The sequence below is a fragment of the Mesoplodon mirus genome (assembly GCF_964341445.2).
Source record: "Mesoplodon mirus genome assembly, chromosome: 9".
Classification (NCBI taxonomy): Eukaryota; Metazoa; Chordata; class Mammalia; order Artiodactyla; family Ziphiidae; genus Mesoplodon; species Mesoplodon mirus.
The window spans coordinates 10,929,607-11,217,964 of record NC_138985.1 but is presented as its reverse complement, the minus strand read 5'-3'; the positions used below and the strand labels follow the sequence as shown (position 1 = coordinate 11,217,964).

Genomic DNA, 288,358 nt, shown 5'->3' with positions numbered 1-288,358 from the left:
CAGGATGCCCTCAGTAAGCACTTACACACAAGAGGTACTTGGCTTAATCCTTAGGACAATCCCGTAGGGGATTCTGCTTTCTTCACACTGCAGATGAAGAAACAAATTTTGACGGATAAGATAACTTTCCAGGGTAAACATGGGATCACAGGAGAGCTGCTATGGGGGCAAAGCTGGATCTTGTCCCCTTTGCTGCCACTGCTGCCCACTGGGCAGGTACTGAGGGGGACAGGGCCACCCTCTCTGCTTGGAGCTGGGTTACTGCGGCCGTGTCTCTCACACGTCCTTCCCTCTGTTCTTCACTCTTGCCGGCTCCCGCTGTTGACTGAGCTGTGGGCTGCAACCGCACCCTCTATGATGTAACCATTTTCTTTCCATTTACATGTAAGTATCAGCATCACAGGGACCATATAGAAAAGGTGGAGTTTGCACTCAGCAAATAAGTTGCATGGAATGGAATTTGACTCTTCTGAATAAATTTTCTCATGAAAGAATTTATTTGCACAGTCCCTGCCTTGGGAACGATACGCGCTGTGCTCGTTTCCATGTCCTCAGGAGGGAAGCTGGGCCAGATGCTGAACCGCATGGGCGCTGGACGCCTCCACTCCCTGGGCCGCATCCTGGCCAACCTGACCTTCTGTGTCCTGCTGACCCTCTTCCAGGGCCTGACCTTCACCACCTCCCTGGAGGCGACCTCAAAGGCCCTCATGCAGAAGAAAAGCTTCTTGGCCAGTAAGTATTCAGTGAACACACATGCTCATAAAGGCAATATTTGCATATTTCTCCCCAAACATGTCTTACCATGGCTCTGACAGAAAACAGTGCTTTCTGGGTAAAATGAACAAAGCAGAACTGGTCCCCTTGAGTTGGTGAAAAGATGGGCCTCGTACGTCATCCGAGGCCTAGTGCTATTCCCTGCATCCATGTTTACCAGTTTACAGGACTAGTTTACCAGTTTATGGTTAAATCTTACGTGATAGGTTATATTTTTCTTGATTAAAGCTGTACTCTGATTTCTTCCATCCCTTTTATTTTTATCAGGTATATTTAGATGTCCTAGGGTCAGGGGAGAAGAGACAGTGGCCAGTTTAAGTCTATTGATCGGTTGTCCACTTATTCAATGTAAATATGATGTATTCTCATATTCCTTTTGAATAAACAGTGAATCGTTTTTATTTGGCTTTGTATTAGTTTGCTAAGGCTGCTGTGACAAAGAATTGCAGACTAGGTGGCTTAAACAGCGTAAATTTCTTTTCTCATAATTCTGGAGTCCAGGTGTGGGCAGGCCTGGCTCCCCCCAAGGCCTCTGTCCTCAACGTATGGACGGCTGTCTGCTCCCTCATCTTTCCTCTGTGCGTGTCTGTGTCTGCACTTCCCCGTCTTCTAAGTACACCAGTCATGCTGGATTAGAGCACATCCCGTGACCTCATTTTCAGTTGGTCACCTCTGTAAAGACTCAATCTCCCAATAAGGTCACATTGTGAAGTGCTAGGGGTGAGGACTTCAACTTATGAATTTTGGGAGGGCACAATTCAGCCCACAAGTGGCTTTGTATGTGAAATGCAAAGAATTCCTGTGGCAGAACACAGAATCCAAAAACATCGGTTCCTAGGGACATCTGTAATCACAGACAAGGAAATCCTATTATTTGTGCAGCCTCCTGTAATTTTTCAAGTCCTGCAGAAATGCAAAACAAGTAATTTCTTTGTATTAATGACACCACCGTGTGGTTTTGTTAAAATAAAAAGAGGATTTTTTTTTTTTGCGGTTCGCGGGCCTCTCACTGTTGTGGCCTCTCCCGTTGCAGAGCACAGGCTCCGGACGCGCAGGCTCAGCAGCCATGGCTCACGGGCCCAGCCGCTCCGCGGCATGTGGGATCTTCCCGGACTGGGGCACGAACCCGTGTCCCCTGCATCGGCAGGTGGACTCTCAACCACTGCGCCACCAGGGAAGCCCAAAAAGAGGACTTTTAATTTTAGGAGGGAGTTGGGAATTGGGAGGCCTTAGTGCTACCTCACCGCCGAGGGCTTGTGTCACACAGAAAATCAGCCTCCCCTCCCTGGGGCGCGGCCCCTTCTCAACGGGGGCGCTGAGCTGAGTGTCCTGGGGCATCCGCTCAGACCCATGCTGATGTGGTGTGAGCCGCTCCTAGGTTGTGCTGACTCCTTGTTTGTCCTTTTCTGACTTTAGGTATCATTTTTAACAGTTCCTTAGTGGGTAAGAACCTCAGATCAGAATCTCTCCAGCTGCCTCTCCAGGTTACGTACGGCATCCGGACCAGCATTTTGTACAGCATGAGGACTGATCTGGTGAAAAACCCTTTCTGGAAGTTCCACCCTCAGAGCCTCCCAGCCGATGGGTTCAAATATAACTACATCTTTGTTCCATTGCAAGGCATGATCGAAAGAGCTATCATCTCAGTGCAGACGGGGCAGGAGGCCCTGAACCCGGCCGTGCAGGTACAGGCCATCCTGTGTACCCGTGTCACACCAGCCAGCTGTGAGTACCTGGTGGGACCGAGCTCCTGAGGGCCCCCAACAGTGGGAGAGGCCCTGTGTTTGGAAACCAGGTGGAGAAAAATCCTGGAGCTTTTGTATAGCCATTCCACCAAATAGCATTTGGGGACAATCCATTCTCCTTTTTAATTTCCTAAGGCTGAGCCATCCAGATAGAAGAACAATTGTGGAGATAATATGGTCAGTTAGATTTGACACCAGGCATCTGTAGCTTCAGACACCCTTCAGAATAAATTTGACGAATCATATTCACGGGGGATTCCTCCCATCTGAACTAGGGAATCAGAGGAAGCTTCTTTCCTCTTCAGCCCAAATCCTTACAGTTTGGGCCTGTGCCACCCACATGCAGGGATGGAGGGATTCCCAGAGGCCTGGGAAGGGTGACCTCGTAGGTGGGGTCATCCGAGAACACTCACGAGTTGAATTGGGTGATTCAGCGGGTGACTGTAGCTCTGAAACTCTTGGGGTGAGAGTGAGGGGAAGCTCAGACGAAGGGACTTGGGGCAGCGCTCACCGTTGGGACGTCCTTCTGTGTAAGATGCTTCAGAGCCGAGACCCGGGCAATGTTTCGGGCGGTGCTGTGTTCAGAGAGTGGTGCATTCACGAGCCCCCTCCTCCATGACTTTCCCAAACGGGTCAGCAAACAGGACTGGGCAAGAGGAGTATGGCAGCAGACCCTGCCCTAGGCTGGGGGGCTGAACTCTTCTATGCGTGACTCCGGCACAGGCTGGTGGGAGGACACAGCCCAGACGCGAGCCTGAAGGTCCCTGATTCACCAATTCCCATGCCGGGGAGGGCGGTGGAGACACAGGACCTGCAACAGCCCGCTGGCCCGAGGTTCGGGGAGGGGAGAAAGCTTCGGTCCTTCTCAGCAGTACCCCCCGCCCACATTGTCCTGGGCCCGGGACCAGGGTCCTGGGGGTGGGGGGTGGATGGAGGGAGAAGGGCAGGAGGCAGAGCCTGGGTGACGTGGGGAGGGGCTGGGGGTTGGCCACTACCCTGCACTGGCACCAGAGTCATGCATCTCAAGAGACAAAAACAAAAGCTGAGCCATTTTTTTTTTTAGATTCCATATATATGTGTTAACATACGGTATTTGTTTTTCTCTTTCTGACTTAGTTCACTCTGTATGACAGACTGTAGGTCCATCCACCTCACTACAAATAACTCAATTTCATTCCTTTTTATGGCTGAGTAATATTCCATTGTATACATGTGACGCATCTTTATCCATTCATCTGTCAATGGACACTTAGGTTGCTTCCATGTCCTGGCTATTGTAAATAGAGCTGCAGTGAACATTGTGGTACATGACTCTTTTTGAATTATGGTTTTCTCAGGGTATATGCCCAGTAGTGAGATTGCTGGGTAAAATAGTTCTGAGGAACCTAGGGGCAGCACAGGAATAAAGACGCAGATGTAGTGAATGGACTTGAGGACATGGGGAGGGGGAAGGGGAAGCTGGGACGAAGTGAGAGAGTGGCATGGACATATACACACTACCAAATGTAAAATAGAGAGCTAGTGGGAAGCAGCCCCATAGCACAGGGAGATCAGCTCTGTGCTTTGTGACCACCTAGAGGGGTGGGATAGGGAGGGTGGGAGGGAGGGAGACGCAAGAGGGAAGAGATATGGGAACATATGTATATGTATAACTGATTCACTTTGTTATAAAGCAGAAACTAACACACCATTGTAAAGCAATTATACTCCAATAAAGATGTTAAAAAAAAAAAAGAAGCTGATTTCTCCACGTGGCTGTCCCTATATATGGGATTTTGATCCAACAGTCTCATCCTTTTCTGTCTGATGTTGCTAATAGAGACAAGGCACCGAGGAACACTGTTAATAAGAGTTATTAAAATGCAAGTCAGGGATTTGCCACCTTCAGAAAAAGAGGTGGAGACAACGAAATGTTTATGAAGGTCAGTAGCCTTTCAAAAAGGTTTAAACAAATGAGAATGTTGGATTTCCTAATTTCCAAGTTTATTGACAGGCTTTTGTTTGGGTTCCAGAGTAGGGATAAATACACGGAAGAATCTGGAGCATATTTGTTTGATTTATGCTGTCCTGATTATAGGGAGGTGACAGTCCTATTCCTGAGGTCACTTAGACATCCTGGATTTAATATGTTTCTCCTTTCATTGTTAGTTTTATAAACAAATGGTTATCAAAAGTTGAGAAAGTAGAGAAAAAAGTCATACTTCGTACCCTCTTCTAAAGCATCAGTTGTTTTTTTGTGTTTGGGGACTATTCTTCCCTCCCGTGACCTTGAACTCATGACATCTTGCTAAGAGAGAACGTTTTTATGCTGTTTTTTCATTTGAGGCCGTTTATGGAGCATTTGCCATGTGTCATGTATGCACGTGACTGTCATACTTGGTGGTGAAAAAGGTGTCGTCTTTGCCTTCTGGGAGCTTGCAGACCAGGGGTTACCAGGACCGTATGAGCCCGGAGAACCGCAGTCACCGTCCCCTGTGGGATTCCCCAGGGATGGGAGTCACAGGACCTCTCCCGCCCAGTTGGGAAGTTGGTGGAGGGGCACACGCGTCCACATCAGACACCAGTCTCTTCCCTAAGGTCCGAGGGAGGATGTGAGGTCGAGCAGGGCACTCGTGTTCCTCTCCCTCTCCCTCACCCCCTCTTTCTGTGGTTAGTCAGCCTTCAACATGCTTCCCCCTTCTGCATTTTAAAAATTCACTTGGTGCACACATAGTTTCATTATTTTCCTTTTCTGTTGATACTTTTTTCAAAGGACCACACATGGACTTTATCAGTTCTCTTTTTTTGTCTTTTCTAACTTACTTGTTATTTCTGTCTTTATTTTTATTACTTCCTTACTTTTATATACCTTCCATGTGTTATGCTGCTTCTCTGATACCTGAGACACATGTTGGATACATTATTTTTAGCGTTTTTTTCCTTTAATTTGTGTAGTGACCTAAGGTGATGACTTTTCTTTTCAATCATTATTTCAACTATGTCCCATGGATCTGATATACGACTAAAAGTTCATAGTTTTCTAGACACTTGCAATATGGGTTTCTACTGTCTTCTTGACCCAAGAGCTGTTTAAGTTTCTTTTAATTCCCAAGTGGAAATTCTCGGGAATTTTAAGCATGTGAAGTTACTCAGCTTACTTATAGTAAGAAAAATTTAAATTAAAACTAGTTTGCGATAGCATTTTAAAAATCAGATGGACAAAATCCAAAAATTGCATCATACCCTAAATTACCAAATACTGCTAATAAAACCTAATTTTTACGTTGCCATCAGAAAATACTGTGTTTATCATTTCCACTTTTTGAATTTATGGCATTTTCTCTATCAACTATTATATAATCTACTTCTGTGAATGATTTATGGGCACTTGAAAAGAAATTTCTGATTTCCTATTTTTATAGTACAGAATTTATCTACATTAACTTTGTTGTTTAGGAATTCTCTGTCCTTATTTGTGTCCACTTCATCTGTGCTGAGCTAAGATAGATAAACTGTAGTCTCCTGTTACTGGGACATGCCCTTGCTTTTTCCTGTGGTGTTGGCCTTTCAAATTTTGGGACTGAGTCACTTTGTACAGAGCCATGAATAATTGTGTTCTGGGTCTTCCTTAATGCTTTGTGGATGTAATTCTACCTTGTATAAAATTAACTTAATGACCTCTGCTTTTTCCCTCTTTCTTCTCTCTCTCTGGATTCACAGTTTGCTTGCCATGCCTTTGCCCATCCTCGCATTTTAAACTTTTCTGAAGTGTCTTGTTTTAGGCGTGTCTCTTGTGTGCATCACATAGCTTCATACACAGGGGAGGTTAGCTGTTTAACAGTATGAAATGGAATTTCATGTATATATGGTTCAGTTATGTAATATGTTTTTCTATACCTATACCATTACTTAGGAATGTTCTGCTGTTCTTCTAGTGGTCCCCTTATAGTTATAACTTTGTACAAATAATATCAACCCTTTCTTTCTTTTTTTTTTACCATGACCAATAAAAAAAAACAATGTAATTTCTCTTCTTCCATCACTTCTTCTTTTTTATCATGCAATTTTAGTTAACATTATTATCTCAGTGTCCTCCTTTGTACGTTAAAAATGCCTGTACTTATATTCTACATTTGTCAGCGTTAAACAAGTAGCCTTTGATTTTGGCATTTACCAACTCATTCTTCCTCTTTGAAGAATTTCCCCAACCTTCCAGTTTTTGTTTGTTGCATCATTTTTACATTTCAGGGAACAAAACATTTCCAATCGGTCTTGTCATCTTATTTTTCATTTTTGTTTTAGTCTTATTTTTACTGGAAATAAATCCACTTCTTACCATTATTCTTTCACTGTGATTTACCAGTCACCCTTCTGTGGGCTGGTTTGTCTTCTAGTAATTTCCTTAAGAAGATCTCATGAGACAATTTAGCCCGAGTTCTTACATACTTAAAATTCTTTGCAGCATTTATATTTGAAAGACAGCTTGGCTGGACATGAAATCCTGGGCTTACTCTTTCCTTGAGTATCTTGTAGAAATAGTTCCATTATCTTTGGCTTTCAGTGTTAGTATAAAGAAATCTGAGGCCACCTTGACATTTTCACTCTTTTATCTGACTTGGTAATTTTGACAAATCACTAATAACTTGAAAATTCAGTAATTTACTAGGATACACTTAATTGTGGACCATTCTAGGACAGTTTTCCAAGGCACAAGATGAGTTCTTTCAATGTGTAAGACTTAAGCTTTTTTTTTTTTTTTTTTTTATGGAAACTCTTGGTGTGTTCTAGCATTACAAATTTATTCTCTTCCAGTATTTGGTTTTTTTTCTTAAGGGAATCCAATTGCATGACTTCCCCCCTGTGTTTCTTATCAACAAAATCCCCTTCATCCTATTAAGCTCCTTCTTTCTTCCTGTCCCTTCAGCTGCATGCTCACGTGTGTTTTACGGCACTCACTGGGTGTGTGCAGCGTCCTTTGCCCTTGTTGTGCTCCTCATCCATCTCTATCCATCTGGCGGCTGTCTTCCGCCCTCTGTTTCTCCCCAGCCTCTTCCAGCTCACATTCCGTGTCTTCCTGCCACCTCAGCATCTCATCACTGAACCGTAACACTCCTGTGGTATGGTGTTTTGATAGGGGATTGCCTTAGCAAATAGTTTTAAACTCGTGGCAGAGATGTTGGCTATTTTCATCTGTTTCACGTCACCATCTTTTTGGCATGTGTTCTTCATTTGTTAATAATTCTGAGACTCTCAACCTACTTTTAGTTCTGGCGTGGCTGTTGTGCGAGATTTCTGTTGTCGTTGTTGTTACTCATCTTGAATGACTCGGGTCTTCCTGGCCAGTTGTTTGCAAGGGGCTCCTGCTGGTGGTGAGGACCGGGGGTGTGAATGCCCCCAGAGCTCACAGGCTCTCTCCCATGGCCACGAAGACCGAGTGCTTCCTGCACATACACGTACTCTTCACATAACCCTCCTCCTCTGTCTCCCTGGAGACCCTCTCTAGGTGGGCGTGGCTCCTGACACCACCCAGTTTAACAGGCCGTGGACTGTTAAGTGGACACCCACTTAACATCTGCTGTTCTCTGTACTGTGCCCCCAGAGTGCCCCTGGGCTTTAGGAAGTGTAGTGTTTTTTGTTTTTGTTTTTAACAACAGACATTTATTTCTCACTGTTCCAGAGGCTAGTAGGTTTGGTTTATAACGAGGGCCCTTTCTCAGGTGTGAAGACTTCCTGCTGTGTCCTCCGTGGGTGGAGAAGGTGCCAGCTCTGGTCTGTCTTCCTCTGCTGCTCCTGAGGATGCCAGCGTCATCCTGAGACCCCATCCTCATCACCTCATCCCAACTAATCATCCCCCGAAGGCCCCGCCTCCAGATCCCATCCCTTTGGGGGGTTAAGGTTTCAATATACAAATTTGGAGGTGACACATTCAGCCCATAACAGAGACATAGGAGTTATGGGAACATAGAGATATTCCTTCTGGAACAGAAAGAATCACTTTTGTGACTACTTACTTAAGAAATATAGTTTTTTGTTTGTTTGTTTGTTTGCGGTACACGGGCCTCCCACTGCTGTGGCCTCTCCCGTTGAGGAGCACAGGCTCTGGACGCACAGGCTCAGTGGCCATGGCTCACAGGCCCAGACGCTCTGTGGCACGCGGGATCCTCCCGGGCCGGGGCACAAACCCGTGTCCCCTGCATCGGCAGGTGGATTCCCAACCACCACGCTACCAGGGAAGCCCAAGAATTATAGTTTTGATGGCACATTCTAGACCTCCAGCGGGTGGGGTTTTGCTGCTAACGCCTCTTGTATCTACTTTTTTGTGTGACTCCTATATGAGCTTGATTATTTTTAGCAGCTTTTTCAAATACTTGGCCATCTCTTCCCAAATACGTATCAGAATTGCAGTGGCAGTTTTTCCTTCTCTTGTTGATTTGGACTTGTTTCCAGGAGCAGATTAGGAAAGGCCTGAGTTACACACCATGTACTGTAACTTCTCTTCTGTAGTTTCTTATTCTCTTTAATTTGTCCTAAATGGCCTCACTCAGACAGGTGTGTGCAGAGAGTCCAGATTCTCTTGAGTCCGGGATGGTTGCTCCAGGGACCCCAGAGTCGGGTTCATGCGATTCCAGGCCCCTCATGACTCTCTCCTTTACAGACATAGAGGAGGTCCTCTGTGTCTGTAAAGTTTCCTCGTGCTCTGTGAGTTTGCACACCTATACATCAGGATGCCCGACAGCGGTTCTGCCTCAGGCACAGGGTCAGACAGGTCTCGGTCCTGAGCAAACTCTGGGGCCGTAAGGACAGAGGGAGGAAGCGTGGGAGCAGGACTCACCGCGAGCATCTTGGGGCGGCGTTGGGTGCTGACCGCACTGTCCCCACAGGTTCTTGATCAGCGTCGGCTCCTTCTTCCTGCTGATAGCGATGCTCACGTGGATGGTGTCCGTGGCCAGTGTGGTCCGCAGGCTGCTTTTCGAGCGGGAGATCCAGCTGGAGGAGGTGAACAGCCTGGGGGATGGGAGGGGGCGTTGGGGGCTTGGGGGTTGACAGGTGCCCCATCAAGGACGGGACGCTGCGTGCGCTCAGCTGGGTCCCATCGTCCCAGAACACTCGCTCCACACGGAAGCCCAGGGCCCTGGCAGGGCTGCATAGGTGACACGCGACCCCAGACAGACACACGGATGGAATTCCCATCTTTGTTTACGGCTGGAATTCTTTAGGTACAGCGTTGCTGTTTTTGTCCCAGTGTTGTTAAAACTCGAAGCTATCAAAACTGCTTTTAAGAATGAAAGTCCAACTGATTCACCTTGTTATAAAGCAGAAACGAACACACCATTGTAAAGCAATTATGCTCCAATAAAGATGTAAAAAAAAAAAAAGAAAAAAGAAAGTTCATAAAAGCACCTGGTAAAGATCTGCCTTCCCGTTCAGCCGGGCAGACACGCCGGCACATGGGATCCACTTATTTATTAAAGCAAAGGAAAATTGCAGAGAGTCGTTCAGTTTCGACTAGAGTTGCACTGCTGTACGGCGTGTTGTTCACCTGTGTAGCACGAATGCATTCCTGGATTTCTGTGTTTCTTCCCCATCCAGCTGGGCCCCGGGTGTAAGGCCTGGGACTGGGCGTTGGTGATGCTGAGCCCCCGCCCGGGGCCGCCAGCGCGGGGCGTGCGTCTGAATTGCTTTCACTGCGAAGTAACCAGCCCTACACCCTGGTGTATCACCGCATTATAGGTGAGCAAGCGGTCGGCTCAGTGGATGGGGTACTTTCAGTGTTATTACTTCAAACTGGATTACTTTGCAAACCACCTTCTAGAACCTGAGCGGTCACCCCCGATGTGAACAGCTTAAGGCCCAGTGGTTCCCCCTTCATTTTTCTCTTTGTTGTTATTAAACAAAACCAACACAAACCAAATGACAAAAAAAAGAGGGAACAAAACCGACAAAAGCTCAATAAACCGGGAAAGGCAGCGAGACTGCGGCCGGTCAGGCTGGGGTCTGGGGTCCGCTCCCCTCCGCAGCTGCCTTCTCACAGCTGTGACGTTGTTCTCAGGCCACCTCGGCCCTCTTCTTCCCGTCCCCACGGCCAGCGACCTGCTCTGCAGGGGCTTTGTTTGCGTCAACTGCTGACTCTGGAGGAAATGTCCAGCGCGGCGTCTCCGAGGCCGTGTTTCCACAATGACGGCCACAGGGAGGGATGAGCCCGGCTCGCCTGTCCCCCGGCCGCACCTGCCCTGTCCCCTCTCAACCCCGTGATGACCGGTCCTCCCTGTGTGGGCAGTGTGTCAGGACGATGGGCGTGCCCCCCGCTGTCCACTTGCTGGCCCGGCTCCCGGAGCACCGGGCCGAGCTGACGGTGAGCCGCGCCGGCCTGGCCCTCATCCTCGGGGTCAGCGGCGTCTTCACCTCCAGCAGCACCTGGATGGCGTCCTCTTCCTCCTGGACTTCGGGGGGTCGGTGGTCACGCTGAGCTACCTCCTGAGCGCATCCTTTGGCCGGGCGAGCTCGGCCGCCCTGTGCAGCAGCCGGCCCTACGCGGCTGTACATCGTGCCGGCCTGCAGGCCTCCCTCGTCAGTGCGTTGTTTCGTGAAACTGCAGAACAAGGCTGCCGTGTACCCCGCAGCACGTTTCAGTGCGTCACTGTCAGGTGTGGGGGGCTTCCCCGTCTCCCCGGCGTGTACTTCACCCTCAGCTGCAGCCTTGCGGTGCTGGGTTCACTGACACCACGGAGGGTTTGCTGAAGCACGGCCCATGAAAAGCTGGTGTTTTTCACGGAATAGGGACTCTCCTCTGAGACTCTTGGAGACATCGGGAGCATCCCGAAGGAAGCGCATGACTTCAGCTTCTCTTTGTTTCACACATGGAAGGCAACAGACCTCCAAAGCTATTTTAGAAGTAAAAAATAAGCATTTTTTGGGGAAGCATCACGAATTACATCACATTAGCTGGAAAGATCTCTCCGTTGGCAGTGTCAGAGTCAGCTATCCATTTAGAATGTACCCCCCCAAAAGCATTAGAATATGTCCAAGTCTGTGCTGTAAATATGTAGAAGACAGAAACTCATCCATTGTTGGTGACTGTTACCTGGTGAGCTCAGTGCCAACACACAGTAGGGTCACACAGTACACAGCACTAGGACACACAGCAGGGACACAGAGTACACAGCACTAGGACACACAGTAGGGACACACAGTACCCAGCACTGGCACACACAGTAGGGTCAGCACTGGGACACACAGTAAGGACAGCACTGGGACACACAGCAGAGACAGAGTACACAGCACTGGGACACAGTACATAGTACTGGGACACACAGCAGGGACACAGTACACAACACTGGGACACAGTACATAGTACTGGGACACACAGCAGGGACACAGTACACAGCACTGGGACACACAGCAGGGACACAGTACACAGCACTGGGACACAGTATATAGTACAGGGACACACAGCAGGGACACAGTACACAGCACTGGGACACAGTATATAGTACAGGGACACACAGCAGGGACACAGTACACAGCACTGGGACACAGTGCAGGGACACAGTACACAGCACTGGGACACAGTACATAGTACTGGGACACACAGCAGGGACACAGTACACAGCACTGGGACACAGTACATAGTACTGGGACACACAGCAGGGACACAGTACACAGCACTGGGACACACAGCAGGGACACAGTACACAGCACTGGGACACACAGCAGGGACACAGTACACAGCACTGGGACACAGTACATAGTACTGGGACACACAGCAGGGACACAGTACACAGCACTGGGACACACAGCAGGGACACAGTACACAGCACTGGGACACAATACACAGCACTGGGACACACAGCAGGGACACAGTACACAGCACTGGGACACAGTACATAGTACTGGGACACACAGCAGGGACACAGTACACAGCACTGGGATACACAGCAGGGACACAATACACAGCACTGGGACACACAGCAGGGACACAGTACACAGCACTGGGACACAGTACATAGTACTGGGACACACAGTACACAGCACTGGGACACAGTACATAGTACTGGGACACACAGCAGGGACACAGTACACAGCACTGGGACACAGTACATAGTACTGGGACACACAGCAGGGACACAGTACACAGCACTGGGACACAGTACATAGTACTGGGACACACAGCAGGGACACAGTACACAGCACTGGGATACACAGCAGGGACACAGTACACAGCACTGGGACACACAGCAGGGACACACAGTACATTGGAAGGGATGGTGGAGCCACGTCTCAGGGCCTGCGTCACAGCCCTGTCATCATGTAAACATCCCTGAGCTCAAGGGCAGGGCAGGTCCTCGTGGCACCCTGTGAGGAGTGTGATTGGAGTCCCTGAGGGAGAATCCGGGGTGGGACCAGCTGGGAGAAGTCAGACAGAGAGAGACAGTCGCTGTATGTTTTCACTTAAAGGCGGAATCTAAAATATCCAGCGGATGACCGAACATAACAAAACAGAAGCCGACTCACAGGTACAGAGAGGAAACCAGCGGGTACGAGGGAGGGGTGGAGGGAGGGGCACGACAGGGTAGGGGGTGAGAGGTGCAAAGTGCTGGGTGTGAAGTAAGTGTTCCGAGGGTGTGACGTGCAGGGCAGGGAATATAGCCACTGTTTTATTGTAACTCTACGTGGAAGATAATCTATGAAAACGTCAAATCACTATGTGGTTCACTTGGACTTCCAACTATACCTCAGTTATTAGGACAAAGCCGCCCAGGGCTGCCAGGGGCCCCTGAGGCCTTCAGCGGTCACCCGTCCTGATGGCCAGCCAGCCTCCCTGCTGTGGGTGGGGTGAAGGTCTCTGCTCATTTTGGGCCTCGGGGTAAAATGCTTCCATGGAAGCCAAGTTACTCTTCTCCAGCACCGGTAGACCCCTCAGTCCGCCCTGGTTTCCACGGCTCGGCTCGAATGCCTAGATCTGCACGGTGTTCATCAGTTATCCAGTTTGGGTTAGTTTAGGTCACACCGGTAGTCAGTAATTTTGTGTGTTAATTGGATGTTTTCAGATTAATGAAAACAACTGAGCCCACTCAGGGCCCCCACCAGGTATTCCTTACGTATAGAAAAAGAGCCACTGACCACCCGGCCTGAATTTCAACGGATGCTTTTTGTTTTTTATTTCAATCCGTAGATTTAAGGTTTTATGTCTACAAAGTCTGATTTCTTTTTTACATGTTGAAATGGTTTCTAGCAAGCAAAGAATCTATCTCTGGTACATTACATTTTTAAACATAAGATACTTTCCCAATGAGCTTTCTTTCTTTTAAACACCAGACCTCACTGCTGGAAAGGAAATCACATTTTCCTCCAGTGTGCCCTCTTCTCGTGTGCAGTCTCCATCAGTCTGCCTGCAGTGTGCTCCAGGGCATTCACGTAATAAAAAATACATAGTAAATTGCTCTAGTCCATTTGCCACTGTTTTGTGTTATACATTTCTGTGTACAGTGCATTGGATTTACTACACTTCAAGAACTGCAGTAAGGAGAGAGAATTCCTTTTAACATTAAAAACTGGTTTGTGGGCTTCCCTGGTGGCACAGTGGTTGGGAGTCCGCCTGCCAATGCAGGGGACACGGGTTCGTGCCCCGGTCCGGGAAGATCCCACATGCCACAGAGCGGCTGGGCCTGTGAGCCATGGCCGCTGTGCCTGCGCGTCCAGAGCCTGTGCTCCGCAGCGGGAGAAGCCACAGCAGTGAGAGGTCCGTGTACCGCAAAAAAAAAAAAAAAAAAAAAAAAAAAACCTGGCTTGTTATCACGCTATTCAGAACAGGTGGATGCGAGGCCCAGTCTTGGGCTCAGATGTGGAGTCGCCGCCTGGGGCGATGGTTTGGCATCATTAAGAGCCTGAAAGTGCTGTGGTTTCGTTATTTGAACTTAGGGCTGTGGACTTCCTGTGGCCCGATCGGTCACTAACTTGCAGTTTTTCTCTTCTCCCCCTCCATCTGCAAGCAGTACCTCCTCTCCACAACTGTCTTTGGACAAGGAGTATTTTTGGTTACATTCCTTGAAGGGCAAGAGGCAGATAAGAGGATGCAATTTTTTAAAAAGTGACTCAGGTTTTTGGAAATTTAATTATCGTGTTGCAAGCGATACAGTAGAGAGTATTAGTTACAAAGCAGAAGGTTTGGAAGGAGATCCTTGCGCTGGTTTAGCTGATGTAAACCCCTCCCTCCATCCAGTTACCCTGGTTTTAGGAACAAGGACAATCCTGGCCCCCTGTGCTCCAGGTTGGCCGCCCAGCCAGTGCCCGGGGCTACCCCGTGACACCCCTGAAACACACTTGGTCAATTAGTGACCCTCGGAATTCTCCCCTGAACGGACCGTGCAGGGTCTCGTCTCTTTGTTATTGAGCTGCAGTCTGCCTTCCTGGATTTCCTGCCCACTGTTCCTGGTTTCTCTTTCTAGCCTCCTCTTTCACAGGACAGCTGTTTATATATCTTCAGCTCTCATCTTCACCTCCAGGTTTCTGGATCCTTCTTGAAGCCATGATCCAGAAGGAGATCTAACCAGTAGAGAGTAGAGAACCGCTGTCTCCCCTCTTTTCTCTGTATTTTATTCCTATTAATTCAGCCTACAATAATTAAAAAAAATTTTGTTGGCAACGTTTTTCACTTATATTGAGATTTTGTCAACTAAAACCCTAGACCAGAACAGACACATATTTCTTAGACGTTTATATAGTTTTTTGTGGTGTGTTATTGAAAACACAGGGAAAATATATGCCATATATGAAACTGAACTCCAGATAGCATTACATTAGCTCATTAATTTGTGTCAGTCTTGAAATTCTCTGACTTTTCTGTAAAACATGTAAAACTGTTCTGAATTATAGTACAATAAAAATGTATTAAAACAGATGTGTAATCCTGCAATGACCTATCCTGAATTCTTCAAATGGATTTTTAAACAAAATTGGATCATAAGGATATGGCAGAAAAATGGTCACTGTTAGATCCTTTGAATATTTTGGACCAATTTCCAACAAGTACACATGTTAAAACATTTATTTTATCGAGTTCTAGATTAGTACCATAGGAAAATTGAGAAAGATGAATATTCTTCTTAAAACAAATGATATTTTAATCCAGCAATAACTTGCAAACATACTGTAATAAGAGAATGATTCTTTCCTATTGCAGAGCCTATATATCCTGTTTATATGTTTTCCAAGAGTGAGAAGAATAATATAATTTAGAGTTTGGGTTCTCAAGGAGCTGTCATCTTTTTTTTAAACATGCTTATTTTCCCTAAATATAGATTGTTTTAGTTAAGCAAGTAATATATATTATATATATATATATATATATATATATATATATATACACTATATAGATAGTATATAGATATAAATAAAGTAAACTTTAAACTTTTTAAAATCTTAGGTATTCAGGCATTGATAATGGTCACCCACCTGCTGTTCTTGAATCAGGGTGAGATGAAGCTAACATTTCACAGGAGGTACAGGGCCCATGGCCTTGACCTTCCTTTTGTTTTAGTTGTGCTCAGCTTTGCCTCCAGGACTGATGCATTCACCTCACCAAAGTCTGCCTGAAAGAGGATGAGCAGTTCTGACGCTGACCTTACTTTTCCTTCCAGGGATTCAGTGGGATAATCTGTACCTGTCTCTGGAACTAGTGGGCATGACATTTGGCTGGGTTTGCTGGATGATTCTGTTTGATTCAGGCCTTTACTTCTTATGTGGATGGTACTTGAACAACTTGATTCCTGGTAAGAATTCTGCACTTTATAAGATGACAAAATCAACTTAAAAAACAGTTTGAACCAGTGTATGTGAACATTAAGATAAGTATTTATTCTTTATATAAGACATCAGAAGGAGTTGATAGGATGTGTTTTATTTTATTTTTATTTTTTTAAAATTTAATTAATTAATTAATTTATTTATTTTTGGCTGCGTTGGGTCTTCGTTGCTGCACACGGGCTTTCTCTAGTTGGGGCGAGCGGGGTCTGCTCTTCGTTGCAGTGCACGGGCTTCTCATTGTGGTGGCTTCTCTTGTTGTGGAGCACAGGCTCTAGGCGTGCAGGCTTCAGTAGTTGTAGCATGTGGGCTCAGTAGTTGCGGCACACAGGCCCTAGAGCACAGCCTCAGTAGTTGTGGCATGTGGGCTCAGTAGTTGTGGTGTGTGGGTTCAGTAGTTGTGGCGTGTGGGCTCAGTAGTTGTGGCTTGCGGGCTCTAGAGCACAGGCTTAGTAGTTGTGGCACACAGGCTTAGTTCCTACGCAGCATGTGGGATCTTCCTGGACCAGGGCTCAAACCCATGTCCCCTGCACTGGCAGGCGGACTCTTAACCACTGCACCACCAGGGAAGCCCAGGCCATGTTTTAAAGGGAGCTGTGGATGCTTGAGGAAAAGGTGGTGCTTCTGAATCCTGAGAGCACCGATCCTGTGAGGACAGGTGCTAGACGGGCCCACTGAGCTCACCATGCAGCTCCCCAGCAGGGGCCTCCTGAAGACGGAACAGCAGACACCCTGATTCCCCAGATCCTGTGTCTGAGGAACCCTGGGGTGAGGGGGTGAGGGCAGGAGAGTCTGGGCCCCTGGAGACTGAGCTCAGGGGTTCAGAGAATGCCATGCAGCAGGAATGAAAGGACCTCATTCTCAGCCAGGTCAGTGGGTGGCAGAATCTGGAGGGAAGCTGGGCTGGGAACGAGGCAGCTGAGAGGGGGGGTGGGGGTCGGCAACCCCTCCAAACCAGAGGGTCAGCAGCATCCTGTGTGGAGGTGGTAAAGGGCCTTGTTCTTGTAGAATTTTTTAAAATTTTTATTTTATCATTATTATTATTATTATTATTTAACCATGCCACATGGCATGCGGGATCTTAGTTCTCCCACCAGAGATTGAACCCGCCCCCACTGCAGTGGAAGTGTGGAGTCTTAGCCACTGGACTGCCAGGGAAGTCCTGAATTTTTTTATTTTTTAAAGAATCTTAGTTCCCTCTCCTCTTCTACCTGAATCATTTCTAGATTTTTATTTTTGGGCTCAGTAATTCTTCCATATGGTCTGCTCTATTTCCAGAGCTTTCTATTGCATTCTTCCTCACATTTATTGAGTTCCTCAGCTCCAGAATTTCTGTTTGGTTCCTTTTTAGAGTTTCAATCTCTTTGGCAAAGTATTACTTCTGTTCATTAATTTTGTTCCTGAGCTCATTAAACTGCCTTTCTGAGTTTTCTTACAGCTCATGGAGTTCCTTCTTGACAGCTATTTTGAATTCTCTATCAGTTAGATCACAAACTTCTGTGACTTTAGGTTTGGTTTCTGGAGAATTGTCACTTTTCTCTCTGTGCTGTCATGTGATGGTTTTTGTGGAGCTGGATGAATTTCTCCTCTGCTGGCACACTTGAAGTAGTGAACACCTTTCTTATTTTGGTAAAGCATTTTTTAACTTTGATCCTAAGAGTTCAACAGATTGGTGATTAGAGGCCCTTTTTTGATTTTTCAGTAGGTGGTGCTGTAGCTCAAGTTTTTGGTTTCTCTTACCCGAGCAGCCCCCGGCTGCATTTGAGACTCAGAACTTCCCACCCGTCCACGGCCTCTGCCAGAGGTGTCCCCACTGCCCTTGCTCCTGCTCTTTGCGTCTCTGGAGTCCTGGTTCCTTCTGTCACTGGCATTGCCACTGGGGGGGCAGCAGGGGGCACCAGGTTGGAGGACGCCTCCCCTGCATCCCAGGTGGCCTGGCATGGTGGGGGAGGGGAGGGAGGGGCCGGGGTGGCAGGCATCACCCCCAGGTCTGGGGTTGTCGGACGAGGTGGCTGGAGTCATGGCTGCCACCGTGGCTGGAAGGCCTGGGGTTGTCGGCGCCGTCCTGTGGCTGTGGGCGCCTCTGTGCTGCGAGCCTGGGGTCCTGTGCCCCACTTCCTGGGTGCTGTGGTTCTCTGGGCTGTGGACTCAGCTGTCGTGGCCCCAGTGGGGACGGGGATCGCAGGCCCCGCCTCCTCTATGCCTTCAGACAGGCAGGTGTGAGGGTCCCTCCAGGGTCCCGGTGTACTGGGCAGAAGAACCTTTGCTGAGTCGCGGGTGTTTTACGAGTTGCACATTGAAGGGGGTGGAGAGAGGGAGCATCTCATGCCCCCGTGGTGCTGACCTTGAATCAAAGTTGGCATTTTTAATCGAGGAGAAAAGATACGTAATTCAGTCAATCTATTAGGGAGAAAAAGTTTTGCTTATTCATAAATTCATCAAAATAAGTAGCATTGGGCTTCCCTGGTGGCACAGTGGTTGAGAGTCCGCCTGCCGATGCAGGGGACACGGGTTCGTGCCCTGGTCTGGGAAGATCCCACATGCTGTGGAGCAGCTGGGCCCGTGAGCCATGGCCGCTGAGCCTGCGCGTCCGGAGCCTGTGCTCCACAACGGGAGAGGCCACAACAGTGAGAGGCCCGCGTACCGCAAAAAAAAAAAAAAAAAAAAAAAAAGTAGCATTAAAAATAATGAAGAAATAGGAAAAGTATGATTTTAAAGAGAGGGAAGGCCTTTCAAAACATCAAGCCAAGGACATAAGCAATAAAAATCACTAGTTTTCATTATAAGAATTTAAATTAATATTTCAAAGTATCCAAAGAAAAATGACAATATGCTTTGCAAAGTTATGAAAGAAAATTGAAATTCTCAGGTCAAAGTTTAAAAACATCTCAGTGGAAATCCTAGCAAATAACTTGAACCAATCATTTATTAAAAAGTAAAATTTATATTTAGTGAATTTATCAAAAGGTTTAATGAGCACGTAAGAGCATAGATTTGCACATGCACAGAAGACAATTTTTTTTTCTCTATGATAAAAATTACAATAACTAGTGCAGGAGATAGACTGTAAAAATTGACTATATGTTTTGTTTTTTGTTTTCTCAGAATGCTAAATAATTTAAGAAGAGGAAAAGTTCGGAGGGGTGGTGGTGCATACAACAGCGTAGAAGGGAGGGAGACATGTTTTCGGAGCAAAGCAGCCTGGTGTTGGCCGAAAGAGTTTACTTCAGTGGTTTTGTCGACGAAATGCTCTTTCTTCCCACTCTTCCTTTAAAAAGTGTGAGAGGCTTGGTTGTGTCTTCCCGGAGGAACTGAAAGAACAGACCCTTGAGTGAAATGTGGACGTGCTGTGAGCAGGTGTCTTTTGAAAGGTGACGATGTGCCCTGGAGGCGAGATGGACCGCGCATGTGCGCTGAGATCCACCGGTTTTGAGCTGGTCGTCTGCTCGGCGCTCCCGCCCGGCTCCTGAGAACTCATGTGTGGGTTCCCCCTCTCGTCTCATCCCGGTCTGTGCCCCTCCCCCCACCTCCTCCTGGCTCTGCTTCCTGCTCCAATGATGAGTTTGCATGTTGGGCTTGTAGAGAGATGTGGTCCTTCTTGTTTGGACCTCTGGATCTCCTCAGAATGAGGTTTTCGCTAATTTTCCAAGTTTTGCTGCTTCTGGCAGCTCTGGACACTGGGAATCAATCACCTGGCCATAGGCTGTGCCCAGTTCCCTAAGCACTGCCTCGAGGGCGGGGAGGTTTGATGAATGGGTGCAGGGTGGAGAGGTGACGTGACCACGACTTTCCAGAAGATGCCCTGGAGAACGGGGTCTAGGAGTTGGTGGAGAAAGCTCAGGAGCAGGACAGACCAGAGACATGCTGCCCCCAGAAGAGGCTTCTTGCAAGAGCAGCAAACACCCAAAGCACTGGGCCCGAAAGAATTGAAAGCAGGGTCTCAGAGAGATATTAGGGCATCCACTTCCATAGCAGCGTTGTTCACAGTGACCAGAACGTGGAAGCAACCCAAGTGTCTATCGCTGAATGAATGCGTAAATAAAGTGTGGTCTATACATGCAGTGGAATATCATTCAGCCTTAAAAAAGAAGGAAATTCTGACACTTGCTACAAGATGAATGAACCTTGAAGATATTATATGCTAAGTGAAATAAACAGTTACAAAGGGATAAATTCTGTATGATTCTACTTATATGAAATACCTAGTGTGATGGTTCATTTTATGTGTCAACTTGACTGAACTAAAAGATGCCCAGATAGCAAGCGAAACATGATGCTGGGTGTGTCTGTGAAGGTGTTTCCAGAAGAGATTAGAATTGGTGAAGCAAATGGCCCTCAGCAATATGGGTGGGCAGCCCCCAAGCTGCCCAGGGTCTGAATAGAACAGAAAGGCACAGGAAGGGTGAATTTTCCCTGTGCTTAAGCTGGAGCATCTCTCTTCTCCTGTCCTTGGACGCTGAAGTGCCTGGTTCTCGGGCCTTCAGACTCAGACCAGGACTTGTACTAGCAGCCCGCCCTGGTTCTCAGGCCTTCGGGTTCGGACTAGAACCGCACCACTGGCTCTCCTGGGCCTCCAGCTTGCAGACGGCAGATGGTGGGACTTCTCGGCCTCCATGATTACATGAGCCCAACGTGTCATAGTAAACTTCTGTCTATGGACACACACACACACGTATGTATATATGTCTTCTTGATTCTGTTTCGCTGGAGATTGCTGAGTGACATACCTGCAGTAGCCAAATCATGGAGACAGAAGGTAGAATGGGGGTCACTAGGGGCTGGAGGAGGGGCGGGTGGGGATTGGTGTTCAGATGGTACAAGGTGAAAGCAGTTCTGGAGGTGGTTACACAGCAGTGTGAATTTACTTCACATTCACATTAATTGTTTGCTTAAACATGGTTAAGGTGGTAACTTGTGTGATATGTACTTTACGATAGTTAAAAAAAAGAGACTGAGCCCTTGAGTGAGGTGTCTGGTGCTCACAAGTCCCACTTTGTAGATCATGTTTCAGGGGAAGAAAAGGGAGCTTGGGCGAGCTCATGGAGGAGGGGAAGTTGGCCCAGAAAGGCTGAGCGATGGGGGGAATGCTGATTGGTGAGGAAGCGTTGAGTCATCCCTTATCATGTGAGTCAGCAGACTATCAGCCAAGCTGGCGGTTTCTAGAGAGCATTTTATTTTTTTCTGAAAAGTAAATCAGGTCAACTTGGGGCTCAGAAGGAAGGGAAAGCTATCTTCTTTGAGGGGCCAGGAGACCTAAGAGCCCAATTTGCTTATCTTTTGGAAGGACTGAGGCCACGAGGGCCACGTTGGGTCCAGGGTTTGCCGGCATCGGGTTGGGGGCCACGTTGGGTCCAGGGTTTGCCGGCATCGGGTTGGGGGCCACGTTGGGTCCGGGGTTTGCCGGCATCGGGTTGGGGGCCACGTTGGGTGGTTGAACTACTGGCTAGTTAGAAAGACCAGAGTCTATTCTAAAATCAAAAATCAAAACTCCGAGATCTTTGTAACACAGGTATAAAAACAAAAAGACACAGAGTTGGCCAAAGATGGCAATAAATATATCTCCTTTTTTAATCATGAAATTCCTGATTCTTCTGTTTCAAAAGTTAAAAGAACAATTGCTGTTGGTAATTTATATATCCTTAAATAACAGAGTATTTATTTTCAACTTTGACAAAGTCTGCCAATAATAACAAAAAATAAAATTGCTAGAAAATATCCATGGGCTCTCAGATCCATAAGTAGTAATTTCAATTTCTAGGTACTCCCTGACTCAGTTTGCTCTTTTTAAGACAAATTTTTTTTTTTTTTTTTTTGTGGTATGCGGGTCTCTCACTGCTGTGGCCTCTCCCGTTGCGGAGCACAGGCTCCGGACGCGCAGGCTCAGTGGCCATGGCTCACGGGCCCAGCTGCTCCGCGGCATGTGGGATCCTCCCGGACTGGGGCACGAACCCGTGTCCCCTGCATCGGCAGGTGGACTATCAGCCACTGCGCCACCAGGGAAGCCCCGAGACAAATATTTTGTAACACACCCTTGACTCTCTTGAGATGAAATTCACAGATAATAAATCTTACCTGCACACGTGATACCTGCAAATGATGTAAAAGTTAGTGTAATGTCTTAACTGTAATATAAAAGAGAAAGAAAAAGTAATTTGTAATGAAATAACATACGAATTCTCAATGCTCAGCCATGACTTTATTAAAACACAAAATGATGTAGGTACTCGGATGCTCGGAGTACGTTTATATGTTTAAGGGAAGAAAAATGATCAGAGGGCTTCCCTGGTGGTGCAGTGGTTGAGAACCTGCCTGCTAATGCAGGGGACACGGGTTCGAGCCCTGGTCTGGGAAGAGCAACTGGGACCGTGAGCCACAACTACTGAGCCTGCGCGTCTGGAGCCTGTGCTCTGCAACGAGAGGCCACGACAGTGAGAGGCCCGCACACCACGATGAAGAGTGGCCCCCACTCGCCGCAACTAGAGAAAATGCTCACACAAGAAACGAAGACCCAACACAGCCAAAAAAAAAATAATAATAATTAATTAATTAATTTTAAAAAATGATCAGAAAGCATTTGGTACTAAAAGTAAAAGAAACAGAGGAGATAAAGATAGAGTGTAGAGGGGCTTCCCTGGTGGCACAGTGGTTGAGAGTCCACCTGCCGATGCAGGGGGCACGGGTTCGTGCCCCGGTCCAGGAAGATCCCACATGCCGTGGAGCGGCTGGGCCCGTGAGCCATAGCCACTGAACCTGCGCATCCGGAGCCTGTGCTCCGCAGCGGGAGAGGCCACAGCAGTGAGAGGCCCGCGTACCGCAAAAAAAAAAAAAAAAAAAAAAAAAAAAAAAGAGAGTAGAATAAAGCTAATACTCAGGTAAGTAATGACAGATAAGACTTACTTGTATATGATAAAAAAAAGATGGAAATAACTTTAATTAAAGTAGGAAAATTATACACAAATGGACTGGATAAAAGAATGATATTTGGTAAATGATCTGCGTCTTATTTAAAAGTGTACCATCAGATAATCCCCTGTGTCCCATCAAAGTCCTGCAGTCAAATCCTGCTAGCCTTCAAAGTCTGATTCTCTAGGATTTCCTCCTTCCATTGCTGGACCCCCAGGTTGGGACGTCTGATATGGGGCTCAGAACCTTCACTCCAGTGGCTGGACTTCTGTGGTATAAATGTTCTCCAGTCTGTGAGTCACCTCCCCAGCAGGTATGGGATTTGATTTTATGGTGATTGCGCCCCTCCTACTGTCCCATTGTGGCTTCTCCTTTGTCGTTGGATGTGGGGTATCTTTTTTGGTGAGTTCCAGTGTCTTCCCGTTGATGATCGTTCAGCAGTTAGTTGTGATTTCAGTGCTTTCGCAAGAGGGAGCGAGAGCACGTCCTTATCCTCCGCCATCTTGAACCAATCCCACCATGTGGCTTCTGCAGCCTCATGTCCTCAGACAGCCTTGCTGCCCCCCTTCTGCTTGGGGAGGAGAGGAGACAGCCGTGTGCCCATGTCACGTGGTTGCAGGACCCTGGATGGTGCCCGGGACAGAGCGCAGGGGCAGTGCCGGCCGTGATGTGATGTAATCACCCACCTGCTACTCCCCCTCATTGCCCGGGGGATGGGTATTAGTGTGTGGGATCTTGGGGTATATTCCACCTGCTCTAGTTGGTTAGGGCTGCATCACAAAGTCCACAGACTGCAGGGCTTAAAGAGGAGACACATATTCTGTCACAGCTCTGGGATCCAATCTCCAGGATCCGGGTATGGGCAGGGCTGGTTCCTCCCGAGGCCTCTCTCCTGGGTGTGTGGACGGCCGCCTTCTCCCTGGGTCCTCACATGGTCCGGCCTCTGCGTGTGTCTGTGTCCTGATCTCTTCTTCGGAGAACACCAGTCCTATTAGATTGGAGCCCACCCCCTTGACCTCATTTTACCTTAATCACTCTTTAAAGACCGTCCGTCCAAGTACAGTCACATTCCAAGGTACCAGGGCTAAGACTCCAACAGCCTGTAACAGGTGGTAAATACTGGACCAAATACCAGCTCAGCATCTTCCTTCACATCAAAAGACAAGGGACCCCCATGCTTTCCTTTGCGGTCACCTCTTTGAATCTTTTGAGTCGAGTGTGTGATTGTGTGTCTTCTGTGCTTGGTGGTCAAAGTGCTAAAATATAAAACAGTCTGCACGGAGGCCTTTATCTCTTCAATCACTTGTAGAACTTAGACCACACATCAAACATAAGCTAGGCTGTGTTAAAAGAAAAATTATAGGCTTTAATAATTAAATCCACTTTCATCTCGACATATAATGGGGCAAAGTAACTATTAAGTGGATGAAATGAATTTGTAGGATCCGTTTGAAGAATGGTGATATACCTCATATAGAAATGTTAGCACTATGAGTTATCCTTCTCTGTAGGTTTTTTTTTTTAACATCTTTATTGGAGTATAATTGCTTCACAGTGTTAGTTTCTGCTGTATAACTAATTGAATCATCTATATGCATACGCATATCCCCATGTCCCCTTCCTCTTGCGTCTCCCTCCCACCCTCCCTATCCCACCCCTCTAGGTGGTCACAAAGCACTGAGCTGATCTCCCTGTGCTATGTGGCTGCTTCCCACTGCATTGTGATGCAGTAAAATAGCTATCTATTTTACATTTGGTAGTGTATATATGTCCATGCCACTCTCTCACTTTGTCCCAGCTTACCCTTCTCCCTCCCCATGTCCTCAAGTCCATTCTCTACAACTGTGTCTTTATTCCTATCCTGCCCCTAGAGTCATCAGAGCCTTTTTTTTTTTAGATTCCATATATATGTGTTAGCATATGGTATTTGTTTTTCTTTTTCTGACTTACTTCACTCTGTATGACAGACTCTAGGTCCATCCATGTCCCTCTCTGTAGGCTTTTGATTAATTCCTTCAGCTTTTAGTAGAGTCTAGTAATCCATGCAGACAGCAAAGACAGGAAGAGTGACAGCTTAATGGGAGGGCAATGGGGAACATTCAACAATTATTTAATGCCAGTTTCACTTTTAGTAAATACCTGCCTGTTTATTGAACACCTGCTTGGAAGGCGTTTTGGGGGAAGGGTACGTGAAGGCATCGCGGGTGGCTGGGCCAGGCTGAGGAAGGAGGCTTGGGGCTGATGCTCTGTACCCTGTGGTCACTGGTCCATGTATGGGATGTGGATTGAACAGGTTAAGATGGGATAACATTTTATAGTGACTTAGCTAAGATATCCTATACAGAATCCGAAAAAAATGGTATAGATGATTTTATTTACAAAGCAGAAATAGAGACATAGATACAAAGAACAAACGTATGGATACTAAGGGGGAAAGCGGGGGTGGGATGAATTGCAAGATTGGGTTTGACATATATACACTCCTGATACTATGTATAAAATAGATAACTAATGAGAACCTACTGTATAGCACAGGGAACTCTACTCAATGCTCTGTGGTGACCTAAACGGGAAGGAAATCCAAAAAAGAGGGGATGTATGTATATGTATAGCTGATTCACTTTACTGTACAGTAGAAACTAACACAACATTGTAAAGCAATTATACTCCAATAAAAATTAAAAACAAAAAACCCCGAACAAAAAACAAACAACAAAATGAGGTATTCCACTTCAGAATCTTCTAAGTAGAAAAAATTTGAACTGATTTCAATTTATGTCATTTTTTAGGAACTTCCGTTTTAAGGAAACCATGGTATTTCCCCTTCACCGCTTCCTGCTGGCAGGATGTGTGGGGGTTGGTGGTGAAAAGGCAGATCACGGCGGGTTCTCACCTGTTCTTCTTCAGTGGGGACGTGGACAGTCAAGGTTGGTAACGAGGAGTGTTGTAGTTGGAGGTGTGTTTCTCCCTCTGGCCAGTTAGGTTTTGTTTTTCATTTCTGGTTGAGCCTTTGTGACCGTGTGTGCACCGCTGCCCAGAGGCCCGCTTTCCACCCCTCGTGGGCAGGAACCGCAGTTTTAGTGTTACTGTTTACAGCATCCTCTGTGCATCATGTGCATTTGTGCATCTTTTGTAATTCAGCAAAATGAAGCTTCGTTTCTAACATGAATTTGTGTAATAAATAGAAGCAAAAGTCCCAGGTGTAACACACTTCAGAATGTTCAAAGTGTTTCACAAGTGCTAGTTTATTCGAGGCTCCATGAGAGAGACTATCGCTGCCCCTACAAATGGGGATGTGCTTCCCCGGAGACTGGTGGTGGGGGGGAGGCTGGTCCCCACCCCATTCCTGTCGGGGCCTGGGGCTTGTCCACAGAGCACAGCTTAGCAGGAATCTATGGATAAACAAGCTCCCATCGTGACGGTTTTATACCGTAAGTCAATATTGTAATTTTTTCTGACTGCACAAGTAATATATGAATCTCGCAGGAAATTAGGGGCAGCACCATCTAGTAATGGTCACCTTCTCTGGAGACTGTCAGTCGTGTGTGTAACTAACCTGCCTTCCATTATTCCTCTGCATATATACAAACACCTGTGTGCGTGCGTGCTTGTTTTTATTTTCTTGCAAAATGTGTAGCATAGGGTACAAAACTTTGTAGTCAGTGATTTCACTTAATTTTTGCCATCATATAATCTGCCTCTTGATTTTGGCAGAAAAAGATTTTCGAATTGCTTTGCAAGTTTCACAGAACTAGAATTCAAGCCCGAGGCAGCTGCTGAGTTATTAACTGTGAACGTTACTTTGGGGGCTTTTGAACTCCCCTCAGGGTGAATTGCATCTTCCTCACAGGCTCATCCCTGCAAAATGGGGAAGGAGAGCTGGAAGGAGGCCCCGCAAGTGTTGTCCTGCTTTCTGTGACCAAGGAGCATGATCACTACCAGGCGGGGGTCCGGGACCTGACCCTGACCTTCCACAGGGACCAGATCACTGCCCTGCTGGGGATCAACAGTGCTGGGAAGACCACTGTCATGTGCGTCCCACTCCCCTCCTGAAACCACAGATACCAGTTTACCTGTGAGACAGAGGCTAGATCCCTTTTCTTCTTTTTTTAAAATTTCATCTCAGTACAAAGTTTAAGGACACAGCATAAAGACAGACTTCTCATTAGAGCTGTCGTGGGTCTGAGCAGACTCAAGGGTGGGGGAGGGACTTTTTAAAATAAATTTAATTCTTTTATTCCCTAAAAGATATTCATGGTTTTACTTTGGCCTTTCTCCTACTAAGTTTAACTCTGCTTGCATATCTAGAGGAAGATGAAATTTGCAATGAGGTTTGCAAATTTTTTAACACCTGAGTATTTTTCTTTTTAATGTTCTGCTTTTTGTGTGGTTGTGTTTTTGTGAAACCTTTATTTTTGATTTGGGATCCAATGGCTCCAGATTTGTTTAAAGAATCAAATCATGTGATCCCAGAGAAAGGATGAGCTCAAACATTCATGGCCCACAAAACAGCCCTGAGCTGACTGTGGAAATGGGGCGTGTTTAAGGCCAAACCACCCAAATTACTGAATGTCTCTTTTGAACAAGTGACTGCCTTTTTGTTCTTTATTAGTAGGACTAAAGTATGCTTAGTTAAAGCAAGAAAAGGGAGTATTTGCTTCAGAATTCTTATAGGTAGAAAACATAAAGCTTCAGAAATCTTTTACTGTGAAAATGTGGAAAGGTTTCTACTTTCCTCGGGTGCTGAAATAGAGTTGAAGATTTCGCTGAGTACTTTTTTACTGTTTTCAGATCAGGAAAGTGAACGTTGCTCAAATAATGACTCAGAAAGCCAGCCTCCACACTGTGCTTTTACTAATGCACATTTCCTACAAGAAAACCTGGAGTTTGTGTTCAGCACAATGATGAGAATCAATCAGGAGTTTCTCGATGTTTCGAGGGTCGCTGACTGCGTCATTTTTTGTGCCTGTTTGCAGCAGGCTGTGAGTCACCCCAGGGATGTCTCTTCCTGGCAGGTCTCAGAGGAGAGGCTCAGAGGTCTGTTCAGTGGCTGGTGGTCACTGCTTGAAATGAGAAGCTCTGAGACTCATCCAGATGTGTACACACGGTCCCATTGTATCCCCCGAAGAGGTTTGAAAATTATATAGCACACAGTTGTCAATCAAAGTTACTGAGGTGCAGTTCACGTGCAGCAAACAGTATGTGTCCAGGTGCATCTGATGGGCCGACAGGCTTAGCTACAGCTGCACAGCAGCCGGGGGAGGAATAGGACACCGACGCTTGTGCCGCTCGCTGCCCCAACGCCCCTGTGCCTCCTGGATCCTGGCCCCCGAGCGACCAGACCTGCTGTTCGCTGCTGTTACGCAGTTTGCATCCTCTAGCATTTCCTACAAGTGGAGCTGTGCTGGGTCCCCCACTGGCACGATGCTCGGAGACCCACGTGTGGTACTGTCACATCAGCTGTCTGGTCCTGAGGATTCCACGTGGTAGAAACACCACAGTTGGTTTATTGTTTCACCTGTTGGTGGCAGTTGAGGTTGTGTCCAGGTTTTGGTGATTAGGAACATTCATGTTTGTGTAGACACACATTTTAATTTCTTTCTGTAAGTAGTTAGGAGTGCTTTGCTAGGTCTTGTGGTGGGTGTATATCTCACTTTGGAGAAAAAGAACATAGTCTAAACCATGAATAATAAACTCCCTGAACTAGCAGACTGGGCAGTCCTCAGGTGTCCTGTGGGCAAGGCAGACAGGAGTTTCTGGAGATGGGACTCGGCTTGTCGTGGATTTGACGTGGCACACAGGTGGCTCCTGCGCAGGGCTGGGGGTCGAGGTTGCATCTCTGCTCGCTTCACATTCAGTGAGGACTTGGGTGATCGGCTGTTTTTCTAGCTTACTTCCTCGTCTGTGACGACAGACTCGGAGTTACCATCCTACACTCGCAGCTCTGACGGTTGGTGGCCACAGCGCCTCCCAGGGGAGCATGACCAGACCGCAGGCCCGTGTCCCGCCGAGCTCCTGCCACTTTTTGCCTCCGTGTGTAGGAAGCAGCTGGCGAGAGGTTGGGAGCGACCCCCCACAGGCTGCAGGCGTCCCTGGGACCACTGGGGGTCAGGGCGGCACCCCCCCCCAGTTATGTGTCTTCTTCCTCTGCAGATCTTTGCCGAGGGGGCTCTACCTGCCCCGAGCCATCGCGGTCAATGGCAGGAACCTGCAGACGGAGGCACCTCGGTCAGGGCGGACCTGGGCATGTGTCTGCAGCGCCACGTCCTCTTTGACCCCCTCACGATGCTCGAGCACCTGCTGCTGTTCTCCTCCCTGAAGACACCACGGGAGACCCACCAGGAGCTGCGTGGGCATGTCCATAGGTGGGGGGCAGCCACCTCTGCCGCCTGCCCTGTGTGGGTGTGTAACGGGTGTGGGTGCTTCTGGGTGTCCCGAGGTGCAAAGGACGGGTGGAGGGGGTGAGGAGAGGGCGAAGGAGCCTAAGTGGTCCTGCCGAGGAGCCTGGACGTTACCCTGCAGGCAGGTGGTTGCAGGCAGCAGGGGCCGAGCAGCCTGTGGCCCGGCGGGTGTACCGCTGGCCCTGGGTGGGTGCCAGCCCTGGGAGGGACGGGACGCAGAGAGGCCGCTGAGAGCCTGAGTCACGGTTGCGACCGAGGCCCAGGTTTGAAGGCTGTTCAAGACCAGCTGGGTGTCCAAGGTGGGGCCAGGAGGGGTCCGGGGTCAGGGTGCGTTGTGGGGGCAGCAGAGGACACGTGTGTGGGGAGCGGAGGAGGGGCTGGGCGGCAGGACGGGCCGGGAGGCCATGGAAGCTCCTCCCGTTTCACCGGGATGCGCAGAAGCTGAGCCCAGAGGGCAGAGGGGACCTGAGTCCCCGGTCAGGACGCAGAGTGGCGTCTCTGGGAGGTGGGTGTGGACGGGGGCGAGGGGGCAGGACAGGGCCGTGTGGGGCCTTAAGCCAGGGGGGAGCCACTGATGTAGAAGGCACGGCCGGGGTGGGCGTGAGGACCTTGGCCCTCGTGGGCATGCACGGCTGGGCCACTGTGGAGGCTCCTTGTTCTCAGGACGACTTCACGGAGCAGGACGTCAGGCAGGCCCGACTGGCAGCGGGGAGATGCTGCTTTGGGGCCGGGGTGTGAAGACACATGGTCAGTACTGCACGGGCTGCGGAAGAAAACGGGCGTCGAAGGAACTGTCACACGTGACTGCGTGTCGCTGCCTTGAAATAGTTTTGCAAGATTCATTGTGAAAAGTGAGGGTTTACGGTCAGCGGGTAGTGAAGGAGAAAGCGTGCAGGGCTTGGGAGTGCTCCGGCCCCAGAGACCCTGTTCCTGACCAGGTGAAACAGAAAAACCTTGCGGTTGGGAGCAGCGCTGGAAAACGACCTGCTGGCTCCAGCAGCGCCCGCCTCCAGGCAGGTGTATTCTCCATGCCTGGAAGAGAGCAGTGCTTCTCTGGATGATCTCCCTTGAAACGGGGGACTGTGTTTAGGCACAGCGGGCATGGAGCAAGTCAGATGCAGGCGGACGCTCACGCTCGCAGGGTCAGATGCGAATTAAGTCTGAACCGAGGCAGCCCCAACCTCAGGGGACACGAGTCCATAAATCAGAGATGGTGCCCCAGGATTCGTTTTTTTGTTTGGTTTTTTTTGCGGTATGCAGGCCTCTCACTGTCGTGGTCTCTCCCGTTGCAGAGCACAGGCTCCGGATGCGCAGGCTCAGCGGCCATGGCTCACAGGCCCAGCCGCTCCGCAGCATGTGGGATCCTCCCGGACCGGGGCACGAACCCGTGTCCCCTGCATCGGCAGGCGGACTCTCAACCACTGTGCCACCAGGGAAGCCCCGAGCTTCGTTTTAACGGTGGTCTCCCCCCACCCCCCAGTTCACATTGTTGGCCGGTAGGTGGCTTCTAGAGGCTGTTCTCCACTGCAGGGGGCGGGGTCACATCGCGTCTTCAGAAGTGGCTGCTGATGACAGCCACGCTAGTGACCGTGGGGTCTCGAATACACAGGAAAATGTCTCCTTTGCGCTGGTCAAGCCCGTCCTGAACGACAGCAGGTACTTGCAGAGAAGTGACGCGTGTTGCTAACGGACAGATTGGTGACGTGCCACCTACATTTTTATAAAAGTCACGGGGCACCAGTTTCCATTCAAAGTATGTGCCTGCCCTGGACCACGGCCGACTCTGCTCTGCTAGTGGCTGGGCCTCAACGTAGCTCCTGACGACGCTTTGCGGGCTCCATCTTTTGATGTGGGTGCAGCCACCTCGGTGGTTATCCGTTTGCTGCGTGTTACCTGGCAACGAGGCTGCTGTGCACAGAGGTGGTCGGGGTGCAATCGTGTTTTAGGACAGCTGTTCTCAATTAGGGGCGCGACGGCTGAAGCCCCTGACTCGGAGCTGACCTCAGTGTCAGCTCCCGTGGAAGCGCTTGGTTCCCTTCACGAGGAGCTTCGTCACAATCCTGTTCAAGGCAGACGGGATCCGGGGTGGACGCCTCAGAGGGAACATTTGTCAAGAGTCAGGGCTTCACTGTTCTGCCTTTTATTTGGAGGAGAAGGTAGGAGAAGTCAGGGAGGCACTTCATCAATGGGATGCCGTGATGCAGTTAGCGTTAGCCGTGAGGATTCTGGCGAGCACCGCAGGCTCCAGCTGCAGGCTGGCTTGTTCGGTGGTGAAGAGACCCAAGAGGGCACGTGTGCAGGTGGACATGAGGACAGGGCACCGAGCCCTGGACCCTGCAGCGTGAAGAGGGTGGAGGGACCCGCCAGGGCTGAGGGGGAGGGACCGGTGGGGACTGCGGAGGGACCAGTCCACTGAGGAGGGTCAGGTCGCATGAAGATGAAACACGACCTCTGGACTTAGGGTAAGGAAGTGGCTGGTGACTTGGGTCAGAGACATCTCAGTAGCACAGCGGGGAGGGAGGTCTCTCTGGAGTCTGGTGGAGAGAGGACGGAAGGAGGGGGCTGGAAACCGCACTTCTTCCCCAGAGTCTTGCTGCGAAAGGGAGAGAAGAGATGGGACATTACCAAGATGGAAGAGAACAGGATGTTTTGAATACAGAGCAAACCACTGAGGCAGATGCGGGCGGGTGGCTTGATGGGCGCCGGCCCGGGAGTGGCAGGGGCGGGGCGACTCTGTGGAGGGCAGAGCCTGTGGACGCACAGGGCAGGGAGGGGCCGGGGGGGCCCAGAGGAGAGTCGGGTTCTGTGGGTGAGCGATGGCTGGAGAAAGGCTGTGGTCAGAGGCGGACGCGTGGGATGGATCCTCTGGTGGAGCCGCGGCTGCCGGAGTAGCCGGTCCAGGGTGTGGCCGGGTGTGGGGTGCAGAGGGGTGTGCTGAGTTCAAGGTCGAGAGAGAATGGGCGGGGTTTGGATATAACATAGAAATGGAATTAAGACCTGCGTGTTTGAGAACATCTGACATCTCACTGCCTTGTTTTGCTGTTGGTTTTCTCTGCCGGTCCATGTGGGACTAACGTGGGCTTAATCAATTCACCTGCTCTGGTGTTGCAGTCACCTGGCTGGGGAGGGGTTGGGGGTCTAATGGGAATGAAGGTGAAGTCAGTCCCCTGCTGAGATGGACCGCTTGTCCTTTTCCTCCCAACTGGGCTGCTGTCCACAGTGGGAGCACCTGAAAAACAAGGGTAAGAACAGCTCCGAATGTAAGTTGAGGTTCACCCCGCAGGAGATGCACAGGGACGCTGACCAACCATCAGGTGGGCAGACCGACAACCAGACCTGAGAAGCTCTCCTGGGCTCCTTCTGGGTCGGGATGAGAAATCCGCAAACAGTGAAACAGACACGAAGCATTTACTCAGTGATCAGGCGGGCAGGTCCCTGGGATTTTATCAGTCAGCGTCTTTGCCTGGGGGTTTGCAGTTTTCTGGGACCTGACCGTCTTGAAGCCAGGCTGCGTGGCACCTTGTGACCTCTCCCCGCGCCTCGTCCTCTCTGGCTGCTCCGTGGCCTCCAGGAAGCTGTGCACCCGCCTGCGGCTCCGCGGGAGGGAATCCACGGGCTGTGGGTGCTCAGGGGAGGGTTTCAGGGGGGCACTGCTCTAAGAGGGGGTGCACAGAGGGTGAGATTAAGTAGGTGGGGGGAGCTAAGTGTTCCCAAGAGTTCACGGGGCTCAGAGTGAAAGGTTACCTGTGAGGAAAGACGGCGGTGGCTCCTCCCGTTGAGAGACGCCGGGCGTCTGAAATCCGCGTGGAGACTGAAGGCTCCTGGAGATAAGAGGGGGCTGATCCCCACTTTAACGGCGTCTGGTCATTCCTCAGTCAGGAAGGGGCTGCTCCAGATGTAGCGCAGGTGGACCAGAGTCCAGACCTTCCGCAGACGCGCCTGGCGGGCTGCTCTGGCCGCCCCAGCGGCCTCCGCAGAGTCCCGAGGGAACGGAGGGCCCTCGGCAGCAGGTGTGAGCGAAGCCCAGAGAGGAGACAGCACGTATTTCCTACAAACGGGACGTAAGGGCAGGTCCTGCTCACGAGGCCCCGCGCTGGGTCCCCTGATGTGGCTCCATCTGGGCCCCTCGGAGGCCGGCACTGTCGCGTCAGGACTCGTGGGCAGCGTGGGTTCTGGGCCTCCTCCGTGTTTCTGGGCCTCTTAGAAAGAGCTCGGTCCTCGCAAGGCATTGTTTGTGGAGTGGGATTAGGAGCTCGGGGAGGTGAGGGCTGTGTGCTCGTTCCAGAACTCTCCAGGACGTGGGGCTGGCGCGGCAGCAGCCCCAACACGCCCGCGCCCTCTCAGGGGGCGCGTGGAGGAAGCTGTCCCTCAGCCTCGCCTCCCTCGAGGCGTCGAGGACCGCGGTCCTGGACGATCCCACCGGCAGGGTGGACCCGCGCTCCCGCCGTGGCGTCTGGGACGTGCTCCTCGAATACCGAGAAGGTGGGACCGGGCGGCGCTCCGCGTTCTCCTCTCGCGATACCGCCGTGGGGGAGGGGAGCAAGGGGCGTATCCCAATACGTCATCCTTCTCGGGGGAAAGGAATTTCCCAGGAGCGCACGGAGCCACACCCGTCGTGCAGCATCCCTGTGGTGCCCGGCGTCTGGGGGTCGCTGAGCCTCAGCAGTGGGACCATGCGAGCTTGTCACGCCTGATGTCAGTGGACACTGCACGCATCCACGTTGGGCTCCGTTCTGGAGTAATTCTGGGATTACAAGGAGGGGTGTCCCAGCTGTAATCTGGAAAAAGCCCTCCCTTTTCGCAGGGAGGAAACCGAGGCACACAGAGGGGGCTGGGGTTTGCTTACAGCCACAGAGGAGGTTCCCCGAGCCAAGGGTGGGGCCTGGGCTGTGGTTTGGAAGTTTCGTGTTTCTCACCTGTATTGTTGTGTACAGTATTTCCAACTTAGGGCATTAGATGAGTAGTTACTGACTTCCAGCTTCTGATTTCCTGCTGTGATTCTGAAGCACTGCAGCCAGGAAGCACTGCATTTCACACAGAAACACCGGAGTTTGGAAAAAGCATCGGCAAGAGAGAAACATACCAATGCGGCTGCTAGGCACGCGTGGAGCAACGGTGGCAGGGTTACCGGGGAAGCTTGTAAAATGTTGTTTTCTTTTCTTTTTGACTTTTGAGTACAAAGCCTTTTTGACTTAACCTGAAACCTTCACCTCCCTGGGGGAGATTAGGATTTGCTTCTTAAGAAATGCAGGGAGAAGGGACCAGAGAAAAGTCGTCATATTCTCTCCTTAAGGCAGAAAAGATGCTCCTGTTCATCCCTAGAAGCTTAGTCGTAAGGCCGGGGTCGGGGAGGAGACCTGAAAGGACCACCCTGTCCTTTTCTGTTGCAGAAACCTAGGGGGTTCGTGGAGGGAGAAGACAGAAAAGGCCGCAGACCGCCCTGGGCTGGGCGACCGCTCCGGGCCCGTGAGGTGGTCAGAGGTGAGGGGTCCTCCTGACCCGGTGCAGCCACATCAGAGCTCATGCGGCCGAGCGGGACGCTGGCCCAGGGCCGCACCCGTGGTGCCTGTCCCACACTTTCACAGTCCCCAGCTTCTGCACTGAGAGGGCGGCAGAGCCTGCCAGGCATGCTGCCTACAGGGATGAGGTGGGCCCTGGAAGCCGGGGGAGACTTGGGGGCTGGCGGCCAGCAGGACCGAGGGGCCCGGGGCAGCAGAGGGCCCCATACCGTGGGCTGACCCTGTGCGAGGCCCTGCTGCACAGGTGGGGCGGGGACAGGACCAGGTGGTCCCGGTCGTCACCCAGGGCCAGAGGATGCTGATCACACTGGGCCCGAGCCCCTCACCCTGCCCACTGCCCCGAGGTCACAGCTTCCCCCACTGTCCTCTTACCTGAGGCCCTTTGGGGAGAAAAGTAGGATGAGAAATCGTGACCCTCTGTGCAAGAGACTTTGGACACCGCTTAAAGGGACGGGTGACGTTTTGAGATAAAACGAACGTAAATCCTTTCCCTGCCCTGGGAGTGGGCTTGATGAAGGTGACAGGTGAGAGGCAGGCAGGTCAGTGGATACTGTTACCCTGCTCGCCCGAGTTGCAGCACACAGTAAACACCACAGGCTCTGGACTCTTGTTTATTTTAAAAATCAGAGCTGGGGCCTTCAGGGCTCAGCTGACAGAACATTTGAGTCACGAGAATAATCGTAACTTTGCACAGAATCGCAGATACGATAAAAGTCTCAGAAACAGGCTGCTTTCTTCACATTCTGTTGTTATAAATTAAATATATTCTCACTGTTCTAGGTCATTTGGCAATGGTTGTCTTTGGGGGCTCCTTTGGAAGTGTCTGTGCACTGACGGACATGTGAAATCAGTAGGATAAGATGGGTGGTACCAGCAGGGAAATAGGTTTACAAGCATCAGCATGTAGCGGTGTCTGGAAACAGCCCCAAACCTCCAGGCAGCTGTGCCACAGCTTTGTAAACCAGATCTAAGGGTGGCACAAAAGCGAGTGATCCCTGCTGAGTAGAAGGAGGCTCTGCTGGCAGCACACGGGGCGTTTGGCGCTCCGACTCCCTGGGATGTGATCTGCGTTTCCTGCCGAGTGATGCGTGGTGCTGAGGTCCTGGTCAGCCCTAGGACCAGTGCTCCCAGGCCTCCCTTGGAGGACCAATAAGGACAGAAAAGGTACCAGAGCAAATGGGGCCACTCGTCCCCCTCCTGCTCTACACATCCCGGGCGACCTGGGAAATGATCCTACGCCTCTGGACTCCAGTTTGCAAGTGGAGACAGTCACGCGCCTTGTGGGGCTGTGTGTGAAGTGAGTGTGCGAAAGTGCACAGCTCAGTGCCTGGCACGTGGGTGCTTGGCCAGTGGCTGTTCATCACTGTTGTTAAAACAGGCAAGAGAAGTGGTTGGGGAAGGACCGCTTTCCGAAGAGAGGGGACCAAACGCGCCACCTGAACTGGGGGAACGCTAAAGTGGTGTCTTACCGAGCAACACTTGTCCTTTGAGGTCTGGGGGTGTCTTGAATTTCCTAAATGTCCACTGAGAAGCATCTAACATCTGTGAACTTAATCTACATTTTTTTGGAATTTACATTCCAGCCAACTTTCATTTTCAGATGACTTGATTGTCTGGAAACACATCATCTGGTCTCTAAACTGTCTCTAACCCCAGATCAGGGACTGAGCACATTTTCTTAGCCTCGAAGGACCTCTCATGCCAGGGGGTTGGCCTTGGTCTTTGGGACAGATCTCCGGCGATATTGGCCGCTGTGCTCTAGGCTCTATATGTCATGGTTTCTTTTTAGATGCAGTTTAAAAGAAAATGAATTGAGAATCCTGGTCTTTCCATCTTTCTCTGCTATTTAAAAATATAAAATCCGGTAGACTTAAAAACGTGTTCGGGCTTCTCTCTTAGAAAATTTGCTTTTGAGATGAGAATCAATCAATGGGTTTATTTCTATTCAGTAAATTAGAATAGGTAGAATGGGCTCGATGGAGGCCTGAGAGCTTCCCTTCAGGTAGCTGAAGTGAACTTTATGAAAACACCTTGCAGGGCCTCTGGCCTTCTGAGGTTCTGGCCCCTTTCCTCCCCCAGCAAATGTAGTGAAACTCGACAAGTGAGAGAATTCATAGAGGACACGTATGAGCCGAATGTTCGTTTCTGCAAAAAGCGGCCCCGTGCCCTGTGCTCGGTGGGGCCTTTCTTCCTGGGGAGGCCCTGTCTCATGCCCCCACCTGCCCCCTGCCTGAAACGCACTCTCTGTGGCCACAGCTGCCGTGAGCTCTTCCGGATGGGGCGGCTGGACCCGGGGACTCCCTGGCTTGTCTCTCAGTGTCACCCTTCGTGATGGAAGGTTTGCAGAAGCCGTGTCCTAACCCAGGGGCGTTTCTGGGCTTCTGATTTGGGGGTTGACCTCGGCTAACTTAAAACCCTGTGATGCTCTTGACACCACCCACCCCTGCGTTGGCTCCCCCCACTGGAGGTTCGAGATGGACCCCTGGCATGTTGTGCGGGTCTGATGCAGGACTGTCATCTTCACCACCCACCACCTGGACTAGGCCGAGGTGCCGAGTGACCGCGTGGCCGTGCTGCAGCAGGGGCAGCTCCAGTGCTGCGGCACCCTCTCCAGCCTGACCAAGGCCCATGGGCAGGGGCTCCACCTGTCGCTCAGCAAGGAGGTGAGACCCCGGGGGTAGTTGCAGGGAGACACGTACCTCCTCGGGGGGCAGAGGAGACAGATCCAGACTGTTCCCCGGTCTCAACATTTCCACGTTGGGGTCAGGTCGCTCAGCAGGCGTTTATTCCGAATCCAGCCTGGGCCTTGCCTGCTGTAGGTCTCAGGGAGGTGAAAGAACAGGACACAGGCCCTTGGGGTCTCAGTCCTTGTGGAGGAAACGATGTGCCTGCGAAAGGGAGAAACAGAATGTGGACACTGGTGGCTGTGGAACAAGAATTGGAACTTCAAAATAATTTGCTTAGGGATAGATGTGAAATCAGTTGATGTGAATTTGGTATGTTTGGGTTTACATTCCTTGCTGTTCCCTGACTTTCTTTTTGGATAGCCTTCTGTTCTGGAGGCCGGTGACCCGAAGGACACAGCTTGTGCCATGTCTCTGATGCAGACCTACATCCCACAGGCATCCCTCCAAGGCTGCAGCTGGGGCGAGCTGAGCTACACGATCCCTGAGGATGCAGACAGAGCCTGCTTCCAAGGGCTTTTCCAGGCCCTGGACCAGAACCTTCACCACCTGTACCTGATGGGCTATGGGATCTCAGACACCAGCTTAGAAGAGGTACCTTCTGATGAAAGATGCTTGAGCAGGCTTTTCTGATTTGTGCTTTGCCACTCTGGGCATGATGGGGACCCTGTGCATTTTCATTCATTTCCCAGCTCTGACTGGCATTTAATACACCCGACAGGTGACTGTGGTTCTTTAGGGGAAAGAGCGTTTTTATATTCGAGAACTTTGGTGTCTTTAATCCAGAATCACTGGCTGTCCAGATAGTTTCAGTAGCAGGAGGATGCCTGGTCATATTTCCTCACCTGGAGGCGCCTTTCTCTTTCCACTGTGGACCTAGTCCTGCTCAGAAGCCCCGGCCCACGGTGGGCAAAGATGTGCAGAAGGTCACGCAAGGGAGCAATGTGCCCCCTACACTGCTCCCCTCTCCCTGAGCCGGCCGGCACCAGCCCCTCGGTGTGGGTGTGGTTTCTTTGCAGGTGTGTCTGGTCTTTGGAGGAGCAGGTCCTGGGACAGGCAGCTCACTGATGTGTCACAGCCCCAGCTGCTGTGTTCAGGATATAGTTTTAAGAGAAGAGAGCTTTTTAAAGGAATCTTTAAAAAATCACCCGGATGCTTTTGTGTGTGTGTGTAGGGGGGGATCTAGTTCCCCGACCAGGGATCGAACCCCTGCCCCCTGAATTGGAAATGTGGAGTCTCAACCACTGGACCACCAGGGAAGTCCCCTGGGTGCTTCTTTTTTTTAAGCCTTATTGTATAATTGATATAAAAAAGCTCCATATACTTAATGTATACAGTTTGATGAGTTTGTGACATCATCACTACAATCAAGGTAGTAAACATATTCACAAATCCAAAAATGTTCTCGTGCATCTCCCTCTTTTTTTTTATGTGTGCTAAGAACACATGACGTGAGACCTGCCCTCTCAGCAAACACTTTAAGTTGGCTCTGGGCACAGTGTTGCCTGCACAGCTCTGGAATCTAATCATCTTGCTTAACTGAAACTCTATACCCGTTGAAGGACAAATCCCCTATCCCCTCCCACACCTTAGCAACCAGAATTCTATGCTCTGTTCGTATGAGTTTGACTAGTTTATTCCTCATATAAGTGGAATCAAAAGTATTTATCCTTCTGGGTCCAGCTTATTTCACTTAGTGTAATGTCCTCCGACTTCACCCATGTTGTCACACGTGATAGGATTTCCCTCCTTTACATTGGTAAATAATATTCCATATATATATATATATATATATATATATATATATATATATATGAGTGTACAAGGGTTCTAACCTTTCCATATTCTTGCCAAAAGTTTCTGCACAGCAAAAGAAACAACAGAATGAAAAGGCAACCTACAGAATGAGAGAAAATATCTGCAAACCCTATATCTGATAGGGGGTTAATATCCAAAATGTATAAGGCACTCCTACAACTCAATAACAAAGAAACAAATAACCTGATATAAAAATGGGCAAAGGACCTGAACAGACATATTTCTAAAGAAGACGTACAGAGGGCCAAGAGTTACATGAAAAGATGCTCGACATCCTAACATGAGGGAAACGGAATTCAAAACCATGATGGGCAACACCTCACGTGTGTTAGGATGGCTACTTTATATATATATATATATATATACCTATAAAAAACAAGATAACCTGATGTTTATTAAATTGGCAGTTTCTTAGGCCCAATTTCCACAAATGTTGATTCCAAAGACTTAGACATTTACATTTTTAAGCAAGCACCCCAGCTTTTCTTTGATTTAGGTGGTCTGTAGTCACTGCTATGAAAAACACCCTATAAGAATCTCTTTAAGCTCAAATTTGATGTGAAACTTCACAAATCCATCTAATAGAGAGTGAATCTGGGAAACTGTTGTTTTCCGCCTGTAAGACTCTGCTGTGCCTTTTTTCTAAGAAGCCATATTTCCACCCCTCCCCTGCCTTGTGAGATCTGAGATTGCATTGAAATTCTTATAACTCTATGGTTGTCAGCATCACTTTACCTAAACTTCTTTTTTCTCCCTCAATTTAATCCTCTGTATTTCATTCTTTTTTTAAAAAGAACTTTATTCAAGTATAATTTACATACTGTAAAATTAACTGATTTTAAATAGATAATTCATTAATATTTAGTAAATGTACTGAGTTGTGCAGCCATCACCATAATGCAGTTTGAGAACTTTTTGTTTGTTTGTTTTTTATTATTATTCTTTTTTAAATTGGAGCATAGTTGCTTTACAGTGTTGTGTTAGTTTCTGCTGTACAGCAAAGTGACTCAGCCACACGTATACATATGTCCCTTCCTTCTTGGACTTCCCTCCCGTTCCCCGCACCGTCTCACCCCTCTAAGTCATCACAGAGCACCGAGCTGAGTCTGTGTTTCATTCTTCATTGCTCCTTCCTGTGATGATGGAAAGTGATTTCGGCAGCGATTAATCTGGAGGATCTGCGGCCTCTCGTCTGCTTTCTCAGACCATCCTGTTTGCACAGCCCATCCTACCCGGGGGGCCATGATTCCCTGCCTATTCAAAGAGCTGTTGCAGACTCTGTGTGTCTCCTAGGCTTCGCTGTGGCGTTAGACGCAGAGCTGTCTTTGCTTCTTTGTCCCCATTTCCTCAAATTTCAAACACATGCAGGAGAGGTGGAGAGGAGACGTGTCTGCTGCCAGTTACACACGCCAAAGAAGGTTTGTGTGTCACATTCGCTAAAATCAGCAGAGAGCTGACGGCGGATGCTTTGCAGAAAACTGTCTGCCAGAATGAAAATGGGATTGAAATAGACTTGGGCGGGTTAGGGCTGGTGGCAGGTGCCAGAAAGCAGCAGCTTCCGCTGGGGCCTCGGGAAGCGGGGAAAGTGTGTGGAGACGGAGTTCTCGCCAGCGTGCAGATCAGACCTGCCAGAGACAGTGCCTAAGGTTGGTGATGAATAGTTACAATCCTCACTTCCTGAACTGGAATCGCATCTTCTCGTGAAATATTTGACAAAGAATGTGTTTTACTTCTCTTAGGGTAGTCGCTGCCTCAAACTTAACGACAGGACAGATTGGGGAAACCTTTGTGGGCCTGTCGGCCTTCAGGAAGCTGAAGACAGACGTGCCCTCGAGGGCACCCTCCTCCACACTCACCTCCTGGCCGGAGCAAAGGGGGGTTGAGCCGGGCATCCTGAGCCGGTACCTCCGCTCCCTCCTCCCAGATGGCATGAGATGCCGTGGGGTGTCTGAGCAGCTCCCTTTGCCTCTCTTAAAACCACAAACTCATCTCTTTGACTCACCACCCACTTCAGCATTCTTGTTTACACTGATTGAAATCAGAGCGAGATGGACCCACCGCTGATGGCTTGAAGACGGCTTTGCATGAGGCCCACCAGGCATGACTGTTACAGCCGAGAGAGGACGTCGGGGTGGGCATGGGGGGGGGCTGGTGAAATGCACAGGGGGTGTTTTCCAAGTAGGAAGAATGGCCTTGGGGTGGGGTTGGGGGAAGCCTCAGCTCAGCTCAGTGAGGAACAGACGGGGGTGCTGGGTACAGCATTTGGTCAGCGTCCATCCGTGCCTCATCCATCTGACCCACGTAGAGCAGAACCAGAGATGAGGGCCAAGGCTGAGGTCGCAATGGGGATGCAGCAGGAAGTGTCCTCGGGTCCTTTTCCTAACCATCTGTTAGAACTTTGGAGGGAGCTCAGGTTTGAAAACCCAAGTGTGAGGCCGTTGAGAAGCTTCAGGAGGACCTGTCTTTGGTGCATTTAAGACAAAACCCAAATTCTGAGCTTGCGACCAGCCCAGGGGATGTGTGTAGTTGGTGGCAGAGCCAGGCTGTACCCTGGTTCTCTGAAGGTCAAGTCACTCTCTTTTCAAAGCAGGTTTAAACAAAGGGGTTTCAGCAACCTTTAAATTATTCAAAAAACGTGGCTAGGTGTAAGGGATGACCCTATTCCAAAGTGAAATCCTAATTTGATTCTTTTAACATTTTTGGTATCATGATCATAATGCTTTTTAAAAAATTGTTTATTGAAGTATAGGTGATTTATAGTGTTTTGTAAGCAAAGTGTAAGTTTTGTACAGCAAAGTGTTTCAGTTATACATATACATACATTCTTTTTCATATTCATTTCCATTGTGGTTTATCACAGGATATTGAATATAGTTGCCTGTGCTCTACAGTAGGACCTTGTTGTTTATCCATCCTATATATAATAGTTTGCATCTGCTAACCCCAAACTCCCAGTCCTTCCTTCCCCCAAACCTCCTCCCCCTTGGCATCCACAAGTCTGTTCTCTATGTCTCTGAGTCTGTTTCTGTTTCAAAGATAGATTCATTTGTGTCATATTTTAGATTCCACATATAAGTGATATTGTGTGATATTTTTCTCTGTCTGACTTAATTCACTTAGTATGATCACCTCTAGGTCCATCCATGTTGCTGAAAATGGTATTATTTCATCCTTTTTTATGTCTGAGTAGTATTCCATTGCATATATGTGCCACATCCTCTTTATCCACTCTTTTGTTGATGGACATTTAAGTTGCTTCCATGACCTGGCTATTGTAAATAATGCTGCAGTGAACATCGGGGTACATGTATCCTTTCGAATGGTTTTGTCTGGATATATGCCCAGTAGTGGGATTGCTGGTTCATATGGTTTTTCTATTTATAGCTTTTTAAGGAACCTCTATACTGTTCTCCATAGTGGCTGCACCAATTTACATTCTCTCCAACAGTGCAAGAGGGTTCACTTTTCTCCACACCCTCTCCAGCATTTGTTATTTGTAGATTTTTTGATGATGGCTAATCTGCCCAGTGTGAGGTGATATCTCGTTGTAGTTTTGAGATGCATTTCTCTAATAATTAGTGATGTTGAGTGTCTTTTCAACAATCATAGTGCTTTTCAAAGAATCAGATCAAGGATATATACCTGTATAGCAATTGGAACCTTCAGTGGCTTTTCATGTAGGAAATTACTCTATCACCTATTTTTTTTCTTTTTTTAAGAAAAATAATGTACAAGAAAATAGTATGGTTGTTACAAGAAAACAGGAAAAGCATCATAAAAGTTGGGTAATATAGAGCTGTGAGATTATTATTAAAACAATTTAGATAAATGTAGTCTACTTGTTAGCTTTTTAAAGAATTAAACATAGTACTCCTTTTGCTTTTCAAAAGCAAGGTTACAGTAATCTAGCACGGTTTTAAATTTTGTATATTTTTATATTACCATGTTTAATATTTAAGAAATAACTGTTTTTTTTGTTTTGTTTTTTTGCGGTACACAGGCCTCTCACTCTTGTGGCCTCTCCCATTGTGGAGCACAGGCTCCAGATGCACAGGCTCAGCGGCCGTGGCTCACGGGCCCAGCCGCTCCACGGCATATGGGATCTTCCCGGACCGGGGCACGAACCCGTGTCCCCTGCATCGGCAGGCGGACTCTCAACCACTGCGCCACCAGGGAAGCCCTGTATTTTGGGTTTTATGTCATATTAATAAGCCAACCAATGTGTCACAAAATTTCTCCTTTCCTTTTACTTTTTTCCCATTTTTTTAGATTTTCTCTTTACCACTCCTTCCCTCCCCTGTCCCCCACTCCTTCCTTTCTTAATAGGAGGATATTTGATTTTGTTAGTTTTTCTTCTTTAAATGGTATGAATTATTATTCATAATTCAGTCATAATTTGCATAAATGTCACACAATTATAGTCTTTATCAGGACAAAGATTGGGGACAACCCCACCTGAGCCTTTTGTGCTCTGCATGGGGTCACTGGCGGCATGCTGCCTGTGCAGACGTCAGTGTGTCCATGCGAGGTTGGGATTCCTGAGTCCTGGTGCTGGGACACATTTTCAACATTAATGCCCATCTGCAGGTGTTTACCTGTTTGATTAAAAGCCTACCCCCCAGGAGCCATCCGGCACTGTTAGTTTTGCATACAGTTTGCTGATTCTGTTTTCTGGATTGGCGAGAACAGATGAAATAATTTAAGCCTTTTCCTGTCTGCTTATGATTTTGGAGTCCCAGATCATGACTGGGGCGGAGTAGAAAATATAGTCATCCCTCAGCATCTGAGAGGGGATTGGTTCCAGGACCCCTGTGAATACCAAAATCCCTGGATGCTCAAGTCCCTTATATAAAATGGTGTAGTATTTGCATATAACCTACACACATCCGCCTGTATGTTTTAAATCATCTCTAGATTAGTTATAATACCTGATACAATATATATGCTCAGTAAATAGTTACCAGTGTGTGACAAATCCAAGTGTTGCTTTTTGGAACTTTCTGGAGTATTTTTTTTTCTTGAATATCTTCTGAGGCAGATATGGAGGGCCGGCAATATCCCTAATACCTGATGCACCGTGTTTCTGACTCAGAACCCATGTCTACTCCAAGGAGATCCTCCCCACGCCAGGCACCCTCCCTACCTGTCAGAGAGCACCTTTTACTCCTTGAATTCCTGGCAGTGGCAGCCCCTTGGAGAAGTCTGACCCACTGTTAAATACAGTGCACTGTGTTGGTCATGGTTAATTGTCATGTTTCTTTACGTTTGCCTCTATTAGAAAACTAAAAGCTTTGAGAACTTTATTCAAAGAGAAAACCTAAGGAACTAGAATAGCACTTACACGTAATAAATACTGTGCTTTGTTCTCCCAAATTAACTCACTTCACAATTTCTCCTGAACTGGGCGTATTTATAAATAAGTGAAAGGTTTGAATGACATTATTTTAAAGATCCACTTCAACTCTAAAATTCTCTTAACTCAGTGAACAAAGAAAGATACTATTTCTATTTCATAAAATCGTGCATCTCCCAAATAAGTATACAGTCTTTACAGAATAATTATTGATTACAAGATGCATAAATATTCATTGTTCAAAAAACCAGAAAACTGTGAAGAAGAAAAAGTAGCATGATCTCACCACAGAAATAAATAGAAATCTTTAATAAGTAGATTGAAAATGTATATAGTACTTTAACTTTTTAAAAAAGATATTTATTTATTTAGTTGCACTGGGTCTTAGTTGTGGCAGGTGGGCTCCTTAGTTGTGGCTCGTGGACTCCTTAGTTGTGGCATGTGAACTCTTAGTTGCAGCATGCATGTGGGATCTAGTTCCCTGACCAGGGATGGAAGCCGGACCCCCTGCATTGGCTCCCACTGCATTGGCTCCCCTGCATTGGCATGGAGTCTTATCCACTGCACCACCAGGGAAGTACCACTTTAACTTTTTGAATCTAAAAAATCACTTGGTCAAAGTCAAATAGTGTATAGAGTGTAGAAATCATTTCATAAAAGACAACAACTTTTCACTAAAGTATATACACCAAAACAGTAATAATTTTTCAAGTTTAATATTAGTATTGTTAGTAAATTATATTCATTCTATATGTGTTATTTTGTAACACATTTTTCTCCATTGAGTGGTTGTATTTTAAATTGTTCAGTTAATCCCCTGTATCATACAACTTCTTGCTACTATTTTCTATAAGATGTAACAAACCACCTTGTTTGCTATATTTGATGAATTTCTATTGCTTTTTGACTAATCCAACTCTTGGATTGGAATTAAGCTCATCAAAGGTGGTTCATATTTGCTTCCCCCAGAAAGACTGAATGGGTCTGTTCTCCCAGCAGCACTGTTAAGAAGGCCCATTTCCTAAAACACTCAGTAATAGTAGGGATGGACATTGTTTTTAATCCTTACCATATTGATAATCTGAAAATTTATTTTCCAGATATATTTTCTTACATGAAAATATCTGATTTTGCAATAAACATATATTAGTTATTTTGTAGTTTTTTTTTAAAGGAACTGCATATTCAGGCATGCTGTTTGCCCAGTTTTCTTTTAGAGTATTCATTTTTCAAAAATTGACTTGAAGGCATTACATTTATAATACTTTGTTTTAAAATCTTCACGAATATTTGGATGAACTTGACAACGTGGAGATCGCATTCTGGGCTGGATGCTGAGTCTTTAAGTAATCTTTTAACAATTGAAGCCACCTGACCAAAAAAAAAGTCTTTGGACATCTTCCCTAAGCAATTTGATGGTCAGTGTAAATGGGAGTGAATAATTATGGATGTAACTGGAGTCCTTGAATATAATTGCACTCATATGTCAAATGAGATAATTCATAACAATTTGGTCCAGTATTTCAGTTTTGTCTGTTAAATTATTCATATGAATACTTTCATGAGTTTAGCTGTGAATATTTGATTGGTGGTTGGATTCATGACATCAACTATCTTAGCTCTTTATTTTTCCAATTTGTGTCTAATTAACATATATGGGAAGGTGGGGAAAATTTGTTTTTCTTAATATAAGAAACACCTTTCCCCACAGACTTACTGAGGCTGTCTGATGAGCATTTACTAGGACTGGTAGTTTCATAAGTGTGGTAATAATAATCCTCATTACTTCAAGGGAAAATACTATAAGTCTCTGTTTTACAACTGGGGGAAATGGCATCCAGAGAGGTTAGGTAAGCTTCCAGAAGTCACACAGCATGTTGGTGGCTGAGACTGGATTCAAATCCTGGTTTACGTGGATTGAAAGATGGAGCCGTCCCCACGCCACAGTGACGCTTGTGGTGGTCCCCTCTGGAGCACGGCCAGAGGGCACAGGGCCGTAGTCTGACCCGGGTCCCGCTCCTCCATCACCAGGCAAATCCACCACCCAGATGGTCGCGTGCTATTTCCATTTTGTAGCGCCTGCTGTGCAGACAAAACCCTCTGTGCCTTGAACAGGGGTTTGCAGTCACGGCCTGCGGTGCACGTATGAGAGAAGGCGCACAGTGTGGCAGCAGCTGTGGTGGCCAGATGTGCAGTCGAAGGATGCTGACCCGGGGGGGTGGCTTCCGGTGGGCAGTGACCAGAGGTGTGGTGGAGGCACAAGCCACCGGGCCCACCGGTGACTTTCAGGTCCTCTTGAATGGAAACGGTGAGGCGTCTGTCTTGACGGAGAAACAGCTCCTGAGCCAGAGTCCGCGAGGACAGCAAGCAATCATCTCAGCAGTCATTTTGGAATCTAGGGGTTTGGCAACCAACAACATCTCAGTTATTTCTGCTTGAGTTAGATAATTCACGTAATTACCCTAATAGGTCTGCATACATAATGCCATGCATCAGTATTATCCCACATTAGAATCTCTTAAAATGATCAGGAAGGGGGTATTTTGTATTCGTGTCTACGTTTATACGATGAAGGATCAAATTTAGCTTAATATACCTTTTCTAGCACTAGAGTCCATCTGCTGATTTAATAACTGCTTTATGAGAGTTATATATGAATCACCATTAGTTGTGCATTAAGTTAGCAATTCTTTTTTTTTGTGTGTGTGTGTGGTGCACGGGCCTCTCACTGTTGTGGCCTCTCCCGTTGTGGAGCACAGGCTCCAGACGCTCAGGCTCAGCGGCCATGGCTCACGGGCCCAGCCACTCTGCGGCATGTGGGATCTTCCCAGACCCAGGCACGAACCTGTGTCCCCTGCATCGGCAGGCGGACTCTCAACCACTGCGCCACCAGGGAAGCCCAAATCAGCAATTCTTTAACGCAGCTGAGCATCAGAATCCCCTGGGAAGTTTTGTTTTCTTTCTTTCTTTCTTTTTTTTTTTTAAGCAGATCTTAATCTCTGAGTCTGTGAAGATCTGATTCTGTCTGAGGTGGGACCTGGAAATCAGCATTGAAAGCAAGATCCCCAGGTGAATCTGACATGTAGTCGGAAGTATTAACCACTATTTTCACCACAAGCCCAGCTTCATTAGAGAGTGCTGCTTGTTTTATAATAAAATGTTACTCTGTATCATAATGTGCATCTCATCCTGTGACCTTCAGTGCAGTGAAGCCTGTCATCCCTAATCTTCAAAGCGTCTGGTAAAGGGCTTCACCTTCTGCTACCTGCCACGCGTACTCAGCGCTTCACGCAGTTATCTGCCGAATATGCCACGCTGGTTCATAGCTCATATGCTGGTCTTTAAACATCCAGATTTTCTTGACTGCCTTCAAACATCTCCTGGTGGGTCTTAAGGATTCTGCCTAAGTGTGCCCACTTTCCCCCTAAACCTCCCAAGACTGCGTCTTTGATTCCAATCCTTGAAGCACTGCCCTCCTCATTACACTACTCTACATTGTGTTGGGTTGTTTACATTTTTATCTCAATCCCTGTGTTACACCTTTTTTGAGGACAGAAACCACAGAGCCAGAGCCTGCACACACGGGCTCTCAGGGAGCATCTACAGATGAGGGGGTTCTTTCAGATACGCATTTTCTTCCCCAGCTGTGCCTCTGCAGCTCTGCTTTCAGTGCTATTATCAATCTTTTATCTTTTAAGATGGTAGTTTCTTTTTTTTTTTTTTTTTTTTTTTTTTTTTTTTTTTTTACGGTACACGGCCCTCTCACTGTTGTGGCCTCTCCCGTTGTGGAGCACAGGCTCCGGACGCGCAGGCTCAGCGGCCATGGCTCACGGGCCCAGCCGCTCCGCGGCATGCGGGATCCTCCTGGACCGGGGCATGAACCCGTGTCCCCCGCATCGGCAGGCGGACTCCCAACCACTGCGCCACCAGGGAAGCCCTAAGGTGGTAGTTTCTTTACAAATGTTTTCTTCCGGGACTTTAAGCTTATTCACTGCTCTTTTATTAACTGTATTTCAGTGTGATGTTTGTAAGCAGTACAGTCAATTTAGCATATCTGTTCTTTGTTTCTTCCTTTTTTTTTTTTTTTTTGGCCATGCTGCATGGCTGGTGGGATCTCAGTTCCCCGACCAGGGATTGAACCTGGGCCACGGTGAAAGTGCAGGGTCCTAACCACTGGGCCACCAGGGAGCTCCCACATCTGTTCTTTCAGAGGCCGCTTTTCTTGTGCGATACTTTAGGAGGAATCGGTGAGGGAGTCTGTGGGCCTGGCCGAGGTTCAGCTGCGTCATCCTTTAGATATGCCTGGCTGGAGCCTGCAGTCCACGGGCCTCTCTGTTTGCTCCCAACTTTGTCTCCTCAGCTGGATGCAGAACCTGCTCTCACGGGCTGTTTGGCTGGAATGGGGGCAGGTTCACTGCACAGAGTCTGTGGACCCCGATGGCCACCCTGCGAGGGAGCCTGGCAGGAGGACCAGGCCAGGTCGCCCAGTTCGTGCTGTGCTTTCCGGGTTTACCTTTTGCCTCTCTGGTCGCGGAGGGCTGTTATCAGACTTGCTGCGTAAGGAAGGGACGCCGGCGCTGCAGAGGCAAGGCCGGGACCCCCTGCCCCGTGAGGCTGCCCGAGCTCCTCCTCACTGGGGATGCCCCGGATGTGGCAGAGCATGCGGGGTGCAGGGGTCGGCAGGGACCTGGGGAGAGGCAGGCGTGGTGCCACCCGAATCCTGACCAGGATGTAACCTGCGAGGGGGGAGAAACTAAGTGAGAACAGAGGAGGAGAACCAGGAGAGGGGGTCGGGGGGCAGTGCCCTCTCTGCCACTTTCCACCCCTCCCTCGGGGGCTCGGGGACCTTGGAACGTCTTGGTTTTGTACTTCTTGTGCGAGAATTCAGGCCCATGTCGCAGTCTTTGTTTAAACCCGTGAGAATAAACACAAGCCCCTTCTCCCCATCCTTTTGCGTCTTCCTGCCCCCCCAGGAGTGGGGGGGGGAGTGGAGTGGGGGCCACCGTGACTTCTGTCCTTGTGTTTAATGTCACGAGACGCCCCGTGTGTGTAACTTTCTGGTGTGTCCTTACTTAGGGTAGAGTGGGAGCTCCTGGGCTGAAGGATCAGTGACGGGACCTGCATGACGGGGGCGTGTCGGGGATGCCACTTGGGCCCCGGGCACTGACCTGCCGTACCTTCCCATCCCCTCAGTCGGCACGCCTGCTGGCCACCCCAGTGCGGGGCAGCCCCCTGCTCTGGGCACAGACGGCTGCCCTCCTGCTGAAGCGGCTCCGCCATGCGGGCCGGGCCTGGAAGGGCACCGCCTCCGGCCTGCTGGTGCCTGTGCTCTTCGTGGCCTTGGCGATGGGCTTGCTCATGGTGAGGCCTTTGGCCGTCGACTGTCCTCCCCTCAAACTGACACCTGGCCATTACGACACGGCCGAAACCTACTTTTTCAGGTAAGAATCTTTTTTGACTTCTTCCCTTTTATTTCCAAATTATGTCAGGACAGATTAGGAATAGCAGTAGCTCTGATTCTTTAAGAATTTCAAATATACATGCATTGTCATCGTTTTGGAGATCGGTGCTCCCGAGGGTGAGCACTGAGAAGCTCCTGCTTCTTTCGGGGCCTGTCTTATGACAGATGCTGAGGACAGATGCGGGAAGCCTGGGCCAACCTCTGTGCCCCCCGGGCTCCCCTTGGTGGAAGGGGACATGACCGCTGACATGCAGAGAGTGGGGCTCACAACCGCCCACGGGCCCTGAGCCGGGACTGGGAGGGCTGCATGTGGCCCAGAACGGTTAGGACTTTAGAAGAGTATATACATTGTCTATTTCACAAACCCTCCAAGGCTGCTTCTGGGACACCAGCCCTTAGCTGCCCGCCCCCCTCTGCAGAGAAATGTCTGGATTTTCTCTCTAAACAGGAGGGGGCCCCGGCACAGCCCGAGCCAGACTAAGTCCTGTTCTGCCAATACGTTCAGGCCAGTCTGAGTGTTGCAGCCAGATGAGTTTACGTAGGAAATTCTCAGAGCCTCCAGGGGTGTTGTTTCACCCACGTGGGGCTGGGAACCCGAGAGAGGTCCCGGCCTCCTGAGAGCCTCGCCCTGGGCAGGCTGGTCCCTCTGGACCAAGTTCAGAGCATCTTTGCTGAGCATCTGCTGCGGCCGGGATCTGGTCGTCTTTACACCGAGTGCCGAGCCTGGACCATCTTCCTAACAGCAGGCACTGCTCAGCCCCATAGGGGCCAAGACCCAGACTCGGGGCGCCTGGTCCACGCTGAGCAGCATCTTTATCGGGCGGAGCATGGTGTGGGCAGCCAGGAGGTCGGGGGTAGGTTTGCTTTTGTCAAATGTGTATCTTGAATAAAGTACTGAGCTGCATTGCTGAGTGCTTGCTGATCTTTGTGCACTTTTACAACGGTATGTGATGTGGAGTTAAACAAATACACGCACAAAAGGAAAAGTCGAGAATGAACTGTTTGGTTGGTTTCTATCTCCGTGGTCATGGGATCCCCCCACTCCCCAGCCTTGTGTGAAGAACTGTGCATCTGTCCTGAGTATTCCTTTCCAAGAGGGGTCCTCCTCTCTGGTCCAGTGCTTTAATTACCTGCTCTCATCCCTCATTGATGGGATGGTTAAATGTGTGAGAATGTCCACTAATGCTTCTTACTAGCTAGATGTTCAGATTTCTGTTGCACTCCTCAGGTATGTAAGAGCTGTGACTATTTGGAGCTTTTCAGTTACAAAATTGTAACTGTCCATTTTTTTCCACCATCATACATTTCCATCACAAGTTTTTCCGGGGTAGCATCAGTATTTTCAGGATGCATATTACCAGTTTATTCTTATAAATGTGCACAGATTTACAGCCCCATAAAACCCTTGATTCTTTTATTCAGCAAATATTTATTATGCACATACTGCATGCCACATACCGTTCTTGGTAGTCACACATGTATGAACAGAACAGGCCCAAATCCCCACATTCGTGGGAGCAAGGAAGCTTATTTCTGCAAATCTGCACTCTTGCTTTTGATGCCCAGACCTGCTGACACATTGCTTTGTTAGGCGGCTCTTAGGTTAATCTTGAGACTGAATGTTCTCAGTTGCTTTATGATTGTTTTAAATTTCACTTTGCATATTGAATGGATTGAGCATCACATGCAGTTGTTACATTCTCAGTGATCTCCCTTCTCCTGTGCCCCGTCTTTACCTCTTCACCTTTTCTTTTCAAGCAGGTGAAGATTTCTCTACATGGCGTTCATGTCACTGAAACCATTTTCAAACAGCATTGAAATGGTTGCAAATAGCCATTCACTTTCTCCACTGCGTTATTAATTTGGTAATTACGTTTTTTTTGTCTGAGAGCATTTTTCCTGTTCTGACACTATTAATCTCTCATAGAAGGAATGCCCTCCAAAATATTTTGAGTCTGAGACTGTTAGATATTTTAATATTTTCTTCCATTTCTAAGAAGCTGAGGAGGCTTCTTACATATCTGATGCTCATTTTTCTCATCCTTACAGACAGGACGGGCCATAGGATAGGGTGTGTGTTCTGTCAGAAATCGCGTATTTCCCCTCTTCTAATCTTTAATTTCAGACTAAACAGAAAGAACGAGTTTACATGTCATTAGTTTTTGTTTAGTAGAGTAGCAGTTTACCTAGTTATGAGGGAAGAACTATAAGACGCTGCCAGAGATGGTTCACACTGATGGGGGCTTTCCTTGCCCTTCTGAGTTTTTCTCGTGGGCGAGGAGGGTACCTCTGCCCCCTTTTAGATACACAGTTGCTCTGCTTAAAGCTCACCGTGGACACCACTACCTCCTTCTGCTCTAGTGGGGTGACCACGTGTCCTGCTTTGCTCAGAGGTGAGGCCTGTCATCTTGGCATCCATATTAATCACGCCCTTTCACTCTCAGAAGTTTCCTGGAAACCGTGTCTCAGTTTCAGAAAGTCAGTCCTGGGTAGGCAAGTGACTCTCAGTTACTGTTACTTTATTTATGTAGTTTTGGTTCAAGGTGTCTATTCATTCAGCAAATTTGTTTTTATTGTGGTAAAATATGTACAACGCAAATTTTACCATTTGAGCTATTTTTAAGTGTATCCACATTATATTCACTGAGCATCTGCGCTGCTTGAGTTTCTCTGGCTGCTGGGACCCTCAGCCGTGTCTGTCCTGAGATGCCCAAGCAACCACGCTCCCTGGCTCAGGAGTAGGAAGGCGTCTGCTTTCCTCCTTTGGGCCAAGAGACTGGGGAGGCTGAGGTCCGCAGGTCTCTGAGGGCCACCTTCTGCAGGATGGCCCTTTTTCCTCCCCGCCCCGGGTGCTTTGCACCTATTCTTAAAATGCCATCCCTGTGTTGCCTGGCCTGAGGCACCTCTGCCTTTGGAAGCTCCCACAGAGCCCGCGGCCCCCCTGGAGCTGTGGCCGGTCAGCCCAGGGCTTGCACGGGTCAGGGGCATGGGGGGAGACCCACGCAGGCTACTTTCTCGAGTTGGTTTGATCTCCATCTCTCTCAGAGTCATCTGGGACTCTTGTTAACACGAAGGCCCTTGGGGTGCTGGTGAGGAATATGCGCTGGTTCAAGCAAGCCCCTGATCACGCTGCTGCACGTGGAGTTTTGAGAGATGCTGACATGGAGGAAAGCAGTGCCCCATGTAGGAAATGCCTCAGGACCCCCAGTCAAGCACCCCTTCCAATCCCTAGAGTCTGGTAAGGACAGGCCTCATGTGCTTCTAACAGCACTTTAAATACAGCCGAGAGTTTGAAGACAACCAAAAAGAAATAGTTTAAGAACAAGCGTTTGAATTTTATGGCAACAGGGATAATTTAAAGCTAGTTCTTTTTTCCTTTTTTTTCAAGCGACCTCTAGACCTAAGCAAAAAAGTAGTAAAACATAAACCATAACTTTGAAACTTGCTCTTAGTAATTATTCCAAGTAAACTACTTTGTGGATCAATATTTTTTTTTTTCAGAGAAAGACATTTCAAACTTTCATATTTGTTCTTGGATGAATGGGCCAAAAGAGAGCTATTCAGAGTATTTCCACAGATGCCACAAATAACGTTTTCTTTTTATGGGCAACATTTCCATGGAAAATACGTCCCTTTCCTTCTAAAAGTGTTTTTTCATTTGTCAGAAACAGAGGTCACACTTCCTACTTATGAGACATAGCTTTGTTGTAAATTTCAACATCTTTCATCACTGTGTGTTTCTGGACACAGCTGTATGGAATCAGATTAGGCCAGTTGTAAACCACCTGGATATTTTAAAATCTTGGTTGTATTTCATGCAGTGGGGAAGAAGGTGTTTTCCTATATATAGTTATCCTTTTTTTTTTTTTTTTTTTTTTTTTTTTTTGGCGGTATACGGGCCTCTCACTGTTGTGGCCTCTCCCGTTGAAGAGCACAGGTTCCGGACGCGCAGGCTCAGCGGCCATGGCTCACGGGCCCAGCCGCTCCGCAGCATGTGGGATCTTCCCTGACCAGGGCACGAACCCGTGTCCCCTGCATCGGCAGGCGGACTCTCAACCACTGTGCCACCAGGGAAGCCCAATAGTTATTCTTTTTGGTTTTGGATGCTATAGCGGTGTTCGCATTCCAACTTAGGCCTGAAAGTAAAGTCCTCAGCTCTGTGTAGTGAGCTGTTCTTTTTTTTCCATTTATAATTGGTCCTTTCTGAAAGGTAAGAGGTCTGGGAAGATCGAGTTGAGGGAAGTAAAATAACTGGGTAGCGATGAAGGAGTAAGCCTACGATTTCAGTGCATTAGCAAGATGACCGTTTGTTCCACAGAGTGCTTTTGAGAATCGGCTGTGTTCTGACTACTGTGCTAAGCCTTCCTCTTCCTCTCATGGGTTGTTTCGTTCCACGATGAGAAGCCCACAGTTAAGCCAGTGGAGATGTTGCAGCCACTGGGAGGAAACAGGATAGAAGAGGTGGCAGAGAGGGGCTCACAGGAGGAGGACCTTGGAGCTTAGTCGCTGGAGATGGTGTCCAGCCAGGTAGCAGGGAAGCGGATGCCCTTCAGAGCAAGCTGGTCTGCCCCGTCAGAGGGCGGTTCCACTGGGCTGGGCCGGGGTGCGTTCTGGGAGAGAAAGTAGGGAAGAGCAGGGAGGGACTAGAATACTCTTTCAAGGCTCATAGGTAACAGGGAACCAGTGATACATTTTGAGCAGAGAATACACCAGGTTGCTGCGTGAGAGGCTCACTGCCGATTATGGAAATTGGGAATCTCTGTAAAGTTCCCGTCTGAACTGAGGCTGCACTGCTCGAGGATGGACATTGCGCCTCATTCTGGGCTTTGACATGTACTTTCAGTATGTGGGGTGCACGAACCTCACCTACCCAGACCTCCCCAGGTTTAATCGCTGGTAGAAAGTCAGAAAGGTGCTCAGGAGTCAACTTTGCTTTGTCTATAAACAAAGAAATCTATTAGAAGAATCACTGGTTGAAGGTAACTTTGCAGTGTCTACATTTCTTAAGAGAAGCTAATGTTGAAGTTCTTTAAAAAAAAACATTTATGCTCACTTGTTAATTTATATACTGCTTCTTTCCAAAGATTTGAGGTCATCGTTCACATGTAAATGATCTATCATTTTTTCCTTTATTTTGAGGATAAGTGTTCCCAGCGATGTCTATTCAAAAGCATTTTGTAAATTACATGATATAAGTTCTAGAAAGTAATAAATCTCTATTCTTTCATAAACACTTATCATCCAGAATTTTAATTAATTGAAATGAGCCCCACTCCTAATCAGCCAGGTCTAAAATATCGTGTCCTTTACATTTTCTCAAGCCAAGATATTTCTTACAATTGATGGATAAAATTTAATGTAGAGTTTGTTCCTGTATCTCTCCCAGACTATAAGAATAGTGTGTCTTGGGCTTCCCTGGTGGTGCAGTGGTTGAGAGTCTGCCTGCCGATGCAAGGGACACAGGTTCGTGCCCCGGTCCAGGAGGATCCCACATGCTGCAGAGCAGCTGGGCCCGTGAGCCATGGCCGCTGAGCCTACGTGTCCAGAGTCTGTGCTCTGCAACGGGAGAGGCCACAACAGTGAGAGGCCCGTGTACCTCAAAAAAAAAAGGAATAGTGCGTCTTATCTTTGATGGTGTCTTCAATAAGGAGATTCCATCTTGATGGCCTTGGTTCCCATGGATGCTGCTTGAACTATTAACAGACTTCTGAGATTTGTGCCAGTAAAATAGATACTATAATTCATTGTGTACTTAATGCATACATAGGACTTCTTACCAAGAAAATGTTCAGTATAATTCACATACAGAAACACATGAAAAAACAAATAGAAGAAGTTTGTTTTGTGGGACTTCCCTGGAGGTACAGTGATTAAGACTTTGTGCTTCCACCGCAGGGGGCACGGGTTTGATCACTGGCTGGGGAACTAAGATCCCATGCGCTGTGCAGCGCAGCCAAAAAAATAAATAAATAAAATAAAAAATTAAATAAACTACTTTATGAGAAAAAGAAGTTGTTTTGTTGCAGGACTATGCTATAGGGCATGTACTGATAGCAAATCAGAGCTCTAGCAGTCAGAGAATAGTTTTATAGACTTTAATATAACATGATGTAATACAATGCAGCCTTTAAAATTAATTTTTAAAAAACATACAACAATGCCAGAGTTGATAATATTATAATTTTAAGTGAAAGGATGAGGAAAATAATACACTTGAATGCAAGTATATAAAAATGCATTATCTGTGGTGGTAAAACTCTGCTTTTAAGACATTTCTTCATTTGGTTGCTGGTTTGGCTTTACCATAAAAAAGGTGAACGATTAGCTCTATCTGTGCTTCTAGGAACATGTGCCTGGACAGTTGGCCTGGGCTCTCTCTGACAGACTGTCCTGTGAGCTCCTAGGCAAGTACCAACCTCCCACCTTGCTTCCTTTGTCTCACGACAAGCAGCAGTGAGAACAGTGACATGGAGGTCACCTTTTGCGGAAGTTTGGGGATCAGGACCCGCTCTGTGCTGACTTACACTCAGACCTGTAAGTATCCGCTGCAGAAGTGCAGCCTCCAGCCAGCCACCCCCAGGCTGGCAGGACTGGCTTCTCCAGGACTGTGTTGCCTGTTCTCACTGTAGGGCTGAGACTGAACAGGCCTGAGGGATGTTGCCGTCTAAAATGACCTGAAATAAGCTCCATCATCGCCACTTCCCTTCAGTGGTGAATACATGCTTTATATCATTGCAAAAAACATTAATTAATAATGAATAACATTCCCTTTGCTAACTAAAACCCCAAAAGAACAAAACTAAAATAAGGTAGCAATTAACTATGAAATATGTAGTAAGTGTTATTTACTTTTAGGGTAAACTTGTGCATATGAAAAGATTAATTGTACTTTTTTTTAACTAAAGGGAGTGAAAAAGTCCGTAACATCAGTGTGGGTGTAAATTACTTTGAAGACTTTTTTTTTCTAGATTTTGAAAATGATGATATAGAGATGGCCTTTCATGAAACCTTGATAAAACATGCCTTTCTTCATAAACATACCTTTCTTCTCTCTTTCTTATTTTGCTCGACTGTTATTTATTGCGGATCTACTATAAATATCATGTTGTTGTAGGAACGAGGATTGATGGGGGACATGGCCCCCGGCTCAAGAATTTACAAATGGGGAAAGTGATAAAAACCATCATGATGTATTAAGTACCAAAGTGTATGTTTTTCAGTAATAAATATAAAAATCCAGACAATAATACAATATTGGCATATGTCTTACTAATTTGTGATGACATTCTGTGCGTTAGTCATGTTGGTGATTAGCACAAGACTGAATAACTATTAGCAGTCTCAGTGAGGAAGAATTAAAAGAAAATTAATTACGTTGTTTCACTTTAGTCTTCTCTTGAAAAAGAAAGTAATTTATTTAACTAAATAAAAGCTTCCATGGTGATGCTTTTATTTCCCTCTGTCCAAAGAAACACACAGGATGTAAAAAGCGTCTACCCTTGAGAAATTGAAATTTAACCTGTGACCCTGAAGGATATTGTCTGGGCCCAACCTGGCAACAAAAAAAGAACAGTTGGCAGAAAAAAAAATGTATATATATATATATATATATATATATATATATATATATATATATATTTCTTATTGGAGTACAATTGCTTTACAATGTTGTGTTAGTTACTGCCGAACAGTGAAGTAAATCAGCTCTATGTATACCTATATCCCCTCCCTCTTGGACCTCCCTCCCCCTCCCATCCCATCCCACCCATCTAGGTCATCACAGAGCACTGAGCTGAGCTCCCCACCCTCCCCCCGTTTCCGCACGTCCATTCTCTACGTCTGCGTCTCTATTTCTGCCCAGGAAATGGGTTCATCTGTACTATTTTCTAGATTACACAAATATGCATTAATATGCAATATTTGTTTTCCTCTTTCTGACGTACTTCACTCTGTATGACAGACTCTAGGTCCATCCACATCTGTACAAATGATCTAATTTCATTCCTTTCATGGCTGAGTAATGTTCCACTATATATATGTACCACATCTTCTTTATCCATTCCTCTGTTGATGGATATTTAAGTTGCTTCCATTACCTGGCTATTGTAAATAGTGCTGCAATGAACATTGGAGTGTATGTATCTTTTCGAATTATGGTTTTCTCCAGGTATATACCCAGGAATGGGATTGCTGGATCATACAGTAGTTCTATTTTTAGTTTTTTAAGGAATCTCCATACTGTTCTCCATAGTGGCTGTATCAATTTACATCCCCACCAACAGTGCAGGAGGGTTCGCTTTTCTCCACACCCTCTCCAGCATTTATTGTTTGTAGATTTTTTGATGATGGCCATTCTGACTGGTGTGAGGTGATACTTCATTGTAATTTTGATTTGCATTTCCCTACTAATTAGTGATGTTTAGCATCTTTTCATGTGTTTGTTGGCAATTTGTATATCTTCTTTGGAGAAAGGTCTATTTAGGTCTTCTGCCCATTTTTGGATTGCATTGTTTGTTTTTTTGATACTGAGCTGCATGAGCTGTTTGTATATTTTGGAGATTAATCCTTTGTCTGTTGCTTCATTTTCAAATATTTTCTCTTGTTTTGAGGGTTGTCTTTTTGCCTTGTTTATGGTTTCCTTTGCTGTGCAAAAGCTTTTGAGTTTCATTAGGTCCCATTTGTTTATTTTTGTTTTTATTTCCATTTCTCTAGGAGGTGGGTCAAAAAGGATCTTGCTGTGATTTATGTCATAGAGTGTTCTGCCTATGTTTTCCTCTAAGAGTTTTATAGTGTCTGGCCTTACAGTTAGGTCTTAGTCCATTTTGAGATTATTTTTGTGTTTCGTGTTAGGGAGTGTTCTAATTTCATTCTTTTACATGTAGCTGTCCAGTTTTCCCAGCACCACTTATTGAAGAGGCTGTCTTTTTTCCATTGTATATTCTTGCCTCCTTTGTTATAGATTAGGTTACCACTGCTCCATGGATTTATCTCTGGACTTTCCTGTGCCACTGATCTATATTTCTGTTTATGTGCCAGTACCATACTGTCTTGATTACTGTAGCTTTGTAGTATAGTCTGAAGTCAGGGAGTCTGATCCCTCCAGCTCCATTTTTCCTTCTCAAGATTGCTTTGACTATTCAGGGTCTTTTTTGTTTCCATACAAATTGTAAAATATTTTGTTCTAATTCTGTGAAAAATGCCATTGGTAATTTGATAGGGATTGCATTGAATCTGTTGATTGGTTTGGGTAGTATAGTCATTTTCACTATATATTCTTCCAAGCCAAGAACATGGTTTATCTCTCCATCTGTTTGTGTCATCTTTGATTTCTTTCATCAGTGTTTTATAGTTTTATGTGTTCAGGTCTTTTGCCTCCTTAGGTAGATTTATTCCTAGGTATTTTATTCTTTTTGTGGCAATGGTAAATGGGATTGTTTCCTTAATTTCTTTTTCTGATCTTTCATTGTTAGTATGTAGGAACGCAAGAGATTTCTGTGCATTAATTTTGTATCCTGGAACTTTACCAAATTCAGTGATTAGCTCTAATAGTTTCTGGTGGATCCTTTAGGATTCTCTATGTTTAGTATCATGCCATCTGCAGACAGTGACAATTTTACTTCTTTTCCAATTTGGATTCCTTTTATTTCTTTTTCTTCTCTGATTGCCATGGCTAAGACTTCCAAAGCTATGTTGAATGATAGTGGTGAGAGTGGATATCCTTGTCTTGTTTGTGATCTTAGAGAAAATGTGTTCAGTTTTTCACCATTGAGAATGACGTTTGCTGTGGGTTTGTCATGTATGGCCTTTATTATGTTGAGGTAGGTTCCCTCTATGCCCACTTTCTGGAGAGTGTTTATCATAAACCGGTGTTGAATTTTGTCAGAAGCTTTTTCTGCATCTCTTGAGATGATCATATGGTTTTTATCCTTCAATTTGTTAATATGGTGTATCACATTGATTGATTTGCATATATTGAAGAATCCTTGCATTCCTGGGATAAACCCCACTTGATCATGGTGTACGATCCTTTTAATGTGCTGTTGGATTCTGTTTGCTAGTATTTTGTTGAGGATTTTTGCATCTATGTTCATCAGCGATATTGGCCTGAGTTTTCCTTTTTTGTGCCATCTTTGTCTGGTGTTGGTATCAGGGTGATGATGGCCTCGTAGAATGAGTTTGGGAGTGTTCCTCCCTCTGTTATATTTTGGAAGAGTTTGAGAAGGATGGGTGTTAGCTGTTCTCCAAATATTTGATAGAATTTGCCTGTGAAGCCATCTGGTCCTGGGCTTTTGTTTGTTGGGAGTTTTTTTTTTTTTTTTTTTAATTGGAGTATCTAGTCTTTCAAGAGGGAGAAAGAAGTAGAGTCAATGCTAAGGGAGTGGAACATATTCTGAATTCTGCTCAGACGTCTGTTTTACCTTCAGATGCTGTTGGGGGAAGGGCAGTGGTCCCCAGAGCTGTGCCCCCGCCTCCCCCCAGCCAGCAGACCACTCTCACTGTGCTGCCTTCAGCTTTCCTCTGCCTTCCTGGTCTGTTTCTGCCTCTTTCTTTGTGAAATCCTCATCTCTTGACTCATTCCTAATTTGTAACCATTTCTACTCTTTTCCTTGGTCAGCATGACAAAAAGCTGGGGGCTGGGGTGCCTTATACAAGGGGGTGCTTTGGATCCTTCTATCAATAATAATTTCTGTCTGTGTTACACAAAAAGCCTTGATTTACTGAAGTCCCAGATTGAAGCAAAAGATTTTATTTAAAACAAATATGTGTCCTTCTGTAAGTGTAAAACATTTTTGAATTCAATATCTACATATTCCATTTTAGGCAGACTTTAGTCATCGTTTGATTATGAATTAACAGAAACACTTTAAAATGATAGATGAGATTCTGTGTATTGACTGTTTTTCTGTTCAGACTCTGAGCTCTTGCTGCGGGAACCAAGTTGAATTTCTGCCTTTACCTCCTTTCACACAGAAGGCAGCAAAAATCTCCAGAAAAAGCTATTGTGGTATAAACATGAACTAAACTTTACATTTTTCCATTATAGTAGATGATGCCTTATTTAAATTTTAAAATGTGCTGAAGTTCCCAGCCTTTAGAAGCAGACTGGGAGATTTCAATACCAAGGCTTATGACTCAGGGCTTGTGTCTGGTGACACTCCAGCCGTGATCTCCCTACTACCGCTGAAGTAAAACAGTCACTTTTCCACTCATTCTTGATACTGTTTTGTATAGAACAGAGTGGTACTGAGCAAATCTTATATTTCTATTGCACGTTCAAAGCCAAGTGGGGGAGGAGATGGGTCAGGTTCGTGTCCGTGGTCAGATGGTGGCAGAAGTTTGAGGAATGATCTCTGAGATGCCAGAGTCCCTGGCTCACCAGGTCGGGTCCTCGCTCCTGGAGCAAAAAGTGAGGGCTCAGAGGTCAAAAGACCGTCTTCCAAATTGTGATGCTGGGTGAGCCCCTGACCTCTGAGAACTCCATTCCCTCTTCCCAAAAGTGAGACTGGCAAGCGGTTGCAGTAGAAGCATCTAGCAGGGCACCTGCAGTTCAGTAAATGTCAGTTTCCTCCCTTGTCCCCCAATTTTTAGTAAAAAACAATTATCATTACTAAAGCAGATTTTGATTTACAAACATTAGTGAAAAAAATAAAAAAGTATGAGGCCTAACAAGGAGAAAAGTTATAGGGAGCTTTGGAATAAAGTGGAGGGACCTGGAGATGATCATGCTAAGTGAAGCAAGTCAGACAGAGAAAGACAAATGTCATATGCTATGGCTTATATTCGGAATCTAAAAAAAAAAACCGATACAAGTGAACTGATTTACAAAACAGAAACAGACTCATAGACTTAGAGAATGAATTTATGGTAACCGGGGGGCAAGGATGTGGGGGGGAGGGATAGTTAGGGAGTTTGGGATTAACATACACACGCTGCTATATATAAAATAGATAACCAACAAGGCCCTACTGTGGAGCACAGGGAACTCTGCTCAATATTCTGTAACAATCTAAATGGGAATAGAATTTGAAAAAGAATAGATACATGTATATGTATAAGTGAATCACTTTGCTGTACACCTGAAACTAACACAACATTGTTCATCAACTATGCTCCAATATAAAATAAAAATTAAAAAAAATAAAGGGTTCTGAACCTCTGCTATAAGTTGTTTTCATAGCAGTTTCTGTGGCACTGCGGTTCTTGATAATGGAAATTTAATACTAGTTGCCTTTCTTTAAATGATGATTCAATTACAGCATCACACGATGAAAAGGAATTAGCAGCTCCCTGTGTTTATTAATTGCTACACTGGTGCTGAGGGCTCCTGGTTTTGCCACCAGGAGCCCCAAGGTTCATGACAGCCCCCCGAGTCCCTGCGGAAGGTCCCAGGAGCCTCGGAGATACACTCAATGCACGAACAGAGTGAGCATCATTTAATATAATGGAAATATTGTCATTGTAATAGGATGTTGTCCTCAGATTAACAGCTCAAGCTGTGAAAACAAATGTGAACTCTTGGCCTTCTGCAGCGGGAAATGATGCTCTCATGAGCTGTGCTCCTGTCTGGGGGATGCTTTCATGTAAATACAGCAGCTCTGTGATCTCAGGATCATCCCATCTCTCCTTCGCTGTGTCAGGGGGAATTCTTCCTGCTGGTGCATGGACTCCTTCTCTCACCCAGAAGTCCAGGAGTCCTGCGGCGGCCTGGTAGGTTTCCACCATGTTTTTGATTTCTAAAAAGTCTAAACCTCAAGAAACAAAGATGAGCTCACCCCCATCTGAAAAGCCTTCACTTTTGTTAACTAAATGAACTTTTGAACTAAATGACCTTTAGGGTTACTCGATTAGCTGCTTCTTGGAAAGGTGTCGTGACATGGTTTCCAGTGTGGTCCTCCTGTTCATTGCCCACTGGTCATGATCAGAAACTGTCCAGCAGTGTTCACGAAGCAAAGGAATCTTCTCCAATTAATGCTGAGGAAGCTAGGATTGCCCTTTGGGGGGAAATTTCCCAGAATTTCAAGGCAGGATGACCTCAAGCTCTTGTTGTATTTTTATTTGAGTTTTGAGAGCTAGATTTTAAAAGCTAAGATAGCACTTGGCTCTTCTAACTATGGTTGATCAGTACAAGAGCACACGGAAGTGGGTTTTCCCCTGTTACAGTGAAAGGCATTGCTGTCTAGTCTTCAGAGGAGAATGGAGTGAAACTTATATGGAAATCTGCTTGGAACTCATTTCAAAGGAAATCTCAAAAGGCAGTTCATAAAAGGCACAGGCCTGTTAGCCACAATCAGCAAGCTGATATGGCAATGTTAATTTACTGAAAAAGGAAAAGCAAAGTCTTAATTTAAATTCAGGATCTATTAAGAAAACGGCCACTTGAACATGTTGACAGGGCCTTTCTGTTTAGTGGCCTGTGGGATACACCACTCCTAATAGCTTAGTGACTTTAGGAAGTCTTCCTTTCAATGGACCCGGTCTGCTTTCTTCTCTTAGACCAAATATCTGGACGTAAGTGAGGCAGTTACACAGCAGTGAGGTGGATGTCCAGGTGGGACCCACAAGAGACTATTGACTGGTGCTCCTTTGCAGTGACCAGCTGTTCTGCTCAAGTTCTTTTTGGACACAGTGATTTGTTTCTTCCCCGTCTTGTTTATTCCATTAACTCATGAACCCTGTAATTTTTCACTCCGTGCTCTTATTCTGTGACTTTGATCTAATCATCCTGTTAGACTGGTACCTTTTGTTACCAGCTCCCTAAAATTTACTGGAACGAGATGGAGTGTCAGTAGCAGAGGAGTGAATGAACAAGTACCAAGTGGTTGATGTGAATTCACTGCAACTCACATGAACCTCATGTGAGACCTCAGTAATATGTGTGCAAGAAGAAAAGCATTTCCCATGAAAAAGCTCCATAGCCAAGGCAGCTTCAGAAATGCCAGATAAAGCCCTGGTTAACAGGTCTCTTTGCTGTAGCTCCTGCAAGATGCTGTTATCATGTATGAATCATTACACAAGGGGTGGAAAAGATGCAGCATTTTCTGCAAATGACTCAACTGAAGAATCCTTGTTTTTTGTGGCATTGTGTGCTTGGGCAGAAATTGTGGTCCCTGTGTTAGGAGTCAGAGGCCCTCAAGAAAGGGGGAGTCGGGGTGGTCCCTGCTGGGCAAATATTTCCTGATTCTAAGCCTGTGAGTCACTGAAGAAGAGGAGGCATTTAGGGAAGAAACACGTTCCTTTGAATTTTTTGCTCATCATCCTCTGACTCTCTTTCTGGTTCGTCAAATGCGAGGTCACCCCAGTGACAACATTTTTCACCTTTTGAGTTCTTACAAATCTGCCCAAGCTTACATACAGGAAAAGGTTGGGAAGTTCCCAAATCTAACTGACAGCAAAGTTTGCAGTGGAATTCTAGCATAGTTCTCAAATGTATCAACAGGTGACTCTTAAAGAGCTTTGAGAACACGTAAAGAGCCATCGATGATTCATGGCAAATGTGACAGCTAGGGAAAGTCACGTTTACTTTAATGTCAGTAAACCTGTGTGTGGGTTATGAATAAGCTTCTACTTGACGTCTTTGGAAACAATTGCAGAAGTGCCTCAGTGGAAGCACCAGGGCTCCCTACCTGACCAACCGCCTGGGCCACAGGCTGCTCGACCTCTCCGGCTTCCCCCTGGAGGAGTATTTGCTGGTGTCGGAGGAAAAACCAAGGTGGGTTTGAAACCGGCGCTGGGTCTTTCCTGTTCCCAGAATTACTTCAGAGATCCAAGTGTTTCAAATGCTGATGTTCTTCAAAACTCAGAAGTCTAGTACTAACTTTGATGCTCATAAGAATTCCAAAGAAATGCTGCAGGCCTTAAATCAGATTCCTCCTGCCGACTTTCTCTCTTGCCCCGGGGAATCCCATCCATGGAGAGTCACCTGGGGAGACAGACGCAGCTTGAGTGCTTTAGAGAATGAGCCCAGAGACGTTAACAGCATAATGAAATGATGGTCTCCCTGGTGTCTTAAAGTTCCTCTCCTGCGATTTTGGGGAAAGCTTTTGTTCTGTGCTGCATTTCCATGAGCCTAAGAGGGTGAATCTAGGTTGAGGGGGTAGGGATGAGCTTCTCATTGCTTTGAATTGCAATCACATTCACCACTCCATCAAATTTCCTGAGACCCCAACGCAAAATCATTGCATGGTGTGTCTGAGGTGCCTGCAACACCCCCTCTTGCCCCCAGGCTCTCTTTACCTCTGGTCCTTCCTGGACCATCTCTGGCCCCCACTGTACTTTGCCTGAATCTCCCCTGCTGCCCACTCCTCAGGTCTTTAAACACGTCCCAGAATCTCTGCTTTCTGCAGGTTGGAGTTTGTGTGGCCAGGACTTAGAATAGTATCTGGCATACAAAAGGCACTCAATCAATGAGTTAAATGGAGCTGGGTGGGAATGCATCCTTATTCCTGTGACCCAAAATTTCTGCTGAGAGTGTGGGCACGACGGTGGACCCTTGTTTTTCAAGCTCCTTTTATCAGAGACTGGGAGACAAAGTTTAATATGTGTTTTTATTTCTAAGGTCCAATTTTTTTAGAAGCTTCATGAGTGCCAGATACTACACAGCCCAAGGGATACGGAGACAAAAGATGTAATTCCCGTCGGCTAGAGACTCACAGACCCACATAAGAGATAAACTAGCAAGTAGACAGTTAAAACCCAGAGTAGCAATTGACGTGGTACCTGCGAGAGTCTCACGGAGCCGCATAAGAGACAAACTAGCAGGAATACAGTTAAAACCCAGAGTAGCAATTGACACGGTACCTGTGAGAGACTCATGAGCTGCACAACAGATAAATGAGCACAAAAACAGTTAAAAGCCAGAGTAGCAATTGACCCAGTAAGTGGACATGTAGGGTATTGTGAGAACCCCAAAGAGAAGGAAATGCACCCCAATCAAAGTAGCCAGGGTGCCTTCCTGCAGGAGCCTTGTTTGCACTGAGGATTAAAGAAGTGAGAGTAGGAAGAGAAAACCATTCAAATCAGGGTAACTCAGGAGAGCCTGACAGATGCAGTGATTCTGAAAGCTGATCTGTAGGAGAAACAACAATTAATTAAAATAACTGTGGTGCAGGGGACCACAGCCGTGTCCTCACGTGGCATGCGTTTCCTAACACGATAGTAAGTTCTGAGCGGCCAGGCCACGTCCTCCTGCAGGCTGACATGGAGCCTGGGGGCTCAGCAGCTGCTGTTCTGAGGCTTCTATGACCAGTGGGTGGGGGAGGCCCTCTGTTAGGAAGGCCTGGTGCTACCTGGTTAAAACACTAACACCACCTTTACTGTCAGAAGGCTTGGAGGATGGTCTTTTGGAGTGAGAATCCCTGATTAAGTTCAAGACGCACATTCAAATATATCAAAACCCAGAACTTTGGCAAAGGAAATAATTTTTATTTTCTTCTTCTTGTTTTAGAAAGCAGTCAGGGAAACTTGCTTTGTAAATACCTTTGTGGGTACAGGCGGAGTCAAACCAAATCCCAGTGTTTGTTACTGAGAAATAAAACCAGTTGTTCATAAACATTCCCTTGAAAGAGAAAATGAATTTAGTTTTAGTTTTCCTTTAGGCTGTATAGAAATATATGAAATAAGTCACTGTCTTTTGTTATGATCAGAATGCACCTGATGGATCTAAAGCAAATGAGAAAATAATCTGTGTTTAAAGACATTCGCTGTCAGGATAACGGTGATCTTAATTCGTTTTCAGGATAACGGTGCACTTAAATTCCTCCTCTTCCTGATGGCTGGATGGACCCAGAGCTGGATGGACACAAAGAAAATGGTGGACTCCTCCCAGGGGCTGGATTTTCAAGCCCTGCGGAGACTGTCCCTGTGAATGAAGAAAGTTTCCCTGGCATCACCAAAAGTGGCTGGGAGGGAAAGAGGGCTGGGATAGAGGAAAGACGCCCTTATCCACCAGCGGGAACTTAGAAGCAGTGAATCAGGACAGGTTTCTCCAAGGAAAGAAGTCAGTACAACCTTAAGATGGGAAAATATCTGAAGCTTTCAGTCTTCGGCGATTGGGGATATAGTTTTCTGGTGTCGGTCCCGACTGAGAGAAAAATTGGGAAAGAGTAGCTCCTGGGAGTGAAGTGTCTGCTTGTAAACCTGTCATGTCACTAATGAAATGTCCCTACCTTGTGCTGGGCCTTCATGGTTCCTGGGGACACGGAAAAGCTTATTGGGATCCTGGCTTGTGCCTGGTGCAGGTTTACTCATTGGAATAAAGGTGCTTTACAGGTTTTCACAACGTAATCCCTGAGGAAAATGCTAACATTCATACTTCACGATACAATTCCGGAAAAAAGTGTTAACAGTCGTATTTCACAACGTAATCTCTGATGAAAAATTTTAGTCCCTGTGTGGACTGTTCAGAAATCCCTCTTTCAGCTGAGATTTGTTCAGATCTCTTACCTTGTAGGCCACATGCATGAGAAGATTTAAAGCTTAATATGAATATATCAAGATTCATAGCTTGATAGAAAAATAACCTAAAATACATTTGCTGGCTTTTGAACACGGGATGTGGCTTTTATTAAAATCAACCCGATTTGTAGAAGGAATCTACTCATTTCCTCTCAGAACATTTTAACTTTCTAATCTGTCCAAATCCCAAGCCCTCTGCTGACAGTGGGCTGCTGTGTCCTTGCTTTCAGGGTCTGGGGTCTCCCTGCATCTCTGCTTCTGTGATGAGGGCACAGGATCCCTGTGTCTCCCTGGCACCTGTTCTTTTCCCTCTTTATTTGTCTTCTGTATTGACATGTTTGACTAGTGACTTCTGCAGCTTTTAATGTTGTTTGATGTGGACTGGGCCAGGCACAGGCGTGCAAGCCAATGGTATGCAGCCCTGTGGGGATGGAGCTTCTTTCCAGGAAGCCCAGTAGTCACCATACCACACTGGCTGCAAAGGACATCTGTTGTTTGAAATACTTACAGCATTGTTGGTGGTTGATATCATGTCAGATTGTTGCATTAACCTTTCAGTAATTAGCCAGCAGCCTTTAACTTTGGCCTTTGGGGTACAGTCATAAGACATGGAGTGATTTTCATAGTCTTTCTGAGGAGAAAATGGACAATTTGCATAGGAACAGGCTTAATACTTATAAATTCATTGTATTGTAGAATGTCTCTCGTGGAACCTTTATGAGTTATTTCATTCACATCTTGAGTGTTCAGCTGGTTTAATGAAACACCCTCTAGAAGGTATGCACTTCAGTTAAAAAGGCCAAACTCCTGGTGTTTGGCATTCGTTCTATTCTCACATAGACTTTTAGCCATTTAAATATCCATCCAGTGATTTTTTTTTTTTTCTTACAGTTACTCAGTTGCCTTTCTGAGGAACTGTTACTCAGGATCCTGAGATGAAAGGTCTGTTTTGAGGTGTCATGATGTGTTCCTAAAAGGAGGTTGACTTCCTCCTTCAGTTACTGGATTTCATTGTGTCCTGACTTACGGGCCGGCAGGGAGGGATATCCCACAACTTACTTCCAGAGAATGGTCCAGTGTTTCAGGGAAGCATTCTTGGAAGAGAAAAAAAGAAAGCGAAAAGCGCTTCCTTTGAACTGTGCTTAACCTTAAATGCTAATTTAAAGGCCATTATGAAACATCTATTGCTTAAAGAATTTATAAAATTTCTCCCAAGCGAAGGCCAATTTATAGAAGAACCAAAATGAAGTTCAGACTGTTCCTTGAAACTCTGTGTGCCAGTCACCCGTCACCAGGAAGATGCTGTAGGGCGGGCGGTCTCGGCCAACAGGGCCGTCGGCATCTGGCCTTCACAGAGCTGGGCTCAGCAAAGGCCTCGCTCCGGGGGTGGGGGATTGTCCCCAGCCAGACCCTGCCGGCCCCCTGGGACTGTCCCCATGGCCACATCCTTGGTGTCCCTGACTCTGCTGGGCGCTTCTCCCATCTTCCCTGACAGCCACGGGTGGAGATCTGGAAACGGGCCATTGGAGCAGCTCCTTGCCGGCCTCCTGCCTGTAGAGAGCTGGGCCTGGAGCCCTCTCGGTCCAGCGTGGCAGCGCCCTTGCCCTCTGACTTCGCCCCCGTGAAGCACCCGGGCCTTCCATCATCTCACTGAGGTCCACAGGCTGCATCGTGGCTCCTGTTAGTTCAGGCTGCACCCTCTGGAGTTAATCACTGGTATTTGTTGAAGTCAGGGTTCTCCGGATTCAACCCCTTAGTCCCCTGAGAGGGTCACTCAGCACCACCCCTCTGTCAGTAACTGTCACAGAGTTTTATGGCCACACCTGTGACTTGGTCTCTATCCTGGGGTGTCTCTCTTGACCTTGGCCTGGAGACTAGGGACCTGGGTGGAGAGGTTTGCTGGCTGCTGGCCTTGGCGGGCATGGCAGTGGGGACCCGGGCATGGCAGTGGGGACCCAGTCCTGGCGGCCAGGCTGGGCGCTACAGTGACAGCAGAGGCCTAGGGGCTGAGCCCGGGCCAGAGGCAGGACGTCAGAGTCCCTCAGCCAAGGGCGTAGAAGAAGCGGGACATAAACGGGACCTGACACAGAAGCCACAAGCCCACAGGGAGGGGCTGCACTGTGCCCAGGATCCCGGGTCCCCCCGGCCCACACAGCTGCCCCACTCCACTTTCCACATTTTTGTACAGTGTCATTCTTAAGCTGGAAAAAAAAATCTCCCTGCTTTTAAAACAAAAATTAAAACAAACAAATGAAACAAGACAACATCTGAAGACCCCAGATCCAGGGCAAAGACTACCATTGCCTTTCATACGTTTCCCTCCAGTGAAGCAGTTACAGGAGCCAAGACTGGGGGTCGGGAGGTCATGGACCGTGGTCCTGGGGGCTCCTGTCCACACGCCGGGGTTCCGACTGTATCAGCCTGTCCGTTGACTTTAACAGAGGCTTGCACTTGTATCCTTTCCAGAAACACGGCTAGATCCTCAGTGTCAGCCCATCTGTGGCTGTGTGGGGTTGAAGTGGGAGCGCCAGGGGCCCGGCCCAGGACTGCAGGGCCCAAGGTCGCTGTGCCGGGCACAGGAGCGGGTGAACACCCTGGCAGGCGACCTCAGTGCAGGGAGAGCTGCCCCGTCAGGGACACCCACACTTTTCCCTGCTTTTCAGAACTGTGTGTCTGAGTTGCACACACTGTGAATCTGTGGCGGCTTTTGTTACCCGTCTCAGATCCACCTGGATGCCCCGGGTCTGTGGACAGTTGGTCTCAAGTGGCATTTCTTCTTCCTTGGAGTTGGGAAGAATGACTGCTAAGGGTTTCACTGAACCTAAGAAACTATTTGAAGAAGGGGGTGTGTGGTGACAGCTGCCGTGAAAGAGGGAAGGGGTCTGCTGCGTCCTGCCTTGCCTGGTGATGTGGGCTCTCTGAGAAATAACTGAGGTCGCTGTCCTGTGTAGGCCGGCATTTTCATGAGTGGTAGCCCAGCTGCCCCCGTGAACACAGGACCCTGGTGGAAAATGACTGGTCACCCTGTGATGAGAGGGGGCGGACTGGGTCAGAAGCCGAGGGACTTGTGATGCGGCCCTGACTTTGCACAAACTGTGAGAACCTGCGCAGCCTCCTTCGAGCATGAACTTGCTGGGGAGCAGCTCTAGTCCCACAAAGAAGATTGTCTGTCACAGAAGGTGGCATCGTCTAGAGAAGTGAACTTGAATTAAGGTCAGAATTTGCCAGTTGATTCATTATACCTCTTAAAGACACTCACCAGCATTCCAAACTGAGTACATTAAAAATTTTTCCATTAAAATATTGCTCTTTTGAAATATAGATACTGATGGTTCAATTAGTATTTTTTATGCTACTTCTTATTTCAATGTTACTAGCCTTGTCTCTCTCCTATTTTCTGCTTCACCTTTCTCCTGCCTGACAGGCCTGCTGCCTTAGTCTCCATTCACTTATTAATTTGAAAGTAATCATTTTTTTCTTATCATTTCCTTGCTTTTAATTTGCAGGTCAAATTTCATTAGCTTACCAACTGAGAAAGAAAAAAAAAATGATGGTCTTAGATTCCCTTTTTGCTGTGAGAATATAATTATAGAGCAACACTCAACATTTGTTCTGGGGAAAATTAATCTATTTTTAGCCGTAAATTATATGCTGGAGATAAATATAAAATTAGCAGGCTGGAATTCACTGCTCACTATCAGCCATGCAGGACCAGTACTGCGAGGCCTGTGTTCAGGTGCCAGTGAAGTTAGTTTACATGTGTTCCTCGTGTCCGAGAACCGCTGATGAATAGACTTCAGAACTAATTTCATGAGAGCCATTAAGTTCTCTTTCTTTTTTGGGTGTGGTACAGTCAGAAGGGCTTTCATTCCCTGCCACCCTACCTAAGTCATCTCAACAACCTTATTTTGTGGAGGCTCTTACCCCCTGTGGCAGACTGCAGGCAGTACGGTAAAGTTATTTTTAATGCAGTTTGTAATTCAGTACTTTCCAAAGACAGTGTTTTTAAAAGGGAAAGAAACAGATACAATTCTGAATAGGAACGTGAAGCGTGATGAGAGGTTTCTGCTGGCAGCCAGTCCATGTAGAAATGGGTACAGACTGGGAGGTCCGGGCTGCTTTTGTGTGTGTGTGTCTTTCGGTGTCTTTACCTTCCTGGAAGTTGTGACCTCAGGTGACTATAGAGTTCGCTCCTAGCGACTTAGCGTCTTCCAGAAGCAAGAAGAATTTCTCTCTTTAAAAAGACACTATCGTACAGAAAACTGTTATAGACGACCCAGATCACCATTATTGTTGGGAAGGTGATCATAATTTATCGTAATTTACTTTATGCTGAGCCCTCAACTCATAAGTTATCTGTGTTGACTTTGGATTCACTACCTGTGCTTTCTTATTTCTTACCCGTGTAAATGACACGCGTGCATTTCTGGAACCCAGAGTGGATTTACTGGTTTAAGGGGATGTTATATGTTTCATTTGGGTTGGCTAAGTTGTAATTTATCAAATTCATTCAGTTCTTTAAAAAAAAAAAAAAGAAAGAAAGCAAACAGATGTATAAATACCAGCAGTCCATAGCCATCATAATTTATTCACAGGATATATTTATCGAATCATTAATTCACATAGAAATAAATGCTAAACGATTACTCCCATGTGCTATGACTTTATCCCAGCCTTGTCTTATTCTTCCATATTTGTTTTCCCTTCTCCACCATTTTTTATTATTATTATTTTTTTAAATTTTATTTTATTTTTTTTGGCTGCATTGGTCTTCGTTGCGATGTGCGGGCTTCTAATTGCGGTGGCTTCTCTTGTTGTGGAGCACGGGCTCTAGGTGCGCGGGCTTCAGTAGCTGTAGCTCGTGGGCTCTAGAGCGCAGGCTCAGTAGTTGTGGTGCACAGGCTTAGCTGCTCCGTGGCACGTGGGATCTTCCCGGACCAGGGCTCGAACCTGTGTCCCCTGCATTGGCAGGAGGATTCTTAACCACTGCGCCACCAGGGAAGTCCCTCCACCGATTTTAAAAATAAGACACTTTAATTATTTTGTGGCACTGTAATTGTTTTGGAATGACAGTAAGTAATATGAAAATGTGTTTGCCCAAGTAAAGTACAAAAGAGCATAAAGTCGTAGGGATGAGGGAGAGCAGAGTGATGTTTATTGTGTCTGAAATGTCTGAGGGGCATTAGATATTTTTATATCCATGGTCTCATTTAGTCTTTATGGCAGTTTTGTAAGGTAGGTGCTATTTGCCTCCTTCACTGATTAGAAAACCGAGGCTCAGAGGAGTTGCCCACCAGCTGTGGCTCTGAACAGGTTGAGTGCGGGGACCTTGGTTTGATTCTAGGTCCAGCTGATAACACAGCCTTTGCTTTTCTACTGCAATGAACTGAGAGGGCGCTTCTGATGGGCACGGATAGGACATGCCTTGTGGGGGGGGGTCACTAACACTGGGCCTAGAACGTCAGCAAACGTTTGATCGACGTCAGGAAGCTACTGTGGGTATTAGTGGTGCTGATGTGAGAGAAATCCGAGCATCTGTTCGGCTTCCGTGGGGACGTACCGGTTGACCTCATCGTGAGGGTCATTGTAGAGGGACATTGTTGAGGGGGTGTCTGAGGCCAAAGTCTGCTTGACCTTGACTGGCAGAGGGAGGAAGCTGGCCTTTAATTAATAGGCAGCAGATAGGCTTTGTCTGCAGTTGAGAATGAGGATGACGCCGTCCCAGGAATATCTTAGGAAAAGTAATCTGGATCCACGTGGTAAAGGGAGGGTCCCTGCTGCAACCATGGGACCTGTCGGAAGGATGCCACTCACAGTTTAGAGGTGGCCCAGGCAAGGCCAGGACGCATCGGGGCAAACAGTGAAATTGTCAAGTTCAAACAGGTGGGAGAAAAGGTTGGGGCTTTGGGGATAGGGAAAGGAAGAAAAATAAAGAACCTGACACAAAGAAGTTTAGAGTAAGAGTTTAAAGGGTTAAAATGTAAACGTGAGCTTTTAAGAATGAAGGATTTCGTGGTCAGCGCTGACGACCTGAGAAATGATTCAGGAGAAGAAGATGGAGAAAGGGATTTATACAGGTTCCGAGGTGGTGGGTTTCACGTTAGATGAAAATAAGTGTGTGGCGCGATTCAGAGAACTGGAGAAACAAGGTCAGGAGAAGGTCCTGAGTAAACCATTTAGCCTGAACCTTCACACAGGTGGTAGGTTCCGCTGGTCCTCTGGTCAGATCCTGCCATGGTCGAAGCTGCAGAGACAGGAGGCTGGGGCGGGGAAGGAGGCGGAGGGGCTGCAGCCCCCCCCCCCGGAGGTGGGAGGGTCTCGGCACGGAGTCCAGGGAAAGGCAGAGGTCAGGAAGAGCAGAAAAAAATTTCCCAAGTTCCAGAATCTCCAGGGAGTACGAGGATGTGGTGCCTGGGGTGTTGGCCTCTGTGGGGCTGGTGACGTGCAGACAGGATCGGGTGGGAGAGGCTCTTCCAGGGGTTTAGAAAGCCAGGTGGGTAAACTCTGCTTTGCGGGAAGTCAGTGAGGAAGGGAGAGCTGGGAAGCGTGTGCGCGTGTGTGTAGCACAAGGAGAGCTTGGACCTGGGAACAGCATTGACTGGCCCGCAGGTGTCTGCCAGCTGTGTCTCGTCTGCCCTGTTTCCAGGGTTCCCAGACGTTCCTGGTGAAGCTCGGGTGAGAAGCACCCACTGGTAGGAGTGGACTTCGTGTTCCTTTGTTGGAAAGTTGTGTCGACTTGAAAAAGACATGTATTCTCAGCTACTGGAAACTTCTTTAAAAGTATTATATTCATGTCAACCTTCCAACTCCCCTTGGCGTGTGTGTGCAGCCCTCATGAGAAGTAGGGTCTGTGCAGTAAATCGGGAGTGTGCAGGTCGCAGCCCCTCAGGAGAACACGTGGTGACTTACTATCCGAGTATTGAGTAAAGGCTCTGGTGAGCAGGGCTCCTCACGTGCCTTGGTGCCCATCTGCCACGGGCGGACATGGAACTGTTAGCTTAGCCATCACGATGAAACAAGCACTCACAGGCCGTGGGACTCGAGCAGAGCCTGTGCTATGGGCCCAGCAGCCTGGGGACGGGGCTCAGCGGGCACCCTGACAACAAGGCTGAAGGAACCCCTTTGCAGACGACATGCCCTCCTGCTCGTCCCCGCAGTCCTGTGCCGGGACCCCAGCACACCTGGATGTCCCTGCCTTAGATGGAGGGGCTTTCTGAGATCTGACCCAGCCAGGCCACCCTGCGGAGCCCCAGCAACTGTGCAGTTTGTCAGGGCCCCCGATTTTAAGTGTAAAACTCAACGTCAAGCAGTTTACTAGCCCAGCCAGCATTGGAGTCATTGTTAAATCCACTGGGAGGCTGGAGCAGCCCAGACTGAAGAGATGTGCTCGTGCAGTGACCCTCCAGGCTGAGTATTCCAGCTGCGTGAGTCCACGTGCAGGCCGGGTGTCCTGTTCCACTGCCATCAAGGGTGGCCAGGACGCCCATGGGTTATAGGCGTGGACGTGACCTTAGTTCACCCGGGGGTGGGGGACACAGAGTATGTGTCACCTTAGAGGCTTTGTTCTCATGTCAGCAGGTTAGTCACACGTGATGTCATGAAATGATATATTTCTGGGTCCCAAGGGAAATGAAAGGCCCGTTGAGGGCAAAACCGCAACCTTGATGGCTTCTTCCTGCGCCTTGCACGGCTAGTCAGCGACTATCTCTGCCCTCGGGACCCCGGATCTGCACGTTTTCAGTCGCTTCACCACCTGCTCCTACGCAGCCTCTTGGCGGGTGCCTGGGGTCCCATGTGCCCCCAACCCCACAGCGTCACACACCCCAGTGCCCAGGGCCACCCGCAGAGCATGGCCCTCAGCTCACGCACCCCCAGCTTTCTGTATCTGCTGTAGCTGAATAAAACGTTCCTCCCTGCGACCCGTACCCCCGCTCCACTCCTGTCTGGCCTGGCAGCCTCCCTCCAGCCTCCCCCAAAACTGCTTCACCCCTCCCCCCGCATGCAGCCCGGGCCCACGGGTTCCTTGCTGTCTCCCCAGGTGTCCCCTCTGTGCTCACCACAGGTCCCAGCTCCCTTGATATCTGTTTGTCACACCCTCCTGGAAGAAATAATAATAATTAATAATAATAATAAAACCCCCCAAACCCAAATCCAGGTTCAGTCCCGCTTGCCCATCACAGGCCACCTCACCTCACGCTTCGATCTTGTGTGCATGTCTGAGCCCCCCCTATTCTGGGTGCTCCCCTTGGGAAGCGTTTTTGTTAAGATTCCACTGATATTGATTCACGAATAAAGACACAGTAAAGATGCTGACACGTTGCTGGGAGGAAACGTTTCTAAAGTGGCGAAATTGTCCTTGCCCCATATTCAGGGCACCAGGGGTCACGTTTCCTCTCATGACACAGGCCATCTTCTCACGTGCTTCTGACCTGTCACTGCACCCACTCCCGCCGAGCTCCCTGTTGGTGCAGCCAGAACGTCACTCCGATGACCTGCTGCCCCCACGGGCCTGGATCCTGCTCTGCCTCTGTTCAGAGTCCCTCTCCCACCCTTCTTCACCTGAAGCATTTCTGCTCAACTTTCTACATGAAAACACCTTTACTGAGGTAGGATTGACATCGAACAACTTGTAAATTAACATACACACCTTGATGAGTCTGGGATAAGTATACACCCTGGAACCATCATCACAATCGGGGCCGTAACATTTCCTTTGCCTCCCAAAGTTTCCTTCTGACCCATCCATCTGTCTGTCTATCATCTATCTATCTATCTATCTATCTAACATCTATCTACCTATATCATCTATCCATCTAGAGTCTATCTATCTATCTATCTAACATCTATCTACCTATATCATCTATCCATCTAGAGTCCATCTATCTATCTATCTATCTATCTATCTATCTATCTATCTAACATCTATCTATCTATATCATCTATCCATCTAGAGTCTATCTATCTATCTATCTATCCATGTATCTAACATCTACCTATCTATATCATCTATCTATCTAGGGTCTATCTATCTATCTGGCATCTATCTTTCTAGCATCTCTCTATCTATATCATCTATCCATCTAGAGTCTATCTATTATCTATATATCTATCTAGCATCTATCTAGCATCTATCTATATCATCTATCCATCTAGAGTCTATCTATCTATCTAACATCTACCTATCTATATCATCTATCTATCTAGGGTCTATCTATCTATCTGGCATCTATCTTTCTAGCATCTCTCTATCTATATCATCTATCCATCTAGAGTCTATCTATTATCTATATATCTATCTATCATCTATGTAGCATCTATCTATATCACCTGTCCATCTAGGGTCTATCTATCTATCTATCTACCTATCTAACATCTATCTATCTATATCATCTATCTATCTAGGGTCTATGTATCTATCTATCTATCTATCTATCTAGCATCTCTCTATCTATATCATCTATCCATCTAGAGTCTATCTATTATCTATATATCTATCTATCATCTATCTATCATCTATCTATATCACCTGTCCATCTATAGTCTATCTATCTATCTATCTATCTATCTATTTTGTGATAAGAAAACCAACATAAGATCTATGCTTTAGCAGATTTTCAAGTGCACAACACAGTGTTTTAGACTCTCGGCTCTGTGCTGCACCGAGATCTCTGACTTACTACGTTTCCCCCTCCCCCAGCCCTTGGTAACCACCATTCTGCTCTCTGCTTCTGGGAGTTAAACTATTTTAGATTTCTTTATTTTATTAAATTAATTAATTAATTAATTAATTTGCTTGTTTGGTTATTTATTTATTTTTATGGTACGAAGACCTCTCACTGTTGTGGTCTCTCCTGTTGCGGAGCACAGGCTCTGGACACGCAGGCTTAGCAGCCATGGCTCACGGGCGTAGCCGCTCTGTGGCATGTGGGATCTTCCTGGACGGGGGCACGAACCCGTGTCCTCTGCATCGGCAGGTGGACTCTCAACCACTGCGCCACCAGGGAAGCCCCTAGATTTCTTATGTAAGTGGGGTCATGTAGTATTTGTTCTGGGTCTGGCCTAATTCAAGGAAACAATCAAGAAAATGAGTTATGACAACATACGTGCCTCCAAGCAGGAATTTGATATAGTGGAATAGCGTAGAGATACAGTATGTGTGTGTATATATCTACACACACACACACACACACACACACACACCATACACAAACACACACACATCCAATCAGAAATAATAATGGTGGCTTTTTCTCTGGGTAGTGGACTCACAGGAAATGTCTAAAATTTTCTGTGTGCCTTGCAGTAAGTTATGAATTTTCTCCCATATATGCATGACTTTTATAATTTAAAAAAAAAGACTGCTTGAAAAAAAAATCAATGTTTCACAGTAAAGAGCATTTAGATAGCTCTCCCCAGAATTTTTATCCTACAGAATTTCACTGTTCAAAGCGTGGAATAGAACAGTAAGTACAAGGACATTTCCTAAGACCTATCAGGAGAAAAATGTGTTTAGCATAATTACTTCACTGCCTTACTTTTGATGGAATAAGATACACACTCCCCGGGAATAAACCCCCGACTCCTAGTGGGAGAGCCCCTGCCTGAGAGCAGGAGGTCAACTCAGGTCAGTTTATCAGAGCTTCTGCATGAAGAGCTGTTGGGTATCAGGAACTGGCCGTCAGTAGTGGCCTTCAGTCTACACCTCAGGGAGATGGAGATATTTGAGAGAGAGGTTCCAGTCGCACTCGAGTGGAGGTAACAAGTATCCTGGGCTGGGAAGGCTTGTGGGCACTTAGGTGTCAGCACCAGCCCTTGCCCCCATCAAGGAAGAGTCAGAAAAAAATACAAATAAAACCAGCTGTCAACGCAGCATGGGGTCAAGGACCTGCCCCACGCCTCGTGGGAGGAGCACGCTGCATACACTAAGAAGGTGTTAGCACAGGAGCTGTCTTGGTGTGAGCTCACCTCCGTGTAGACACAGGGAGATGTGTGAAGTCCATGAAACAGAAGAGGAAAGATGAAGGAAAATCTAGCTTGAGTTGCAGGCTAGGGTCAGAGGGAACTGCTGAGATGCAGGTGGTGACAGATTTTCACTGGTTGCAGAGTCACCATATTGATGGCAAGTCTTTCTGCCCCATGTGCAGTCTTCTCAGAACACAGAGGGAAAAGATGATGTCATAAGCTATTAGGATTAGGTAGAGGAAGAAAGCAGACAAACAATAATTAAAGTAACAAGGAACAATGAGAGAAGAAAATGGACACCCAAAAAAACCCAACACAATTCTGGGCCAATGGAAGGGTTTGCCATGATTCAGGCAAAATTCCTGAACTGGAAATTATGAGATAACAATTATTGATTAAAAAAAAAGGCTGGTGAGTTTTCTGGAGTTCAAAGATAAAGGACAATCTCTTTTACAAAGCTATCACAGATTACTTTTGCAGGAATACAAGTAAGGTTGGCTTCTGACTTATAAAAATTTCCCTTGAGACCTCTTCTTTTACTCAGAGATTATTTAGAAGTGTGCTGTTAAATTTCTAGGTTTTTGAAATTTTCCTGTTACCTTTCTGTCACTGATGTTTTGTCTGATTCCTCAGAGTTAGAGAACACACTCTGCATATTTTAATGATTTTAGCTTGGCTGAAGTTTGTTTTGAGGCCCAGGTATGGTTTATCTTGGTGAAGTTTCTGTGGAGGATGAAAAAATGAGTATTCTGCTCTTGTTGGGAGTGTTCTATGTATATCAATTAGGTTGTTTTGTTTGTTTGTTTGTTTGTTTGTTTGTTTGTTTGTTTTTTGCAGTACGCGGGCCTCTCACTGTTGTGGCCTCTCCCGTTGTGGAGCACAGGCTCAGGATGTGCAGGCTCAGCGGCCATGGCTCACGGGCCCAGCCGCCCCGTGGCATATGGGATCCTCTCGGACCGGGGCACGAACCCGTATCCCCTGCATTGGCAGGCGGACTCTCAACCACTGCGCCACCAGGGAGGCCCATCAATTAGGTTTTATTGGCTGGTTATGTGGCTCAGTTCATCAGTGTACTTGCTGGTTCTCTGTCTTGTAGTTCTGTCATTTGCTGAAGTCCCCAGATATAATTGTGGATTTGTCTGTTTCTCCTTTCAGCTGTACCCATTTCTGCTTCATGTATGTTGAGGCTCTGATGGTTGGTACCTAGTTGTGCCTTCAGGGTGGACTCATTCGTTTGTCATTGTGTAACATCCCTCACTGTTGCTGGTAATTTCAGCTGCTGTGAAGTCTACTTTATGTGATTTTAATATAATCTTTCCTACTTTTTTAAATTAATATTTGCACAGTATATCTTTTCTATCCTTTTATTTCTAGCCTATGTTATTATATTTAAAGTGACTTTTGAGTAGACGGCATATAGTTGGATCATATTTCTTCATCCACTCTACCAGTCTCTGCCATTTAATTGGTGTATTGAGACCATTTACATTGAGTGGATTTACATATCAGTGAGCTTAAATCTGACACTTTATTGTTTTGTTTTTTCTCTCTTTTTTTTTTCATGTCTTCCTGTGAGTTGTGGAACAGTTGTTTTTTAGGATTCCATCTTGATTTGTCTGTCGTATTTTGAGTATATCCCTTGATCTAGTTTTCCTGGTGGTGGTTCTAGGTATTACAATGTACGTGGGTGACTTACTACCGTCTACTGGTATTGGCACTTGCCACTTTGAGTACTGTGTAGAAACCTTACTTGCACTTAGGGCCCTTAGCACTCTGCACTTCTACAATATAACAGTCTTAGGTATTTACTTATACCTTGAGCACGACCTTGGACTGTGTTCTAATTATTGCTTATGTCACTAAGAATGACTTGAGAAACTCATGAGATAAAGGCTGGTCTGTTATATTTATCCCCACTTTATGTATTTATTTATCTAGTTATTCATTATTTTCTGCTATATTAGAGACATTGGTTGATAACAAACTAGGTTCTCTTTATTTTTCTTTTTTGGCTGTGCCACACGGCATGTGGGATCTTAGTTCCCCAACCAGGGCTGAAACCTGTGCCCCAGCAATGGAAGTGCAGAGTGTTAACCACTGGACCACCAGGGAAGTCCCTGCCCCCATTGTAAACACATTCTGATGTTCTCCTTTCCTTCTGGAACTTCTAAGCCTTCTTCTGTTATGATTGATTTCCTTTTTGTTTAGAAGACTGACTTTGGCTATTTCACAGTAGGTTTGCTAATGGCAAATTCTCTTAGTTTTCTTTCCACTGAGAATGCTTTTATTTCTCCTTCATTCATGACAGATAATTTCACTAATATATAATTCATGGTTGTCAGAAAAGAAACATCGAGCACTTGAAAAATGTGCCAATTCCTTCCAGATACCATGGTTTCAAATGAGAAATCCACTGTATTTTCAGTTTGTATTCCCATCTCTCTTGCTCTGGCTGGTTTTAAGGCTTTTTTATTGTCTTAAGTTTTTGGAAATTTAATTATAACATATTCTGGCATAGGTTTATTTGGGTTTTTCTATTTGGGATTCACTTAAATTTCATTAGCTCTTGAATTTGTAGGTGTACACCTTTTTCCAACCTTGGAAACTTTTCTGTCATTATGTCTTCAAGTACTTTTTTGATACCTCTGTCTCTCTTCTCCTTCTCAGACTACAGTAATAAAACTGTCAGCTCTCTTGTTATTTTCCCATAAGTCCCTGAATTTCCGGGGTCTGTTTTCTTTGTTTTTTAGGTTGGGTAAATTCTGTTGTTCATCCTCAAGTTCACTGATTCTATCATTCTATTTAACCCAACTGTTGAGTACATCTAATAAGTTTTTTTCTTTTTTAATTTCTGTCACTTTATTTTCAGTTCTAGATTTCCCATTTGATTATTTTTATCACTTCTGTTTCTTTACTGATACTTTTTTTTTTTACATTTAAAGAGAATTCACAATTACTCATTGAAACAAACATCTTTATGATTCCTGTTGTCAGATAATTCTCACATCCTGACTCATCTCACTGTGGACATCTGTTCATTGTCTTTTCTTTTTCAAGTTGTGATTATTCTGGTTCTTGTTATGAGGGCTATTTTCTCAGTTGAATCGTGGATATTTTGGATGCCAAATTATGACATTCTGAATCCCATTAAGTGGTTTTGTTTTGTTTTGAAGGAGGCAATCTTTCTGTTGAAGTCTCACCTGAGAACTAGATAGATATGTATGTTTAACCTACCACCGGGCTCTGCTGATGCCCTCCTGGACAAAGCTGCAGATCTGGGGAGTGGGGTCCAGATCTACCACTGAGCCTTGCTGGCACATACATGGCAAAAGAAGGCACTGACTCGCACTTTCTCGTGGCTCCTCAGTGGGGTTTAAGTTCGTCCCCCAGGGCCTACCCCTGACACTGGGGGCAGGTACTGGAGGACCAGCTATACCTACCCCCCAACCACGTGGCCCCCTTCAGTGTCAGTGATGCTGGGTGGGAAGTGGGCGCAGCCGGCTGGCAGGGCAGAGTGTGGAGGTGAAGCGGAGCTGACAGCCCTGCTCCATGCAGCCACGTCGTTGGTGCCACCAGGTGGACGTGGGGCTGGGCTTCCTGCTGGTCCCTCCCAAGGGGCAGGGGCTTTGCAGCATGAAGAGGTGACTCACTGCACTCTGCCGTGCTCGGTCTCACCGGCCAGGTGCGGGAGAAGGCTCGGCTTGCCTCTGGATGCCAGTGGGGCATCCGTGGTACTCCCTGTCTCTGTCAGGTGGGCAGGGAGTCCACGTCCAGACGGGACCTGCTGAAACTGAAGAGGGTGGGGCAGTTTCCCAGCGGAGTTTGGCTGGACTGAGGGGGTGGATATTGCCAGGAGGGTGTTCTTTTGTTATGCCACCTTTTCTGCTCCTTCAGCTTTCCTCTCGGCCGTGTCTCTCTCCTGGGGTCTGTGGGAGGAGCTCTGCTTCCTAAAGCTTCACTATCATTAGGAGCAAGGGTCGGGGTGGGGGGAGCTCTTCTTGTCTGGATCCGTTGGCTATTCCCACTTGGAGGCTTCCATAGGCTTTCATGTGTGGGAGGCAGTAAGGAAACCAGGGGACATACCTAGGTGTCCTTCCCTGCATCCTGAGGTCCTTCTTCCCACCTGTCAGGACCTTCCTGTGTGTACTGTAATGTCCAGGGTTTGGGGTCACAAGGGAGAGGACCTGGGGGGATTGGGACTACTCCATGTGGAGGGGCTAGAGTCTGGTCTCTGACTCCTTAACCACAATCTCCAAAGGCAGCGGGCCCTGGAATGCTGCCTACAGAACATGGCAAGGAAAAGGTGCATACCCCAAACTCCATACCTAGTGAAGGCATTTGCTCATGGAGTGAACAGACCACAGAGATGCCCCCTGTAGGGTGTGGCTCAGAAAACATACTGCCAGTATCCCCAGTATAAATGGGGCCCAGAGACTGTCCCAGAGGGACTCGTCAAAAGTAAGACCACAAAAATATTAAATCCAGAGACTGAATGAATGAATTGGTGAACATCGATTCTCGTGAAGCACATAGATTATGCAAATGTTTGCATGCATGCAGTGAAAAAATTATTTGAAGGTCATGAATGATCCATGAAATAGAAGATACATAATGTGAAATATAATTCAATAATAATTATGTGTATGTAGAGAAAACCCTGGACATTTTGCAATAATTAATGTCAAAATGCAAATACTGATTAACTCTGGTTGGTTTTGGATTGAATTATGGTTATTTTAATTTTACTCTTTACCCTGTTCGTTTTTTTTTGGTTTTTTTTTTTTTGCTGTACGCAGGCCTCTCACTGTCGTGGTCTCTCCCATTGCGGAGCACAGGCTCCGGACATGCAGGCTCAGTGGCCATGGCTCACAGGCCCAGCCACTCCACTACATGTGGGATCTTCCCAGACTGGGGCATGAACTCATGTCCCCTGCATCGGCAGGCGGACTCTCAACCACTGCACCACCAGGGAAGCCCCCTACCCTGTTCTTTATTTAAAACCTTTTTACAATTGGCATCTGCTACTCAAGAAGCATAATAATTAATCTTAATATTGAGAACAAAATCTTCTTTTCCAGGAGAGATTAAGAGGAGGGAGAGAGAGAAAGCCGTCAAAATGCCTTCTAGTCAGGAAAGTGCATGCATTCCTCTCAATACGCTGTCAGGTGAATTGAACTCTTCCATATCTCACTAGTGACTCATAGTGAATTATCTAAAAGAACACAAACTTTTGCACATGTGCTGATGCCAAAGCCAGTCTTTTCTTTAGTTGTGGATGTTTACAGACATCTGGGCATTAATACTTGCAAAGATATATTTGGTAGAAGGAGTGAACCCAAAAGGGACTACTTGAATTGGAGACAAGATAAGTGTTTTGCTATCATGACAAATATTGGACAAAAGCACAAATGTGTATTTTTTTTTTTTTTTTTGCGGTACGTGGGCCTCTCCCTGCTGTGGCCTCTCCCGTTGTGGAGCACAGGCTCCGGACATGCAGGCTCCACGGCCATGGCCCACGGGCCCAGCCCCTCCACGGCACGTGGGATCCTCCCAGACCGGGGCACGAACCCACGTCCCCTGCATCAGCAGGCGGACTCCCAACCACTGCGCCACCAGGGAAGCCCCACAAATGTGTATTTTTACAAATAACAAATATACAGAATCTGGAAACCATAGAAGATGTACTCTAATGAGAATACTAAATCAGAACACTACTTTTATACATTTATACATTGCCATGGGCCAATTCTTAGAAAGAAAAGCTGGAATATAAATGACAAGAATAATCAAACAAAGAAAAATCATTCAAGTGTTTTCAGAATATACATTTGGAAATGTCGTTTCTGAAAACTGTTGGAGGCGACACTGAAGAGAGACTTGAGTGGTTTCCTTTGCTCCCTTGTGGTGCTGGAACCGTGGTCCTTCCCCAGTGGGCTCTGGGCCTTTCCGTGGTGTCATCAGCCCCGAGATCCTATCACATTGTAGTTGTTACCTAAATGGAGCTCCGACCACACACAATGCTATGGAAACAGCCCAGTTACAGAGATTGCCCATTGCAGTAATGTGTCCCTACAACGAGGGCATCACAGGCTGTAAGGACAGAAAATGCAAAAACTGGGGTCTGGAGAGTCAGGGTTGTGCCTCTCACTCTGTACTGTGTTTGGCCTTAGAGAAGCCACCAGAATGTCCTCTGCTGCAGTTTCCTCCCCCCAGCACTTTCTCTGTCCCTGGGGAGTTGCACTCAGCAGTGTTCCTGGTGTGTGAGATGGATCCCAGGCCCTGTCTCTCTCCTGGAGTCTGTGGGAGGAGCTCTGATTCCTAACACTTCACTGTTGTCCGGATCATGGGTTGGGGGAGAAGGTGGTGGGAGTGCAGGCCTGGGCAGGCGTGGCCACTGCCACCTGCCACCTCTCCTTCCAGAGTCCTGGGGCACACGGACCCCAGGGAGGGGGTACCTTCCACCTGTGATCTCTCATGACCCTTCTATTTTGGGAAAACTAGTACACACATCCCTTATTGCAGTAACTCTTAAGTCCCCCCCTGTTTTTGCAAAATACAAACAAAATCTCAACACAGATGTAGAGGAATGTTAACCTGATTTTGAAATAAGTTTAATCCTGCAGAGCCACTTCTACCTTCAGAATATCCGTGGTTCTGAAAGCATCTGATGTAGTGATAACCAAATGGCAGAATCAGAATTAAAAACCTGCCAGCATTCAGAAACCCCAGAGCTGCAGGAGCAGATCCTTCTCCAGGGAGCCCCCCCACCTTCCCCATCCTGCTGCCAGATTCCCTCCTTCATACTTATAGGGGTCCTATGAGTGGACCAGGTGCCCCCAGGGCTGGGGAACCCCGCCCGCTGGCTGCTGGGTCCTGGGCTCCTATGAGATGTGTGTCAAATGAATTCTCAGCCCTTGGAAGGAAGAAGTGTCCAATCTCTCGTTACCATTGGTGAAGCTCCACTGATGTCTGGTGCCCAGATTTCCACCCAAAATCAGAATGTCATTTGACTTGGGGTCCAATGTGGGGAGCTGCTGTCTTAGAAAAGCTGGTGGTAAATGCCCAGCAGGAGAGTGGGGTCTCTGAAAGCCTGTGGAGGTATTTTCCTGCTGATGTAATGGTCTCCATTCTCAAACACTGTAGTCTCAGGCCCTTTCTTTCTCCATCTCTTACTTTTAAAGAGAATTTCTAATTTCCGGGTGGATGGAGATTCAGTCTCCTTGTGGCCTTGAGCACCAAGCAGAGGCCAGATCCGGGACTGGTAGGACTCCCTGCAGGTCCCTGGAGAGGATCCCAGGCATGCAAGTCTTCAGGAGATTAGATTAAAATATTTACTCTGTAAAATATGCAAACACTGAGACTTGAAAGCCAGTGCTGAATGGAAAGCTGGGGCCTGAAAGATTTCTGAGCAGAGGCCCCAGGGAGGGAGGGCAGCCTCTGCACCATGTGGGTCAGGCTGCTTCCTGCTTCTCATTGGCGTGTTGTTGGCACCCACCGCCGCTCCCATGTAGATGAAAGGTTCTCTTTGTAGACACAAGGTTCTCCGTGCAGACGCAAGGTTCTCCGTATAGACACAAGGTTCTCTGTATAGAGGCAAGGTTCTCCATGTAGATGCAAGGTTCTCCGAGTAGAGGCAAGCTTCTCCATGTAGAGGCAAGCTTCTCTGTGTAGAAGCAATGTTCTCCATGTAGACGCAGGCTTCTCCGTGTAGACGCAAGGTTCTCCGTGTAGACGCAAGGTTCTCCGAATAGAGGCAAGTTTCTCTGTGTAGATGCAAGGTTCTCCGTGTAGATGCAAGGTTCTCTGTGTAGACACAGGGTTCTCCATGTAGACGCAAGGTTCTCCGTGTAGACGCAAGGTTCTCCGAATAGAGGCAAGGTTCTCCGTGTAGATGCAAGGTTCTCTGTGTAGATGCAAGGTTCTCCGTGTAGACACAGGGTTCTCTGTGTAGACGCAAGGTTCTCCGTTTAGACACAGGGTTCTCCGTGTAGACGCAAGGTTCTCCGAGTAGAGGCAAGGTTCTCCATGTAGATGCAAGGTCCTCCAAGTAGAGCAACATTCTCCGTGTAGACGCCAGGTTCTCCGAGTAGAGGCAAGGTTCTCCATGTAGACGCAAGGTTCTCCGTGTAGAGGCAGGGTTCTCTGTGTAGACACAAGGTTCTCCGAGTAGAGGCAAGGTTCTCTGTGTAGAAGCAATGTTCTCCATGTAGACACAGGCTTCTCCATGTAGAGGCAATCTTCTCCGTGCAGACGCAAGGTTCTCCATGTAGACGCAAGGTTCTCCATGTAGACACAGGGTTCTCCATGTAGACGCAAGGTTCTCCGAGTAGACGCAAGGTTCTCCGAGTAGACGCAAGATTCTCCGTGTAGATGCAAGGCTCTCTGTGTAGACACAAGGTTCTCTGTGTAGACGCAAGCTTCTCCGTGTAGACACAGGGTTCTCCACGTAGAAGCAAGGTTCTCCGAGTAGACACAAGGTTCTCCGAGTAGACACAAGGTTCTCCGAGTAGACGCAAGATTCTCCGTGTAGATGCAAGGCTCTCCGTGTAGACACAAGGTTCTCTGTGTAGACGCAAGGTTCTCCATGTAGACACAGGGTTCTCCATGTAGAAGCAAGGTTCTCCAAGTAGAGGCAAGGTTCTCCGTGTAGACGCAAGGTTCTCCGTGTAGACGCCAGGTTCTCCGAGTAGAGGCAAGGTTCTCCTTGTAGACACAAGGTTCTCCATGTACAGGCAAGGTTCTCTGTGTAGAGGCAAGGTTCTCCGTGTAAACACAAGGTTCTCCGTGTAGATGCAAGGTTCTCCGAGTAGAGGCAAGGTTCTCCTTGTAGACACAAGGTTCTCCGTGTAGAGGCAAGGTTCTCCGTGTAGAGGCAAGGTTCTCCGTGTAAACACAAGGTTCTCCGTGTAGACACAGGGTTCTCCATGTAGATGCAAGGTTCTCCGAGTAGAGGCAAGGTTCTCCGTGTAGATGCAAGTTTCTCCTTGTAGACACAAGGTTCTCCGTGTACAGGCAAGGTTCTCCGTGTAAACACAAGGTTCTCCGTGTAGACACAGGGTTCTCCGTGTAGATGCAAGGTTCTCCGAGTAGAGGCAAGGTTCTCCTTGTAGACACAAGGTCCTCCTTGTAGACACAAGGTTCTCCATGTAGATGCAAGGCTCTCCATGTCCTGTGATTAGGTGAGCGAGCCTCCCCTGGGACTCCGGATGCTCGGCTGCTGCCTGGGTCAAAAGCAGGTCATGTGCTCTTCCTCTCCTCCCTATTCAGCCTCTGGATAACAGGGGTGAGTCCAGGCTGGGCCTCTTCCTGGGGGGCCCCTTCCTGGAAGATCTGCAGGCCATGCAGGCTGTTCTGGTGTCTGAATCACATCATCTACCACCAGACACTGAATGAGGAGATACTGAAAGTGTCCAGAACATGGCCTGGCACGTGGTGGCATTGCCAACCCCAAGAGCACTCAGTCACTTCATTAGTGAGGAAGGGACTGGGGTACCCTCGCCTCCCAGATGAAAACCCTAAAAGGATGACAAAATCCAGGATGTGGGGGAAAATGAAGGGCCATAAATTCATAACAGAGGAAAGAGGGCACAGAAGGCAAATATTAGAGAACATTTGTAATCTTTCCATGGTTACTTTAATGGTTTAAAGCAAGTACAGATATTTATGCAGCTGGATGAAAATAAAGGTCCATCCACAGTCGTTTAAAGTTTCATTGTTGAACTCGCCACAAAGTGGCCCGCAGCTTCTCACTGCAGAACCAGCAAGGCAGGGCCATTCGCCCTCCGCCACCTCCTTCCCTGAACAGATGCAGATGCAGACCTGCAGAACCAGGAGTGGGCGCGGGACACGCTGGCAGGGACGTGGGTTGTGGCGCCTGCAGCCCAAGGCTCGAGTCCTGGGAAACTTTCACAAACCTCCGTGCTCCAGAGGCTGCTTGTGTCATGGCTGTGATAATGCTGCTCTGTAAGAATTTAGACTAACCGCCTAACGTCCTGACCAACACACATCACGTGACCACAGGTTGATCTGCACTTCCTTTGGGTACCAGCCCGTCCTCTGCTCACAAGGGTGTTGAGAAAGGCATCTGCCTCCGTTCCCTCTATGCCTCTGGGTCCCTCTGCAGGAAGGTGGTCAGAAATAAACCCTGTCCTGGGGCAGACGGAGCAGAGGTATGGAGGGCTCAGGGGGTGAACGTGGCAAAGGTGAGATGCACCTGGGGTTGGCATGCGGGAACTTGACAGCAGTAGAGCTCTTCAGGTGGGAGACGTGGGACAGCAGAGTGACAAGAGCATCCACGTCCAGATAAAGAATACAGACGCTACATTTTCTTTTTCTTGCTGGAAATTCTCTAGGGCTGGAGGGAGGGTGGTGATGCCAGGGGAGGAGAGCTGACAGGCGATGCGGGTTAGGATGGCTCGGGGGCTGCGGCGTGGAGGGGATGTGGACTGGACACTGCGCAGGGACTTGTCGGATCTGTGGGGTGTGGGAGAGGGGGGACAATGATGACTCAGTGCTTGAGCCTGGGGGCTGGGAGGACGCGGGACACTAACAGCCATGGACAAGCTGAGGGAGGAGCACGTCGGCAGCTGACACAGATTGTTCTGGATTTAAGACCCTGCGGTGTGCGGGGAAGATGTAGAGGACATCCGCAGCCAGCAGGGGAGGCTGGAGAAGCCCCAAGGAGAGTGGGGCCAGAGCAGAGAACCCAGGGGGGGACCCCGTGCCTGCCTCTGTGTCCTCTAGATGCGGAGCCGAGGAGTGTGCTGTGTGCCATCTAGTTGCATGAAGGGCACCTCAGTATGGCTCCAACCACTGGAGTTGATGCCGACTCTACAGGTCAGAGGGCACCGTCCCCGACAAGGCCGCCTCACCTCCGACACCAGCCGCTCTTCAAGGGTACCAAGACAGCCCCACTTGTGACCGCCTCACTGCAGCCTTGAGGGTTTGCAGGACTCCATCCCCTTACAGAATTCACTAGAAGCTCACAGAACTCAGGGAAGCAATGTACCTACAGCCACAGTGTTATTGTAAAGGATCCAAGTCTGGAGGACCAGCCAAACACAGAGGTGCTTAAGACTCACCCTCTCCCCTCAGAGGTCAGGCTGGCCCAGAGTTTCGACCCTCCAGACCACGTGCTTTTTAAAATATCTTTTGAATCTATCTCCCTGGACTGTCTTCTTCCTCCAGAACATTACAGATCAAGTCCGTCATCTGTGCTCATGACAATCCTGTAGGTACCTGAAGGCATTTTCCGGCTCCCTCTTGCCCCAGGGGTATTTTCAGATTAGGCAAGTCCAATATTCTCTCATGTTCCCCAAATAATATGATTTCCAAACCGTCCCTCAGCTAGCTGCATGTCTCTGGATGTTTTCTCACCTGCAGCACGCTCACTCATCCACATAGCCCCGAGCAGTGCACAGCACTGCAAACTCATCCCTTCAGGCTCTGGCGTGCCGTGGGGCCCTTGCTGGGTTTCGGCAGCATCTGCACATTAAAACCATGGTCCTCAGTCCCTTAGCTACGGGGCTGCCTCCTGACAGGGCTGGTGGGTGCTGGGCCACTTGTCCCATGACTGGAAGCTGGAAGGAATGCGAGCTGGCAGATACCTGAGGAGGGAGTGGAGCCTCATGCAGGGAAAGAAAGACATACAGGTGGTGTCAGTGGTCCAGACGGGCATTTCAGCTCGTGGCAAACGTGTACTTCAAGTGTTGGAGGTGGGAAACCCACTGCGGGCATTTGGCACACACCCTGGGAGCCTGCAGCTGAGCACTTGGACGGTATGAGTTCAGAGTCCAGAAATCGTTCTGGAAACTGTGCAGGGGGATTTTTGCTGCACCATAGCTCCCACTGTTCTTTTTGCTGTGAAAGGACTTGCTGTGGTGCGTGGCTGAGCCCAGGATGGAGGAGCAAAGGGCTGGTGTGGTTGGAGCAGGAAGGGGATGGGTGGGGGGGGTCAGGACGTCCAGTGGCAGAGCTGGTGGGACCCCGAGTTCTGAAGTCCGTTCCGGCGCCAGGCCTTTCATTTATTTATCTTCACTTCTACCCCGTGTGTTTCTGTAAATATTTGATGTGCCCTCATAAGAGAGTGCAGAATGCGACAGGTTAAATTCTAGCCACAGGAGGAAGAGAAGCCTAGGGGAGGCACGTGAGGTGGGGCAGGGATGCTGGGATGGCTTTCACGCGCCTGAAATGGCCAATCAGAGCAGGAAGCATGATTGGTCTTATCATTGACAATAAGGCGAAATGCCTAAATCCCTGGAGTTCTTCTCAATACAGCATGGATGGCGTTTGTGGGCACTGAGATAGCACGTGTGGATGTCATGAACAGCCTTCATGATGAAACCCTTTTAATTGGTAAGTTGATGGCAATTTCTCCATATTGCCTGCTATCATTACGCTAATGCAGAAGCCCCCAAAAGCAAAACAAAACAACTCCTAAAACAAAACCGGACCCATGAAGTGCTTCAGTTTTCTGTCTACATGTGGCTTGTTCTAGAGGTGAATTTTTTAGTATTGCCCTGGTTTCCATCAAATAATCCCCTTGGCGTTTGTTGTTTGGCCTTCCTGAGTCTGTTTCCACACAGTACATTATGGATGATGCATCACTTAAGCCACAGGGACCGGACGGTACAGCGTGGTGACGTTAGCACAGTGCCTGGGACGTAGCGCAGGCGTGTTCAGTACATGCGGGTGATTTCCGGGAGCAGCGACTACAGAGGTCCCAGAGCAAAGTGGCTGAGCTGCTGGATGAGACCTGCCATTTGGGGGGGGTGGAGGGACCGTGTCACATTGGCAGGTGACACTGGGCACAGTGCCCCGGGTGGCTGGGAGGGGGGCTGTCCCCGGACAACAGGCAGAGGCTTGCAGGCTCACTTTCAACTTGTCTTTCATAGGAATCATGCTCTACAGCCACCCATACGGAGGAGCCTTGCTGCACGAGGGCAAGTTGTGAGTTAGAGGAATACTGGGCGGGGGGGCTGACTGTGGATCAACATCTCTGGGTTGTTAGGGGTGATTCTCATCCCTTTTCTGCTTCTGCCCTGAGTGATGTTGGCAGGTGCACCTAGTGGAACAAGGCTTGGGCATTTCTGTGCAAAGTGTGAGGACAAGGATGGTTAAAGGAGAAAGTGCATTGACTGAGTCTAAAATGGATGAGCAGGGCTTCCCTGATGGTGCAGTGGTTAGGAGTCCGCCTGCCAGTGCAGGGGACATGGGTTTGAGCCCTGGTCTGGAAAGATCCCACATGCCATGGAGCAACTAAGCCCATGCACCACAACTACTGAGCCTGTGCTCTAGAGCCTGTGAGTCACAACTACTGAGCCCACGTGCCACAACTACTGAAGCCCACCCACCTAGAGCCTGGGCTGTGCAACAAAAGAAACCACTGCAGTGAGAAGCCCGTGCACCACAACGAAGAGTAGCCCCCACTTGCCGCAACTAGAGAAAGCCTGCACACAGCAACCAAGACCCAAGGCAGCCAAAATAAAAAAACAAAAACAAAAACAAAACAAAACAAAAATGGATAAGCATGTCATGCAGCTTATTTCTAAGCAGCAATTGTTCTAAGGGGCTGATTTGCCAAAGCTCATGGGACCCAACATCTTTTTCAAGTTGAAGTTTTAAACGTGGCGTTTACAGAGGTAACCGTAGTGATGCCTCCTGGCAGGTTGTCCTGTAAGTCTGTCCTCACCATCCAGACAGAGACGGTACTGATGAGGCCAGTGACCTTTATATGCAGACCTAAGTGTCTCCTCCTTTTCCCCATCTCCCTTCTCTGCCATACGGTGGACAAACGTTTATCTAAAAATTGATAAGTAAAAGTATTTTTTATGTAATTTCTGCGACCTACCCAACAGAGTGGGAGAACACAGATCTGGTTGATGGGTGATCTCCCCTCTCATTCTGAACGCAGCAGGTGGTCCTCACATTCATATACAGACTCTCGGGGTCCTTTCTTTAGCTGACAACTGCTGGGATTCTAAGTGTGGGCACATCGACTTTGGTTATGCAGTAAGACGTGACGGAGGGTTTGAGCTCAGCTGTTGCATCCGTGCATTACCAGAGGCAGCTGTGCCCTGACCGTCCAACGACTTTGGTTATGAAGTAAGATGTGACGGAGGGTTTGAGCTGAGCTGTTGCATCCGTGCATTACCAGAGGCAGCTGTGCCCTGACCGTCCAACGTCTTTGGTTATGAAGAAAGATGTGACGGAGGGTTTGAGCTGAGCTGTTGCATCCGTGCATTACCAGAGGCAGCTGTGCCCTGACCGTCCAATGACTTTGGTTATGAAGTAAGACGTGACGGAGGGTTTGAGCTGAGCTGTTGCATCCGTGCATTACCAGAGGCAGCTGTGCCCTGACCGTCCAACGACTTTGGTTATGAAGTAAGACGTGACGGAGGGTTTGAGCTGAGCTGTTGCATCCGTGCATTACCAGAGGCAGCAGTGCCCTGACCGTCCAACGACTTTGGTTATGAAGTAAGATGTGACGGAGGGTTTGAGCTGAGATGTTGCATCGGTGCATTACCAGAGGCAGCTGTGCCCTGACCGTCCAACGAATTTGGTTATGAAGTAAGACGTGACGGAGGGTTGGAGCTGAGAAGTTGCATCCGTGCATTACCAGAGGCAGCTGTGCCCTGACCGTTCAACGACTTTGGTTATGAAGTAAGACGTGACGGAGGGTTTGAGCTGAGCTGTTGCATCCGTGCATTACCAGAGGCAGCTGTGCCCTGACCGTCCAACGACTTTGGTTATGAAGTAAGATGTGACGGAGGGTTTGAGCTGAGCTGTTGCATCCGTGCATTACCAGAGGCAGCTGTGCCCTGACCGTCCAACGACTTTGGTTATGAAGTAAGACGTGACGGAGGGTTTGAGCTGAGCAGTTGCATCTGTGCATTACCAGAGGCAGCTGTGCCCTGACCGTCCAACGACTTTGGTTATGAAGTAAGACGTGACGGAGGGTTTGAGCTGAGCTGTTGCATCCGTGCATTACCAGAGGCAGCTGTGCCCTGACCGTCCAACGACTTTGGTTATGAAGTAAGACGTGACGGAGGGTTTGAGCTGAGCAGTTGCATCCGTGCATTACCAGAGGCAGCTGTGCCCTGACCGTCCAACGACTTTGGTTATGAAGTAAGATGTGACGGAGGGTTTGAGCTGAGCTGTTGCATCCGTGCATTAAAAGAGGCAGCTGTGCCCTGACCGTCCAACGACTTTGTTTATGAAGTAAGATGTGACGGAGGGTTTGAGCTGAGCTGTTGCATCCGTGCATTACCAGAGGCAGCTGTGCCCTGACCGTCCAACGACTTTGGTTATGAAGTAAGACGTGACGGAGGGTTTCAGCTGAGCTGTTGCATCCGTGCATTACCAGAGGCAGCTGTGCCCTGACCGTCCAACGACTTTGGTTATGAAGTAAGATGTGACGGAGGGTTTGAGCTGAGCTGTTGCATCCGTGCATTACCAGAGGCAGCTGTGCCCTGACCGTCCAACGACTTTGGTTATGAAGTAAGACGTGATGGAGGGTTTGAGCTGAGCTGACGCATCCGTGCATTACCAGAGGCATCTGTGCCCTGACCGTCCAACGACTTTGGTTATGAAGTAAGATGTGACGGAGGGTTTGAGCTGAGCTGTTGCATCCGTGCATTACCAGAGGCAGCTGTGCCCTGACCGTCCAACGACTTTGGTTATGAAGTAAGATGTGACGGAGGGTTTGAGCTGAGCTGTTGCATCCATGCATTAACAGAGGCAGCTGTGCCCTGACCGTCCAACGACTTTGGTTATGAAGTAAGACGTGACGGAGGGTTTGAGCTGAGCAGTTGCAACCGTGCATTACCAGAGGCAGCTGTGCCCTGACCGTCCAATGACTTTGGTTATGAAGTAAGACGTGACGGAGGGTTTGAGCTGAGCTGTTGCATCCGTGCATTACCAGAGGCAGCTGTGCCCTGACAGTCCAACGAATTTGGTTATGAAGTAAGACGTGACGGAGGGTTTGAGCTGAGCTGTTGCATCCGTGCATTACCAGAGGCAGCTGTGCCCTGACCGTCCAACGACTTTGGTTATGAAGTAAGACGTGACGGAGGGTTTGAGCTGAGCAGTTGCATCCGTGCATTACTAGAGGAAGCTGTGCCCTGACCGTCCAACGACTTTGGTTATGAAGTAAGACGTGACGGAGGGTTTGAGCTGAGCTGTTGCATCCGTGCATTACCAGAGGCAGCTGTGCCCTGACCGTCCAAAGACATTGGTTTTGAAGTAAGACGTGACGGAGGGTTTGAGCTGAGCTGTTGCATCTGTGCATTACCAGAGGCAGCTGTGCCCTGACCGTCCAACGACTTTGGTTATGAAGTAAGACGTGATGGAGGGTTTGAGCTGAGCTGTTGCATCCGTGCATTACCAGAGGCAGCTGTGCCCTGACCGCCCAATGACTTTGGTTATGAAGTAAGATGTGACGGAAGATTTGAGCTGAGCTGTTGCATCCGTGCATTACCAGAGGCAGCTGTGCCCTGACCGTCCAACGACTTTGGTTATGAAGTAAGACGTGACGGAGGGTTTGAGCTGAGCTGTTGCATCCGTGCATTACCAGAGGCAGCTGTGCCCTGACCGTCCAACGACTTTGGTTATGAAGTAAGATGTGACGGAGGGTTTGAGCTGAGCTGTGGCATCCGTGCATTACCAGAGGCAGCTGTGCCCTGACCGTCCAACGACGTTGGTTATGAAGTAAGATGTGACGGAGGGTTTGAGCTGAGCTGTTGCATCCATGCATTAACAGAGGCAGCTGTGCCCTGACCGTCCAAGGACTTTGGTTATGAAGTAAGACGTGACAGAGGGTTTGAGCTGAGCAGTTGCAACCGTGCATTACCAGAGGCAGCTGTGCCCTGACCGTCCAAGGACTTTGGTTATGAAGTAAGATGTGACGGAGGGTTTGAGCTGAGATGTTGCATCGGTGCATTACCAGAGGCAGCTGTGCCCTGACCGTCCAACGAATTTGGTTATGAAGTAAGACGTGACGGAGGGTTGGAGCTGAGAAGTTGCATCCGTGCATTACCAGAGGCAGCTGTGCCCTGACCGTTCAACGACTTTGGTTATGAAGTAAGACGTGACGGAGGGTTTGAGCTGAGCTGTTGCATCCGTGCATTACCAGAGGCAGCTGTGCCCTGACCGTCCAACGACTTTGGTTATGAAGTAAGATGTGACGGAGGGTTTGAGCTGAGCTGTTGCATCCGTGCATTACCAGAGGCAGCTGTGCCCTGACCGTCCAACGACTTTGGTTATGAAGTAAGACGTGACGGAGGGTTTGAGCTGAGCAGTTACATCTGTGCATTACCAGAGGCAGCTGTGCCCTGACCGTCCAACGACTTTGGTTATGAAGTAAGACGTGACGGAGGGTTTGAGCTGAGCTGTTGCATCCGTGCATTACCAGAGGCAGCTGTGCCCTGACCGTCCAACGACTTTGGTTATGAAGTAAGACGTGACGGAGGGTTTGAGCTGAGCAGTTGCATCCGTGCATTACCAGAGGCAGCTGTGCCCTGACCGTCCAACGACTTTGGTTATGAAGTAAGATGTGACGGAGGGTTTGAGCTGAGCTGTTGCATCCGTGCATTAAAAGAGGCAGCTGTGCCCTGACCGTCCAACGACTTTGTTTATGAATTAAGATGTGACGGAGGGTTTGAGCTGAGCTGTTGCATCCGTCCATTACCAGAGGCAGCTGTGCCCTGACCGTCCAACGACTTTGGTTATGAAGTAAGACGTGACGGAGGGTTTCAGCTGAGCTGTTGCATCCGTGCATTACCAGAGGCAGCTGTGCCCTGACCGTCCAACGACTTTGGTTATGAAGTAAGATGTGACGGAGGGTTTGAGCTGAGCTGTTGCATCCGTGCATTACCAGAGGCAGCTGTGCCCTGACCGTCCAACGACTTTGGTTATGAAGTAAGACGTGATGGAGGGTTTGAGCTGAGCTGACGCATCCGTGCATTACCAGAGGCATCTGTGCCCTGACCGTCCAACGACTTTGGTTATGAAGTAAGATGTGACGGAGGGTTTGAGCTGAGCTGTTGCATCCGTGCATTACCAGAGGCAGCTGTGCCCTGACCGTCCAACGACTTTGGTTATGAAGTAAGATGTGACGGAGGGTTTGAGCTGAGCTGTTGCATCCATGCATTAACAGAGGCAGCTGTGCCCTGACCGTCCAACGACTTTGGTTATGAAGTAAGACGTGACGGAGGGTTTGAGCTGAGCAGTTGCAACCGTGCATTACCAGAGGCAGCTGTGCCCTGACCGTCCAATGACTTTGGTTATGAAGTAAGACGTGACGGAGGGTTTGAGCTGAGCTGTTGCATCCGTGCATTACCAGAGGCAGCTGTGCCCTGACCGTCCAACGAATTTGGTTATGAAGTAAGACGTGACGGAGGGTTTGAGCTGAGCTGTTGCATCCGTGCATTACCAGAGGCAGCTGTGCCCTGACCGTCCAACGACTTTGGTTATGAAGTAAGACGTGACGGAGGGTTTGAGCTGAGCAGTTGCATCCGTGCATTACTAGAGGAAGCTGTGCCCTGACCGTCCAACGACTTTGGTTATGAAGGAAGACGTGACGGAGGGTTTGAGCTGAGCTGTTGCATCCGTGCATTACCAGAGGCAGCTGTGCCCTGACCGTCCAAAGACATTGGTTATGAAGTAAGACGTGACGGAGGGTTTGAGCTGAGCTGTTGCATCTGTGCATTACCAGAGGCAGCTGTGCCCTGACCGTCCAACGACTTTGGTTATGAAGTAAGACGTGACGGAGGGTTTGAGCTGAGCTGTTGCATCCGTGCATTACCAGAGGCAGCTGTGCCCTGACCGCCCAATGACTTTGGTTATGAAGTAAGATGTGACGGAAGATTTGAGCTGAGCTGTTGCATCCGTGCATTACCAGAGGCAGCTGTGCCCTGACCGTCCAACGACTTTGGTTATGAAGTAAGACGTGACGGAGGGTTTGAGCTGAGCTGTTGCATCCGTGCATTACCAGAGGCAGCTGTGCCCTGACCGTCCAACGACTTTGGTTATGAAGTAAGATGTGACGGAGGGTTTGAGCTGAGCTGTGGCATCCGTGCATTACCAGAGGCAGCTGTGCCCTGACCGTCCAACGACGTTGGTTATGAAGTAAGATGTGACGGAGGGTTTGAGCTGAGCTGTTGCATCCATGCATTAACAGAGGCAGCTGTGCCCTGACCGTCCAAGGACTTTGGTTATGAAGTAAGACGTGACAGAGGGTTTGAGCTGAGCAGTTGCAACCGTGCATTACCAGAGGCAGCTGTGCCCTGACCGTCCAAGGACGTTGGTTATGAAGTAAGACGTGACGGAGGGTTTGAGCTGAGCTATTGCATCCGTGCATTACCAGAAGCAGCTGTGCCCTGACCGTCCAACGACTTTGGTTATGAAGTAAGACGTGACGGAGGGTTTGAGCTGAGCAGTTGCATCCGTGCATTACCAGAGGCAGCTGTGCCCTGACCGTCCAATGACTTTGGTTATGAAGTAAGATGTGACGGAGGATTTGAGCTGAGCTGTTGCATCCGTGCATTACCAGAGGCAGCTGTGCCCTGACCGTCCAACGACGTTGGTTATGAAGTAAGACGTGATGGAGGGTTTGAGCTGAGCTGTTGCATCCGTGCATTACCAGAGGCAGCTGTGCCCTGACCGTCCAACGACTTTGGTTATGAAGTAAGACGTGACGGAGGGTTTGAGCTGAGCTGTTGCATCCGTGCATTACCAGAGGCAGCTGTGCCCTGACCGTCCAACGACTTTGGTTATGAAGTAAGACGTGACGGAGGGTTTGAGCTGAGCTGTTGCATCCGTGCATTACCAGAGGCAGCTGTGCCCTGACCGTCCAACGACTTTGGTTATGAAGTAAGACGTGACGGAGGGTTTGAGCTGAGCTGTTGCATTCGTGCATTACCAGAGGCAGCTGTGCCCTGACCGTCCAACGACTTTGGTTATGAAGTAAGACGTGACGGAGGGTTTGAGCTGAGCTGTTGCATCCGTGCATTACCAGAGGCAGCTGTGCCCTGACCGTCCAACGACTTTGGTTATGAAGTAAGACGTGACGGAGGGTTTGAGCTGAGCTGTTGCATCCGTGCATTACCAGAGGCAGCTGTGCCCTGACCGTCCAACGACTTTGGTTATGAAGTAAGACGTGACGGAGGGTTTGAGCTGAGCTGTTGCATCCGTGCATTACCAGAGGCAGCTGTGCCCTGACCGTCCAACGACTTTGGTTATGAAGTAAGACGTGACGGAGGGTTTGAGCTGAGCTGTTGCATTCGTGCATTACCAGAGGCAGCTGTGCCCTGACCGTCCAACGACTTTGGTTATGAAGTAAGACCTGACGGAGGGTTTGAGCTGAGCTGTTGCATCCGTGCATTACCAGAGGCAGCTGTGCCCTGACCGTCCAATGACTTTGGTTATGAAGTAAGACGTGACGGAGGGTTTGAGCTGAGCTGTTGCATCCGTGCATTACCAGAGGCAGCTGTGCCCTGACCGTCCAACGACTTTGGTTATGAAGTAAGACGTGACGGAGGGTTTGAGCTGAGCAGTTGCATCCGTGCATTACCAGAGGCAGCTGTGCCCTGACCGTCCAACGACTTTGGTTATGAAGTAAGACCTGACGGAGGGTTTGAGCTGAGCTGTTGCATCCGTGCATTACCAGAGGCAGCTGTGCCCTGACCGTCCAACGACTTTGGTTATGAAGTAAGACGTGACGGAGGATTTGAGCTGAGCAGTTGAATCCGTGCATTAGCAGAGGCAGCTGTGCCCTGACCGTCCAACGACTTTGGTTATGAAGTAAGACGTGACGGAGGGTTTGAGCTGAGCAGTTGCATCCGTGCATTACCAGAGGCAGCTGTGCCCTGACCGTCCAACGACTTTAGTTATGAAGTAAGACGTGACGGAGGGTTTGAGCTGAGCAGTTGCATCCGTGCATTACCAGAGGCAGCTGTGCACTGACCGTCCAATGACTTTGGTTATGAAGTAAGATGTGACGGAGGGTTTGAGCTGAGCTGTTGCATCCGTGCATTACCAGAGGCAGCTGTGCCCTGACAGTCCAATGACTTTGGTTATGGAGTAAGTCGTGACGGGGCGTTTGAGCTGAGCAGTTGCATCCGTGCATTAACAGAGGCAGCTGTGCCTTGACCGTCCAACGACTTTGGTTATCAAGTAATACGTGACAGAGGGTTTGAGCTGAGCAGTTGCATCCGTGGATTACCAGAGGCAGCTGTGCCCTGACCGTCCAACGACTTTGGTTATGAAGAAAGACGTGATGGAGGGTTTGATCTGAGCTGTTGCATCCGTGCATTACCAGAGGCAGCTGTGCCCTGACCGTCCAATGACTTTGGTTATGATGTAAAATGTGACGGAGGATTTGAGCTGAGCTGTTGCATCCGTACATTAACAGAGGCAGCTGTGCCCAGACCGTCCAACGACTTTGATTATGAAGTAAGACGTGACGGAGGGCATGAGCTGAGCTGTTGCATCCGTGCATTAACAGAGGCAGCTGTGCCTTGACCGTCCAACGACTTTGGTTATGAAGTAAGACGTGACGGAGGGTTTGGGCTGAGCAGTTGCATCCGTGCATTACCAGAGGCAGCTGTGCCCTGACCGTCCAACGACTTTGGTTATGAAGTAAGACGTGATGGAGGGTTTGAGCTGAGCTGTTGCATCCGTGCATTACCAGAGGCAGCTGTGCCCTGACCGTCCAACGACTTTGGTTATGAAGTAAGACGTGACGGAGGGTTTGAGCTGAGCTGTTGCATCCGTGCATTACCAGAGGTAGCTGTGCCCTGACCGTCCAACGACTTTGGTTATGAAGTAAGACGTGATGGAGGGTTTGAGCTGAGCAGGTGCATCCGTGCATTACCAGAGGCAGCTGTGCCCTGAGTGTCCAACGACTTTGGTTAGGAAGTAAGATGTGACGGAGGGTTTGAGCTGAGCTGTTGCCTCCGTGCATGACCAGAGGCAGCTGTGCCCTGACCGTCCAACGACTTTGGTTATGAAGTAAGACGTGACGGAGGGTTTGAGATGAGCAGTTGCATCCGTGCATTACCAGAGGCATCTGTGCCCTGACCGTCGAATGACTTTGGTTATGAAGTAAGACGTGACGGAGGGTTTGAGCTGAGCTGTTGCATCCGTGCATTACCAGAGGCAGCTGTGCCCTGACCGTCCATCGACTTTGGTTATGAAGTAAGACGTGACGGAGGGTTTGAGCTGAGCTGTTGCATCCGTGCATTACCAGAGGCAGCTGTGCCCTGACCGGCCAACGACTTTGCTTATGAAGTAAGGCGTGACGGAGGGTTTGAGCTGAGCTGTTGCATCCGTGAGTTACCAGAGGCAGCTGTGCCCTGACCGTCCAACGGCTTTGGTTATGAAGTAAGGCGTGACGGAGGGTTTGAGCTGAGCAGTTGCATCCGTGCATTACCAGAGGCAGCTGTGCCCTGACCGTCCAACGACTTTGGTTATGAAGTAAGACCTGACGGATGGTTTGAGCTGAGCTGTTGCATCCGTGCATTACCAGAGGCAGCTGTGCCCTGAACGTCCAACGTCTTTGGTTATGAAGTAAGACGTGACGGAGGATTTGAGCTGAGCAGTTGAATCCGTGCATTAGCAGAGGCAGCTGTGCCCTGACCGTCCAACGACTTTGGTTATGAAGTAAGACGTGACGGACGGTTTGAGCTGAGCAGTTGCATCCGTGCATTACCAGAGGCAGCTGTGCCCTGACCGTCCAACGACTTTAGTTATGAAGTAAGACGTGACGGAGGGTTTGAGCTGAGCAGTTGCATCCGTGCATTACCAGAGGCAGCTGTGCCCTGACCGTCCAATGATTTTGGTTATGAAGTAAGATGTGACGGAGGGTTTGAGCTGAGCTGTTGCATCCGTGCATTACCAGAGGCAGCTGTGCCCTGACAGTCCAATGACTTTGGTTATGGAGTAAGTCGTGACGGGGCGTTTGAGCTGAGCAGTTGCATCCGTGCATTAACAGAGGCAGCTGTGCCTTGACCGTCCAACGACTTTGGTTATCAAGTAATACGTGATGGAGGGTTTGAGCTGAGCAGTTGCATCCGTGGATTACCAGAGGCAGCTGTGCCCTGACCGTCCAACGACTTTGGTTATGAAGTAAGACGTGACGGAGGGTTTGATCTGAGCTGTTGCATCCGTGCATTACCAGAGGCAGCTGTGCCCTGACCGTCCAATGTCTTTGGTTATGATGTAAAATGTGACGGAGGATTTGAGCTGAACTGTTGCATCCGTACATTAACAGAGGCAGCTGTGCCGTGACCGTCCAACGACTTTGGTTATGAAGTAAGACGTGACGGAGGGTTTGAGCTGAGCTGTTGCATCCGTGCATTACCAGAGGTAGCTGTGCCCTGACCGTCCAACGACTTTGGTTATGAAGTAAGACGTGATGGAGGGTTTGAGCTGAGCAGGTGCATCCGTGCATTACCAGAGGCAGCTGTGCCCTGAGTGTCCAACGACTTTGGTTAGGAAGTAAGATGTGACGGAGGGTTTGAGCTGAGCTGTTGCCTCCGTGCATTACCAGAGGCAGCTGTGCCCTGACCGTCCAACGACTTTGGTTATGAAGTAAGACGTGACGGAGGGTTTGAGCTGAGCAGTTGCATCCGTGCATTACCAGAGGCATCTGTGCCCTGACCGTCCAACGACTTTGGTTATGAAGTAAGACGTGACGGAGGGTTTGAGCTGAGCTGTTGCATCCGTGCATTACCAGAGGCAGCTGTGCCCTGACCGTCCATCGACTTTGGTTATGAAGTAAGACGTGACGGAGGGTTTGAGCTGAGCTGTTGCATCCGTGCATTACCAGAGGCAGCTGTGCCCTGACCGTCCAACGACTTTGCTTATGAAGTAAGGCGTGACGGAGGGTTTGAGCTGAGCTGTTGCATCCGTGAATTACCAGAGGCAGATGTGCCCTGACCGTCCAACGGCTTTGGTTATGAAGTAAGACGTGACGGAGGGTTTGACCTGAGCTGTTGCATCCGTGCATTACCAGAGGCAGCTGTGCCCTGACCGTCCAACGACTTTGGTTATGAAGTAAGACGTGACGGAGTGTTTGAGCTGAGCTGTTGAATCCGTGTATTACCAGAGGCAGCTGGGCCCTGACCGTCCAACGACTTTGGTTATGAAGTAAGACGTGATAGAGGGTTTGAGCTGAGCTGTTGCATCCGTGCATTACCAGAGGCAGCTGTGCCCTGAGTGTCCAACGACTTTGGTTAGGAAGTAAGATGTGACGGAGGGTTTGAGCTGAGCTGTTGCATCCGTGCATTACCAGAGGCAGCTGTGCCCTGACCGTCCAACGACTTTGGTTATGAAGTAAGACGGGACGGAGGGTTTGAGCTCAGCTGTTGCCTCCGTGCATTACCAGAGGCAGCTGTGCCCTGACCGTCCAACGACTTTGGTTATGAAGTAAGACGTGACGGAGGGTTTGAGCTGAGCAGTTGCATCCGTGCATTACCAGAGGCATCTGTGCCCTGACCGTCCAACGACTTTGGTTATGAAGTAAGACGTTACGGAGGGTTTGAGCTGAGCTGTTGCATCCGTGCATTACCAGAGGCAGCTGTGCCCTGACCGTCCATCGACTTTGGTTATGAAGTAAGACGTGACGGAGGGTTTGAGCTGAGCTGTTGCATCCATGCATTACCAGAGGCAGCTGTGCCCTGACCGTCCAAAGACTTTGGTTATGAAGTAAGGCGTGACGGAGGGTTTGAGCTGAGCTGTTGCATCCGTGAATTACCAGAGGCAGCTGTGCCCTGACCGTCCAACGACTTTGGTTATGAAGTAAGACGGGATGGAGGGTTTGAGCTGAGCTGACGCATCCGTGCATTACCAGAGGAATCTGTGCCCTGACCGTCCAACGACTTTGGTTATGAAATAAGATGTGACGGAGGGTTTGAGCTGAGCTGTTGCATCCGTGCATTACCAAAGGCAGCTGTGCCCTGACCGTCCAACGACTTTGGTTATGAAGTAAGATGTGACGGGGGGTTTGAGCTGAGCTGTTGCATCCATGCATTACCAGAGGCAGCTGTGCCCTGATCGTCCAACGACTTTGGTTATGAAGTAAGATGTGATGGAGTGTTTGAGCTGAGCTGTTGCATCCATGCATTAACAGAGGCAGCTGTGCCCTGACCGTCCAAGGACTTTGGTTTTGAAGTAAGACGTGACGGAGGGTTTGAGCTGAGCAGTTGCAACCGTGCATTACCAGAGGCAGCTGTGCCCTGACCGTCCAACGACTTTGGTTATGAAGTAAGACGTGACGGAGGGTTTGAGCTGAGCTGTTTCATCCGTGCATTACCAGAGGCAGCTGTGCCCTGACCGTCCAACGACTTTGGTTATGAAGTAAGACGTGATGGAGGGTTTGAGCTGAGCAGTTGCATTCGTGCATTACCAGAGGCAGCTGTGCCCTGACCGTCCAATGACTTTGGTTATGAAGTAAGATGTGACGGAGGATTTGAGCTGAGCTGTTGCATCCGTGCATTACCAGTGGCAGCTGTGCCCTGACCGTCCAACGACTTTGGTTATGAAGTAAGACATGACGGAGGGTTTGAGCTGAGCTGTTGCATCCGTGCATTACCAGAGGCATCTGTGCCCTGACCGTCCAACGACTTTGCTTATGAAGTAAGGCGTGACGGAGGGTTTGAGCTGAGCTGTTGCATCCGTGAATTACCAGAGGCAGCTGTGCCCTGACCGTCCAACGGCTTTGGTTATGAAGTAAGACGTGACGGAGGGTTTGAGCTGAGCTGTTGCATCCGTGCATTACCAGAGGCAGCTGTGCCCTGACCGTCCAACGACTTTGGTTATGAAGTAAGACGTGACGGAGTGTTTGAGCTGAGCTGTTGAATCCGTGTATTACCAGAGGCAGCTGGGCCCTGACCGTCCAACGACTTTGGTTATGAAGTAAGACGTGATAGAGGGTTTGAGCTGAGCTGTTGCATCCGTGCATTACCAGAGGCAGCTGTGCCCTGAGTGTCCAACGACTTTGGTTAGGAAGTAAGATGTGACGGAGGGTTTGAGCTGAGCTGTTGCATCCGTGCATTACCAGAGGCAGCTGTGCCCTGACCGTCCAACGACTTTGGTTATGAAGTAAGACGGGACGGAGGGTTTGAGCTCAGCTGTTGCCTCCGTGCATTACCAGAGGCAGCTGTGCCCTGACCGTCCAACGACTTTGGTTATGAAGTAAGACGTGACGGAGGGTTTGAGCTGAGCAGTTGCATCCGTGCATTACCAGAGGCATCTGTGCCCTGACCGTCCAACGACTTTGGTTATGAAGTAAGACGTGACGGAGGGTTTGAGCTGAGCTGTTGCATCCGTGCATTACCAGAGGCAGCTGTGCCCTGACCGTCCATCGACTTTGGTTATGAAGTAAGACGTGACGGAGGGTTTGAGCTGAGCTGTTGCATCCATGCATTACCAGAGGCAGCTGTGCCCTGACCGTCCAAAGACTTTGGTTATGAAGTAAGGCGTGACGGAGGGTTTGAGCTGAGCTGTTGCATCCGTGAATTACCAGAGGCAGCTGTGCCCTGACCGTCCAACGACTTTGGTTATGAAGTAAGACGGGATGGAGGGTTTGACCTGAGCTGACGCATCCGTGCATTACCAGAGGCATCTGTGCCCTGACCGTCCAATGACTTTGGTTATGAAATAAGATGTGACGGAGGGTTTGAGCTGAGCTGTTGCATCCGTGCATTACCAAAGGCAGCTGTGACCTGACCGTCCAACGACTTTGGTTATGAAGTAAGATGTGACGGGGGGTTTGAGCTGAGCTGTTGCATCCATGCATTACCAGAGGCAGCTGTGCCCTGATCGTCCAACGACTTTGGTTATGAAGTAAGATGTGATGGAGTGTTTGAGCTGAGCTGTTGCATCCATGCATTAACAGAGGCAGCTGTGCCCTGACCTTCCAAGGACTTTGGTTTTGAAGTAAGCCGTGACGGAGGGTTTGAGCTGAGCAGTTGCAACCGTGCATTACCAGAGGCAGCTGTGCCCTGACCGTCCAACGACTTTGGTTATGAAGTAAGACGTGACGGAGGGTTTGAGCTGAGCTGTTTCATCCGTGCATTACCAGAGGCAGCTGTGCCCTGACCGTCAAACGACTTTGGTTATGAAGTAAGACGTGATGGAGGGTTTGAGCTGAGCAGTTGCATCCGTGCATTACCAGAGGCAGCTGTGCCCTGACCGTCCAATGACTTTGGTTATGAAGTAAGATGTGACGGAGGATTTGAGCTGAGCTGTTGCATCCGTGCATTACCAGTGGCAGCTGTGCCCTGACCGTCCAACGACTTTGGTTATGAAGTAAGACGTGACGGAGGGTTTGAGCTGAGCTGTTGCATCCGTGCATTACCAGAGGCAGCTGTGCCCTGACCGTCCAACGACTTTGGTTATGAAGTAAGACGTGACGGAGGGTTTGAGCTGAGCAGTTGCATCCGTGCATTACCAGAGGCAGATGTGCCCTGACCGTCCAACGACTTTGGTAATGAAGTAAGACGTGACGGAGTGTTTGAGCTGAGCAGTTGCATCCGTGCATTACCAGAGGCAGCTGTGCCCTGACCGTCCAACGACTTTGGTTATGAAGTAAGACGTGACGGAGGGTTTGAGCTGAGCAGTTGCATCCATGCATTACTAGAGGCAGCTGTGCCCTGACCGTCCAACGACTTTGGTTATGAAGTAAGACGTGACGGAGGGTTTGAGCTGAGCTGTTGCATCCGTGCATTACCAGAGGCAGCTGTGCCCTGACCGTCCAAAGACATTGGTTATGAAGTAAGACGTGACGGAGGATTTGAGCTGAGCTGTTGCATCCGTGCATTACCAGAGGCAGCTGTGCCCTGACCGTCCAACGACTTTGGTTATGAAGTAAGATGTGATGGAGGGTTTGAGCTGAGCTGTTGCATCCGTGCATTACCAGAGGCAGCTGTGCCCTGACCGTCCAACGGCTTTGGTTATGAAGTAAGACGTGACGGAGGGTTTGACCTGAGCTGTTGCATCCGTGCATTACCAGAGGCAGCTGTGCCCTGACCGTCCAACGACTTTGGTTATGAAGTAAGACGTGACGGAGTGTTTGAGCTGAGCTGTTGAATCCGTGTATTACCAGAGGCAGCTGGGCCCTGACCGTCCAACGACTTTGGTTATGAAGTAAGACGTGATAGAGGGTTTGAGCTGAGCTGTTGCATCCGTGCATTACCAGAGGCAGCTGTGCCCTGAGTGTCCAACGACTTTGGTTAGGAAGTAAGATGTGACGGAGGGTTTGAGCTGAGCTGTTGCATCCGTGCATTACCAGAGGCAGCTGTGCCCTGACCGTCCAACGACTTTGGTTATGAAGTAAGACGGGACGGAGGGTTTGAGCTCAGCTGTTGCCTCCGTGCATTACCATAGGCAGCTGTGCCCTGACCGTCCAACGACTTTGGTTATGAAGTAAGACGTGACGGAGGGTTTGAGCTGAGCAGTTGCATCCGTGCATTACCAGAGGCATCTGTGCCCTGACCGTCCAACGACTTTGGTTATGAAGTAAGACGTGACGGAGGGTTTGAGCTGAGCTGTTGCATCCGTGCATTACCAGAGGCAGCTGTGCCCTGACCGTCCATCGACTTTGGTTATGAAGTAAGACGTGACGGAGGGTTTGAGCTGAGCTGTTGCATCCATGCATTACCAGAGGCAGCTGTGCCCTGATCGTCCAACGACTTTGGTTATGAAGTAAGATGTGATGGAGTGTTTGAGCTGAGCTGTTGCATCCATGCATTAACAGAGGCAGCTGTGCCCTGACCGTCCAAGGACTTTGGTTTTGAAGTAAGACGTGACGGAGGGTTTGAGCTGAGCAGTTGCAACCGTGCATTACCAGAGGCAGCTGTGCCCTGACCGTCCAACGACTTTGGTTATGAAGTAAGACGTGACGGAGGGTTTGAGCTGAGCTGTTTCATCCGTGCATTACCAGAGGCAGCTGTGCCCTGACCGTCCAACGACTTTGGTTATGAAGTAAGACGTGATGGAGGGTTTGAGCTGAGCAGTTGCATCCGTGCATTACCAGAGGCAGCTGTGCCCTGACCGTCCAATGACTTTGGTTATGAAGTAAGATGTGACGGAGGATTTGAGCTGAGCTGTTGCATCCGTGCATTACCAGTGGCAGCTGTGCCCTGACCGTCCAACGACTTTGGTTATGAAGTAAGACGTGACGGAGGGTTTGAGCTGAGCTGTTGCATCCGTGCATTACCAGAGGCAGCTGTGCCCTGACCGTCCAACGACTTTGGTTATGAAGTAAGACGTGACGGAGGGTTTGAGCTGAGCAGTTGCATCCGTGCATTACCAGAGGCATCTGTGCCCTGACCGTCCAACGACTTTGGTTATGAAGTAAGACGTGACGGAGGGTTTGAGCTGAGCTGTTGCATCCGTGCATTACCAGAGGCAGCTGTGCCCTGACCGTCCATCGACTTTGGTTATGAAGTAAGACGTGACGGAGGGTTTGAGCTGAGCTGTTGCATCCATGCATTACCAGAGGCAGCTGTGCCCTGATCGTCCAACGACTTTGGTTATGAAGTAAGATGTGATGGAGTGTTTGAGCTGAGCTGTTGCATCCATGCATTAACAGAGGCAGCTGTGCCCTGACCGTCCAAGGACTTTGGTTTTGAAGTAAGACGTGACGGAGGGTTTGAGCTGAGCAGTTGCAACCGTGCATTACCAGAGGCAGCTGTGCCCTGACCGTCCAACGACTTTGGTTATGAAGTAAGACGTGACGGAGGGTTTGAGCTGAGCTGTTTCATCCGTGCATTACCAGAGGCAGCTGTGCCCTGACCGTCCAACGACTTTGGTTATGAAGTAAGACGTGATGGAGGGTTTGAGCTGAGCAGTTGCATCCGTGCATTACCAGAGGCAGCTGTGCCCTGACCGTCCAATGACTTTGGTTATGAAGTAAGATGTGACGGAGGATTTGAGCTGAGCTGTTGCATCCGTGCATTACCAGTGGCAGCTGTGCCCTGACCGTCCAACGACTTTGGTTATGAAGTAAGACGTGACGGAGGGTTTGAGCTGAGCTGTTGCATCCGTGCATTACCAGAGGCAGCTGTGCCCTGACCGTCCAACGACTTTGGTTATGAAGTAAGACGTGACGGAGGGTTTGAGCTGAGCAGTTGCATCCGTGCATTACCAGAGGCAGCTGTGCCCTGACCGTCCAACGACTTTGGTAATGAAGTAAGACGTGACGGAGGGTTTGAGCTGAGCAGTTGCATCCGTGCATTACCAGAGGCAACTGTGCCCTGACCGTCCAACGACTTTGGTTATGAAGTAAGACGTGACGGAGGGTTTGAGCTGAGCAGTTGCATCCGTGCATTACTAGAGGCAGCTGTGCCCTGACCGTCCAACGACTTTGGTTATGAAGTAAGACGTGACGGAGGGTTTGAGCTGAGCTGTTGCATCCGTGCATTACCAGAGGCAGCTGTGCCCTGACCGTCCAACGACTTTGGTTATGAAGTAAGATGTGATGGAGGGTTTGAGCTGAGCTGTTGCATCCGTGCATTACCAGAGGCAGCTGTGCCCTGACCGTCCAACGACTTTGGTTATGAAGTAAGATGTGACGGAGGGTTTGAGCTGAGCTGTTGCATCCGTGCATTACCAGAGGCAGCTGTGCCCTGACCGTCCAACGACTTTGGTTATGAAGTAAGACGTGACGGAGGGTTTGAGCTGAGCTGTTGCATCTGTGCATTACCAGAGGCAGCTGTGCCCTGACCGTCCAACGACTTTGGTTATGAAGTAAGACGTGACGGAGGGTTTGAGCTGAGCTGTTGCATCTGTGCATTACCAGAGGCAGCTGTGCCCTGACCGTCCAACGACTTTGGTTATGAAGTAAGACGTGACGGAGGGTTTGAGCTGAGCTGTTGCATCCGTGCATTACCAGAGGCAGCTGTGCCCTGACCGCCCAATGACTTTGGTTATGAAGTAAGATGTGACGGAAGATTTGAGCTGAGCTGTTGCATCCGTGCATTACCAGAGGCAGCTGTGCCCTGACCGTCCAACGACTTTGGTTATGAAGTAAGACGTGACGGAGGGTTTGAGCTGAGCTGTTGCATCCGTGCATTACCAGAGGCAGCTGTGCCCTGAACGTCCAACGACTTTGGTTATGAAGTAAGACGTGACGGAAGGTTTGAGCTGAGCTGTTGCATCCGTGCATTACCAGAGGCAGCTGTGCCCTGACCGTCCAACGACTTTGGTTATGAAGTAAGATGTGACGGAGGGTTTGAGCTGAGCTGTTGCATCCGTGCATTACCAGAGGCAGCTGTGCCCTGACCGTCCAACGACTTTGGTTATGAAGTAAGATGTGACGGAGGGTTTGAGCTGAGCTGTGGCATCCGTGCATTACCAGAGGCAGCTGTGCCCTGACCGTCCAACGACGTTGGTTATGAAGTAAGATGTGACGGAGGGTTTGAGCTGAGCTGTTGCATCCATGCATTAACAGAGGCAGCTGTGCCCTGACCGTCCAAGGACTTTGGTTATGAAGTAAGACGTGACAGAGGGTTTGAGCTGAGCAGTTGCAACCGTGCATTACCAGAGGCAGCTGTGCCCTGACCGTCCAACGACTTTGGTTATGAAGTAAGACGTGACGGAGGGTTTGAGCTGAGCTATTGCATCCGTGCATTACCAGAAGCAGCTGTGCCCTGACCGTCCAACGACTTTGGTTATGAAGTAAGACGTGACGGAGGGTTTGAGCTGAGCAGTTGCATCCGTGCATTACCAGAGGCAGCTGTGCCCTGACCGTCCAATGACTTTGGTTATGAAGTAAGATGTGACGGAGGATTTGAGCTGAGCTGTTGCATCCGTGCATTACCAGAGGCAGCTGTGCCCTGACCGTCCAACGACTTTGGTTATGAAGTAAGACGTGACGGAGGGTTTGAGCTGAGCTGTTGCATCCGTGCATTACCAGAGGCAGCTGTGCCCTGACCGTCCAACGACTTTGGTTATGAAGTAAGACGTGACGGAGGGTTTGAGCTGAGCTGTTGCATCCGTGCATTACCAGAGGCAGCTGTGCCCTGACCGTCCAACGACTTTGGTTATGAAGTAAGACGTGACGGAGGGTTTGAGCTGAGCTGTTGCATCCGTGCATTACCAGAGGCAGCTGTGCCCTGACCGTCCAACGACTTTGGTTATGAAGTAAGACCTGACGGAGGGTTTGAGCTGAGCTGTTGCATCCGTGCATTACCAGAGGCAGCTGTGCCCTGACCGTCCAACGACTTTGGTTATGAAGTAAGACGTGACGGAGGGTTTGAGCTGAGCTGTTGCATCCGTGCATTACCAGAGGCAGCTGTGCCCTGACCGTCCAACGACTTTGGTTATGAAGTAAGACGTGACGGAGGGTTTGAGCTGAGCAGTTGCATCCGTGCATTACCAGAGGCAGCTGTGCCCTGACCGTCCAACGACTTTGGTTATGAAGTAAGACCTGACGGAGGGTTTGAGCTGAGCTGTTGCATCCGTGCATTACCAGAGGCAGCTGTGCCCTGACCGTCCAACGACTTTGGTTATGAAGTAAGACGTGACGGAGGATTTGAGCTGAGCAGTTGAATCCGTGCATTAGCAGAGGCAGCTGTGCCCTGACCGTCCAACGACTTTGGTTATGAAGTAAGACGTGACGGAGGGTTTGAGCTGAGCAGTTGCATCCGTGCATTACCAGAGGCAGCTGTGCCCTGACCGTCCAACGACTTTACTTATGAAGTAAGACGTGACGGAGGGTTAGAGCTGAGCAGTTGCATCCGTGCATTACCAGAGGCAGCTGTGCCCTGACAGTCCAATGACTTTGGTTATGAAGTAAGATGTGACGGAGGGTTTGAGCTGAGCTGTTGCATCCGTGCATTACCAGAGGCAGCTGTGCCCTGACAGTCCAATGACTTTGGTTATGGAGTAAGTCGTGACGGGGCGTTTGAGCTGAGCAGTTGCATCCGTGCATTAACAGAGGCAGCTGTGTCTTGACCGTCCAACGACTTTGGTTATCAAGTAATACATGACGGAGGGTTTGAGCTGAGCAGTTGCATCCGTGGATTACCAGAGGCAGCTGTGCCCTGACCGTCCAACGACTTTGGTTATGAAGTAAGACGTGATGGAGGGTTTGATCTGAGCTGTTGCATCCGTGCATTACCAGAGGCAGCTGTGCCCTGACCGTCCAATGACTTTGGTTATGATGTAAAATGTGACGGAGGATTTGAGCTGAGCTGTTGCATCCGTACATTAACAGAGGCAGCTGTGCCCAGACCGTCCAACGACTTTGATTATGAAGTAAGACGTGATGGAGGGCATGAGCTGAGCTGTTGCATCCGTGCATTAACAGAGGCAGCTGTGCCTTGACCGTCCAACGACTTTGGTTATGAAGTAAGACGTGACGGAGGGTTTGGGCTGAGCAGTTGCATCCGTGCATTACCAGAGGCAGCTGTGCCCTGACCGTCCAACGACTTTGGTTATGAAGTAAGACGTGATGGAGGGTTTGAGCTGAGCTGTTGCATCCGTGCATTACCAGAGGCAGCTGTGCCCTGACCGTCCAACGACTTTGGTTATGAAGTAAGACGTGACGGAGGATTTGAGCTGAGCAGTTGAATCCGTGTATTAGCAGAGGCAGCTGTGCCCTGACCGTCCAACGACTTTGGTTATGAAGTAAGACGTGACGGAGGGTTTGAGCTGAGCAGTTGCATCCGTGCATTACCAGAGGCAGCTGTGCCCTGACCGTCCAACGACTTTAGTTATGAAGTAAGACGTGACGGAGGATTTGAGCTGAGCAGTTGCATCCGTGCATTACCAGAGGCAGCTGTGCCCTGACCGTCCAATGACTTTGGTTATGAAGTAAGATGTGACGGAGGGTTTGAGCTGAGCTGTTGCATCCGTGCATTACCAGAGGCAGCTGTGCCCTGACAGTCCAATGACTTTGGTTATGGAGTAAGTCGTGACGGGGCGTTTGAGCTGAGCAGTTGCATCCGTGCATTAACAGAGGCAGCTGTGCCTTGACCGTCCAACGACTTTGGTTATCAAGTAATACGTGACGGAGGGTTTGAGCTGAGCAGTTGCATCCGTGGATTACCAGAGGCAGCTGTGCCCTGACCGTCCAACGACTTTGGTTATGAAGTAAGACGTGACGGAGGGTTTGATCTGAGCTGTTGCATCCGTGCATTACCAGAGGCAGCTGTGCCCTGACCGTCCAATGTCTTTGGTTATGATGTAAAATGTGACGGAGGATTTGAGCTGAGCTGTTGCATCCATACATTAACAGAGGCAGCTGTGCCCAGACCGTCCAACGACTTTGATTATGAAGTAAGACGTGACGGAGGGCATGAGCTGAGCTGTTGCATCCGTGCATTAACAGAGGCAGCTGTGCCTTGACCGTCCAACGACTTTGGTTATGAAGTAAGACGTGACGGAGGGTTTGATCTGAGCTGTTGCATCCGTGCATTACCAGAGGCAGCTGTGCCCTGACCGTCCAATGTCTTTGGTTATGATGTAAAATGTGACGGAGGATTTGAGCTGAGCTGTTGCATCCATACATTAACAGAGGCAGCTGTGCCCAGACCGTCCAACGACTTTGATTATGAAGTAAGACGTGACGGAGGGCATGAGCTGAGCTGTTGCATCCGTGCATTAACAGAGGCAGCTGTGCCTTGACCGTCCAACGACTTTGGTTATGAAGTAAGACGTGACGGAGGGTTTGGGCTGAGCAGTTGCATCCGTGCATTACCAGAGGCAGCTGTGCCCTGACCGTCCAACGACTTTGGTTATGAAGTAAGACGTGATGGAGGGTTTGAGCTGAGCTGTTGCATCCGTGCATTACCAGAGGCAGCTGTGCCGTGACCGTCCAACGACTTTGGTTATGAAGTAAGACGTGACGGAGGGTTTGAGCTGAGCTGTTGCATCCGTGCATTACCAGAGGTAGCTGTGCCCTGACCGTCCAACGACTTTGGTTATGAAGTAAGACATGATGGAGGGATTGAGCTGAGCAGGTGCATCCGTGCATTACCAGAGGCAGCTGTGCCCTGAGTGTCCAACGACTTTGGTTAGGAAGTAAGATGTGACGGAGGGTTTGAGCTGAGCTGTTGCCTCCGTGCATTACCAGAGGCAGCTGTGCCCTGACCGTCCAACGACTTTGGTTATGAAGTAAGACGTGACGGAGGGTTTGAGCTGAGCAGTTGCATCCGTGCATTACCAGAGGCATCTGTGCCCTGACCGTCCAACGACTTTGGTTATGAAGTAAGACGTGACGGAGGGTTTGAGCTGAGCTGTTGCATCCGTGCATTACCAGAGGCAGCTGTGCCCTGACCGTCCATCGACTTTGGTTATGAAGTAAGACGTGACGGAGGGTTTGAGCTGAGCTGTTGCATCCGTGCATTACCAGAGGCAGCTGTGCCCTGACCGTCCAACGACTTTGCTTATGAAGAAAGGCGTGACGGAGGGTTTGAGCTGAGCTGTTGCATCCGTGAATTACCAGATGCAGCTGTGCCCTGACCGTCCAACGGCTTTGGTTATGAAGTAAGACGTGACGGAGGGTTTGACCTGAGCTGTTGCATCCGTGCATTACCAGAGGCAGCTGTGCCCTGACCGTCCAACGACTTTGGTTATGAAGTAAGACGTGACGGAGTGTTTGAGCTGAGCTGTTGTATCCGTGTATTACCAGAGGCAGCTGGGCCCTGACCGTCCAACGACTTTGGTTATGAAGTAAGACGTGATAGAGGGTTTGAGCTGAGCTGTTGCATCCGAGCATTACCAGAGGCAGCTGTGCCCTGAGTGTCCAACGACTTTGGTTAGGAAGTAAGATGTGACGGAGGGTTTGAGCTGAGCTGTTGCACCCGTGCATTACCAGAGGCAGCTGTGCCCTGACCGTCCAACGACTTTGGTTATGAAGTAAGACGGGACGGAGGGTTTGAGCTCAGCTGTTGCCTCCGTGCATTACCATAGGCAGCTGTGCCCTGACCGTCCAACGACTTTGGTTATGAAGTAAGACGTGACGGAGGGTTTGAGCTGAGCAGTTGCATCCGTGCATTACCAGAGGCATCTGTGCCCTGACCGTCCAACGACTTTGGTTATGAAGTAAGACGTGACGGAGGGTTTGAGCTGAGCTGTTGCATCCGTGCATTACCAGAGGCAGCTGTGCCCTGACCGTCCATCGACTTTGGTTATGAAGTAAGACGTGACGGATGGTTTGAGCTGAGCTGTTGCATCCATGCATTACCAGAGGCAGCTGTGCCCTGACCGTCCAAAGACTTTGGTTATGAAGTAAGGCGTGACGGAGGGTTTGAGCTGAGCTGTTGCATCCGTGAATTACCAGAGGCAGCTGTGCCCTGACCGTCCAACGACTTTGGTTATGAAGTAAGACGGGATGGAGGGTTTGAGCTGACCTGACGCATCCGTGCATTACCAGAGGCATCTGTGCCCTGACCGTCCAACGACTTTGGTTATGAAATAAGATGTGACGGAGGGTTTGAGCTGAGCTGTTGCATCCGTGCATTACCAAAGGCAGCTGTGCCCTGACCGTCCAACGACTTTGTTTATGAAGTAAGATGTGACGGAGGGTTTGAGCTGAGCTGTTGCATCCATGCATTACCAGAGGCAGCTGTGCCCTGATCGTCCAACGACTTTGGTTATGAAGTAAGATGTGATGGAGTGTTTGAGCTGAGCTGTTGCATCCATGCATTAACAGAGGCAGCTGTGCCCTGACCGTCCAAGGACTTTGGTTTTGAAGTAAGACGTGACGGAGGGTTTGAGCTGAGCAGTTGCAACCGTGCATTACCAGAGGCAGCTGTGCCCTGACCGTCCAACGACTTTGGTTATGAAGTAAGGCGTGACGGAGGGTTTGAGCTGAGCTGTTGCATCCGTGCATTACCAGAGGCAGCTGTGCCCTGACCGTCCAACGACTTTGGTTATGAAGTAAGACGTGATGGAGGGTTTGAGCGGAGCAGTTGCATCCGTGCATTACCAGAGGCAGCTGTGCCCTGACCGTCCAATGACTTTGGTTATGAAGTAAGATGTGACGGAGGATTTGAGCTGAGCTGTTGCATCCGTGCAATACCAGAGGCAGCTGTGCCCTGACCGTCCAACGACTTTGGTTATGAAGTAAGACGTGATGGAGGGTTTGAGCTGAGCTGTTGCATCCGTGCATTACCAGAGGCAGCTGTGCCCTGACCGTCCAACGACTTTGGTTATGAAGTAAGACGTGACGGAGGGTTTGAGCTGAGCAGTTGCATCCGTGCATTACCAGAGGCAGCTGTGCCCTGACCGTCCAACGACTTTGGTAATGAAGTAAGACGTGACGGAGGGTTTGAGCTGAGCAGTTGCATCCGTGCATTAGTAGAGGCAGCTGTGCCCTGACCGTCCAACGACTTTGGTTATGAAGTAAGACGTGACGGAGGGTTTCAGCTGAGCAGTTGCATCCGTGCATTACCAGAGGCAGCTGTGCTCTGACCGTCCAACGACTTTGGTTATGAAGTAAGACGTGACGGAGGGTTTGAGCTGAGCTGTTGCATCCGTGCATTACCAGAGGCAGCTGTGCCCTGACCGTCCAACGACTTTGGTTATGAAGTAAGACGTGACGGAGTGTTTGAGCTGAGCTGTTGCATCCGTGCATTACCAGAGGCAGCTGTGCCCTGACCGTCCAACGACTTTGGTTATGAAGTAAGACGTGACGGAGGGTTTGAGCTGAGCTGTTGCATCCGTGCATTACCAGAGGCAGCTGTGCCCTGACCGTCCAACGACATTGGTTATGAAGTAAGACGTGACGGAGGGTTTGAGCTGAGCTGTTGCATCCGTGCATTACCAGAGGCAGCTGAGCCCTGACCGTCCAATGACTTTGGTTATGAAGTAAGATGTTACGGAGGGTTTGAGCTGAGCACTTGCATCCATGCATTACCAGAGGCAGCTGTGCCCTGACCGTCCAACGACTTTGGTTATGAAGTAAGACGTGACGGAGGGTTTGAGCTGAGCTGTTGCCTCCGTGCATTACCAGAGGCAGCTGTGCCTTGACCGTCCAACGACTTTGGTTATGAAGTAAGACGTGACGGAGGGTTTCAGCTGAGCAGTTGCATCCGTGCATTACTAGAGGCAGCTGTGCCCTGACCGTCCAACGACTTTGGTTATGAAGTAAGACGGGACGGAGGGTTTGAGCTGAGCTGTTGCATCCGTGCATTACCAGAGGCCGCTGTGCCCTGACCGTCCAACGAGTTTGGTTATGATGTAAGACGTGACGGAGGGTTTGAGCTGAGCTGTTGCATCAGTGCATTATCAGAGGCAGCTGTGCCCTGACCGTCCAAAGACTTTGGTTATGAAGTAAGGCGTGACGGAGGGTTTGAGCTGAGCTGTTGCATCCGTGAATTACCAGAGGCAGCTGTGCCCTGACCGTCCAACGACTTTGGTTATGAAGTAAGACGTGACGGAGGGTTTGAGCTGAGCAGTTGCATCCGTGCATTACCAGAGGCAGCTGTGCCCTGACCGTCCAACGACTTTAGTTATGAAGTAAGACGTGACGGAGGGTTAGAGCTGAGCAGTTGCATCCGTGCATTACCAGAGGCAGCTGTGCCCTGACAGTCCAATGACTTTGGTTATGAAGTAAGATGTGACGGAGGGTTTGAGCTGAGCTGTTGCATCCGTGCATTACCAGAGGCAGCTGTGCCCTGACAGTCCAATGACTTTGGTTATGGAGTAAGTCGTGACGGGGCGTTTGAGCTGAGCAGTTGCATCCGTGCATTAACAGAGGCAGCTGTGCCTTGACCGTCCAACGACTTTGGTTATCAAGTAATACATGACGGAGGGTTTGAGCTGAGCAGTTGCATCCGTGGATTACCAGAGGCAGCTGTGCCCTGACCGTCCAACGACTTTGGTTATGAAGTAAGACGTGATGGAGGGTTTGATCTGAGCTGTTGCATCCGTGCATTACCAGAGGCAGCTGTGCCCTGACCGTCCAATGACTTTGGTTATGATGTAAAATGTGACGGAGGATTTGAGCTGAGCTGTTGCATCCGTACATTAACAGAGGCAGCTGTGCCCAGACCGTCCAACGACTTTGATTATGAAGTAAGACGTGATGGAGGGCATGAGCTGAGCTGTTGCATCCGTGCATTAACAGAGGCAGCTGTGCCTTGACCGTCCAACGACTTTGGTTATGAAGTAAGACGTGACGGAGGGTTTGGGCTGAGCAGTTGCATCCGTGCATTACCAGAGGCAGCTGTGCCCTGACCGTCCAACGACTTTGGTTATGAAGTAAGACGTGATGGAGGGTTTGAGCTGAGCTGTTGCATCCGTGCATTACCAGAGGCAGCTGTGCCCTGACCGTCCAACGACTTTGGTTATGAAGTAAGACGTGACGGAGGATTTGAGCTGAGCAGTTGAATCCGTGTATTAGCAGAGGCAGCTGTGCCCTGACCGTCCAACGACTTTGGTTATGAAGTAAGACGTGACGGAGGGTTTGAGCTGAGCAGTTGCATCCGTGCATTACCAGAGGCAGCTGTGCCCTGACCGTCCAACGACTTTAGTTATGAAGTAAGACGTGACGGAGGGTTTGAGCTGAGCAGTTGCATCCGTGCATTACCAGAGGCAGCTGTGCCCTGACCGTCCAATGACTTTGGTTATGAAGTAAGATGTGACGGAGGGTTTGAGCTGAGCTGTTGCATCCGTGCATTACCAGAGGCAGCTGTGCCCTGACAGTCCAATGACTTTGGTTATGGAGTAAGTCGTGACGGGGCGTTTGAGCTGAGCAGTTGCATCCGTGCATTAACAGAGGCAGCTGTGCCTTGACCGTCCAACGACTTTGGTTATCAAGTAATACGTGACGGAGGGTTTGAGCTGAGCAGTTGCATCCGTGGATTACCAGAGGCAGCTGTGCCCTGACCGTCCAACGACTTTGGTTATGAAGTAAGACGTGACGGAGGGTTTGATCCGAGCTGTTGCATCCGTGCATTACCAGAGGCAGCTGTGCCCTGACCGTCCAATGTCTTTGGTTATGATGTAAAATGTGACGGAGGATTTGAGCTGAGCTGTTGCATCCATACATTAACAGAGGCAGCTGTGCCCAGACCGTCCAACGACTTTGATTATGAAGTAAGACGTGACGGAGGGCATGAGCTGAGCTGTTGCATCCGTGCATTAACAGAGGCAGCTGTGCCTTGACCGTCCAACGACTTTGGTTATGAAGTAAGACGTGACGGAGGGTTTGATCTGAGCTGTTGCATCCGTGCATTACCAGAGGCAGCTGTGCCCTGACCGTCCAATGTCTTTGGTTATGATGTAAAATGTCACGGAGGATTTGAGCTGAGCTGTTGCATCCATACATTAACAGAGGCAGCTGTGCCCAGACCGTCCAACGACTTTGATTATGAAGTAAGACGTGACGGAGGGCATGAGCTGAGCTGTTGCATCCGTGCATTAACAGAGGCAGCTGTGCCTTGACCGTCCAACGACTTTGGTTATGAAGTAAGACGTGACGGAGGGTTTGGGCTGAGCAGTTGCATCCGTGCATTACCAGAGGCAGCTGTGCCCTGACCGTCCAACGACTTTGGTTATGAAGTAAGACGTGATGGAGGGTTTGAGCTGAGCTGTTGCATCCGTGCATTACCAGAGGCAGCTGTGCCGTGACCGTCCAACGACTTTGGTTATGAAGTAAGACGTGACGGAGGGTTTGAGCTGAGCTGTTGCATCCGTGCATTACCAGAGGTAGCTGTGCCCTGACCGTCCAACGACTTTGGTTATGAAGTAAGACGTGATGGAGGGATTGAGCTGAGCAGGTGCATCCGTGCATTACCAGAGGCAGCTGTGCCCTGAGTGTCCAACGACTTTGGTTAGGAAGTAAGATGTGACGGAGGGTTTGAGCTGAGCTGTTGCCTCCGTGCATTACCAGAGGCAGCTGTGCCCTGACCGTCCAACGACTTTGGTTATGAAGTAAGACGTGACGGAGGGTTTGAGCTGAGCAGTTGCATCCGTGCATTACCAGAGGCATCTGTGCCCTGACCGTCCAACGACTTTGGTTATGAAGTAAGACGTGACGGAGGGTTTGAGCTGAGCTGTTGCATCCGTGCATTACCAGAGGCAGCTGTGCCCTGACCATCCATCGACTTTGGTTATGAAGTAAGACGTGACGGAGGGTTTGAGCTGAGCTGTTGCATCCGTGCATTACCAGAGGCAGCTGTGCCCTGACCGTCCAACGACTTTGCTTATGAAGAAAGGCGTGACGGAGGGTTTGAGCTGAGCTGTTGCATCCGTGAATTACCAGATGCAGCTGTGCCCTGACCGTCCAACGGCTTTGGTTATGAAGTAAGACGTGACGGAGGGTTTGACCTGAGCTGTTGCATCCGTGCATTACCAGAGGCAGCTGTGCCCTGACCGTCCAACGACTTTGGTTATGAAGTAAGACGTGACGGAGTGTTTGAGCTGAGCTGTTGTATCCGTGTATTACCAGAGGCAGCTGGGCCCTGACCGTCCAACGACTTTGGTTATGAAGTAAGACGTGATAGAGGGTTTGAGCTGAGCTGTTGCATCCGTGCATTACCAGAGGCAGCTGTGCCCTGAGTGTCCAACGACTTTGGTTAGGAAGTAAGATGTGACGGAGGGTTTGAGCTGAGCTGTTGCACCCGTGCATTACCAGAGGCAGCTGTGCCCTGACCGTCCAACGACTTTGGTTATGAAGTAAGACGGGACGGAGGGTTTGAGCTCAGCTGTTGCCTCCGTGCATTACCATAGGCAGCTGTGCCCTGACCGTCCAACGACTTTGGTTATGAAGTAAGACGTGACGGAGGGTTTGAGCTGAGCAGTTGCATCCGTGCATTACCAGAGGCATCTGTGCCCTGACCGTCCAACGACTTTGGTTATGAAGTAAGACGTGACGGAGGGTTTGAGCTGAGCTGTTGCATCCGTGCATTACCAGAGGCAGCTGTGCCCTGACCGTCCATCGACTTTGGTTATGAAGTAAGACGTGACGGATGGTTTGAGCTGAGCTGTTGCATCCATGCATTACCAGAGGCAGCTGTGCCCTGACCGTCCAAAGACTTTGGTTATGAAGTAAGGCGTGACGGAGGGTTTGAGCTGAGCTGTTGCATCCGTGAATTACCAGAGGCAGCTGTGCCCTGACCGTCCAACGACTTTGGTTATGAAGTAAGACGGGATGGAGGGTTTGAGCTGACCTGACGCATCCGTGCATTACCAGAGGCATCTGTGCCCTGACCGTCCAACGACTTTGGTTATGAAATAAGATGTGACGGAGGGTTTGAGCTGAGCTGTTGCATCCGTGCATTACCAAAGGCAGCTGTGCCCTGACCGTCCAACGACTTTGTTTATGAAGTAAGATGTGACGGAGGGTTTGAGCTGAGCTGTTGCATCCATGCATTACCAGAGGCAGCTGTGCCCTGATCGTCCAACGACTTTGGTTATGAAGTAAGATGTGATGGAGTGTTTGAGCTGAGCTGTTGCATCCATGCATTAACAGAGGCAGCTGTGCCCTGACCGTCCAAGGACTTTGGTTTTGAAGTAAGACGTGACGGAGGGTTTGAGCTGAGCAGTTGCAACCGTGCATTACCAGAGGCAGCTGTGCCCTGACCGTCCAACGACTTTGGTTATGAAGTAAGGCGTGACGGAGGGTTTGAGCTGAGCTGTTGCATCCGTGCATTACCAGAGGCAGCTGTGCCCTGACCGTCCAACGACTTTGGTTATGAAGTAAGACGTGATGGAGGGTTTGAGCGGAGCAGTTGCATCCGTGCATTACCAGAGGCAGCTGTGCCCTGACCGTCCAATGACTTTGGTTATGAAGTAAGATGTGACGGAGGATTTGAGCTGAGCTGTTGCATCCGTGCAATACCAGAGGCAGCTGTGCCCTGACCGTCCAACGACTTTGGTTATGAAGTAAGACGTGATGGAGGGTTTGAGCTGAGCTGTTGCATCCGTGCATTACCAGAGGCAGCTGTGCCCTGACCGTCCAACGACTTTGGTTATGAAGTAAGACGTGACGGAGGGTTTGAGCTGAGCAGTTGCATCCGTGCATTACCAGAGGCAGCTGTGCCCTGACCGTCCAACGACTTTTGTAATGAAGTAAGACGTGACGGAGGGTTTGAGCTGAGCAGTTGCATCCGTGCATTACTAGAGGCAGCTGTGCCCTGACCGTCCAACGACTTTGGTTATGAAGTAAGACGTGACGGAGGGTTTCAGCTGAGCAGTTGCATCCGTGCATTACCAGAGGCAGCTGTGCTCTGACCGTCCAACGACTTTGGTTATGAAGTAAGACGTGACGGAGGGTTTGAGCTGAGCTGTTGCATCCGTGCATTACCAGAGGCAGCTGTGCCCTGACCGTCCAACGACTTTGGTTATGAAGTAAGACGTGACGGAGTGTTTGAGCTGAGCTGTTGCATCCGTGCATTACCAGAGGCAGCTGTGCCCTGACCGTCCAACGACTTTGGTTATGAAGTAAGACGTGACGGAGGGTTTGAGCTGAGCTGTTGCATCCGTGCATTACCAGAGGCAGCTGTGCCCTGACCGTCCAACGACATTGGTTATGAAGTAAGACGTGACGGAGGGTTTGAGCTGAGCTGTTGCATCCGTGCATTACCAGAGGCAGCTGAGCCCTGACCGTCCAATGACTTTGGTTATGAAGTAAGATGTTACGGAGGGTTTGAGCTGAGCACTTGCATCCATGCATTACCAGAGGCAGCTGTGCCCTGACCGTCCAACGACTTTGGTTATGAAGTAAGACGTGACGGAGGGTTTGAGCTGAGCTGTTGCCTCCGTGCATTACCAGAGGCAGCTGTGCCTTGACCGTCCAACGACTTTGGTTATGAAGTAAGACGTGACGGAGGGTTTGAGCTGAGCAGTTGCATCCGTGCATTACTAGAGGCAGCTGTGCCCTGACCGTCCAACGACTTTGGTTATGAAGTAAGACGGGACGGAGGGTTTGAGCTGAGCTGTTGCATCCGTGCATTACCAGAGGCCGCTGTGCCCTGACCGTCCAACGAGTTTGGTTATGATGTAAGACGTGACGGAGGGTTTGAGCTGAGCTGTTGCATCCGTGCATTACCAGAGGCAGCTGTGCCCTGACCGTCCAAAGACTTTGGTTATGAAGTAAGGCGTGACGGAGGGTTTGAGCTGAGCTGTTGCATCCGTGAATTACCAGAGGCAGCTGTGCCCTGACCGTCCAACGACTTTGGTTATGAAGTAAGACGGGATGGAGGGTTTGAGCTGAGCTGACGCATCCGTGCATTACCAGAGGCATCTGTGCCCTGACCGTCCAACGACTTTGGTTATGAAATAAGATGTGACGGAGGGTTTGAGCTGAGCTGTTGCATCCGTGCATTACCAAAGGCAGCTGTGCCCTGACCGTCCAACGACTTTGTTTATGAAGTAAGATGTGACGGAGGGTTTGAGCTGAGCTGTTGCATCCATGCATTACCAGAGGCAGCTGTGCCCTGATCGTCCAACGACTTTGGTTATGAAGTAAGATGTGATGGAGTGTTTGAGCTGAGCTGTTGCATCCATGCATTAACAGAGGCAGCTGTGCCCTGACCGTCCAAGGACTTTGGTTTTGAAGTAAGACGTGACGGAGGGTTTGAGCTGAGCAGTTGCAACCGTGCATTACCAGAGGCAGCTGTGCCCTGACCGTCCAACGACTTTGGTTATGAAGTAAGACGTGACGGAGGGTTTGAGCTGAGCTGTTGCATCCGTGCATTACCAGAGGCAGCTGTGCCCTGACCGTCCAATGACTTTGGTTATGAAGTAAGATGTGACGGAGGATTTGAGCTGAGCTGTTGCATCCGTGCATTACCAGAGGCAGCTGTGCCCTGACCGTCCAACGACTTTGGTTATGAAGTAAGACGTGACGGAGGGTTTGAGCTGAGCTGTTGCATCCGTGCATTACCAGAGGCAGCTGTGCCCTGACCGTCCAACGACTTTGGTTATGAAGTAAGACGTGACGGAGGGTTTGAGCTGAGCAGTTGCATCCGTGCATTACCAGAGGCAGCTGTGCCCTGACCGTCCAACGACTTTGGTAATGAAGTAAGACGTGACGGAGGGTTTGAGCTGAGCAGTTGCATCCGTGCATTACTAGAGGCAGCTGTGCCCTGACCGTCCAACGACTTTGGTTATGAAGTAAGACGTGACGGAGGGTTTCAGCTGAGCAGTTGCATCCGTGCATTACCAGAGGCAGCTGTGCTCTGACCGTCCAACGACTTTGGTTATGAAGTAAGACGTGACGGAGGGTTTGAGCTGAGCTGTTGCATCCGTGCATTACCAGAGGCAGCTGTGCCCTGACCGTCCAACGACTTTGGTTATGAAGTAAGACGTGACGGAGGGTTTGAGCTGAGCTGTTGCATCCGTGCATTACCAGAGGCAGCTGTGCCCTGACCGTCCAACGACTTTGGTTATGAAGTAAGACATGACGGAGGGTTTGAGCTGAGCTGTTGCATCCGTGCATTACCAGAGGCAGCTGTGCCCTGACCGTCCAACGACTTTGGTTATGAAATAAGACGTGACGGAGGGTTTGAGCTGAGCAGTTGCGTCCATGCATTACCAGAGGCCGCTGTGCCCTGAGCGTCCAACGACTTTGGTTATGAAGTAAGGCGTGACGGAGGGTTTGAGCTGAGCTGTTGCATCCGTGCATTACCAGAGGCAGCTGTGCCCTGACCGTCCAACGACTTTGGTTATGAAGTAAGACGTGACGGAGGGTTTGAGGTGAGCTGTTACATCCTTGCATTACCAGAGGCAGCTGTGCCCTGACCGTCCAACGACTTTGGTTATGAAGTAAGACGTGACGGAGGGTTTGAGCTGAGCAGTTGCATCCGAGGATTACCAGAGGCAGCTGTGCCCTGACCGTCCAAAGACTTTGGTTATGAAGTAAGACGTGACGGAGGGTTTGAGCTGAGCTGTTGCATCCGTGCATTACCAGAGGCAGCTGTGCCCTGATCGTCCAACGACTTTGGTTATGAAGTAAGGCGTGACGGAGGGTTTGAACTGAGCTGTTGCATCCGTGCATTACCAGAGGCAGCTGTGCCCTGACCGTCCAACGACTTTGGTTATGATGTAAGACGTGACGGAGGGTTTGAGCTGAGCAGTTGCATCCGTGCATTACCAGAGGCAGCTGTGCCCTGACCGTCCAACGACTTTGGTTATGAAGTAAGACCTGACGGAGGGTTTGAGCTGAGCTGTTGCATCCGTGCATTACCAGAGGCAGCTGTGCCCTGACCGTCCAACGACTTTGGTTATGAAGTAAGACGTGACGGAGGGTTTGAGCTGAGCAGGTGAATCCGTGCATTAGCAGAGGCAGCTGTGCCCTGACCGTCCAACGACTTTGGTTATGAAGTAAGACGTGACGGAGGGTTTGAGCTGAGCAGTTGCATCCGTGCATTACCAGAGGCAGCTGTGCCCTGACCGTCCAACGACTTTAGTTATGAAGTAAGTCGTGACGGAAGGTTTGAGCTGAGAAGTTGCATCCGTGCATTACCAGAGGCAGCTGTGCCCTGACCGTCCAATGACTTTGGTTATGAAGTAAGATGTGATGGAGGGTTTGAGCTGAGCTGTTGCATCCGTGCATTACCAGAGGCAGCTGTGCCCTGACAGTCCAATGACTTTGGTTATGAAGTAAGTCGTGACGGGGCGTTTGAGCTGAGCAGTTGCATCCGTGCATTAACAGAGGCAGCTGTGCCGTGACCGTCCAACGACTTTGGTTATCCAGTAATACGTGACGGAGGGTTTGAGCTGAGCAGTTGCATCCTTGGATTACCAGAGTCAGCTGTGCCCTGACCGTCCAACGACTTTGGTTATGAAGTAAGACGTGATGGAGGGTTTGATCTGAGCTGTTGCATCCGTGCATTACCAGAGGCAGCTGTGCCCTGACCGTCCAATGACTTTGGTTATGATGTAAGATGTGACGGAGGATTTGAGCTGAGCTGTTGCATCCGTACATTAACAGAGGCAGCTGTGCCCAGACCGTCCAACGACTTTGATTATGAAGTAAGATGTGACGGAGGGTATGAGCTGAGCTGTTGCATCCGTGCATTAACAGAGGCAGCTGTGCCTTGACCGTCCAACGACTTTGGTTATGAAGTAAGACGTGACGGAGGGTTTCAGCTGAGCAGTTGCATCCGTGCATTACCAGAGGCAGCTGTGCCCTGACCGTCCAACGACTTTGGTTATGAAGTAAGACGTGACGGAGGGTTTGAGCTGAGCAGTTGCATCCGTGCCTTACCAGAGGCAGCTGTGCCCTGACCGTCCAACGGCTTTGGTTATGAAGTAAGACGTGATGGAGGGTTTGAGCTGAGCTGTTGCATCCGTGCATTACCAGAGGCAGCTGTGCCCTGACCGTCCATCGACTTTGGTTATGAAGTAAGACGTGACGGAGGGTTTGAGCTGAGCTGTTGCATCCGTGCATTACCAGAGGCAGCTGTGCCCTGACCGTCCAACGATTTTGGTTATGAAGTAAGACGTGACGGAGGGTTTGAGCTGAGCAGTTGCATCCGTGCATTACCAGAGGCAGCTGTGCCCTAACCGTCCAACGATTTTGGTTATGAAGTAAGACCTGACGGAGGGTTTGAGCTGAGCTGTTGCATCCGTGCATTACCAGAGGCAGCTGTGCCCTGACCGTCCAACGACTTTGGTTATGAAGTAAGACGTGACGGAGGATTTGAGCAGAGCAGTTGAATCCGTGCTTTAGCAGAGGCAGCTGTGCCCTGACCGTCCAACGACTTTGGTTATGAAGTAAGACGTGACGGAGGGTTTGAGCTGAGCAGTTGCATCCGTGCATTACCAGAGGCAGCTGTGCCCTGACCGTCCAACGACTTTAGTTATGAAGTAAGACGTGACGGAGGGTTTGAGCTGAGCAGTTGCATCCGTGCATTACCAGAGGCAGCTGTGCCCTGACCGTCCAATGACTTTGGTTATGAAGTAAGATGTGACGGAGGGTTTGAGCTGAGCTGTTGCATCCGTGCATTACCAGAGGCAGCTGTGCCCTGACAGTCCAATGACTTTGGTTATGGAGTAAGTCGTGACGGGGCGTTTGAGCTGAGCAGTTGCATCCGTGCATTAACAGAGGCAGCTGTGCCTTGAACGTCCAACGACTTTGGTTATCAAGTAATACGTGACGGAGGGTTTGAGCTGAGCAGTTGCATCCGTGGATTACCAGAGGCAGCTGTGCCCTGACCGTCCAACGACTTTGGTTATGAAGTAAGACGTGATGGAGGGTTTGAGCTGAGCTGTTGCATCCGTGCATTACCAGAGGCAGCTGTGCCCTGACCGTCCAACGACTTTGGTTATGAAGTAAGACGTGACGGAGGGTTTGAGCTGAGCTGTTGCATCCGTACATTAACAGAGGCAGCTGTGCCCAGACCGTCCAACGACTTTGATTATGAAGTAAGACGTGACGGAGGGCATGAGCTGAGCTGTTGCATCCGTGCATTAACAGAGGCAGCTGTGCCATGACCGTCCAACGACTTTGGTTATGATGTAAGTCGTGACGGAGGGTTTCAGCTGAGCAGTTGCATCCGTGCATTACCAGAGGCAGCTGTGCCCTGACCGTCCAACGACTTTGGTTATGAAGTAAGACGTGACGGAGGGTTTGAGCTGAGCAGTTGCATCCGTGCATTACCAGAGGCAGCTGTGCCCTGACCGTCCATCGGCTTTGGTTATGAAGTAAGACGTGATGGAGGGTTTGAGCTGAGCTGTTGCATCCGTGCATTACCAGAGGCAGCTGTGCCCTGACCGTCCATCGACTTTGGTTATGAAGTAAGACGTGACGGAGGGTTTGAGCTGAGCTGTTGCATCCGTGCATTACCAGAGGCAGCTGTGCCCTGACCGTCCAACGATTTTGGTTATGAAGTAAGACGTGACGGAGGGTTTGAGCTGAGCAGTTGCATCCGTGCATTACCAGAGGCAGCTGTGCCCTAACCGTCCAACGACTTTGGTTATGAAGTAAGACCTGACGGAGGGTTTGAGCTGAGCTGTTGCATCCGTGCATTACCAGAGGCAGCTGTGCCCTGACCGTCCAACGACTTTGGTTATGAAGTAAGACGTGACGGAGGATTTGAGCTGAGCAGTTGAATCCGTGCTTTAGCAGAGGCAGCTGTGCCCTGACCGTCCAACGACTTTGGTTATGAAGTAAGACGTGACGGAGGGTTTGAGCTGAGCAGTTGCATCCGTGCATTACCAGAGGCAGCTGTGCCCTGACCGTCCAACGACTTTAGTTATGAAGTAAGACGTGACGGAGGGTTTGAGCTGAGCAGTTGCATCCGTGCATTACCAGAGGCAGCTGTGCCCTGACCGTCCAATGACTTTGGTTATGAAGTAAGATGTGACGGAGGGTTTGAGCTGAGCTGTTGCATCCGTGCATTACCAGAGGCAGCTGTGCCCTGACAGTCCAATGACTTTGGTTATGGAGTAAGTCGTGACGGGGCGTTTGAGCTGAGCAGTTGCATCCGTGCATTAACAGAGGCAGCTGTGCCTTGACCGTCCAACGACTTTGGTTATCAAGTAATACGTGACGGAGGGTTTGAGCTGAGCAGTTGCATCCGTGGATTACCAGAGGCAGCTGTGCCCTGACAGTCCAACGACTTTGGTTATGAAGTAAGACGTGATGGAGGGTTTGAGCTGAGCTGTTGCATCCGTGCATTACCAGAGGCAGCTGTGCCCTGACCGTCCAACGACTTTGGTTATGAAGTAAGACGTGACGGAGGGTTTGAGCTGAGCTGTTGCATCCGTACATTAACAGAGGCAGCTGTGCCCAGACCGTCCAACGACTTTGATTATGAAGTAAGACGTGACGGAGGGCATGAGCTGAGCTGTTGCATCCGTGCATTAACAGAGGCAGCTGTGCCTTGACCGTCCAACGACTTTGGTTATGAAGTAAGACGTGACGGAGGGTTTGGGCTGAGCAGTTGCATCCGTGCATTACCAGAGGCAGCTGTGCCCTGACCGTCCAACGACTTTGGTTATGAAGTAAGACGTGATGGAGGGTTTGAGCTGAGCTGTTGCATCCGTGCATTACCAGAGGCAGCTGTGCCCTGACCGTCCAACGACTTTGGTTATGAAGTAAGACGTGACGGAGGGTATGAGCTGAGCTGTTGCATCCGTGCATTACCAGAGGTAGCTGTGCCCTGACCGTCCAACGACTTTGGTTATGAAGTAAGACGTGATGGAGGGTTTGAGCTGAGCAGGTGCATCCGTGCATTACCAGAGGCAGCTGTGCCCTGAGTGTCCAACGACTTTGGTTAGGAAGTAAGATGTGACGGAGGGTTTGAGCTGAGCTGTTGCCTCCGTGCATTACCAGAGGCAGCTGTGCCCTGACCGTCCAACGACTTTGGTTATGAAGTAAGACGTGACGGAGGGTTTGAGCTGAGCAGTTGCATCCGTGCATTACCAGAGGCATCTGTGCCCTGACCGTCCAACGACTTTGGTTATGAAGTAAGACGTGACGGAGGGTTTGAGCTGAGCTGTTGCATCCGTGCATTACCAGAGGCAGCTGTGCCCTGACCGTCCATCGACTTTGGTTATGAAGTAAGACGTGACGGAGGGTTTGAGCTGAGCAGTTGCATCCGTGCATTACCAGAGGCATCTGTGCCCTGACCGTCCAACGACTTTGGTTATGAAGTAAGACGTGACGGAGGGTTTGAGCTGAGCTGTTGCATCCGTGCATTACCAGAGGCAGCTGTGCCCTGACCGTCCATCGACTTTGGTTATGAAGTAAGACGTGACGGATGGTTTGAGCTGAGCTGTTGCATCCATGCATTACCAGAGGCAGCTGTGCCCTGACCGTCCAACGACTTTAGTTATGAAGTAAGACGTGACGGAGGGTTAGAGCTGAGCAGTTGCATCCGTGCATTACCAGAGGCAGCTGTGCCCTGACAGTCCAATGACTTTGGTTATGAAGTAAGATGTGACGGAGGGTTTGAGCTGAGCTGTTGCATCCGTGCATTACCAGAGGCAGCTGTGCCCTGACAGTCCAATGACTTTGGTTATGGAGTAAGTCGTGACGGGGCGTTTGAGCTGAGCAGTTGCATCCGTGCATTAACAGAGGCAGCTGTGCCTTGACCGTCCAACGACTTTGGTTATCAAGTAATACATGACGGAGGGTTTGAGCTGAGCAGTTGCATCCGTGGATTACCAGAGGCAGCTGTGCCCTGACCGTCCAACGACTTTGGTTATGAAGTAAGACGTGATGGAGGGTTTGATCTGAGCTGTTGCATCCGTGCATTACCAGAGGCAGCTGTGCCCTGACCGTCCAATGACTTTGGTTATGATGTAAAATGTGACGGAGGATTTGAGCTGAGCTGTTGCATCCGTACATTAACAGAGGCAGCTGTGCCCAGACCGTCCAACGACTTTGATTATGAAGTAAGACGTGATGGAGGGCATGAGCTGAGCTGTTGCATCCGTGCATTAACAGAGGCAGCTGTGCCTTGACCGTCCAACGACTTTGGTTATGAAGTAAGACGTGACGGAGGGTTTGGGCTGAGCAGTTGCATCCGTGCATTACCAGAGGCAGCTGTGCCCTGACCGTCCAACGACTTTGGTTATGAAGTAAGACGTGATGGAGGGTTTGAGCTGAGCTGTTGCATCCGTGCATTACCAGAGGCAGCTGTGCCCTGACCGTCCAACGACTTTGGTTATGAAGTAAGACGTGACGGAGGATTTGAGCTGAGCAGTTGAATCCGTGTATTAGCAGAGGCAGCTGTGCCCTGACCGTCCAACGACTTTGGTTATGAAGTAAGACGTGACGGAGGGTTTGAGCTGAGCAGTTGCATCCGTGCATTACCAGAGGCAGCTGTGCCCTGACCGTCCAACGACTTTAGTTATGAAGTAAGACGTGACGGAGGGTTTGAGCTGAGCAGTTGCATCCGTGCATTACCAGAGGCAGCTGTGCCCTGACCGTCCAATGACTTTGGTTATGAAGTAAGATGTGACGGAGGGTTTGAGCTGAGCTGTTGCATCCGTGCATTACCAGAGGCAGCTGTGCCCTGACAGTCCAATGACTTTGGTTATGGAGTAAGTCGTGACGGGGCGTTTGAGCTGAGCAGTTGCATCCGTGCATTAACAGAGGCAGCTGTGCCTTGACCGTCCAACGACTTTGGTTATCAAGTAATACGTGACGGAGGGTTTGAGCTGAGCAGTTGCATCCGTGGATTACCAGAGGCAGCTGTGCCCTGACCGTCCAACGACTTTGGTTATGAAGTAAGACGTGACGGAGGGTTTGATCCGAGCTGTTGCATCCGTGCATTACCAGAGGCAGCTGTGCCCTGACCGTCCAATGTCTTTGGTTATGATGTAAAATGTGACGGAGGATTTGAGCTGAGCTGTTGCATCCATACATTAACAGAGGCAGCTGTGCCCAGACCGTCCAACGACTTTGATTATGAAGTAAGACGTGACGGAGGGCATGAGCTGAGCTGTTGCATCCGTGCATTAACAGAGGCAGCTGTGCCTTGACCGTCCAACGACTTTGGTTATGAAGTAAGACGTGACGGAGGGTTTGATCTGAGCTGTTGCATCCGTGCATTACCAGAGGCAGCTGTGCCCTGACCGTCCAATGTCTTTGGTTATGATGTAAAATGTGACGGAGGATTTGAGCTGAGCTGTTGCATCCATACATTAACAGAGGCAGCTGTGCCCAGACCGTCCAACGACTTTGATTATGAAGTAAGACGTGACGGAGGGCATGAGCTGAGCTGTTGCATCCGTGCATTAACAGAGGCAGCTGTGCCTTGACCGTCCAACGACTTTGGTTATGAAGTAAGACGTGACGGAGGGTTTGGGCTGAGCAGTTGCATCCGTGCATTACCAGAGGCAGCTGTGCCCTGACCGTCCAACGACTTTGGTTATGAAGTAAGACGTGATGGAGGGTTTGAGCTGAGCTGTTGCATCCGTGCATTACCAGAGGCAGCTGTGCCGTGACCGTCCAACGACTTTGGTTATGAAGTAAGACGTGACGGAGGGTTTGAGCTGAGCTGTTGCATCCGTGCATTACCAGAGGTAGCTGTGCCCTGACCGTCCAACGACTTTGGTTATGAAGTAAGACGTGATGGAGGGATTGAGCTGAGCAGGTGCATCCGTGCATTACCAGAGGCAGCTGTGCCCTGAGTGTCCAACGACTTTGGTTAGGAAGTAAGATGTGACGGAGGGTTTGAGCTGAGCTGTTGCCTCCGTGCATTACCAGAGGCAGCTGTGCCCTGACCGTCCAACGACTTTGGTTATGAAGTAAGACGTGACGGAGGGTTTGAGCTGAGCAGTTGCATCCGTGCATTACCAGAGGCATCTGTGCCCTGACCGTCCAACGACTTTGGTTATGAAGTAAGACGTGACGGAGGGTTTGAGCTGAGCTGTTGCATCCGTGCATTACCAGAGGCAGCTGTGCCCTGACCATCCATCGACTTTGGTTATGAAGTAAGACGTGACGGAGGGTTTGAGCTGAGCTGTTGCATCCGTGCATTACCAGAGGCAGCTGTGCCCTGACCGTCCAACGACTTTGCTTATGAAGAAAGGCGTGACGGAGGGTTTGAGCTGAGCTGTTGCATCCGTGAATTACCAGATGCAGCTGTGCCCTGACCGTCCAACGGCTTTGGTTATGAAGTAAGACGTGACGGAGGGTTTGACCTGAGCTGTTGCATCCGTGCATTACCAGAGGCAGCTGTGCCCTGACCGTCCAACGACTTTGGTTATGAAGTAAGACGTGACGGAGTGTTTGAGCTGAGCTGTTGTATCCGTGTATTACCAGAGGCAGCTGGGCCATGACCGTCCAACGACTTTGGTTATGAAGTAAGACGTGATAGAGGGTTTGAGCTGAGCTGTTGCATCCGTGCATTACCAGAGGCAGCTGTGCCCTGAGTGTCCAACGACTTTGGTTAGGAAGTAAGATGTGACGGAGGGTTTGAGCTGAGCTGTTGCACCCGTGCATTACCAGAGGCAGCTGTGCCCTGACCGTCCAACGACTTTGGTTATGAAGTAAGACGGGACGGAGGGTTTGAGCTCAGCTGTTGCCTCCGTGCATTACCATAGGCAGCTGTGCCCTGACCGTCCAACGACTTTGGTTATGAAGTAAGACGTGACGGAGGGTTTGAGCTGAGCAGTTGCATCCGTGCATTACCAGAGGCATCTGTGCCCTGACCGTCCAACGACTTTGGTTATGAAGTAAGACGTGACGGAGGGTTTGAGCTGAGCTGTTGCATCCGTGCATTACCAGAGGCAGCTGTGCCCTGACCGTCCATCGACTTTGGTTATGAAGTAAGACGTGACGGATGGTTTGAGCTGAGCTGTTGCATCCATGCATTACCAGAGGCAGCTGTGCCCTGACCGTCCAAAGACTTTGGTTATGAAGTAAGGCGTGACGGAGGGTTTGAGCTGAGCTGTTGCATCCGTGAATTACCAGAGGCAGCTGTGCCCTGACCGTCCAACGACTTTGGTTATGAAGTAAGACGGGATGGAGGGTTTGAGCTGACCTGACGCATCCGTGCATTACCAGAGGCATCTGTGCCCTGACCGTCCAACGACTTTGGTTATGAAATAAGATGTGACGGAGGGTTTGAGCTGAGCTGTTGCATCCGTGCATTACCAAAGGCAGCTGTGCCCTGACCGTCCAACGACTTTGTTTATGAAGTAAGATGTGACGGAGGGTTTGAGCTGAGCTGTTGCATCCATGCATTACCAGAGGCAGCTGTGCCCTGATCGTCCAACGACTTTGGTTATGAAGTAAGATGTGATGGAGTGTTTGAGCTGAGCTGTTGCATCCATGCATTAACAGAGGCAGCTGTGCCCTGACCGTCCAAGGACTTTGGTTTTGAAGTAAGACGTGACGGAGGGTTTGAGCTGAGCAGTTGCAACCGTGCATTACCAGAGGCAGCTGTGCCCTGACCGTCCAACGACTTTGGTTATGAAGTAAGGCGTGACGGAGGGTTTGAGCTGAGCTGTTGCATCCGTGCATTACCAGAGGCAGCTGTGCCCTGACCGTCCAACGACTTTGGTTATGAAGTAAGACGTGATGGAGGGTTTGAGCGGAGCAGTTGCATCCGTGCATTACCAGAGGCAGCTGTGCCCTGACCGTCCAATGACTTTGGTTATGAAGTAAGATGTGACGGAGGATTTGAGCTGAGCTGTTGCATCCGTGCAATACCAGAGGCAGCTGTGCCCTGACCGTCCAACGACTTTGGTTATGAAGTAAGACGTGATGGAGGGTTTGAGCTGAGCTGTTGCATCCGTGCATTACCAGAGGCAGCTGTGCCCTGACCGTCCAACGACTTTGGTTATGAAGTAAGACGTGACGGAGGGTTTGAGCTGAGCAGTTGCATCCGTGCATTACCAGAGGCAGCTGTGCCCTGACCGTCCAACGACTTTGGTAATGAAGTAAGACGTGACGGAGGGTTTGAGCTGAGCAGTTGCATCCGTGCATTAGTAGAGGCAGCTGTGCCCTGACCGTCCAACGACTTTGGTTATGAAGTAAGACGTGACGGAGGGTTTCAGCTGAGCAGTTGCATCCGTGCATTACCAGAGGCAGCTGTGCTCTGACCGTCCAACGACTTTGGTTATGAAGTAAGACGTGACGGAGGGTTTGAGCTGAGCTGTTGCATCCGTGCATTACCAGAGGCAGCTGTGCCCTGACCGTCCAACGACTTTGGTTATGAAGTAAGACGTGACGGAGTGTTTGAGCTGAGGTGTTGCATCCGTGCATTACCAGAGGCAGCTGTGCCCTGACCGTCCAACGACTTTGGTTATGAAGTAAGACGTGACGGAGGGTTTGAGCTGAGCTGTTGCATCCGTGCATTACCAGAGGCAGCTGTGCCCTGACCGTCCAACGACATTGGTTATGAAGTAAGACGTGACGGAGGGTTTGAGCTGAGCTGTTGCATCCGTGCATTACCAGAGGCAGCTGAGCCCTGACCGTCCAATGACTTTGGTTATGAAGTAAGATGTTACGGAGGGTTTGAGCTGAGCACTTGCATCCATGCATTACCAGAGGCAGCTGTGCCCTGACCGTCCAACGACTTTGGTTATGAAGTAAGACGTGACGGAGGGTTTGAGCTGAGCTGTTGCCTCCGTGCATTACCAGAGGCAGCTGTGCCTTGACCGTCCAACGACTTTGGTTATGAAGTAAGACGTGACGGAGGGTTTGAGCTGAGCAGTTGCATCCGTGCATTACTAGAGGCAGCTGTGCCCTGACCGTCCAACGACTTTGGTTATGAAGTAAGACGGGACGGAGGGTTTGAGCTGAGCTGTTGCATCCGTGCATTACCAGAGGCCGCTGTGCCCTGACCGTCCAACGAGTTTGGTTATGATGTAAGACGTGACGGAGGGTTTGAGCTGAGCTGTTGCATCCGTGCATTACCAGAGGCAGCTGTGCCCTGACCGTCCAAAGACTTTGGTTATGAAGTAAGGCGTGACGGAGGGTTTGAGCTGAGCTGTTGCATCCGTGAATTACCAGAGGCAGCTGTGCCCTGACCGTCCAACGACTTTGGTTATGAAGTAAGACGGGATGGAGGGTTTGAGCTGAGCTGACGCATCCGTGCATTACCAGAGGCATCTGTGCCCTGACCGTCCAACGACTTTGGTTATGAAATAAGATGTGACGGAGGGTTTGAGCTGAGCTGTTGCATCCGTGCATTACCAAAGGCAGCTGTGCCCTGACCGTCCAACGACTTTGTTTATGAAGTAAGATGTGACGGAGGGTTTGAGCTGAGCTGTTGCATCCATGCATTACCAGAGGCAGCTGTGCCCTGATCGTCCAACGACTTTGGTTATGAAGTAAGATGTGATGGAGTGTTTGAGCTGAGCTGTTGCATCCATGCATTAACAGAGGCAGCTGTGCCCTGACCGTCCAAGGACTTTGGTTTTGAAGTAAGACGTGACGGAGGGTTTGAGCTGAGCAGTTGCAACCGTGCATTACCAGAGGCAGCTGTGCCCTGACCGTCCAACGACTTTGGTTATGAAGTAAGACGTGACGGAGGGTTTGAGCTGAGCTGTTGCATCCGTGCATTACCAGAGGCAGCTGTGCCCTGACCGTCCAATGACTTTGGTTATGAAGTAAGATGTGACGGAGGATTTGAGCTGAGCTGTTGCATCCGTGCATTACCAGAGGCAGCTGTGCCCTGACCGTCCAACGACTTTGGTTATGAAGTAAGACGTGACGGAGGGTTTGAGCTGAGCTGTTGCATCCGTGCATTACCAGAGGCAGCTGTGCCCTGACCGTCCAACGACTTTGGTTATGAAGTAAGACGTGACGGAGGGTTTGAGCTGAGCAGTTGCATCCGTGCATTACCAGAGGCAGCTGTGCCCTGACCGTCCAACGACTTTGGTAATGAAGTAAGACGTGACGGAGGGTTTGAGCTGAGCAGTTGCATCCGTGCATTACTAGAGGCAGCTGTGCCCTGACCGTCCAACGACTTTGGTTATGAAGTAAGACGTGACGGAGGGTTTCAGCTGAGCAGTTGCATCCGTGCATTACCAGAGGCAGCTGTGCTCTGACCGTCCAACGACTTTGGTTATGAAGTAAGACGTGACGGAGGGTTTGAGCTGAGCTGTTGCATCCGTGCATTACCAGAGGCAGCTGTGCCCTGACCGTCCAACGACTTTGGTTATGAAGTAAGACGTGACGGAGGGTTTGAGCTGAGCTGTTGCATCCGTGCATTACCAGAGGCAGCTGTGCCCTGACCGTCCAACGACTTTGGTTATGAAGTAAGACATGACGGAGGGTTTGAGCTGAGCTGTTGCATCCGTGCATTACCAGAGGCAGCTGTGCCCTGACCGTCCAACGACTTTGGTTATGAAATAAGACGTGACGGAGGGTTTGAGCTGAGCAGTTGCGTCCATGCATTACCAGAGGCCGCTGTGCCCTGAGCGTCCAACGACTTTGGTTATGAAGTAAGGCGTGACGGAGGGTTTGAGCTGAGCTGTTGCATCCGTGCATTACCAGAGGCAGCTGTGCCCTGACCGTCCAACGACTTTGGTTATGAAGTAAGACGTGACGGAGGGTTTGAGGTGAGCTGTTACATCCTTGCATTACCAGAGGCAGCTGTGCCCTGACCGTCCAACGACTTTGGTTATGAAGTAAGACGTGACGGAGGGTTTGAGCTGAGCAGTTGCATCCGAGGATTACCAGAGGCAGCTGTGCCCTGACCGTCCAAAGACTTTGGTTATGAAGTAAGACGTGACGGAGGGTTTGAGCTGAGCTGTTGCATCCGTGCATTACCAGAGGCAGCTGTGCCCTGATCGTCCAACGACTTTGGTTATGAAGTAAGGCGTGACGGAGGGTTTGAACTGAGCTGTTGCATCCGTGCATTACCAGAGGCAGCTGTGCCCTGACCGTCCAACGACTTTGGTTATGATGTAAGACGTGACGGAGGGTTTGAGCTGAGCAGTTGCATCCGTGCATTACCAGAGGCAGCTGTGCCCTGACCGTCCAACGACTTTGGTTATGAAGTAAGACCTGACGGAGGGTTTGAGCTGAGCTGTTGCATCCGTGCATTACCAGAGGCAGCTGTGCCCTGACCGTCCAACGACTTTGGTTATGAAGTAAGACGTGACGGAGGGTTTGAGCTGAGCAGGTGAATCCGTGCATTAGCAGAGGCAGCTGTGCCCTGACCGTCCAACGACTTTGGTTATGAAGTAAGACGTGACGGAGGGTTTGAGCTGAGCAGTTGCATCCGTGCATTACCAGAGGCAGCTGTGCCCTGACCGTCCAACGACTTTAGTTATGAAGTAAGTCGTGACGGAAGGTTTGAGCTGAGAAGTTGCATCCGTGCATTACCAGAGGCAGCTGTGCCCTGACCGTCCAATGACTTTGGTTATGAAGTAAGATGTGATGGAGGGTTTGAGCTGAGCTGTTGCATCCGTGCATTACCAGAGGCAGCTGTGCCCTGACAGTCCAATGACTTTGGTTATGAAGTAAGTCGTGACGGGGCGTTTGAGCTGAGCAGTTGCATCCGTGCATTAACAGAGGCAGCTGTGCCGTGACCGTCCAACGACTTTGGTTATCCAGTAATACGTGACGGAGGGTTTGAGCTGAGCAGTTGCATCCTTGGATTACCAGAGTCAGCTGTGCCCTGACCGTCCAACGACTTTGGTTATGAAGTAAGACGTGATGGAGGGTTTGATCTGAGCTGTTGCATCCGTGCATTACCAGAGGCAGCTGTGCCCTGACCGTCCAATGACTTTGGTTATGATGTAAGATGTGACGGAGGATTTGAGCTGAGCTGTTGCATCCGTACATTAACAGAGGCAGCTGTGCCCAGACCGTCCAACGACTTTGATTATGAAGTAAGATGTGACGGAGGGTATGAGCTGAGCTGTTGCATCCGTGCATTAACAGAGGCAGCTGTGCCTTGACCGTCCAACGACCTTGCTTATGAAGTAAGACGTGACGGAGGGTTTCAGCTGAGCAGTTGCATCCGTGCATTACCAGAGGCAGCTGTGCCCTGACCGTCCAACGACTTTGGTTATGAAGTAAGACGTGACGGAGGGTTTGAGCTGAGCAGTTGCATCCGTGCCTTACCAGAGGCAGCTGTGCCCTGACCGTCCAACGGCTTTGGTTATGAAGTAAGACGTGATGGAGGGTTTGAGCTGAGCTGTTGCATCCGTGCATTACCAGAGGCAGCTGTGCCCTGACCGTCCATCGACTTTGGTTATGAAGTAAGACGTGACGGAGGGTTTGAGCTGAGCTGTTGCATCCGTGCATTACCAGAGGCAGCTGTGCCCTGACCGTCCAACGATTTTGGTTATGAAGTAAGACGTGACGGAGGGTTTGAGCTGAGCAGTTGCATCCGTGCATTACCAGAGGCAGCTGTGCCCTAACCGTCCAACGATTTTGGTTATGAAGTAAGACCTGACGGAGGGTTTGAGCTGAGCTGTTGCATCCGTGCATTACCAGAGGCAGCTGTGCCCTGACCGTCCAACGACTTTGGTTATGAAGTAAGACGTGACGGAGGATTTGAGCAGAGCAGTTGAATCCGTGCTTTAGCAGAGGCAGCTGTGCCCTGACCGTCCAACGACTTTGGTTATGAAGTAAGACGTGACGGAGGGTTTGAGCTGAGCAGTTGCATCCGTGCATTACCAGAGGCAGCTGTGCCCTGACCGTCCAACGACTTTAGTTATGAAGTAAGACGTGACGGAGGGTTTGAGCTGAGCAGTTGCATCCGTGCATTACCAGAGGCAGCTGTGCCCTGACCGTCCAATGACTTTGGTTATGAAGTAAGATGTGACGGAGGGTTTGAGCTGAGCTGTTGCATCCGTGCATTACCAGAGGCAGCTGTGCCCTGACAGTCCAATGACTTTGGTTATGGAGTAAGTCGTGACGGGGCGTTTGAGCTGAGCAGTTGCATCCGTGCATTAACAGAGGCAGCTGTGCCTTGAACGTCCAACGACTTTGGTTATCAAGTAATACGTGACGGAGGGTTTGAGCTGAGCAGTTGCATCCGTGGATTACCAGAGGCAGCTGTGCCCTGACCGTCCAACGACTTTGGTTATGAAGTAAGACGTGATGGAGGGTTTGAGCTGAGCTGTTGCATCCGTGCATTACCAGAGGCAGCTGTGCCCTGACCGTCCAACGACTTTGGTTATGAAGTAAGACGTGACGGAGGGTTTGAGCTGAGCTGTTGCATCCGTACATTAACAGAGGCAGCTGTGCCCAGACCGTCCAACGACTTTGATTATGAAGTAAGACGTGACGGAGGGCATGAGCTGAGCTGTTGCATCCGTGCATTAACAGAGGCAGCTGTGCCATGACCGTCCAACGACTTTGGTTATGATGTAAGTCGTGACGGAGGGTTTCAGCTGAGCAGTTGCATCCGTGCATTACCAGAGGCAGCTGTGCCCTGACCGTCCAACGACTTTGGTTATGAAGTAAGACGTGACGGAGGGTTTGAGCTGAGCAGTTGCATCCGTGCATTACCAGAGGCAGCTGTGCCCTGACCGTCCATCGGCTTTGGTTATGAAGTAAGACGTGATGGAGGGTTTGAGCTGAGCTGTTGCATCCGTGCATTACCAGAGGCAGCTGTGCCCTGACCGTCCATCGACTTTGGTTATGAAGTAAGACGTGACGGAGGGTTTGAGCTGAGCTGTTGCATCCGTGCATTACCAGAGGCAGCTGTGCCCTGACCGTCCAACGATTTTGGTTATGAAGTAAGACGTGACGGAGGGTTTGAGCTGAGCAGTTGCATCCGTGCATTACCAGAGGCAGCTGTGCCCTAACCGTCCAACGATTTTGGTTATGAAGTAAGACCTGACGGAGGGTTTGAGCTGAGCTGTTGCATCCGTGCATTACCAGAGGCAGCTGTGCCCTGACCGTCCAACGACTTTGGTTATGAAGTAAGACGTGACGGAGGATTTGAGCTGAGCAGTTGAATCCGTGCTTTAGCAGAGGCAGCTGTGCCCTGACCGTCCAACGACTTTGGTTATGAAGTAAGACGTGACGGAGGGTTTGAGCTGAGCAGTTGCATCCGTGCATTACCAGAGGCAGCTGTGCCCTGACCGTCCAACGACTTTAGTTATGAAGTAAGACGTGACGGAGGGTTTGAGCTGAGCAGTTGCATCCGTGCATTACCAGAGGCAGCTGTGCCCTGACCGTCCAATGACTTTGGTTATGAAGTAAGATGTGACGGAGGGTTTGAGCTGAGCTGTTGCATCCGTGCATTACCAGAGGCAGCTGTGCCCTGACAGTCCAATGACTTTGGTTATGGAGTAAGTCGTGACGGGGCGTTTGAGCTGAGCAGTTGCATCCGTGCATTAACAGAGGCAGCTGTGCCTTGACCGTCCAACGACTTTGGTTATCAAGTAATACGTGACGGAGGGTTTGAGCTGAGCAGTTGCATCCGTGGATTACCAGAGGCAGCTGTGCCCTGACAGTCCAACGACTTTGGTTATGAAGTAAGACGTGATGGAGGGTTTGAGCTGAGCTGTTGCATCCGTGCATTACCAGAGGCAGCTGTGCCCTGACCGTCCAACGACTTTGGTTATGAAGTAAGACGTGACGGAGGGTTTGAGCTGAGCTGTTGCATCCGTACATTAACAGAGGCAGCTGTGCCCAGACCGTCCAACGACTTTGATTATGAAGTAAGACGTGACGGAGGGCATGAGCTGAGCTGTTGCATCCGTGCATTAACAGAGGCAGCTGTGCCTTGACCGTCCAACGACTTTGGTTATGAAGTAAGACGTGACGGAGGGTTTGGGCTGAGCAGTTGCATCCGTGCATTACCAGAGGCAGCTGTGCCCTGACCGTCCAACGACTTTGGTTATGAAGTAAGACGTGATGGAGGGTTTGAGCTGAGCTGTTGCATCCGTGCATTACCAGAGGCAGCTGTGCCCTGACCGTCCAACGACTTTGGTTATGAAGTAAGACGTGACGGAGGGTATGAGCTGAGCTGTTGCATCCGTGCATTACCAGAGGTAGCTGTGCCCTGACCGTCCAACGACTTTGGTTATGAAGTAAGACGTGATGGAGGGTTTGAGCTGAGCAGGTGCATCCGTGCATTACCAGAGGCAGCTGTGCCCTGAGTGTCCAACGACTTTGGTTAGGAAGTAAGATGTGACGGAGGGTTTGAGCTGAGCTGTTGCCTCCGTGCATTACCAGAGGCAGCTGTGCCCTGACCGTCCAACGACTTTGGTTATGAAGTAAGACGTGACGGAGGGTTTGAGCTGAGCAGTTGCATCCGTGCATTACCAGAGGCATCTGTGCCCTGACCGTCCAACGACTTTGGTTATGAAGTAAGACGTGACGGAGGGTTTGAGCTGAGCTGTTGCATCCGTGCATTACCAGAGGCAGCTGTGCCCTGACCGTCCATCGACTTTGGTTATGAAGTAAGACGTGACGGAGGGTTTGAGCTGAGCTGTTGCATCCGTGCATTACCAGAGGCAGCTGTGCCCTGACCGTCCAACGACTTTGCTTATGAAGTAAGGCGTGATGGAGGGTTTGAGCTGAGCTGTTGCATCCGTGAATTACCTGAGGCAGCTGTGCCCTGACCGTCCAACGGCTTTGGTTATGAAGTAAGACGTGACGGAGGGTTTGACCTGAGCTGTTGCATCCGTGCATTACCAGAGGCAGCTGTGCCCTGACCGTCCATCGACTTTGGTTTTGAAGTAAGACGTGACGGAGTGTTTGAGCTGAGCTGTTGAATCCGTGTATTACCAGAGGCAGCTGTGCCCTGACCGTCCAACGACTTTGGTTATGAAGTAAGACGTGATAGAGGGTTTGAGCTGAGCTGTTGCATCCGTGCATTACCAGAGGCAGCTGTGCCCTGAGTGTCCAACGAATTTGGTTAGGAAGTAAGATGTGATGGAGGGTTTGAGCTGAGCTGTTGCATCCGTGCATTACCAGAGGCAGCTGTGCCCTGACCGTCCAACGACTTTGGTTATGAAGTAAGACGGGACGGAGGGTTTGAGCTCAGCTGTTGCCTCCGTGCATTACCATAGGCAGCTGTGCCCTGACCGTCCAACGACTTTGGTTATGAAGTAAGACGTGACGGAGGGTTTGAGCTGAGCAGTTGCATCCGTGCATTACCAGAGGCATCTGTGCCCTGACCGTCCAACGACTTTGGTTATGAAGTAAGACGTGACGGAGGGTTTGAGCTGAGCTGTTGCATCCGTGCATTACCAGAGGCAGCTGTGCCCTGACCGTCCATCGACTTTGGTTATGAAGTAAGACGTGACGGAGGGTTTGAGCTGAGCTGTTGCATCCGTGCATTACCAGAGGCAGCTGTGCCCTGACCGTCCAAAGACTTTGGTTTTGAAGTAAGGCGTGACGGAGGGTTTGAGCTGAGCTGTTGCATCCGTGAATTACCAGAGGCAGCTGTGCCCTGACCGTCCAACGACTTTGGTTATGAAGTAAGACGGGATGGAGGGTTTGAGCTGAGCTGATGCATCCGTGCATTACCAGAGGCATCTGTGCCCTGACCGTCCAACGACTTTGGTTATGAAATAAGATGTGACGGAGGGTTTGAGCTGAGCTGTTGCATCCGTGCATTACCAAAGGCAGCTGTGCCCTGACCGTCCAACGACTTTGGTTATGAAGTAAGATGTGACGGAGGGTTTGAGCTGAGCTGTTGCATCCGTGAATTACCAGAGGCAGCTGTGCCCTGACCGTCCAACGACTTTGGTTATGAAGTAAGACGGGATGGAGGGTTTGAGCTGAGCTGATGCATCCGTGCATTACCAGAGGCATCTGTGCCCTGACCGTCCAACGACTTTGGTTATGAAATAAGATGTGACGGAGGGTTTGAGCTGAGCTGTTGCATCCATGCATTACCAGAGGCAGCTGTGCCCTGATCGTCCAACGACTTTGGTTATGAAGTAAGATATGATGGAGGGTTTGAGCTGAGCTGTTGCATCCATGCATTAACAGAGGCAGCTGTGCCCTGACCGTCCAAGGACTTTGGTTTTGAAGTAAGACGTGACGGAGGGTTTGAGCTGAGCAGTTGCAACCGTGCATTACCAGAGGCAGCTGTGCCCTGACCGTCCAACGACTTTGGTTATGAAGTAAGACGTGATGGAGGGTTTGAGCTGAGCTGTTGCATCCGTGCATTACCAGAGGCAGCTGTGCCCTGACCGTCCAACGACTTTGGTTATGAAGTAAGACGTGATGGAGGGTTTGAGCTGAGCAGTTGCATCCGTGCATTACCAGAGGCAGCTGTGCCCTGACCGTCCAATGACTTTGGTTATGAAGTAAGATGTGACGGAGGATTTGAGCTGAGCTGTTGCATCCGTGCATTACCAGAGGCAGCTGTGCCCTGACCGTCCAACGACTTTGGTTATGAAGTAAGACGTGATGGAGGGTTTGAGCTGAGCTGTTGCATCCGTGCATTACCAGAGGCAGCTGTGCCCTGACCGTCCAACGACTTTGGTTATGAAGTAAGACGTGACGGAGGGTTTGAGCTGAGCTGTTGCATCCGTGCATTACCAGAGGCAGCTGTGCCCTGACCGTCCAACGACTTTGGTAATGAAGTAAGACGTGACGGAGGGTTTGAGCTGAGCTGTTGCCTCCGTGCATTACCAGAGGCAGCTGTGCCCTGACCGTCCAACAACATTGGTTATGAAGTAAGACGTGACGGAGGGTTTCAGCTGAGCAGTTGCATCCGTGCATTACCAGAGGCAGCTGTGCTCTGACCGTCCAACGACTTTGGTTATGAAGTGAGACGTGACGGAGGGTTTGAGCTGAGCTGTTGCATCCGTGCATTACCAGAGGCAGCTGTGCCCTGACCGTCCAACGACTTTGGTTATGAAGTAAGACGTGACGGAGGGTTTGAGCTGAGCTGTTGCATCCGTGCATTACCAGAGGCAGCTGTGCCCTGACCGTCCAACGACTTTGGTTATGAAGTAAGACGTGACGGAGGGTTTGAGCTGAGCTGTTGCATCCGTGCATTACCAGAGGCAGCTGTGCCCTGACCGTCCAACGACTTTGGTTATGAAGTAAGACGTGACGGAGGGTTTGAGCTGAGCTGTTGCATCCGTGCATTACCAGAGGCAGCTGAGCCCTGACCGTCCAATGACTTTGGTTATGAAGTAAGATGTTACGGAGGGTTTGAGCTGAGCAGTTGCATCCATGCATTACCAGAGGCAGCTGTGCCCTGACCGTCCAACGACTTTGGTTATGAAGTAAGACGTGACGGAGGGTTTGAGCTGAGCTGTTGCCTCCGTGCATTACCAGAGGCAGCTGTGCCTTGACCGTCCAACGACTTTGGTTATGAAGTAAGACGTGACGGAGGGTTTGAGCTGAGCAGTTGCATCCGTGCATTACTAGAGGCAGCTGTGCCCTGACCGTCCAACGACTTTGGTTATGAAGTAAGACCTGACGGAGGGTTTGAGCTGAGCTGTTGCATCCGTGAATTACCAGAGGCCGCTGTGCCCTGACCGTCCAACGACTTTGGTTATGATGTAAGACGTGACGGAGCGTTTGAGCTGAGCTGTTGCATCCGTGCATTACCAGAGGCAGCTATGCCCTGACCGTTCAACGAATTTGGTTATGAAGAAAGTCGTGACGGAGGATTTGAGCTGAGCTGTTGCATCCGTGCATTATAAGAGGCAGCTGTGCCCTGACCGTCCAACGACTTTGGTTATGAAGTAAGACGGGACGGAGGGTTTGAGCTGAGCTGTTGCATCCGTGCATTACCAGAGGCAGCTGTGCCCTGACCGTCCAACGTCTTTGGTTATGAAGTAAGACGTGACGTAGGGTTTGAGCTGAGCTGTTGCATCCGTGCATTACCAGAGGCAGCTGTGCCCTGACCGTCCAACGACTTTGGTTATGAAGTAAGACGTGACGGAGGGTTTGAGCTGAGCTGTTGCATCCGTGCATTACCAGAGGCAGCTGTGCCCTGACCGTCCAACGACTTTGGTTAGGAAGTAAGACGTGACGGAGGGTTTGAGCTGAGCTGTTGCATCCGTGCATTACCAGAGGCAGCTGTGCCCTGACCGTCCAACGACTTTGGTTATGAAGTAAGACGTGATGCAGGGTTTGAGCTGAGCTGACGCATCCGTGCATTACCAGAGGCATCTGTGCCCTGACCGTCCAACGACTTTGGTTATGAAGTAAGATGTGACGGAGGGTTTGAGCTGAGCTGTTGCATCCGTGCATTACCAGAGGCAGCTGTGCCCTGATCGTCCAACGACTTTGGTTATGAAGTAAGATGTGACGGAGGGTTTGAGCTGAGCTGTTGCATCCGTGCATTACCAGAGGCAGCTGTGCCCTGACCGTCCAACGACTTTGGTTATGAAGTAAGACGTGACGGAGGGTTTGAGCTGAGCTCTTGCCTACGTGCATTACCAGAGGCAGCTGTGCCTTGACCGTCCAACGACTTTGTTTATGAAGTAAGACGTGACGGAGGGTTTGAGCTGAGCAGTTGCATCCGTGCATTACTAGAGGCAGCTGTGCCCTGACCTTCCAATGACTTTGGTTATGAAGTAAGACGTGACGGAGGGTTTGAGCTGAGCTGTTGCATCCGTGCATTACCAGAGGCCGCTGTGCCCTGACCGTCCAACGACTTTGGTTATGATGTAAGACGTGACGGAGGGTTTGAGCTGAGCTGTTGCATCCGTGCATTACCAGAGGCAGCTGTGCCCTGACCGTTCAACGAATTTGGTTATGAAGTAAGTTGTGACGGAGGATTTGAGCTGAGCTGTTGCATCCGTGCATTATAAGAGGCAGCTGAGCCCTGACCGTCCAACGACTTTGGTTATGAAGTAAGACGGGACGGAAAGTTTGAGCTGAGCTGTTGCATCCGTGCATTACCAGAGGCAGCTGTGCCCTGACCGTCCAACGACTTTGGTTATGAAGTAAGACGTGACGGAGGGTTTGAGCTGAGCTGTTGCATCCGTGCATTACCAGAGGCAGCTGTGCCCTGACCGTCCAACGACTTTGGTTATGAAATAAGACGTGACGGAGGGTTTGAGCTGAGCAGTTGCGTCCGTGCATTACCAGAGGCCGCTGTGCCCTGAGCGTCCAACCACTTTGGTTATGAAGTAAGATGTGACGGAGGGTTTGAGCTGAGCTGTTGCATCCGTGCATTACCAGAGGCAGCTGTGCCCTGACCGTCCAACGTCTTTGGTTATGAAGTAAGACGTGACTGAGGGTTTGAGGTGAGCTGTTACATCCGTGCATTACCAGAGGCAGCTGTGCCCTGACCGTCCAACGATTTTGGTTATGAAGTAAGACGTGACGGAGGGTTTGAGCTGAGCAGTTGCATCCGTGCATTAGCAGAGGCAGCTGTGCCCTGACCGTCCAAAGACTTTGGTTATGATGTAAGACGTGACGGAGGGTTTGAGCTGAGCTGTTGCATCCGTGCATTACCAGAGGCAGCTGTGCCCTGATCGTCCAACGACTTTGGTTATGAAGTAAGACGTGACGGAGGGTTTGAGCTGAGCTGTTGCATCCGTGCATTAGCAGAGGCAGCTGTGCCCTGACCGTCCAACGACTTTGGTTATGAAGTAAGACGTGACGGAGGGTTTGAGCTGAGCTGTTGCATCCGTGCATTACCAGAGGCAGCTGTGCCCTGACCGTCCAACGACTTTGGTTATGAAGTAAGACATGACGGAGGGTTTGAGCTGAGCAGTTGAATCCGTGCATTAGCAGAGGCAGCTGTGCCCTGACCGTCCAACGACTTTGGTTATAAAGTAAGACGTGACGGAGGGTTTGAGCTGAGCAGTTGCATCCGTGCATTACCAGAGACAGCTGTGCCCTGACCGTCCAACGACTTTGGTTATGAATTAAGTCGTGACCGGGCGTTTGAGCTGAGCAGTTGCATCCGTGCATTAACAGAGGCAGCTGTGCCTTGACCGTCCAACGACTTTGGTTATCAAGTAATACGTGACGGAGGGTTTGAGCTGAGCAGTTGCATCCGTGGATTACCAGAGGCAGCTGGGCCCTGACGGTCCAACGACTTTGGTTATGAAGACGTGATGGAGGGTTTGATCTGAGCTGTTGCATCCGTGCATTACCAGAGGCAGCTGTGCCCTGACCGTCCAACGACTTTGGTTATGAAGTAAGATGTGACGGAGGGTTTGAGCTGAGCTGTTGCATCCGTGCATTACCAGAGGCAGCTGTGCCCTGACCGTCCAACGACTTTGGTTATGAAGTAAGATGTGACGGAGGGTTTGAGCTGAGCTGTTGCATCCGTGCATTACCAGAGGCAGCTGTGCCCTGACCGTCCAACGACTTTGGTTATGAAGTAAGATGTGACGGAGGGTTTAAGCTGAGCTGTTGCATCCATGCATTAACAGAGGCAGCTGTGCCCTGACCGTCCAAGGACTTTGGTTATGAAGTAAGACGTGACGGAGGGTTTGAGCTGAGCAGTTGCAACCGTGCATTACCAGAGGCAGCTGTGCCCTGACCGTCCAACGACTTTGGTTATGAAGTAAGACGTGACGGAGGGTTTGAGCTGAGCTGTTGCATCCGTGCATTACCAGAGGCAGCTGTGCCCTGACCGTCCAACGACTTTGGTTATGAAGTAAGACGTGATGGAGGGTTTGAGCTGAGCAGTTGCATCCGTGCATTACCAGAGGCAGCTGTGCCCTGACCGTCCAATGACTTTGGTTATGAAGTAAGATGTGACGGAGGATTTGAGCTGAGCTGTTGCATCCGTGCATTACCAGAGGCAGCTGTGCCCTGACCATCCAACGACTTTGGTTATGAAGTAAGACGTGACGGAGGGTTTGAGCTGAGCTGTTGCATCCGTGCATTACCAGAGGCAGCTGTGCCCTGACCGTCCAACGACTTTGGTTATGAAGTAAGACGTGACGGAGGGTTTGAGCTGAGCAGTTGCATCCGTGCATTACCAGAGGCAGCTGTGCCCTGACTGTCCAACGACTTTGGTTATGAAGTAAGACGTCACGGAGGGTTTGAGCTGAGCTGTTGCATCCGTGCATTACCAGAGGCAGCTGTGCCCTGACCGTCCAACGACTTTAGTTATGAAGTAAGACGTGACGGAGGGTTTGAGCTGAGCAGTTGCATCCGTGCATTACCTGAGGCAGCTGTGCCCTGACCGTCCAATGACTTTGGTTATGAAGTAAGATGTGACGGAGGGTTTGAGCTGAGCTGTTGCATCCGTGCATTACCAGAGGCAGCTGTGCCCTGACAGTCCAATGACTTTGGTTATGAATTAAGTCGTGACCGGGCGTTTGAGCTGAGCAGTTGCATCCGTGCATTAACAGAGGCAGCTGTGCCTTGACCGTCCAACGACTTTGGTTATCAAGTAATACGTGACGGAGGGTTTGAGCTGAGCAGTTGCATCCGTGGATTACCAGAGGCAGCTGTGCCCTGACGGTCCAACGACTTTGGTTATGAAGACGTGATGGAGGGTTTGATCTGAGCTGTTGCATCCGTGCATTACCAGAGGCAGCTGTGCCCTGACCGTCCAACGACTTTGGTTATGAAGTAAGATGTGACGGAGGGTTTGAGCTGAGCTGTTGCATCCGTGCATTACCAGAGGCAGCTGTGCCCTGACCGTCCAACGACTTTGGTTATGAAGTAAGATGTGACGGAGGGTTTGAGCTGAGCTGTTGCATCCGTGCATTACCAGAGAAAGCTGTTCCCTGACCGTCCAACAACTTTGGTTATGAAGTAAGATGTGACGGAGGGTTTAAGCTGAGCTGTTGCATCCATGCATTAACAGAGGCAGCTGTGCCCTGACCGTCCAAGGACTTTGGTTATGAAGTAAGACGTGACGGAGGGTTTGAGCTGAGCAGTTGCAACCGTGCATTACCAGAGGCAGCTGTGCCCTGACCGTCCAACGACTTTGGTTATGAAGTAAGACGTGACGGAGGGTTTGAGCTGAGCTGTTGCATCCGTGCATTACCAGAGGCAGCTGTGCCCTGACCGTCCAACGACTTTGGTTATGAAGTAAGACGTGATGGAGGGTTTGAGCTGAGCAGTTGCATCCGTGCATTACCAGAGGCAGCTGTGCCCTGACCGTCCAACGACTTTGGTTATGAAGTAAGACGTGACGGAGGGTTTGAGCTGAGCTGTTGCATCCGTGCATTACCAGAGACAGCTGTGCCCTGACCGTCCAACGACTTTGGTTATGAAGTAAGACCTGACGGAGGGTTTGAGCTGAGCAGGTGCATCCGTGCATTACCACAGGCAGCTGTGCCCTGACCGTCCAACGACTTTGGTTATGAAGTAAGACGTGACTGAGGGTTTGAGCTGAGCTGTTGCATCCGTGCATTACCAGAGGCAGCTGTGCCCTGACCGTACAACGACTTTGGTTATGAAGTAAGACGTGACGGAGGGTTTGAGCTGAGCTGTTGCATCCGTGCATTACCAGAGGCAGCTGTGCCCTGACCGTCCAACGACTTTGGTTATGAAGTAAGACGTGACGGAGGGTTTGAGCTGAGCTGTTGCATCCGTGCATTACCAGAGGCAGCTGTGCCCTGACCGTCCAACGACTTTGGTTATGAAGTAAGACCTGACGGAGGGTTTGAGCTGAGCTGTTGCATCCGTGCATTACCAGAGGCAGCTGTGCCCTGACCGTCCAACGACTTTGGTTATGAAGTAAGACGTGACGGAGGGTTTGAGCTGAGCTGTTGCATCCGTGCATTACCAGAGGCAGCTGTGCCCTGACCGTCCAACGACTTTGGTTATGAAGTAAGACGTGATGGAGGGTTTGAGCTGAGCAGTTGCATCCGTGCATTACCAGAGGCAGCTGTGCCCTGACCGTCCAACGACTTTGGTTATGAAGTAAGACCTGACGGAGGGTTTGAGCTGAGCTGTTGCATCCGTGCATTACCAGAGGCAGCTGTGCCCTGACCGTCCAACGACTTTGGTTATGAAGTAAGACGTGACGGAGGATTTGAGCTGAGCAGTTGAATCCGTGCATTAGCAGAGGCAGCTGTGCCCTGACCGTCCAACGACTTTGGTTATGAAGTAAGACGTGACGGAGGGTTTGAGCTGAGCAGTTGCATCCGTGCATTACCAGAGACAGCTGTGCCCTGACCGTCCAACGACTTTGGTTATGAATTAAGTCGTGACCGGGCGTTTGAGCTGAGCAGTTGCATCCGTGCATTAACAGAGGCAGGTGTGCCTTGACCGTCCAACGACTTTGGTTATCAAGTAATACGTGACGGAGGGTTTGAGCTGAGCAGTTGCATCCGTGGATTACCAGAGGCAGCTGTGCCCTGACGGTCCAACGACTTTGGTTATGAAGACGTGATGGAGGGTTTGATCTGAGCTGTTGCATCCGTGCATTACCAGAGGCAGCTGTGCCCTGACCGTCCAACGACTTTGGTTATGAAGTAAGATGTGACGGAGGGTTTGAGCTGAGCTGTTGCATCCGTGCATTACCAGAGGCAGCTGTGCCCTGACCGTCCAACGACTTTGGTTATGAAGTAAGATGTGACGGAGGGTTTGAGCTGAGCTGTTGCATCCGTGCATTACCAGAGGCAGCTGTGCCCTGACCGTCCAACGACTTTGGTTATGAAGTAAGATGTGACGGAGGGTTTAAGCTGAGCTGTTGCATCCATGCATTAACAGAGGCAGCTGTGCCCTGACCGTCCAAGGACTTTGGTTATGAAGTAAGACGTGACGGAGGGTTTGAGCTGAGCAGTTGCAACCGTGCATTACCAGAGGCAGCTGTGCCCTGACCGTCCAACGACTTTGGTTATGAAGTAAGACGTGACGGAGGGTTTGAGCTGAGCTGTTGCATCCGTGCATTACCAGAGGCAGCTGTGCCCTGACCGTCCAACGACTTTGGTTATGAAGTAAGACGTGATGGAGGGTTTGAGCTGAGCAGTTGCATCCGTGCATTACCAGAGGCAGCTGTGCCCTGACCGTCCAATGACTTTGGTTATGAAGTAAGATGTGACGGAGGATTTGAGCTGAGCTGTTGCATCCGTGCATTACCAGAGGCAGCTGTGCCCTGACCATCCAACGACTTTGGTTATGAAGTAAGACGTGACGGAGGGTTTGAGCTGAGCTGTTGCATCCGTGCATTACCAGAGGCAGCTGTGCCCTGACCGTCCAACGACTTTGGTTATGAAGTAAGACGTCACGGAGGGTTTGAGCTGAGCAGTTGCATCCGTGCATTACCAGAGGCAGCTGTGCCCTGACTGTCCAACGACTTTGGTTATGAAGTAAGACGTCACGGAGGGTTTGAGCTGAGCTGTTGCATCCGTGCATTACCAGAGGCAGCTGTGCCCTGACCGTCCAACGACTTTAGTTATGAAGTAAGACGTGACGGAGGGTTTGAGCTGAGCAGTTGCATCCGTGCATTACCTGAGGCAGCTGTGCCCTGACCGTCCAATGACTTTGGTTATGAAGTAAGATGTGACGGAGGGTTTGAGCTGAGCTGTTGCATCCGTGCATTACCAGAGGCAGCTGTGCCCTGACAGTCCAATGACTCTGGTTATGAATTAAGTCGTGACCGGGCGTTTGAGCTGAGCAGTTGCATCCGTGCATTAACAGAGGCAGCTGTGCCTTGACCGTCCAACGACTTTGGTTATCAAGTAATACGTGACGGAGGGTTTGAGCTGAGCAGTTGCATCCGTGGATTACCAGAGGCAGCTGTGCCCTGACGGTCCAACGACTTTGGTTATGAAGACGTGATGGAGGGTTTGATCTGAGCTGTTGCATCCGTGCATTACCAGAGGCAGCTGTGCCCTGACCGTCCAACGACTTTGGTTATGAAGTAAGATGTGACGGAGGGTTTGAGCTGAGCTGTTGCATCCGTGCATTACCAGAGGCAGCTGTGCCCTGACCGTCCAACGACTTTGGTTATGAAGTAAGATGTGACGGAGGGTTTGAGCTGAGCTGTTGCATCCGTGCATTACCAGAGGCAGCTGTTCCCTGACCGTCCAACGACTTTGGTTATGAAGTAAGATGTGACGGAGGGTTTAAGCTGAGCTGTTGCATCCATGCATTAACAGAGGCAGCTGTGCCCTGACCGTCCAAGGATTTTGGTTATGAAGTAAGACGTGACGGAGGGTTTGAGCTGAGCAGTTGCAACCGTGCATTACCAGAGGCAGCTGTGCCCTGACCGTCCAACGACTTTGGTTATGAAGTAAGACGTGACGGAGTGTTTGAGCTGAGCTGTTGCATCCGTGCATTACCAGAGGCAGCTGTGCCCTGACCGTCCAACGACTTTGGTTATGAAGTAAGACGTGACGGAGGGTTTGAGCTGAGCTGTTGCATCCGTGCATTACCAGAGACAGCTGTGCCCTGACCGTCCAACGACTTTGGTTATGAAGTAAGACCTGACGGAGGGTTTGAGCTGAGCAGGTGCATCCGTGCATTACCACAGGCAGCTGTGCCTGACCGTCCAACGACTTTGGTTATGAAGTAAGACGTGACTGAGGGTTTGAGCTGAGCTGTTGCATCCGTGCATTACCAGAGGCAGCTGTGCCCTGACCGGCCAACGACTTTGGTTATGAAGTAAGACGTGACGGAGGGTTTGAGCTGAGCTGTTGCATCCGTGCATTACCAGAGGCAGCTGTGCCCTGACCGTCCAACGACTTTGGTTATGAAGTAAGACGTGACGGAGGGTTTGAGCTGAGCTGTTGCATCCGTGCATTACCAGAGGCAGCTGTGCCCTGACCGTCCAACGACTTTGGTTATGAAGTAAGACCTGACGGAGGGTTTGAGCTGAGCTGTTGCATCCGTGCATTACCAGAGGCAGCTGTGCCCTGACCGTCCAACGACTTTGGTTATGAAGTAAGACGTGATGGAGGGTTTGAGCTGAGCTGTTGCATCCGTGCATTACCAGAGGCAGCTGTGCCCTGACCGTCCAACGACTTTGGTTATGAAGTAAGACGTGATGGAGGGTTTGAGCTGAGCAGTTGCATCCGTGCATTACCAGAGGCAGCTGTGCCCTGACCGTCCAACGACTTTGGTTATGAAGTAAGACCTGACGGAGGGTTTGAGCTGAGCTGTTGCATCCGTGCATTACCAGAGGCAGCTGTGCCCTGACCGTCCAACGACTTTGGTTATGAAGTAAGACGTGACGGAGGATTTGAGCTGAGCAGTTGAATCCGTGCATTAGCAGAGGCAGCTGTGCCCTGACCGTCCAACGACTTTGGTTATGAAGTAAGACGTGACGGAGGGTTTGAGCTGAGCAGTTGCATCCGTGCATTACCAGAGGCAGCTGTGCCCTGACCGTCCAACGACTTTAGTTATGAAGTAAGACGTGACGGAGGGTTTGAGCTGAGCAGTTGCATCAGTGCATTACCAGAGGCAGCTGTGCCCTGACCGTCCAATGACTTTGGTTATGAAGTAAGATGTGACGGAGGGTTTGAGCTGAGCTGTTGCATCCGTGCATTACCAGAGGCAGCTGTGCCCTGACAGTCCAATGACTTTGGTTATGGAGTAAGTCGTGACGGGGCGTTTCAGCTGAGCAGTTGCATCCGTGCATTAACAGAGGCAGCTGTGCCTTGACCGTCCAACGACTTTGGTTATCAAGTAATACGTGACGGAGGGTTTGAGCTGAGCAGTTGCATCCGTGGATTACCAGAGGCAGCTGTGCCCTGACCGTCCAACGACTTTGGTTATGAAGTAAGACGTGATGGAGGGTTTGATCTGAGCTGTTGCATCCGTGCATTACGAGAGGCAGCTGTGCCCGACCGTCCAATGACTTTGGTTATGATGTAAAATGTGACGGAGGATTTGAGCTGAGCTGTTGCATCCGTACATTAACAGAGGCAGCTGTGCCCAGACCGTCCAACGACTTTGATTATGAAGTAAGACGTGACGGAGGGCATGAGCTGAGCTGTTGCATCCGTGCATTAACAGAGGCTGCTGTGCCTTGACCGTCCAACGACTTTGGTTATGAAGTAAGACGTGACGGAGGGTTTGGGCTGAGCAGTTGCATCCGTGCATTACCAGAGGCAGCTGTGCCCTGACCGTCCAACGACTTTGGTTATGATGTAAGACGTGATGCAGGGTTTGAGCTGAGCTGTTGCATCCGTGCATTACCAGAGGCAGCTGTGCCCTGACCGTCCAACGACTTTGGTTATGAAGTAAGACGTGACGGAGGGTTTGAGCTGAGCTGTTGCATCCGTGCATTACCAGAGGTAGCTGTGCCCTGACCGTCCAACGACTTTGGTTATGAAGTAAGACGTGATGGAGGGTTTGAGCTGAGCAGGTGCATCCGTGCATTACCAGAGGCAGCTGTGCCCTGAGTGTCCAACGACTTTGGTTAGGAAGTAAGATGTGACGGAGGGTTTGAGCTGAGCTGTTGCCTCCGTGCATTACCAGAGGCAGCTGTGCCCTGACCGTCCAACGACTTTGGTTATGAAGTAAGACGTGACGGAGGGTTTGAGCTGAGCAGTTCCATCCGTGCATTACCAGAGGCATCTGTGCCCTGACCGTCCAACGACTTTGGTTATGAAGTAAGACGTGACGGAGGGTTTGAGCTGAGCTGTTGCATCCGTGCATTACCAGAGGCAGCTGTGCCCTGACCGTCCATCGACTTTGGTTATGAAGTAAGACGTGACGGAGGGTTTGAGCTGAGCTGTTGCATCCGTGCATTACCAGAGGCAGCTGTGCCCTGACCGTCCAACGACTTTGCTTATGAAGTAAGGCGTGACGGAGGGTTTGAGCTGAGCTGTTGCATCCGTGCATTACCAGAGGCAGCTGTGACCTGACCGTCCAACGGCTTTGGTTATGAAGTAAGACGGGACGGAGGGTTTGACCTGAGCTGTTGCATCCGTGCATTACCAGAGGCAGCTGTGCCCTGACCGTCCAACGACTTTGGTTATGAAGTAAGACGTGACGGAGTGTTTGAGCTGAGCTGTTGAATCCGTGTATTACAAGAGGCAGCTGTGCCCTTACCGTCCAACGACTTTGGTTATGAAGTAAGACGTGATAGAGGGTTTGAGCTGAGCTGTTGCATCCGTGCATTACCAGAGGCAGCTGTGCCCTGAGTCTCCAACGACTTTGGTTAGGAAGTAAGATGTGACGGAGGGTTTGAGCTGAGCTGTTGCATCCGTGCATTACCAGAGGCAGCTGTGCCCTGACCGTCCAACGACTTTGGTTATGAAGTAAGACGTGACGGAGGGTTTGAGCTGAGCAGTTGCATCCGTGCATTACCAGAGGCATCTGTGCCCTGACAGTCCAACGACTTTGGTTATGAAGTAAGACGTGACGGAGGGTTTGAGCTGAGCTGTTGCATCCGTGCATTACCAGAGGCAGCTGTGCCCTGACCGTCCATCGACTTTGGTTATGAAGTAAGACGTGACGGAGGGTTTGAGCTGAGCAGTTGAATCCGTGTATTAGCAGAGGCAGCTGTGCCCTGACCGTCCAACGACTTTGGTTATGAAGTAAGACGTGACGGAGGGTTTGAGCTGAGCAGTTGCATCCGTGCATTACCAGAGGCAGCTGTGCCCTGACCGTCCAACGGCTTTGGATATGAAGTAAGACGTGATGGAGGGTTTGAGCTGAGCTGTTGCATCCGTGCATTACCAGAGGCAGCTGTGCCCTGACCGTCCAACGACTTTGGTTATGAAGTAAGACGTGACGGAGGGTTTGAGCTGAGCTGTTGCATCCGTGCATTACCAGAGGCAGCTGTGCCCTGACCGTCCAACGACTTTGGTTATGATGTAAGACGTGACGGAGGATTTGAGCTGAGAATTTGCATCTGTGCATTACCAGAGGCAGCTGTGCCCTGACCGTCCAATGACTTTGGTTATGCAGTAAGATGTGACGGAGGATTTGAACTGAGCTGTTGCATCCGTGCATTACCAGAGGCAGCTGTGCCCTGACCGTCCAACGTCTTTGGTTATGAAGTAAGACGTGACGGAGGGTTTGTGCTGAGCTGTTGCATCCGTGCATTACCAGAGGCAGCTGTGCCCTGACCGTCCAACGACTTTGGTTATGAAGTAAGACGTGACGTAGGGTTTGAGCTGAGCTCTTGCATCCGTGCATTACCAGAGGCAGCTGTGCCCTGACCGTCCAACGACTTTGGTTATGAAGTAAGACGTGACGGAGGGTTTGAGCTGAGCTGTTGCATCCGTGCATTACCAGAGGCAGCTGTGCCCTGACCGTCCAACGACTTTGGTTATGAAGTAAGACGTGACGGAGGTTTTGAGCTGAGCTGTTGCATCCGTGCATTACCAGAGGCAGCTGTGCCCTGACCGTCCAACGACTTTGGTTATGAAGTAAGACGTGACGGAGGGTTTGAGCTGAGCTGTTGCATCTGTGCATTACCAGAGGCAGCTGTGCCCTGACCGTCCAACGACTTTGGTTATGAAGTAAGACGTGACGGAGGGTTTGAGCTGAGCTGTAGCATCTGTGCAATACCAGAGGCAGCTGTGCCCTGACCGTCCAACGACTTTGGTTATGAAGTAAGACGTGACGGAGTGTTTGAGCTGAGCTGTTGCATCCGTGCATTACCAGAGGCAGCTGTGCCCTGACCGTCCAACGACTATGGTTATGAAGTAACACGTGACGGAGGGTTTGAGCTGAGCTGTTGCATCCGTGCATTACCAGAGGCAGCTGTGCCCTGACCGTCCAACGACTTTGGTTATGAAGTAAGACGTGACGGAGTGTTTGAGCTGAGCTGTTGCATCCGTGCATTACCAGAGGCAGCTGTGCCCTGACCGTCCAACGACTTTGGTTATGAAGTAAGATGTGACGGAGGGTTTGAGCTGAGCTGTTGCATCCGTGCATTACCAGAGGCAGCTGTGCCCTGACCGTCCAACGACTTTGGTTATGAAGTAAGACGTGATGCAGGGTTTGAGCTGAGCTGACGCATCCGTGCATTACCAGAGGCATCTGTGCCCTGACCGTCCAACGACTTTGGTTATGAAGTAAGACGTGACGGAGGGTTTGAGCTGAGCTGTTGCATCCGTGCATTACCAGAGGCAGCTGTGCCCTGACCGTCCAACGACTTTGGTTATGAAGTAAGATGTGACGGAGGGTTTGAGCTGAGCTGTTGCATCCGTGCATTACCAGAGGCAGCTGTGCCCTGATCGTCCAACGACTTTGGTTATGAAGTAAGAAGTGACGGAGGGTTTGAGCTGAGCTGTTGCATCCATGCATTAACAGAGGCAGCTGTGCCCTGACCATCCAAGGACTTTGGTTATGAAGTAAGACGTGACGCAGGGTTTGAGCTGAGCAGTTGCAACCGTGCATTACCAGAGGCAGCTGTGCCCTGACCGTCCAACGACTTTGGTTATGAAGTAAGACGTGACGGAGGGTTTGAGCTGAGCTGTTGCATCCGTGCATTACCAGAGGCAGCTGTGCCCTGACCGTACAACGACTTTGGTTATGAAGTAAGACGTGACGGAGGGTTTGAGCTGAGCAGTTGCATCTGTGGATTACCAGAGGCAGCTGTGCCCTGACCGTCCAATGACTTTGGTTATGAAGTAAGATGTGACGGAGGATTTGAGCTGAGCTGTTGCATCCGTGCATTACCAGAGGCAGCTGTGCCCTGACCGTCCAACGACTTTGGTTATGAAGTAAGACGTGACGGAGGGTTTGAGCTGAGCTGTTGCATCCGTGCATTACCAGAGGCAGCTGTGCCCTGACCGTCCAACGACTTTGGTTATGAAGTAAGACGTGACGGAGGGTTTGAGCTGAGCTGTTGCATCCGTGCATTACCAGAGGCATCTGTGCCCTGACCGTCCAATGACTTTGGTTATGAAGTAAGATGTTACGGAGGGTTTGAGCTGAGCAGTTGCATCCATGCAGTACCAGAGGCAGCTGTGCCCTGACCGTCCAACGACTTTGGTTATGAAGTAAGACGTGACGGAGGGTTTGAGCTGAGCTCTTGCCTCCGTGCATTACCAGAGGCAGCTGTGCCTTGACCGTCCAACGACTTTGTTTATGAAGTAAGACGTGACGGAGGGTTTGAGCTGAGCAGATGCATCCGTGCATTACTAGAGGCAGCTGTGCCCTGACCGTCCAATGACTTTGGTTATGAAGTAAGACCTGACGGAGGGTTTGAGCTGAGCTGTTGCATCCGTGCATTACCAGAGGCCGCTGTGCCCTGACCGTCCAACGACTTTGGTTATGATGTAAGACGTGACGGAGGGTTTGAGCTGAGCTGTTGCATCCGTGCATTACCAGAGGCAGCTGTGCCCTGACCGTTCAACGAATTTGGTTATGAAGTAAGTTGTGACGGAGGATTTGAGCTGAGCTGTTGCATCCGTGCATTATAAGAGGCAGCTGTGCCCTGACCGTCCAACGACTTTGGTTATGAAGTAAGACGGGACGGAGGGTTTGAGCTGAGCTGTTGCATCCGTGCATTACCAGAGGCAGCTGTGCCCTGACCGTCCAACGACTTTGGTTATGAAGTAAGACGTGACGGAGGGTTTGAGCTGAGCTGTTGCATCCGTGCATTACCAGAGGCAGCTGTGCCCTGACCGTCCAACGACTTTGGTTATGAAATAAGACGTGACGGAGGGTTTGAGCTGAGCAGTTGCGTCCGTGCATTACCAGAGGCCGCTGTGCCCTGAGCGTCCAACGACTTTGGTTATGAAGTAAGACGTGACGGAGGGTTTGAGCTGAGCTGTTGCATCCGCGCGTTACCAGAGGCAGCTGTGCCCTGACCGTCCAACAACTTTGGTTATGAAGTAAGACGTGACTGAGGGTTTGAGGTGAGCTGTTACATCCGTGCATTACCAGAGGCAGCTGTGCCCTGACCGTCCAACGATTTTGGTTATGAAGTAAGACGTGACGGAGGGTTTGAGCTGAGCAGTTGCATCCGTGCATTAGCAGAGGCAGCTGTGCCCTGACCGTCCAAAGACTTTGGTTATGAAGTAAGACGTGACGGAGGGTTTGAGCTGAGCTGTTGCATCCGTGCATTACCAGAGGCAGCTGTGCCCTGATCGTCCAACGACTTTGGTTATGAAGTAAGACGTGACGGAGGGTTTGAGCTGAGCTGTTGCATCCGTGCATTACCAGAGGCAGCTGTGCCCTGACCGTCCAACGACTTTGGTTGTGAAGTAAGACGTGACGGAGGGTTTGAGCTGAGCAGTTGCATCCGTGCATTACCAGAGGCAGCTGTGCCCTGACCGTCCAACGACTTTGGTTATGAAGTAATACCTGACGGAGGGTTTGAGCTGAGCTGTTGCATCCGTGCATTACCAGAGGCAGCTGTGCCCTGACCGTCCAACGACTTTGGTTATGAAGTAAGACGTGACGGAGGGTTTCAGCTGAGCAGTTGAATCCGTGCATTAGCAGAGGCAGCTGTGCCCTGACCGTCCAACGACTTTGGTTATGAAGTAAGACGTGACGGAGGGTTTGAGCTGAGCAGTTGCATCCGTGCATTACCAGAGACAGCTGTGCCCTGACCGTCCAACGACTTTAGTTATGAAGTAAGACGTGACGGAGGGTTTGAGCTGAGCAGTTGCATCCGTGCATTACCTGAGGCAGCTGTGCCCTGACCGTCCAATGACTTTGGTTATGAAGTAAGATGTGACGGAGGGTTTGAGCTGAGCTGTTGCATCCGTGCATTACCAGAGGCAGCTGTGCCCTGACAGTCCAATGACTTTGGGTATGAATTAAGTCGTGACCGGGCGTTTGAGCTGAGCAGTTGCATGCGTGCATTAACAGAGGCAGCTGTGCCTTGACCGTCCAACGACTTTGGTTATCAAGTAATACGTGACGGAGGGTTTGAGCTGAGCAGTTGCATCCGTGGATTACCAGAGGCAGCTGTGCCCTGACGGTCCAACGACTTTGGTTATGAAGACGTGATGGAGGGTTTGATCTGAGCTGTTGCATCCGTGCATTACCAGAGGCAGCTGTGCCCTGACCGTCCAATGACTTTGGTTATGATGTAAGATGTGACGGAGGGTTTGAGCTGAGCTGTTGCATCCGTGCATTAACAGAGGCAGCTGTGCCTTGACCGTCCAACGACTTTGGTTATGAAGTAAGACGTGACGGAGGGTTTGAGCTGAGCTGTTGCATCCGTGCATTAACAGAGGCAGCTGTGCCCAGACCGTCCAACGACTTTGATTATGAAGTAAGACGTGACGGAGGGTTTGAGCTGAGCTGTTGCATCCGTGCATTAACAGAGGCAGCTGTGCCTTGACCGTCCAACGACTTTGGTTATGAAGTAAGACGTGACGGAGGGTTTCAGCTGAGCAGTTGCATCCGTGCATTACCAGAGGCAGCTGTGCCCTGACCGTCCAACGACTTTGGTTATGAAGTAAGACGTGACGGAGGGTTTCAGCTGAGCAGTTGCATCCGTGCATTACCAGAGGCAGCTGTGCCCTGACCGTCCAACGGCTTTGGTTATGAAGTAAGACGTGATGGAGGGTTTGAGCTGAGCTGTTGCATCCGTGCATTACCAGAGGCAGCTGTGCCCTGAACGTCCAACGACTTTGGTTATGAAGTAAGACGTGACGGAGGGTTTGAGCTGAGCTGTTGCATCCGTGCATTACCAGAGGTAGCTGTGCCCTGACCGTCCAACGACTTTGGTTATGAAGTAAGACGTGATGGAGGGTTTGAGCTGAGCTGTTGCATCCGTGCATTACCAGAGGCAGCTGTGCCCTGAGTGTCCAACGACTTTGGTTAGGATGTAAGATGTGACGGAGGGTTTGAGCTGAGCTGTTGCATCCGTGCATTACCAGAGGCAGCTGTGCCCTGACCATCCAACGACTTTGGTTATGAAGTAAAACGGGATGGAGGGTTTGAGCTCAGCTGTTGCCTCCGTGCATTACCTGAGGCAGCTGTGCCCTGACCGTCCAACGACTTTGGTTATGAAGTAAGACGTGACGGAGGGTTTGAGCTGAGCAGGTGCATCCGTGCATTACCAGAGGCAGCTGTGCCCTGACCGTCCAACGACTTTGTTTATGAAGTAAGACGTGACGGAGGGTTTGAGCTGAGCTGTTGCATCCGTGCATTACCAGAGGCAGCTGTGCCCTGACCGTCCATCGACTTTGGTTATGAAGTAAGACGTGACAGAGGGTTTGAGCTGAGCTGTTGCATCCGTGCATTACCAGAGGCAGCTATGCCCTGACCGTCCAACGACTTTGGTTATGAAGTAAGACGTGACGGAGGGTTTGAGCTGAGCTGTTGCATCCGTGCATTACCAGAGGCAGCTGTGCCCTGAGCGTCCAACGACTTTGGTTATGAAGTAAGACGTGACGGAGGGTTTGAGTTGAGCTGTTGCATCCGTGCATTACCAGAGGCAGCTGTGCCCTGACCGTCCAACGATTTTGGTTATGAAGTAAGACGTGACGGAGGGTTTGAGCTGAGCTGTTGCATCCGTGCATTACCAGAGGCAGCTGTGCCCTGACCGTCCAACGACTTTGGTTATGAAGTAAGACGGGACGGAGGGTTTGAGCTGAGCTGTTGCATCCGTGCATTACCAGAGGCAGCTGTGCCCTGACGGTCCAATGACTTTGGTTATGAAGTAAGATGTTACGGAGGGTTTGAGCTGAGCAGTTGCATCCATGCATTACCAGAGGCAGCTGTGCCCTGACCGTCCAACGACTTTGGTTATGAAGTAAGACGTGACGGAGGGTTTGAGCTGAGCTCTTGCCTCCGTGCATTACCAGAGGCAGCTGTGCCTTGACCGTCCAACGACTTTGTTTATGAAGTAAGACGTGACGGGGGGTTTGAGCTGAGCAGTTGCATCCGTGCATTACTAGAGGCAGCTGTTCCCTGACCGTCCAATGACTTTGGTTATGAAGTAAGACCTGACGGAGGGTTTGAGCTGAGCTGTTGCATCCGTGCATTACCAGAGGCCGCTGTGCTCTGACCGTCCAACGACTTTGGTTATGATGTAAGACATGACGGAGGGTTTGAGCTGAGCTGTTGCATCCGTGCATTACCAGAGGCAGCTGTGCCCTGACCGTTCAACGAATTTGGTTATGAAGTAATTTGTGACGGAGGCTTTGAGCTGAGCTGTTGCATCCGTGCATTATAAGAGGCAGCTGTGCCCTGACCGTCCAACGACTTTGGTTATGAAGTAAGACGGGACGGAGGGTTTGAGCTGAGCTGTTGCATCCGTGCATTACCAGAGGCAGCTGTGCCCTGACCGTCCAACGACTTTGGTTATGAAGTAAGACGTGACGGAGGGTTTGAGCTGAGCTGTTGCATCCGTGCATTACCAGAGGCAGCTGTGCCCTGACCGTCCAACGACTTTGGTTATGAAATAAGACGTGACGGAGGGTTTGAGCTGAGCTGTTGCATCCGTGCATTACCAGAGGCAGCTGTGCCCTGATCGTCCAACGACTTTGGTTATGAAGTAAGACGTGACGGAGGGTTTGAGCTGAGCTGTTGCATCCGTGCATTACCAGAGGCAGCTGTGCCCTGACCGTCCAACGACTTTGGTTATGAAGTAAGACGTGACGGAGGGTTTGAGCTGAGCAGTTGCATCCGTGCATTACCAGAGGCAGCTGTGCCCTGACCGTCCAACGACTTTGGTTATGAAGTAAGACGTGACGGAGGGTTTGAGCTGAGCTGTTGCATCCGTGCATTACCAGAGGCAGCTGTGCCCTGACCGTCCAACGACTTTGGTTATGAAGTAAGACGTGACGGAGGGTTTGAGCTGAGCAGTTGAATCCGTGCATTAGCAGAGGCATCTGTGCCCTGACCGTCCAACGACTTTGGTTATGAAGTAAGACGTGACGGAGGGTTTGAGCTGAGCAGTTGCATCCGTGCATTACCAGAGGCAGCTGTGCCCTGACCGTCCAACGACTTTAGTTATGAAGTAAGACCTGACGGAGGGTTTGAGCTGAGCAGTTGCATCCGTGCATTACCTGAGGCAGCTGTGCCCTGACCGTCCAACGACTTTGGTTATGAAGTAAGACGTGACGGAGGGTTTGAGCTGAGCTGTTGCATCCGTGCATTACCAGAGGTAGCTGTGCCCTGACCGTCCAACGACTTTGGTTATGAAGTAAGACGTGATGGAGGGTTTGAGCTGAGCTGTTGCATCTGTGCATTACCAGAGGCAGCTGTGCCCTGAGTGTCCAACGACTTTGGTTAGGATGTAAGATGTGACGGAGGGTTTGAGCTGAGCTGTTGCATCCGTGCATTACCAGAGGCAGCTGTGCCCTGACCATCCAACGGCTTTGGTTATGAAGTAAGACGTGATGGAGGGTTTGAGCTGAGCTGTTGCATCCGTGCATTACCAGAGGCAGCTGTGCCCTGACCGTCCAACGACTTTGGTTATGAAGTAAGACGTGACGGAGGGTTTGAGATGAGCAGGTGCATCCATGCATTACCAGAGGCAGCTGTGCCCTGACCGTCCAACGACTTTGGTTATGAAGTAAGACGTGACGGAGGGTTTGAGCTGAGCTGTTGCATCCGTGCATTACCAGAGGCAGCTGTGCCCTGACCGTCCATCGACTTTGGTTATGAAGTAAGACGTGACAGAGGGTTTGAGCTGAGCTGTTCCATCCGTGCATTACCAGAGGCAGCTGTGCCCTGACCGTCCAACGACTTTGGTTATGAAGTAAGACGTGACGGAGGGTTTGAGCTGAGCTGTTGTATCCGTGAATTACCAGAGGCAGCTCTGCCCCGACCGTCCAACGACTTTGGTTATGAAGTAAGACGTGACGGAGGGTTTGAGCTGAGCAGTTGCATCCGTGCATTAGCAGAGGCAGCTGTGCCCTGACCGTCCAACGACTTTGGTTATGAAGTAAGACGTGACGGAGGGTTTGAGCTGAGCAGTTGCATCCGTGCATTACCAGAGGCAGCTGTGCCCTGACCGTCCAACGACTTTGGTTATGAAGTAAGACCTGACGGAGGGTTTGAGCTGAGCTGTTGCATCCGTTCATTACCAGAGGCAGCTGTGCCCTGACCGTCCAACGACTTTGATTATGAAGTAAGACGTGATGGAGGGTTTGAGCTGGGCTGTTGCATCCGTGCATTACCAGAGGCAGCTGTGCCCTGACAGGCCAACGACTTTGGTTATGAAGTAAGTCGTGACGGGGAGTTTGAGCTGAGCAGTTGCATCCGTGCATTAACAGAGGCAGCTGTGCCTTGACCGTCCAACGACTTTGGTTATGAAGTAATACGTGACGGAGGGTTTGAGCTGAGCAGTTGCATCCGTGGATTACCAGAGGCAGCTGTGCCCTGACCGTCCAACGACTTTGGTTATGAAGTAAGACGTGACGGAGGGTTTGAGCTGAGCTGTTGCATCCGTGCATTAACAGAGGCAGCTGTGCCTTGACCGTCCAACGACTTTGGTTATGAAGTAAGACATGACGGAGGGTTTCAGCTGAGCAGTTGCATCCGTGCATTACCAGAGGCAGCTGTGCCCTGACCGTCCAACGACTTTGGTTATGAAGTAAGACGTGACGGAGGGTTTCAGCTGAGCAGTTGCATCCGTGCATTACCAGAGGCAGCTGTGCCCTGACCGTCCAACGACTTTGGTTATGAAGTAAGACGTGACGGAGGGTTTGACCTGAGCTGTTGCATCCGTGCATTACCAGAGGCAGCTGTGCCCTGACAGTCCAACAACTTTGGTTATGAAGTAAGACGTGACGGAGGGTTTGAGCTGAGCTGTTGCATCCGTGCATTACCAGAGGCAGCTGTGCCCTGACCGTCCAACGACTTTGGTTATGAAGTAAGACGGGACGGAGGGTTTGAGCTCAGCTGTTGCCTCCGTGCATTACCAGAAGCAGCTGTGCCCTGACCGTCCAACGACTTTGGTTATGAAGTAAGACGTGATGGAGGGTTTGAGCTGAGCAGTTGCATCCGTGCATTACCAGAGGCAGCTGTGCCCTGACCGTCCAACGACTTTGGTTATGAAGTAAGACGTGACGGAGGGTTTGAGCTGAGCTGTTGCATCCGTGCATTACCAGAGGCAGCTGTGCCCTGACCGTCCATCGACTTTGGTTATGAAGTAAGACGTGACGGAGGGTTTGAGCTGAGCAGTTGCATCCGTGCATTATCAGAGGCAGCTGTGCCCTGACCGTCCAACGACTTTGGTTATGAAGTAAGGCGTGACGGAGGGTTTGAGCTGAGCTGTTGCATCCGTGAATTACCAGAGGCAGCTCTGCCCTGACCGTCCAACGACTTTGGTTATGAAGTAAGACGTGACGGAGGGTTTGAGCTGAGCAGTTGCATCCGTGCATTACCAGAGGCAGCTGTGCCCTGACCGTCCAACGACTTTGGTTATGAAGTAAGACGTGACGGAGCGTTCGAGCTGAGCAGTTGCATCCGTGCATTACCAGAGGCAGCTGTGCCCTGACCGTCCAACGACTTTGGTTATGAAGTAAGACCTGACGGAGGGTTTGAGCTGAGCTGTTGCATCCGTGCATTACCAGAGGCAGCTGTGCCCTGACAGTCCAATGACTTTGGTTATGAAGTAAGTCGTGACGGGGCGTTTGAGCTGAGCAGTTGCATCCGTGCATTAACAGAGGCAGCTGTGCCTTGACCGTCCAACGACTTTGGTTATCAAGTAATACGTGACGGAGGGTTTGAGCTGAGCAGTTGCATCCGTGGATTACCAGAGGCAGCTGTGCCCTGACCGTCCAACGACTTTGGTTATGTAATAAGACATGACGGAGGGTTTGATCTGAGCTGTTGCATCCGTGCATTACCAGAGGCAGCTGTGCCCTGAACGTCCAATGACTTTGGTTATGATGTAAGATGTGACGGAGGATTTGAGTTGAGCTGTTGCATCCGTACATTAACAGAGGCAGCTGTGCCTTGACCGTCCAACGACTTTGGTTATGAAGTAAGACGTGACGGAGGGTTTCAGCTGAGCAGTTGCATCCGTCCATTACCAGAGGCAGCTGTGCCCTGACCGTCCAACGACTTTGGTTATGAAGTAAGACGTGACGGAGGGTTTCAGCTGAGCAGTTGCATCCGTGCATTACGAGAGGCAGCTGTGCCCTGACCGTCCAACGGCTTTGGTTATGAAGTAAGACGTGATGGAGGTTTTGAGCTGAGCTGTTGCATCCGTGCATTACCAGAGGCAGCTGTGCCCTGACCGTCCAACGACTTTGGTTATGAAGTAAGACGTGACGGAGGGTTTGAGCTGAGCTGTTGCATCCGTGCATTACCAGAGGTATCTGTGCCCTGACCGTCCAACGACTTTGGTTATGAAGTAAGACGTGATGGAGGGTTTGAGCTGAGCTGTTGCATCCGTGCATTACCAGAGGCAGCTGTGCCCTGAGTGTCCAACGACTTTGTTTAGGAAGTAAGATGTGACGGAGGGTTTGAGCTGAGCTGTTGCATCCGTGCATTACCAGAGGCAGCTGTGCCCTGACCGTCCAACGACTTTGGTTATGAAGTAAGGCGTGACGGAGGGTTTGAGCTGAGCTGTTGCATCCGTGAATTACCAGAGGCAGCTCTGCCCTGACCGTCCAACGACTTTGGTTATGAAGTAAGACGTGACGGAGGGTTTGAGCTGAGCAGTTGCATCCGTGCATTGCCAGAGGCAGCTGTGCCCTGACCGTCCAACGAATTTGGTTATGAAGTAAGACGTGACGGAGCGTTTGAGCTGAGCAGTTGCATCCGTGCATTACCAGAGGCAGCTGTGCCCTGACCGTCCAACGACTTTGGTTATGAAGTAAGACCTGACGGAGGGTTTGAGCTGAGCTGTTGCATCCGTGCATTACCAGAGGCAGCTGTGCCCTGACCGTCCAACGACTTTGGTTATGAAGTAAGACGTGACGGAGGGTTTGAGCTGAGCAGTTGAATCCGTGCATTAGCAGAGGCAGCTGTGCCCTGACCGTCCAACGACTTTGGTTATGAAGTAAGACGTGACGGAGTGTTTGAGCTGAGCAGTTGCATCCGTGCATTACCAGAGGCAGCTGTGCCCTGACCGTCCAATGACTTTGGTTATGAAGTAAGATGTGACGGAGGATTTGAGCTGAGCTGTTGCATCCGTGCATTACCAGAGGCAGCTGTGCCCTGACCGTCCAACCACTTTGGTTATGAAGTAAGACGTGATGGAGGGTTTGAGCTGAGCTGTTGCATCCGTGCATTAACAGAGGCAGCTGTGCCTTGACCGTCCAACGACTTTGGTTATGAAGTAAGACGTGACGGAGGGTTTGAGCTGAGCAGTTGCATCCGTGCATTACCAGAGGCAGCTGTGCCCTGACCGTCCAACGTCTTTGGTTATGAAGTAAGACGTGATGGAGGGTTTGAGCTGAGCTGTTGCATCTGTGCATTACCAGAGGCAGCTGTGCCCTGTCCGTCCAACGACTTTGGTTATGAAGTAAGACGTGACGGAGGGTTTGAGCTGAGTTGTTGCATCCGTGCATTACCAGAGGCAGTTGTGCCCTGACCGTCCAACGACTTTGGTTATAAAGTAAGACGTGACGGAGGGTTTGAGCTGAGCTGTTGCATCCGTGCATTACCAGAGGCAGCTGTGCCCTGAGTGTCCAACGACTTTGGTTATGAAGTAAGATGTGACGGAGGGTTTGAGCTGAGCTGTTGCATCCGTGCATTACCAGAGGCAGCTGTGCCCTGACCGTCCAACGACTTTGGTTATGAAGTAAGGCGTGATGGAGGGTTTGAGCTGAGCAGTTGCATCCGTGCATTACCAGAGGCAGCTGTGCCCTGACCGTCGAACGACTTTGGTCATGAAGTAAGACGTGACGGAGGGTTTGAGCTGAGCTGTTGCCTCCGTGCATTACCAGAGGCAGCTGTGCCCTGACCGTCCAACGACTTTGGTTATGAAGTAAGACGTGACGGAGGATTTGAGGTGAGGTGTTGCATCCGTGCATTACCAGAGGCAGCTGTGCCCTGACCATCCAACGACTTTGGTTATGAAGTAAGACGTGACGGAGGGTTTGATCTGAGCTGTTGCATCCGTGCAGTACCAGAGGCAGCTGTGCCCTGACCGTCCAACGACTTTGGTTATGAAGTAAGACGTGACGGAGCGTTTGAGCTGAGCTGTTGCATCCGTGCATTACCAGAGGCAGCTGTGCCCTGACGGTCCCCAAAGGGGAGGCAGTGATGGACCAGAGGTGTTGGTGGTGCTCCAGTTAATCATGACACAGAAAGTACAGCGCACGCCATCGTAAAGCACCTCCATCTACTAGAGAACATTCTGGTGTTTTGGGAGACTAGATTCAGAGGTGGCGCCACCACATGTGGAGCAAATCACCACCCCCGCCTACAAGAGCTGTTGTCCAGCAAGGTGGCCCTAAGAGGGCAGAGGCCACACTCAGCATGGAGGCCACTAGGCAGGAGCCTTTCATTTTGCCTGGGAGGTGGGCTCAGTGTCAAGACTGGGCTCCAGGTGGGCAGACGGTGACCTGCCTGTCACCTTCGCTCTCCTCTGTGTGTCCTCTAGACCCTGAGAGTGTAACCCAGGCCTCGAAAGGTCATTGAGGGGATTTAATGAGAGAATCCACACCCTTAGCCAATACACTGGCTGTTCCTAAGTTCTTTGTTTTTTTTTGAGTAAATACATTTATTATTACAATGTTGACAGAGCTCACTAGGCATTTGAAAAATAAGTGAGTGTATCTGCATTTTTACCTCAAATAAAATGTTTTTTTTTTCTTTTGTGGTATGCGGGCCTCTCACTGTTGTGGCCTCTTCCATTACGGAGCACAGGCTCCAGATGCGCAGGCTCAGAAGCCATGGCTCACGGGCCTAGCCGCTCTGTAACATGTGTGATCTTCCCGGACCAGGGCATGAACCCGTGTCCCCTGCATTGGCAGGCGGACTCTTAACCAGTGCACCACCAGGGAAGCCCTGAAATAAAATTTTTACCTAAAATAAAATCCACATGTGAGAGATATACCATGTTCTTGGATTGGAAGAATCAACATTGAGAAAATGACTATACTACCCAAAGCAATCTACAGATTCAATGCAATCCCTATCAAACTACCAATGGCTTTTTTCACAGAACTAGAACCAAAAATTTTACAATTTGTATGGAAACACAAAAGACCCCAAACAGCCAAAGCAATATTGAGAAAGAAAAACGGAGCTGGAGGAATCAGGCTCCTGGACTTTGGACTATACTACAAAGCTACAGTAATCAAGACAGTATGGTACTGGCACAAAAACAGAAATATAGATCAATGGAACAGGACAGAAAGCCCAGTGATAAACCCACACACATATGGTCACCTTATTTTTGATAAAGGAGGCAAGAATCTACAATAGAGAAAAGGCAGCCTCTTCAGTAAGTTGTGATTGGAAAACTGGAAAGCTACATGTAAAAGAATGAAATTAGAACACTCCCTAACACCATACACAAAAATAAACTCAAAATAGATTAAAGACCTAAATGTAAGGCCAGACACTATAAAACTCTTAGAGGAAAACATAGGAAAAACACTCTATGACATACATCACAGCAACATCCTTTTTGACTCACCTCGTAGAAAAAATGGAAATAAAAGCAAAAATAAACAAATGGGACCTAATGAAACTTACAGGCTTTTGCACAACAAAGGAAACCATAAACAAGACAAAAAGACAACTCTCAGAATGGAAGAAAATATTTACAAATGAAACAACTGATGAAGGATTAATCTCCGAAGTTTACAAGCAGCACATGAAACTCAATATCAAAAAAACAAACAACCCAATCCAAAACTGGGCAGAAGATCTAAATAGACATTTCTCCAAAGAAGATATACAGACAGCCAACAAACACATGAAAGGATGCTCAACATCACTCATCATTAGAGAAATGCAAATCAAAACTACAATGAGGTATCACCTCACACCAGTCAGAATGGCCATCATCAGAAAATCTACAAACAATAAATGCTGGAGAGGGTTGGAGAAAAGGGAACCCTCTTGAACTGTTGGTGGGAATGTAAATTTATACAGCCACTATGGAGAACAGTATGGAGGTTCCTTAAAAAACTAAAAATAGAACTACCATACGACCCAGCAATCCCACTACTGGGCATATACCCAGAGAAAACCATAATTCAAGATGAGTCATGTACCACAATGGCCATTGCAACTCTATTTACAATAGCCAGGACATGGAAGCAACCTAAGTGTCCATCGACAGATGAATGGATAAAGAAGATGTGGCACATATATACAATGGAATATTACTCAGCCATAAAAAGAAAGGAAATTGAGTTATTTGTAGTGAGGTGGGTGGACCTAGAGTCTGTCATACAGAGTGAAGTAAGTCAGAAAGAGAAAAACAAATACTGCATGCTAACACATATATATGGAATCTAAAAGCAACAAGAACAACAACAAAATGGTTCTGAAAAACCTAAGGGCAGGACAGGAATAAAGACGGAGACGTAGAGAATGGACTTGAGGACACGGAGAGGGGGAAGGATAAGCTGGGATGAAGTGAGAGAGTAACATCGACATATACTCACCACCAAATGTAAAATAGAGAGCTAGTGGGAAGCAGCCACATAGCACAGGGAGATCAGCTCGGTGCTTTGTGACCACCTAGAGGGGTGGGATAGGGAGGATGGGAGGGAGATGCAAGAGGGAGGGTATACAGGGATATATGTTATATGTGTAGCTGATTCACTTTGTTATACAGCAGAAACTAACACAGCATTGTAAAGCAATTATACTCCAATAAAGATGTTAAAAAAATCAACATGGAACAAACAGTTAAAGGTAAAGCATTAAGAGAATGGAAGAAAAACTCTGAATATTTTTGTAATTTTGGCTAACTGAAAGTTTTCTATGTCAAGCCTATAAAGTGAAAGTAAAGAATGTGTTATATAATTTATATAAATATAAATCTATAAATGGAAATTAATTCTGTTTCGAAAAATAAACTTTAAGAAATGAAGGGAGAAACAGAAAAATAATTACGACGCATCTGACTGCAGCTAATTTTCTTGATATCATGAAACCTTCTTATAAGTCAGTAGAGAAAGGATGCCTGATCTATTTTTTTCAACATTTTTTCAAAGTGAATGAAAGATTCTTTTTTTTTAGACTTTACTGAAGTATAGTTATACATATACATATTCTTTTTCATATTCTTTTCCATTTTGGTTTATCACAGGATATTGAATGTAGTTCCCTGTGCTCTACAGTAGGACCCTGTTGTTTATCCATCCTGTATATAATAGTTTGCATCTAAGTAATGGTTCTGGCCGCTGTGACCCTCATCACTGATGGGTCCCCACCAGCCTCTGATGGCCGTTCTGCTCTGCCTGCCACCTGGAGAGCATCCGCCAGTGCGGCATCACCCTGTGCATTGTGCTTGGATTCTCCATCCTGTCTGCGTCCATTGGTGGCTCCGTGTGCAGGACAGGGTGACTGGGGCCACAAGACTGCAGCACATGAGTGGCCTGGGCTGCAGGACGTACTGGCTCACGATCTTCCTGGGTGACATGGTAGGACTCGGGGCCGTGTCCCTCTGTGTCCCTGCACCCGGGGGACGTGTGTGTGCATATACCTGTGTGTGTGTGGGTGTGTGGCCGCCCCACGCAATCCATAGAAGCAGGGTGGTTTCCTGGACGTGTGCTTCACGTTATGTCCCCTTTGCTTCTCTGCACCCTTCATGTGGGCTTGCTCCCGAGAAGGGGCTGCGGGGTCTCACCTGGGATCTGGGAAGCTATTGGCCTGCGCAGATACCGAGACAAAAGATGTAATTCCCACCCGTGAGAGACTCACGGAGCCGCATAAGAGGTAAAACTAGCAAGAAGACAGTTAAAACCCAGAGTAGCAATTGACCCAGTAAGTGGAAATGTAGGGTATTGTGAGAACCCCAAAGAGAAGGAAATGCACCCCAATCAAAGTAGCCGGGGTGCCTTCCTGCAGGAGCCTTGTTTGCACTGAGGATTAAAGAAGCGAGAGTAGGAAGAGAAAGCCATTCAAATCAGGGTAACTCAGGAGAGCCTGACAGACACAGTGACTCTGAAAGCTGATTTGTAGGAGAAACAACAGTTAATTAAAATAACTGCGGTGCAGGGGACCACAGCCATGTCCTTACGTGGCATGCGTTTCCTAACACGATGGCAGGTTCTGAGAAGCTCATATTCTAACGCGGATAAGGAGTGGATGACCTCATCCATTCCTTCTAAGTAAGCAGCGCCCTCCTCAGATGGCTGCCTGGGAGCCAGGCCATATCCTCCTACAGGCTGAGCCCCATGGGGCCAGGACATGGAAGCACAGGGCGGGGAGAGACTCCTCCAAGGTCGTGTGTCCAGAGGGTCTAGAGTGGGCTGGGCAGTGCCAGCCGTGCAGTCCTGGTTCAGGGTCATCTCAGCGCGGCCCACTTCCATGCCTTCCGTTTAAAGGTGTGCAGTGACCACCGCTTCCCTGGAGGCGAGGGGGAGGATGCACCAGGGGAGAATAAGAGCAGGCAGCGGCCCCCAGAGTCTCCCCTCCTTACCGCAGGCCTTAGTCAATTACCCTTTATCCCTCCCACTCAATGTGCCTCCTCTTTACCCTGTGACATGTGCTGTTGGCTGAAGGTCAGGGAGGACTATTTTCTTCTTGGTTTTCCCACCTTCATCCAGTCATTCACCGCCTATTCCATCACTCATTTAACGGATGTTTTCGAGGCTGTGCTCTGGGTCAAGATGTGTCTGAGGTCTTGGGGACAAAGCCATGAACAAAGCAGAGAGGGTCTCCATCTTGAGGAACTTGTGTCCTTATGAGTGGAAGCACAAAACAAATAACCAAGTAAAAATAAGTAAATACACGAGATGCAATTGGCCTGTGACTAGGTTTATCAAGAGAATGAAAGAGCGTCATGGGATCGAGGGTGACTTCAGAGCAAAGCTGGGGAGGGGCCCTGCAGCCAGAGAAGGGGGGCTGGTGAGCAAGTCCCCAGGGGAGGCCGGGGTTGGTCAGCCCGCGGTGGGGAGGTGCTGGCTGCCGGGCAGGGGGTCTGCCCTTGGTGCTGAGTGTGGGAAGAAGCTGTGTGTCCTGGGAGGGGGCTGGATTCCCGCCCCTTCCCCGTGGGAGGTGGGTGTGGGCGGCTGTGTTAGTGGCCCCCCGGCTCGCGGGGAGGCACAGACCACAGACATTTATCTAATCGCCTTCTGGAGGCTGGAAGGCCCGGATCCAGGTGTGGCAGGGCTGGTGCTCTGAGGCCTCCGTCCTGGGCACGTGGACGGCCGCCTCCTCCGTGTCCTCACCCTGTGTTCTCACCTCCTCTTGTCGCGAGGACACCAGCCCTGTGGGATCCGAGCCCATCTTAATGACCTTGTTTTACAAGGATCTGGAAGGGGACTCTCCAGGCCCCCAAGTCCACTGCTGCAGACCGTGTGCCGGGCCACACGGGACACAGACCTAAGCTGGAGCTGACCTGAGAGCCGGAGGGTCAGGAGGTGGTGGTATCCAAGCTCCTGATGTAACAGGCCTCTTCCCTTGATTTTCTCAGCTCTTTTCCTTGGTTTCTCTCTGCCTGTGTGTCACTGTGATCCTCGCCTTCCAGTTAATGGCTTTCACTTTCCAGGAGAACCTGGCAGCCACGGCCCTCCTGCTGGCACTTTTTGGGTATGTGATGAGAAGTGCAGCTGCAGAATTATGGTGTGTTTTCTGAAGGACAGAACCCCTGGGGCGGCTTTGAACCTGCTGTTGGCTTCGTGGTTTTCTCTCTTTCCAAGCAATTATGCTGCTTCTTCCTGTAGCTTGGAGCTGACAAGCCTGAGCGGGACGCCCGGGGCCCCTGCTCGAGGGGTGGGTGATGGCAGCGGCTTTGGCTCTGGCTCGGTGTGTGTTACTCAGCTCCAAAACTGTCCTTGGGGAGCCCGTGAAGCTCTATGCCTGCTGTATTTTTCTCTCTCCTGACATTAGTAGTTTGGAAATGTTTTGTCTAACTTCTATCACTTTTCTTTTCTTGCAGGAAAAGTAGCAAAACCAGAGAAGTCATTTTTCAAATTTCTCGTTTGGACAAACTAAAAACGATCGTTGCTAGCAGTCCCCAGATTATACCTGCCGGGTACCAGGAAAGCATTATGTCATCCTCTCTTACAGGTCATGTATATTTGGCTATAGATCTAGGCTAAGTATGTGAGAGATACTTGTTAATAGTAGGGAAAATAATTAAAGTGCTGATTTATTTTAATTTAAGGCTAATATATATATTTTAAACAGAACATTCTGCTTTTTTCTAAGCCAAAGATTACAAGTAAAATGATTTCTACATAGATGACAGTTGTATCAGTGATCCAGACTTATTCAAAGCATCTAATTAGGGACCAATTATATCATTATTGGATAAATAGATACATGGATGGGTGGATGGATAGATGGGGTGCAAAGGGAGAGACAGAGAAACCTTTTTAGGAATACTGACATTGCCACTAACTCTGTGACCTTGGAAGTGTTCATTTCTCTCTCTAAGCCTCACTTTCTTCCGTGTAGAATACAATTCTGTTTCTGTGAAGATGATATTAGGTCATTCACATAAACCTCCTCTACAGTGGCCGGCAAGGGTTCCCATTAAATTACTTTTAGCTGTTATTGTTACTATAAGAATTAGTTTAATATTTAGAGGATATTATGTCTTAAGCTCTAAAGCATGCCTATAGTAGAGACATGTTTCTATCCTCAGCTGGAAATTTAAGTTTCTGTATATAACGATCTATGTACGTGCGCTCCTGGTTCTAAAGAAATGATTTGATTTCAGTTTATTGATCCGGTTGAATGCATAGTGTGGTCATGGTTCCTTATAGTGTGAGTAAAATATGTTTTACTGTAAATTATTTTTGAACTTTAGAGAGCAGATTTCAAAAATTAAGGTGAAACTCAGACAAAGTCACATGGTGAGATGCTCTTAAAAAAACGTGTTTTTAGGAATTTTCCTTAATCTTGTTTTGCTTGTTTGCTTTGCTTCCTTTAAGAATCTGAATTAAGCTAGAATTCTGTCCACATTCATGATTACAGCACTTTTTAAACAAGTTCAGGGGACTCACAGGTCTCTAGAGTTACATTCATGGCCCAACATGGTGGCCACCTCAGGTGGAGGGGTCTTAGGTGAGAGGGGCCTAGAGGAACTGGAAGGTGCCCCAGGCCAGTTCCAGTGGACGAGAGCAAGGCGGGAGCCGACCGGATGCTCAGGGTGACCCCCCAGGGGCTAGTTCAGGTTTAAAGGGTGGTCCTTCCTCCACTGGAGGCCAGGTCTGCACACAACCTGACACGGTGAACCCCAGCAAGAGGAGGGACCCTTGGGGCCCCAGTGGATGAGAGTGTCGGCTCGCAGTCCTGTCCCCACGAGGAGCTCAGCCCCAGAACCATCGCAGAAAGGCTGCATCCCAGAATAAGCTGAGACCAAAAACACGGTCAGGCATTAAATGGGGCTGTTTGTCTGGAATCTGGAAAAATTGGGGAATGTGTAAATGAATAGACTCTCACAAGACATAATAGGACAAAGTGCCCAGTTACAATTTTCCTTTATCTTTTCTTTTTTTCCTTTCTCTCTGTGGAGGAAAATTTGGTATTCAAGCTGGAAAGGGAGGACAATTCGCATCAAAAGAGAAAAAAATAACACCTGAAAATCTCAGACAGAAAAGAGAATCTGTCTTATATAAAAAATGGGAACCTTAACCGCATACTTGGTGCACATTTAGTACTAAAGGATGATGAAGATGAGGTCACAGAATCCTGATTCATGTCTGGAAAATCCTGCAATGTGGAGGTGGGACCGGTTTCAGAGGGAGGAAAACCCCATAAACGGCAGAGTAGTTATGAGCGGGCTGCCACCCTCCAGGTTTAATTGTTAAAATGATATCATAGTTTAGTAAAAGAACGGCGGTTGCTTGAAGCTACCATATGTTTTACCAAAAAATAAATTATGCACTTTAAGCCAATTTAATTCTTTCCTTGAAGAGAAAAAAGCAGGAAGACTGGAGCCACCAATATGTTTATTTGAACCAAGCATTGATATTTAAAAGCAGTTGCATTAAAGCACTCACCTCTACCTTGTATGCCCAAAAACCATTTTCTTCACACCTGAATTATGAAGCAGACTGCTGTTGATAACTGTATGATTTTATGTATACTATTACACATATATATATCCTATTTTCTGAAATACGAGGGTGTATCTTTTGACCCAGAGACTAATACCATAGATTTCATGTGGAAAAGGAACTGTACTCAAATCAGAAGTTATCTCGAGGGCCTAGCATCATTTTGAAGCCTCATGCTTTTCAGAGCTAGTTAACTTCTTAAGGAAACCTCAGGCATTTAGAAGCTACGGAGGTATTTCAAGTGAAACCACTATGAGAAAATGGTGACGGGTTTACATTGAGTGTGCAGAGAGCACATGGGAGCACATGGGGTCTTCAGAGAAAGGTCGTGACTTAAAGTCAGCGACTTCAGCTGTTTCATACATTCTGTCAATAAAGCAGGCTGTATTCATAAATGTGTACATATATAATCATGGTTCTTATAACAACCTAATATATTTTCAATTGATAAACTTTTGTTGACTGTTCCTTTCCATGAAAGTGGGAAGAATGCTGCATGAAAGAATAAAAATAAAGACAATAAGGTAAGTGAGTCTTCTGCTGGTACTTGCAGCTTCCTTTCCTGGGGCGGGGCAGGGTGGGGGTCACAGAGGAGCCTGAGGTGAGTCAGCCGTGAATGAGCCCTGGCTCTGGAGAAGGAAGAGGTGTTTTCATTAGAGGGCCATTTGGGGTGTCTTCTTAGAGCGTGAGGTCATCTGAAACTTCCGGGGGCTGCTTCTCGTGTCCAGCCCTCATGCCCTGGCTTCAGGTTCACACACAAATCACCCCCGCCTTCAGCTCCTGCTTCTCGGCCGTGGGTCCTCGGTCAGGTGTCTTAGCCACGTCCATCCCATGTCCTATCTGTGAAATGGGGCCATTGCACCTGCCTTCAGGGCTGTAGGGTCAGGGAACACCCTGGAGGCATACGGCGTGGAGCCCATGCACAGGGCACCCTGGAAAGGAAGCTTTCTAGTTCTATGGTACGTCCTCTTTTTATATAGAGCTTCCCACCCTTGGTAGCTTTAATGATTTTATGTTCTCTGAAAAACAGGTGTATCCCTGCTCTGCTGAGAAGGCTACGAGCAGAAAGGGAGGCCAGGCCTGCCCTGTGTGGGAGGAGACACTGGGGCTTTCTCCAGGTCGCACGTCCTAGCCCGGGTTGGACCCTGCCCAGGGCTCTGCCTGTATATTACGGAAAATGTGCTTTGTCTTCAGGAAATAACTGCCGGATTTATTAAGTAAAAAGTGCTTCTGTTCACTAAGGGAGGAAAAATAACCAGACCAGCAAAATCTCATCTTTAAATCAGTCTGTATAGAAGTAAGTGTTACAGGACAAGGAACACGACTTTTCACTTGTCATTTCAGATGCGCGATTCTTCCATGGATGTATCTCATCTCCAGAATCTTCTTCAGTTCGGACGTGGCTTTCATCCCCTACATCTCCCTGAACTTCCTCCTCAGCCTCTGCACCATGCTGCTGACCATCATGCCCTGACTGTTGGCCTTTGTCTCCAAGGCTCAGGTCAGTGACCTCCCACAGGCTCTGGGACTCACGCCTAGACTACTGTTGCTTTTCCAGCTGGAACTCAGCACAGACGTGCTGGTCTCCACTGTCTTTACCTCCAGAAAGAGACACTGACTCTGCTTCACAGAAACCCCTGTGCCCTGATAAGCCCAGAGCCAGGCTTGCAGCAGCAGACACAAGATGAGCAGTTTGTGCCCCCGCTTTGTGAGTGGAGGGTGGGCTGAGCCGCGCGTTCACAGTGCATCCCTCTTTGCGGGTGAATTGCCCATCGATGGTTGGAAGAGTGGCTGCGTGTGTGGAGCATGTCCTGTGCTGGCATCAGGGGCGCAGGGGTCAGACATTCCTCTATTCGGGGTCAGCTGCTCCGGGCCAGGATTGGCCCCCGTGCAGACCACACTCTCAGACCACAACAGGTCTGGATTGTCCGGGCGATTCTGCCCTCTGAGCCCCCGGGCATGTTTAGATTTGCTGCTTTCAGGGTGTTGGAGCAGAGATCTCCAAGAGACTGGACTCCTAGTCGAGGAACATTACTCCCGGTGAGTCAGGACCTCTCTCAGGGAGCCCCTCCAGCAGGCCGTTTGCATCGGGAGGCCCCTTTCGGGTGTCATCCCAGCAGGCGTCCAGGTCCAGTGGAACCCAGCTCTGCTGACCCCCCGCTCTTGTCCTTCCGGCTCCTCCCCGTGAGGCCTGCCGGGGTCGTGTCTGCTTTAATTCATCTTGCGTCTGGCTCAGCCTCCCCTGAGCTGCCTGTGGGAATGAACTGCACAGTTTGCACCCTCCTCTGCCCCGGATTTCCATCCTTTTCTTTCCTGCTTTCTTTCTTGGCTCTGACCACACGGGTCTCTCCTGACCCCTGCTGTCCATGTGGATCCTGTTCGTCTCTACTGCTGGGGCTGGATCGACTCAGGGGCTGAGGAAACAGCCTGGGAAAGGCCCGGCCTCCCAGTTCTGGAGGATGGGCCGCTGGTCAGTGTCTGGTGAGTCCGGGACTGAGGTCTGTTCCATCAGGACGGGCTCCCTTCGTGGTGCCCGGACGCGCCGGGACTTGGTCAGCTCTGCAGCGACGGCTCATTTTATTTGCTGCTGTTGTGCCTCACGTTTGTACAGAAGCACTGAGCTCTGTAAACATTCATTATGCATCCAGGGAAACAATTTATTTTGGTGATTTTTATAAATCTATTCTTGACCCTAATCTGTATTAGTGTCTCTAGCCCTTAAATAGCAGCTAGCAGAATGAGTCGCTGGCTTTAGCTTGAGGAGAACATTGAAATTGGAGGAGGCGGGACACGGTTTCCCTCGTCCCCACCGGAGCTCAGATATGACGTGGATCCTGGTCATGAACTAAAGCGGGAGGAAGACAGGCTCAAGGGAGACACTCCCCGTCCCAGGGGACGGGTCACACACAGAAGAGAAGGGTCAGGAATCTTGAGATTCTAAGGCTCAGGTGAGTAGGAGGTTTTGTCTCCTCCTGTTATAAGTAGCATCGCTCACCTGGAGAGAAATCAGCAAGCAGGAAGTTGTTTGCAAAACATGGGTCAAACTCCACTGTTAACAGATAATAAAAGGCATTTCGTTGCTGTTACTAAGGTCTTTCTTTTCCTTTGCTCTTTATTTTGATATAGTTTGCTTAAAAAACTCAACGTGATAAATGGGTGATTTCAAATATTCCTTTGTAAGTTCAAGGGGCAATATATTCTTAAGAAATCATGGAATAGGCCAAGAAAGGTGACTAGATTTTCAGATCAGTATCAAATGCCAGTGTAACTGGTATTAACCATTGTGTATAAAAACATTAATATGAGCATTTTACTTTTTACCAAATCACAGTTTCTAAGCTGATGTGTACAGAAAAGGCATTTTGGGGTCTAACTCAGGATGTGGAGCATCTCTCTCTCCCACCGCTGAGGCTGTCTTTTGACGGGAGGGCGATGCAGGTAGATGAAAAACTCATAGTTTCAGTCATTTATTTCTCTACTTGATCAGTCGCCACATATCGTGAATTAGACACTCATAAATTGCTGTTCTGTGAATTTGTGTAGCCACGCCCATCACGCGTGTAGATTATTTGCTGAGTGTCATGCATTAGAACAGCTTTGTTCACATGGGAATAGACACCAGTGTGAATCCCTTACAGTCAGATCTGAGTCCTCATTATTAATTATTTCCTGAACTGTAAGATCCTGACTTAAAAGCTGTAATAGTCTCCTATTTCCATCTTATAACTAGGAAGACAAAAATCTTTCATGTCCTACATTATTTGATCCAGGGACATAGTTTTGTGAAAAGTGGGATTAATAAGTTCCTTTAGGACTGGATGAAATCTGCAAATAGTGGTAGTTAGTGAAGACCAGAACTAAGGGAAAATTAAATGAACCTTTCATGGTTTTCCCATGTCTATACACAGAAGACAATAAACTATAATATAATAACAATACATACCCCTAAAAGTTTTCACTGAATTTTCTATTGTCCCCAGATCACACTAGTTGAGACTACTCATTGTGGACAGCTGTAGATTTGCGTGATAAGGGAGAACTGGACATTACTCAGTATGAGATATATAATTGACAGTTTTATAATCTTTCTCTACAAAGAGCTCTTCATTTGCTTTCTCTTTCATTGCACAGAATTTGCAGAACATCTGTGACGTCCTCAAGTGGGTCTTCACTATTTTCCCTCAATTCTGCCTGGGTCAAGGGCTGATAGAACTCTTGTTGCAATCAGACCAGGTACAACCTGACCCACAACGTCGGCATCGATTCGTATGTGAGCCCCTTCGAGATGAGCTTCCTGGGCTGGATCTCTGTGCAGCTGGCGGTACAAGGGATGGTCCTTCTCCTCCTGAGGGTCCTGTTGCATGGGGACCTCTGGCAGTGGCCCAGGTATGTCCCTCGGGGCTCGTCCTTGATGGCAATTCCAGCCTGGAGGCTGCAAGACAAGAAATGTTCTGATCAGTGTCATACACACTTCTGTTAGTTAGGATTTTATGGGTTTTTTTGTTTGCTTTGTTTTTGTTTATTTGTTTTTTTATTAGTGAATGACCGACATTAGGAAGGAGAATGTCAAGAGCAAGGTGTCAAACTGTGAGATAATCGATCCAGTTTTTCAATTGCCCCAATGAATTTTCTCCTTTAATATTGCTCAGTTTTCCTCTTATTTTGATGGTAGCATCTAAGGTGAATTTGGTTGATGTCGTAACATAATTTACTTTTATGGTGAAATAGCATCAACTCCTAAAAGCAGGAATGTATGGAAATCCAGTGCCGATAACCACTTGCCCTTTGCCAGATCCTGTTGTTACTAGTGCTTATCATATTCTTCTTATTTATTTAATATTATTTAATTACTGATGCTAATAACGTTCTCCTGTTTTTTAGCTGAGGATGAAAGCCCAAGGGGTATACGTGCATATGTGGGCTGTCCACACGCATGTGTGTGTACCCGTGCCACACAGCATCCTTACACCCACCTTCCTGTATCCTCGATAGGGTTTCAGGTGCTTTTGCAAGGAGGTCTGAAATACTGCCAGATAACGTATTTTAAATATTAAGGAAGGAATGTGCTTTCCTGTGTAGGGTCCACAATGCGTGTCTCTCCCTCCGTAATCCTTGTGGCCTGAATCTGTGGACTTGCTCTTTCCAAGAAAGGGATCCTTTCTGGAGAAATCACTACTTAGGGCCATATCACAGGAGAATCTATTAAAGATTATAGACACACTGTTAGCATTTTGTGGTGATTTCCTTACAGGATTTCCCTGTCTCAGTCACTTCATCGAAGTACCTCCTTTATAACCCCTTTAATCTGCTCAAGTGGAGAACCATTTTGAATACACATCACAAAACTCTAGAATTGGCCACAATCCCTCTGGAATCTGTAGATTTCCAATACCGACTGAGTTTGAAATAGAATTCTGTGTGCCTTTCAAGCGTAATTGGCTCAGAAATTGGCCCTCACTAGTTTGATCTGTAGTGAACCCTGTTCTGTAGAATCCCCTCCAGCAGATTTCAGGGTGTCCCACCCTCCTGCAGCACTGAAAGATCTTTCTTTCAAGACTTCCGGTATTACCTTTACTTGGTAAAGTATAAGTGAAACCATGTTTTAGAAAAACGTCCTCAGGGCTCCCCCCCTGGTGGCGCAGTGGTTAAGAATCCGCCTGCCAGTGCAGGGGACACGGGTTCGAGTCCTGTTCTGGGAAGATCCCACATGCCGCAGAGCAACTAAGCCCGTTCACCACAACTACTGTGCCTGTGCTGTACAGCCTGTGAGTCACGACTACTGACCAGGCATGCCACAACTACTGAAGCCCGTGCGCCTAGAACCTGTGCTCCACAACAAGAGAAGCCACTGCAATGAGAGGCCTGCATGCTTCAATGAAGAGTGGCACCCGCTCGTAGCAACTAGAGAAAGCCCACATGCAGCAATGAAGACCCAACACAGCCAAAAATAAATAAAGTAAATCTTTTTTTCTTTGTTTGTTTGCAGTACGCGGACCGCTCACTGTTGTGGCCTCTCCCGTTGCGGAGCACAGGCTCCGGATGCACAGGCTCAGCAGCCATGGCTCACGGGCCCAGCCGCTCCGCGGCATGTGGGATCTTCCCGGACCGGGGCACGAACCCGTGTCCCCTGCATCGGCAGGCGGACTCTCAACCACTGCGCCACCAGGGAAGCCCAATAAATAAATTTTATTTTAAAAGAATAACATCCTTGTTATCCACAGTAAATAGTCAATATTTGCTGTTCTTTGTCAATGTGAAGGTTACAGAGTCCAGACATTTCATGTAATTTCGTCATTAGTTGTCTGTCACTCCTTTATGGACAACTGTCACAATAATGATCTGACCAAATTCATGTGTTTTTAAGATCCAGATCTAACCAGGTCACTACTCATTGGCTGAAAGATAGGTCCACGGTTCTCAGCCAGGCCCCTCCAGTCCGGCGCCTCACGCCCAGGGATGCTGCATGGGGTGCCCCCTCTGCCCCCACCCCCTGACGTTGGCGTCTGGTCCCCTGCCTGACCTGGTCCTTTGCCAGGACTGACTGCCCCGCCTCCAGGACCCTTCTCGTGCCCCTCCCATCTCCCAGGCCAGGCTTGACGTCCTCCCCGTGTTTCCAGTACAGCCTGTTTTCTCCATCAGGGCCGTCTGTGATTTTCGTTGTTATTGTTTTGTTGTTTTTAATTTTTATTGGAGTGTGGTGGATTTACAATGTTGTGTTAGTTTCAGGTGAACAGCAAAGTGAATCAGTTTACATATACATGTATCCACTCTTTTTTAGATTTGTTTTTCCCATGTAGGTCGTTACGGAGTACTGAGTAGAGTTCCCTGTGCTCTACAGTAGGTCCTTATTAGTTATCTGTTTTATCTATAGTAATGTGTATATGTCAGTCCCAATCTCCCAATTTATCCCGCTCCCCCTTACCCCCCAGTAACCATACATTTGTTTTCTACATCTGTGACTTGATTTCAGTTTTGCAGATAAGTTCATCTGTAGCCTCTTTTTCGATTGCACATATAAGCGATAGCATATGGTATTTGTCTCTGTCTGACTTCCTTCACTCAGTATGAGAAGCTCTGGGTCCGTCCATGTTGCTGCAAACGGCATCATTTCAAATCAGTGCCATTTGTGCCAGTGTGGTTTTACAGTGTTTGTCTGTTACTCTCCTCTGCTTGACTGCGTTCCTTCACGCGGGAACTGTTTTACACGGTCGTAGTCAAATCATGGAAAGAATAGGAAGACCCTGCCCTCTCTGTATCTACACAGACGCTTCCTGTGTCCCCTCCCAAGCGGCGTGTCCACCACCTGCCTGGTGCCCTTCCCTGCCTGACACCTGTCCCCGTCCTGCAGTTCTGCTGCCGCCATGTTGTCTGCTCAGATCTGGGTCTCCATCAGAACCTGAGCTCTGGCCACACCCGAGTCAGTTTGGGTGGGCTTTGGGGGGTTCCTGTTTGTTCTCTCTCTGGTCTGGAGCTGGACTCTGCTCTCTGTACCCCAGGCCCTGGCTGGGTCCGAGCAGCCACACAGCCCAGGGCAGTGTCTCCCTTCAGATACATCAGCTGCACCGAATCCCTGCAAAGTCCCGCTACACCAGCGCCTGTCAGGACCCTTCCTTTGTAACACAGATGCCATTTTTCATGATGGGCAGTTGGAAGATGGCCAAGTGACCCATTTCTCAGTGCCGGGGGATGAACTGCATGTGTGTTGCTGTGAGGAGGTTGACAAGCAGTGACCTTGCTCAGTGCCCCCCATCCACCAGAGCCACTTGAGATGTAACCAATACGCATCTGGACCCCGAACCCTGGGGGCAGACGCCCTCTGGGGACAAGACCAGGGAGCAGGTGATGCTAATGAGGAGAGAATTAACTGATGCATCTCAGAAACAGGGAGGGGTAAGATGGCACCATGTCCTGGTACAGGGAGAGATGACCTCTGGACAGCCAGGCCAGGCTGAAAGGCCCAGGGACGCACCCTCACCTGGGAAAGGGGGGGCAACAGTCAGGAAGAAAAGTGTAAAATTCAGTGAATCTTCATAAACTGAACACACCTGTGTTCTCTTCTCCCAGACAGAAGCATCAGCAGCTCAGAAGCCCTCCACAATCCCCTGCCAGTCAATTCCCACTCTGTAGATAAGTGCTGTTATTTTTATCACCACTGAATCATTTTTCAGCCTTTTGAATATTATGTAAATTATATCATATAACACATACTCCTGAGTAGCTATATTTTCTCATCATCTATGTTGGGTCTTGAAAAATTATATATTTGTCCAGTGGTGATTTCAGGTATGGAAAAAATAATACAGGGAAAGGAGCTGGGGCCACTGGGATCTGGCCGTGGATATTTTATTTTATTTTTAATACCTTTTAATTTTAAAATAGTTTAAAGCTCACAAGAAATAGCAAGATTAGTACGGAGAGAGCCTATGTAACCTCCCAGTGATACTGTGATAATGTAATAATACAGTACATCACAATATTACATTGATAAAACCAGGAAATTGATGTTGGTACAACACTATCTCACTGTCTGTACTCATTTAGTTATTAAAATATTGGCATATTACAGTTTGAAGAAATTGAGATTTACTTGAAAGCTAAAATGCACCAGAAAGAAAATCGTAAGGAAGATTGGAAAGTGAGCTAGTTCAGATTTTGAGTCACCAAATCGGAGGTGAAATTTCACTTTATGTTCATCTGACAGGTGTCTGCTGAGTGCTTGCTGTGCATCCTTCTACAGCATCCACCACGTCCTATGGACCTGTAGTGTTTGGGGACTTTTGTGGGTAATCTACTTTATTAAAGGGCCTGTTTGCTAAAAGTGGTCAAAGTTGAATTTTTTTTTTTTTTTTTTTTTTTTTTGCGGTACACGGACCTCTCACTGTCGTGGCCTCTCCCGTTGCAGAGCACAGGCTCCGGACGCACAGACTCAGTGGCCATGGCTCACGGGCCCAGCCGCTCCACGGCATGTGGGATCCTCCCGGACTGGGGCACGAACCCGTGTCCCCTGCATTGGCAGGCGGACTCTCAGCCACTGCGCCACCAGGGAAGCCCAAAGTTGATTTCTTATAACTTTGCGATAAATTACTTGTCCTCTAGCACAAAAGTCTGGCATGACTTTATTGCTCGTAAAATTGAAAAGTAGTTTGAGTTTGGTGTCCATCCATGTCACTGTCTTTTAGGTTGATGTACATTTCTTTTGCATTAGAGGATGAATGTTGACCCCTGATAGTATCCGGCCAACGGGATGCAGAACTCGGATGCGTGGGCCAGAGCTGGTACCACAGACTCTGGGGACCACGTCTTCTGTTCAGATGACCTCTGCCCTTTCTCTCCCTCTAGATTCTTCCGGTCCATTTCCCAGGTGTGAATTAACTCTGACTTACCCTCCCCGGGGCCACTCTGCCATTTGAGGCACAGTCACATCTTCCAAGGACGTAGATGTTGAAAAAGAGCAAGTGAGGGAGTTGGAAGGCAGAGCTAGTGGAGACATTCTTGTGTTGTATAACCTCAGTAAGGCTTACAGAGGCTTCTTCAAGAGGACCACTGCCGTGCAAGATATTAGCTTGGGCCTACTCAGGGGAGAGGTAAGAAAGCTTCTGTTTGTACCTTTTCTGTTGCAAACCGGAGTCACTCTAATTGTCCATCTGTTCGTGTTATTCTCAGGATATCTGAAATCGAAACTAACAGCAGCTTCACATTTCAGGAATCTCTGCAGGGTCTAGGTGGAGAGTCAGTCAGCTCTTTCCCTAGTGAAAACTCTGCTGATTGAGTGATGAGGTTTTTTCTGTTTCATAATTTTAAAATTTAAGTGATCAGGGAGTTTTAATTAGGTTGGCTTATGGGGTGACTCTATTGAGTGCAAATATTTTATAAATGCAATTAATTAAGGAAACCACTTCTAACTCCTGCTTGGACTTCAGTACTCTTTAAGTGGCCAAATAAGCCCGTCTAGTAATATGCTATTCTGGAAAGGTAAAAACACTCACACACTATAGCCATAGCTCAGAGTTGTTTTTTCATGAATGTGTCATGAATTCTAGTAGAAATGTTTAATCTGAACTGACAGAAGCCATACGAATTGCTCCCAACGTGTGTTTAATGCATAAAGGGAAATCAGTTCTGGAAATGATTACCTTTAATTAACTGTTAAAAAGAAAAAGAGTATCTCGCATTCACATTGTACCAAGCTTCTGAGAAATTCAAAGTATGTTATATCGTTATCTGATTGGCATCCATGCTCTACCTGTGAGTGGATCTGAGGTAAAGAGAAGCCGAGAGATGGGTCTGAATCCATCCAGGGACCCTTAGACCCTGACCGAGGTGTGTGGTCAAATGGGAAAGAAGTTAAAGAAGTGGTTTGTGCAGTTGTTGGCTACTCGAATCTAAGACTAGCCACGTGATTTTTGCCATCTTATGGAACTGTCTTCTTACCCTTGTTTTAAAAAATAAACTTCTGTCTTGCTACTACTTCTCCTTTAGTTTTAAACTAAAGTGTAAGAGAAAAACTTGGAAAACATCCTATGAGAGATGTTCCAGGTCTCTGAAATGATCCAAGATGCATTTACCTTTGGGTTCTCTTCACTAGGCTGTTTATGAGCATCTGAGTTTAATGACTTAGATGTAAAGTCCTATGCAAGCGCCTGCAGAAGAGACGGGAGGCTAAGATGTGTCCCCGTCCCTCTAGGAGTTAATCATCGGGTAGGAAATGGGAGATCATAAACATACACAGTATTGCACAACAGCAGGGCAAGGGTCAAAGGCACAGAGTGAATCGCCTCGGAGCTGTAAGTCCAGAGAGGGTGGCCTCGAAGGAGGAACGGGAGCATCGTGGGAGTCGGGAAGGCAGGGGGTGTGCAGAGCTTTATGAAAAAGGAAGGTTCAGGTAAACTTAAGCCTAAGCCAGGAGGGTAGATAGAGTTCGGTTAGGCTGATGGTTTGTACCTGGGATAGCAGCTCAGGTGTGGTCTGTGATATGAGTGACATGAAACAGGACAAGTCTGCAGCAGGATGGACCCCTATATCAGAGCGTGGGAGAGACCCAGTCAAGGTGGGGGAAGCATGACTGCTGAAGCAGGTGGCACCCGGATCTACAAAATCGGGTTCTGTGATGATCAGTTGGGCTTGGCCACAAGAAACCCGGAAGAGTCACTTTTCCAGGATTCAGGGAGCCAGGAAGCCAGCTGTGCCCAGACATCAGGAAACAAGTGTCCTGGAAGGAGATAAGGAAGAATGAAAACGTCTCAGCTTCCACCACAGAATCCCCAGCTGAGGACATCCAGAGATTCAAGGTAGAGGCTGGGGCCGTGAAAAAGCGAGGCCATGGTTTCCGCCAGGGAATGTAAGACAGAGCGAAGCAGGAGATGTGACCTGGTGCTGAGCGAGAGTATGGGAATAGAGGGCCTTCTTGATTAGTGTCAGCTTTAGGCTACAGTCGGGGTGAGAGGAGAGAGCCAGAGAGATGGAGAGATTCAAAGACAGAGATGGAGGGGAAGGCATGGGAATAATAATGATTATGATGATGTGACTCCTAAAAAATATTGCGCTTACCAGAGGGACACAGCTGGGAGCCTGTTGGATGCACCCTGGATAGGACAGGAACGTTCAGCATAATCTGTGGTAGTTGGCCTTTACTTCTCATCCTCCTGAGTTTTCCAGACGTGAATTTGCTTACTCGTCTGTGAATTAACACTGAAATTATACCACTCAGATGCCACAGTGATTTCAGAAGTACTGCATGAGCTATAAAACGTGTCATACATTTATTTTATGATTGTAAAAGTCTACAAATAACACAAACTAAAAATATCAACTCGGAGTTGGGTGAAAGCAAGTGCTGTTTCCAATATAATTTTGATTTTATGGTTTGTTTTCTCCTCTCAGTGCTTTGGGCTTCTACGGGTGAATGGAGCTGGGAAAACCACCACATTCAAAATGCTGACCAGGGACCTGCCTCTGAGCTCGGGACACGCCATCCTCAGGACTCCCATGGGGTAAGATTTAATCAGATTTAATTGTTTTGCTGCCTGTAGAGATAATCATCAAGCCCAGAGACCCCCAGCCTCCCCTCAGTCCTGTGCACTAAAGTCAGAGGAGGTCATTTCCCTCCAATTTACTTTCCAATGACCACTCCTCACAATGGGGAAAAGAGCCTCCAGATGGGAATGAAATGAACTTGACGTTTCTGGCCAGAGGGTAGAGGAGGTGTTGGCAAAAGCTGTCCAGGGCTGACCCCTTCCAGGGGCGCCGGCTGATCTGCCCCATGAACCCAGGTGAGCAGGGAGTAGTCAGGGGCTGGTTCTTCTTGCTTTGTCATCTGGTGGAGCTTCAAACTCCCTGCCCCAGTGTGGGGACCAGAAGGGGCACGGTGGTTTCATCGTTTCCCCACCCAGACCTCATCTTTCGGGCAGTACAGCAGTTTTCCAGCTAGTCTTCCAATAGCGTGCCATTCGTGTGCGTCCCAATCCTGTCACTGTTTCCAAATCCCATCCTATACCCCGCCCTTCTGATTCTCATGCTGTGTGGTGACGTCCTGGCCTGTATCTTTCTGCTTTTCCTACTATAGCGAATTCATTGTAACTTGATAACAGATTTCAGAAATCTGTCATTGAACTGACATAAAGAAAGAGACATGCTTTGTACTACATTCTCTGAAGGTCATGATATAACTAGCCACCAAGTTCTCAGTGCTGGACTTGATTTCACAGTCTGTCTACCTGGGATCCTAGAGTTATTCCTAAGTAGACTTGGAAGTAATTTGCTTGAGATTTTTCTTATATAGTTCAAATACAATAATTGGAAAAAGTTCAAAAATATCATAACTGAAAAAAGTTCAAAAATATCATAATCATCCATTAATTAGCTGATTCTTTGCATCAACAAATAGTTTATTGTCCATCTATGGTGTGCCAGGCACCAAGAAGACAGAAATTTTTCCTGTAATCCTAAAATACAGTGTTAATATTCATATGTCTCCTACTAGTTTAATTTAAACATGCATAGATATCTGTGTGTATATATCTAATTTTATCTATTATCTGTGTGTGTGTGTATGTATGTGAAATGTAGGTGATTAAATATGTAGAGAGATGTGTATTTTAAAATCAGACACGATTATAAAGATCATTGTGTAGACTTCATTTACACTTATTACATGAACATTTCATAATCCTCTTCAACAATATTTATTAAAAGATTTAATTTTTTAGAAGCCAGGTGGGCATGCCATTTCATTGTTAGATTAATTTACATTTCCTTGATGACTCATGAACTTGACGGAATGCTCTCCCCACAGTTATCTGTTGCCTGGGGGTTCTTTCTGCCAATCGCCTGTCATGACCACTGTTCTTTTCTTATAAGGTTGTCTTTTTGTTTCTCATTATGTATGAGTTTTTAATATATTCAACTAGTAATTAATCTTTTGCGTGCTTTATATGTTTTAAGTGTTAGCTTCAGTGGTACCTTGTATTTTAACTCTGTTTTAAAAGTTTGTGTGTGTAGAGGTTCTCAGTTTTGATAGGACTGATTTATTCTTTTTTTCCTTTGCTATTTCTTGCTTTTTGAGTCTCAGGAAATTCTCTTTCTAAAGTAATAAAGCTATTCTCCATAGTTTCTTTTTAGAGGCTTCTATTCTACATTCATGTTTCTAATTTATATGGAGTTTATACTTGAATATATGGTGTAATGGAAAAACCATCTGATTTTTTTTTTCTGATCCCGAATTCCAGTTTGCCTAAGGCCATTTTTACAGCCATGTGTCTTTTGTCCATCAGTTGGAAACATTTTCTGCTCTGTACCAAGTGCTCAGCCAGGCTGGGACTCCGCTTTACCTTCTCCTGCTTCAGATGCATCCTGGTGGGTTGCACCACCTATCTGTCTTCCTGGTATTTCATTTCCAGGATAGTCTGGATTACTTTGGGACCTTTACTAGGTATTGTTTTTAGAATCATTTTGGTAACCTGTATAAAAATGTCACAATATTTGAATCTTGATTGGAATTGAATCAAATTTATTTTATAATTTGAAGAGATTTGCACCTCTATGATATTTTGTCTTCCTTGTCCTTAAGTCTGGTAGTTACCCATTTATTCAGGTCATTTAAAAAGCATCAATTCAGTATGTTGCACTTTTCTTTATAGAATCTTTGCATATCTATCTTACATTTATTCATCCTGATGAATTTGTCTTCATCAGGAAGTAATTCATCTCTTAGTTGTTTATTTTTTAGGACTTTCTTCTTTGTTTTCTTCATGGCTAGAGATTTTGCTGGTTTACCTCGCGAGTGAGTTTATGTGATTTTACTCTCATTCTATCTTTTTCTGTCACCTTCTGTGTATCAGTTTGCCTCTCTTTCCACTATTTACTCCCTAGATCTCTCGTCCAGGGCCAGGTTGTATGTTGACAGCTTGGGGTTCCCATCCTGCAGCCGCAGGTGGAAGGCCCATGTGAGTCCTTGCATCGCCAGGTCCCGGTCTCACTCTGGGACCCGGCCTGGAAGATGAGCAGCCTCCACGTCACCTTCTCAGCTTCCTCCCAGGAGAGGTGGGGCACTAGACCCAGGTGTCACACACTAAGCTGGGCTCTGGTCCCTCTGCATCCCTATACGAGTGCATTTAGTCCCCATTACCTCGCAGGGGACTGATTCCTAGCTGCTGTGTGTAATTCAGGTCAGAATGCAGTGACCAGTGGCTTCAGACCCTGCATCTTGTACTCTCTTGTTTCTGATGCACAGAGATATTTATTTTTGAGTGTGTTTTTCTATTCTACACACTTGTTACACAGCAGTGACTGAAGTAAATAAATACCTATTAGTCATTTCTTTTTAATTTAAGTATAGTTGATTTACAATGTGTTAGTTTCAGGTATACAGCAAAGTGATTCAGTTATACGCATATATATATGTTTTTTTCAGATTCTTTTCCCTTATAGTTTATTACAAAATATCAAGTATAGTTCCCTGGGCTATACAGCAGGATCTTGCTGTTTGTCTCTTTTATACATAGTTGTGTGTTTATGTTAACCCCATACTCCTAATTTATTCCTCCCCCACTTTCCCCTTTGGTAACCATAAGTTCGTTAGGTCTGTGGGTCTGTTTCTGTTTTGTATATAAGTTCATTTGTATCATTTTAATGTAGAGAAAAAAATGTAAAGCATTGTGTCCACAATTCTCACTGGAATTTTAATTGATTTTATGTTGCATTTATAGATTAATTTGAAAAGAACTGGCATGTGAATGCTGTGTCTTCTTTTCTGCAAACATATATTTTTCATTCACTGAAATAAATCTAATTCATTTTAAAAAGTATTTTAATCCATCTAGGATACAATGCTTATCCCAGTAATTCATGAAACATCTCCTTTTTCTCCTGTGGTAATGCCTCTGATTTCAGTTTCCTTTTTGCTTTCCCTAAAACCATCGAAACAATGTTAAATGGCAGTGTATCTTATTACTCACTTAATGATAGTATTTCTTTTTATTTTTCCTTTTTTATTTTGGTTTCATTGAGATATAATTGACATAACAGTATAAATTTATAAACTATATATGTTTAAGGAGTACAGCATAATAATCTGACTTACGTACATCGTGGAATGATTATCACAAGTTTAGTGAACATTCATCATTTTATTTAGGTATAAAATAAAAGAAAAAAACATATTTTCCTTGTGATGAGAACTCTTAGGATGTATTCTCTAAACAACTTTCATATGTAACACACTGCAGTGTTACTTGCATTAATCATGTTGTACATTACATGCCTAGTGCTTATTTATTTACCTTATAACTGGAAGTTGTACCTTTCGACGGCCTTCACCCAGTTCCTCTTCCCCCTATGCCCTCCTCTGCTAACCACAGATCTCATCTCTTTTTCTATGAGCTTGTTTGTTTGTCTGAAGTAAAACTGACCTGCAACACTGTGTTAGGTCCTGGTGCACAATATAGTGATTTGATATTTCCATACATTACAACAGTATCACCACGATAAGTCTAGTTACCATCTGTCACCACACAAAGTTATTACGTTATTGTTGACTATATTCCCCACACATACACTTCATCCCTGTGACATATTTATGTCATAAATAAAAATTTCTGATTATTGATCTGTCCTTATCTTTCTGCAGTATACTTTATTTTGTCATGGATTTAAATATTTTCTTATTTGCTAAATTTTATATAACATTTTAAACTTATGATTCATCATGAAATTTAGTTTGTTGTTGAAAAATATCATTTTAAATCCTTACTATTAAATTACTCCTGTTTTTAATTTTTGTTGTTATTTTGACAATTTAAGTTTTCTAATAAACCTATTTACTTAATTTAAATTTTTAAACTACTTACATGGAGTTATAACTATTATTATCTTAATAGTTATATTTTTTCTCCTCTCTGTGCCTATATAACTTGTGATTTTTTTTCCTATAAATTTGTCTTTGTACTTCCCAGACTTTGACTATTTTACTTTAAAAACAATGAAAGATTGAATTTATTTAGCAATTCAATTTTTTTTCATTTTTTCAGCAATTCAAATTTTTTCAGACAAATTTATTAAATTTTGTTATTTTTATTAACCTCTCTACTGTGCTTTTCTCAATCTAGTTTTGTGGTTTTATTTCTAACTTCTTGATTTGAATGATTTTTAAAATCTTTTTTTCTTTAAATGAAGTATCAAATCATTGTCTATAAATATGATTCGTTGTACACCTTTACTTTGACCCTAAACATTTAATGTGTGATATTATTGCTGTCATTATTCTGTAAATAACATATATAATTTTGATTTTGTCTTTCCAAAATTTACATAGAAGAATATTTATACTTACCCAAAATCTTGTGTTTCTTGGTTTAATATATTTTTAAAAATTTCTTTAAAAAATTTTTATTGACATTATAGAAAAGAACATCTTAATGAATCTTCACAAAGGGAAACCCTTTTGTAATCTGTGTCTCACTCAAGAAACAGCACAAGGCCCCTTAACTCCCTATCCAGTCATTTTTCCCCTTCAAAGGTAACTCCTATCCTGAGTTTTTTAAATGTAGCTTAGTATATTTTTTATAAGGGAAACTTTTATAACCAAGACTCAGGCCAAGACCCAGAACTCTGGCAGCTAACTGGGGAGCCAGTCAGCCTGCCCTGCCTCAACCACACCCCTGAGCCAGAGGATCCTGTGTGGTTTTATCACCCCACCCCAGAGTGTCCCTGGACATCAGCGTTTGACCTTGCTCATTTGTAAAGACCTCATAGGACTTTCAGACCCTCAGTCTACAGGTCCCCTCTTCCTTTCTTTCTTTTCTACCTTTGATCCTGGGCCATTGGACTTGGAGACCTGCTTGTGAACTGTGCTGATTGCGTACAAGCGATGAGGTCTAACATGATGCTCTGTCCTGTTTCTTACAAGTTGAAGCTGGATCCAGAGTTATAATCAGGCTTGAGGTCTATCCTTTGACATAAATAAGCAGGAGGTAATGTTTCTTTTTTTTTTTTTTATCAAGAACCATCTGATATCTGGTCTTCACTCCTTTTTTGATGTCTAATGCCAAGGTTAATGCATCAATTCATTGGAAATTGCAAAATGGTAGTATTCTAACTTTTATCATTTTGTTTTCATTTACTAGCTGGAGTAATTTTTTTTTTTAATTTATTTACTTATTTTTTTTTATTTTTGACTGTGTTGGGTCTTCGTTTCTGTGTGTGGGCTTTCTCTAGTTGTGGCAAGCGGGGGCCACTCTTCATCGCGATGCGCGGGCCTCTCACTATCGTGGCCTCTCTTGTTGCGGAGCACAGGCTCCAGACGCGCAGGCTCAGTAGCCATGGCTCACTGGCCCAGCCGCTCCGCGGCATGCGGGATCTTCCCAGACCAGGGCTCGAACCCGTGGCCCCTGCATTAGCAGGCAGATTCTCAACCACTGCGCCACCAGGGAAGCCCTAGCTGGAATAATTTTATAAGGAGTTGCTGTCACTACATTTTATTTCACTACCCAGAGGTATAGTTTATATAAAAAAGGACAGATAAATGCTTGTTCCCCCCCCCCTTTTTTTTAAAGAAGATGTTGGGGGTAGGAGTTTATTAATTAATTAATTTATTTTTGCTGTGTTGGGTCTTCGTTTCTGTGCAAGGGCTTTCTCTAGTTGTGGCAAGTGGGGGCCACTCTTCATCGTGGTGCACGGGCCTGTCACTATCGCTGCCTCTTTTGTTGAGGAGCACAGGCTCCAGATGCGCAGGCTCAGTAGTTGTGGCTCACGGGCCTAGTCGCTCCACGGCACGTGGGATCCTCCCAGACCGGGGCCTGAACCCGTGTCCCCTGCATTAGCAGGCAGACTCTCAACCACTGCGCCACCAGGGAAGCCTTGTTTTCCCTTTTTATCTACTCAGTTTTCAAGATAATCAATGGATTTCCAATCACCCTCAGAGGTGAAGAATTAGGAGTTGTTTGCTTGTTTGTTTTTGGCTGTATTATTCTGATAGATTTAGAAGATATCAGAAGGTTACTTTGTGCTTCGTTATCCCTTTCACTCCTTAAGGGGACATTTTCTTACCTCTCCCCATCCCCCCAGTCTGGTTTCCTCATCCTTGTACTAGTAATGATGATGGCTCAGAGATGGAAGATTCAGCAAGGTCTCATGTTCAGCAGCTGTCATGCACTCCTCACGTAAGGACTGTTCCCCTTCTTAGCTTCTGTGAGGACAGTCGGAGACCTGAAAGCATATCTGTCTTACTCTAAATTCTGCATGTTTAAACGTGCTATCTGTTGGCTCTTTTTGTTTGTTTGTTTGTTTGTTTTTGTTTTTGTTTTTTCTTTTGGCGGTATGCGGGCCTCTCACTGTTGTGGCCTCTCCTGCTGCAGAGCACAGGCTCTGGACGCGCAGGCTCAGTGGCCGTGGCTCACGGGCCAGCTGCTCTGTGGCATGTGGGATCTTCCCGGACCGGGGCACGAACCCGCGGCCCCTGCATCGGCAGGGTGACTCTCAACCACGGCACCACCAGGGAAACCCTGTTTGTTTGTTTTTAATTTAATTTTTATTTTATATTATAGTTGATTTATATGGTTCTTAACTGTTATAATCATTGCTATCTGTGGGCAAAGAATACAATTAAACTTCAGTGAGTCTATGACTATTGATGAAAAGTCAATATTTGGAACTAATTATGTTCAAGAACAGAAAATAGAGAGAACTGATCAGTTGAGTGAGTGTATGAGCTCTGTGGGGATGGGGTCGTGGATCCTAGCTACCATCTGGAAAGGGAACCATGCCACGTGCAGTTGAAGCTCTCTCAAGTGCTATGTTGCTGATTTTTCTCTGCAGTTCTTGCTGATTGTGTGGTGCATTTTCTTTCCCCTAATTTCTCTTTACAAGTACATATGGACAAAAGGATCAGAATGCAAAAGAATACAAAAGTATATGGTTTATTTTTTCAGCCCTGGAAGGCTGTTTCTCTCCTTAATAATCCCATTCCATCATTTGTCAAGTAATTGGGAAATGAAATTCAAATAGCTGGCCTTGAAAGGAAGAATAAATTTACATCCCCATAATGGTTTATAAGACCCTTATTATGCTACATATCTGTGTAATTAGTTTAATTATAACTAGATCACTCTTGCATTAATTATATTTTTTAACATTGATTATTTGTAATGTTAATTGCACATTGGTATTCAAAGGATTAAATGGATAATTAGAACACAATGGAATTTTTAACTACTTAGAGACTTGGTATGTATATTTCTGCCCAGGAACCTCATAACTTACTGCTACCTAATTGAAACACAGCAATTCAGTCATTTGTTAGATTAGGGTTCCTTTTGTCTCGTTTGAGGTTATGTTGTTAATTTTTGTGAATGCTTATCCTCAAACCTGAGACTACGTCCTGATTATTCCAATTTGGTTTAAAGTATCACGAGCTCCTGGTATAATGGCAGTGGTCACAAATTGGAAGACCACAGGCCAAACCCACCTGCCCTGTTGTTTGGCGAGCACAGTGTTAAAATGCTCACCAGCTCTGTGTTAGGGGCTTGGCTTTCTCAATCTCGCCTAATAATTGTAAAAACTTTGGGAAAAGGCTGTTACCCTAATTTAGCAAATCGGGAATCTGAGATTCAGAAGACTGAGTGGAGCACAGACTTCCGGGGAGGGGCAGAGGGTTCGAATCCATGTTCACAACGTACAAGTCACCAAACAACTGAGAGTTGGGATTTAGGCCAATGATCCTGGCTCTGGACTAACAGGAGGACTGAGGTGCTGACTCAGAGCCCAGCCGACCTGACTGGTCCCTCCTGGGAAAGAGCTCGGAGGCTCATGAGATTTCGGAGACTCCTCGGGGGCTGTAAAGCAGCTTCGGAACAGGACCCTGTGCGTGTTGAACGTGTTTGTAAGTGATATATCCGTCAGCATCGTGGAGGCTGCATCCGTTTCTGCTGGTCCTGCTGACTGATGATTATCCACAAGTAAATATTTACATGGTGGAAAAAAAAAGAAACAACCCCAAATCCTGTTTGCATTTTTCCTTTCAGTTCACCTCTCTTATCTGTTCTTGATCCTAAGACCAACCTCCTTTTCCACACCCTAATTATTCTGATCTCAGTAATACCTTCTGATCCCAATATATATATATTTTTATATCTTAAATATATTATATATATTTATATATCACATATTAAATATACTTATGTATTAAATATATAGTATATGTTAAAATGTATATATTTAAATATTCCTTTCAGAAAGATACATACCAACACTTTTATCTTTCTCAGACATAGATACACTTAAGTTATAGTACTTATCTGAATATATACTGGTCATGAATTTTTTTTTTTTTTTGGTAAAACTCAGACACTTTTATTTGCACTTTAAAAAGTGAACAGGCTGCCCACAGAAATGGTTACGAAACTTGAAGTGTTTTATTTTGTACTTAAAAAGTGTAGGTCATTGATTCATCTTTATAAATAATTTCTCTGGTAACAGCAATTAACTTCTTTTAACCTCCCACTCAAAAACCTCACTACTTCATATATTCCACGTTACTAGTACCTTGGTAATAGCGTTACCAAATTTTCCTGAGACCAGTGTGTAATGTTTCTCATAGAAACCTAGAAATAATGCAAGTAAATATAAACATTCATTATTCAATGGGGAATTATTTCTGAACATTAATATAAAATTCTTAATATAAAATATGGATATATTTAAATGTGGAAATTTTACATTTTTTTATATGTGAAAATACTGAAATTTAAAGGCAAAAACAGTGATAAAAAAGACAGAGAATAGAGAGACATAATATATAAAGTAGTTACAAAGTCAATTAAACAACATTTAATGACAGTTAAAGTGAAAGATTAGAATGACCTGAAAATGCTCTATTACTAGATAAAGGTTAAACCACAGTTATTTTATAAGTGCTTATCTGAGGCCACAAGAAAGAAAGGGAATCCTGGTTCTATAAAGGAAAAAGAAGCTCACACATTGGAGTGCTTGCTTGGGCTGGTGCTGTGGCTGCCTGACAAAGGGCCAGAGCGACTGTGTGTTTGGGAATTGGAGGCTGAGGTTTTAAGGTCCCTGAAGGTGAAGAGATGAAGCTGCAACTTTCCATAAGGGGAAGCTTTGAACCAAAACCCTGTATAAATCTAGCATCACTGAAGGGCTGCATCCTCACTGGTGCAATGGGCTCTTGAAAAAATGGCCGAGAAAGACGATAAGAAAATGTGTTGGTTTCTATTGAGGCTCAGAGTTTTAAAGACAAGGTCTCCCCTGGATTTTGAAACCCTGGGATTCTACCTGCTGTGAGGAAGGGAGTCTAAATTAAAATTTAACTACTGTGGCCAAGTACCTGCATCTCTCCCTACCCAAGAAAGTAACGTAAAGAATGTAAGTAAAGAATGTAACATAAAGATGGCTGCAGGCTCATGGTCCCCGTGGGCACCTGGAAGAAGAAAACACAAAACTTATTTGAAAGGAAGCTCCCACAACTTACACTTTATGGGAATTTCAATTTAAAAAAGAGTGCTACTAAAATGGAGTTTGCCATCAAACATTACAAAACTCGCAGAAAGTTATCCCCTGAGGATATACATTGATGGATATGGCAAAGGGGAGAGTTGGCCTACTAAGAATCGAATACAATAGAAGTGCAACCTCACACAGAACGTACAACATGAAGGAAGCACCATGACATCATAAAAAAGAACAGATTTGAAAAAAAACACTTTCTAGGATTGAAAAAGATAGTCATTGAAATCAAAAAGAAAACATAGTTCTTGTGTTGAAAACAAATAATACCCAGCTTATGAAAAATATGTGAAAGAGACATTAAGAGAGATGAGGGATAGAAAGAGAAGATCCAACATGTGTTTAATCAGATTTGTGAACAATAGAACAGGGAGAATGGAATAAAGGCACCGTTGAAAGAAATATTAGCTAAGAATTTTTCAGTACTAATAAAAAAGATGACTCTTTAGGCTGAAAAGCACTATGCTTCTCAAGCATAACAGATAAGAAGATATTCATACTTAGACATTTTATAATAAAACTGAAGAATTCCAAAAACAGAGAGAAAAAGAGAGAAAACACAGATCATCATATAAGGGTGTGGAATTAGACTTGTACCTGTTCAAAATAGTCATTACTAAGCACTCATGGCTTCTAAGCTTCGATTTAAATAAATTAAATTAATTTTAAATTTAATTTCTTGGTAGCACTAGCAACATTTCAAGAGCTTACCAGTTCCTTCTGTTTCAGATGGCACAGATGCAGAACATTTCCATGGTTGCAGGAATTTCTGTTGGAAAGTGAGGAATTACACTAAAACCACCTTCTTAACAGCAAGAATATACACAGAAATAATGGAATGATAACATGGATGAAAAAGCTGGAATTTCTGGATAGGTCAACAGTTATTACATCTAGGTAGGGAATTATAAATTATTCGCATTTGTTCCTTATTCCTTCTTCTGTCTTTCAAATCTTGTATCATGATCACATGTTAAATTGTCAGGTAATTAAATAAATAAGCAATAGGAAAACTGTTTTAAGACACAGGGCTTTCTCTTCACATTTCAGTCCAGCATTTTTGGAGCCTGCTCTGCTTTAATATGTGCAAGTGGGATGGACTTTTTTGGCCTTAGTTTCCTCCTGTCTTAAATGATCAGTAACATAGAATTCGTGGGAGCAGTAAGTATTAAGTGCTGTAACACCATCAAATTGCTCAGTGTTATGGGTACAGCACTTAGGAATTGATAAACAGATTCCTCTTCTTCATTTAAACTACTGCAATACCTATGTAAAATACATAGAGTTCATTTATTGCTTATAAAAGCCTTATCTTCCTTTAGACTGACATGAATCCCAAATTAAAGTAAGTTAACTCATACATCAACTAGGAATTACTTGAACATGCATTTCTATTTTAAATTAAATGGCAATTTAACAACACTAATATAGCTAGGAAAACAATGAAGGAAATCCCTCTATAATCTTACATTAAAGTTATTTTTATTCTTGTAGTCTCAGTTTTGCAAAAGAAATCTATCTATCTATGCATATACATATGCATGCATACATAAATACATAGTTGCAATAACAGTATTATTTTGGAGCTGAGAATGTAATTTTTGTAATGGAAAATACCTTCAGGATGTAAAGGACTGCTGACCTTTCATACAGAGTGTGCACTGTGATTTATTATTTCTTTTTTTTTTTTTGCGGTACACGGGTCTCTCACTTTTGTGGCCTCTCCCGTTGTGGAGCACAGGCTCCGGACGCGCAGGCTCAGCGGCCATGGCTCATGGGCCCAGCCGCTCCGCGGCATGTGGGATCTTCCCAGACCGGGGCATGAACCCGGGTCCCCTGCATCGGCAGGCGGACTCTCAACCACTGCGCCACCAGGGAAGCCCTATTATTTCTTGATATAGTTTTATCCTAAGCCAACAAAATTGCCCTATACTCCTGGCCTGATGTGCCACTATAATTGCCTCATCTTGGGTAATCTGTGTGTTTCATTACAAATCGGTAGTAGAAGAACTCTGAACATCCCCTGGCAGAGCTGTGTCCTTAAGCATTTTGTTAATTAAGGGATAATGCTCACTGAAGAAGGATATTGGAGGCAACTGCTTCCTTTCTAAAACACTGAAATACAAAAGCCTGGTGGAGGTCTCTATAAATTGAGAATATGTTTTTTCTAAGGCTACTGTAACATAGAACCATATTTTATTTAATAAATAGAATAGGCCACTAGGGGTAGGGGGTCATCGGAACAGCAGCTTCATATATTTGATTTTCATCCAAAGATTTTAAAATGACAATCACAAAGGAACTCTGCTGTATACTCTGTAATAACCTAAAATGGGAAAAGAATTTGAAAAAGAATAGATACATGTACATGTGTAACTGATCACTCTGCTGTACACCTGAAACTAACACAACATTGTTAATCAAATATACTGCAATATAAAACAAAAATTTTTAAAAAATCACAAACTTACAGCTTATATATTGAGCTGTACGAGGGTTCAGATACAAGCTTCGAATATTAAAATCAGAGTTAGTCAACTGTCTGAGCTCATTCGCTCTCTGTAAACTGCCCCCCCTGCAACTGTGAACTCTTCTCCCCACTGCTGGTCTCCGCCACATGGTGGCTGAGCCGTCCCCAGCATCCTGCAGGTTCTGTCTCTGTTCCTTCCTCTGTTCCCCACAGGCCCCCTTCACCCGAGGAGCCCTGATTCCCCACCAATGTCAAGCACAAACAGGTCAGCAGACTCCCATTAGGAGGGTAGGATTATCCCCAGCTCCATCCTAGGACTGGACTTGACCGTATCCCTGTTGAAATGCCCTGTCCCATTGTGTCTCGCCTTTGGTCATCCGTTTATTGGATGGTGAGCTCTCTGATGAGTGTAGTTTTCCTTAATAAATGATCAACGCTTTCATCATCCAGGTGGAGAAGCTGAGGCCAGAGAGACGGGGAGACTTGCCTTAGTCGTAGAGTTTGAAGTGATGCCCAGTACCTATTCCCTCCCAGCTGCTGTTTGACATTTATGGAAATAAATTTTAAAAATTGTTTTTCTTTTCACAGTGGATAACACCACTGGTTGAATAACATTATGTGTGTGTTTGTGTATGTGTGTAATATTACACTACTATATATGTGATAGTTTGCTAGGACTGCCACAGCAAAATAACAGACTTAGGCAATAGAAATGTGGGTGGCTTAGGCAATAGAAATTTATTTTCTCAGGGTTCTTTTTTATTTTTTTTTAAATTTTATTGAAGTACTGTTGATTTACAATGTTAATTTTTGCTGTACAACAAAGTGACTCAGTTATACATATATATATATATATATATATATATATATATATATATATATATATATATATATATATATATATAATTTTTTTATCTTCTTTTCCATTATGGCTTATCACAGGGCATTGACTGTAGTTCCCTGTGCTCCACAGTAGGACCTTGTTGTTTATCCATCCTGTATATAATCCTTTGCATCTGCTGACCCCAAACTCCCATTCCTTCCCTCCCTATTTTCTCACGGTTCTGAAGATGAAAAGTCCAAGGTCAAGGTGTCAGCGGGTTGGGTTCTGTGGAGACCTCCCTCCTGGGCTTACAGACGGCCGCCCTCTTGCTGTGTCCTCACGCTGCCTGGGGCCTGTCTCTCTTCTTATAGGGACACCAGTCTTTCTGCTCCACCCTTATGACCTCATTCGACCTCAGTTACTTCTCCAAGGGCCCATCCCCAGTGCAGTTGGCAATCCCATTCTGAGGCCCTGGGGGTTAGGATTTCACATTTTCTATGTGGAGACAAGTCATCGCTGCTCTGTGCCCCCCCACCCCGCCCCGCTGTGTCAGCTGTCACCAGCCGGCATCCCACAGGGCTTCACTCAGTCACGTGGCAGATGGGGATAAAAGAGCTGTCCGTGGAGCTCTCTTCTCTCCCTCCTCCTCCTCCCTGGACCCCACCATTCCCTCCTTCCCTCTTCTCCACGCTTTTGTTCCTCTTTTCTGGAAAAGCTAAGATGTTGAGTGTGCACCACACAGAAGCCACAGCCACTGGGAACTGAACAGACGTTGCCCTTTCTCTCTTTTTGCTTCGATCTAATCACAGTGTGTTTCACACTGTCACTTTGGTGCAGGTAACGCTCATACACACTTCATCTTTCCTCTGCATCAAACCTGGTGGAATAAACTCGACACTCATAAACGTCTTGCAGTGCAGTGGTGACGGGCAGACCCTCGGTCTGTGCCTGGCCACAGTGCGCGGGCTCAACAGCAGAGCTGGGCAACCTTCTAGAACAGGGGCCCACGCATGTCATTCTTCACACCCACCCTCTGCAGCAGGAACACTGGAAATCCATTCTGAGAGAAAACAAATAATATAACTCTAAACACTTCTAAAGAACCACAAAAATAAGCCAACTAAACGTACACCACTTTTTTTGTTTAACATCCACATGGGAGCAGTTGACATTATCAACAGTCTGAATTCCCAGACATCCCTTTATGATTGGAGATGAGATGATGTTAGTTAGTTTTTCCTTCCTGGTTATTCCAGTGGCTTGATCTCTACCTGGTGTGGTTGATTTTTGACCCTAGAGTAACGCACAGGAAGGCGTGGTACTGACCTCCCCACCTAAGGAGGGATAGTCACCCAAGATAAAATTCTAGTTCCTTGTTTGTTTGTTTGTTTATATCTAAATCGTTATGGATCTGTATCTTATTCAGGGTTAAAACAGTGAGACAGAATTAAGATCTGAGTTAAAAGAAAAGGTTATCCACTTATTACCATACCCTTTTTTCAACAGTCTATCTTTATTGATTTGAAATGACCCACTTATTTACTACACTGTTAGGTATGTTTATATGAACTTGATATGTTTATGTGCTTTTAATTTTGAACTTGTTTGCATTTTCTGGCACAAAGTCTACCCTATTTTTTAAGCTACGGTTTTATAACATGTTTTACTATCAAAGCCAGTCCCTTCATTATTAACCATGAGAATTTTCCTATTGTGAAATCTACAGAGATAGAAACAGTTGTCAAAACATTGAAAAGATTGATGATGTTGAGCCTCCTCATTTAGAACTATTGTCACTCCAGTTTCTGCAGTTTTCTAGCAGATTCCTCATTAAATTTTAATATAGCATATATTTCACGTTCTGAATACCCCTCCACATTTCATTTTATGTAATTTGATAGTGCCGTGAATGGAATTTTCCTTCTCTTATATCTTTAATTGGTGAATGTTGATATACAAGGAAACTATCTTTTTTTAAGCTGTGACCAACCATTTTGTTAAATTATTCTATTTGATCTAATATTTTCTTAGTTGAGTATCTCCACATTTTTGGTAGAGAAAAATATTACTTCTTAAGTTCTAATATTTATACCTCTCTATATTTTTCATTGTTTTATTTGAAGTAGAATTATGCTTAAGCCTGAATTGGTAATAAGTATCTTTTACTAAGAACTCACTTTTTCTGAATTTTTTCAGAAAAATTTTTCTGGAATTTTTTCCAGAATTTTTTCTGGAATTTTTTTCAGGAATGAATGCTGATTTTATCTAAATCAAGAATGTCAGTGATCTTGTTTTCATCCTTTGAACTATATTATTTTTCATATTTTTTAAGGAATACATATAGACAGTGGTTAACTTATTCAGTGTTTATACTATTATGATTATATAAATACTGCTCACAGTTGAGCCCTGAAGCACCACGACATTTCCTTTCTTGTACTAAAAGTCCTAATGAAGACTCTATATGGGTTCTTTTAATCAGTGAAAGCTTACTTCCTTTGGTGCTAAGACATCTTCTTGATTATTTTTCTTTTTTTAATTTCCCCACTTGTGCTTCTTTATTGTCTCTTTCTTGGTCTCCATTATTCAGCTGTCATGTCTCCTAGAATGAAACATTTTCTCTTCTCTGTTCAATATCTTTATCTTCTAGTTCTACTTTCTGGGAGATTTTCTCAACTTTACCTTCCACTTGTTTATTGAGTATTTTATTTTAATCATAGTTTTTACATTTTCACTAGCTCTTTGTTCTCTGTGGTTATCTAGAGTCTGTCATACAGAGTGAAGTAAGTCAGAAAGAGAAAGACAAATACCGTATGCTAACACATATATATGGAATCCAAGAAAAAAAAAATGTCATGAAGAACCTAAGGTTAAGATGGGAATAAAGCCACAGACCTACTAGAGAATGGACTTGGGGATATGGGGAGGGGGAAGGGTAAGCTGTGACAAAGTGAGAGAGTGGCATGGACATATATACACTGCCAAACATAAAACAGATAGCTAGTGGGAAGCAGCCGCATAGCACAGGGAGATCAGCTCGGTGCTTCGTGACCACCTAGAGGGGTGGGATGGGGAGGGTGGGAGGGAGGGAGATGCAAGAGGGAAGAGATATGGGAACATGTGTATATGTATAACTGATTCACTTTGTTATAAAGCAGAAACTAACACACTATTGTAAAGCAATTATACTCCAATAAAGATGTAAAAAAAATCATGATATTCTATTTGTTTTTCATGAATGTGGCACCATCTCTTATCTCTGAAAATATTGATATACTTTAAAAATAATCTCTCGCTCTTGTCTCCAATCCAGGTTCCTGTTTTGTTTGTTTGTTTGCTTTGGTTTATGTTGTTCATGTCACATATTTCCTTCAAATGACTAATGCTCATTGGATATTTGCTTACACTTTATACTTGAGCACTATAAGTCTTAATGAAGACTCTATATGGACTTATATACAGTGTATGTTAACTGGGCTTCATGTAGTTTAGGGGCGCAGTAAAGGCAAATGTAAATTTAATCCCCACCTTTAATTGGATGTCTAGATTTACTAACTAGAAACTACATTTGCATTGCCACTGTGACCCCACTGAACCATGTCCTATTTGTTTGAACCTTTCAAAACTTGAATTACCAGAACCAGTAGTGACACACTTTTTGAATTCCATTCACTTAAGTCTAGGGGTGATCAGATCTTTTTCCTCTTCAGGCTTGATCATATAAACTGGGATTTTAGATTCAGATTGTTGTTAAATTTTTGTGCTGTTCTTTCTCTCTTTTTAAAGAAGATGCATGTGTGTTGCATGCATCATTTATTTAGATATATGTCTATTTTAATCTGTTTCAGTTCTGGGCACTGGCTTTTTCATTTATCTTTATAATGCTTAATTCTACCTAGGTTTTGTTTGTTTTAATGAAGGATAGCTGGGGTGTGAAGATGTATGTTCTGATTGCTGGAATGTCAGAGAGTTACTTCAGTTGCTTTCACTGTGAGAGACAACCAGGGTGTACAAATGTTTCAGAAGCTTCTGAATGTTGCTTCATCGCCTTCTGCCCATCAGCCTCACTTTGCTATCTGTTCAGATATTCATATCTTTCATTTTCTTTGCTCTGAAATTTACCAAAACAAGCGAGAACACAGACCTACTAGAGAATGGACTTGAGGATATGGGGAGGGGGAAGTGTAAGCTGTGACAAAGCGAGAGAGTAGCATGGACATATATACACTACCAAATGTAAAATAGATAGCTAGTGGGAAGCAGCCGCATAGCACAGGGAGATCAGCTCTGTGCTTTGTGACCACCTAGAGGGGTGGGATAGGGAGGGTGGGAGGGAGACGCAAGAGGGAAGAGATATGGGAACATGTGTATATTTATAACTGATTCACTTTGTTATAAAGCAGAAACTCACACACCATTGTAAAGCAATTATACTCCAATAAAGATGTTAAAAAAAAAAGCAAGAAAACAAAACCCACTAACTATTCTTCAGGAATTATCGAGGCTTCATAGTATTTTCATTTTTGGGTTATTTTTAGCCCTCTTTTATATTTTTTTTATTAACTTCAAGAAAATGATTTTGGTTTCCTTGCAGTCCTTCTTTATTTTGAGTTATTACCTGTTATTCTCATCCTAGGAGACTTTTAATTTCATTTTGATGCTACTTTATCTGTCACTTCTCCCCATGGACTGATGTTTCTCATTCGCTAAGGCTGCTCCATTTCACATTCTACTAGGAGTGTCTACATATTTCCTAAATTTTTCAGACACCCTCTTGCTGAATTTTCTGTCTGTTGTTCCCTTTCCACTATTCAACACTATTTTTAGGGGGTATCATTTTACTTCTCTTAGACAAGACCTGATCTTTCTTAAGTTGATGTTTCTTGACTGCAGTGGTGAGCAGGAGTCCCTCTGCACAGGTGGGGATGGCTGCGTATAGAGTTTAGAGATGCAGCCAGAGGTCTGCTGGAGCTGCCCGGCTCCCCGGTCCGTGTTGGTGGCTGGCAGGTTTTTACCTTTTGTTCGTCCTTTGTATTGAGGTAGCATGATTTCTCGCCTTCACTGCCTTTTCCTGAAGCTCAGAACCAGGGTGGAACATAGACATGGGCTGTGTCTCAGAGCAGCACCCAAGGTTTCTGGAGCCCCCTCTTCCAGTGCGTGTGCTACTTCTCAGAGCCAGGATCCAGGTGCTGCGTCTATGTTGGGGGAAGGTGGATGGATGTAAGTTTGCCTTCCTTTTCCCCTGCATATTCTCTCATATGATTTGAATCCTTATTATGAGCTGGTTTTTTAATATATTTTTTTAAAATCTAAGTCCTTCTGTCTTATAACTACGAAGATGCCCTCTAAGACTATTACATTGCTTCTCTGTGTGATGAAATTTTGTTGAATTTTATGGGAATTTTAAGGTAAACATTAGAGATGTAATTTTGAACTGGAAGTTTGACCTCTGCTTGTGATTAGTAATTCTGAAAACAAGGTGAAGTAAGAATTAATGTGGGTTAATATGAATTAACTTTTTTTTCTTTTTTCTTTTTTCTTTTTCTCAGAGATGTAGGTAAGGTTCAATGGAAACCAAACCAGGTGAGAAGGGTTGAGGGTCAAGGAGAAAGGAAATAGGGCAAATAGTTTTGGGATCATAGTGCCATAAATTCTGAACAAGGGCATTGAAAAAAGTGGAGTCAAGTATGACTTTGAGGTTGAGAAGTTTGCGCCAGGATTTTCTGAAGAATGAAGTGTTAACCAGCAGTAGGGGATGCAGAAAAGGAACCATGGGGGGCAGAAGAGGGGGTCTTTATTCTTCTTTATTCTTCTTTTTTTTTTTTAGTTTTTTATTCAGTTTGGTTTTTATTCAATTTTATTTTCCCTGAAATAATGCTCTTTTTTTAAAGGAACTAATGCACCATAATTCATGCTCTTTTTCCTTTTTCTTCCTAGAAAAAACTGTAAAAGGTAAATATGCATCCCGAGACAGGGATGAAGTTGTGCTTTTGATATAATTTGTTGCCTTTGAATATGGTAGATGATGACCCAAATGATTTAGCATAAATAGTAAACATTTGGTATTACCTGTAACAACAATAATGTATTATAATTTCCATGGGGAAGGAGGATGCTTTTTAGCTTCGAGCTATTACATAGATCACAAAGGAGTGTATTTTAAAGGCTGTGGGCTCTTTGAATGGATACTACTTTGGTCTCAAATATCAGTTTCCTTATTGCATTCTCTTTATCAGGTAAAGAATTTTTGTGATGTTGCTTTAGCATTTGTCGCCCTCATTTTAAATATTTTTGGATATGCACATGGTGGAAATATTCCAAGACTATAGACAATAGTGTACCTGGGTTCCCCAGTGGGCCTGTCCCCCTCCAGGGGGTTCTTGCTTACATTTGTGAACCTGTGTGTGCAGATCTGCATGGCAGGAGAGGGAGTGAGCCAGGGTCCCTTGTCAACACCTGCTTCTCAGTTTCTGAAATGGTCATTGGTCTTCGTGTCAGCTGCCAATCTGGGGTCAGGGAGGCCATTTCTGTTTCTTGGAAAATAATTTCATCCAAATATAAGTTTATTTGCTTTGGTATGTGCAAAATGATGTCTTCTTATTGTTTTAATTTTCTCTATATTTGTAATGTCACCATTTTTATGTCACATTTTGTGATGTTTACCTTTTTCTTTTTCCCTTAGAGGAGTGGCTGATTTGTCTACTTTTTTTCATGAAATCACCTGTTTATTTGTTCTACAATGTTTTGTTTCCTAATTATTTAATTTCTACTTTATTCTTTCCTCCAAATTTCCTTTATAAATTTTTCTAGCTCTTTTAGTATGATGCTTAATTAAGTAATTCCAATTTTTTCTTCTCTGTTACTGAAAAAGTTTAAATCTGTGCACTTTCCTCTGACCTTTGTTCTCGATAATTTTCCACATGACTTCATTTTTCTTATTTTCCAGATATTTGACAAAGTCGTTTGATTTTTCTTTTTGGAAAAAGCTTTTACTTTGACATTTCAAAGTTGTAGATGTTTTGTTTTTGGCTGGTTTTATTTCGTTCAACAGGAAATTTTCGTATGTCCTGTTTCTTCTTGGTCTATTTTTGTTTGTTTTTGTTGAATGCTTGTTTTTTTGTTTTCTGCACGGCCCCCCATTTCTTCTGACAATTTGGAGGGCTTTCAGACGGTGTTTAGCTTCTCCAGTTTCTTCTATAAATATAACTATGTATAATGCTTAATTTTCTACTTCTTTATAGGGACTCTATTATCTCCTTAGAATAAACAATAGCAAAATTCATATATTCTCAATTCCAGACATCACCCCTTCATTTCTTTTTAAATGGGTTTTCTCCTTTCATCTTTTTACTCCTAGCATTTTTTTGGGGAAAGGCAATATGGCATCACTGATCTCGGAGTGAGAACTGGACAACAGCCAGAGGCTTTGGTGGGACTTGGCTCCCAGATCTTTACCGGCATCTCCATGTGGGGCAGTATATCTCTTATACAGGATACTGTCCTCTAAATATGTAAAATAATAACAACCTTGAATTCTCTATGCTGTTTTTTTTTTCTTAAGGAAAAACATGTTAAAATTTCTGAAAGACTGAAAACTTTAAAGAATGCTATAAAATTGAGACATTATCATCTTGTAGCTACTGTTTATCAATAGCTTATTAGCAGTTTGAAGCTTTCTTGCTAACAGTATTATTTGCAACTTTTTTTGTTATGATAGTGACTCAGTTGATTTTGACACATGACATAGTAAAATAACTTATACTTCTAATGGAGGAATTATTTTAAAATCTCACTTTGAGAAAATGAAAACCATAGCAAATTTGCCTGTTCCTGCTTAAATATTCAAAATATTAAGTAGAGAATAGTTATACCAACATTCTCAATCTGTCAATTTTTTATAAATGACCTAGATTTTAGTATTTATATGAAGATTCTTTGGATAATTTTAAACATTAGAGATACCCACCACTAGAATAATTTGAACTGTTTAAATTGAAAAAAACACTCTTCCTGACAATATCTATCATGGAATTCATAGTGCATTTAATATAATTTGAATCCACATATGTACAAATAAGTGCAGGGCATATTGCAGATAATTATCCTATGAACCAGTGACCCTCAGCTTTACTGTCCTGATTCTGTGACCTCACTGATGACTTACTTGACCTTTATCCCGACCTGAGGAGAAGGTGTGTTTGGTCAAACAATGCTGAGGACTGAGCGGTGCTACTGGTCTCAGTGGGTTTTTGAAGTGGACCAGCGTGTGTCATAAATAGTGACATATCAAGTGAAAAAGCATCCAATGGACAGTCTGAGTGACAGTTGAACAGGTGACAGGCAGAAGCCAGCATTTGTTCTTTAGAAGCAAGTCTTTGATGCATTAACTTCATCTCTTCCTGGAGTGAATGAGTATATGGAAGGTCTGCACGAGGAATGCATGTAAGGTAATGAGCCACTTTGTTGCCAGAAGTTCCTAGCATTGTCTTGGTCAAGAAGGCGAAATCTCAGCCATGTGAAAATATAAATAGGTATCATTTTATTGTTTTGAAAGGACACTACTTAAAATGTGTGCTGTGTTTCTGTGTGTTTAGGTCTGAACCTGGGTAATGATTTTATTCTGGTCTTCAGAGAAGGAGTTAAAACAGCTTATTAATTCCTATTTAAGAAACAAAGCAACACGTCAGCATCATATTCTTCCTAAAACGGTGTCAAGTCTTTATGGGGGTTCGGCTCCCAGAAGTCCAGTTGTTGGGTTTGTTCTCGGGCTCAGGGGCTTCTTCTGACTCAGGGCTCGTGCCCAGGAGGCAGTGAGACTGGCTCACAAACAGTCCAGTGACTCGGGAGCCAGTCGGGAAAGCAGCCCTGCACTTACCTGACAGCAGGACATGGGGTGAATTCGCGGGTAAACCTGCAGTGAAATGTGGATGGTGGCAGCAAAACATCAAGTATTTTGAAGACAAACAGGTTTAAAATACTGATGGGAAAGCAAATCAAACCAGGGCCATTGAACGGTTCTTTCTTGACTCTTTTTTTTTTTTTTTTTTTTTGCGGTACGCGGGCCTCTCACTGTTGTGACCTCTCACTGTTGTGGCCTCTCCCATTGTGGAGCACAGGCTCTGGACGCGCAGGCTCAGTGGCCATGGCTCACGGGCCGAGTCGCTCCGCGGCATGCGGGATCTTCCCGGACCGGGGCACGAACCCGTGTCCCCTGCATCGGCAGGCGGACTCTCAACCACTGTGCCACCAGGGAAGCCCCTTTCTTGGCTCTTTCTGACCTACTTTGGCAGCTTACAAACTGCTGATAATACAAATAAAATTAGATGCCTGAAGTGAAGAGTGGCACCTCGGTAAAACCTTTTCAAATATTAAACCATTGGTTTGGCAAAGGCCTCTCAGAATGCTCCAAACATTTTATTTAATTTCCAGAATTTATTGACCTGTTATATCATTAAATAAAGAGAAAAAAAACCTAGTCAGCATGCATTGTGATAAAAGCCACTTAAAGTTCATTTTTGTCAGACCTTCGACTGAAAAATGTCTTGCCTTTCTGATCGGTGTTGGAGCATAAAGCATACAGAGTGTTATGACCTCCTTTATGAGGTTGAGGTAGCTGAAATGCAAGCATGTGGAAACTGAAAAATAAATGTGAGCGTTCACTCATAGCACATAGATGTGATTGACAGTGATTTTGATTTAGAAAGTGTTTGGTTAGCATCACTGGGAGATTTATATCCATGGGCTCATCTTTTAGGTCGGTTAGAATGAACTCTGGTTTGGTCCTGAAACTCTGGCTTCACTGCAGAGCTTCACTGTCATATGATGCCCTTTTGTTCGCACATTGTCACAAGGTCATGCCCTCTTAGTGTGTCCGTCCGGATTATAACATGACGTTTTTGAAAATGAACCTTGAGGTGTCAGGTTGATCTCTTCTAGACCCTTATTTTCCCCCAAATTTTGATAAAAATTTTCTCTATTCACAGAGCAGCAGGTATTTAAGCTAATGAAATAGACTTAGGGAAACCAGGACATGCTTTGACTTCATGTGTCTTGAATGCTCTTTGAATCCCTAGCTCCACTGTGGTTCAGGAGCCCCACAGGGATGGATGCCAATTCATAATAAAAACTATAGGACTGATAGCTGTGAGTGGGGAGCTGATTCCTACTAACTCAAAGCAAATGCAAGGGTCTTAATCGCATAGCAGATGGGAGATGCCCCGCTCCGAAAGGACAGGGAAAAGCTCTTTATTTCACTCCATGTGAAATCTTGTCCTTGGTTAAAGACTATACTCCCATGTAACTAGAAACTAGGCAAGAGTCACTGCACTAGGTGATGCGTAGACACCAGCCTCTTTCTGTCGCCCCCTGCACCCCCCTCAATCACCTCCTTGGAACTGTTCACCTATTCCGAAGTGCAGAGACACCAACTGGAAAGGGACAGGCGCAGGTGTGGTCCATGCAGTGCAGAGGCAGGAAGTGCCCTGGGGCCACTGAACACTGAAAATGGTAATTTAAAAAGCTATCCCATCTCTTTAAATGGTTTCGAATGTTTAAATTCCTACAAGCATCGTATTTTTAAACTAGCTGAGATGGGGAAAGTTGTTATAGGAAACCATGAAAACTTTTTCCAGCATAACTTTTTAAATACTAAACATTGTGTTAGGAGTTTTGTAAATGAACATGTACAGCAATTTTTAAAATGTAAACTTTAAATTTAGATATTTAAAGCTACCTATATAAGCAAGAAATAGACCATTGCCAGGACCCAGAATTCCCCATCATGAACTCAGTCAAGGACCTATCAAAATTAAAGCACTGTTCTGACATTTATCACCATATATTATAGTTCTGCCTGTTTGTAAACTTTATATAAATGGAGTCATGCAGAGTATGCTCTTTGGTGAGTGGTTTCTTTTCGGGAACCTGTGTCCCCTGCATTGGCAGGCGGACTCTCAACAACTGCGCCACCAGGGAAGCCCAAATTCACATTTTTAAGTGTAACAATTCAGTGGTTTGTAGTAATTCAGAAAGTTGTGCAATTATTTCTACTAATTCCATATCATTGTCATCACTTTGAAAAGAAACCCTGTAACAAACGTCAGCCATTCCCTGTTGTCTGTCCCCCCCAGCCTTTGGCAGCCATTAATCTACTTTCTGCCTCTATGGATTTGCCTATTCTGGACATTTTATATAAATGGACTCACACAATATGTAGCCTTTTGTGTTAGCTTCTTTCTCCTGGCATGTTTTCAGGGTGTATCTGTGTTGTAGCCTGTGTCACTACTTCACTTCTTTTTATGACTGAACAATACCCAATGGTAGGAACCAACCAAATTTTGTTTATCCATTCATCCATTGAAGGACATTTAGTTTTCTACCTTTTTGCTATTATGAGTAATGCTTCTATGAACATTATTGTACATTTTATCTAGATATAAGTGTTCACATCTTTTGAGTGTATAACTATGAGTGGATTACTGGGTTGTATAGCTAGCTAACTAAGCATAATATTTGAGGAACTGCCAAAGTGTTTTCCAAAGAAGCTGCACCGTCTTATATTCCAATTGTAATATACAAGGGTTCTAATTTCTCCACATCTATACCAACACTTATTATGGTTCATTTTTTTGATTATAGCCATCCCAGTGGATGTGAAGTGGTACCTCATTTTATATATATATATATATATATATATATATATTTGGCGGTACGCGGGCCTCTGATTGTTGTGGCCTCTCCCGTTGCGGAGCACAGGCTCTGCATGTGCAGGCTCAGTGGCCATGGCTCAGGGGCCTAGCCGCTCCACAGCATGTGGGATATTCCTGGACCAGGGCTCGAACCCATGTCCCCTGCACTGGGAGGCGGATTCTTAATCATTGTGCCACCAGGGAAGCCCAAATTCACATTTTTAAGTATAACAAGTCCATCATTATGGTTTTGATTTGTGTTTCCTTAATGACTAATGAGGCTGACAATTTTTTCTATGCTTATCGTCTATTTGTACATCTTATTTGAAGAAATATATATTCAGATCCTTTTACCATTTTAAAAATTGAGTTCCTTTTATTTTTCTTTTGAGTTGTATGAGTTGTTTACATTCTAGGATCAGCCAATTATTAGATATATGATTTATAAAAATTCTCTCCAATTGTACAGTTGTCTTTTTATTTTCTTGGTAGTGTCCTTAGAAACAAAACAAATTAAAATTTGATGTTATACAATTTATCTTTTTTTGTATTTTTTTCAGCTTTATTGTGGTATAATTGACAAAACTGTAAGATATTTAAAATGTGCATGGTGATGACTTGATATACATATACATTGTGAAAGGATTTCTCCCATCTACTTAATTAAAACATCCATCACCTCACATATTTATTATAGTTTGTTTGGTAAGAACATTTAAGTTCTACTTTCTTAGCAAATTTTAATTATATAATTGAACTGTGTTGTAGCTATAGACACTGTATTTTACATTAGATCCTCGAGCTTGTTCATTTACAGCTGAAAGTTTGACACTTTTACCAACCTCTCCCTATTTTTCCCTACTTCCAGACACTGGGAACCACTTTTCTACTCTCTGTGAGTTTGCTTTCTTTCTTTTTTTTTTCCCCAAATATTTCACATGTAAGTGACACTATGGAATATCTCTCTATCTGACTTATTTCACTCAGCATCATGCCCCTGAGGTCCATTGATGTTGTTGCAAATGTCAGGATTTCCTTCTTTCTCATGGCTGGATAATATTCCATTGTGTATATGGAACATTATAATAATAATATTCCTATACCTATTTTTTTTTTCCAAATTTATCTGTCGTTGGGCACTTAGGTGGTTTCCCTATCTTGGCTATTGTGAATAATGCTGTAATGAACAGATATCTCTTTGATATCGTGTTTTCATTTCCTTTGGCTATATACCCAGAAGTGGAATTGCTGGCTCATATAGTAGTTCTGTTCTTAATTTTTTGAGGAATCTCCATACTGCTTTCAGTGGTAGCTGTACCAGTTTACATTCCCACCAACAGTGCACAAACGTTCCCTTTTCTCCATCAGCACTTGCTGTCTCTTGTCTTTGTGATGACAGCCATTCTAAAGGTGAGAGATGATATCTCATTGTGGTTTTGATTTGCATTTTCCTGATGATTAGTGATGTTGAGCATCATTTCATGTACCTATATGGCCACTTGTATGTCTTTTTTTGAAAAATTCAGTTCCTCTGCCCATTTTAAAATCAGATTGTTTGTTTTTTTGCTATTCAGTTGTGTGAGTTCTTTATGTATTTTGCATATTAACCCCTTATCAGCTATATGATTTGCAAATATTGTCTCACATTCAGTAGATTGCCTTTTCGTTTTGTTGATGGTTTCCTTTGTCATGCAGAAGCCTTTTAGCTTGGTGAAGTATTACTTGTTTATTTTTGCTTGTGTTGCCTTTGCTTTGGTGTGAAATCCAAAAAATCATTGCCAAGACTGATGTCAAGGAACTTATTCATCATGTTCTATTCTAAAGGTTTCATAGTTTTAGGTCTTAAATTTAAGTCTTTAATCCATTTTGAGTTTTTTTTTTTTAATGTGGTGTAAGATAGAGATCCAGTGTCATTCTTTTTGCATATTATACAGTTTTGCATGTCTATATAGTTTTTACAATGCACACCTTTTATTGAGGGGACTGTCCTTTCCCCCATTGTATATTTTTGGCTCCTTTGTCATAAATTAATTAACCATATATGGGTGGGTATATTTCTGGGTTCTCTGTTCTTCCATTGGTCTATGTATCTGTTCTTATGCCAATACATTAGTTTTTTTGATTACTATAGCTTTGTAAAATAGTTTAAAATCAGGAAATGTGATGCCTCTAGCTTTGTTCTTCTTTCTCAAGATTGCTTTGGCTATTCAGGGTCTTCAGGGGTCCCCTACAAATTTTAGGATTTATTTCTATTTCTGTGAAAAATGCCATTGGTATTTTGATAGGGATTGCATTGAATCTGTAGATTGCTTTGGGTATTATGGATATTTTAACAATATTAATTTTTCCAATCTATTAACATGGAATATTTTTCCATTTATTTGTGTCTTTTTCAATTTGTTTCATCAATATCTTATAATTGTCATTTATATCTTATATATAAGTATAAGATATAAGATATCTTATATCTTATACTCATGTATATCTGAAAGATACAGATCTTTCACCTCCTTGGTTAAATTTATTCATCAGTATTATATTTTTTGATGCAGTTGTAAATGCATTTGGTTTCTTTCTTTTTTTTTAATTTTTAAATTTTATTTATTTATTTATACAGCTGGTTCTTATTAGTTATCCATTTTATACACATCCGTGTATACATGTCAATCTCACTCTCCCAATTCATCCCACCACCACCACACCCTGCTCTTAGTTTCTTAATTTCTCTTTCTGTTAGTTTGCTGTTATTATATGGAAACATAACTGACTTTTGTATACTGATTTTGTATCCTGTAACTTTACTGAATTTGATCACTCGTTCTAAAAGTTTTTTAATGGAGTCTAGATAGACTCTATCTTATGCTATGCTTTTTGTGTTGTGTCTAGAAACTATTGTCCAAGGTTAGGAAAATATAGATATGTATGTTTTCTTCTAAGAGTTTTATAGTTTTGGCTTTTACATTTAGGTCTTTGATTGATTTTGAGCTGATTTTTATTTATAGGATGAGGTGGGGATCTAATTTATTGCCATGCAATATTTATAGTGTTCCTTTATAAATCTTTCTATTCCTGTAAGTTTAATATTGAATAGTAATGTCTTCTCTTTCATTTTTGATTTTAGTAATTGGAATCTTCTCTCCTTTCTTATTGGTCAGTCTAACCAAATAATTATAGACTTTGTTAATTTTTTTTCAAAGAACCAACATTTAGTTTTATTGATTTTCCCTATTGTTTTATTTTTCCTATTTTCTTTTATATTAATTTTTGTTGTAATTTTATTTTATTTTTTCTTCAGATTGTTTTAGATTTAGTTTTCTGTAATTTTTCTAATTTCTTATGGGGAATGTTAAGTTATTGTTTTGAAATGGACTTTCTTTAATATATACATTACAGCTATATCTTTCCCTATATGAACTCCTTTAGATGGATCCCATAAATTTTTATATGTTGTGCATTTGTTTTTGTCATCTTAAAGTATTTTAGAATTCTCCTTCAGTTCTTTCTTTGGCCTATTGTTTTTTTTGAGGGGAGCAGGTTATTTAATTTTTACATATTTGCGGTCCTCCCAAATTTCCTTCTATTACTGGTTTCTAATTTCATTCTATTGTAGTCAGAAAACATATATTATGTGATTTCAGTTCTTTAAAATTTATTGATGTTTGTTTCATGAGGTCACAAATGTTCTATCTGGAAAACGTTCCATGAACATCAGAAAGGAACGTACATCTGATGTCGTGGGCGAAGCGTTCTGAAAAGTCTCTCAGTCCAGTTGGTTTTAGAGTGTTGTTCAGGTCCTCTGTATCCTTCTTGATCTTCTGCCTGATTTTTCTATCCATTATTAAATGTGATGTATTGAATAATCCAACTGTATTGTTAAATTGTCTATTTCTTCTTTACTTCTGTCAGTTTTTCCTCATGTATTAAGGGGCTCTGTTCTGAGGTGAAAACATGTTAATAGTTGTTATGTTTTCCTAAGGAATTGATGCTTTTACATTTTATAAACATTTTATAAAATGTTTTTCTGTGTGTCTAGTATCAAGTTTTTTGTTATAATCTATTTTGTCTGATACTAGTGTAGCCACTGCAACATGCTTTTGGATACTGTTTGCATAGCATATCATTTTTAAAAATTGTTGTAAAACACACACAGCATAAACTTTACTATCCTAACAATTTTTAGGCATACAGTTCAGTATTAAATGCATATTACTAAGAAAAAGAAGCTGATCTGAAAAAGCTACATACTGTTATAATTTCAACTATATGATGATCTGTAAGAGACAATACTATGAAGACAGTAAAAGATCAGTGGTTGCTGGGGAAGAGGGAGGCGTGACCAGGTGGAGCACAGAGGACTTGAAGGCAGTGAAACTGTTCTGTGTGATACTGTGGGTATCTGACATCATGAATCTCACAAAACCCATAGGATGTTCAACACAAAACCCTTAACGTGGAGTATGGATATTAACGTGGAGTTAATGAGAGTATCAATATTGATTTACCAGATTTAACAAATGTGCCATAGCAATGAAGATAATAACAGGGGCGATTCCAGGTGAGAGGAGAGGGTTAGATGGGAACTTCCTGTGCTTTCTGTTCAGCATTCCCATAGACCTAAACTACTCTAAAAATTAAGCCTATTAATTAAAAAATAATTACCTCCTCTCTTCCTTTTTATCTAGTTCTTTTATCTTTGTACATAAGTGTCAAAGAATGAAAACAATGGTGGACTTGTATGGGACATATAGAGGTGTTAGAACCAGTTCTGTGGTCAATTTGGGGCCAGCTGTGCCTTGTGGGGTTTAGTTTTAACATCTACAGAATGGAAAGTGGTGATTAAAAAAAATGCAGTGTGCATTTTTACCATTAAAAGAAAATATAATAAAGTACTATATTGTTGATAAACCTTGAAAACATGCTAAGTGAAAGAAGCCAGATATTTTGTCATTCAGTTTACAGTGAATTATCCAGAACAGGCAAATCCACAGAGGCAGAAAAAGGATTAGTGGGTGCCAGGGCCTGGAGGGACAGGGAAATGAGGAGTGACTAATACATGTGTGTTGACCTAAAACAAATAGAACAAATAGACTGCTGGTTATTTCTCCAGCGAGAGTGGGTTTTTCAGGATCATCAGGGAGTTGCAATTTGGGGTCTGCAGCCCTGGCAATCCATTTGCAAGTTCCCCTGCAGAAATGGAGAGAACGTTTTTATAGAGGGGAATGGAAGGGACGGTGGGCGGGTGTAGTAAACAAAGAGCTCATGGCTTTCCATTGGCTGAGTCCTCACCTGGAGAGAAGCGGAGACTTTCTTCTTTGGTCAGCTCAGCTGTTGTCACAGGGCTTGAGAGCTTCCCTTGCTGGTCTCCTGACTGTTTAATTAAGGCTTCTGCTGTTTTTTGGTTTTTTTTGTATAGTTTCGGGTTTCCTTTTGGGATATTGAAAATGTTCTAGAACTAAATAGCAACGATGATCACATAGAATCATAAATTCTCTTAAAACTCCACTAAATTTTACACATTAAAATGGCTAAAATGGTAAATTTTGTATTATATGCATTTTACTGCCATGAAAGATAAAAGAGAGGATAGGAAAATAAAGTTACTGAGTGAAATTTTTCCAGAAGTAGTGGTTCAAAACAAAGCCTGATATTATATATTGAGATCACAAAATTGTAGTATTCCAGTAAAGTTGCTGAAAAAGATGCACACCAATATATTTCTTGTAAAATCTCTTAAATACACTGATAAAGAAAATTCCTAAGCGTGATTGAACAGAAAAAAAAAATTCTGTAGAATAGCAAAAATCAGGCTGAAATAAAATTTTGCTCTATGAAATTTAGGGGAAAAAAGTTTGAGGGACTAATGTTTACAAGATTAGGAAGAAAAAGCAAAAAGAAGTGGGGAACTTAAAATTTTACACAAAATTTTACTCAAAGCCAAGTTTTCTTGCATTGTTTGCTTGTCACCAGGTGCATGTACCACGTTAAAAAAAGAAATATTGGGTTAGCCAAAAAGTTCGTTTGAGTTTTTCTTATGGAAAACCCTAACAAACTTTTTGGCCAACCCAATAAACTATTAATAAACATTGAATTACTAGATTTACTTTTATTTCTTTTTTTTTTTAATGAGAGATGCTCATAATAGCCTCTGTAGCAGTCATGATTTCTCAGCAAGTCTTTCTTTACATTATTTTCCATTTAAGAAATAGGAATTTTCCTTTCTGGAGTGTTCTCAAGAACCTTTACAGACTTGTGATTTCGTCTGTGTAAAAATGCATAGAAACACGTCAATGTTTCATGTGAAATGTTATCTTGAATAGTTTAAAAGTTTATATGTGATCACATTTGAGTAGTTTATAAATTTCCATGATGAGTATATATTAATATTAAAATTAGAAATAGAACAAGACTTCTTTTCCTTTGAGTACATACGGTTCTGTATAATCCTCACCCTGCACTCGTGGAGCATAGCTGCACTTAAAGGATTAACACTAAAACGTCAATGGTAAATGTTACTGAGGGCTGGGACCATTAATTTTTCTTTTTAACTCCCTATTTTTCTGTATGTTCAATGACAGATATATATTATTGTTATCATAAAAATGATTTTAAAAAAATCTGATACTGAATGATTTATTAGGTGTTTGGTTGGGGAATAATAGCCATGATGGCCATTTATTGAGCTGTAGCCACGGTTGCCAGATGACGGCTACAAAGCTCAGTGTCTTATGCATGTTCTTTAACACCCAGAGCAATCGTAGCCTCAGAGCCGAGTCTGTTCTACTGACACAGGGGCTGCTACTCATTCCTTGGGCCCATTTAATTGCGTTAGACAAATTGCAACGAACTTCTGATTGATAAGCCAGATTTAGGAAATGGGTGATGTTTGTCTGGAAAGTCGAATTTTCTGGACAGTGCTGCTGCTTCTCTTGGCAGAGAGGATGTGGATCTGGCTCTTGCTGGCACAGCCGGCATCCACGTTGGCTACTGTCCGCAGGAGGACGCCCTGGATGAGCTCCTGACCAACTGGGAACACCTGCGTTATTACTGCAGCCTGCATGGGATTCCAAAGCCGTGCATCCCCAAAGTAAGAGCCTCTGAGGGTTTCCAGAAAGAGGGACCCGCAGAAGAATGCTTGGCAACATCCCCAGTCCCAACAGAGCTCTCTCATCCTGTGATAAGGAACTGCAGTATCAAATAAATGTCCCTGAAACATATTTCCAGTAGGATGATGCTGAAGGAAACACAATCAAATACATCTATGTCATATTCATGTTGTATATTTAGAATAGGTCCCTGCGCGGAGAGGAAGTGGTGGGTAGGAGGGAAAGCATACCGTCATCTGCAATTTTGTTTCCTACACAGTTTCCCCCCGAAGCATCTTTTACACTTACTGGGCTCTTCATTTGTATTCAGGAGCAAACATCATAGCGTAGGATCCCCAGGCCCGGTGGACTTGGTGGGTGGTTGGAAAGGATGACTTCCGGGCGGGTGGGCGGCCCGTGCGCGTGCCTGGCCTCCTTTGGCGGGATGCAGGGTGGCGGCCTCAGGAGGACGGGGGCCTGGGGTAGCTGCAGAGCCAGCCCCGTCTGTGGGAGGTGGGGAGGGCAGGTCCCACAGAGAGAACCGGAGGCAGCTGCCCTTGGGTCTGGCTCCAGCCGCAGCTTGACTTGGGTGGTCTCGGACGGGCAGGTGCGCAGGACATGTTTTCTTTCTCCACCTCACTGTGGGGAGTGTGCGGTGCTGCTCGCATGTCTGGATTCTGAACTTGGAGCAGAAGTAAGGGGCGTATGGGATGCATTTTCAGTGAGCTTCTGCATGAGGTGAGCATCGTGCGGTTCCCAGGAGACAAACCCACAGCCGTGTCCTTCACCAGCCCGTGAAAATACATTCTGTGTGCTGCTGTGCAGTGCCTCAGCCTTCCTTTCTTATTTTTGCTCTGTGACTCTAAGTGAAACCAGAATGAGATCTCTCCACGTCCCCGGAGGGGTCCTGGTCCATTCACCGCCTCCCATCTCAGTAGAACCAAGACAGGTGTCCACCCACAGGACGCTGCTCACTGCAGTTAAGCAGCTTGTGACATCTGGGGCTACTCGCTGGCTCTGTCTTTAATGGGTGTTAATCTCTGTCAGCCCCCCTGGCTGGTTTCCAACTAAAGAGGTGGATGCTTGGCAAACACTCTAAGCTGCCCCTCCACTGTCCCGGGGGAAGCGCACCCTTTGAAAGTGTTCTTGTTAATATAGTAAGGCTTGCTGCTTGCTGTCATCCAGGGCAATTGCTTGTGATCCTCAGCTGTCTAACAGCTTAACGGTCACCAGTTAGGAACAGGCTTCACTTCTTTCAGGAAACCGCAACTGATTTTGCAGGATTATTGCTTGCTCAGAGGCTTCTGGGACATCAGCACATGTGTTTCCAGAGGAGTTAGCTCCCTTGATGGCAAATTTCCTTCTCCTATAGATTTTGGAAATATTTGAAATACAGAACAGGCATATCTGTTCCACGGAGCTTATCACTGGGTGACAAGAGGGATTATTATAAAATAACAGAAAACAGTAGTTTGTTTATGCTGGGTCAGGCACTATTCTGACTTACAGCAGCCATAGGAGGTGGGTAAGATGCTTAGGCCGCATTTCAGAAGCGGTGGGATAGGAAACTGCCCAAGTCCCTGGCTGGAATGTGGGAGTTTGTTTTGAGGGCAGATGACCTGGCTCCAGTGTGGTGTTCTCGGCATACTCAGGTGGCTGGTTGGGTGAGGAGATGCTTCCAGTGCGCTGAATGGCTCCATCTGGTTTTCTGCACCCCTTTGGTGGCTGAAGAAGTGGAAACCGCATGAGATTATGTGTGGGCTCCTCTGACTGGCCCTGGGTTTCAGGACTCCCAGATCTGGCAGGATGCTTTCCCAGCCTGTGTGCTCTCACCTGGGTCCTCTCCCCCTGGTGTCACCTGTCCCCACTGCCACACAGCACCCACAGTTGTCTCCTCTGTGATTCTGGAGACAGAGCCCCTCTTGCTGTGGGGAAGGTCCTTCAGGATGGCCCTCCTTCAAGCATCCCTGCTCAGAGCTCACCCAGGGTCCTCGCTCACATCTGGCCCCAGCTGACTGGTCTCTCCTACATATCACTCACTCACTTACCCGACCCTCCAGAAGTCCAGTTAGGTGAGAAAAGGATGCTATCTTCATTCAGCTTGAACTTAGGCTTGGCAGGTTGGTGTAATCATTTTAATTTTTTTCCCCACTGTCCACACTACATAGTGTTGGACAGTGTCCACGTATGAGCCTGAATTCAATTAACCTGATTAAACAAACCTTATATCAAGTTATAACAAAATGATTATAACAACATGGTCTGGATTGCTAGAGAAGCATGTAAGATAAGTTCAGGGTTAGAGTCATGCCAAAAGCAGCCCACTGCCAGTGGGATGAGGGCTGGAATTTCGGTAGTTTTGTTTTCCCTGGAAGAGACAAGGTACAGCCCTTAGCCATCTCGCCTTTGTTAATACCTACAAATACGTATCAGGGAAACTCCTGCTGCATCTCACTACTTATCTTCTCTACAGATATTACTTTTCTCCCAAAGTTTTCTTCTATTCACGGTTTTGTTAAAAGGAGCTAGAAATTATTACAGGAGAGATGGGGACCAGGAGCAAAGAGTCCGAGTCAGAAGAAAGGCATTTCTGCCTTAAATCCTTAAACTGCTACTTAACACTTCATTTTGATTTTTAATCTCATGGAGAATTTCAGTGTGACCAACACGTGTGCTAGTGGAAAAATTTTGGCTTTGGGATCAAATGGACGAATTTGGGAATGTCTGGCAATTTATTTTGATTCCAGTGATATTTATAAAAGTCCCATCACGTCTAATCATCTCAAAGATGATTAGAGATTGGAGCTATAAAAATGAATAATCCCAAACTCTTGTCTTAAGTGCAGTACAATTTCTAGAACTTATGGCAAAATTGCCTAATAGCATAGAGAGAGTCCATTAACTATTGATAATTTGGTGTTTAGATAGAATTTTACAACCATAATTGCTAAGGCATTACATTTGCCATTATTTTGACAAGAATCCTGAGTGCAGGAAAGACTGAAACAAAGCACTTCTTATTAGACCATTTTCAGATATTTTTCTGAAAACATGACATTCAGAAATCAGATCAAACCAATATCTGTTCCTGTATAATCTGGATTCCTTCGCGTGGTTAACCAGTCCAGAATTTGCAGGCTGTAACACTTAAACTTTTGTGAAATTGGAAAAACATGACACATGTTTCCTGGTTTCATAAAAATAATAATAGCTTGGCAGGTTTATTCAAAAGTTCGCTTATTCTGAAGTGCATTTTCTATAGCAACAGGCTGTACATTTATGATTGTTTCATTTTTCTGTTTATCAGTTTTTATTTATGTATTGCTAGCCTTTGAATTAGGAGGATGGCAGTGAAATAACATTTCTTTCTAATACATACACATATTTCCACTCTTTTCTGGTACAAGTTCTATGGATCTAAAAATAACCTAAAATGTCATTTTCCCAGTGTGTCACTCTTGCTGCCCCACAGCTGACTCTGACCTGGAAGGTGACACTGATTTCCAGAAAGGTGAGCCTCCCAGCTGACTCTGACCTGGAAGGTGGCACTGCCTTCCAGAAAGGTGAGCCTCCCAGCTGACTCTGACCTGGAAGGTGACACTGCCTTCCAGAAAGGTGAGCCTCCCAGCTGACTCTGACCTGGAAGGTGGCACTGCCTTCCAGAAAGGTGAGCCTCCCAGCTGACTCTGACCTGGAAGGTGGCACTGCCTTCCAGAAGGTAAGCCTCTCAGTTGGCTCTGACCTTCCTGGGTTCATCCTTTTTCAGTGAACAGAACTTCCTCTTCCAGGGAGCCTCTCTGGCTGCCTTCCTTCCTCTTCCATGTGAATGTCCACCTGTGGGCTGATCTTATTCTCTGGAAGACCCTGTCCAAGGGAAACATGACCACAGTCTACACCTCTCTGATTCTCTCAATGCCAGCCATCACCTCTCTTCATTCCTCTCACAGCAGTGCCTTTCATACTTCTTTTTATTTGCTTGTCTTGAATCACTTGTTTTGTTTGAACAACTTTTTATTTATTTCAATCCATTTTATCTACTTTATGTTAATTGAAATTATTGAACTGAATGGAGCCATGGATAAGGATAGTACCTATAAACTAATCTGGGAGACCGATGTTATTTCCGAGAAGAACAAACTACTGACCTCAAGATGATGTTTTTGGCAGATATAAGGGGATTTAAGACCATCTACAGGAATCTCTGGGGACTTGAAATCTGCACTTCCTTGACTTATACTTTTTGACAGCTAGGCCAGTCCTTGAGACTCTTAATTATTTCAGGATCATTTTGAGGCTGCACAAATAAAGTGATAGAGCAGTTTATGTTGAGAGTATTTTATTGGGTGGCATAAATACTATCCTAATCTTTTTAGAAGTCCTTAGTATTTCATCGTTGTAATTATCACTATTATTATTACTATCCCAACTTTTATGCATTTATCCAAAAAAGTATGTACATTAGTTTAAACTTCTGCTGTATTGGATTATTTAGGATGCATACTCGTTAGCCCCCCTCCAGAGTCCTGTAGAGTTTTTCCCACTTGTATTATATTTGAATTAAGATACAATCTTGAACAATTTGGTTACATGATGATATTGAAAAAAGCAAATCTTTGTTAATACTTCTAGGGTCACAACAGTTAAATAAAACAGTTTACAACATTTTAAAATCACGCATAGAGGGAAACGAGGAAGTTTCTCCGTCTCAGCTCCCAGAGGAGCCGGCCCAGCCCGGGAGCAGACAGACCTGAGTGCAGAGCAGCTAAGGTGGGGCTGGGGGGCGTGCTTTCTTCTTCTAAGGAGAGAGAATGAAAGGATCTGGGGCTCCAAGGACGTATGAAGAAGTGGTGAGCTGCTCGGCCAAGGAGGAAGAGGAGTGGTGACCACGCCCGACGTACGGGGGCCGGGGCGTCCCCGGGGCCGAGGGGCTCTGCTTGGTGATGGGCAGTCCCCATCCTCTGGTTTTGCTACGAGGATGCCCAGTGGTTGCAAATAAGCAGGACCCTGGCTCTCCTGTGTAAACTGATCCAACTGTGCAGTGTCCTGAGAGGGCTCTTTCTCTCCTGGGGGATATTGAAGGCTCCCCCTTGCCCCTCTGCCACCAGAAGCCCCCTCTCTCGGGGTTTCATCCCCACTCAGATCCTCCTCCGTCGTGTTTGCCTCACCTGTGTCCACTCACCTCAGTGTGGAGGTGTGTCTGGCCCACCCCGGACCCCACATTTCTGCCCCGGGCTGCTCCCTGAGCACCAGCCCTGAGCTCAGGGTTCTGGCCGTCGCTTCCATGACTCACAGGTGCAGAAACCCCAGCTTCATCCAGGAGAGCCCCGTCTGTTCATTCTCAGCATCCCCGAGGGGGTGTTTCAGGACCTGGGCTGAGTGTGGGAAGGTGGGCAGGGGAGGGGCCGGAGGGAGAAGGGCTCCAGGCCCAGAGCCACATGTCACGGGGTGGTGGGTCCCTCAGCAAATGGGGGTGCCTTCAAAGAGAGCCCCTCTCCTTCAGGTGGCCGGGGACCTCGTGAGACGCCTCCACCTGGAAGCCCACGTGGACAAACCTGTGTCCACCTACAGCGGGGGGACCAAGAGGAAGCTGTCCACAGCCCTGGCCCTGCTGGGGAAACCTGACCTTCTCTTACTGGCGAGTAGCTGACGTATCACGGGACACGCCCGTGGCTGCAAGTAAGACGCTTTGACCTATCAGAGTTCCTCCGGGGAGGACGTTCAAAATTGGCAACATCGGGCTTCTGAACTAATAAACGTTTGGCCCTAAATCAACATTTTCTGAACAGAATCTAAAATACCATTGGAATTTTACAGAACCAAAACAGACTCTTTGACTCCCTTTTATTTATCCAATTGAAGATTTGATACAATTTTAACATTAAAAACAATATTTTAAAAGAATACCAGAATTCACTTGTAATCTGAAAACCGATGCACGCTTTTCCTCTGGTCTGTTGCTTTAAGTCTCTTCCTAACTGCAGACATGATGGTCGGAGCTGTAGGGACTCTGTCCACGGGGAATCCTGAGGGTGGGGGTCAGGGTGCAGGATGGACCTGGTGGGGGAGGGGAGGGCGTCTGGCGGGAGCGCAGAGCACGGGCAGTGGCCTTGGGACAAGGCCGTCTATAATCCATGTGGGAACAGAAATTAATCCAGTTTGGCTGGATGGAAACATGAATTGAAGGTGGTCAAGGGTCAAGAAATAGAGCCAATGGTTTTGCATTTCAAAACAGCTAAAAGCAGTATCATTCAAATAATAAATAGAAGTCATCATTTGTGGATAGACTGGATTCTAATCATTAGAGGGCTTCCCAGGGCTTTGCGCTTGTAGAAGGTCTGAGGAACATGGAAAAGTATGGGAGACAAGATACATTCCTTCTTTTCCTGTTCTTTTTCCTTAAATGGAAACAGATTTCAGGGCGGGGAGTTAAAGGGGATTCAGAAGACCTGTGCTGGAAAAATGACCCCATGGTTCGTGGACTGTCTTCTGCAATCTGAGCTGAAGTTTCCTCTTACTTGCACCAAGCTTGCTTTTTTGCAAGGTCCGAAATCAAGGACTAATGTGTAATTGCATCTTCTGAAATCGGGTAACGAAAACCTAACACTTGCACGATTTTGCAGTTTGCAAACGCGTTTTCCTTTCAAAAGAAGGCCGGCTTGCGCTGAAGAGCTCTCGACAGGGCCGCTCCTTACCTTCAGCAGAACTGCCCGCTCAGCCTCACCCCCACGTCTCCTGGGTCGGGATGGGGCCTCCGTCCTGGAGCGGGTCCCCGGCTCACCGCAGCCAGTCAGCTTCTCCAGTCCTGCAGCCCTGCTCTCGGCACCCTGGTTCACCCAGGCTTGGGCGTGGTGACCAGGGTGGGGACTCACACGTTGTGTGCATGTTTCCTCCTCGTGTGAAATGGTCCTGATGACAGTGTCTGTCCATCAGAGTCCTTGAAGGCAGCCCGTGAAATCCTCTCCACTGAGCTTTAGTGATGGTGGTGACAGTGAGTGTTCAAAGCATCTGGTTGTGGACATGCATTGAAGAGCCCTTAGCATCCTCCCCTGAGACTGGACAAGCCTCTCCCCACCGACACCCGTGTAGGAACGATGCATCCAACTCTCTCAGGGAACAATGCCTGGTCACACCTTCCATCCACTTGGTTTATAACTAACTATACACTGTAACGCGATTTGCAGAAAAGACCCCATGTTTGCTGGTGTCTGCTTTCCTGCTCAGTGCCATTTTGTGTCCACTTTCCTTCTGTTTCTTTCTTTGGGGCAGTTGATGACCCTCAGCTCTTAAGAAAAATGTGTTTGGTACTTCCTGACTACAAAAGCACAGAAATGCATCATGCAGCCTAGAAACATCTCTCTCAAAAGTGGTTCGGATAAGAAGTGCTTCAGCGTTTATTGAAGGAGAAAGCTTCGGGTTTCAAGAAATGTCAATTTACTTGATGACGTGAAATCAACAAAGCCTTTTTCTGCTCTCCTACCTCTTTGTTGGGTAGATCCTTCTGGAATTTTATAGAGGTTGGAGTGCATCCAGGCCGGCCTACCTTCCCAGATCGCTAGGGGGGCCTGGCCGACATGAGGGGCCCCGGCCTCTGCTGGGTGTGGAGCATGGCCTGGAGCTGAGGCCGGGGCTCCCTCTGGGCTGGGCCTGCCGCCCTCGCACTGAGGATGCTTGGTCTCCCCGCGCCCCTCACCCTGTGTTTTCTGTCCTTCAGGACGAGCCCAGCTTGGAGATGGATCCCTGCTTGAAGCGGCACCTGTGGGAGGCGGTGACGAAGGAGGCTCAGGAGGGCTGTGCCGTGGTCCTGAGCTCCCACTGGTGAGCACGGCCCCTCAAAGCTGGGGGGCACCCAGGCCAGAAGCAGTGCTCCCCACATGACCCCCTGTCCCATACCACCCTGCCACGGAGATGTCACTGCTCACCCCCTGACATAGGTCAGGACCGAGGGACACAACCAAGGCCGCTCCACCAGCGGGTGGCTGAGCTGGACTCTGAAGCCAGTGGTCCCTCATCTACTACACCCTGTGTGTGCGTCACTGCTGGACAGCTGGGCGCCTTCCTCGGGCCCTCCTGCGACCACATTTCTGCCCCTCTATCCCAGCACTAGGCTAACTTGAATTGAAAACCCAATACATTTCTGAATTGGGTCTCATATTTTCATCCCCACAGACTTAATCTTGCAGTGAGATTTCAAAATCGTTGGCTTGTTTTTAGCCTTACACTGCACTGTTCCAGGTCACATAGCAATGCAATTCTTAGGTTTCTTAAGCCCCCTGATGGAGAGTGAGTGCTATGATTTGGCTCATAAACATTCTTTCTTTTATTTTATTTTAAATTAATTTTTATTGGAGTATAGTTGATTTACAATGTTGTGTTAGCTTCTGCTGTACAGCAAAGTGAATCAGTTATACATATAGATATAGCCACTGTTTTTTAGATTGTTTTCCCATATAGGCCATTACAGAGTACTGAGTAGAGTTCTCTGTGCTCTACAGTAGCTCGTTATTAGTTATCTATTTTGTATACAGTGTGTGTAAATATACTACAGCAGAGATCAGGCCTTAGAGTTTACACGTGCTTTCTTCCTACTTGTAAGTCAAATGTACGAGGAGCTAAGTGTCAAGAACTGAGGGTCCAGGATTCTTCCTTACTTGCAAGCTTACAGATTTGGCGCTCGGGGTTCTTGGATGCTTCCAGGAGACAGACGACTCGTGGGTCAGAGACAAAAGGCCGATTATTCACAGTGAGAGAAGCATCTGGTGTTAGCAAAGTCACCTGGTTCCCTAAGCCTGAGTCACCCAGGGATGCTGCAGGCACGGACGGGGGCCTGTTGGACAGGAGGTAAACACCAACCTGGGGACCCTCCTCTCTATAGCAGCTGACAAGCCGGCCGGCTCTGCGTCTGGCCCTCATTCTGCGAGGTTGCTCTTGTAGCCACTGCTGTGGCCAACGGCCAGGTGGAGACCAGCCGGGACCTTGCAGGCTGAGGGTTCCTAGCAAGACCTGTGGGGGAGGAGGGACCCCCAGATGTTACGATAAGTCTGAGCTGGCGTGAGCGGCCTGCTCCTTGTCGCTAGGCGTGAAATGCAAAGCCGGCCCATCATTCGCAATGGGAGGTCCCTGAGGGGGTCTCGGAGGCTTTGCTGACGGCTCCAGCAGTGTCAGTTTATGTGAAAATAACACTGGTGTTGTCAGTCCACTAGCACGATCCCATCGCAGGAAATCTCAGAACCAGGTCCCGTGGTGGGTGCTGGTGGCCACCCTCCAGGTCCAGGCAAAGTCGACCCACTGTGAAGGAACCATGCCATTCACACCACTGCTTCCTTTTTTTTTTTTTTTTAACTTACCCTCATTCACTGATGGTTTGCCTGTTGCCAGACATTCCTGAATTTTTTACTGTCAGACTAACCACTAACCATTTATTTTTAAAAGTTTCTTTGAGGTATAATTGACATACCATGTAATTTCCCCACTTTAAGTGCACCTTTCTGTGAGGTTTTAGTCAGACAGCGGACCTGTGCCTGGGTCACCACCACCCAGCTCAGGACATTCCCATCACCTCGGAGTGTCTAGTGCCTGTTCTCAGTTAACCCCCATCTGCCCTCGACTCTTTGTCTCTATAAATGTGCCTTTCCTGTGTATTTCATCTGCATGGAATCATGTAACCTATAGCTGTGTGTATGTGACTGTCACTTGTCATGTGTCTGAGGGTCACCACGTGGCACCCAGCAGTGGGCTTGTGTCCATTGGGCAGCAGGACAGCATTTGTTGTCCGCTCACCCGTCGTGGCCCTTTGGATCATTCCCGGATCGGCTATTCAGTATAATGTGCTGTGAACAGTCTCATACATGTCTTTGGACACACGTTTCTATTTCTCTTTGGGGTCTCTTGCTGGGTTGTATGGTAGGTTGTGTTTAGCACTTGAAGAGGCTACAGGGCTGTTCACCAAAGTGTCTTTGTCATTTATCATTCCTGGAAACAGTGATGAAGTTTTTAGTGTTTCCACACCCCTGTCAGCACTAGCTTCCTGATTGTAGCCATCCTGGTGACATGTGGTTTTAATTGACATTTTCCTAATGAACATGTCACCTTCTGTCTTTTCACCTGCGTTGCTTCTTATAAGAAGCGAACCACGAACGGTTCTGACATCATCAGTCACACATGCCTGACTCTCTCAAGATTTCTCAGAGGCTCTCAACATCTCAACTTTGACGTGTCTGGATGTAGATCTCTGTTGTCCTACCTGGGGCTCGTTTGTGTTTCTTTGGGAGGAATCTATGACAACTCTTGCCCCTTCAGTGAGTAGGTCCCGGTGCCTCTGCCTAGTTGGTTTTTCAATTTTGTTTTCATGTTTTAAAGCCTGGGTTTTTCAGAGTCACGCTGTTTGTACCCAGGCCAGTTGCCGGACAGAGCCTGTGCTTGACCACCTCAGGCCAACCAGGGGTCTCTTCTGTCTCTGCCACGATCTGCATGAGGGCGGGGCAGGGCATTCCAAATTCAGGCTGTTTTCTAGTGGGTTCAGTTTTCTCTTTCCTGCTTCCTCTGGTCTCTGCAGGGTGCACATGGGTGGCGGGTAGAGGGCCTCTGGCCCCACGTGGAGTCTGTGGCTGGCTTGGGCCTCTCCGGCCTCTCATGCTGTACACGCAGCCTCATGGGCGCCGTGCATGACACGGCCACAGGCCAGACCCTGAGCTGTTGGCCCTTCCTTTTGCTGGACTCTACAAGAGCCGGGATGCTGACCGTGTTGTTGGGTGTGGGCATGGCCCAGTGGCCCACGGTGTGTGCACCCTTCCACAGGGGCAGGGGGCCTGCTGAGCTTCGCAGCCTGGCCCACATGCTAGGGCTGCGTGTTGTAAGCCAGAATGCTGCAGACCACCCGCTTCTCACCTGGTTCAGCAGTTTGTTGGCTGTAACTGTCTCTTATGTTATCATATGCCTTTGGTCAGTTTCCAGAATTCTGAAACATATTGCTTTTGTTACTTTTGTCCAGTTTCATCGTTGTCTTCTGTTCATGTCTACCCTTGACTGTAGCCAGAAGTCCTGACCTTGTTGTTTTGTTTTTTGTGTCTTTGTTCTGTTTCTCTTCTGAAAATAAAATTTTACATCGAAATGAATTAAATTTGGCAAATTCTCGACTTTATCATAATGTATGCACGGTTCTTGCTTCCAGTGGCCCTCTTGCTGTGCCATTTCAGGAAACTCTGTATTTCTGTAGTCTTTCTGCCAGCACTGAAGTCCCTGTACTGGTGTGTTGGTTCTGAGATTGGGTACACAGGTGTCATGTTAAAAATTCCTGGTAATTTTCATATAACGTATAATTATTGCAGACAGTTTTCATATCACTATAATTTCTTTTTTATGTCTCCCTGCTCATTTGGTTTCACATTAATGATGTATCTTTATTTCCAAAAATCTGTCTGTATTTGTGCAACACAAAGATCTAAATGACTCAGTGAAAATGCAGAGCAGCGCAGCCTTGGATCGATTCCCTGATCCTAAAGCAGTGCCGTCAGCTGAGAAGTCTCTGAACTGCAGTTTCCTTTTAATTTTGAGTCCCTCTCCCTCCCCCATGCCTTATCCTGGGGGGCCACGGGGGGAGCAGGGGGCACGGCACCAAGGGCAGGAGTGCTGGATCCCGATTTACTCTACATGAGGAATTAACATCAGCCCGACCAAGAGGCACCAGGACTGCTTCCTCCTCACCTGTCACACGCCGATCTGAGAAACTCCAACGTAAACCCTGAAGCCTCTGCATCACCTGCCCCACTTGTGTCCTGGTCAGCCTAACTGCCAAAAGGAAACAGGGTGTGTAGTTTTGAGTAAATGGTCAGAGATTCCTTTCGTGGTTGTAGGACCTTGACTTTGTTTATTTCTCTTGATGCTGAAGACCATCAGAATCTCAAATCTCTGCCCCTAGGCTGAGACTCAGTAGAATCCCACATGTTTGGAGCATAGCTGTTTGATAGCTGATACTCATTCAATTGGAAATTCCGAGTCATTGCTCTGCGGCCTTAATGAATATCAGTTGTGATTTGGGATCCGTGTTTAGCGAGGTGATATAGAAGTGACTACATATTCTCCCACTTTAATTAGAGACCTACTATGCATTAATAAAAATGGTAAGTTTATTTTAAATTGAAATTAATTGAAGAAACATAGAGAAAGATAAGTGTACACAGAAAAATATATAAAGCACATTAGGGATGTTTATAGCCCTAATACATCATAACAAAGACCCCAAATGACAGTGGCTGAAACCAGACATGCTTTTCTCTCCTGCGTTCACAGTTCACGTGGCTGAGCTGTGTCGGAGCCCAAGGTCGTCCAAGGACTCAGCTTCTTTCCACCGTGGTGCTTACTCATCAGCTTCATGGTTGAGTTGACTCCTTAGCCATGTCCCCATCCCAGCTCATGGAAAGTGGAAAGATTCAAAACCCAGGACAAATGACTTGCCTTACTTCAGTATGACCTAGAAACTGTCCTTCGCATTGACCTGATGGGTTGCATGTCCACCTCTGGCTGCACGGAACTCTGACCAGTATGATCTTGATCTGAACATACACTGACCCAATGAGCAGACTGTTGTATGTCCATTCCCCAATAGGAAAACTACCATACTTCCTGCAGAATTTGTAGAGTACAGCATGGTAAAAGAAGGAAAGAAATTCCACCATTAATTTCAATTTTTCATATATTTATAGCCATATGTATTTTGTTTTCCTTCCCAGTATATTTTTGCATATTTTTATTTTTAAATTTTTTAATTTTTTAATATCTTTATTGGAGTATAATTGCTTTACAATGTTGTGCTATTTTCTGCTGTACAACAAAGTGAATCAGCTGTATGTATACATATATCCCCATATCCCTCCCTCTTGAGCCTCCCTCCAACCCTCCCTATCCCACCCCTCTAGGTCATCACAAAACATCAAGCTGACCTCCCTGTGCTATGTGGCTGCTTCCTACTAGCTATCCATTTTATATTTGGTGTAAATATGTCCATGTCACTCTCTCACTTCGTCCCAGCTGACCCTTACCCCCCGCCCCCCGTATCCTCAAGTCCATTCCCTACGTCGGTGTTTTTATTCCTGCCCTGCCACTAGGTTCATCAGTACCATTTTTTAGATTCGGTATATATGCATTAGCATACAGTATTTGCGGTATTTGTTTTCTCTTTCTGACTTACTTCACTCTGTATGACAGACTCTAGGTCCATCCACCTCATTACAAATAATTCAATTTTGTTCATGTTTATGGCTGAGTAATATTCCATTGTATATTCCATTGTATTGTGCCACATCTTTATCCATTCATCTGTCAATGGACATTTATATTATTTCCATGTCCTGGCTATTGTAAATAGTGCTGCAATGAACATTGTGGTATGCGTATCTTTTTGAATTATGGTTTTCTCAGGGTATATGCCCAGGAGGGGGATTGCTGGGTCATATGGTAGTTCTATTTTTAGTTTCTTAAGGAACCTCCATACTGTTCTCCATAGTGGCAGTATCAATTTACATTCCCACCAGTAGTGCAGAAAAGGTTCCCTTTTCTCCACACCCTCTCTGGCATTTATTGTTTGTAGATTTTTTGATGATGGCCATTCTGACTGGTGTGAAGTGATACCTCATTGTGGTTTTGATTTGCATTTCTGTAATGATTAGTGATGTTGAGCATCTTTTCATATGTTTGTTGGCAGTCTGTATATGTTCTGTGGAGAAATGTCTGTTTAGGTCTTCTGCCCATTTTTGGATGGGTTGTTTGGTTTTTTGATATTGAGCTGCATGAGCCACTTGTATATGTTGGAGCTTAATCCTTTGTCAGTTGCTTCATTTGCAAATATTTTCTCCCATTCTGAGGGCTGTCTTTCTTCTTGTTTATGGTTTCCTTTGCTGTGCAAAAGCTTTTAAGTTTCATTAGGTCCTGTTTGTTTATTTTTTATTTTATTTCTATTACTCTAGGAGGTGGGTCAAAAAGGATCTTGCTGTGATTTATGTCACGGAGTGTTCTGCCTATGTTTTCCTCTTAGAGTTTTATAGTGTCCGGCCTTACAGTTAGGTCTTTAATCCATTTTGAGTTTATTTTTGTGTATGGTGTTAGGAAGTGTTCTAATTTCATTCCTTTACAGGTAGCTGTCCATTTTTCCCAGTACAACTTATTGAAGAGGCTAACTTTTCACCACTGTATATTCTTGCCTCCTTTATCAAAGATAAGGTGACAGTATGTTTGTGGGTTTATATCTGGGCTTTCTATCCTGTTTCATTGATCTATATTTCTGTTTTTGTGCCAGCACCATACTGTCTTGATTACTGTAGCTTTGTAGTATAGTCTGAAGTCTGGTACCCTGATTCCTCCAGCTCCATTTTTCTTTCTCAAGATTGCTTTTGCTATTCGGGGTCTTTTGTATTTCCAAACAAATTGTAATTTTTTTGTTCTAGTTCTGTGAAAAATGCCATTGGTAATTTGATAGGGACTGCATTGAATCTGTAGATTGCTTTGGGTAGTATAGTCACTTTCAGAATGTTGATTCTTCCAATCCAAGAACATGGTATATCTCTCCATTTGTTTGTATCATCTTTAATTTCTTTCATCAGTGTCATAGTTTTCTGCACACAGGTCTTTTGCCTCTTAAGTAGGTTTATTCCTAGGTATTTTATTCTTTCTGTTGCAGTAGGAAATGGGAGTGTTTCCTTAATTTCTCTTTCTGATTTTTTGTTGTTAGTGTATAGGACTGCAAAAGATTTCTATACACTGTGCATTAATTTTGTATTCTACTACTTTACCAAATTCATTGATTACCTCTAGTAATCTTTAGGACTTTCTATGTATAGTATCATGTCATCTTCAAACAGTGACAGTTTTACTTCTCCTTTTCCAATTTGGATTCCTTTTATCTCTTTTTCTTCTATGATTGCCGTGGCTAAAACTTCTAATAGTATGTTGAATAATAGTGGTGAGAGTGGGCACCCTTGTCTTGTTCCTGATCTTAGAAGAAATCCTTACAGTTTTTCATCACTGAGAATGATGTTGGCTGTGGGTTTGTCATATGTTTTATTATGTTGAGGTAGGTTCTCTCTTTGCCCACTTTCTGGAGAGTTTTTATCATAAATAGGTATTGAATTTTGTCAAAAGCTTTTTCTGCATCTCTTAAGATAACAATATGGTTTTTATCCTTGAGTTTGTTAATATGGTGTATCACATTGATTGTATAATGAAGAATCCTTGCATTCCTGGGATAAACCCCTCTTTATCATGGTGTATGATCCTTTTAATGTGTTGTTGGATTCTGTTTGCTAGTTTTTTGTTGAGGATTTTTGCATCTATGTTCATCAGTGATATTGGCCTGTAATTTTCTTTTTATGTGACATCTTTGTCTGGTTTTGGTATCAGGGTGATGGTGGCCTCGTAGAATGAGTTTGGGAGTGTTCCACCCTCTGCCATATTTTGGAAGAGTTAGAGAAGGATAGGTGTTAGCTCTTCTCTAAATGTTTGATAAAATTCACTTGAGAAGCCATCTGGCCCTGGGCTTTTGCTTGTTGGAAAATTTTTAATCACAGTTTCAATTTCAGTGCTTGTGATTGGTCTGTTCCTATTTTCTATTTCTTCCTGGTTCAGTTATGGAAGGTTGTACTTTTCTAAGAATTTGTCCATTTCTCCCAGGTTGTCCATTTTACTGGCATAGAGTTGCTTGTAGTAATCTCTCATGATCTTTTGTATTTCTGCAGTGTCAGTTGTTACTTCTCCTTTTTCATTTCTAATTCGGTTGAGTTGAGTCTTCTCCCTTTTTTTCTTGATGAGTCTGGCTACTGGTTTATCAATTTTGTTTATCTTCTCAAAGAATCAGCTTTTAGTTTTATTGATCTTTGTATCATTTCCTTCATTTCTTTTTCATTTCTTTCTGATCTGATCTTTATGATGATTTTCCTTCTGCTAACTTGTTTTTTATTTTTTTTGTTCTTCTTTCTCTAATTGTTTTAGGTGTAAGTTTAGATTGTTTATTTGAGATGTTTCTTGTTTCTTCAGGTAGGATTGTATTCTATAAACTTCCCTCTTAGAACAGCTTTTGCTGCATCCCATAGGTTTCGGATCTTCGTGTTTTCATTGTTATTTGTTTCTAGATATTTTTTAATTTCCCCTTTGATTTCTTTAGTGATCTCTTAGTTATTTAGTAGTGTATTTTTTAGCCTCCATGTCTTTGTATTTTTTGTAGTTTTTTTTCCCTGTAATTGATATCTAGTCTCATAGCATTGTGGTCAGAAAAGATGCTTGATATGAATTCAATTTTCTTAAACTTACTGAGACTTGATTTGTGACCCAAGATGTGATCTATCCTGGAAAATGTTCTGTGTGCACTTGAGAAGAAAGTGTATTGTTTTGGTATGGAAGTTATGTTCTATAAATATCAATTAAGGCCATCTGGTCTAATGTGTCATTTAAAGCTTGTGTTTCCTTATTTATTTTCTGTTTGGATGATCTGTCCATTCGTGTAAGTGGGGTGTTAAAGTCCTCCACTATCATTGTGTTACTGTTGATTTCCCCTTTTTCGGCTGTTAGCATTTGCCTTATGTATTGAGATACACTTATGTTGGGTGCATAAATATTTACAATTGTTATATCTTCTTCTTGGATTGATCCCTTGATCATTATGTAGTGTCCTTCATTGTGTCTTGTAATAGTCTTTATTTTAAAGTCTATTTTGTCTGATAGGAGTATTGCTATTCCAGCTTTCTTTTGATTTCCATTTGCATGGAGTATCTTTTTCCATCCCCTCACTTTAGGTCTGTATGCGGCCCTAGGTGTGAAGTGGGTCTCTTGTAGACAGCATATATATGGGTCTTGCTTTTGTATCCATTCAGCCAGTCTGTGTCTTTTGGTTGAGGCATTTAATCCTTTTATATTTAAGGTAATTATCGATATGTATGTTCCTATTACCATTTTCTTAATTGTTTTGGGTTTGTTTTTGTAAGTCTTTTCCTTCTCTTGTGTTTTATGCCTAGACAATTTCCTTCAGCATTTGTTGTAAAGCTGGTATGGTGGTGCTGAATTCTCTTAACTTTTGCTTATCTGTAAAACTTTTGATTTCTCCATCAAATCTGAACGAGATCCTTGTTCGGTAAAGTAATCTTTGTTGTAGGTTTTTCCCTTTTATCACTTTAAATATATCTTTCGACTCCCTTCTGCCCTATAGAGCTTCTGCTGATACCTCAGGTGTTTATCTTATGGAGATTCCCTTGTATGTTATTTGTTGCTTTTCCCTTGCTGCTTTTAATATTTTTTCCTTTGTGTTTAATTTTTGTTAGTTTGATTAGTATGCATCTTGGTGTGTTTCTCCTTGGGTTTATCCCATTTGGGACTCTCTGTGCTCCCTGTACCTGATTGAGTATTTCCTTTCCCATGTTGTCTTCCTAGTTTTTTAACATATATGTGCAATTTTCCTATAATGCATTGTCATTTTACCATTCCTATATTATTACCTTTTCCACATACAATTAATTGACTCTAGAAACTCTCATTTTAATGGCTAACACACACTCGGATGCACCCTCAGTTTTATGAGTATTATATTATTCTACTGTGCAAGCTGTTTCTAGATTTTTTCATATTCTAAGTAAGTTGTTATATGCATTTATATTTTCTGTGTTTCCTAAGGTAATTTCCTAGGTGAGGAATTATTGCCAAATTGGTTTTCAGAAATGTATGTCCATATTTCATTCCCAACAGTAGTATATGAAATGACCTCTTTAATTGAGAGAATATCTAGCTTTTGAGGTATTTTTTGGATCTGAGGATTCTTGTTTTTATTCACACTGGAGATGGGGGAAAAGCATTTTTCTCTGCAACACACACCAGCATACATGACAAATGATTGCCTGGCTAGAAAATAGTTTTAAGATCACTTATTTGCTGCTTAAGTTTGTAATTTATTGGTATGTTTATTACCTATGAACATTTTTTTGGGGGGAAAAGTCTCTATATTTTATTTACACCTTTTCTTCTCTTGAATTTTTGTTTATTTTTATGCTAATATATATGAGTTCTTTATAATAAGTACATCAAATGTTACCCATTGTGTTTGTTACAGTTTTTTTAATGTTAATTTGCTGTATTTTGACACACTTATTAGAAGCTTGTAGTTTTTCATTGCCAAGTACATCAAACTTTTCCTTTGCAATTTCTTCCATTGCTCTTATGCTTAGAATGTTTCCATCCTCTAGTCACCTATGTATTTAAAATACTAATGTCTCATCTGCATTGTCTTATCTTGTTCCAGTGACCTGTCTTGTAATTCCTTAGCATACTGTCTCACTTTAATTATTTAAGAAAATATTAATATTTTCTGGGGTGAGTCTTCTTTCACGTCTCTTCTTGTTTGACCTTTTTCTGCCTCTTAATTTTTCTTATGGGGAGTGATAAGCTTAAAATTTTGGTCAATATTATACTAAATCCTTCTTATAATTTGTATTATACTTTTACATACTTATAATAATACAATTATAAATTATAAGTCTTGATAGCATACTTTATATCAACTTAATATTAAATTATATTACAAGCTAAATTATAGTTACAAATTACAATGTTATTTATTATGTATTATATACTGTATTATTTCTTATTTATGTATTATATACTGTATTAAAATATGATTTTTATTTATATTGTATACAAAATTTATTTTATATTTATCCTTCTATTTAAACTTACAAATTAATATTTATATTATAATAATTTTTATACTATTATAATTACTCATTTAAAACATGTTCATTCTTTTCCCTTTTTCTGACACATCTTTCCATTGATTTAAGATTTCATTTAGGTCCATTAGTAAATCTTTCTTTCCATAAGACTTTCATATTTTTTTTGATGGTCAGTCTGATCTATTTTGCTCTTTTGGATTATTGCTTAAAGGTTCTCTCCTACGTATTTTGTAACTGGTCTTCCTAGTATATGGAAAGGCTACTAATATTTTGTTAGTTGTGTAGTTGGCCACCTAAATAAAGTCTTAATCCATTTCCAAAGTACTTCTTTGGGTTTCTTGAGGTCCCTCTATGGGAAATTACCTGCTTTTCAGTAATGGCGTATCTGTCTCCTTGCTCATCTCACTGTTGATTCAAGCCCTGCACCTGGAGCCGTGGCTCACCCCTGGGTCTTGTCTCCCCAGCATGGAGGAGTGTGGGGCCATGTGCACGAGACTTGCCATCATGGTCCATGACAGCTTCCAGTGCCTGGGTTCCCCACAGCACATCAAAAACAGGTGTGTTGCCATCTTTTCACTTAAATGTTTCCTGTGAATTAGTAGCTGGATGTGGTTATAACCGGAGGGTCCAAGAACCTCAGGGGCACAGAAGGGGAGATGGAGGCTGAGAGGGGAGGGGCATGTTTGTGTGTGAAACACCATCACCAGGGGTGACCACCATCAGCTCCGCAGAGCCCAGCTTCCCCCACCACCCCACCAAGGTCTTACTGTCTTCTGCCCATGAGGACACATGCTGTCATTGTGGTGACACTGGGAGCGTTGGAAATACCATTGCACCGTCAAGGTGAAACAAGTACCAAAAATATCCACATTGATACAAAATACCACATAGAAAGATTATTCTGACATATTCCTCACCCAGAGTGGGTCAGCAGCCAGTGCTGCACCTGGAGAAAGGCCCCCATTGATTCAAGAGGGTGAAAGACGGTCCTTGTGGTTGCTTCTTAGTTCAACTAATAGACTAGAGACTTTGCACACTTTAATCGCTTATATTTCTTCCTGGTTAATTGTCTTTTTTTTTTCCATTTACCTTTTGAAATCATAATGATTTTGTTATCAAGTTGTATGAGTGTTTTTGTGTCCCCGTATAACTTTTTTTTTTAATTCAGTGTTGCCTAAGCTATTTTCAGAGTTTACAAGACATACCATGTATTATTGTGCTTTGCTTTTATTGCACTTCACAGATACTGCATTTTTTACAAGTTGAAGGTTTGTGGCCACCCTGCATTGAACAAGTCTGTTGGCACAATTTTTCTAATAGCATTTGCTCATATTCTGTCTCTGTGTCACATTTTGGTAATTCTTGCAATATTTCAAACCCTCCACCAGCAAAAAGATTACAACTCACTGAAGGCTCAGATGACAGTTTGCATTTTTTAGCAACAAAGTATTGTTTTAAATTAAGCTATGTACATTTTTTTAGACATAATGCTATTGAACACTTATTAGAAGAGAGTATAGTATAAACATAACTTAATATGCACCAGGAAACCAAAAATATTGTGTCACTCCCCTAATTGCAATATTTGCTGTATTGTGGTGGTCTGGAATGGAACCTGCAGTATCTCCAAGGTATGCCTCTAATTTCTATTAAATTTGTTGTTTAATCTGTTCCTTTTGATATAGAGTAATTTATTCATATATGTTGATACATCTCTTTTCATTTTCAGTTATTCAATGTTTTTAAAGTAAGAATTCCCAAGTAGAGATTTGTTAAATTCATATATATATATTAGGTTGAAATATTTTATTTTATGGATAAAATACCATGAATATTTGGATGGAGATGCCACGTTGGGGAGTGGGTGACAATTTTCCAGCAGCTGAGAGCCGGGCATTGCTGGTTGGTCATGCTCACTGTCACTTCATGTCAACCCCTCATCAGATAAACCTGCTGGAAATTGTTCTCAACATGTGCTCTGCTCACCTTTAATGAGGGTCATCAAAAGAAAAATAATATTTCATGCTCCCTCGCCTTTATGAATGCTCACATAAAGTTTTATAGCCCTTGCCTGATTTTTGGGTGATGTATGTCTGAGTTTAGCTACTTGCATTTCAAGAAGTTTGCCGACGTTTCTGGAAGGGGCCGGGGGAGGGGAGGCTGTGGGGAGGTGCATCCTCTTGCTGCTCTGGTCTGTGTGCTCATCGCTCTTGCCTGCCTCTAAGTTTTAGGTCTGATCATGTGTAATAGGGGTGAGGATGGATCGTTAGTAAATATGAACCATGGAATTATTTTTTTCCCCCTAGGATACATTTTTTTTTTCAGTTATACATATACATGTATCCATTCCTTTTCAAATTCTTTTCCCACCGAGGTTGTTACATAACATTGAGCAGAGCTTCCTGTGCTCTACAGTAGGTCCCTGCTGGTTATCCAATTTGAACATAGCAGTGTGTACCATAGAATTCTGTTAACAGATGGCTTGTGGGTTAGTCACTGGAACCTTGAACTTAATACATTTAAAAATAGTTTGTAAAGTTGGAATTTTCCTATGACAAAGTGACTACATGTATTTCCATAATATTGAGATGGAGAACACAGGATTGATCATTTTTATGGAACGCTGGACTCCTAAACCTGGGGGTCATCAACGTGGGGCCCACTTCCATCCCTGGGGTGTGGGGGTTGCAGGAGGCTCCTCCCTCCACCCGGTCCCTGTCCTTCTGACAGCAACCCCCAAACATCCCTGAGGCCCACAGTCCCTGTGCTCTCTTGCCCTGGGGGCGGTGAAGCAGACAGGGCATGAGCTTTCTGGCTTCCAACCTTGTTGCCCTGACTATGTGAACAGGCTTGTTACCAGGGCAGGAGGTTTCTTGCCCGGTGTCTGCTGTGACCTCAGGTGATGAGTTCAGAGGTTTGATTTGGACCATTTTGTGGTGGCCCCGCTGGGTTCCTGCAGGGGGACCCCTGGCGGATGAAGGCCTGGTCTGGCTGCCCCTGGATGGAGCCTGTCACATGGTGTCTGGGTCTCAGTCTCCTCAGCTGTGGGATGGTTGTCATGAGGACCACACACATGTGAGAGAACTTAGAAGAGGGCGCTGCTCCGGTCATGCTGGGGTGCCTGCTGCTCTTACTGCCACAGGCAGTTTGACCCAAGTGACCCATCCCGCTGTGCCCCCAGGGAGAGTCAGGATATAGGGGGGTCAGAGAGAGCTTCTGTGATGCGTTTTGTGAGAGACGATGAAAGCCAGGATGAAGCCATGGAAATGAATGTACCTGAGCCCTGAGTCCAGGCAGTGTGATGCTGAGCATGTCAGCAAAGGCAGCAGCCGAGAAGGAGAGTCCAGGGTGATCCTGTGATTTGGGGACAGAGGGAATGTGAAAAGAGTGAGGAGAGAATGAAGAAGAGAGAGTGGGGGTGGGGGTTTCTGAGGAGAGAATGCAGGATGAAGTGATGTTTGAGATGGCCCTGAGGTTGGGTTCAGACCTGAGTTAGGGGTTTCCCTGTGGAGACATGGAGGTGGCTGAGCTGGGTCCTGCCTGGGTCAGGAGACATGGTCTGAAGCGGGAGCTGCAGAAACCCCATAGAGGGGCGATGCAGGGGTGTGTCCTTGGGAACCCCCTAACCACGAGGGCAGGTTCAGGAGAGCCCACGGAGAGAGACAGAGGAGTGGGGAGCCAGGAGGTAGTGAAGGTTTAGTCCCTGTTCAGCTTCCGAATCCCAGTGCTGGTCTGGACCCATCATCAGCCACTAGAAACCCTCAGGAAAATCCCAGCAGATGCAATGCTGATGGCAGCCAGGGGACCCGCTGGAATAAGAGCTCACTGTGTAACCCAAAGTGGGGTCTGGCTGCTCGCTGCTCAAAAGCCAACAAAGAGGCAAGGCTGGTGGAAAGGAAGGTTTGCTTTATTTCAGAGGCTGGCATCCTGGGAAGGGGGAGGGCAGGCTCCTATCCAAAGGCTGACTCCCCGCCAGTGACAACCAGTGGGCAAGACCTTTTATAGACAGAGGGAGGGGCAACGTGCAGAAACAGCACAGTCAGCTCTGACCGTCATCTTGAAATTGGTCATCGGTGGTCTGACCAGCGTCATCTTGATTGTTTTAGGTCCAGTTAATCTTCAGTTCCAGGGTTGGTTTGTTCCCATCTCTTTGAGGCCAGTTCTCGGAATTGTGACAGCTTATGTCATGGCTACAGTCTGGTCAACATGTAGTTCACTTCTTCCATATGCTGGGGGTTTCAGTATCTACGAGACTGCTCACAGGACTTGGCTCAGAATATTATGTGTAGCCCTTGAGGGGCAACTAAAAGTCCTTGACTTTGCCTAATGACTAAATTATTATTGTTTAGCCTTGTTGGACGGTTTTCCTTGGTTTCTGCATTTTCTCACTTCTCTGATTAAACTTACTCTTTGGTTAAAGTTTTTCCCCAGACAAAAGGCAGGTGGAGGACATGGTGGGAAAGGACCATAGGGCCCTGCTCCGTTTCAACTGGGCACAGAATCCATTTTCCAGGTGGTGGAGGGGAGGGGAAAAGGATACAAGGATGGGAAAAACCAAGAGCCGCAGAAGTAGAAAGGGAGGAAGAGCATGTGGGCGGGGTGTAGGAGAGGCAAACAGACAGAAAAAGAGACACAGTAGGAGAGCACAGGCCCTGCCTTCCCTACCCCATCCGCTCCGGACAGCACAGCCCCAGAGATGGTGTAGGGGAGAGAGGTGCCTCCCAGACCTTAGAGCCACCATGTCGCCCCCAGCCTGCAGGCGAGACCAGGTACAGGCCATCCCAGGCTGCACTACCTTTTCCTGGGTGCTTTTCATCCACTCTGCACTCTCAATGCCCTGATTCTTTTCCTTCCACCTTTGCTCATTTGAATTCCTTTCCTGGGCCCGAAGGGCAACCCACTCATCCTCCGCCATCAGAGAATGTTCCTCCGAAGGACGCGAGCCCCTTCCCCTACGCCTTTCTGAGCATCACAGCCCAGCATCCTGCTGCCCACCCAGACCGCCCCCTCCCTCCGGGCTCCGTTAACTGCATTTGTAGGAAATGTGAGGTGTGTAAGGCCACCCTATCGGGAGATGATTGGACTGAAGAGTTTATCAGAGCTCCCGAGAGGAGGGGCCACGCGTGAGCCCAGTGAGGAGGGACCAGTTGGTCCTATGGAGTCTCTCCCATTGGGTGCCCGTCCCCCGGGGAGTGAGGCTCCCAGCACCTGTGGTGTCACAGGCCTAATAGGTATGCATCACAGGAGAGGTACCAACCGTGGCCCCTGGTGGCGGGGATGTTTGTTTGGTGGACGTAGGGAGGTCTCTGAGTACAGGTAGATGTGGTCAGGAGGGCGCTGAATTCTTGCTCGGCTCTCCGGGCTGGCAGAGGAGGGACAGTGAACAGGAGGAGCTGGGAACAGGACTGAAGAGGGGCCAGCTCCACACATGGGGCATTTCATCCCACAAGCTGATCCCCTGGGCCCTGGGTGACCTCATTTTGCAGAAGTTTCAGGGTCCAAGTGAGAAAAGAATCTTCCTTTCCTTCCAACCTCAGTCTGGACCCAGCTCAGATGTAAGAAATGACACCCAGGAGCCCGAGGGCCTGGAGAGCCCTGGGAAGTTGACAGGTTGAGGTCACCGGGATGCCCCCCACATCCTCTGAATACGTCTCCCTTGCCTCGTTGTCCCGCACTTGCAACCTCTCTCAGACACCTCCCAGACGTGACTGCATCCCCACCAAGCTGCCAGCACTGTCCTCCTTCCTTGTGGGTGGGACCCCATGGCTTCTCCAAGGCTCGGCACTTCCCTTCCTTGTTTTCTCTTCATGGCGACAACCTGTTCTCTTCTTTGGCAGGTAACTGCATCCTCCCTGCCAGGAGGTCTGTCTGTGCCGATCCTGCCTGCTTCCAATTAGACCCTACACTCCTGGAGCACAGCCTCTGTCCTTTGTCCATCCCAGGATGGCTCTGTGCTCAGGCATCCTTACTGTATCAGGGATGGAGCCTGGGGGCAGCGGCAGCTGGCCCTGGACCCCTCAGCCCAGGGAACCCAGGAGAACTATTCCAAAGAGGATGCACACAGTCCTGAAGTGTTTAGGCTTTGACCCCCCAGGAGGGCTAATGTTGCCAGACGCTAAATTCACTCCTTTCCTAATTGGCCATCCTATTTTTCTTCTCAAGTTCAAGACTGTCTTCTTTTAACTTCTTAAGGTGTCTTAAGAGACAACTGTAAATAATTAAACACTGTGTTTAACTGTAGAGTTGGCATTCTAATATATTTTTAAATGTTCTTTGTGTTCACAAACAAAGAACCAGCTAAGTTCAAGTTTGATAATCATGGAGTCATACTTTACCATTTCAGGAAAGAAGCCAATGCTAGATTTCAGTTCCTGGGAGTTACTAAGGGACTTTTCCTGGCTCTCGCTCGGGGCTGCGTCCTGCTCATCCCAGCTTCAGACGGCGTCCCATCCCGATTTGTCTGAAACTGGGAACTGGTTGGCCAGAAGGACAGACAGGGTCTAGAGTAGGGAATTTCCGAGGCGCGGTCTCTCTGGGGAGAGTGGCATTTTCTCCCCCTCCACGCCCCTTATCTCCCCTCACCCTGAGCCCTCTGGCCTCTGCTTCAACCCTGTGATGTATGATGTGGTCCCTGCCCTGTTCCACCGCAGGCCTCTTGCCCCTGCGAGCTCCTCTCTGACCCTGTTCAGCTGCGTTCTCACTCCGTCCTTCTCCGCACTCGGTCGGATCCCCCCATGATGACGTCTTCCTTCCTCCTGGAGGACCTGCCCTCCCCTAAGCCTCCCCCGCCCCGGCCTCCACTGCCTGTGCTCAGTGGCCCTGTAACCTGGATGCCACCTGTGGCTTTCCTTTCCCCATTTCCAGTCAGAGCAGGAGAGGTGCCAGTGCCCCTGGGTGACCCCCTTCAGGCTCAAGAAATTTGGGAACGTGTCCCTCCCCCTTTTGCCCCAGCTAAGGAAGTTGCCTTTTCTGAAATTTGTAGAGCACAACCATAACCTGCAGTCCCAGACCCCCTCTCCTTGGTGATCGGACCCCTTCCCAGGAGTCACTCCTGTTTTCCATTCTCACTTCCACAGCCTATGGAACAGCCCTTCTCTTATGAGTCCCAGGTCTCACCCTTTATCTGGTGGCCACTGATTACATGTTCTCTTCCCTCCTGGAGTAAGTACTGCGTGTAGATTATCTAGCATGAGATGACACCTATATAGTGCATTCCAGACGCCAGTCCTGAGTGTTCTATATGTATCAGGTAGCTTATTCCTCATGACCGCCAACCCAGTAGCCATCGTTATGACCCCTTTTTACAGGCACAGAAAATAAGACTGGAAAGGTTGAGTGTCATTCCCAGGGTCACTGGTTAGTAAGTGGAAAGATTGGATTTGAACCCAAGCACTCTGGCTCTGCTTTGTTCTGTGACGTGTATCCTCATGATCATCCCTATGTAACAACTAAAGGGAGTGAGCCATCATGGGGCTGGGACTCACCTGTGGCCCATGTGACTACTGAGCCCCCAGGATGGTCACCTCACACCCAGCCTGCTTCCCGCTGGGGTGCATCCTGGGGCTGTACAGACGTGTATGGATACAGACTCTGCCCAGTCTACAACCGTTTCTGTGTGTTCTCATTGTCACTAAGATTCTGACACCCACTCACTCAACATGTTCCTAAGCTGAGAGATGCCTCCATGGGGTCTCACAAAATATTTATTTATTCATCATTCTTCACTTCCTTTGTCCCTATTTTTGAGGGAGCAATTTGCTTCTTTATCAAGTGTATTTCTTTTACTCCTGAGAAAGGAGGTAGCTCTCCTCAGCATGTGGTCACCTGGCTGACCCGCGGAATTCGTCATCACGTTTGCCTTCATGACACCGCGTTGCGTGAACATGGTCAGCGTTGCCCTAAGGGTTTCTGATCTGCATGCTCTTCTCCTGCTGGGTGTTTTGGGCAGATGCCTCTGGTATTGGACATTCAGCTCTTGAGTGACATCATCCAGAGCTGTCACTTTACAAAAGAGGGCATCGTGCTGTCATTTTCTTGTATTTTCCCTCAAGAACGAACAGACTGCTTCTCACCCACAGTGAAGATGGGGAACGGAAATGATGAGAGATTTTTTTTCCTAGATTCAGACTCACACCATGCTTCCTGTTCATTTGCACACATTTGCTGGGGGCCTGTCTCAGGAGCCCAATGCAGGTGTCGTCCCCCGAGTCAGTAAGTCTGGTGTCAGATGTACACGCATACACAGAAATGTAAATGCAACACGCTGTGGTGATTTGGTGAACAAAACGCTGTGTGATGCAATAGTCATCAAATGTTTTTGGGTGTCTGTGTAGTCGCAGGGTGTTGAGCTGGAGAGATGAATAAGGCATGAACCCTAAAGAACAAATCAGAAATTATATGAGAGACTGTAAGTGCTGAACGCAGTTGGGGTTATGAGGAGACAACACTAGCCCAGTGTTTTAGGTGATGGATTGCTGGGATGGCTTCGTGGAAGAAGAGGCATTTCAACCAAGTGTATTCATGGGAGGTGACTCAACTATGCATGTGTTTCTGGTGCTGGGAGAGACCTGGATGTAAACAGCACATAACGAGTTTGACAAGAGCTGGACTGTCACACAGGCTCAGGGTGAATAGCGGGGTATCCACTTGAAGACGGTCTTTGGGGTTAAACCAAGGAAGACTTAAATGCTGGGGTGAAAAGTTAGGGAACAAAGGGAAGGAATGAGAAACAGGAGCAGGCATGGCAATTAAAAGGCGATTTTTGTTCTTTAGCTGGAGGTTAATTAAGATGGACTGGAGTCGGCTGGGGACAGGGTGTGTGGGGAAGAAAGCATTGGTGGGGGGCTTTGCAGAACAATATAATAGAGCTTGACAGCCGACTGGTCCGGGGAGTCAGGGAGGGAGGAGCCATCGTGGTCACTAACCCTCTGGTCTGGGAGATGGAAGATGGGGCTGTTGGGGAGAAATCGGGGCACTGGGATGGCTGAGAGAGGGGGGAGCGGGGACATGTCTCTGTGAGCCCCAGGAGCTGCCAGGGGGCTTCATAAGGAAGAAACTGCTCTGTGTTCTGCCCTGTGCCCTTCGCCCTGGCAGGAGCCAGGGAAAGAAGCCTAAAGGTGGTGGTGACGGCTGACTCTTGGGAGACAGAGGGAGAGGATAGCCAGGCTCTTCACACCTTTGTGTCACTGTTTGTGAACACGGATGTGACAGGTCGGGGCCCTCATCCATACTCTTACATCTATTGAAACGTTACAAAACTCAGGCCATTTGCCAGGTGCTTTTTGTGCATTATCTCCTTTAATCCTTACAATGTGATAGCTATGAGTTTACCCACTTCAACCTAAAGAAACTCAGACCTAAAGAATTTAGGCGGTTGGCTCAGAACACAGAGTTACAAATGAAAGAAGCAGTTTTCAGACTCAATGCTTGACTCCTGAGTTCCTTATTCCTTTCATAATACGGCTGCCATCCCCAGTCACCTGACCCCAAACTGATGGATCGACAGAGCGCTGTGGCAGGGGAGTGGACCCTTCTGTTGCATCTACTGAGAAAACAGACTCCCCTCTTCCTGAAACACAGACCGAACCCCTCGGATGTGACAGCTGAGATTTAGAGTCAAACTCGTAACGCCACCTCTAGGACCTTGTAAAAGTTCTTTCACATTTCTGAAAGTTGGTTTTTCCCTTAATGGGGACAATCATACATATTTTGTAATACTGTGAAAAGAAGTAGACGGATACACCAGTCATTTTCCCACCTGAGGCCGTGATGTCCTCTTTTCCCGAGATAAATGCGTGGTTTACTCCCTCAGTTCTCTCAACAGTCACCGCTCCAGAGGCGTCTCCAGTATCTAGTCCACCCGCCCAGAGCAGCAGAAGAGCCCCTGGAGGTTAGCTGGCATCACGGCCACCTGGAAATAAGAATGCATTTTCCAGCTCTCATGACCAACGGCTACGTGTGGGCACAGAGATAATAGAAGAGGTGCCCGAAACGTCAAGGATCTGACTTTGTAGGAAAGGGCGTGCACGTTTCCTGCCCCTCCCTCCCTCCCTTCCCCTCTCCCTCCCTTCCTTCCTCCCTCCCTCCCTCCCTTCCTTCCTTCCTCCCTCCCTCCCTTCCCCTCTCCCTCCCTCCCTCCCTCCCTTCCTCCCTCCTTCCCTCCTTCCCTCCCTTCCTTCCTTCCTTCCTCCCTCTCTCCCTTCCTCCCTCCCTCCCTCCCTCCCCCTCTCCCTCCCTTCCCCTCTCCCTCCCTCCCTTCCTTCCTCCCTCCCTCCCTTCCCCTCTCCATCCCTCCCTCCCTCCCTCCTTTCCTCCCTCCCTTCCTTCCAACCTGAATGCAAATGTGATGGTTAGAGATGAAGCAACCTCAGCAATGGAGGCCTGTGAGCAGAGCAATGGGACAGAATGGGCCAAAGGAAGGCCTTACCCCTCTGCACTGGCTGACCTCAGCTATAAGCTTGCTCATATCCTGCTGCTTTGGGTTTTCTGTCACTCATCTGTAAATCTGAACAGACATACTCTGACAAGTGAAACACATCATTGGTGTGTTTACCTGATTATTTTCAACTTCTTCCCAATGGAATATAAATCTCCTGAGGGTAGACCTTTGTTTCTGTTTATTACTGTATGTCTGACATTTGGGACAGTGCCCGATACATGACACATGCTCAGGGTATTTGTTGAACAAATAAATAAATGAGTGAATGAATGCAAAGTCCAGAGTGCATGGGGGGTCTTTACTAAACGCTATCTTCTTCCAGTTTCTACGACTGGTCTTTGAAAGAGGAATCAGAGGAGGCTGTGGAGCATTTGGGGTCTGTCCAGCTTGATGAACAACTACTAATAACAACAATCAACCCCTTTGATAAAGACTTCCATTCCGAGCCCACTGATCTCTGGGCGGGGTGAAATCTGCTTTTCTCTCAGAAGCTTCTGTGTTATTCATCCTCCGTTGGCTGCTTTTAGAAACAGGCTCTGTCTTACTCAGTGTCCCCATTAACAGGAACCATCAGGTGCGTGATTCAGTTCTAATTGCTGCCACAGCCTTGGCAGTATTTTCCTGTCACTTCCCTGCGGGGTAGCCAGACTCAGCACGGATGCACCCTGACCTGCCAAGAACTAATGTGCAATGCAGACAGCGAAAACATGCCTCCAAAGCTTAGTGTGCACCACGGGATGGTGAGTTCTGATTCTAAACACAGTCTCAGCAAGAGAAGACCCAGCTTAGCCAAGGAAATGGAGTTCTCTTAGGTCAGAACTATATTTCTGTTTTCAAATAATTCAAGATTGGAGTTTGGGAAGTTTATTTACTCTGGGTTCAGTTAGCTTAACATTTAGGTGTGTGTGTGCACTCAGAGAAAAATGCATGAACTTGCAACATTTCATGGTTTCATAGTTGAGAAGCATTTTACAAGTTTGATTTGGGGTTCTCTTTTATCAAAAGCATTAAAAATTTTTTCCCCTGAGTTAGATTTTGTTACATAGAGCAGCAAAATGAAGTTTATAAGATTCAGTGGTTTTTACAATTATCATTCGTCCTCCTGAAGCTGCAGGTTGGTGGCTCTTTCCCAACTGTCTCTCATCCTTCTCCTGGGATCAGCCTCCGAGCAGTGGGGCTACGAGAACAGAATGGCCAAACTGCACAAGTACGATTCAAGCCTGAGGTCACATCACACCTGCCAAACCAAGTCACGTGGCTAAAGAAAAAGAGTAGAAAAGTAGTCCCACCTCTTAGGGCAAGAACACAGCAAGGTTATGTGGTGAAGGGTGTGGGCCTGGGAGGGTGCAGAGAGTTGGGGCCATGGTTACAAACTACTACGATCCCGAACATTGGTCACTAATTTTTTTTTAAACAGTGGCCATCCTCTTTCTTTGCTTTTTAACGGATGAATTGAGATATACTTCACCTGTCCTGTAACTCTCCCATATATAGTGTATAATTCAGTGCTATTCAGTGTATTCACAATTATGTGCAGCCATCTCCACAGCCAATTTTAGAACATTTTCATCACCTCAGAAAGAAACCCTATCCCTTTAGCTATCCCTCTTCTATTCATTCCAGTTCTAAGCCCTCACTGGTCTATTTTCTGTCTATTATTGACATATTAATGGAATTACATAGTGTGTGGTCTTTTCTGACTGGCAGCTTTCACTTAGCATAATACTTTAAAGTTCATCCATGTTATCAGTACTTCATTTCTTTTTATGGCCAAATAATATACAACACTTTGTTTATCCATTGTCAATGGGCAATGGATTGTCAATTGGATTGTTTCCACCTTTTGGCTATTATGCATTCTGTTGCCATAAACAATCAGGTATGAGTTTTCGTATGGACATATCTTTTTATTTCTTTGGGCATATACCTTGGAGTGAAATTGTTGGGTCATATAGTAACTCTGTGCTTAACCATTGAAGGAACTGTCAGACTGTTTTCCAAATTGGCTGCACCATTTTACATTCCTGAAAACAGTGAATGAAGGTTCCATTTTCTCTACATCCTTACTGTTACTTTAATTATCTGACTTTTCATTCCACCATCCCAATGAATGTTAAGTACTATCTCACTGTGATTTTGAGTTGCATTTCTCTGATGACTAATGATGTTGAACATATGTCCATGTGCTTGTTGCCCATTTGAATGTCTTCTGTGGAGAAATGTCTATTCATATCTTTTACCCATTTAAAAGAAATTAGGTTGTCTTTTTATTATGGATTTGAAAGAGTTGCATACTCTGGGCACAAGTCCCTTTTCAGATAGATGATTTGCAGATATTGTCTCTTGATACATGGTTTGCCTTTTCACTTTGATAACATCCTTAGAAGCACAGATGTTTTTAATTTTGAAAAGGCCCAACGTATCTATTGTTTCTTTTGTTTTTCATGTTTTTTGTGTCATATCTGAGAATCCGTTGTGAAATCAGAGACAATGAAGACTTTCCACTATGCATGATTCTAAGAGTTTCATCATTTTAACATTTACATTTAGATATTTGATCCATTTTGCATAAGCTTTGGTATCAACTGTGGGCATTGAATGCGCATCCAGCTCTCTCAGAACTATTTGATGAAAAGATGATTCTTCCATTGAACGGTCCAGGCCACCTTGTCAGAAATCAGTTGGCCACAGGCCCACAGGCTTATTTCTGGACCGAATTCTGTTTCATTGACCCATGTATCTATCCTGATGCTACCACTCTGTCTTGATCACTGCTTTCAAGTAAGTTTTGAAATTAGTGTTAGTCCTTGAGCTTTTTCCTCTTTTGTAAGATTGTTTTAGCTAAGCTAAGTCCACTGCAATTCCATTTGTATTTTAGAATCAGCTTGTAATTTCCACAGAGAATTCAACATGGATTCTCACAGAGATTATGTTGAATCTCTAGACCAATTTGAGGAGTATTGCCATCTTAACAATGTTAAGTCCTCTGAGTCATGAACATGGTGTGCTTTTCTGCTTATTTAAATCTTCTTTAATTTCTTTTAACAATGTTTTCTAGTTATAAAATATAAATTCTGCATTTCTTTTGTTAAATTTAATCTTAAGTGTTTTATTTATTTTGATTCTATTATAAATGGAATTTTTTAAAAATTTCATTTTCTAAGCGTTCGTTGCAAGCGTGTAGAAATACAGTTCATTTTTATGCATTGCTCTTGTATCTTGCAACCTTGCTGGACATATTTATGAGTTCCTACAGTATTTAGTGGATTCCTTAGGCATTTGTATATATATGCTCATGCCGTTTATAAATGTAATTTTACTTCTTCCTTTTCAATATGGATGCATTTTATTTATTTTTCTTACAAAATTGCTCTAGGTAGAAAATTCCCTTTTATTCTTGCATTGTTGAGTGTTTTTAATCATAAAAAAGTGTTGGCTTTTGCCAAATGTTTTCTCTGCATCTATTAAGATGATCATATTCTATTACATTAGCTGATTTTCAGATGTTAAACCAACCTTGCATTCCTAGGATAAATCACACTTGGTCATGGTATGTAATTGTTTCTTATGTCCAGTTTGTTAGTATTTTGTTGAGCATTTTTGTGTCCATGTTCATAACAGATATTAGTCTCTAGTTTGTTTTTGTTTTTCTCTTTTGATACTTTTACCTGGTTTGGTATCCTGGTAATACTGGCCTCATAAAATCAGTGGGGAAATGTTCTTTTCTATTTTTTAGAAGAATTTATGATCCCAATTAACAGTTTCTTTGATATAGATCATCTAGTTTTTAATTCATGTTTGGAGGCACCCAGGGTAATACTGAGAAAATATTTACTGTCTTGATGACTTGTTTTCACAACCCATATATCATTAGGGTCTTCTGTGACCACGGGAAATGGGAATACCTGCCTGATTTCATGGCAGCTAGGGTTCAGAGTCCCCTGTCCAAGGGGCCCTGTGAGTTCCTGGTGCATCATCACCTTGTCACATGCCCCACTGTCTCTCTGCACCTAGGGGACCCCACCTCGTGTGCCTGCTGCTGGGCCTGGGACTACGTCGGCTCAGCTGTGTGCCCCTCTCATTATTCACCCCCACAAACACGTTAAGCTCCAGTGTTCTGTGAACTTCGTCTTCTTCCTGATGTTGTTGAACGTGGAGTTGAGGGGGAGGCGGGCACAGCACAGCACAGAGCTTCCTGTCCACTTGGTCCCATCCTGCACCCTCTGTTGCTCGCTGGCCAGACTCCTCTGGTGGCCAACTTTCGCCCTGGGTCTGGCTTCTTGAAACATTTTCTCAGCAAAGGGAGGGAGGCTGCCTCTTACTTCCTCTCTGCTAAGAAAATCATTCATTTTCCTCATTATTTCATTATTGTTTTAAAGCCTGTATTACATGGGATCTGACTGGAGTCCACAGAGATTATCTGGGAAACGAAATTCAGAAGAGCTTTAATTGCATCTTCTGAGAGGATCATCCCTTCTATGCCCTCTCCACACCTCCAGACCGCGGCCAGTCAGAATCAAGTGCATTTGCTTGTGGGAGGGGAGCTGAGCCCTCGCCCTGCCCTGAAGGGCTTTATGAAGCCATGATCACTGCCCACAGGGCAGCTGAGCAGAGTGCAGGCTCTGAGGTTCCCCATCTTAACGATGCTATTTCCCTCCCGAGGTCTCACCTGTGAGTGCTTGGGCCATCTCTCCAGGCAGCACTCACACAGCCGGGAGGAAAATTGCCCTGGCCTTTTTCCATGGGGCATTTGCTTAATTATGTTGAAAGGCTCAGAGAGAAAAATCAAGGTAAGAATGACTACTTTAGTTCCCACCGCCTCTGCGGGGACGGTGGTGTGAGCACAGTGTGGCGGCTGAGTCTGTTAGCAGGCAGACCCCCAGGGTTTGCCGTGTTATGAAGTCTGATGTGACAGGACATCCATCCAGCTGCTCGAAATGTCTCCTTTTCCCAAAGACTCTTCCCTTCTCTTACTGACATCACCCAGGATGGACAGATACCTAAACCACAGAAATGCCATTCTCTTTCAGGATCAGGCTTCTGATTGTGTTTGCTTTAGGAAAACGTGCCACTCTGTAACATTTCCAAGTTAGGACCTGCGTTTCCTACTGAGATTCAGTGGGGCTGGGCCTGGAATCCCACCCAATGATAGGACATTTGTTTTCTGTTTGTTTTCAGATGGCTTATGTCGTTTTCTACTAAACTGAACCAACCTGCTCAGTGAAATAATTTTTGTAGTTTCCTATTGGCCCCTACTTTTATTTATTTATTTATTTATTGTGGTACATGGGCCTCTCACTGTTGTGGCCTCTTCTGTTGTGGAGCACAGGCTCCGGATGCACAGGCTCAGTGGTCATGGCTCACAGGCCCAGCCTCTCTGCGGCATGTGGGATCTTCCCAGACCGGGGCACGAACCCGTGTCCCCTGCATCGGCAGGCGGACTCTCAACCACTGTGCCACCAGAGAAGCCCTTGGCCCCTACTTTTATGCAGGAGGATTATTACACATTTAGAAGCTTTTTAATGCTTCTATTGATCAGAAAATCCCATAAATAATTTATTTCAACAATAAAGACCTCTGTTGACTCCCCCCTCCACACTCTGAGTGAAAGTTATCTTCTGTTACTCAGAGTGGAAATCATGGTGTTAGGGTTTCAACTTTATGGATAATAGTTAAACTTATATCTCAAGTTTCTCTTTAAAAATGAAAAGAATAAAGAAAAAAAAGAAATGTCTACTTATCAGGACTGAGAAATATAGAAAATCACATGTACTATTACCAGCCTTAAAATGTATCTTTTATCTATCTAGATTCTAAGGCATTTCTGAAATGAAGAAAAATGTTGAGAGATCGTGAAAAAAATGCAGGAAGCTGGATGAGGGCCCTGGTCTTAAGCTGAAATCTCAGCACCCTGAAAACAACATGGTCCATGGTGCTGGCTGGGCAGGTGACAGGGGTCTAGTACTGCAGAAGTGGGTGCTTACTTTACCATCCTGCCGACCTGACTATTGCCCCATGCTTTAAAAATGGTCCTTTTCCATTCTCCCCCAAAGAAAAGAAAACCTACAGAAATATTCAGCTCATTTTGCTTTTCAATTAGGAGAGAAATTCTAACAAAAAGTTTAATCCACTCACTGATTCATCAAACAGTACCTGGACACCAGGCAGGAGAGCTGATGGGCCTTGTCTTTGAGCAGCTTTGCTGTAGCAACTGATCAACTAGGAGGATGCTCCACACATGGGGATGCACAGGAGAAGGGCATCCTGACCCCGAGAGCTCAAGGGAATCTTTGGAGGCAAAGGCCTCCACAACCAGCATAGGACCTTGCACATGGAGCACCAAATCAACATGTTGAATAAATGGAGAAAAGGGATCAGGTATGAACAGAATGAAAAGCCAAAAGAGAGGGCATCAGGTCGTAGAGAGCCTGGCGGGCTGAGCCCAAGAGTTTGACTTTCTTTATTTTTTTAAAATTTTATTGGAGTTTAGTTGATTTACCATGTTGTGTTAGTTTCTGCTGTACAGCAAAGCGACTCAGTTATACATGTATATATATCCTTTCTTTTCATATTATTTTCCATTATGGATTATTGCAGGATATTGAATAGAGTTCCCTGTGCTCTACAGTAGGACCTTGTGGTTTATCTCTTCTCTTTATGTAATAGTTGCCTCAGGAGTTTGACGTCAGAGGGAAGATGTCCAATCTTTCAGTGAAGGCTGTGTGGCCTCCAAGTTCTGAGACAGTTCTGCTGGCCTTTGCTTGTGGCAGCTTTGACCTGTGCTCTGAATTCTGGATCTGTGGCTGGTGGGGTCATTTAGGAACCTGGCACCCTGGCTGTAGAGAGGAATCTTCATGCTCAGAGGTATGTTAACATGGATCAACCTTCTCTTCACTGTGAGGCCGTGTCACCTGCCCCCCGAGATCTTGCCTTTAAACTCAGAAGCTCACAGATGCTCTTTCCAAAGTCCCTTTTTTCCCTGGGAGGAATGCTGGTTCCAGCTGCCAAGGGCTGCTTTTCATTCATTAGCTGTCAGAGGCTCTCTCTCTCTTTTTTTTTTTTAACATCTTTATTGGAGTATAATTGCTGTACAATGGTGTGTTAGTTTCTGCATTATAACAAAGTGAATCAGTTATACATAAACATATATCTCCATATCTCCTCCCTCTTGCGTCTCCCTCCCTCCCACCCTCTCCCTCCCACCCCTCTAGGTGGTCACAAAGCACCGAGCTGATCTCCCTGTGCTATGCGGCTGCTTCCCACTAGCTATCTATTTTACATTTGGTAGTGTATATATGTACATACCACTCTCTCACTTTGTCCCAGCTTACCCTTCCCCCTCTCCATATCCTCAAGTCCATTCTCTAGTAGGTCTGTGTCTTTATTCCCATCTTACCCCTAGGTTCTTCATGACTTTTTTTTTTCTTAGATTCCATATATATGTGTTAGCATACAGTATTTGTTTTTCTCTTTCTGACTTACTTCACGCTGTGTGACAGACTCTAGGTCCATCCACCTCACTACAAATAACTTAATTTCGTTTCTTTTTATGGCTGAATAATATTCCATTGTATATATGTGCCACATCTTCTTTATCCATTCATCTGTGATGGACACTTAGGTTTGCTTCCATGTCCTGGCTATTGTAAATAGAGCTGCAATGAACATTTTGGTACATGACTCTTTTTGAATTATGGTTTTCTCAGGGTATATGCCCAGTAGAGGGAGGCTCTCTTTATGTTAATGCCTTCCTTGCATACTTCTCAGGACCATTCGGATTTGCATCTGCAGTGGTTAGAAAGGTTTCTGAAACAGACTTAACTGAAGTGGAAGTAATAAAGGCCCTGGCCTTGGAGAGTCGTGGTTTTGAGTCAGAAGGCCTGGGTAGCCCGTCTCTGCTAGTGATAACCTGAGTCATGGTGAGAAGCCCAGACCTCTTTGGGGCTCACAGTATTATTATAAATATGTGATATGATATGATATCAAATATCATATGATCTAATCTAATCCTAATCTAGTCTAATATACAGTAATTCCCCTATATACCAACCTTCAGGTTGCGAACTTTCAAAGATGCGAACGTGTGTTCGCATGTCCAATCACATAAGTTAGTTCATGTGTCTGGCGTACATTGTCACGTGCGTGCATCCTCTACAAGTGGTTGTGCTTTTGTGTACTTTACTGTACAGGACTGTGTAGAGTACAGTAGTACAGTATCTTTATTTCAAGCCCAGGGTGTCTGGAAGCAGGCGTAAAAGTAGCAGTGATGTAGCTGGTACTGCTAAGAAAAGCCAGCTCTTGTACTATACTACTGTACTTTTCAAGGTACTGTACTGTAGATTAAAAATGTTTTCTTTATTTTTTGTGTTTGTTTTTTATGTGTTATTTGTGTGAAAAGTATTATAAACCTATTACAGTACAGTACTATATAGCCGATTTTGTTAGTTGTGTACCTAGACTAAATTAGTTGGACTTACAAACAAATTGGACTTATGAATGAGCTCTCGGAATGGAACTCATTTTTATGTAGGGGACTTACCATAATATATAATATAATATAATATAATATAATATAATATAATATAATATAATATAATTAATATAATATAATATAATATAATAAATATAATATAATATAATGAAGTACTTGATGTGAAAGTATTAATATCAAGAACACCATGCGCGTGGGTGATTAGAGAGGACTGTTTGGAGCTTGAATGTAACCAACAAGTATCCATCACTCAGCCAGCCCTCCTTATTCTCTCACTGGCTTTTAAAATACACGTGTGTATGTTTGTTATTCCATTAGTGCGTTGCCTGCTCCCCTGTTTTAGCATTTATTAGGTGTATTACACTGAATGTTTGTGGTACCTAAATGTATCCCAGCAGTGGTCGAATGCTTCTTACAGGTGCCTTCACTGGCAGATGACGCTGTTTATTATCTTTTTGTAATCACCGACTTTGCAAATGATGTGGGTGTGATCTGTTGTCTGGAAATGTGAGAGGGATGAGTGAATATATAAGCAAATGACTCCTTGGTTCCTTTGAAAGCTTTTAGACTGGAAAGCACATGAATCAAATAAATCCTTTGTGGAACTTAGATCATTGGCATAAATGTGTGTAGGTTATAGGCAGAAATGAGAAAGGAAGGCTAACATACATTAGATACTCGCATCGTGAATGAATTTGATAATCTGCAAAGATTCTCTTAGTTATTGAAGATGCTGTGCTTTTATAACTTTCTGTCTACATGTCTTGTTGAGTATTCTAGAGAGATCCTCAGGAATTTGCCAACCAATTTCAGAAACATATTCTCTTGAGTTTTTTTTTTTTTTAAGAACTGTGTAATTCAGATTCTCTAGAGTAAAGCTGAATTTTAAACATTAATATGTATATATTCTTATAGTGAGAACTTGTTAGACAATTATTGGAATTTAGTATGCATTTTTAAAAATGCATTAGGAAAATACGCCTGGAGGGCTGCCATTCCTGCGAATGTGAATTGGATCGTGGTGTGCGTGAAAGAGCAAAGACATCTCTGCTTACTCAGTGTTGCCTGTCACCCTTTTATTTTTTATGTAGCAAATGCGGCAAATGTTTGTCCTGATTTTTAAAGTTTATTTTATTGAAGTCTAGGTGCTTTACAATGTTGTGTTAATTTCTGCTGTACAGCACAGTGATTCTGCTATACATATATATATATATTATATATATATATTTTCATATTCTTTTCCATTGTGGTTTATCACAGGATATTGAATATAGTTCCCTGTGCTCTACAGTAGGACCTTGTTGCTTATCCATTCTGTATGTAATAGTTTGCATCTGCTCATCCCAAACTCCCACTCCATCCAACAACCCCCGCTTGGCAACCACAAGCGGGGGTTGTTCTCTATGTCTGTGAGTCTGTTTCTGTTTCATATATAGGTTCATTTGTGTCATATTTTAGATTCCACATATAAGCGATATCATATGATATTTGTCTTTCTCTGTCTTACTTCACTTAGTACGATAACCTCTAGGTCCACCTGTGTTCTGATTTTTCATTTACTTTGTCTAACTTCCCCAGATAAATTGTGAGCATCTTCACACCAAAGAAAGGGCTCCTTCATTCTGGCCACGTCCTGGGCAGAACCTTGGTTTCACTGCACACTTATTCACCTGCTTCCTCAGTGCCAGGCACTGTCTCACCTAAGCTACAGGGGTTCACGTGATCGGTTCTCTGACAGCCTCCTTGGGGAACTGGTTTCATGATCCCATTTTCTAGATGAGGGAACCGAGGTGGGAAAAATTGACTCCCTAGGGTCAGAGGTCTGGAGTGAGGACGGGGGTTGGCGAGAGGGGGCTGGATCACACCCAGGCTGTCCAGATGCTTTGACCTTTGCCCCCAGGATCGTCATCACCACCTGACCAGGAGCACCTCTCCATCCTTCAGCTGTCCCCCTCCAGCCTGTCCCCCCCCCCCAGGACAGCTGCGAGCTCTCTGACGGGCAGCAGCTCCTGAAGCAGCCCCTCCCCATGGGGGCCATTCAAGGATCTGGGCTTCAGCTCTTCCCTGTGGGGAATATTAAATGCGCACACGCCCGGGATGCTGTCGTGGACACAGAACAGGGACCCTTGTACCTCGGTAGCACCATGTCTGACACGGGCCCAGAGAAGGCAGGGCGACAGAACACACAAGTCCTGTGCAGACCTGGGCGGGGCTTGGCCTCAGAGAGACCCGAGAGCGAACTCAGGAGACCTGCGTCCCCGGCTGCTTTCACCGATGTCCTGTCCTCAGCAACCTCTCAGCCCTGAGTGGCCTGGAGACCGTTAGCTCGAAATAGCGGGAGGCCGTTGGAGTCACACACAGGTCTCGGGGGATCTGAAAGCAGGGCAGGAGGCTGTGACACAGAACCAGGACGAGGATCTCTGGGTGCTCGCAAGGCTGATCCATGTCTCTGAAGCGCGGCCACGCTACCTTTGGCCTCTTCTTCACCAGGTAGATTCACCAGAAAAGTGCTTTGCCCATAAACATGTTAGTCAACCTCACTTACAGAAAAGTTCCTTAAATGTAACCATCTCCCCAACAATGCTTTGTAAATGAAGGTGCTTGTAAGGCTCTGAGCATGCCTTTTTTCATCCATTCATTCATTCATTCAACTAATATTTATTAGTTCTAGGTACTTGGGGTACATATATCAGTGAAGAAAACCAATGAAAAATTGCTGACATCTTGATATATTTGTGTATTTGCTTTCACTAATGGATTTTTACTGAGATGCAGGGCATCTGGGGTATGCAGTAGAATAAACGCTCATGGTTTTGGGAAGCCCCATGCATTCTAGGAGGTCACTGTTTGAGGTTGTGTATGGTACGAACATAACCTCAGGTGTGGTCGCTCAGACCCCAGCAGACCTACCGCCCGCAACTCTGAAATGTCAGGCCGAGGGGCCCCTGTAGTCACAGGGCCCACAGGGTTAATTACAGTTAGGAGAATTGTTTTCTGTGATAAACGAATGTCTGGCTTCATCCCATAAGCAGCCCCTATTCCCTTCCATCCTTCCCAGCCACGCTGTCATCCCTTGAAGCTGGGATGTTCTCAGGGTCCGTCTCTAGCCCAGCTCTGACTTCTTAACTCAGTACTTTGCTTTCACACTTTCACCCTCCCTCTTGTATGGACTAGGTGTTGATTCCAGAATTTGCTGATTTTTTGAAAAGATAAATCAATCTCTGTGTCAGTGAATTACAGCAAACTGCATAAGTGACTTATAATTACTTCCTGAATATTCTATTTTTGAGAACACAAAATTTTCCAACAATTTGGAATAGTTACTTTCTTTTTCTGCTTTCCTGTGAAAATGGACTTAGAGTTTATCCATCTTAGGGCTATATAATAGTAACCTTATTTTTAGAATTCAACTCTCAGGTTTGGTGATGGTTATACAGTCAAGGTTTGGCGCTGCAATGAAGCAAATCAACACAATGCTGTTTCCAACTGCTTGAAGCTCTCTTTTCCAGGAATCCAGTTTAAGGTAGTGCTAATATTGTACATTACTTCTTTGTTTTGAGCTAAAAACATCTTATAAGTGTACTTGTCTTTTCCCCTGTTTTAATTCTTTGCTGTCAAAAGATATCGCTTATTGTTCTGGCATCATTGCAAAGTACAGGCCACACCTCTCCCCCCAAAATAGCAGGGTTGATGAATCTCACCTGACCTCGCTGAAGGATGACAAGCCTGCTTTTCCCCTTGTTGGGTCACCCAGAGCAGATGGTGGTTACTCATCCCCCCTTTTCTGTGGGAACAACTTCATCACACAGTTTGTTTTGTTGAGGATGGAAGATACAAAAGTTAATTTCTCCCATGCATTTGCTGTGGGGTGTGTAGGCTCAGGGATTTCAACATTAATTCACAGGAAAGGCCCTGGGCTTGAGATCACAACCCTCTACACACTTGATGCAAAGTGTGGTCCCTGAGCCAGCAGGTCTTCATCACCTGGGAGCAGGTGAGAGCTGCAGCATCTCAGTCCCCAGCATACTGACCCCAAATCAGCACTTTACCAAGGGGACCAGGCGATCCTTGTACACACAAACATCTGAGAAGCGCCATCTGCAGTTCTCCTGGATGACCCCATGATTCCAGTTTGTCATAACTTCTAATAGGTTGTAGTCCTTAAAGGAGCTACACATTGCGTGTCTATTTCATCCACGACCATTGGGTAAAATCCTACCCAGCGAGAAGCATGCTGTCCAAGTCACAGTGGTTCAAGGACCACTCTAAACTACCCCGTGAACCCGTTGTTGGGATCTCCATGTGCACCCGTGGAAATGAGGCTCAGAACAGTTAAACATCTCACCAGGAGTTGCTCACCTAATGGTGGGGACGGCCGGGTGCACCGGTGTGAGGTTCAGGTGTCTCTGTGCATCTCTGTGATGTCCCATATACCTCCTTCTTGTCAGCCATCGATAGGTGTCTTCTTCCCCCTAGAGGGGGCTTCCCAGGCTTGTGGCAAGGCGAGGGTGGGGGCAGAAAGGGGCAGAGAGGCCACCCCACCCAGGGGGAAACCTCTTATCAATATGCCTTGTGGTGAATTGTAGCCCATGACCATTCTCTGGAGACTCACAAAACTGACCCCCACACCCAGTTAGTATTTAAAGGTGTGGTTTGCAAAAAGATAATTTATTTGGCAGTTAAATATAGTGTGGTCAATTTTGCTTAAAAGACTCCTAATCCTGTGATCCAATCTTTTTTTTTTTTTTTTTGCTTTTAGGGGCAGCTCCTTAATTTACTGGAATACCATGTGCCTAAAAGATGGACATGCTTAGCCAGTTCTGGAGGACAATAAAAAATTCCTGAGGGCTTCCCTCGTGGTGCAGTGGTTGAGAGCCCACCTGCCGATGCAGGGGACACGGGTTCATGCCCCGGTCCGGGAAGATCCCACATGCTGCGGAGCGGCTAGGCCCTTGAGCCATGACCAATGAGCCTGTGCGTCCGGAGCCTGTGCTCCACAACGGGAGAGGCCACAACAATGAGAGGCCCGCGTACCGCAAAAAAAAAAAAAAAAAAAAAACTTCCTGAGTATCAAATATTACTCCACCAAGCAAACCCCTCTGGAGCAGGTCTGGTACCTTAAAGGCATCACCACGTTGTTTTTCTTGAGGCCTACTCCAGCCGATTTAAAAACGAGCCAGATTATACTTCTTGAGGTCACCATTTCTTTTATTAATCACCATTTGAGTTTGCAAAATTCTGCTAAAGATGGTGAGTGTGAGGGGCCCCAGTTATTGTGTGCTCTCCACTCAAGGTAAAGAGTCGACATTCAGGGCTTCCATCTGCTCATAATTTCATTGGTTGCTTGGTAAGCAGATCAGGCACTGTCAGCCTTCCCATCCCCACTTACCCACCGCCCCCCACCAATAATTAAAGGGGCTCCACTGAAAGTGAGCTGACTTTGGGAAGAAAAGTGCTTGGTTCCCTGAGTCCCAGAAGGTGAAATTAGATCACAGGTCAATCTAAAGCCGTGCTTAAGGCATCGAGAATTTCCTGATGATTTATTAATTTTCCAGAAATGTTTGTCATTCCTGGAGTTGGGTCCTCAGAAGACCTACCTGTTGAGGGTGATTTAGGAAGGGGTGCTATGAATGAATGGTTATGAGTCTTAGGAAAAGTTGGGCAGGGCTTGGAGAAGATGTTCCCTGTAATCGTTGAGAACAAAGGGTTGAGTGTGCCTCGAAGTTAATCATTTTCATCATTTCTTTCAGATATTTGTTAAATTTTGCAACTGAGCAGCAACAAACTGCACCACCTTCTGATCCGTCCACCGGTCGTGAGCACCCACAGAACCTGCCTGTCTAAGCGCTGAAGAAGACGTTGTTCAGAGAAATAAAACCTCGTCTTTTGTTATAATTAAGATTCAAAGATCAAAGGAGCGAGTGGGCCGCAGAGGAGCTGGAAGACGCAGGCCGGCCAGTCTCGTTCTCTCCTTCATTTTCTGTTTTGAAACTCTTTGTTAATTAAGAGTGATCACACTGAAAGGTCATTCTTCTCTGCAGACTTTTGGGCAGTTCCTCTGATTCAGTTACTGTCTTTGCCAAGGAGAGATGGGCCGACTTCCTGGGACACGGGAAGGAATTGACGTTCCTTCTGGAGCTGGAAAGGCTGTCAGAGTTTGTCCAGGTCCAACATTCCATTTTAATTTTAAGGAAACTGAGGCCCCCAAGGCTAAAGGCTTTCCTAACTTATTTGTATAGGGAATGGTGCCCAGAATTGTTTTCTATTTTTGTTATCCTTTTACTAGATTATGCTTACATGTGTCTAAATAACAATTCAGTGATTTAAATGTACAGTTTCTCTAACCCTGGATGACATTATATGTTATGAGATGAAAGCATACCATTTTTTCTTACAAAAGATGCTTTTCAAAAAATATGGATTAAAGAGATGTTTAGTCAACCCTTTAGCAAAATTAAATACTTTGAACTGGGTACTCTGTATCATTTACAAAAAGTCTGACCAGAATTTCACAGATTATAAATTTAGGGGAATATAGAAAGAGCTATAATATAGATGTATTTTCTTTTAATTAATTTGGATTAATAATTACCATTCTTAAAGTCATTCTAAGTCAGTGGTTTTCAAAGTGTGTTGGTCCCCATAATAGCTGCATTTGCATCTCTTGGGAGCTTGGCAGAAATGAAGGTTCTCAGGCCCCACCCCAGAATCTAAAACTCTAGGGTAGGAGCCCTGCAGTCTCGGTTTAAACAAGTCTCCCTGGTTTCTGTAGCACATTCCAATTTGAATACCAATGGTCTAAGGAAATATCTAGGTACCTTCTAATTATATAAGCAAAACCAGCACCGTATGTAGTAAACATTAATTTTCAAACAATTTTTATATTTCTAAAACTCTGTCATTCTCAGAATTATTGTCCTCAGAGTATTTTCAAATATAAAGTGCTCAGATGTGACTCTAAAAGGCTTTGTAAACCCCACCGTTTGCATTTTATAGTTAGTAAAACACATCAAATCACCGCGTCTGCTCCTCAAAATGGTTTCCAGTCAGACACTTCAGAATTGAAATATTTCTCAACCTTCTTTGAGTAACATTCCTCTAAAACCCCAATGGAGGACTGCACTGATTTTATTTTAAAATTTATCCTTATCCAATTAAGTTTTTGAGTGACGGTAGCTTGTGATCAAAGCAAAACACTTTTTTGTGGTATTTCTTTGCTGAAGCAAGATGTCATTAAAATATATCTTTCCTGAACATAATTCTATACTAGAGATATTGTTAAATGTTAAGGATTAAGCCAATCATGGATAGTTTTGATTGAATGATTTTGATCCACATATATCACATGAATTATGCTTCCTAAAAGAAGTTACAATTTAGGGTTTTTTGATTTTTCTCCCAATTCTACCATCGTCTCATTGTCAAAATGGAAGATGTAATCTTTTGCTGTTGTTGTTGAATCAATAGATAAAATTTGTGAAACACAAACATGTTTATACTGCCATGAATAAATGAAGTGTGCTTTAATGTAGTTGTGTTTCTGCCAGTATATTTCCTTGCATCTTTAGGGATCTAATTTAATTTTGGTAAGGAGGAAATGAAACTACTAGGATATTTTAAAGACTGAAAGGTTAAAATTTAATTCTGTTTTACTCTGCTATGTTCTGCTCTTACGGATTCTTTTCTAGGCTTTGAGTTGCTTTGCTCATGAAGTTCATGCTTCAGGGTATGCCTTTGAACAATAAACAGGAAGAAAAAGAGAAACCCAATGTGCTAAAATGCCATATCCCAGAATATGGGACACAAAAGGTCAAATCTTATGTTAATGTTGAAAATGTCATTGCATTTGTAAGTCATGCAGATATGTTATGCCTTTGGAGTTAAACATTTGTCTTAAGACCTTTGGGCTTAAGGTCACCCAGCTGAGACTTTTAAACAAACTACTGTCTTTTGAAAGCATTCTGAGTGGAGTACTTTGTAAGGCAGAGACAACCTTGATGATTCCACTTCCACTGATCTGGCTTTTATTATATAGTTTATCTTTACCCAGATGTTTAAACAGATGATGTAGTAAAGCCCTCATGCAAAGTCAACAGTGTAAAATTCAAACAAGAATTATATTTTTGGAATGGTAAAGAGTAAGGCCTTAAACTTAATACTTAGCTTCGCTTAGTGGATATTGAATTAAAAAATGGCTCAACATTACCCCTCCAAAACATCTTACAAAATACTTGCACCACAGACACCCTCCCCTCAATATTTAGGGTTTGTAAGTAGGATGTGCATACTTCAGCTTAATCACAGATTCTTCTACCCAAATGGGGGATATAGACATTTTAAATTTCCAAATGGGTGTGACCGTGTTCTCCCCTTTGGCTGTTGCTTGGGTGTTGCATTATCCAGCTCAGTGTTGGTTTGGGGCTGGTATGTTTACAGTATGTTTCAACTCAGTTTCACACCCTTGAATAGTCCAAGCCCTTTCAGACACACACGTGTGCATGCACATGATCATTCTTTCAATTAATATTATCAAGCTCATTCTGTGTACATAAATGGACGGTGGGTGCAATAAGCGTGAGGTGAGGGATTCACAGTGCAAAGCCCCAGCCTCTGTCCTCGAGAAGCAGGCAGTCCGGTGGGGATGGCAGGTGAGGTCTGTGAGCCCTGAGCACACCCTGCTCTCCAACCAAGGGTGTGGGTACTGACCTCGTGGAGTCACCGCCATCTGGATGGGCCTGCACAAATGGGGAACAGGAAGAAAGATATTGGAAGGTAAGAGAATTTCAGAGCAAATCAACACTACTCAGTGAGCAGTGGCTATTTGCCTACGACTCTCGAGGGAGCTGATGTAATGGCTCCATAGCACGGAGAACGCAGCTCTGCCAACTTTAGAATTTCCCTTATGTTCCAACGTAGCTGCTGGAGCTCTAGCTATCGCAATATAGTCAATGCAGACAAGAAAAAATACATTGGATTAGGGGGAAAAGCATACCATTTAAAGAGGTCTCCTGGCTTATACAACATTGGCCAGAAAGAGTCACATGACCATATCTTAGCTGCAAATGTTTGGGCAGTACAGTTTTAGCTGTGGACCTTAAATGAAACGTGGCTTCTGATTCTATGCAAGAAGAAAAAAACAAATACTGGATAGGCAGCCAGCAGTTTCTACTACAGAAGAACACAACAAGTTTTGTGGTCATTTCATGTGAGAACAGAATGAAATCAATTTTGGCCACGTTGAGTGAACTAGGTAATGTCAAATTATGTGACTATTTTTGGGCAACCCAGGTTCTAAGAGTATTACTATTTTCAGGATTAGAGTAGTGTATTAACATCTGTAGATCAGATGCCATTTGTACTTATAAGCATTATCAAATTGAAACAATAGATAAAAGAATTTTATGGATATTTTCAATTTGGGTTAAATAAATGACACTGTCATTTTCTCGCTGTGAGAATTCCTACTGAGAGTTTTAATGGATATTTTTTTCTTGCTGGAAAGGGTTTCAAATTGCTGAAAAAAGTCAAAAGCATTTTTCTTAATTATTTGCTATTTCTTGTCATTGCGTGGGAGACATTTCACTATTTTTTTTTTTTTTTTTTTTTTTTTGCGGTACACGGGCCTCTCACTGTTGTGGCCTCTCCCATTGTGGAGCACAGGCCCCGGACATGCAAGCCCAGCGGCCATGGCTCACGGGCCCAGCTGCTCCGTGGCATGTGGGATCTTCCCGGACTGGGGCACGAACCCGTGTTCCCTGCATCGGCAGGAGGACTCTCAACTGCTGCGCCACCAGGGAAGCCCCATTTCACTATTTTTATCAGTAAATTTATCACGTTTCTTTACATTCAAGTGTTTTAAGGAAAAATGAAGTCTACTGCATTAAATGCACGTCTCAAACCTAGCAAAATGTACTGGTTAAAAAACACATCTAGAAGTTTCATGAGCCCATCTTTCAAATGGAAGGCATCGTGTATATCATATTTGCCATGGCATTTATGTCCCATGAGTTATGGTTTTGTATGCTGAATTCCATGTGTTACCACATTGTGAGGATATAGTTGTGGTTTTGTTCATTAAACACTGGGACGTAACTTCAGACAAACCCTTCGTGTAGTGTCATGATGGTTGATCGGTCACTGCTTTTCACCTATTCATAGGTACCCTCAGTGTTACATTGGGGCTTGCTCTACCCAAATGTAAGCTAATGAAGACTTCATTTGCCTTTACATAAACTGAACCGAATCAGGGTGATGAGCTGGGGTCAGGCAGCATGTCGAGGGAAGGTCACCAGCTGGGCATAAGCAGATCTGGCTCTGCTTCCAACTTGAGTGAGATCTTTTCCAGCCCACTTACTGATGGACTCTACCCTTCCATACCTCAATGTATCTGAGTATTTTCTCTGTAGTTCCTCTATTTGAAAAGCATGTTTTCCCCTCTCCTTGTTGAAATGCTGTAAAATTTAGGGCGGTGGGAAGATGGGTTCTGAAATAAGAAAGACCTACTCTCAAATCTTGCCTCTTTCACCTCAGAATAGTGGGGCATCTCTGGGTGTTACTTCCACCTCTGTTACCCAGCCTCTGTTCCTCTTTGTGATGAATGTGGAGGGCATCTCCAACTCAGAGGGCTGTTCTGAGGATCAAAGTTTTTTTTAATTAATTTTTATTGGAGTATAGTTGCTTTACACTCTTGTGTCAGCTTCTGCTGTACAGCAAAGTGAATCAGCTCTACATATACATAAATCTCCTCTCTTTTGGATTCCCTTTCCATTTAGGTCACCACAGAGCACTGAGTAGAGTTCCCTGTGCTCTACAGCAGGTTCTCATTAGTTATCTATTTTATACATCGTATCAATAGTGTATCTATGTCAGTCCCAATCTCCCAATCTATCCCTACCCCCCTTCCCCCCTTGGTAACCATAAGTTTGTTCTATATGTCTGTGTCTCTATTTCTGCTTTACGAATAAGTTCATCTGTACCATTTTTCTAGATTCCACATATATGCGTTAATATATGGTATTTGTTTTTCTCTTTCTGACTTACTTCACTCTGTATGACTGTCTCTAGGTCTATCCACGTGTCTTCAGATGACCCAGTTTCGTGCCCTTTTATGGCTGAGTAATATTCCACTGTGTATATGTGTCACATCATCTTTATCCATTCCAAGGATTGAATTTGATCGTTAATGCTGAAGCCCTCTTCACCACTGTCCAGCATGGAGTGAATGTTGAGTGATATTAGCTGTCCTAGGAATCAATCTTGAGGTAGGATCATGCCGTCATGAATAGCCTGGTCTTTGGCTGTAGGTACTACAGAAAGTTTATTTAATTGACTGTGATTCAGCTTTTACCTAAACTATCCGGATGCTCAGGGCCACTGTGGGAATTCAGCAAGATAACATATGTAGAGCTGGCTTGCAGTGAGCGCTTAATAAGCATCACTGTTTTACTACTTGCATCATTCCATTAGGGCTAGGGCTGCCGTAACAAAACGCCATAGACTGGGTGGCCGAAACCACAACCATTTACTTCTTCCAGTTCTGGAGGCTGGAGGCCCCCAGTCGAGGTGGCTGCAGGTAGGTCCTATTCTGGGCTCTTTTCCTGGCTTGCCCAGCTGAGCTCTCAGCTGGTGTGAACTCTCTGAGAGAATGAGCTCGCTGGCTCTTCCCTCTAAGGACACTGATCCCATTGACCAGGGCCCCACCCGGTGCCCTTGTTTAACTGTGATTACTTCTGTAATGGCCCATCTCCAATGCAGCCACTCTGGGGGTGGGGTCTTCAACATACAGACTTGGGGGGGACACAAACATTCTGTCCAAAACACTGTTGTTATTGCTATTGTTATTATTATTTACAGTTCAACACAGATATCACCCTATTTTTTTTTTACTTTAAAAAAATTTATTTTATTGAAGTATAGTTGATTTACAATGTTGTGTTAATTTCTGCCATACAACAAAGTGATTCCATTATACATATATATTATTTTCCATTATGGTTTATCACAGGATATTAAATATATTTCTCTGTGCTCTACATAGGACCTTGTTGCTTGTCCATCCTATATATTAATATAATAGTTTGCATCTGCTAACCCCAAACTCCCAATCCTTCCCTCCTCCACTGCCACTGGATACCATCTATTTTTAAGCCTTCCTTTACTTCCCAGAAATGATTTCTTCTCTGCATTTGCCTAGATGATTATGCATATAAATCACTATGCACATATATGTATTTCCTGCTATGAGACTTAAGTTACTTGCATCCTGAATCCCTGACCTCAGTCACATAGTTGGAAATATCCAAACACTACTGACGACCCAGCCCTGCTCACTGAGGCTCTTCTGCTTTCGGTCTCTTTGTGTGTCCTTTCGGATGCTTTGACTGCTGTGTCTTCACTTTTGCTAATCTGTCCCCTCTGTGTTGAGCAGAAATATGCTTTCACTTTTACCCAGTTATTTTTCATCTCAGACATTGTAGATTTCCTTTCTAGAAATTCAATTTGGGTTTTATTTTTTATGTCTTCTATGTCTCATACTTTGCTGTGCTCTACTTTCTTGAATATATCAAATAAAGTTATAATGAGTGTATCAATGTCCCTACTACAATAATTCTGTCATTGGAATCTCTTTCTGGATCAGCTTTGATGGATATTTATGATTCTTTTTAAGTCTGAAAATGTTTAATTAGATGCCTGATGACATCGTAATTTTACTTTTTTGAGTTCTGTATCTCCTTTTACTTCAAACAAGTCTTCATTTTTATTCAGTTAGATTACTTTGAAACAGTGGGATATTTTTGAGACTTGTTCTTCAACTTTGTTAGACTGAGCCAGATCAGCATTTAGTGTGGGACGTATTTTCCCCACGACTGAAGCAAAACCCTCCCATGGGTTACTCTTCCCAATCCTCTGTGTATTATGATTTTTTTCCACTTTGTACAGTGGAAGCACCAAGCATACTGACCTGTGTGAGCGCTGGAGATGGTTCTACCTGCTCCTTTGGGGTGGTTCTCCCCAGGCTTCAGGCATCTTCCCCAGTGTGTGCCCCAGTTATCCATCTGTTAAGTGATTGGAGGGACCCTCTGCAAACTCTGGAGACCATGCACCACACACCCTGCTCTCCGTGGTTCTCGGCCCTGCAATCTTGTTCTCCCCACACTCGCCGGTCCATCTCCTGACATCCGGGCAATTGCTAGTCTCCATCTGTGTTCCTCCTCCTGCTGCCACGACCCAGAGTCCTTCCCCAGGTGGGAAGCAGGGGCAGTTGTAGGGGTTTTACGCTTTGATTCCCTTCTTTCAGGGATCTCTCGTGTCTGAAAACCATTGTTTTATATACATTTTTTTCTCATTCCTTTTAGTTCTTTAAGGTGAGAAGGCAAATCTGGTTCCTGGTTCCTCCATCCTATCAGAAACAAAAGTCTCTCTGTAAAGATCATTTGGACTGAGGAGAATAAAAACCAGGTAGTAAGAATACTAGAGCTTTCCAAACAACAAGGTACAATGAATCTCACTTTGAGGTACGAAGGGGATATCTTAGAAACAGAGTCAACAAGATCCTTGGAAGAGAGTCCACCACTACTTGAATTGCACCTAAATTAAGTAGCAAAACTTACGTCAAAATGTCCAGCACGGATTTGACCCAGATTAAGGACTCTGACATTGCAGGGCAGGGGTAGTGGTGACATCCTGCGATTCTGCGCATGGCCTCCCATTGAATTCCCTTCACTTTTTCTGAACCAATAATGCTCTAGAGCTACTGATCCTGCACACATTCACGGAGGTTTCAATGCAAGTGTGTTTGAACACTGAGTTGTCTATTTTTCTCTGTCTAGAAGAAATGCTCTCAAGATTGGAATTCTGTTATGAAGTAAACTGTGGACAAAACTAACTCTGATACAATTTTTATTAATCTGAAATCAAAATCAAAACACAGGTTATTTGCAGTATTTAGGTATTTCCAAGATATAAAGAGTTAAGCTTCATTTGATTGAATTTTTTCAGAAGAACGTTCATCCAGTAGACCCTAGCACCCTCATCTTTGCACTGCTTTTAAGTAATGAAACAATACAAATTGTTTTTCATGCATATGGATTAGAACATTCAATTAGATTTCAATGATGTACCCGACTGCTTTTAAGAAACTCCCAATTTGTACTGTGCTAACACCAGACCCCTCTTCTTTTTCTTTTTAAACCTTAACCAATTTTAAGAAATCATCTAGCAATTTTAAGACAGCATCTTTTGAACTGAGGAAGGGAGAATTCATGAGGCTTCAGGGTGAAATAAGCCTCTCAGAGCTCAGATTGTCTTGTCTGCTGGATTAAATTTCACTAACGGCATTATTTGCTCAGAGTTTAAGGGGCATCTCAAGGTGTTCACGATCTGGTAAGAGAGACAGCCCTTCAGAGGAGTAAGTGGAAGTTGCTAGAAAAGCACAGAGACAAGGGCATCTCAGTCAGACAGGAGATCAGGAGACACATCCAGAGGTTTGTTCTTTCATTCACGTGCTTATTCCTTTAATGATCACACACTTTTGTACGGTGATGATAGTACCAGGTAAAGAGCTGAGGACTGAAGGTAAGAGAGTATGAAGGTAAATCAGACACAAATTCAAATTGTAAGTAGTCTGTCTAGAGAGCTGAAACCAGGCATAACTAGCCAACTGTGATACGAGTTCTCTTTTGTTACCTGCTTGTTCTGTGCCAGGCACTTTATATGCCTTAACTGGTCTTGTATTTCCTATGACACTGTCCAGAAGTGGTTATATATGTCCATTTTACAGATGAGGTAACAGAAAAAAAAATGGTATTCACTAGGTTTCCGAGCAAGTAGTTGAGAAGCAACTCAAACCAAGATGTATTTTACTCTAAAATGTATTTTTTTTCCGCTATGAGGCATAGTTTCCATTTTCTCAAGATTTCTCTTCTAAATTAATAATTCTACATGAAAAAGAAAGCAAAGGGCAAGATGCAAGGGGTCAAATTTGCCATATGTGCTCTCCTCAGCCTGTCTTTGCAAAAGGCTGCCACGCTCACCTGTATACCTGTTCACCTGTTCACCTGTTCACCTGCTCTCAGCTCTTGAAAAACAGTTTGTGGCACTTAACAGGTGTATTTGTTTTCTGGTGTTGCTGTAACAAACTACCACAAACCGGATGACCCAAGACAGCAGATATTTATTCTCTTATCAAAATTCACAATGAAGGATTGGCAATTTCGTGCTCTCTCTGAAGGGTCCTGGGTGGGTCTCTTCCTTGTCTCTTTCTGACGGCTCTTGTCAGTCCTTGGTGCCCCCAGCTTCCAGCTCATCATCCCAGTCTCTGCTTCCCCATCACATGGCACATTCCCTGTGTGTCTGTGTCTCTCCTCTTCAGGACACGGGTCGTTTGATTTAGGGCCCATGCCAATCCAGGATGACCACGTTTTAACTAATTACATCTGCAACGACCCTACCCCCAAATCAGATTTGTGGTTCCAGGTGGACATAAATTTTGGGGGGGTGACATTCAAACCCCTGCAGTGTAATAAACAAGTGTAATGAACTCTTGCTGAGTGAGACACTCAAAGAATATCCTGTAATCTGCATGTCCTGGGCTCCTCATCCAAAGACACGATGGTCCATGGAACGCTGACTGTGGCCATTTGATTGAAGCAATGAGCCTGATTTGTCCAGACTTGACTGCATCCACACCTGTGAGCCTGGTCTCGTCTGTGGAGCTTGCTCTGGACAGTGGAACATTTGCAGACACGATGCACCACCTTGGACGTGCTCATGGGTTAGGAGTGGTTTGCTGGCCTCATCTGAGCCTCCAGAAGACACGTCTCCCGGGGGATGAGCAGCCGTGTGGACCTTGAATGGTTATTCTAGTTTATTAAGAATATTTACACACACACACATGTCTATGCCTATTTCTATATCTTGCTGACTTAGAAATTAACCTTCTTTTAATTTTACTGAAGTCCTCCAAGTAGAGACGTGGAATTAATGGTACGCGGCCCATTTAAATTTTAATTATTCTGATTCTTAAATGCATTGCACACAATTTCTAAGATGGGAGATTTTCACAGAATTACCATTTTGAGATTCATTCACTGTGAATAATTGTGAAATGCGTCCACTTTCTTGCCCAAGGGATTGTTGTACACAAAAGAGCACATTTACCCTGCTGTCTTCAGATGACATGTAATTCTGTAAACACGTGCATTCACTCAGTTACAGAAGGGAGCATTCTTGATTCCTCTTGTAATAATCTCAAGAATAATCACTTCTTATAAAAACCACATTATACAATGAATAGAAAATATAATTCAAATTTCGTCACGTGGAAATTTCAGCATAGCCTTTAGGTACTAACATTTTCCTAAAAGACAACATAGTCTTAGCAGATAAAAAATGGTGTCTGCAAAAGTCTAACATAACTGACAGTGTTAACAAGATGAGTCAAGTTAGTAAGATATTTGCAGCGAACACAACTTCTGGTGAAAGGAATTTTTGGAGGTTTAGTCCTTTTCTGGAATTTTTTTTAGAGACAAAGCCAAGATGCTTCATTGAAGCCTGAACACTGCTTAGGTCTCCATGGATTCCTTCTTTTTTACTGTAACCAGAGATCAGCTCCATCAAATTGCTAGAATGAAAAAATGACAGAGAAAACGCACATTCATTGCCATGAAACTTTTCTCAGCGAGAAAAGTTGACTCCTGGAATCAAAAGAGGCGTCCAGACTTTCTGACAAGATTAGAATTCAAAAAAGTCACGTGCCCACCTCTGGGGAGGCCCAGCGGCAGGCACACTGCCCTTAGGGTGCATTCAGTTTGGAGACGGCCCTGCCAAAGGGCAGCTTCACTGGAGCTGCTCTTCCCCGGCTGCTCTTTGTTAGAGGGCCTTGAAACATCGCCTTATTGAATAAGAAATGTTTGGAGCAGGCGTTCAATCTATTTATCTCTTATTGCAACTAAAGGCTTGTCTACATACGTAGGAGTTTGTCTAAGAAAGGTGTTTTCACATAGTTTTACCATAAAAATGATTTCTGCATAATGAGATCCACGGGAAGTTATTTTTATCAATCTGTTCACCCTTTTATGCGAAAGGGGCAATAAAGAACCTCTTGTGTTTCGTTTGTTTGTGCTGTGTTTTGATCAGCTTAGTGCTGCCTGAATATTAGATGCTCTAAGTGCTTGTGGCTGGTACCACTGTGGGACTGGGATGTGGTTCTTTCTGATTTCAACAATCCCATCTGTTCAAGATAAAACTTCTGTTTTTCCTGGCGTTTTGGCTCGGGAGGATGTTGAGGCCAAACCTTGGAAAATGCTTACTTTGTAGCCTCTTCCTGAATTCTAAACCACTGGCATGGGGCCTCAGCACACCATCTTTCTGCAACCGGGGTCTCTGTGACCCAGAGGAGGCTGGATTCTGGTTAAAAGATGAGGAGATGGACACTGAAGACAGGCAGTCGACTGGTCCAGTGTGATAGAACCAGTAACACGTGGACAAGCATCGAAAGAGTGGTTGCTATAGGCAGCACTGAAGGCAGAGTGAGCATCCGATATCCAAGAGAAACTCCGCCCCTTACCAGGTCGTATAATGTTTTCATAAAAACATGTTTAGGGAGAAGCTTCAAGATGGCGGAAGAGTAAGACGTGGGGATCACCTTTCTCCCCACAGATACATCAGAAATACATCTACACGCGGAACAACTCCTACAGAACACCTACTGAACGCTGGCAGAAGACCTCAGACCTCCCAAAAGGCAAGAAACTCCCCACGTACCTGGGTAGGGCAAAAGAAAACAGAATAAACAGAGACAAAAGGATAGGGACGGGACCTGCACCAGTGGGAGGGAGCCGTGAAGGCAGAAAGGTTTCCACACACTAGGAGCCCCTTCGCGGGCGGAGACTGCGGGTGGTGGAGGGGGGAAGCTTCGGAGCTGCGGAGGAGAGCGCAGCCACAGGGGTGCGGAGGGCAAAGTGGAGAGATTCCCGCACAGAGGATCGGTGCTGGCCCGCACTCACCAGCCCGAGAGGCTTGTCTGCTCGGCCGCCGGGGCCAGCGGGGCTGGGAGCTGAGGCTCGGGCTTCGGTTGGAGCGCAGGGAGAGGACTGGGGTTGGCGGTGTGAACACAGCCTGCAGCAGGTTAGTGTGCCACGGCCGGCCGGGAGGGAGTCCGGGGAAAAGTCTGGAGCTGCCGAAGAGGCAGGAGACTTTTTCTTCCCTCTTGGTTTCCTGGTGCGCGGGGAGAGGGGATTCAGAGCGCTGCTGAAAGGAGCTCCAGAGACAGGCGCGAGGCGCGGCTAAAAGTGCGGACCCCAGAGACGGGTGTGGGACGCTAAGGCCGCTGCTGCCGCCACCAAGAGGCCTGTGTGTGAGCGCAGGTCACTCTCCACACCTCCCCTCCCGGCAGCCTGTGCAGCCCGCCACTGCCGGGGTCTCGGGATCCAGGGACAACTTCCCCGGGAGAACGCACGGCGCGCCTCGGGCTGGTGCAACGTCACGCCGGCCTCTGCTGCCGCACGCTTGCCCCGCCTCCACGCCCCTCCCTCCCTCCGGCATGAGTGAGCCAGAGCCCCCACATCAGCGGCTCCTTTAACCCCGTCCTGTGTGAGCGAAGGACAGACGTCCTCCGGCGACCTACACGCAGAGGCGGGGCCAAATCCAAAGCTGAGCCCCAGGAGCTGTGGGAACAAAGAAGAGAAAGGGGAATCTCTCCCAGCAGCCTCAGAAGCAGCGGATTAAAGCTCCACAATCAACTTGATGTACCCTGCATCTGTGGAATACCTGAATAGACAACGAATCATCCCAAATTGAGGAGGTGGACTTTGAGAACAGGATTTAAGATTTTTTCCCCTTTTCCTCTTTTTGTGAGTGTGTATATGTATGCTTCTGTGTGTGATTTTTGTCTGTATAGCTTTGCTTTCACCATTTGTCCTAGGGCTCTGTCTGCCCCCCCCCCCTTTTTTTATTACTTAAAAATTTTTTTTGTTAATAATTATTTTTTTATTTTCATAAGTTTATTTTATTTCACTTTGTTTTATTTTATTTTATCTTTTTTCTTTCTCTTTCTTTCTTTCTTTCTTTCTTTCCTTTCTTTCTTTTTCTTCTCCCTTTTATTCTGAGCCTTGTGGAGGACAGGCTTTTGGTGCTCCAGCCAGGAGTCAGTGCTGTGCCTCTGAGGTGGGAGAGCCAACTTCAGGATACTGGTCCACAAGAGAACTCCCAGGTCCACATCATATCAAACAGTGAAAATCTCCCAGAGATCTCCATCTCAACGCTAAGACCCAGCTCCACTCAAGGGCCACCAAGCTACAGTGCAGGACAGCCTATGCCAAACAACTAGCAAGGCAGGAACACAACCCCATCCATTAGCAGAGAGGCTGCCTAAAATCATAAGGCCACAGACACCCCTAAAACCCACCACCAGACGTGGACCTGCCCACCAGAAAGACAAGATCCAGCCTCATCCACCAGAACACAGGCACCCTCCACCAGGAAGCCCACACAACCCACTGAACCAACCTTAGACCCTGGGGACAGACACCAAAAACAACGGAAACTATGAACCTGTAGCCTGAGAAATGGAGACCCCAACACAGTAAGTTAAGCAAAATGAGAAGACAGAGAAACACACAGCAGATGAAGGAGCAAGGCAAAAACCCACAAGACCTAACAAATGAAGAGGAAACAGGCAGTCTACCTGAAAAAGTGTTCAGAATAATGATAGTAAAGATGATCCAAAATCCTGGAAATAGAATGGAGAAAATACAAGATTTAACAAGGACCTAGAAGAACTAAAGAGCAAACAAACAGTGATGAACAACACAATAAATGAAATTAAAAATTCTCTAGAAGGGATCAATAGCAGATTAACTGAGGCAGAAGAACGGATAAGTGACCTGGAAGTTGAATAGTGGAAATAACTATTGAAGAGCAGAATAAAGAAAAAAGAATGAAAATAATTGAGGACATTCTCAGAGACCTCTGGGACGGCATTAAACACAGCAACATTCGAATTATAGGGGTCCCAGAAGAAGAGAAAAAGAAAGGGACTGAGAAAATATATGAAGAGATTATAGTTGAAAACTTCCCTAATAAGGGAAAGGAAATAGTTAATCAAGTCCAGGAAGCAAGAGAGTCACACACAGGATAAATCCAAGGAGAAACATGCCAAGAAATATATCAATCAAACTATCAAAAATTAAATACAAAGAACAAATATTAAAAGCAGCAAGGGAAAAACAACAAGTAACACACCAGGGAATCCCCATAAGGTTAACAGCTGAACTTTCAGCAGAAACTCTGCAAGCCAGAAGGGAGAGGCAGGATATATTTAAAGTGATGAAGGAGAAAAACCTATAAGCAAGATGACTCTACCCAGCAAGGATCTCATTCAGATTTGACAGAGAAATTAAAAGCTTTGCAAACAAGCAAAAGCTAAGTGGCTTCAGCACCATCAAATGAGCTTTACAACAAACGGTAAAGGAATTTCTGTAGGCAGGAAACACAAGAGAAGGAAAAGACCTACAATAATAAACCCAAAACAATTAAGAAAATGATAATAGAAACATACATCTTGATAATTACCTTAAATGTACATGGATTAAATGCTGCAACCAAAAGTCATAGACTGGCTGAATGGATACAAAAACAAGAACCATATATATGCTGTCTACAAGAGAACAACTTCAGACCTCGGGACACATACAGACTGAAAATGAGGGGATGGAAAAAGATATTTCATGCAACTGGAAATCAAAAGAAAACTGGAGTAGCAATACTCAGATCAGAAAAAATAGACTTTAAAATAAAGACTATTACAAGAGACAAAGAAGGACACTACATAATGATCAAGGGATCAATCCAATAAGAAGATATAATAATTGTAAGTATTTATGCACCCAACATAGAAGCACCTCAATACATAAGGAAAATACTAACAGCCATAAAAGGGGAAATCGACAGTAACACAATCATAGTAGGGGGCTTTAACACCCCACCTTCACCAATAGAGACATCATCCAAAATGAAAATAAATAAGGACACACAAGCTTTAAGTGATACATTAAACAAGATGGACTTAATTGATATTTATAGGACATTCCATCCGAAAAAACAGAATACACATTCTTCTCAAGTGCTCATGGAACATTCTCCAGGATAGTTCATATCTTGGTTCACAAATCAAGCCTTGATAAATTTAAGAAAATTGAAATCGTATCAAATATCTTTTCCGACCACAATGCTATGAGACTAGATATCAATTACAGGAAAAATCTGTAAGAAGTACAGAAGTACACATGGAGGCTAAACAACACACTACTTAATAACCAAGAGATCACTGAAGAAATCAAAGAGGAAATCAAAAAATACCTAGAAACAAATGACAATTAAAACGTAATGACTGAAAACCTAGGCAATGCAGCAAAAGCAGTTCTAAGAGGGAAGTTTATAGCAGTACAATCCTACCTCAAGAAACAAGAGACATCTCAAATAAGCAACCTAACCTTACACCTAAAGCAATTAGAGAAAGAAGAAGAACAACAACAAAAAAAACCCCAAAGTTAGCAGAAGGAAAGAAATCATAAAGATCAGATCAGAAATAAATGAAAAAGAAATGAAGGAAACGATAGCAAAGATCAATAAAATTAAAAGGTGGTTCTTTGAGAAGATAAACAAAATTGATAAACCTTTAGCCAGACTTATCAGGAAAAAAAGGGAGAAGACAAATCAATAGAATTAGAAATGAAAAAGGAGGAATAACAACTGACACTGTAAAAATACAAAGGATCATGAAAGATTACTACAAGCAACTATTTGCCAATAAAATGGACAATGTATAAGAAATGGACAAATTCTATGAAATGCATAATTTTCCAAGAATGAACCAGGAAGAAATAGAAAATACGAACAAACCAATCACAAGCACTGAAATTGAAACTGTGATTAAAAATCTTCCAACAAACAAAAGCCCGGGACCAGATGGCTTCACAGGCGAATTCTATCAAACAATTCTAGAAGAGCTAACACCTTTCCTTCTCAAAGTCTTCCAAAATATAGCAGAGGGAGGAACACTCCCAAACTCATTCTATGAGGCCACCATCACCCTGATACCCAAACCACACAATGATGTTCACAAAAAAAGAAAACTACAGGCCAATATCACTGATGAACATACATGCAAAAACCATCAACAAAATACTAGCAAACAGAATCCAACAGCACATTCAAAGGATCATACATTATGATCAAGTGGGGTTTATCTCAGAAATGCAAGCATTTTTCAATAAATGCAAATCAATCAATGTGATACAGTATACCAACAAATTGGAGGAGAAAAACCATATGGTCATCTCAACAGATGCAAAAAAGGCTTTTGACAAAATTCAACACCAGTTTATGATAAAAACCCTCCTGAAAGTAGGCATAGAGGGAATTTTCCTCAAGATAATAAAGGCCATATATGACAAACCCACAGCGAACATCATCCTCAATGGTGAAAAACTGAAACCATTTCCACTAAGATCAGGAGCAAGACAAGGTTTCCCACTCTCACCACTATTCTTCAACATAGTTTCAGAAGTTTTAGCCACAGCAATCAGAGAAGAAAAAGAAATAAAAGGAATGTGAATTGGAAAGAAGAAGTAAAGCTGTCACTGTTTGCAAATGACATGATACCATAAAAAGAAAATCCTAAAGATGATACCAGAAAACTACTAGAGCTAATCAATGAATTTGGGAAAGTAGCAGAATACAAAATTAATGTACAGAAATCTCTTGCATTCCTATATACTAACAATGAAAAATCTGAATGAGACATTAAAGAAACAATCCCATTTACCATTGCAACAAAAAGAATAAAATATCTAGGAATAAACCTCCCTAAGAGAAAAAAGAAAATTATAAGACACTGATGAAAGAGATTAAAGATGATACAAACAGACGGAGAGATACACCGTGTTCTTGGATTGGAAGAATCAACGTTGTGAAAATGATTACCCAAATCAACCTACAGATTTAACACCATCAGTATCAAACTACCAATGGCATTTTTCACAAAAAAATGGAACAAAATATTCCACAATTTGTATGGAAACACAAAAGACCCCGTATAGCCAAAGCAAACTTGTGAAAGAAAAACAGAACTGGAAGAATCAGGCTACAGGATTTCAGACTATACTACAAAACTACAGTAATCAAGACAGTATGGTACTGGCACAAAAACAGAAATATAGATCAATGGAACAGGATAGAAAGTCCAGCGATAAGCCAACACATATATGGTCACCTTATCTTTGATAAAGTAGGCAAGAACATACAGTGGAGAAAAGAGAGCCTCTTCAAAAAGTGGTGCTGGGAAAACTGGACAGCTACATGTAAAAGAATGAAATTAGAACACTCCTTAACACCATACACAAAAATAAACTCAAAATAGATTAAAGACCTAAATGTAAGTTCAGATACCATCAAACTCTTACAGGAAAACATAGGCAGAACACTCCATGACATAAATCACAGCAAGATCCTTTTTGACCCACCTCCTAGATAAATGGAATTAAAAACAAAAATAAACAAATGGGACCTAAGGAAACTTTCAAGCTTTTGCACAGCAAAGGAAACCATAAACAAGACGAAAAGACAACCCTCAGAATGGGAAAAAATATTTGCAAATGAAGCAACTGACAAAGGATTAATCTCCAAAATTTACAAGCAGCTCAATATCAAAACCACAAACAACCCAATTCAAAAATGTGCAGAAGACCTAAATAGACACTTCTCCAAAGAAGATATACAGATTGCCAACAAACATATGAAAGAATGCTTAACATCATTAATCATTAGAGAAATTCAAATCAAAACTATAGTGAGATATCATCTCACACCAGTCAGAATGGCCATCATCAAAAAATCTACAAACAGTAAATGCTGGAGAGGGTGTGGAGAAAAGGGAATGCTCTTGCACTGTTAGTGGGAGTGTAAATTGATACAGCCACTATGGAGAACAGTAGGGAGGTTCCTTTAAAAACTAAAAATAGAACTACCATATGACACAGCAATCCCACTACTGGGCATATAACCTGAGAAAACCAAAATTCAAAAGGATTCATTTACCACAATGTTCATTGCAACTCTATTTACAATAGCCAGGACATAGAAGCAATCTAAGTGTCCATCAACAGATGAATGGATGAAGAAGATGTGGCACATTTATACAATGGAATACTATTCAGCCATAAAAGGAAACGAAATTGAGTTACTTGTAGTGAGGTGGATGGACAGAGAGACTGTCATGCAGAGTGAAATAAGTCAGAAAGAGAAAAACAAATACCATATGCTAACACATATATATGGAATCTAAAAAAAAAAAGTTCATGAAGAACCTAGGGGCAGGATGGGAATAAAGATGCAGACCTACTAGGGAATGGACTTGAGGACATGAGGAGGGGGAAGGGTAAGGTGGGACAAAGTGAGAGAGTGGCATGGACATATATACACTACCAAATATAAAATAGATAGCTAGTGGGATGCAGCTGCATAGCACAGGGAGATCAGCTCGGTGCTTTGTGATCACCTAGGAGGGTGGGAAAGGGATGTTGGGAGGAAGATGCAAGTGAGAGGAGATATGGGGATATATGTATATGTATAGCTGATTCACTTTGTTATACAGCAGAAACTAACACACCATTGTAAAGCAATTATACTCCAATGAAGATGTTAAAAAAATAAATAAAAAGAAGAAACTTAAGAGATGCTGGTAAAGAAGATTTAGAGGAAGATTTATTATAAAAGGGGGGGTGGAAATTAATGAGGTAAGCAACCATATTATAAAACAGTAAAATGCAGCAAAATAACTTAAAAGAAAATAGAAGAAAGTAACTACCAAGATGTTAGTAGAAATTAGTGAAATAGAAAATCACATTATAGAAAGGACCAAGCAAGCTAAATGTTTATTGTTAGGAAAACTTAAACTAATGGAAAAGATAGATATCTGGGAGACTTGATGAAGCATAGAAGAAAATAATAATGAATTTACAATATTAGGGACATAGAGAAACGTAACTGTACATATGGAAGTTATTAAATACATTAAAAAACTTATTTTAAACAATTCTGTTTATCTCAATTGAGTAATTGACATTTCCTTCTATTCATAAAGTGGTTTTTGGCTACAGTTTTGTCTACATAGTTAAAAATACACTGCCTTTGATATTAAAAGTTACTCTAGAGTACTGATGACATCTTTAAAAATTTTTTTTTGGAATATAGTTGATTTACAATGTTGTGTTAGTTTCAGGTGTACAGCAAAGTGAATCAGTTATACATATACATATATTCACTCGTTTTTAGACAACTACAGAGTATTGAGTAGAATTCCCTGTGCTATACAATTGGTCCTTATTAGTTAACTATTTTATAGAGTAAGTCCCCTCCATACGAACCTTCAAGTTGAGAACCTTCAAAGATGCAAACGTGCGTTCGCATGTCCAATCACATAAGTTAGTTCATGTGTCTGGCATACATTGTCACGTGCATGCATCCTCTACAGGGGGTTATGCTTTTGTGTACCTTACAGTACTATATAGAGTACTGTAGTACAGTATCTTTATTTCAAGCCCAGGATGTCTGGAAGCAAGTGTAAAAGCAGCAGTGACGTAGCTGGTACTGCTAAGAAGCGCCAAGCGATAATGATGGAAACAAAAGTGAAAATAATTGGAGTGAGGTGAAAAGATGGTAGTTGTCGCTTGTTCTTAAAACAGAAATTGTTCAACCATCGGCATGATTCTAAAGAACAAGGACAAGATCATGGAGCATGTGAAGTCTGCTGTGCCGATGATGTCAACAATAATATCGAAGAAGCATGGAAAAGGGATGGAGGAGATGAGAAACTTCTCAGTGTGTGAATGCAGGACCAGCATCAGCATCGTGTCCCACTCAGCTTAATGCTGATTCAAGAGAAAGCAAAAAGCCTTTATGAAGACCTGAAGAAGAAGCACAGCAAAGAATCAGAGGACACATCTTTTAATGCCAGCCATGGCTGGTTTCATTGGTTCAAGGCTAGAGCCAAACTTCACAGCATAAACGTAAGTGGCAAGGCACCAAGTGCAGATATGGGAGCTGCCTGGGAATTTCCTGAAACGCTTTCAGAAATTATTGATGAAGGTCCATATTTACCAGAGCAGGTTTTTAATGTGGATGAGACAGAACTGTACTGGAAGAGGATGTGAGACCAAAGTTACATCAGTAAGAAGGAAAAGTTGATGCCAGGCTACAAAGCAGCAAAGGATAGGCTAATTCTGCTGTTTGGTGGTAATGCTTCCAGCAATATGAAGCTGAAGCCTCTCTTAGTTTATCATTCAGAGAATCCAAGAGCCCTTAAAAACATAACCAAGGGCTCTCTTCCTGTTGTGTGGAAGAGTAACCCCAAAGCCTGGGTTACACAGGCCATTTTCCAGGACTGTTTTTCCACCACTTTATCCCGGAGGTAGAGAAATATTGCTTGGAGAAGGACATCCCATTCAACATTCTTTTGCTGCTCGACAATGCTCCGGGCCACCCCCCATTCATGGATGACTTTCGTCCCAATGTCAAAGTAGTACATTTGTTACCGAATACTATGTTGCTCATCCAACCTATGGACCAGGAAGTTACAGCTACTTTCAAGAAATATTATTTACGTCACACTTTTCATCTGGCAGTAAAGACCAGTGACGAATCAGGAACAAACTTGCAACAATTTTGGAAGGACCATAAAATCTACAAGACCATAAAAAACATTGCTCCATGTGAGGTTATGGCCGTCACCATGAATGGGGTTTGGAAGAACAGTTGCCCAAAGTTTCTTCACGATTTTCATGGATTTGAGGTGGATGAAGAGTCCAAAGGGGTCTTCAGAAGCTCAGAGAGCCCTCAGAGAGAAGCTGGAGCGAGATCTGCAAGAGGATGACTTCTTTGAATTCCTTGCTGTGCAAGAGGAGGAGGTTACTAATGAAGACCTGATGGAATTGGAGGCCCAGAGGAAGAACAAGCAGAGACAAGAAGAAGAAGTAACTGAAGAACCAAAGAGATTCACAACACATGAAATAACAAGGGGATTTTTTTTATTCGAGGAGGCACTGTTAGTTTTTGAGGAACAGGACCCAAACGGGGAACGGATCAAAAAGGCTGCAGCCATTCAGAATGCAATCCAGTGCTACCGTGTCATCTATGATGAGAAAAAAAGAGCCACTACCCAGACATCACTGGATCGTTTTATCAAGAGAGTAGATAGAATTGAATCCAGCAAGGAACCAGAACCTGTGCCATCAATGTCAGGCGTGAGTGAAGTTGCAGCCTGCCCTCCATCTCTTACTGTTGACGATCCTTCAGCTCTACCGTCTCCCACCTCCTCTCCCTCCTCTCCCTCCTCCAGCCAGTAACTCTTCTGCCTGTTCACTGGATGCCAGCCCCTGTATGGCAGCTCTTGTACTGTACTACTATACTTTTCAAGGTACTGTACTGTAAGATTAAAATGTTTTCTTTATTTTTTGTTTGTTTTTATGTAATATTTTTGTGAAAAGTATTATAAACCTATTACAGTACAGTACTATATAGCCATACTATATAGTACTATATTGTACAGTACTCTACAGTACTATATTGTGTTAGTTGGGTACCTAGGCTAACTTTGTTGGACTTACAAATATATTGGACTTATGAACATGCTCTCAGAATGGAACTCATTCGTATGTAGGGAACTTACTGAATATAGTAGTGTGCATATGTCAATCACAATTTCCCAAATTAACCCTCCCTACTTACGCCCTGGTAACAATAAGTTTGTTTTCTATGTCTGTGACTATGTTTCTGTTTTGTAAATTAGTTCATTTGTACCCTAATTTTTTTTTTAGATTCCACATATAAGTGATATCATATGGTATTTGTCTTTCTCTGTCTGACTTACTTCATTTAGTACCATAATCTCTAGGTCCATCCACGTTGCTGCAAATGACAAATGTTCTTTTTTATGGCTGAGTAATATTCCATTGTATATATGTACCACATCTTCTTTACCCATTCTTCTATTGATAGACATTTCTAATGACATCTTATAGGACTCTGGTAAATATAAAACCAGGACAATGACAGTGATCCACTGCTGTTAGCTAGATTGTGGACTTTTCTCAGGTTTCACCACTTTTACATCCTCTACGTCTCATGTGCGTGTGTGTGTGTGCAATTCTACAGAACAAAATAATTTGTATAAAGCTCAAAATTAAGTAATGTTAAACTATATATTTTTTAGAAATATGTATGCATGTCATAAAACTACATTTTTAAAAAAATCTTTATTGGAGTATAATTGCTTTACAATGGTGTGTTAGTTTCTGCTTCGTAACAAAGTGAATCAGCTATACATATACATATATCCCCATATCTCTTCCCTCTTGTGTCTCCCTCCCTCCCACCCCTCTCGGTGGTCACAAAGCACTGAGCTGATCATCCTGTGTTATGCGGCTGCTTCCCACTAGCTATCAGTTTTACGTTTGGTAGTGTATATATGTCCATGCCTCTCTCTCACTTTGTCCCAACTTACCCTTCACCCTCGCAATGTCCTCAAGTCCATTCTCTAGTAGGTCTGTGTCTTTATTCCTGTCCTGTCCCTAGGTTCTTCATGACATTTTTTTTCTTAGATTCCATATATATGTGTTAGCATATGGTATTTGTTTTTCTCTTTCTGACTTACTTCACTCTGTGTGACAGACTCTAGGTCCATCCACCTCACTACAAATAACTCAGTTTTGTTCCTTTTTATGACTGAGTAATATTCCATTGTATTATGTGCCACATCTTCTTTATCCATTCATCTGTTGATGGACACTTAGGTTGCTTCCATGTCCTGGCTATTGTAAATACAGCTGCAATGAACATTGTGGTACATGACTCTTTTTGAATTATGGTTTTCTCAGGGTATATGCTCAGAAGTGGGATTGCTGGGTCATATGGTAGTTCTATTTTTAGTTTTTTAAGGAACCTCCATACTGTTCTCCATAGTGGCTGTATCAATTTACATTCCCACCAACCGTGCAAGAGTGTTCCCTTTTCTCCACACCCTCTCCAGCATTTATTATTTCTAGATATTTTGATGATGGCCATTCTGACTGGTGGAAGATGATATCTCATTGTAGTTTTGATTTGCATTTCTCTAATGATTAATGATGTTGAGCATTCTTTCATGTGTTTGTTGGCAGTCTGTATATCTTCTGCGGAGAAATGTCTATTTAGGTCTTCTGCCCATTTTTGGATTGGGTTGTTAGTTTTTTTGATATTGAGCTGCATGTGTTGCTTGTATGTTTTGGAGATTAATCCTTTGTCAGTTGCTTCATTTGCAAATATTTTTTTCCATTCTGAAGGTTGTCTTTTTGTCTTGTTTACGGTTTCCTTTGTTGGGCAAAAGCTTTTAAGTTTCATTAGGTCCCATTTGTTTATTTTTGTTTTTATTTCCATTTCTCTCAGAGGTTGGTCATAAAGGATCTTGCTGTGATTTATGTCATGGAGTGTTCTGCGTATGTTTTCCTGTAAGAGTTTGATGGTGTCTGGCCTTACATTTAGGTCTTTAATCTATTTTGAGTTTATTTTTCTGTATGGTGTTAGGGAGTGTTCTAATTTCATCTTTTACATGTAGTTGTCCAGTTTTCCCAACACCACTTATTGAAGAGGTTGTCTTCCTCCACTGTATATTCTTGCCTCCTCTATCAAAGATAAGGTGACCATATGTGTGTCAGTTTATCTCTGGGCTTTCTGTCCTGTTCCATTGATCTATATTTCTGTTTTTGTGCCAGTACCATACTGCCTTGATTACTGTAGCTTTGTAGTATAGTCTGAAGTCAGGAAGCCTGATTCCTCCAGCTCCATTTTTATTTCACAAGATTGCTTTGGCTATTTGTGGTCTCTTGTAGTTTGTTTTGAATTTGTTTTCATACAATTTGTGAAATTTTTTCTTCTAGCTGTGTGAAAAATGCCATTGGTAGTTTGATAGGGATTGCATTGAATTTGTAGATTGCTTTGGGTAGTAGAGTCATTTTCACAATGTTGATTCTTCCAATCCTAGGACATGGTATATCTCTCCATCTATTTTATCATCTTTAATTTCTTTCATCAGTGTCTTATTGTTTTCTGCCTACAGGTCCTTTTTTCTCCTCAGGTAGGTTTATTCCTAGGTATTTTATTCTTTTTGTTGCAATGGTAAATGGGAGTGTTTCCTTAATTTCACTTTCAGATTTTTCATCATTAGTGTATAGAAATGCAAGAGAATAGAACTATATATTAAAAAGAGAAGATAATAGATTACGACATAAGTAGGAGCTATGTAGTTACCAGGGGTTACAGTTAAAATATTTTGGGTGTTTCATTCTTAGGTGGGTAATGGGCTTGCAAGTTTTCATTTTAAATATTTCTAATTTACATATGTGACATATTTCTTCTGTGCATACCAATGACTCCATATTGAAATATTTCATTGAACATCGATATGAGGAAGCCATTGCTGACCTCTGAAGGACTGCAGAAGCAAGGGTCCTTCTGTGGGTGTCTGGATGTGACATGGAAATTATTGCTGTATTGAGGAGATGGGGGTGATGTGAATGAGGGGTGGTCCCTGACCTCACTTGTAAGTCAAGGAATGG

General features: G+C 46.4%; 1 protein-coding gene across 1 annotated transcript; it reads left to right on the top strand.

Annotated features, from left to right (window-relative positions):
* Positions 1-62,792: 62,792 nt before the first annotated feature.
* On the top strand, positions 62,793-262,545 carry LOC309810772 (ATP-binding cassette sub-family A member 13-like; the record flags this gene model as incomplete). Its single annotated transcript, XM_082632984.1, is given in 23 exon segments — positions 62,793-62,860; positions 63,076-63,145; positions 65,029-65,147; positions 66,761-66,797; positions 66,801-66,874; positions 71,745-71,842; positions 91,747-91,801; positions 171,245-171,324; positions 171,327-171,421; positions 173,419-173,534; positions 177,356-177,482; positions 177,486-177,512; positions 180,143-180,226; positions 180,228-180,397; positions 185,373-185,418; positions 185,422-185,595; positions 187,892-188,001; positions 219,936-220,086; positions 225,585-225,719; positions 227,796-227,899; positions 239,247-239,339; positions 261,129-261,234; positions 262,471-262,545. Coding segments are annotated over 23 exon segments (2,214 nt in total).
* Between the last annotated feature and the right edge of the window lie 25,813 nt (positions 262,546-288,358).